The sequence below is a fragment of the Odontesthes bonariensis genome, chromosome 12 (assembly GCF_027942865.1).
Source record: "Odontesthes bonariensis isolate fOdoBon6 chromosome 12, fOdoBon6.hap1, whole genome shotgun sequence".
Classification (NCBI taxonomy): Eukaryota; Metazoa; Chordata; class Actinopteri; order Atheriniformes; family Atherinopsidae; genus Odontesthes; species Odontesthes bonariensis.
In genome coordinates, this window is record NC_134517.1 from 23400742 (window position 1) to 23687819 (window position 287078).

At 41.0% G+C, this 287078-nt stretch overlaps 14 protein-coding genes, 1 long non-coding RNA gene and 1 other non-coding gene across 33 annotated transcripts in view; 9 read left to right on the forward strand and 7 right to left on the reverse strand.

The window, feature by feature from the left end:
• Window positions 1-29210: 29210 nt before the first annotated feature.
• Window positions 29211-30281, forward strand: rprma (reprimo, TP53 dependent G2 arrest mediator candidate a). The gene has a single exon (XM_075478726.1). The coding sequence runs from the start codon at window positions 29422-29424 to the stop codon at window positions 29728-29730; it is 309 nt and encodes a 102-aa protein (XP_075334841.1). The 5' UTR covers window positions 29211-29421; the 3' UTR covers window positions 29731-30281.
• Window positions 30282-57483: 27202 nt separating this feature from the next.
• On the forward strand, window positions 57484-73480 carry prpf40a (PRP40 pre-mRNA processing factor 40 homolog A). Its single transcript, XM_075479762.1, has 27 exons — window positions 57484-57540; window positions 59281-59361; window positions 59479-59622; window positions 60503-60586; window positions 61147-61165; window positions 61267-61286; window positions 61423-61464; window positions 61586-61696; window positions 62761-62881; window positions 63170-63194; window positions 63340-63555; window positions 65815-65920; window positions 67024-67088; window positions 67181-67345; window positions 68371-68479; window positions 68581-68731; window positions 68893-69026; window positions 69164-69278; window positions 69606-69697; window positions 69808-69924; window positions 71328-71465; window positions 71591-71686; window positions 71776-71862; window positions 71977-72067; window positions 72166-72227; window positions 72321-72476; window positions 72629-73480. The coding sequence occupies exons 1-27, from the start codon at window positions 57538-57540 to the stop codon at window positions 72716-72718; spliced, it is 2640 nt and encodes an 879-aa protein (XP_075335877.1). The 5' UTR covers window positions 57484-57537; the 3' UTR covers window positions 72719-73480.
• A 2541-nt stretch (window positions 73481-76021) lies between these two features.
• Window positions 76022-120508, reverse strand: fmnl2a (formin-like 2a). Of its 13 annotated transcripts, none has more exons than XM_075479769.1 (29): window positions 119837-120508; window positions 106830-106913; window positions 102915-102995; window positions 98296-98372; window positions 95575-95658; window positions 93804-93959; window positions 92016-92060; window positions 90413-90521; window positions 90101-90177; window positions 89256-89349; window positions 88082-88156; window positions 87034-87144; window positions 86596-86745; window positions 86114-86215; window positions 85677-85998; window positions 85286-85468; window positions 83576-83596; window positions 82587-82711; window positions 82297-82499; window positions 81790-82024; window positions 81609-81677; window positions 81444-81524; window positions 81223-81352; window positions 80953-81116; window positions 80757-80858; window positions 80330-80425; window positions 79806-79929; window positions 76641-76740; window positions 76076-76165 (listed from the first exon to the last, which is right to left on the reverse strand). In XM_075479769.1, coding segments are annotated over exons 1-29 (3315 nt in total). In that variant the 5' UTR covers window positions 119951-120508; the 3' UTR covers window positions 76076-76164. The 13 variants fall into 13 exon arrangements, with proteins under 13 accessions (XP_075335882.1, XP_075335889.1, XP_075335890.1 ...); XM_075479770.1 differs by lacking the exon at window positions 76641-76740 and adding an exon at window positions 78067-78186 and having other exon boundaries at window positions 76078-76165; XM_075479771.1 differs by lacking the exon at window positions 76076-76165 and adding an exon at window positions 78067-78186 and having other exon boundaries at window positions 76688-76740.
• A 4228-nt stretch (window positions 120509-124736) lies between these two features.
• Window positions 124737-128378, reverse strand: sumo3b (small ubiquitin like modifier 3b). The gene is made up of 4 exons (XM_075479777.1): window positions 128118-128378; window positions 127467-127595; window positions 127257-127328; window positions 124737-125783 (listed from the first exon to the last, which is right to left on the reverse strand). Exons 1-4 carry the CDS (start codon window positions 128136-128138, stop codon window positions 125721-125723), a joined length of 285 nt encoding a protein of 94 aa, XP_075335892.1. The 5' UTR covers window positions 128139-128378; the 3' UTR covers window positions 124737-125720.
• Window positions 128379-128918: 540 nt separating this feature from the next.
• pttg1ipb (PTTG1 interacting protein b) lies at window positions 128919-134508 on the reverse strand. The gene is made up of 9 exons (XM_075478527.1): window positions 134489-134508; window positions 133238-133296; window positions 132379-132508; window positions 132033-132117; window positions 131820-131928; window positions 131206-131311; window positions 130494-130559; window positions 130063-130109; window positions 128919-129612 (listed from the first exon to the last, which is right to left on the reverse strand). The coding sequence occupies exons 1-9, from the start codon at window positions 134506-134508 to the stop codon at window positions 129569-129571; spliced, it is 666 nt and encodes a 221-aa protein (XP_075334642.1). The 3' UTR covers window positions 128919-129568.
• On the reverse strand, window positions 133780-188119 carry myo10l3 (myosin X, like 3). Its single transcript, XM_075479778.1, has 41 exons — window positions 187824-188119; window positions 174810-174908; window positions 166799-166957; window positions 165714-165901; window positions 165402-165536; window positions 164830-164954; window positions 164695-164708; window positions 164479-164563; window positions 164109-164215; window positions 163665-163794; window positions 162588-162706; window positions 159702-159848; window positions 158566-158666; window positions 158180-158246; window positions 157486-157578; window positions 155135-155203; window positions 153334-153416; window positions 153119-153227; window positions 150768-150848; window positions 148867-148991; window positions 148023-148137; window positions 145329-145435; window positions 143317-143754; window positions 143204-143234; window positions 142267-143091; window positions 141372-141495; window positions 140840-141083; window positions 140649-140744; window positions 140345-140438; window positions 140022-140077; window positions 139755-139897; window positions 139359-139553; window positions 139022-139179; window positions 138459-138582; window positions 137303-137600; window positions 136996-137203; window positions 136725-136861; window positions 136402-136525; window positions 135858-136313; window positions 134998-135189; window positions 133780-134870 (listed from the first exon to the last, which is right to left on the reverse strand). The coding sequence occupies exons 1-41, from the start codon at window positions 187842-187844 to the stop codon at window positions 134766-134768; spliced, it is 6327 nt and encodes a 2108-aa protein (XP_075335893.1). The 5' UTR covers window positions 187845-188119; the 3' UTR covers window positions 133780-134765.
• Window positions 188120-198570: 10451 nt separating this feature from the next.
• On the forward strand, window positions 198571-203705 carry glb1l (galactosidase, beta 1-like). The gene is made up of 16 exons (XM_075479783.1): window positions 198571-198769; window positions 199043-199212; window positions 199300-199450; window positions 200271-200331; window positions 200405-200499; window positions 200573-200753; window positions 200838-200896; window positions 200983-201104; window positions 201366-201406; window positions 201529-201647; window positions 201727-201801; window positions 201884-201973; window positions 202096-202209; window positions 202410-202541; window positions 202787-203014; window positions 203126-203705. Exons 1-16 carry the CDS (start codon window positions 198704-198706, stop codon window positions 203327-203329), a joined length of 1908 nt encoding a protein of 635 aa, XP_075335898.1. The 5' UTR covers window positions 198571-198703; the 3' UTR covers window positions 203330-203705.
• Window positions 203568-209441, reverse strand: ankzf1 (ankyrin repeat and zinc finger peptidyl tRNA hydrolase 1). Of its 3 annotated transcripts, none has more exons than XM_075479780.1 (16): window positions 209377-209441; window positions 208853-208993; window positions 208636-208754; window positions 208438-208540; window positions 208138-208349; window positions 207941-208050; window positions 207670-207823; window positions 206701-206923; window positions 206503-206601; window positions 206212-206403; window positions 205209-205358; window positions 204744-205026; window positions 204530-204641; window positions 204278-204445; window positions 204133-204203; window positions 203568-204008 (listed from the first exon to the last, which is right to left on the reverse strand). In XM_075479780.1, exons 2-16 carry the CDS (start codon window positions 208971-208973, stop codon window positions 203882-203884), a joined length of 2244 nt encoding a protein of 747 aa, XP_075335895.1. In that variant the 5' UTR covers window positions 208974-208993; window positions 209377-209441; the 3' UTR covers window positions 203568-203881. The 3 variants fall into 3 exon arrangements, with proteins under 3 accessions (XP_075335895.1, XP_075335894.1, XP_075335896.1); XM_075479779.1 differs by having other exon boundaries at window positions 208853-208988; window positions 209377-209435; XM_075479781.1 differs by lacking the exon at window positions 209377-209441 and adding an exon at window positions 209082-209239 and having other exon boundaries at window positions 208853-208988.
• Window positions 209442-211099: 1658 nt separating this feature from the next.
• LOC142396178 (uncharacterized) lies at window positions 211100-211625 on the reverse strand. The gene is made up of 3 exons (XR_012772517.1): window positions 211489-211625; window positions 211290-211411; window positions 211100-211206 (listed from the first exon to the last, which is right to left on the reverse strand). It is a non-coding gene; the product is annotated as an uncharacterized LOC142396178 (long non-coding RNA).
• A 1176-nt stretch (window positions 211626-212801) lies between these two features.
• On the forward strand, window positions 212802-212874 carry trnak-uuu (transfer RNA lysine (anticodon UUU)). Its single transcript has one exon. It is a non-coding gene; the product is annotated as a tRNA-Lys (tRNA).
• A 1710-nt stretch (window positions 212875-214584) lies between these two features.
• On the forward strand, window positions 214585-216505 carry hce2l2 (high choriolytic enzyme 2-like 2). The gene is made up of 9 exons (XM_075478727.1): window positions 214585-214670; window positions 214753-214795; window positions 214878-214940; window positions 215055-215210; window positions 215336-215453; window positions 215633-215811; window positions 216011-216092; window positions 216189-216313; window positions 216433-216505. The coding sequence occupies exons 1-9, from the start codon at window positions 214611-214613 to the stop codon at window positions 216447-216449; spliced, it is 843 nt and encodes a 280-aa protein (XP_075334842.1). The 5' UTR covers window positions 214585-214610; the 3' UTR covers window positions 216450-216505.
• A 1049-nt stretch (window positions 216506-217554) lies between these two features.
• On the forward strand, window positions 217555-219349 carry hce2l1 (high choriolytic enzyme 2-like 1). Its single transcript, XM_075478728.1, has 9 exons — window positions 217555-217661; window positions 217740-217791; window positions 217908-217967; window positions 218044-218196; window positions 218304-218421; window positions 218508-218686; window positions 218770-218851; window positions 218944-219068; window positions 219158-219349. Exons 1-9 carry the CDS (start codon window positions 217590-217592, stop codon window positions 219169-219171), a joined length of 855 nt encoding a protein of 284 aa, XP_075334843.1. The 5' UTR covers window positions 217555-217589; the 3' UTR covers window positions 219172-219349.
• A 1334-nt stretch (window positions 219350-220683) lies between these two features.
• tra2b (transformer 2 beta homolog) lies at window positions 220684-225903 on the forward strand. Its single transcript, XM_075479784.1, is given in 9 exon segments — window positions 220684-220821; window positions 223484-223629; window positions 223786-223859; window positions 223862-223948; window positions 224106-224293; window positions 224366-224481; window positions 224646-224774; window positions 224910-224980; window positions 225078-225903. Coding segments are annotated over 9 exon segments (840 nt in total). The 5' UTR covers window positions 220684-220803; the 3' UTR covers window positions 225089-225903.
• A 2833-nt stretch (window positions 225904-228736) lies between these two features.
• igf2bp2a (insulin-like growth factor 2 mRNA binding protein 2a) lies at window positions 228737-274085 on the forward strand. Of its 3 annotated transcripts, none has more exons than XM_075479785.1 (16): window positions 228737-229306; window positions 230425-230485; window positions 254157-254205; window positions 257291-257342; window positions 259460-259523; window positions 260523-260813; window positions 261023-261157; window positions 265395-265517; window positions 266949-267084; window positions 268987-269124; window positions 269641-269709; window positions 270357-270479; window positions 270860-270934; window positions 271088-271219; window positions 271459-271572; window positions 272891-274085. In XM_075479785.1, exons 1-16 carry the CDS (start codon window positions 229132-229134, stop codon window positions 272987-272989), a joined length of 1836 nt encoding a protein of 611 aa, XP_075335900.1. In that variant the 5' UTR covers window positions 228737-229131; the 3' UTR covers window positions 272990-274085. The 3 variants fall into 3 exon arrangements, with proteins under 3 accessions (XP_075335900.1, XP_075335901.1, XP_075335902.1); XM_075479786.1 differs by lacking the exon at window positions 228737-229306 and adding an exon at window positions 229434-229678; XM_075479787.1 differs by lacking the exons at window positions 228737-229306; window positions 230425-230485 and adding an exon at window positions 244402-244422.
• Window positions 274086-277616: 3531 nt separating this feature from the next.
• On the reverse strand, window positions 277617-283379 carry tmem41aa (transmembrane protein 41aa). Its single transcript, XM_075479790.1, has 5 exons — window positions 283083-283379; window positions 282000-282150; window positions 281489-281650; window positions 280584-280722; window positions 277617-279297 (listed from the first exon to the last, which is right to left on the reverse strand). Exons 1-5 carry the CDS (start codon window positions 283256-283258, stop codon window positions 279077-279079), a joined length of 849 nt encoding a protein of 282 aa, XP_075335905.1. The 5' UTR covers window positions 283259-283379; the 3' UTR covers window positions 277617-279076.
• A 34-nt stretch (window positions 283380-283413) lies between these two features.
• The window catches only part of ehhadh (enoyl-CoA, hydratase/3-hydroxyacyl CoA dehydrogenase), an 11327-nt gene continuing 7662 nt past the window's right edge, over window positions 283414-287078 (forward strand). The window contains exons 1-3 of one of the 2 annotated variants that reach the window (XM_075479789.1): window positions 283414-283590; window positions 286210-286313; window positions 286970-287078. The exon at window positions 286970-287078 is cut by the window's right edge and continues 61 nt beyond it. In XM_075479789.1, coding sequence (XP_075335904.1) covers window positions 286238-286313; window positions 286970-287078 — 185 coding nt within the window. In that variant the 5' untranslated portion in view covers window positions 283414-283590; window positions 286210-286237. Of the gene's footprint in view, window positions 283591-283666; window positions 283755-286209; window positions 286314-286969 lie in introns of those variants that run through there. The other variant, XM_075479788.1, reaches the window with a different exon arrangement.

Genomic DNA, 287078 nt, shown 5'->3' on the forward strand with positions numbered 1-287078 from the left:
AGTTATTTATCCATATCATCATTTAGCTATATCTTTTTTTTTTAAGATTTTGCTGTTTTAATACTTAGCATAAACAGTTTTTGGAATGCCACAGCAAGGAAATGCAAGTCTAAATAAATTACCAAATTTGTTCGAATCCCATTTCGCTTCTTCAGTTTCGGAATTTCTCACGTGGACGCTGGCTCACTATCACAGTGTCATTGATTTCAGGGACAATGCAATGCAATGGAGAAATGCCAACAGTGATAATAGTTTCAAGTAGGCCTACATCTATGGGAAAAGGTGTGTCTAACTGAGTGTATCACAAACTAAAACTAAAAGCATTTCTTGAGCACCACCAGTTATCAGTGAAAAGACTGGAGCGTGTTGTGTTTTAACTTTTGCAGGTCTGCTGAACACGGAGCACATGGACATGAATTATAGATGAGACATAATGTAATTGTCGGTGAAAGTCGATGGATGATTGCACCTTTGCTCAAGAATACAAGCCTTTTATTGTACAGTAAATCAGAGGAAAGATACATGCAACACATAAACACAGCAGTAATACTTTATTCAGACAGACTTGCAGTGTCATGCACTCACAACACTGCAGCACTGTCACAGGGCTGCAGTCCGGAGTCTTGCACACAAAGAGTTGTTTGGTTCGTTTATGTTTTGTATATCAGAGAACAGCTGATATAGATAGTTACTTCTGTCCAGAGGCGTATTTGACCCTAAATGTCAATACAGTCTAATGCAAACTGACTGATCTGACACGGGGTCAACAGGGAACCCGTTGCGGTGTATAGCTGCTTAATGAAACAGCAACTCAGAGTGCATTAAAGCATGCATGCGCACACACGAAAACACACAGCCGGTGTCGTGCCAAAAAGTGATTGTCTGCCAGAATCTGATGTGCCGCCGCGGGAGCGCGCACAGCAGCCCGTTGAGCGGTAGCGAGAAACCGTCTGCTTTTCTCTGGATTAAGCGATCATACTATGCAGATACACACAACTGCATTATAATGTAGACCTAATTATAGCTTCGAAAGTTTGATGTTTATCACGTAAAGACAATTACGTGATAAACATGTATCTGTGCTCGGTATATCTGATGATTGTAGAGCCCTGTCTTTGGAAATTAGACTGTAATGGATATGATTTAGGCTATTGGTGGATTTTCAATAAAGATATGATAACTTTTGCATCGATCCTCGTGACTGCATTGTTTTTTATCTGATCTGGGCCCTTCATAGTGTTTGCTGCATGTTTGGATGCGTTTTGCAGTTATCAATCAGTTTTCACCTGCCAAAAGCTGATTGAAGGCCAAATACAGTTAATGAAAGGTGATTTCTGCCTACATATGACTTGATCTCATTCAAGAGCTTCATAATATAAACACTAGAGCTCACAGGACAGCTTGGAATTCTTTTAAAGGGCCATTACAAAGAAAAAAGGCCATTTCCACCTGCCAGAAATTGATTGAAGGCCAAATACAGTTAATGAAAGGTGATTTCTGCCTACATATGACTTGATCTCATTCAAGAGCTTCATAATATAAACACTATAGCTCACAGGACAGCTTGGAATTCTTTTAAAGGGCCATTACAAAGCAAATAGGCCAATTTCACTTGCCAAAAATTGATTGGAGGCCAAATACAGTTAATGAAAGGTGATGTCTGCCTAAATATGACTTGATCTCATTCAAGAGCTTCATAATATAAACACTAGAGCTCACAGGACAGCTTGGAATTCTTTTAAAGGGCCATTACAAAGAAAAAAGGCCATTTCCACCTGCCAGAAATTGATTGAAGGCCAAATACAGTTAATGAAAGGTGATTTCTGCCTACATATGACTTGATCTCATTCAAGAGCTTCATAATATAAACACTATAGCTCACAGGACAGCTTGAAATTCTTTTAAAGGGCCATTACAAAGAAAAAAGGCATTTTCACTTGCCAAAAATTGATTGAAGGCCAAATACAGTTGATGAAAGGTGATTTCTGCCTACATATGACTTGATCTCATTCAAGAGCTTCATAATATAAACACTAGAGCTCACAGGACAGCTTGAAATTCTTTTAAAGGGCCATTACAAAGAAAAAAGGCCATTTTCACTTGCCAAAAATTGATTGAAGGCCAAATACAGTTGATGAAAGGTGATTTCTGCCTACATATGACTTGATCTCATTCAAGAGCTTCATAATATAAACACTAGAGCTCACAGGACAGCTTGAAATTCTTTTAAAGTGCCATTACAAAGCAAAAAGGCCAATTTCACTTGCCAAAAATTGATTGGAGGCCAAATACAGTTAATGAAAGGTGATGTCTGCCTAAATATGACTTGATCTCATTCAAGAGCTTCATAATATAAACACTAGAGCTCACAGGACAGCTTGGAATTCTTTTAAAGGGCCATTACAAAGAAAAAAGGCCATTTCCACCTGCCAGAAATTGATTGAAGGCCAAATACAGTTAATGAAAGGTGATTTCTGCCTACATATGACTTGATCTCATTCAAGAGCTTCATAATATAAACACTAGAGCTCACAGGACAGCTTGGAATTCTTTTAAAGGGCCATTACAAAGAAAAAAGGCCATTTCCACCTGCCAGAAATTGATTGAAGGCCAAATACAGTTAATGAAAGGTGATTTCTGCCTACATATGACTTGATCTCATTCAAGAGCTTCATAATATAAACACTAAAGCTCACAGGACAGCTTGAAATTCTTTTAAAGGGCCATTACAAAGAAAAAAGGCCATTTCCACCTGCCAAAAATTGATTGAAGGCCAAATACAGTTGATGAAAGGTGATTTCTGCCTACATATGACTTGATCTCATTCAAGAGCTTCATAATATAAACACTAGAGCTCACAGGACAGCTTGAAATTCTTTTAAAGGGCCATTACAAAGAAAAAAGGCCATTTCCACCTGCCAGAAATTGATTGAAGGCCAAATACAGTTAATGAAAGGTGATTTCTGCCTACATATGACTTGATCTCATTCAAGAGCTTCATAATATAAACACTAAAGCTCACAGGACAGCTTGAAATTCTTTTAAAGGGCCATTACAAAGCAAAAAGGGCATTTCCACCTGCCATAAATTGATTGAAGGCCAAATACAGTTAATGAAAGGTGATTTCTGCCTACATATGACTTGATCGCATTCAAGAGCTTCATAATATAAACACTAGAGCTCACAGGACAGCTTGAAATTCTTTTAAAGGGCCATTACAAAGAAAAAAGGCCATTTTCACTTGCCAAAAATTGATTGAAGGCCAAATACAGTTGATGAAAGGTGATTTCTGCCTACATATGACTTGATCTCATTCAAGAGCTTCATAATATGAACACTAGAGCTCACAGGACAGCTTGGATTTCTTTTAAAGGACCATTACAATCCAAAATGGGCATTTTCACCTGCCAAAAATTGATTGAACTTAAAATTTGGTGTTTTTTTTCTCAAAATTACTGGTCTTTACCCTGAAGCATCATATGTGACAGATTACCACCTCACACTAGCCCTTTACACAGTTTACAAGTATTGAAAAGTAAAGAGATAAGATATATTCTTCAAAGGATCACTCATGAGTTATATGAAGTGATTTTAAGGCAGAAAACCCCTTTCAGTCCAACATCAGGAGCTAGAAACAATATTTGGCAAGTGTAAAAATGCTATTTATGCATTGCATTGGCCCCTTTAAGGCATGCAGGCTGCACATGTATACCGTGTGCACACAGCACATGTGATCAATTAACAGACCCTCTTAATTGACAGAGTGCATGCATTTGATGCTAGACGCACTTGAGTGAGACATCGCTCATCATGGATGCCTGTCTGTTTGACCAAATAAAGTCCTTTTTGATAGATGGAACTATCCCCCAAGGATTTTCAACAGTCCAGCAAAGTAATTTTCGTCGAAAGACAAAGACTTTTGAAGTACAAGGTGAGATGGAGCTTAATTGATAGACCTAACCTGATTATACATGTGGGGCATCCGAGGGGCTTATAAATTCAACCCAGTCTCACAGAAAAAGTGTAATAAACGTTGTTCCACAAGGGAAAACGTGGTATTGTCACAATTTGGCCCCTAAAATTGTAACAATATCACGTTTTATTTGGCTTATTAATTTAAATTGCTTTGCAACCAGGTCACGTGACTATCAATTTTCACGAAAGTGGCCGACTGTTGACCTTTTTCTTTTTTTCGCTGAGGGAATCTTGATAGTCACCTGGTTACGAAACTGCGGTCACGCCATCTGCGCTTCAGAGAGGCACGGTCGCGCGATCTACACTTGAAAATCGAGTGCGCGTCTACATTGCGTCTTACGGTAAAGAAGTTTGAGCCCAATGCATGATGTATATGGCCAGATTAAAATATTAATAAAAAATAAAAAAAGGATTGTTTTCTGCAAACTCCACCAGATTCTTGTTCTATATGTCCCCAGCTACCTCTGTGGTGATTTTCAAGTCATTTCACTGAATCATCTTTTAATAATATAATGCTGAAATCTTACCCAATGCATGATGTATATGGCTATATTAAAATATTCATAAAAAATAAAAAAAGGATTGTTTTCTGCAAACTCCACCAGATTCTTGTTCTACATGTCCACAGCTACCTCTGTGGTGATTTTCAAGTCATTTCACTGCATCATTGTTTAATAATTTGATGCTGAAATCTTACCCAATGCATTATGTATATGGCCATATTAAAATATTCATAAAAATTAAAAAAAAGGATTGTTTTCTGCAAACTCCACCAGATTCTTGTTCTACATGTCCCCAGCTACCTCTGTGGTGATTTTTAAGTCATTTCACTGCATCATTGTTTAATAATTTGATGCTGAAATCTTACCCAATGCATTATGTATATGGCCATATTAAAATATTCATAAAAAATAAAAAAAGGATTGTTTTCTGCAAACTCCACCAGATTCTTGTTCTATATGTCCCCAGCTACCTCTGTGGTGATTTTCAAGTCATTTCACTGCATCATTGTTTAATAATTTGATGCTGAAATCTTACCCAATGCTTGACGTATATGGCCATATTAAAATATTCATAAAAAATAAAAAAAGGATTGTTTTCTGCAAACTCCACCAGATTCTTGTTCTACATGTCCCCAGCTACCTCTGTGGTGATTTTCAAGTCATTTCACTGCATCATTGTTTAATAATTTGATGCTGAAATCTTACCCAATGCTTGACGTATATGGCCATATTAAAATATTCATAAAAAATAAAAAAAGGATTGTTTTCTGCAAACTCCACCAGATACTTGTTCTACATGTCCACAGCTACCTCTGTGGTGATTTTCAAGTCATTTCACTGCATCATTGTTTAATAATTTGATGCTGAAATCTTACCCAATGCATGATGTATATGGCCATATTAAAATATTCATAAAAATTAAAAAAAAGGATTGTTTTCTGCAAACTCCACCAGATTCTTGTTCTACATGTCCCCAGCTACCTCTGTGGTGATTTTCAAGTCATTTCACTGCATCATTGTTTAATAATTTGATGTTGAAATCTTACCCAATGCATGATGTATATGGCCATATTAAAATATTCATAAAAAATAAAAAAAGGATTGTTTTCTGCAAACTCCACCAGATTCTTGTTCTACATGTCCCCAGCTACCTCTGTGGTGATTTTCAAGTCATTTCACTGCATCATTGTTTAATAATTTGATGCTGAAATCTTACCCAATGCTTGACGTATATGGCCATATTAAAATATTCATAAAAAATAAAAAAAGGATTGTTTTCTGCAAACTCCACCAGATTCTTGTTCTACATGTCCCCAGCTACCTCTGTGGTGATTTTCAAGTCATTTCACTGCATCATTGTTTAATAATTTGATGCTGAAATCTTACCCAATGCATTATGTATATGGCCATATTAAAATATTCATAAAAAATAAAAAAAGGATTGTTTTCTGCAAACTCCACCAGATTCTTGTTCTACATGTCCCCAGCTACCTCTGTGGTGATTTTCAAGTCATTTCACTGCATCATTGTTTAATAATTTGATGCTGAAATCTTACCCAATGCATTATGTATATGGCCATATTAAAATATTCATAAAAATTAATAAAAAGGATTGTTTTCTGCAAACTCCACCAGATTCTTGTTCTATATGTCCCCAGCTACCTCTGTGGTGATTTTCAAGTCATTTCACTGCATCATTGTTTAATAATTTGATGCTGAAATCTTACCCAATGCTTGACGTATATGGCCATATTAAAATATTCATAAAAAATAAAAAAAGGATTGTTTTCTGCAAACTCCACCAGATTCTTGTTCTATATGTCCACAGCTACCTCTGTGGTGATTTTCAAGTCATTTCACTGCATCATTGTTTAATAATTTGATGCTGAAATCTTACCCAATGCATGACGTATATGGCCATATTAAAATATTCATAAAAAATAAAAAAAGGATTGTTTTCTGCAAACTCCACCAGATTCTTGTTCTACATGTCCCCAGCTACCTCTGTGGTGATTTTCAAGTCATTTCACTGCATCATTGTTTAATAATTTGATGTTGAAATCTTACCCAATGCATGATGTATATGGCCATATTAAAATATTCATAAAAAATAAAAAAAGGATTGTTTTCTGCAAACTCCACCAGATTCTTGTTCTACATGTCCCCAGCTACCTCTGTGGTGATTTTCAAGTCATTTCACTGCATCATTGTTTAATAATTTGATGCTGAAATCTTACCCAATGCATTATGTATATGGCCATATTAAAATATTCATAAAAATTAATAAAAAGGATTGTTTTCTGCAAACTCCACCAGATTCTTGTTCTATATGTCCCCAGCTACCTCTGTGGTGATTTTCAAGTCATTTCACTGCATCATTGTTTAATAATTTGATGCTGAAATCTTACCCAATGCATGATGTATATGGCCATATTAAAATATTCATAAAAATTAAAAAAAAGGATTGTTTTCTGCAAACTCCACCAGATTCTTGTTCTACATGTCCCCAGCTACCTCTGTGGTGATTTTCAAGTCATTTCACTGCATCATTGTTTAATAATTTGATGTTGAAATCTTACCCAATGCATGATGTATATGGCCATATTAAAATATTCATAAAAAATAAAAAAAGGATTGTTTTCTGCAAACTCCACCAGATTCTTGTTCTACATGTCCCCAGCTACCTCTGTGGTGATTTTCAAGTCATTTCACTGCATCATTGTTTAATAATTTGATGCTGAAATCTTACCCAATGCTTGACGTATATGGCCATATTAAAATATTCATAAAAAATAAAAAAAGGATTGTTTTCTGCAAACTCCACCAGATTCTTGTTCTACATGTCCCCAGCTACTTCTGTGGTGATTTTCAAGTCATTTCACTGCATCATTGTTTAATAATTTGATGCTGAAATCTTACCCAATGCATTATGTATATGGCCATATTAAAATATTCATAAAAAATAAAAAAAGGATTGTTTTCTGCAAACTCCACCAGATTCTTGTTCTATATGTCCCCAGCTACCTCTGTGGTGATTTTCAAGTCATTTCACTGCATCATTGTTTAATAATTTGATGCTGAAATCTTACCCAATGCATTATGTATATGGCCATATTAAAATATTCATAAAAATTAAAAAAAAGGATTGTTTTCTGCAAACTCCACCAGATTCTTGTTCTATATGTCCCCAGCTACCTCTGTGGTGATTTTCAAGTCATTTCACTGCATCATTGTTTAATAATTTGATGCTGAAATCTTACCCAATGCTTGACGTATATGGCCATATTAAAATATTCATAAAAAATAAAAAAAGGATTGTTTTCTGCAAACTCCACCAGATTCTTGTTCTATATGTCCACAGCTACCTCTGTGGTGATTTTCAAGTCATTTCACTGCATCATTGTTTAATAATTTGATGCTGAAATCTTACCCAATGCATGACGTATATGGCCATATTAAAATATTCATAAAAAATAAAAAAAGGATTGTTTTCTGCAAACTCCACCAGATTCTTGTTCTACATGTCCCCAGCTACCTCTGTGGTGATTTTCAAGTCATTTCACTGCATCATTGTTTAATAATTTGATGTTGAAATCTTACCCAATGCATGATGTATATGGCCATATTAAAATATTCATAAAAAATAAAAAAAGGATTGTTTTCTGCAAACTCCACCAGATTCTTGTTCTACATGTCCCCAGCTACCTCTGTGGTGATTTTCAAGTCATTTCACTGCATCATTGTTTAATAATTTGATGCTGAAATCTTACCCAATGCATTATGTATATGGCCATATTAAAATATTCATAAAAATTAATAAAAAGGATTGTTTTCTGCAAACTCCACCAGATTCTTGTTCTATATGTCCCCAGCTACCTCTGTGGTGATTTTCAAGTCATTTCACTGCATCATTGTTTAATAATTTGATGCTGAAATCTTACCCAATGCATTATGTATATGGCCATATTAAAATATTCATAAAAATTAAAAAAAAGGATTGTTTTCTGCAAACTCCACCAGATTCTTGTTCTATATGTCCCCAGCTACCTCTGTGGTGATTTTCAAGTCATTTCACTGCATCATTGTTTAATAATTTGATGCTGAAATCTTACCCAATGCTTGACGTATATGGCCATATTAAAATATTCATAAAAAATAAAAAAAGGATTGTTTTCTGCAAACTCCACCAGATTCTTGTTCTATATGTCCACAGCTACCTCTGTGGTGATTTTCAAGTCATTTCACTGCATCATTGTTTAATAATATGATGCTGAAATCATACCCAATGCATGATGTATATGGTTTAGGGTTTATAGTTTCGGGTTAAATATTTTGGTGATAAACTGATGTAAAACGCACATTCAGTTCTATACATTACAATGTTTTTATTGAATAACTCAAGTATCTCAAGTTATCCAGAAACAACTTTCAGCAGAACATCATATAGCAGAACTGAAGCAAGAAAAAACAGCACACCACACCACACACACAACACAGAGGGAACAATCCAAGGCCGGCAGGACCAGGGCCAGGCCCCACAACTTTCACTCTTGATTTGTGCAACTTTTACAGTTCCATTCTTCTGCAGTAGTGTCCAAAGCTTTGTGTGGGACAGACACACAATTGGGGTGGTACCAAGTACTGCAGTTGCTGCACTGCACCATCACCTCTCTGTTGTGTGAGGTCCTGCAGATGCAGTGAACCTCAACTTGAACTGAGGCCCTTTCAGGTTTTACCTTTATGTTTTTATACTGAAAGACTGGAGCCATTTTGTTCAGCAAAGCTCTGTACAGTCTTTGTCTCAATTTTTTTTCCTGAAACTGGCACTCCTCTGGCCTTACTCCCTCACATAACACTGACGCAAAAGCCAATGCAAAAAGTCCACAACTGCTTGTTGACTGCTGCATCTGCACAGCAGGCCTTCTGATAAGGAATTGAGGTGATTGTGGACGAATTAACCAGGAAAGTTTTTGCTTTGTCTTCTTGTTGGTGTTCATATTCAGACTGTCATAAATGCAAAGCTCATTGGGTCCACAGAAAATATTACTAGCTGTGACCCAGTGGTTGTCATTTACATTTAATATTTGCACAAATGACTTCTCTGGTGTCCCAACCACCCCTCCCTGGTGAAGAGCCTGATAGCAAAGGCAGGACTGAAACCCATCTACATCAGGGAACTTCTGCGCAAGATGAAAACAGGCTGAATCCACTTCGTCACTACTGAGCCACGTTTTGTGGTCCAGGATGCTTAGCATTTGGTCTTGGTGAATGAATGGCTGTTTTTTTAATTTGATGGTTTGGATGACTTCCTCTGGTGAGTGCTTTGTCCAAAGTGGTCCATGGCTCCTTTGCTTTTTTCCTGTAGGCCTATGCATTTTCTTCCTTTTCTATGAGACAAACAGCATACAAACACACACTTAGTTTCCTGTAAAATTTTGGCCTACAATTGACTATCCAGCTACCCTCCTTCTTAAACATTTCTTTCATCAGTCTGTTTGTGTAACCTGTTCATGCCATGTGGATTACATAAATCAAGTTAGTTTTTGGATAAAAATGTGTTTATGCATACAGATCTGAGACATCATCAAGTCTGTAAATGTATCCAGCATTTTTGGCAAATCAAAATCAATCATTTAATTTGCTCTTCAACCGCAAATCCCATTTTTTGCAATGAAAATGTTCTATGAACATTACAAAAGGCAATTAAATAAAGTGCACCTTCAAACCATGTGTGTCCTGGCTAACTGGTTTTTGGTCCCCATGGTTCTTGGATGCCACTGATGCTGATTGGTTATCAGCTGGAGCTTGGTTTGTCGTCACCGGAGCTGCCACTGATGCTGATTGGTCATCAGCTGGAGCTTTGCTTTTTGTCACTTGAGATGCAGTCACCTGATTTGTTTCATGAAAAGCATTAGAAACTTTTAAAAAAAGTGTTATTGATTCTAAATGTATCCAAAATGTTTGGTTAATCAAAATATTTCATGTAGTCTTCAACTGCATGTCATATTTTTGCAATGAAAATATAAATGAACATTACAAAAGGCAATTAAATAAAGTGCACCTTCAAACCATGTGTGTCCTGGCTAACTGGTTTTTGGTCCCCATGGTTCTTGGATGCCACTGATGCTGATTGGTTATCAGCTGGAGCTTGGCTTGTTGTCACCGGAGCTGCAGCCACCTGATTCATTTAAGGAGAAGCATTAGAAACTTGCATTTAGTTTTCAAACTTTTTTATATGCTAAGTACCATTTACAAAGGTGCTTCATATTACCTTTTTTTTCTGTTTGAACTGGAATGGCTGTTTGATGGAGGTAACATAAACTCCTCTCCTACTTTGCTTTCGCTGCCTCCACTTCTCCTTCAGAATACGGTGCTCCTTTAAGAAGAAACATATGAATTCATATATAAGTAATATAACTCATTTTGTGTTGAAAGTGACTCTTTTAACCTATAGATACATTAGAAAAAAGATAATCTCTATCTTTAAATCTGTATTCAATACTTGAGTTACAACTAATCACAAATTTTGTATGTCTTTGAGTGTTACTCTCCATGTTAATTTCCCAACTGTCTTGGAACGTGCCACTCACTGACTTAAATGAATTATTATTAGAAGTTATTCATTTTGACTGTAACATATATACCGCTTAGCTGGCCAGCTGTTGATGCTACTTTTGATTAAGGCATTAACTACTGGATTACAACAAGCCTCTGCCTTCTGGAACTGTTCCCTGCTGCCTTTGACCAGGTCAGGAGAGTGGAAGCAGTAAGGGAAATAAAGTTTGTTCGTGATGGTTAAAGGGTGGTGAAAGGGAAAAGATCACAAGGTAACCTAAACTGAAAAATGTCATCATATGGTAAATCATATGAATGTTATTATATGAATATGCTTTCCACATTTCATTGACTGTCTGCTGATTACATTTTGAAGGCATGCCGTAGGCCTTGGACTTGAGCCCCCCTCCCCTTTTTATTTAAAATGATGGACTGTTTTATTGGCATTCTAAAGCAACACGTTACAAGTGTCTGTGTCACACACAAGTGACACAGACACAAGCTATCAATACATAATGATAAAAAACACTTTCCAAGATTTATTTTGTGCATTGCGAAGCACAAAACAAACTTGAATTGCACCCAATGACATATTGTGCTTGAAGCATGGATAATGTTTTAGTCTCTGTAGTAATATGGTGGTAAATTAACATCTTTGTCAATTATAACCTCTTTTTTAAAGCTACAGATATATAAAATATACTGTTAGGTGTCTCACCTTTCTTTTAGTGATTCGTTGCGAGTCATGGAATTCCCTTAAAAGGGCTTTGTGAGTGTCTTTGTAAGTATTAATGAAGTCATCTAGTCTGGTCAGTCGTCTTCCTTTAAAGCGGATTTTTTTCAAGTCCCACTGACTCTTTTCCATCACTCCCTGTGTCTTGTTGTCTTGCGTGAAATTCTGATCAAAACAAAAGAACAATTATTGTGTTACCAAATTATTGTGTAAAATGCATTCCACTCCGTTACACCATAACGTTACAATCAAAAGTTTAAAATGTCAGGAACCTTAAGAGAAAGCAATTATTGTGAAAAAGGCATCTTCTACTTTACTATACTTTATGACTAAAGTAATAGGTTTAAACTCTCAATGAAATTTCTAATATTCATCCAATTTATACTTCACCTGGCTTTTTTTCACTGATATCTTGGCAAATTTCTTTGAGAAGTTCTGATAGGGGAGCCCTTCACCATGCCTGCCGATGTCACCTGAAGATGTAAAACATTCATTTTAGATCATTTTTGGACACAGTTAAAGGACATATCTCTGCATACATTGTACTCAATCAGAATTGACTGGGTTAATCCTCAGGGGACTGTGAATGTGCTTACCACAGGTCTCAACAATACACCCAATATACATTGACATGTAGATTTTTATCAAATGTTGGTGGGAGAGGTAAGGTGATTTCATGTTTAGGATGGAGGAATAAGAACAGAGTCACCACAGCAATCCACTAATTGTATTTCCTGATAGCTGACATTTTGACTTGATGTTTACAGGAAACTGGCAAGGTTCATGACCCTTGAATTTATTAACTTGATTTCATGTCAATCAAACAAATAGATGGCAAGATATGTTGCCTTTTGAGCAAAGCCAGTGTTAGTTACTGCAGTGGCAGTGGCAGTTAGGAACAGCTGACAAACAATTTTGGGTCACAGGAAGTGATGTCTTTTTAACCATAAATATTTTTAGGTTATTAATTGGTCTCATCAAAAATGAAAACATTTAAAAGTGTAACTGACCCAGCATCATACTTGTCCAAAGAGCTGCCTGAGGCAAGAAGTAAGCTGCCAATGACGAGATGAATGTCTCAGAGTAATAGACATTAGGATCCCCTTCTTTGTCTAGGGGTGCGTTGTTTATGACATCCATGAAGTGTTCTTGAAATGGTGTTGGCCCGAAGGTGTCCTAAAAGAAGAAAAAGAAAAAAAAATGTATATATATATATATATATATGATTTTCAAAGTTGATTAACGAAAGACATTATTTCAAAACATTATTTCAAAACATTAATTAGAGATTTAGTGGGTACCTCAAGGTCCTCAGGAACAATGCTGCTGTCATCAACAGTTGAGTCCCCAATGGTTGTCAGCTTTGTTTGAATGTTGTTGAAGTGCTTCTCAACATTTTCTGAGCTGCACGGGCTGGAGAAGATGACAGTGCAGCTGAGGAGCATTTCATCTAACTCACCAATGGAACTAGCTGATGTCAACAGTCCAAACACATGCATGGCCAGCTTGTAGTTCTTGGGTGCACTACGAGAGAAATACAAATTATTGCATTGTCTTAATAAACACTTTGTTGCTAGTAGTGTAGAGATCTGCATTCTTTAAAAAAAGTGTTTCACTTACTGCTTTTTGCACAAAGTTTTTGCATTTTTCATGATGTGACTGAGACAGCGGTGGAGGATAGGATGGCTGAAGTCTTGAGCAGTGCCTTTCCCTGTTAATATGTTAAAATAACTGTGGAGCAAGGCATTGAGGTTTTTTTTGCAGAAAGCCATCGTTAAGGCCTGCATGAGGACCATGGAGCCATCACATATAACCATGAGTGGAATTATGTTTTTTTGTCCATATTGTTTGGCATGATCTGTCTGAAAGGAAGTAAGAAAATAAAGGACAGAGGCCGTTGTGTGGTCACAGGTCACAAACGTAGCAACAGGAAAAGGAGAGGAACCCTTCTTTGTGTTTCTGACCACCAACTCATACACATAAAAAGGACCCTCGCAGTGTTTGGATTTCTTAATAATGCTTCCAGTTGCATCTAGGTAAACTATGTCCTCTTTGGATCGGTTGTGGAATATGCTGATGCTTCTCTTGGACCAAAGCATCACACCCTTTGGATGAAGTATCACTTTCTGAAGCACTTCATCAGGTTCATCTTTTTTTTCTTTCACCATCTTCAGGAGACTAAGAGTTTCATTTTTATGTTTCCTTTCCTTCATTCTTAGTCGATGTGAAATGGATTTAAGAACACCTGATGATGGTGCTTCATCTCTACAACCTGACTCAACCACTGATTCCTCCAGTTTTTCCAAGCTTTCAAGGTAAAGTGCCCTTGGGAGAGTGCTTAGAAGTTGCTGGTGTATTATTTTTTGATTGTCTGCTCTGACAGGTCGCCTTTGCAGCTCTGTTTTACAATGCACTACTGTTTCGCCTCTGAAGTACACATCTGCTTTAAGTGTGGTCTCACTGTGCACAATGACATCAACTTCCACTGGGCAGTCACTGAACAAGCAATGTGCAGCGCATTTAAAAATAGGTGCATTCCTGGTTGATCCACGAACTTTGACCCGGTGTCCTGAAAATGCAAAACTGCAATGTGGATTGATTTTTCGAATACCGGCTGAAATTATGTTAGTCCATTGCAGTCCCTTGAAGTGGTCCTTCTTTTGAGTTTTCCGTAGTTTTGTCCAAGCATTGCGAGGAACAAAAAAAAATGAAGGTGGTGCTGGAAGACTCTGTATAAAGAATTCCTCTTCTTTGTCAGTGTCATCATCTTCATTGTCACTCCAACTGTCACTGTCTTCTTTTTGGACCTGCAAGACAAAAAATATTAATTTATGAAACTATATTTTGTTTGTAAAGTAGTTTTACACATTTTATTGTGTAATGATTTGAGATTAAACATTTGAGATGGATTTGTAAAGCCGGCTACGAGTAGTATACATAGTAATAAATGTGTACCATATGTATTAAATGTAATTCCTTACATATTCCTCTGGCTGGGCATATGTCGTCTCCTGCGCAAAATCCTCTTTTAAGTCCATATCTTCTTCCTTTTGAAAAACATCCATCTCTTGTGTGTCTTCGTCCTCTTGTGCAGCTTCCATCCGTGGTGCATCTTCTTCTTTTTGAACCATTTGTATCACCTTTGATTCCTTTTTATTTCCATCCTCTTCAAATTCTTTGTCTTTTAAAGCTCTGTCCTTTTCATTATCCTCTTTTTTTTTGTCCTCATTGGGAACAACTCTCAACTCAAGTGCATCTTCACACTCTTGTGTTAGGTCTTTTTCCTGTGCATCCTCTCCTGTTATGTCCTTGTTACTTTGGACATTGCACCTCTCCTGTTCATCTTCCTTCTCTGGTACGAGTTCTGGTACATCATTGTTGTCCTCAACAGTGTCAGACTGAGCCTGATATTTAAAACATGAAAAACAGTTTAAAAATATACTATTACATAGATAGATAGATAGATAGATAGATAGATAGATAGATAGATAGATAGATAGATAGATAGATAGATAGATAGATAGATAGATTTGACAGACCTTAATACTTCTAATGTGTGCCCTCTTCAGTCGATATCTATTTGTCGATGTGTTCGGTACACCCAAAGCAGTGCACAGTTCTGGCCAGAAGTTATCCTCGCTTGATGGACATTCCCCTGTTTTCTGCTCAGATAAGGAATCCTTAAGTTTCCGGATGTGCTTTGAAATATCCTCATGAGCTATATATTTTCTTTTGGACTGTTGAGGCAAAAGCACATTTTTGTACCAGTGAAAAACAGGTATGTTTTACACATAAATATAATATAAAAATATATTATAAAACACAAATAATTTACCAGCTTAAAATGTTTTGTTATTGTCAAAAATTATTTGCCTCTCTTAGTGCATATTAAAATTTGGAAATGCATTAGAGTCTGATTCTTACCTTTCCAAATGTTTTGAAGACAATTCTAGATGGAAAATATTCAAGAAAAAAGCACAATTAATTAAGAACAGTTAGTATTAATAGTAGGGAACTTAGGCAATTCTTTAGTCTATTTCATGATAATATTTTCCTAGACACTAACGATATAAATGTTGTCCAATTCCCATAAAACAACAACACTGTTATTAAAAAAACAATATTGTTTATAACACTGTTATTAAAAAACAAAGAGCGGGCGCGGTCGGTGGCGCAGTGGGTTAAGCAGCCGCCCCATGTATAGAGGCTTAGTCCTCGATGCAGCGGGCCCCAGTTCGACTCCCGCACCGAGCGGCCCTTTGCTGCGTGTCTTTCCCATCTCTCTGACCCCTGCTACCTGTCTCTCTTACACTGTCCTGTCATTAAAGGCATAAAAAGCCCCAAAAAATACTTTGAAAAAAACAAAACAAAGAGCACCTAAACAAGAATCAAAAGCAAGCACAAAAAGTTGAAAAGTATGAAAAAACAAACTCACCCATGTTTTCCCTTCTTCTCCGTCATTCTTTCAGATCAATAGAAATTTCCAATGAGAAGAAACGAGGAGTTGCGATTCAATATTAGGAGGGTTTGTCAATTAAGCTCGGCCAATAGGATAGCGTAATGCATGCATGCATTAAAGGCATGCGTTAATCATGTAGGCTAATTACAACTCTCGTGAACATGTGACGTACAGTCATGCAGGATATTTACCTATGGGTGATCACTGCGTGTTTATCCAGGTGGCCTCTTAGTCTTCCTTGTTTAATTTCACATTAATTGTCTATATTTCACATTTTATGCTTTTTCTCTTTATACTTCTTTTAATATTTTCTTATATTAAGACTTTTTGTTATTCAGTGTTTACTGTTTATTTTACCGTGGTGAAGTTGGTTTGATATAGGATATTCGACAGATATTCGACAGATATTCACAATAAGGAAATAAGGTGTCTTTTTTCCCCAATACCTCCCAAGCCTTGTGACTCCAAACCAATGCAGAATAGTTCTCCTAGTACCAACCACACACACCTTTTTTAAAGCCAATTGTATGCACACGCTATTTTATAGAGACCATTCCCTATAGGAAATAATGGTCTTTCCTTTAAAAAATCATATAAAATAGAATGTGAATACAATTGATGTAAAAGAAAAGGTGTGTGTGGTTGGTACTACATAGGAGAACTATTCTGCATTGGTTTGGAGTCACTAGGTCACAAGGCTTGGGAGGTATTGGGGAAAAAATATGTTTATTTAACAGTGTATTTTTTAATTCCAACATGTCTTTATAGGAAATTCCTGCAGTAAAGCAAAATTAAAAGCTATGTCAGAAGTAGCCGTGAACCTTGTGTTTGAAATCTCAATATTTAGGAATATGCAGCAGTAAAGCAACATGAAAACCAGGATAGGAGTATCTGGAGATGTGTTGTAGATTACATGCTGCATATATATTTGTCACATCCACTGTTGCTCTGAGCTCTGGAATTGCCAGTCCATGGTGCTAAAGCTCCACAACAATATTTTAATATGCCCATATACGTCATGCATTTCAACATCAAATTATTAAAAGATGATGCAGTGAAATGACTTGAAAATCACCACAGAGGTAGCTGTGGACATGTAGAACAAGAATCTGGTGGAGTTTGCAGAAAACAATCCTTTTTTTATTTTTTATGAATATTTTAATATGGCCATATACATCATGCATTGGGTAAGATTTCAACATCAAATTATTAAACAATGATGCAGTGAAATGACTTGAAAATCACCACAGAGGTAGCTGTGGACATATAGAACAAGAATCTGGTGGAGTTTGCAGAAAACAATCCTTTTTTTATTTTTTATGAATATTTTAATATGGCCATATACGTCAAGCATTGGGTAAGATTTCAACATCAAATTATTAAACAATGATGCAGTGAAACAACTTGAAAATCACCACAGAGGTAGCTGGGGACATGTAGAACAAGTATCTGGTGGAGTTTGCAGAAAACAATCCTTTTTTTATTTTTTATGAATATTTTAATATGGCCATATACATCATGCATTGGGTAAGATTTCAACATCAAATTATTAAACAATGATGCAGTGAAATGACTTGAAAATCACCACAGAGGTAGCTGGGGACATATAGAACAAGAATCTGGTGGAGTTTGCAGAAAACAATCCTTTTTTTATTTTTTATGAATATTTTAATATGGCCATATACGTCAAGCATTGGGTAAGATTTCAACATCAAATTATTAAACAATGATGCAGTGAAATGACTTGAAAATCACCACAGAGGTAGCTGGGGACATATAGAACAAGAATCTGGTGGAGTTTGCAGAAAACAATCCTTTTTTTATTTTTTATGAATATTTTAATATAGCCATATACATCATGCATTGGGTAAGATTTCAGCATCAAATTATTAAACAATGATGCAGTGAAATGACTTGAAAATCACCACAGAGGTAGCTGTGGACATATAGAACAAGAATCTGATGGAGTTTGCAGAAAACAATCCTTTTTTTATTTTTTATGAATATTTTAATATGGCCATATACGTCAAGCATTGGGTAAGATTTCAGCATCAAATTATTAAAAGATGATGCAGTGAAACAACTTGAAAATCACCACAGAGGTAGCTGGGGACATGTAGAACAAGAATCTGGTGGAGTTTGCAGAAAACAATCCTTTTTTTATTTTTTATGAATATTTTAATATGGCCATATACATCATGCATTGGGTAAGATTTCAACATCAAATTATTAAACAATGATGCAGTGAAATGACTTGAAAATCACCACAGAGGTAGCTGTGGACATGTAGAACAAGTATCTGGTGGAGTTTGCAGAAAACAATCCTTTTTTTATTTTTTATGAATATTTTAATATGGCCATATACATCATGCATTGGGTAAGATTTCAACATCAAATTATTAAACAATGATGCAGTGAAATGACTTGAAAATCACCACAGAGGTAGCTGGGGACATGTAGAACAAGTATCTGGTGGAGTTTGCAGAAAACAATCCTTTTTTTATTTTTTATGAATATTTTAATATGGCCATATACATCATGCATTGGGTAAGATTTCAACATCAAATTATTAAACAATGATGCAGTGAAATGACTTGAAAATCACCACAGAGGTAGCTGGGGACATGTAGAACAAGTATCTGGTGGAGTTTGCAGAAAACAATCCTTTTTTTATTTTTTATGAATATTTTAATATGGCCATATACATCATGCATTGGGTAAGATTTCAACATCAAATTATTAAACAATGATGCAGTGAAATGACTTGAAAATCACCACAGAGGTAGCTGTGGACATGTAGAACAAGAATCTGGTGGAGTTTGCAGAAAACAATCCTTTTTTTATTTTTTATGAATATTTTAATATAGCCATATACATCATGCATTGGGTAAGATTTCAGCATTATATTATTAAAAGATGATGCAGTGAAATGACTTGAAAATCACCACAGAGGTTGCTGTGGACATGTAGAACAAGAATCTGGTGGATTCGGCAGAGAACCTTTTGATTTGGTTCTAAATTAAGTTTTCAAATCTGATTATGCAGAAATGAGTTTCTGCATAATCAGATTATGCTGAATATGCTTCAATAATTTTGTTCTATCATTTTGTTTTAATCATTAAAAAGAATGTAGTAAAAAAAAAAAAAGTAATGACAGGTGTATGTATTCCAACAAATGAAAAATCAACTTTGATATAGATTTCTGAGTTTACGGGGTGCATTTGAATGCACCATAAAACCGCTCAAACGCTTTACCGTACGACGCGATGTAAACGGGCACTCGATTTTCAAGTGTAGCTAGCGCGACCGTGCCTCTCCGAAGCGCAGATGGCGTGACCGCAGTGTTACGAAGCAATTTAAATACTACGTTTTCCCTTGTGGACCAACGTAGCTATTACACGTTTTTCTATGAGACTGGGTTGATACATTATATTAATCTTTAATTTTTATTTTTGTAAGAAATGCTTGAATTTGTGTCGTTGGTTAAACAGATTAATTATTTTTTGTATAAATTAGTTTTCTATACAGACAAAACATATCATGTATATTAAGTATGTAAAGTATAGTAAGTAAATTATATTAATGAAGTAAAGTAATACCTATACATGTTTATAACATTATTATGTGAAATTTACCATGGCACTGGCATTATTAACTAATATGGCAAGCTAACATAAGTATATTTAACCTATTCCATCTCATTAGGCTGTCAATTTAATGTAATTTATTTCATTTATTTAGTTTAAGGTAATACATTTTGGATGCTGCAGCTCTATGGGCTCTATTTTGATGGTCTATAATTGACGGCTAAAGTTTCAATTTGGCATTTGTAATTCTCGCTCTGAGCCACTGTGAACTTGTGCGTCTCTGAGCGCAACTGTGCGTGTTGGTCTAAGACTTTGTCAAAACTTGGTCAGTTTGACATAGGCTACTTCTTATGTGAGAAATTATTAAAACATTGAATAGCTTTCATAGTAAATACACATACATATTTTATTTCCAGTTGCTCCTAATTCATCATTAACGTTTTTTTTTTTACTTTTCACAGATGGTCATTTGTACTATTTGAGGTATAGAGGACAGCCTCATTGTCACAAAGCAAAGGTGCTCCGTGGGAAAGAGGAGGCAGATGCAGTCTTTGTGGACTTCCATGCCAGTAGCACTGGTGCACACTGTGGCCAGAAAAAAACTAGAGAGGCAATCTCAAAAAGATTTTACTGGCCTGGCATGTCGGAGGACATTAATCAGTGGGTCAGTATGATGTACATATATATACAGTATATACTCACTAAATGAAAACTTGTTTTAATGAGACTCTAAGATGTGGAAAATGATCATACTTTGTTTTTGGGTTGTTTTTTTGTCAGGTGAACCAGTGTACTGCATGCCAGGCCAGCGGTGCCATTATAAAGCAGGAGGTGGAATACACACCAATAAAAGTAAAAACACAAAACAAGACAAAAAAAACGACATTTATTTTTATAATATTATCTTTACTTTTAGATAAAATAACATTATTACAGTGATATTTTACATTTTACAGGTTGCCAAACCGTTTGAGCTCATTGGGATGGACCTGATTGGAAAATTAAAAACAACAAAAGCAGGGAATCAGTACATTTGCGTAATGATAGATTATCTGACGAAGTGGCCCCAGGCATACGCCATAAAATCAAAGACTGCTGAGGAAGTCAGTCAGTGCATCCTCAAATTTTTTTATCAATTCGAAGCTCCCAAGAGGATTCTGACTGACCAAGGCCGGGAGTTTGTGAATGAAGTATGTGTGCTACTGACATACACTAAACATATAACAAACAATTATCATGAATAGAATTTTGGTAATAACTTATTTAAATCTTTTGAGACTCATTGATTAACTAAGTCACATCTTATTATATCTATAACTACATTTAATTTTCTGTCTTTATTTATTCCTAATACAGATCAACAAAAATGTGTGCAAGATCTTGAGGATCGACAGAAGCCTTTGCTCTCCCTACCATCCCCAAACAAATGGACTGGTGGAGAGGATGAACGGGACCATCCAGAGGTATGTCTTTTATAACGTGATAAGTATCGCTTTGAAATATTGTTTGTTATAAAATAAACAGTATTTAAAACTTAAAATTTTAGAAGTGCTCTATAATTATACTTTTTTTCTAGGGCAATGTCAAAATTGGTACTGGAGAGGCCAGATGAGTGGGATAACCACTTGGATGCAGTCTTGTTTGGACTCAGGACTAAGCGTCAAGTCACAACTAAATTCTCACCGTTTTTTTTAATGTTCGGAAGAGAGGCAAGGTACCCCAGCGAGATCCCTGAGGAATACAGGGTGAGTTGTACTTTGTACGGTAAAGAAAAAATTAACAATGTGTATGATAGTACTTTAATCTAATCATGAAATCATTTTAAAGGTGGATGACAGTGTTGAAGATGTCATCTCTGTTGAGGAAATGACTCAGGACATCCTAAACCTGGATGAGGCACTTCAAAGTGCAATCCAAAATAACCAGGCCAAGCCCCACAAAAAAAAGGGCAAAAAACCTGCTCCAGACTTTCAGGTGGGCATGAAGGTCTGGAGATTAAACGTAAGGAGCCAGCAGAGGAAAGGGGGCAAATTAGACCCAAATTACCTTGGGCCCTTCACAATTGTGGCCATAGAAGGGAAAAGCGTGGACCTTGTCAACAGCCAGGGTGTTCTAATACCAAAGATCAGTCGAGATCACTTGGTTCCTTACAAGGAGGAGCAAGCCAGAGTGCCACATAAGCTATCAGTGGATTGCACCACCATCCCACCCTCCTCAGACCCGCCTGTCATCCTGTCCTCCTCAGACCCATCTACCATCCCGTCCTCCTCAGACCCATCTACCATCCCGTCCTCCTCAGACCCACCTACCATCCCGTCCTCCTCAGACCCATCTACCATCCTGTCCTCCTCAGACCCACCTACCATCCCATCCTCCTCAGACCCACCTACCATCCCGTCCTCCTCAGACCCATCTACCATCCTGTCCTCCTCAGACCCACCTACCATCCCATCCTCCTCAGACCCACCTACCATCCTGTCCTCCTCAGACCCACCTACCATCCCGTCCTCCTCAGACCCACCTACCATCCCGTCCTCCTCAGACCCACCTACCATCCCGTCCTCCTCAGACCCGTCTACCATCCTGTCCTCCTCAGACCCACCTACCATCCCGTCCTCCTCAGACCCACCTACCATCCCGTCCTCCTCAGACCCGTCTACCATCCTGTCCTCCTCAGACCCGTCTACCATCCTGTCCTCCTCAGACCCACCTACCATCCCGTCCTCCTCAGACCCGTCTACCATCCTGTCCTCCTCAGACCCGTCTACCATCCCGTCCTCCTCAGACCCACCTACCATCCCGTCCTCCTCAGACCCGTCTACCATCCTGTCCTCCTCAGACCCACCTACCATCCCGTCCTCCTCAGACCCGTCTACCATCCTGTCCTCCTCAGACCCGTCTACCATCCCGTCCTCCTCAGACCCACCTACCAACCTGTCCTCCTCAGACCCGCCTGTCATCCCGTCCTCCTCAGACCCGCCTGTCATCCCGTCCTCCTCAGACCCGTCTAAAAGCACCTCCTCTGGCCTCTCCACAGGGAAAAGGGCCACTGCCATTTCCGGTTAGATTTATACCTCCCCTGCATCCACAAACTCCACAGTGAACACCCCTGTCAGCAAGCGAATGTTTAATAAATGTATTCACTTTTATATATGCTAACTCCATTTGCAAGCTTAAAATGTTGAGGCTACAAAATTTATGGGCAGGCTCCAGTCTGCTACAGATTTACATACAGTCATAAGAACCCTGAGGACTTCACAAATAAGGATAACTGTAAAATACAATAATGTAAAATACTAAAATATATTGTAAAACTCACATGTTAACTGTAAAGGTACGCTAAAAGAGATATACCATTTTTAAAACTTGAAATATCTTATAAATCAAAATAATCATCAATATAATCCAAATTTGAATGTATGACACCCTCAAGTTAACAAATGGATATAATAACATTTTCTGTCAAAATACAGGTTATTGAAACAGCAAAAAGATTTTGCTAGCTTTGCATTTGAGCAAAATTGTATCCCAAGTGTATTTTAGAAGAAGTCCTCACAGAATGTCATTCCTACAACTTTTTACTTTTATAGATGTGAAAGACGCATGGGAGGGGAAGAAGGTATATGTCCTCCTTTCCAAAATCGGCCCATACAAAATTTACTTTGGGGACATTGTCAATACTGGACCACAAAGAGAGTTTGAAAGTGAGGTGAGGTGTTAACATTCTCTTCTTTTAAAATGGTTTCTGTGTTGACCATACTTTTAAGTTAGGCACACAAAATTGTAATTATTTTTTTGGACATGCTAAACATGTTTTTAACATTTTATTTTTAAATTACAGGTTATCAATGCATATCTGACCCTGCTTGTCAAAAAATTCAATGATGAGAACACAGACAGAGCATGTGCATTGGACTCATTCGAAATTACCCGCATTTGGGAAGGACAGAAACCCAAAATTAAGGTAATAAACAATATTATCTCATGTTAATGTACTAATTAATACAGCACAATATGCAATAATCACTAGACATGTTTGATTTGTTATGTTATCTTACAGATTGTCCCACAGCTGTACAAATTGATCGTGGGCATTGTCAACGCGGGTCATCACTGGATGCTGGTGGTAATTTTATTTTTAAACTTGATGGTATTGTGTTTTATATGAATGTACATTTAAACATAGTGTGTGGGTGTGTGTGTGTACACATGCTGATGCAGTGTGCATAGTATTGCTGAAGAACTGTAATGCTACTCTTACAGTATATTGATTAATTTTTAACTCTATATTTAGGTGATCTTGCCAGCAGAAAAAAAAACTGTTTTTCTGGATCCACTGGGTGAAAGAAAAACATCTGTAAGTCACTGCAAGGATGTTACAAGGTAATTTTGTATGAATTCTTATTTGACACTTTAAGTACAATAGGTTAAAAATCATGGACAACAAAGTAAAATATGTGTATTAGAGTGAAGTAGACATTGATAAAAAAAAAAAATATTACTACAATTACTGGCCAGACTTAGGGCACAGCGCTGTGAAATTTAAGTAATGTTTAGATAAAAATATGTTAAATGTGCCAATATAACAGAACAAGTCAGTACAGTATAACATTTTTTTCACATTAGTTTTAACATAAAATTTAAATAGACAGGTTAATATATTTACTATGGGGAAAGTCTTAGATGTGGAGGTGAGAAACTCAAAGAAAAAGATGATACATTTTGAAAAAATGATAGGTTTAAATATACGTGATCCACCTACTGCTACATAAGTTATTAGAGTCCTTTCCTAGGCTATAATTATCCCATCATTTTTAATTGTCCCTTCCAGCTGTGATAAGTCCCTTTCTCAAAGTCTTACTTCATTATATCCTGATGTTTTGTTTTCCTATCACAATTTTAAAGCAAATTAGAAAAAAATTAATCTAATAATTGTTGGTTGTACTGATATAATTTCCCTGTACTGTGATAAAAATGAATTCAGATTTTACAAAGCTCTCTTTACTTACAAGTTATCTCCTTTCCTTTGAAATCCAGTTTTTACTTCCTCATTCTCCATTGTTGTGCTTTGTTCCAATTTTAAATGCGATTGCAACCAGTAAGGAACTTTGTTAAAATTGCAGTTACATTGTGGACATTTTAACTATTTAATTATTTAAAGTAAGGTCTGACTGATTTTTATTGCATATATAGATTACATGTATTTGTGTTTTTAGATCATTCATGAGAAACAGGGGGCTAAATGTATCCCGATGGGCTTGTGAAACAATGCCCCACCCAGTGCAACATGATGCCACATCTTGTGGAGCCTATGCATTGAAGGTATATATAACTGCATGATTAAGCTTAGTTTAAGGATTAGAATGACAGTAGTTTAGATTCTTATGAGACATCAGAAATTGTAATATGAATTGATAGACAATAGTGTCAATCACGTTGACTCCATTATTGATTAAATAGTCAAAAACTAACTCTGACCATTGCCTTAAATGTTTTATGTTACACACAAGCATGTTTAAGAATGTTCTGACATTACACTTTTACATACATTGGTTTTTTTTATCAATTAAAATTAAACAAAACTCATGCTACTGTTTTCACTGTCATTGGGTGGTTCAATAAATTTCAAACACTTCTTGTAAGATTACCATTTCCCATAATAAATCTATTATTCCACCTCTTATTCACAGTTTGCAGAGTGTGTCTTGGGTGGATTACCTCTGGAATTTGACAATTCCTCGTCCGGTGTTAACTCCATAAGAGAGCACATTGCTGTTACTCTTGTGGAAAACACAGGTGTTTTTTTTTATCTTACTTTTTGTAATTCATTTATTTGGCTATCATTTATTATGACAAACATTACTCAGTTAACAGAAAAAAAATCCTTGTTCCTTGTTTTGACAGATGACTTGACAAACTTGTGCCATCTGTGTGGGGAGCAGGATGGGGACACTCATTGGGTAACTGTTTATGTTTTACTTGTCCTTCTTAAGTCTGGCATATTTTAATTAAAAAAAAGACTAAATATTATTTAAAATTCTATGTGTAAGGGAAACATAAAAATAAATTTAATCACCATTTTTTTTATTTCCGGTTGCCGAATTCAGATTGGATGTGAACTCTGCCCGCGGTGGTTCCACAAGAGCTGTGTCAAGTACAAAGGCCGAAAGAATTATGTTTGTGCAGCATGCCAGTAGCATGTCTTGCTAGTGGCCCTGTATTTGATATGTATATAGTTATATCTTGTTAGTGTGTTGTTCAAGGATGTCATGTTTCAGTGTTTATGTCTGTCTGTCTGTCCGTATGAATGTATAAAATAAATGTAGTTTGCAACAAAAGTTGTGATTTGATTTATTTATTGTACAATGGTACTACTATGGTAATATTGTAGGATTTTGTCTAAAATGTAGATGATTTCATGCCATTAATGGTTAATTTGGAACCTTGAAATTCGAATATGAAGTCATTTTGAGGAAGAAAACCTCTTTCCGTCCAACGTTAGGAGTTGGAATCACTTTTTTTTTAAAAACTGCTTATTATGTGTTGAGTGGCCCTTTACAACATTTCCAGAAGGTATTGAGTACTGGTTAAGGTGTAATCTGGTAAATATTTCTCTTGTGAGTGAACCAAGGTCATTGGTATCAATTTTCAGTATCAATTTTTGGCAGGTGAAATTGCCCTTTTTGTGTTGTAATGGCCCTTTAAAAGAATTTCAAGCTGTCCTGTGAGCTCTAGTGTTTATATTATGAAGCTCTTGAATGAGATCAAGTCATATGTAGGCAGAAATCACCTTTCATTAACTGTATTTGGCCTCCAATCAATTTTTGGCAAGTGAAATTGGCCTTTTTGCTTTGTAATGGCACTTTAAAAGAAATCCAAGCTGTCCTGTGAGCTCTAGTGTTTATATTATGAAGCTCTTGAATGAGATCAAGTCATATTTAGGCAGACATCACCTTTCATTAACTGTATTTGGCCTCCAATCAATTTTTGGCAAGTGAAATTGGCCTTTTTGCTTTGTAATGGCCCTTTAAAAGAAATCCAAGCTGTCCTGTGAGCTCTAGTGTTTATATTATGAAGCTCTTGAATGAGATCAAGTCATATGTAGGCAGAAATCACCTTTCATTAACTGTATTTGGCCTTCAATCAATTTCTGGCAGGTGGAAATGCCTTTTTTCTTTGTAATGGCCCTTTAAAAGAATTCCAAGCTGTCCTGTGAGCTCTAGTGTTTATATTATGAAGCTCTTGAATGAGATCAAGTCATATTTAGGCAGACATCACCTTTCATTAACTGTATTTGGCCTCCAATCAATTTTTGGCAAGTGAAATTGGCCTTTTTGCTTTGTAATGGCCCTTTAAAAGAAATCCAAGCTGTCCTGTGAGCTCTAGTGTTTATATTATGAAGCTCTTGAATGAGATCAAGTCATATTTAGGCAGACATCACCTTTCATTAACTGTATTTGGCCTCCAATCAATTTTTGGCAAGTGAAATTGGCCTTTTTGCTTTGTAATGGCCCTTTAAAAGAAATCCAAGCTGTCCTGTGAGCTCTAGTGTTTATATTATGAAGCTCTTGAATGAGATCAAGTCATATGTAGGCAGAAATCACCTTTCATCAACTGTATTTGGCCTTCAATCAATTTTTGGCAAGTGAAAATGGCCTTTTTTCTTTGTAATGGCCCTTTAAAAGAATTTCAAGCTGTCCTATGAGCTCTAGTGTTTATATTATGAAGCTCTTGAATGAGATCAAGTCATATGTAGGCAGAAATCACCTTTCATTAACTGTATTTGGCCTTCAATCAATTTCTGGCAGGTGGAAATGGCCTTTTTTCTTTGTAATGGCCCTTTAAAAGAATTTCAAGCTGTCCTGTGAGCTCTAGTGTTTATATTATGAAGCTCTTGAATGAGATCAAGTCATATGTAGGCAGAAATCACCTTTCATCAACTGTATTTGGCCTTCAATCAATTTTTGGCAGGTGGAAATGGCCTTTTTTCTTTGTAATGGCCCTTTAAAAGAATTTCAAGCTGTCCTGTGAGCTTTAGTGTTTATATTATGAAGCTCTTGAATGAGATCAAGTCATATGTAGGCAGAAATCACCTTTCATTAACTGTATTTGGCCTTCAATCAATTTCTGGCAGGTGGAAATGGCCTTTTTTCTTTGTAATGGCCCTTTAAAAGAATTCCAAGCTGTCCTGTGAGCTCTAGTGTTTATATTATGAAGCTCTTGAATGAGATCAAGTCATATTTAGGCAGACATCACCTTTCATTAACTGTATTTGGCCTTCAATCAATTTTTGGCAAGTGAAAATGGCCTTTTTTCTTTGTAATGGCCCTTTAAAAGAATTTCAAGCTGTCCTGTGAGCTCTAGTGTTTATATTATGAAGCTCTTGAATGAGATCAAGTCATATGTAGGCAGAAATCACCTTTCATTAACTGTATTTGGCCTTCAATCAATTTCTGGCAGGTGGAAATGCCCTTTTTGTGTTGTAATGGCCCTTTAAAAGAATTTCAAGCTGTCCTGTGAGCTCTAGTGTTTATATTATGAAGCTCTTGAATGAGATCAAGTCATATTTAGGCAGACATCACCTTTCATCAACTGTATTTGGCCTTCAATCAATTTTTGGCAAGTGAAAATGGCCTTTTTTCTTTGTAATGGCCCTTTAAAAGAATTCCAAGCTGTCCTGTGAGCTCTAGTGTTTATATTATGAAGCTCTTGAATGAGATCAAGTCATATGTAGGCAGAAATCACCTTTCATTAACTGTATTTGGCCTTCAATCAGCTTTTGGCAGGTGAAAACTGATTGATAACTGCAAAACGCATCCAAACATGCAGCAAACACTATGAAGGGCCCAGATCAGATAAAAAACAATGCAGTCACGAGGATCGATGCAAAAGTTATCATATCTTTATTGAAAATCCACCAATAGCCTAAATCATATCCATTACAGTCTAATTTCCAAAGACAGGGCTCTACAATCATCAGATATACCGAGCACAGATACATGTTTATCACGTAATTGTCTTTACGTGATAAACATCAAACTTTCGAAGCTATAATTAGGTCTACATTATAATGCAGTTGTGTGTATCTGCATAGTATGATCGCTTAATCCAGAGAAAAGCAGACGGTTTCTCGCTACCGCTCAACGGGCTGCTGTGCGCGCTCCCGCGGCGGCACATCAGATTCTGGCAGACAATCACTTTTTGGCACGACACCGGCTACAAACAGACTATATGCGCGTGCACACGGGCCTTGCACAAAATGTCCCCCGTGCACAATGGACAATGACGCGTCAGCCTGCCGCTTGGTCGTGTGGTGGCGCTCTTGTCGTGTCCGCCTGAGCAGGTGCCGTCTGGCTATTTAACCGCTGGGTCGGTGGATTCAGTCCGCTCTGACACTGGCAACGCAGCGCACGCGGTCCCCAGTAATGCGATGCCAAAGAGGCTTCTTGAACTCCACAAGAGCGCTCTCTGATCTGGCAGAACTTCTTCAAATCACCGCCGCCTCCTCATCTCCACTTCTCACTTGATGACCATTTCTGCGGGATCGAGCCTCTCCCTCTCCGCCTTTTACATCCCTCGCTCTGAAAGTTTGATCTCGCAAAAGTAGAGATGAATAACACCGGGTTCAACCAGACAGAGGGCGGACTATATAACAAGACGGAGGAGTTATTTTGCTGCAACTTTTCATCCGTGGTGACTGATAATGGCTTTGTGGCCGCCTCTCCGGATGAAAGAAGCCTCTTCCTTATGAGGGTGGTCCAGATAGCCGTCATGTGCGTTTTGTCCCTGACGGTGGTGTTTGGCATATTTTTCTTGGGCTGCAACCTTCTCATAAAGTCGGAGGGGATGATAAACTTTTTGGTAACGGACAGAAGACCGTCAAAAGAAGCGGAGGCGGTAATTGTTGGAGCCTACTGATAGATGAGGTCATGTACGTTGTTGCCACTGGAATCAGAGGGAGACAGCGAGGAGACGGTGCGATGATCAGCAGCCCAAACACGGCCACGTTTCCATGTTTGTACTGTTAAAAAAAAAAAAAGAAAAAGAAAAAAAATCTCAAAGGAGCGGTAAAAGGTAGCTGGACCCTTCTGGTGACCGAGGTTCACAGGTGTTCTCCTAATTTCTTGTGGCCTGTTTGGTGCCAACAGAGACTCGTTCGTCTCAAAGAGGTACAGTGTGTTAAAAGCCTCTTTCTCAAGTATTCAGCCGCGCACTGTTGTAATTGAAGTGACTGCACTGTTTGTCAAGCAGCATCCTTTGTCAAGTTAGAGGCAAAGTCTTTGTATTGGCTGCTTATAAAATGCCCTCTCGCATTGCAAACGCGGTGGAGACGTAAATGTTTGATAATTGCTATATGTTGTATGTTTTGCCATACAACAGACATTAAATATTCTGTTTAGTGGATTACCGGGTGATAACTGTACGGGTGAAAGCCCAACATGCCGTGTATCTTGTTAATTTGAATACATTCGTTCTGTAATTAAAGTGTTTTTTCCTCCTAAGTGAAGTTCATTTTTCTGTCACGCCTTGTTTCTTTCTCCTTTTTTTAAACGGTTTGCTTCATAGGCAAAATATGTGAATGATGGAAATAATGTTCACAACGCACACACAAATTGCTTTTAATACCTACATTTAGAAACTGAAATGAACGTGAGGACTTTAAATGTATGAGCAGTGAGGGTTGAATCAAATGGCTTTCCACAAAATAATTCCCCCCATTTACCTTTATGTGTGATCAAAATTGACTTAAATCTACTTAAAGAAAAAAATAATACCCCAATTTCAGTGGGTGTCTTCAGATCGAGTTGGATTTTGATCCCTGCAGCCTTTCACATCCTTCCTCCTTCTGTCAAAACATCTGTCTTGATTTGCCTCTTCCTCACCTGGGTGCCAGCTCCCCAGGAGCTTCGGAACCTACTTGTCTTGTCTGTGCAAGGAGGATGAGGACATTGGGCAATATACTACTGCCACACTTTCCACCTGTGCACCAGGCACACAGTTAAACAGAATTAAGCCTACCTTCTTTAACGCGTCCTTCATCAAAGTTGCTCCCTCCTCCTGTTTTCTCTTTCCTGACCCATGCGTCCTGTTGAATAAGGGCTTATTCTTATTCAAAATGCTCGTTGAGACTGAAACCGCGGCCACTCTCCACACTACGTGTATACATCGTTATGTTTGTGCTCAAAGAAATGATACAATCGATCATTTTAATAAGTATCTACGTGTAAAAAGGCAGGTTTTTTTTTGTTGATAGGTCATTAATAACTTGGATTTGAACACTTTTAGGGGCCCCCAACATATTCAGGAATGTGGGTAGGATCTCTCATTGATTCGATGAAATCATATCAACCACTGCACAGTGCACAATACAGTATAATGCAACCTAGTGCAAGAGCAACTGTGAAGCTTGTCATGTTCAGTGTGCTGAGACCGTAAAGTCTTTTTCATCAGTTGTATTGTTTTCTAAGACAAACACAAATTAAAAGACATTGCCAAAATTGTCCAGTGCGTGGATGTTTAAAAATGACATAAATCCACAGTACACCGCCCAGATGCTTTCCAGTTCCTTTTCAAACCTCAGTAAGAAAAGGATGCAGTGCCATATAATAGCTGGGAGTTAGATAAAATAGACAAGAGAGATTCTTTAAAAAAAAAGAAAATCACATTAAATACGCATTCACACATAGAAATGTCATCTGTATATAATGTCACCAACACAATTAGTTATCTTTAGATCAATACACTTGTCTTGTTTACACCTCAGACAGAAATCGGCATAGTTAATATAACACATTAACACTGCAATCAGTGACGACTTTCATTGCAGAAGAATAGATTCCAACTAAAGAAAAAAAAAACTAGTTGTATAAAGTGTAAATTCAGGTGACATCAAATTAAATCTCTGTCTCTAAATAACAAATTAACATCTCATTCCTACAAGTGTAACTGGCTCAACTGAATGCTGTTTTCATTTTGTCATTTTGAAACGAGGAGTAGCATAAAATACCAGGTCAATGCAGCAGGCAGTCCTTTATCCCACACCAAGTGTTTCTCTCTGTTGTGTGTGATTGCTTTCATTAAGGAAAGCTGGAAATCACTCACAGGAAGATATTGTGGCTGTTAAATATCCAGCAGAGAACAATCATCCGTCTGCAGCCGACCCATTGTTAATTTATCCTGCTGTGCCTTGTGCACATATAGTCAAACTGGATTATGGTTGATTTCGAGGGGTCTGAAAGAAGTGGATGTAGAAATGGAGATGAGGTTTTAAAAACTAGCTTTACCCTGTGAAGATTTCTGAAGGATTTTACTGTGAAATGAAGGGGTTAGTTTGGCATGCCATCTCAAAGATTTCACACACGAGTACTCAGAGAAATTTGGGAGATACTAACAGCAGTCATCTCTATCCAACTAAACTGATAGTCCTCTACAAGGATTATGAGCAACTCCTCCCAGCATATTCAGAAATTTTCTTTGAGTTTTACTCTGCGCAAACCAAAAGCAGCAAGCTGGCCATTAAAAATACATGGTTCAGATACATTTTGCCTTGTGTTACAGTGTGCTCTTCATTTCTTCCCAAAGGCAGAAAGTGTTATGGGTCAAACGAGGGGAAAAAAAAAAATCACTGTTAACATTTTCATCATCTACCAGTAGCCTGGTAAGAAGAGCTTACAGTATATCAGCAGTGTAGCAGTGGGCAATACAGCATCAGCTCACTTTATCCCATGTGGACTGTAAGTGGACCGCGCTCAACCGTGACAGCATCTGCAGGGTGTTGATTGCAGGCTAAAACAGGCTTCGGGTCCTGGCTCGCCATCATGTGATTGGCTGGTGAGCAGAAGTCCAGTCGATGAACTGGATAGTGACTAAAAGCTCCAAATAGCAGCGAGGCAACCACAGTCATTCCCGTGTTTATTCCCACTCTCATACAGCTCATCTTTTAGCCTCTTGGGCTCATCTCCTGCTTTGTGTTGGGAGAGACAAATATGTCGTTGTGGTGTTATAATCTCTTGAAAACAACATTTGATAATTGATTTTCTCCCAGAGCCAAAAGTGGTAGAATTTTCAGCTCACATCTACTGAGACTTAGACTGTTTTAAAAAGTGAAGGCAGACTGTAAAATGCAATTATTTACCCCCAGCAGTAATAAATATTCAGCTTGAATCAGCTGTTGCAGACATGACATGGCATCGGGGGTTTCTACAAGAACGGCAGCAAGTGTGGAAGTCAAGCTGTGATAAATCCATGCGAACTGGTTTTTGAAGAATCATTTCATTACTTTGCATCTCCAGTTCCAGTTATAGGATGAGTCATGGCTCCGTTGTACGGCTGATTGTTTCACACGGAAACATCACAGGGATTTAGTGTCTCTACAATCCTGCCTCTAACACTTTGCTGTAATCCAGTCTATGTTTGTGTGTTCTTGTCTGTGAGTGTGTGTGCTTACATTACTAACATAGCAAAGAATAAAATCTGTTTTTCTTTAAGTCACATTGAGGAGACTCATTAATGTAGTGCTTAATAAAAGCTCCTCTCAACAGTGCAAACCCTTTCTGTTGTGGAAAACACTTCATGGGCTCAGGAACACTTATGAACACCACTGTAAGTTTAAAAAAAAAAAGAAGCTGATTGCTATATCCACGAATGAAAGTTGAAACTCCCATCATGCAGAGACAAAATGTATATAAACAAGAACCAGCAACACAGTTGCCTTCTCATGGCCGTGGCTCATTTAAAATGGACTGAAGTCCATCCATCCATTTTCTATGCCCACTTAATCCAATTCAGTACAGGGGGGCTGGAGCCTATCCCATAAGCCATTGGGGTACGCCCTGGACAGGTTAGCAGTCCATCACAGGTCCAACACCGTACAAACAACCATGCACACTCACAGTCAATTTAGAATAGAGAGAACCCACAGATAAACAGGGAGAACATGCAAGCTCCTTACAGAAAGACCCCAGCCAGGATTACAACCAGGAACTTCCTTGATGTAGGGCGACAGTGCTAACCACCACACCACTGTGCAGCCCATGGATTGAGGTTGAGAACTTGTCTTGTGGATCTGATTCATGAAATTCTAGAACTCTTTCAGAAACTAGGGATGCTACATCCCATCCTCCTAAGAACAAGAGGGAGCATCTGGCTAGTTGTCATAGATCGCAAGCCAACACTTGTGATGGAGCATTGGAGCTTATGGTGTGGGAAACGTACACATCTGCGTAGGTATCGTTTATACTTCATAATATTTGCAGGTTGGGGTAACATATGCTGGCATCCAAATAACGTCTTTTTCGTTGAAAGCCTCGAACTTTAAAGGGGAACTGCGGTATTTTCAACATTAAGCCTCTTTTCTGAGTCGTCTGCAATGTTTTAGAACCCCCCCTCACCGCTTTTTTGATGTTTACTGCTGTCTCCGGTATTTGCCTAATTTTGATTCTTCTCAACCTGCTTCAGAATGGCAAGTCATGCGCATGTCCAAAAAGGTCCGTAATAGCACAATAAACGTCCGTTTTCAAAATAATCAACTCACCGGAGTGGTTCAAATTTCGTTGCGAAAAGTTGCTTCTGTCGTGTTTTATTTGGCAGCTCGTTCATGCTCGCACTATTTTCTTAGCGGTGGCGGAGTAATATCAACGAACATCCAGTACAAAATGTTAAATAAAACACGACAAAAGCAACTTTTTGCCACGAAATTTGATATGGATTACCAGTGCACACCAGTAACCACTCCGGTGAGTTGATTATTTTGAAAAAGGACGTTTATTGTGCTTTTACGGACCTTTTTGGACATGCACATGACTTGCCATTCTGAAGCAGGTTGAGAAGAATCAAAAATTAGGCAAATACCGGAGACAGCAGTAAACATCAAAAAAGCGGTGAGGGGGGTTCTAAAACATTGCAGACGACTCAGAAAAGAGGCTTAATGTTGAAAATACCGCAGTTCCCTTTTAAGTAACACAATGCCAGACCTAATTCTGCACATATTCCAACTCTGTGGTAAAAGACTGATTGCTTTTAGGCCTCCCTGAATTCAGCAGCAGCAAAATGGGAAAACAATTCACTTTCAAAACTACAACCACTGATCTCCTCATTTCACAAATCCAAATATGTTGTTAAAAGAAGAAAGGAACACAGGGTAACATGCCCTTGTCCCAACTGATTGGAAATGTACAATATACACAGTCTTACGGCCTTGATTTTCCAAACAGCTGCAGAACAGATTTGCCCAGAAAAACTGCTGGGTTTGATCTGAAGCTGTTATACAAACAACACAGGGAATATGAGTGTGCATACATGTCTTGTTTTTTTTTTTATGTACTACTCTAGTTCTTAATTTCTGCACTCAAGCTGTAAGTTTATCAGTACACAGGGCTGCAGTCAGCCAGGCGAGTTGATACTTCTCATTCTGACACTTCCACTTTCATTCTACCTCGTATAAATTAGCTTTCTCTTTTTGATAATCACCCTCTAATTCAAATGTATGGCTGAATTACTCCAACAGCAGAAGTGTAGAGATGTGTCATTTATGACCGAGCCAGCTCGATGTGTGCGCTGATTCATGTGAATGACAAGAGCCAGTAAACATGTACCAACAGTTTTTCTGTCTTCTGAATAACAAATATGTCCTTGTGTACACAAAATGAGAGCCACACTACGTGGCACTAATTATGTTAATATCATGCATCATAACAGGGCAACATCATACCGTCAGGTTATAAAGCAGAACTGGGTGCTTTGCAGCAGAAGCAGAGGTACAGTCTGTGAGCAGACACAGGGAATGTGTGTAAGATTTGAAAAGTATAGACACATACCTAAATATATGTATGAATGTTGCTAAATTTGACTAATCTAAAAAGCTAGAAGTGGTACTAAGTGAACAGCTATTCAAGAGTTGGCTCTTTTTGCTGACCTTAGCCAAAGGGTCTGGATCTCTGAAAAGAGCTGGAATCCGCATAACTATAGCAGCTGACAGTCAGAGAAATGTGTGGGGTGAGATTAGTATATATTCATGATCCCGTTTTACTAAAGGAGGAAAAAAGTGTAGAGTCACATCCAAGCAATTTGAAGGCCTCGAGAAGTGATCAAAACTTTTAAACGCACTGTTCTGTGGAGCGTAGATTTACACGGTTTTCAGGGGATTTATTAATATTAACTTTTTAATTAATATTAACTAATTAACTTATTAATTTATATTGGTTAACTGTGGAAGTTGGGTGCGACTTTAATATTCTGCACAAATCCAAAATACAACCCTGTGTCCCATCACACTTTTGGACACAGGGTTGTATTTTGGATTAATTTCTCTGCTTCCAAAACTGATCAATTCACTGCTCCTCGTCAAAACAGCAGTGGGAAAAAAAACGTCAGAGAACACAGTGAAATATCAATGACTTTAAATTCTAGCAGCCAGTTCCACAAGCTTTTCAGTCTTTTTCTAAACCCACTTATTCTTGTTCAGGTTCAAGGAGAACTTGAGTCTATCCCAGCAGTCACCGGGACAGAGGAAGAGTCCACCCGGCACAATTGCCAGCCCAACATAGAGGCAAACTATCAAAGAGGAGCAGGAATCAAGAGCACCCGAGGAAACCCATGCAAAGAAAGCAAGAGCCCCCAAGCTCTTCATAAATTCAAACTAGTTTACACATATATGAATGGGAATGTGCGAATCGCAAAATACAAAAAATGTTGCACCCCACACAAACTTATGTATCCAGCGATCAACTGGTTATGGTAATTTACTCCATTCTTTACACTTGCTCTGGCTACAACCAAGCAATATTATCATGGTTTTAAAAGTGGAATCAACATAAAAAGGATGTGCTAAATGTGTCAAGAAATATAGCATATGTGTGCAGATGTGTAAAGTAAACCAGAATACCAAATGTGTAACGAGGCCATACAGCAGAAGAAAAAGAAAAGCAATAACTGCTGTGAAGCCAAACAAAGCTAACGAATAGATAACAGAACATGACATATCAATTCAAGAACACAAAGAAAACAAAATGCAAATCCAAATCCAACGAACCCACAGAGCATGACAAAAACAGATATTATAGGGAGCCAACAGGAACTCATTATTAACCACACTCATGCAAATGCACAAGTGCCCATTACTTTAAAATAATAGCTATGATGATGAGTTATTGACCCTGCAATCCATTTCAGTTCTTGTGTAAGTGGGTTTCGGGGTTTATTGACCTTACAATCATGCCACTCTCTGGCAGCTACATCACCTTCTCAACAGCCTTGTCTCTGGAAGGTAACCATGACTTTACATTCACAGGAACCTTTCTAAATACACCATGGCCAAAAGGCAATAAGAGTACTGAAAGAATGGATTGAATATCAAGGGCATTTTCTGCCACAAAATCAACTTTCATGAGTAATTCCAAACACTCTGAAAAAAAGTGTGAGGATTTTGTCAGCCCTATTTTTTTTGGATTATCTCTGTCTAAGTAAAACCATAATTGTTTTATACAAAACTCTTGCTTTAGAATCTTCTTGCCATATTAGATAGAAGCTATGAAGACAGACATGGAATAAGGGAAAGACACAAATGTGAGGCTGGACATGCAGTCTGCATGTTATCACATGGCAATCGGCTTTTTGAGAATAGCATCCAGTTGTCTTCAGAATAGATAATGTACCGCTGGTGTAAAGAGAAAAAACACACCTGACAAAGTGAGAGAGGAATGTACAGATTTCCAATATTTATAAAGTTATGGAAATAAACATCTCTTAAAACATTCAAGGACAAGGACTCTTTTTTCTGTTTTTAAAGTTAGAAAAAAGAGGGAGGGAGAGAGCTTTAGGTGTAGATTTTCAGAGATGTTTGGATTTGCGTGAAAGCCTTGAGATTTCTCCTGTTAAAGTTGTCCGTAATAGATTTTCTTTTGTTTTTCAGATGTAGATACATACCTTCCACTTAAGGTTTCTACATAAACTCTAATGTTTGTTCACAGAATTTGCTGGTATAATTAAATCCTCTGGTATCCCGTGACACTGGGTGCAATACAAACCCACCAATTCACCCTTCACAGGGAAATGGTTTTTCCATGAATTTCTTTAGCATTTTTTGAAATCCCAAAAATACATTTGCTTCCACAGAGTTTAACTTCATAGGAATTTAGAAAAGAAAAAAAAAATATATACATATATATATATATATATATATATGGCTTGTTTAGATTGATTTAAAATAGTCCAATTAATATTGAATATCGAGAGATTATCTATATATCTATCACAAACCTAACAAGCTCATGAATGCTTGAAACCTTTGCTCAAAATTTAAGAAATCATTACTTCATCCATAACGTTTTTTTTACTTTCTTTTGGAGATGAGTAAGTGTCTGACTCACTGCCCTGTTGGCAGACGTTTGAACTCTGGCTATTTTATTGTTTGTGCATAAGTGTGAAATGTTCCTGCTTTAGTATTTTTGGTCTAAGCTTGTTTTCAGAGTAACACACAATGGCCATTAGAAATTCTAATTTTTTTATCATTTTATTCATTATATTCCACCCGACCTGTCACCATGACTTACATGCATTTCATGCATTTTTCATCAAAGTGTTGCAAAGGTCTGAAAGGGGTGTTATTTATGCTGAACTCTGACTTGCAGTCCAAATGACCATGTCGAGACACAAAGACCTCAGTTTGACACCTGGTTCACACAGGCCTCATAGACTCATCCGTGTGCTTTATGCCATCATCATCATCACAATGACCACCACTCTCTCTCCTGAGAGATTAGTAGTGGATGGCATAGAGGAGTTGCTGCTCGCTCAAGTGTTTTACCACTTAAACACATAGGGTGAAACGAATTGTTCGATACCACAAAGCAAAACGCTCAGATCTTTTTGTAAGTACAGAGTCTTTTGCAGCATTTATGTAAGGACATAATCTCATGGCTGAGCAAAGATACACTGATGAGGAGTGCTTCCTTCATTCCTGACTGTAGGAATCGGCTGTGACAGTACAGACCCGCTTGCCAAACAGCGGTGTCCTACCTGCCTGTGTGGTGCTCGCCTGTGCCCCAGCTGTCAGTTGCACTCAGTCACTGTACAGATCACCTTTGGCTAAGCCAACTTCTAACACACCATATAAAATATCTTCATCCTAAGTCCAGCTATATCATATTTATACTTTAGTTAGTTAAAAATGTATGTATAAGGATAAGCTTTATCTTTGGAAGCATGTAGAGGACCATGAGTCTTTTTTTACAGGAAAACTTGTGGCATAATTTTTTTTTTTTTTTACCTAAACATAGGTTGTTTGAGGTTTACAGTGTTATATAGAAACCATTCTGGTTGAATGTTAACGCAAATCTGAGTTGCAAGCAGAGCAAAGTCTCTCTTGTTTCAGATTTGATGCAACACCTTGGGAATTCTGCCTAATGGTGCACCTCCTGGTTCTGTCACAGCACATGAAAGTAAGCCTGAGTGCTGTATGATAAAACCTCTAAAGGGTCATGACTTATTGAGCTACCTCAAATTGCTTCTCACGGTGCTGCGAGCTCTTCCTCCCTCAGGCCTGGCTCCATTATCGCCCATCTCTGTCTATGGGTGCTTTACAGTCACATTACTGACTTCCTCCATTCAAACTATGCTGCAGCTTAACTCCGAAGAAACTACAGCGCAGATTGGCCAGTATTGAGAAATTAGTGTGGGAACATAACAATAATGATACTTTTTGTCAAAGTTTGTGGTTGTATCAGAAGAATGTTGGTAACGAAAAGTTTGAAGGAACTCATACCTTCAATGACAATTGTGTTTTTATCAAAGTGAACAACTACTCCTTTGCCAATGAACGTACTATATTTTATCAGAGACAGATTCCTTAAACAGAAGACTTTGGTGGGCAAAGATAAGCAGTAGCACTGACGGGACATATATATCATACAGCAGTGGATATAGAGGCAAGCAGAGAGAGATAGAGATTGAAGCAAATTACCCCAAAAGGTAGATGACTTCAAATGCTATCAAAAATTAGCATCAATCACTCAATTTTAGAATTATTCACTCAACCTCACATGCCATGTGTGACTTCATGGCAACAGAGCAGGCTGACATTCAAAAATGTCACTAATATAACAGGGCTGATGCCACATACAGTCACTGCACGAGCAGCGACCATAGGAAGTCTGTTGTTGTTATTTCACAGCTCCGTGTGCCAAAAAAAACAGCAGATAAGCTGGGAAATTGATTTTGATTACAGCCACTCCGAAAACATCCACCTTCCAGGTTTCGTTGTCCAGTCTGAGCTGCAACTTCACAGTGTTATCTCTACCCTGTGTTGTGCGTCCTCAGGTGTGTGACACCTTTCTCTCCATGTGCTGTATACACTATTAGGGTCTTCTTTGCAGGTGCAGCTGCAACCATGAAGCATCGCGGCAGTATGTGTGAAGTGACATCTCGGCCTAGCAGAGCTACACCTTATAGCACCACCACTGTCACAAAAGATCCGCATCCAGCCAGCCACTCTCCAGGAGACGCTTTCTAAAAGACCTCTGCTGTGCTTATTCTTACAAATGAAAGGTCAGCCCCATCATCTGACCAATAAACTCCCGCCTGTTTGACTGTGTCAGTTTGCTTCAGCTCAGGTCTGCAAAAAGTCCTGCAAAGCTGATTTTGTGGGTTTAATAATTATATGATGATAAAATTGAGTTTTTAAGGTCAGTTTTACACCAAAGAAATAATAATTCTGCATAGCGGTGCCACAGTTTACCTCAGTTTTAAACATCCTCCAGAATGCAACTTAACATTTTGTCATAAGTGGTCAGAAACACATTATCTGGCTTTCAATTAAATGTTATTAGATGTTACAAATAAACTACAAACCATATCTCCGATGCACTTATCATCCAGTTAATTATTTCAGGTACGATTAGTGTCAAGATTAACATATATGACGTCAATATACTCTCTTAACACTGAACATTAAAACCACCCATCGAAAAGACAAAGCCTGGCAATAACATTGTGCATGATGAGCACTGCTGCGAAAGTCGTCACATAAAATGTTTGATCCAAAAGCATAGCACCTGGCTTGTGTTAGAGGTGCTTTGATCTATTTCTCTGCTTGTTTTCCGCTCTTTGTAACCATTAAACAAATCCGTGGTCCCTTTGAGGGGACATTGATTATTGATTAAAAAAGGGAAAAGAGCAGAAGAGGCGTCTTTGTGTCCAGAAAGACTCCCAGTTGTGTGGGGGGCTTTTATAAAGCAGAGAATAGTTGGAGATAAGGTGGGTGACAGAATAATATGATGAAGCTGATACATATACGTATGCAGTACATATATATGTATATATATATATATACAGAGGAATATGCAAGAAACCAATGCTTTCTCATCACCAGTAATAGATCAAACCAGAGATGTGTACAGTAATGCATGTGTGCGATTAATTACAATGATTATCATTAATTATTAAGCATTTTGTATATTACAACTACATTAAATAATTGTACCTGGAAACATGCTAATAATGCAATGCACAAGAGCTCGGAGAGGACCGGTGCTGTCCCAAGTATTCTAGTATTATCTACTATGAATAAATAAAATAAACCCTTAAATACTCATGTTTCCCTCATCTGAAGTTTAGGTACTGAGAATTGGAACTAATCCTTTTCTGTGGAACAGTTTCTCAGCAAATCCAGCATTGAATTGGACCAAGCTGGTTAAAACAATTAGATGAAAAAAGGTTGATACAAACAAGTGGAGATAACACCTGCAAAAGGAAATGTTTTTGATTCCAAGTACAATTAAATCAATTTGTCTTGTGATTTGATGGCTAGACTTCATCAGTCAGACAGTGTCTGGAAAATATGCCTTAATTTTTACAAAAGTGCGACAAACATGCATTTTCAAATGAGATGGCACACCTCATACAGAGCTGGCATACAGTTGTCAGGTCTAATAAGGTGGAGCAGTTCCACTGTGGACATATTCATAAGGTGTGGAAATGAAGATGTTTAGTACGAAACCAGCCTGCCACGTTGGTGCCGCTGTTGGAGAGGCACAAGAGCCAATCTCCAAAAGTGCAGCTGTTCAGGTGTTCCTGACCTCCCCCTCCCCCTCCTCTACCACTTGCAGAAGTGATCATACCCCTTGTCAATGCCTCAGGGCATCACCTGACCAACGGTGACTTTCTCCACAGCGCTATTCTCACATTCAACCGTTGGTGGGACTTGCTCTGGTGCCTGACATGGAAAATCTGTGCTGTCTGTGTCCTTTTCAAACCGTAGCTGAATATGTTTTTATGGCCTTAGATGTCAGACTGTAAAATATGCTTGCAATTAAAAAAATGTGAGCATGTCATTTATGTTTATTATTGCATTAAAAAAGAACAAAAACTAATTAGTACAAAACAGAATTTCAATAATGAATTTCCATTTAAGAAAATAGTATATTTATTGCTGTTTGAATAGACCACTTCTGTTATGGTTTTACTAATATGCCAGAATAACAGTACAAAAAGACAACAGCACAAAACCTCTTACACTGGTATACATAGAGCCAGCACAGAAAGCCTAAATGACTGAACTGGTGAGACAAAAACCTAGTAAATACTGAGCTTGTCCCTGCTGGAGTGACCCAAAGGCGGAAAGAGAACATGGATCCCTGCTGCCTCCATCTTTCATCACTCGATGCACATCCAAGTCCCAAAACAGGCAGCTTCTGAGGGGGACCTCGTACTCGTAGGAGAGACGTGGGCCCTACTTTGTCCAGGTATTCGAAAGAGCAGTTAGGTAGTAACTTGGTTTCCAGACGTTTGCTCTAAAAATAGCTCAGTCAGTATGGTGCTATGCCATTTTGGGTTATTTTTAAGAAGCAGATGTGACGCACAGTGAGCATCATCACACAAAATGGATGATACTGACTGGAAATTAACTCACCAATTTTGCCAGCTTCTCTCATTTTTTTTCTACCAGCACCAAACAGTGGCTGTGAAGGACGAGAGAAATTTTTTTATTTTTTTATTTTCAAGCATGAAACCATGTTTGCATTTTTTGGATTAAAGCCCTCTGACATCTAAGTGACAGCAGTCAGCCCTGAAGCAATGCGTGCATAGGGGTTAGTGTGCTCCAAGAAATCTCAATAGAAGCAACACACACACACATAATAGACTGTACACATACACGGACAAACAATCTGAGGAGGTGATGGCTGGAACAAAGACTCCTGGGAGTGTGTGGCACGCTTTCTCTGTTACACAGCCTATTGCTGCTGGTCAGCTGCTGATGGATGAAAGCCCTTAAAACTATACATGACATTTAGAAAACCGTTCATTTCATAATGAAAATGTAGCAACGGGATATGTCAGCTGCTGGATTTCTCAGGTAGACAGGCTTGAAATTGAGCTTGTTTTAACAGCAGAATATGAGAACTTCATGGTAAACAATATCAGACTGGTCTCACTTTCTCCCTCCGAGTTTTTGCCCATTTAGTTTTGAGTGTTTTTTAGTCCTTTTCTACCTGTTTCCAGTTATCTGTGTGTCACTTTCTACAGGGTCCTCAGTGTCCCTCTGCTTGCTTTCAGCCAGCATTTTGGTGACAGTAGTGTCAAAACACATCAGCTGCACTCAGAGCAGGTTTCAGTGCCACCAGGCTCCGCACCCTGGCTCTGTAAATGCAAATCTCTTGCAGGCGACATACACGCTCTCATATTTCCCTGAAATACACAACATTAAAGCTATACCAACACCCCAACCCACAGGTTTTTTTTTCTTTTTTAAATAATCCTATGACCGACTGCTCCAGGCTGAAAGGAACGTAAGCGTACTCTGCTAATACCTATAAATGAGTTAATGTGTTTACTGAGGATTGATAGGACTGTAGATAGCAATGTACATAGCAACAAAACCCATAGAGACAAGAACAGGAAGAGATTTAAAAGATAGTGGAACTGCTGCATGAGACAGATACAGAGATGAACTCCTCCATAAAGAAGCAGCATGCTTTTAATGGTCAACTGTGTCATCAGAACAGTTGTGGTTCTTTTTCCTGTTGGTGTCTGAATAAGAAATGTTTTAAATTCTAAGAATTGAATACTTGGTATTAAAGACAGTCTGAAATCATCCTTATAGAGAGTGAATAAAAATGTTCAGTTATTGCTTCTGGTTAAACTAGATAAGAGCCCACTGCTGCTGAGTGTCCTGGTTGGCCTCATAACTTGATTTTGTGGCATTCAATCTCTTAGGCTCGTTGGAAAAACTCTGCTGGTAGTACAACTCTAAAGACAAAAAAAAGAGAGCAGGAGGTTTGGGGATGAAATTATGTAAATCCTACTTCAGGCATGGTACTTTGGATTGTTAGGTGAGAAAAATAAGTCAGTTTCAATTGACAAACAGTAACATTAGACATTCAAACATTTGCATCTATAACTGATCCCCTACCTATTCCTTTAAAAAAATATTCTGCAGCACTTATCTGAATCTTCATTTTAACAGCAACCCTTGTTTTAGAGGAGGGCAGGGATACCAAGCGCATGGCTATAACAACAAAGATTTCATCAAACCTTGAAGTTAACTTTATGTGACAAACAAAATCCAGGTTTCCTAACATTCCAGGTGGTTGCAGCTTATTCAAAACAGATGGTCCAGCATATTTAGATGTCCAGCTATCCAATTAGGTAAGGGCTATAAGGATAGATAAGAGGAATAGGTGCTGTGAGTGTAGAAAACAATTTCCCTCATTTTTAATAGGGATATATTCTTTATGTATGAAAGAATGAACAGACTGAGAATGGCTTTATAAATGAAAAATATGCCAACAGCTGACTGTACAAGAAGACATATCAGACACATACCATGTTTAACACAGAGCAAATAAGGGTGGTCCCAGCGTCAATCCCTGGGTTACACCCTCGGGTGAACTACAGGAAACAAAAAGTTATGCTTTTAAAACAATGCAAGAGAATGTTCAGGTAGCACTACACTGTGTTAATATTTCATGATCCAATACCTTAGAAGCCTTTGATCATTCAGAACATGGCTTGGGGCTGTAGTTTTGTTGTGGTCCTCAGTGATTATAAAAACCATGCTGTAGTCATTAAACAAGTTGATTATGCAGCATGTTTAGATTTTGTTTTAAAAAATACTTTGTCCAGGAAATCGCCTAATATTCATTTTAAATACTCATGCAAAGAGAAACTTTTTAAATGACAAAACAATGACAAAACAAACAACTCTTTCAAATTCAGCATCCCTTGACTGATTATTTGACGGCATTATTTTCCTCCTCTGAAAAGAACTGCAATCTGAAAATTAAATCTATATAGAAAATTGATCATCAGAATGATAGGAAATCTCTGTCCATGATTGTCTAGTCCACCGAGCTTTGCTGTGTAGAAAGACATGCTCCAATTTCTAAACACATCATAGATAGCTGTGAGCAGTACACTGCGTTTTCCTCGAAAGATGTGTGATGGGACATGCTGCATGGATTTGACAACTGTCACATTTCATTAGCCTTTGAGTTCAGGCTCTGATTACTGGCAGGTTGGACAGATTTGACAGAGGAAAAATGACTCTTGGAGATTCATATTTGAGTTGCCAGGACACAAGGAAGGAATCTGAGAGCTGCTTGACAAATATGCAGCAGCAGCCTATGTGATTCTGTGAGTTCTTTTTGTCTGGTCGGTGCACCACATGGCATCCGTTGCTGCTCAAAGGACTGTTCTCTCCCTTGCTGTCCTTTTATAACTGAGTTAATGTTTCCAGCTCCTGACCTTTACTTCCATGTCCAGGTCTAGAGATAATAGGCATCACATCCTTCAATGGTTCTTCTAATGGAAATATGTTTGTGTGTAGGCTTGTATTAAAATAGTATAGTATAATACTAGTAAAGCAAGTACATGGGTGTAATTTCTTATAACATTGCTTTGGTGTTTGCTTTACTCCCACTGCATCTGTTTCACACAACTATCTATGGCATTGATTGATATCTGCTGCTCCTCCTAAATAGGTTCTTATTACCATATTTACTTCAGGCAACTGCTGCTTTGTGCAAATGTGTCTAATACTTGTAATGCAATGGTTGAGTTAATTGCTTTGTGTGAGATATCTAATGAGCCTGCCTTCATATTAAGGATGATTTATCATAAGAAAGAGCATTAATGAAGCATATGCACTCAACTGTTTTCCTTTGGAGATGCCCGTATGGAAACTGGAAGAGTTTCAGAAACTCAGAGGAAAGACTCACCTCAACTGCACAGAAGCAATCAACAAACCAGCTCCCGTTAACTTCTAGTTAAAACTTGGTTACCTTCATTACTGCAATGATTACAATTTGTTTTCTTCTGATCATCATAAGAGATATTATTTTTCTAATTTGGAAGATCAGAAGCTTCTTTTTAAATACAAGACGAAAGTTGGCCTTAAAAGGTTGCTACTAGATGTGGAAAGTGCAGCTGAAACTATCCATTAGTTTCCCTAACGTCAGAGTTTTAAGAAGATAATCTCCTTCAGTGTTTTTCATGGCAACCTCATTTCATTCACTTCATTTCAAAGAATCTCGTAGATATCCTTTAAATCGTGTAGTGTGTTTCCACCTTACTTCACATCAGTGATCAGAAGCAACTTTAGAGTAATTTGATGGCTTTAATCTGGGTTTAGTGATTGGTGGAGTGCCATTACATCAACATTTACACATCTGTTATCCAAACAGTAAAACATTTCCTGCTTCGTGATGAAAATCACAATTTTTTTGGACAGTCTACAGAAGATAGAAGATCATGTTTAATGTTATAGATGGTCTTGTTTTGAATCTAATGACGATGCAATAATCATAATGTAACTATAATTCAAAAACCATCCAAAGGAGACATGGTGCATGTAACATGATAAATCATCAAACGCTAGTTCCTTAAACACCATTTGACCCAAGGAAGTGAAAGTGATATGGCTCACGGTAAGACAGTGAAAACCATCCCAGCAATGCTCCTTCAATTAAGTTCCTGTCTCACATCGGACAGGATAGACGCGCCGTATCAGACTCTCTGAGAAACGGCACAAAAGCACGTCTCTGTGTGTGAAGTCAACAGGATTGCACCAGCCTAAATGGGATCCAGCAGAAAGATGGCTTCAGCCCAACTGTTTCCTGGAGATAAGGGGGTACAGAGCATTTGGGATGGAGTGCATAAAAGAAGTCAGGCAAACAGAAAGCGCAGTTTCATAATCATATTATGATATCCAATTAACAATCAGGGATTGCCAGATGCAGACATACTCTGAGGGGTCGAGTTTGGCTGAAATGTAGAACAAAGTATCATCAGCAGCCTCTTTTCATTACAGAAAAACATGGCTGTTTTCTTAAAGCCTCAAAGTTACAACAATTTCAAACAATGGAAGTAGCTGATATAAATGGGTGGATGTTATTTCATATAATAATTTAATTATAATTGTGATCAAAAGCATGAGTCAAGACATACAGTCGTGTGCAATAGAGGATATTCCTTCTAGCAAGTTTTTTTCATCATCTAAAATAATCTGTTCTTAGCAAGTCTTAAACTTGGGAAAATATAATCTTTGATGAACAATAACACATGACATATTACACTGTGTCAATATTCACTCAACATATCCTACGCCAAAGCCTGATTCCACACATTGAATAACTGCCAGGTGCTGATGATCAAATGCACTTGATTAATTGATCATCATCACTGTGACCACCTCCATAAAAGCAGAGGTTTTGGGCAGTTTGTTGGTCTGGAGCCTGGATTCGGGTGTGTGGCAACACAATGCCAAGTAGGAAATACATCAGTTCTTAAAGCAGCAATTGTTGCTGCCCATCAATCTGGGAAGGGTTAGAAGGTTATTTTCAAATCATTTGGAGCCCATCATTCTACAGAGGGAAAGATTAAAAACATTCAAAACGGTTTCCAGTCTTCACTGAAGTGGACGTTCCCGCAAGTTCACCCCAAGCTCAGACTGTGCAAAGTTCAGTTTGAAAAGCATTGCCAGGAGAAAGCTTGAGGTAATAATTTCTTTCAGACAGATGAGACCAGCACCATGATGGGTGAAAACCAAACACAACATGTCAGCATAAACGCCTCATACCAGCTGTCAAACACAGTGGTGGATGGGTCATGATTTGCACATGTTTTGCAGGCTCAGGACCTGGGCACTGTGAGCCGACCATGAACTCCTCTGTATACCAAAATATTCTACAGTCAAATGTGGGGCCATCTGTTCGACAGCTAAAGCTTGGCTGAAACTGTGTCACCCAACAGCACAATGATCCCAAACACAGCAGCAAATCTAAAATGGAATGTGTGAAAAAGAAAAGACTAAAGGTGTTACAATGGTCATAAACCAGACCTCCACATTTTGATGCTATGGTGGGACTTGAAGAGAGCTGTGCATAAACTGTTATCTGCAAATGTCAATATACTGAAGCAACAAGGCAAGAAGAGGTACAAAATTCATCCACAAATATGTGAGAGACTGATAGCAATCATACACAAAAACAATTACTTCAAGTCATTGCTGCCAAAGGTGGTTCCACAAGGTGTTGAATCATGGGGTGCACTTAGTTTTTCACACATTGCCTCTGCATTTGGTTTAGTTTATTCTCATGTGTGTCAAGTGTTTGCACAAGAGCTAAAATATACCATGTTCAAGTATGTGAAACATGGTGTTCCTCATTAGAAATTAAGTACACTGCCAAGACAAGAACCTTTTCCAAGTACCTCATCTAATAAGTGGCTTATAAAACTAAATAAATCATACTCTGTGTTGTCGTGACAATGTATTGCTGCCCTCATTGTTCGGTGATGCAATTTGATCACAACATGATAAAAACCTGTCTCTATGTGGTGAGAAATTGCTTTGTAGGTAGGAATAATTTTTAGAACAAACCTCACCAGAGAGAAAGAGAGAGCGCAGCGAAGAACAACGTGAGATCAGTTCATCACATCCCAGTGGCAGCTTAAGGCAGCAATTTCATAATATATCAAATATGTCAGCAAGTTGGGGATTTTAATGGCATCGCCCCCACAAGACGCAGACACGAAGTAATTATTTTTCGCCTGGGCTCATGGTTTCCATCAGGTTGTTGCCATTTGGTTGATGTGATGCAGGGAACTCTGCATACTCATTACAGATTTGAAGCAGGTGCTCTCAGCAAACTGAATACCACAGTGCTATATCAGTCATTCACCGCATCTGTGGGGACAATGTGTCTGTCGGATTCTTTGAGGAGTCTTATGGGTTCCAGGGAGGCTTTGAAATTGAGTGTTCGATCTAAGTCAGAAAAAAAGAGGCCAAAAAAGAAAAGGGCAGACTAAAAGTGGAAAAATCTCCCCCTTATTAAAAATGAAAAACTTCAATGATAGAGAACAGTATTTGCAATGGTATGTGTCTAAGATAATGGCACACCAATAAATTTAACTGGTATAACAATCCAGAAGATCATTGTAGATTGTCATTTTCAATGACACATACAATTGAGTATTTATATACATTTTGACAGATCTGTTATCATTTTCTTATCAAGATGTTTAATGTTATTTGTTTCCCTCATTGGAATTTGTTGGTTTTCACCTGGGAAAGACCTGAAGGTTTATTGATTTACATGAGTATGTTATTTTAATGCAAAAATGTGTCAATTCATCTGCACATCATTACTATCAGTAAAGTCAAAAAGTTAAAAAAAAATCAAATTAGATATATCTATATGTAAATATAGATATGTATTAAATATGTATTAATAATGAGTTGGTAGATGTCCAAATCCCAACGTTGTGCATCCTTTAAGTCAGCCAGTATCACTTTTCTTGAAAACAGCTTAACAAAACCCCAGTTGTGATTGAAGTACACTCCTTCAATGAGAAATTTCACCATTTTTGCCGAATCTGTGACATTTATAGCTTTTGGACAAATATTGTCAAATAAAACTATGTAGCTGTGGCTCAGGGGTTCATCAACTAATCAGTAGGTTAATGGTTTGATCCCAACCTTCTCCACAAGTCCATACATCCCCCTGATGTGTTAATCAGTATGTGAGCGAGTGTATGATGGAGAAAATTTGGTTAATTAAAAGCGATGCATGGGAAAAGTGACCGGATAACTGAATGTGACCTATAATGTAAGGTGCTTTCACCGGTAGTCTTGACTAGAAAAGCACTATCTACTATAACTGTGTGTGGTTAATGCACCTGAAGATTTTTTTTCTTTGTCATTTGTGACTCTTAATGAAAAGGAGTCTACAAAAGTGTTGACGCCGTTCCAGATGTTCAGACTTTGTAATGGGTGACAATTTCTCCATATGTTCCTTTAATGCAGGAAACCTATTTGTATTTCAGTTTAGTTACTTTAACTTCTGACAACAAAACTCCAAAACAAACTGTTCTGTTCTCCTGTGGCCCGGAGAGATCAGTCTTGTGTGTCTAATTGGTATTGCCAGATGTGTAGATGCATTCTGCATTACTGTGTTACAGAAGTAGTCCTCTTGTGTAACAGCTGTCAAATTGTTCCTCTGATTTTTAGGGGCATGGGTATTTAACTGAACTACCTCAGGTACTTGGGGATTCAACAAGGTGCGGTGAACCTGTGATGGCTGCCCTATTTTACAGTACACTACCCACAGTGGCGTCCTCTGGGATCACTGACTCAGTCTTTCCACACCTGATATTAGTGACCCACATGATCTCGGCAGTCTCTCACAGTTTTCCAAACAGATGTCACATCAGACCTAAAGATAGTTCTGATCATGTAGGCAGTGACAGGACCGCTCACGTTTAGATGAAAAAACTTTAATGAACATCCCTGAGTCACTCTGCCTGAGTGACAGGCAGGGCATTAATAACAGACAAATGAGCAATGTAATAGCTAATTGACTGCTCATTCATGTCCTGAACACAATGTTCTTCATCGAGAGGGAGGACTGTATAACAGCAATTACATTCAGCAGTGGAAGTCAATGTGCTTATTGATTCTAAAAAATTTTCTCTTCCTTTGGGTAAGAAAAGTCCTTTGCTTTTTCTTACAGGTAGAACCAGTATTAGATGGATTTGAGTAGTCTACCCTCTTCAAAGCAGCCTATATTTCAAAGTAATCTAGCAAGGGCAGTGTGGGGAGTGTGCTTAAAAGCCACATCTGATCCACAGATTACACTACAACCCATTTGCTCTTTGCTGAGATAAGCTGAAAATCCTCTGATGAAAATATGCATCCTGTGTTTGTGCACAAGTTCTTGAGACTATTAGTGAATGTAATGTTACACTCACATGGTGAAGGGCTTTTTTTGTTTTTCATTAAACCTGTGGTATTTAAAAAGATGTGATATGTGGCAGCATTATGCATACATTTAAGTGAAGTGCTTTGCATTCCAAATTAAGGAGTGAAAGTGGTTTTAAAAGTTGCAAATCAGGAATGAGCTTGCACTTATGAGATTTGATGACGATCATATTTTCAGTAATATGATGAGGCAAAAAAGCAAGCCACAGCTTTATGCATTCCTGGATGATCTGCTGTACATGGCAACATTTTCCAAATCCACACACTTTAAGTAACTGGAGTCAATGAGCCAACATCAGTTTCTGATTACTGTAAGATCTACATTACTGGGTAATTGTATTGATTTAAAACCTCATTTCCAGAAAAGTGGGGAAAATGCAACAAAAGTTGAAACCTCTAATTTTGTTCAGTCTTTTAAGCCTTTGTGTAACAGTCACAAGTCCAAAGAAATTATTCTCTGTATATGCACAGACATATCTTTATGATGAAACTATATATTGAAGATTCTACAATAAGCAGAACAATTAGTGACAATTGAAGGTGCCAGGTTTGGTCACAAAAGCAATATCCGCAGAAGTATTAGATGTTCCAAGTAAGGATGAGTAGAGATTCACCACATGGAGCCAAATTCAGTCAACGAATGATCAATAAGTTTAAAAAATGTTGTTTTTCAATGCAAAACTGCAAAAAACTTTGGCCTCATCAACATCTACAGAGCATGATATCATGAAAAGGTTCGGGGAGTCAGGGGAATCTCAGTGGAGACCAAGGATGGAGACCACTGTTGGATGCTGGCGACCTTCGAGCCCTCAGGTGGCACTGCTGCCATGTCACCCTGATCAATATACCCACAGGGGCTCAGAAGTGCCTTAAAAAATAATTTTCATCCAACACACTCCATCGCTGTATCTGAAAATGTAACTTGAAACTGTATTTGGCAAAGAAATGATTTCACCTCTGTGAAGAAACACTACAGAGTTCTCTGGAAATGAACTCATCTCAGGTGGACAGAAAGAAAGTAGACTCCATGTTACGTCTGCCTAGGGGGGAAAAACAGATGCCTGGTAAGTGCTAAAGATGAGAAACACCACCCAGGCTATCGTAAGCAAAAGGTGCAAAATCTAGTGCTTGTGAGTGCCTTGGGGTGCACCCGTTTCCATGGCAAGATTATTTCTATATGTGTGAAGAAACCATTTATGTAGAGACTTTTATTGGAATTTTGGAGAGACATATGCAATGACTCTTCTTACCCAGGAGGGCCATGATTATTTCAGCAGGATGATGCCAGAACTCATTCAGCACAACTTACAACAGAGTGTTTTTTATGGATTTATCTTCACTGACCTTCTGACTGTCCTGCTCTCTCTCCAACTAAAAATACATGCAACAATATTTGGAGGAGAACCTGACAATGACGACAGCAGACTGTCCAGCAGCTGAAATCTTGTACTCAGCGAGAGTGGACATAGATTCTTCATTTGGAAGTGTAACAATTCATATCATCAGTTATCAAACGTGCCACTCTCCCAACTTTTTATTTTCTTAATGGGTGTGTTGCTGGAATGAATTTGGGGTTTTTGTATTTTCTAAATACAATGAAGTTGCTCAGTGAACACGTAGAAAATCATTTCTTGGAATTGTGTTTTTGTTGTTGTTTTTTTTTTAACAAAGGTTCAAACGGGTTGACAATTTTGAGATTTAGGTTTTTATTATGTATTAGAAAATTCCCCAACTTTTCCTGAAGATAGGGTTTGTTTTCACTATGTAGTAAAAGCCCATAAACATACTTTAATTGACTTTACAAGAAGGAAGCTTTTCCCCTTTTAAAAACTACATGAATTTGTGATATTTAGAATACTTTCATCAGTACAATGATTCATACAGACAGGGAAGTGTGTTCGTACAGCACCACAGAGACCATAAACCAGACCGACTTAAAGATTTAAATTTACATGAGATTTCTACAACACTTAAAATAGCAGCAGAGATATTGCTTTCAGATATGGCATCTCTTGTTCCATAAGCCAAGTGATTTTCCAACAACCATGCAACGCAAACCCTCCACCAGCACAACCCAGAAACCCCAGTACAGCAACAGAATGTGTCGTAAGAAATTTGAAACAAGGGACATAGGACATGAAGGCTCATTTTAAAGTCTGCTCTTACACATAAATCCCATGGTGTCCTTTTTGTGCTCCTGCCGCGGCCCCCCTTTTCTCCAGCCATTTCAACTCATTATAGGTCACAGACACTGCAGCAAGTGAGTGCCCACAGACATCAGTCCTCGAATTATACAGCTCACCACCTTCATTCCACCTGCAGATGCATCGTCTTAAATGGAGCCAGTCAGAAAACACTGAACACACCAAATGACTGAGGCATTTGTGTATGACATTAAAACTGAATGCATTTCAGACAAGCAAGAATCCAAAGTTCATTACATTTCAAACTCCAGTCATTTAATCAAACCAGCACTTTTAGTAATGTACTGAAATAGGGTGGTGGTTAGGGCTGCCACGTGAAGAGAAAAGCCGGAAATACCAATTCTCTATCCCCCTTCTTCTTTTGAAAGCCATCAGGCAAATCAAATTGCTTTCTTAAAAAAACGGTGGCATAAGAGATTAAGAGCTTGTCTGTCTGAAAATAGTTTTACACATAAAGTTTGATCTTATCTAAGTCTTGTCTGAAAGCAAAAATGTAAATGATCCTTTTTTTCCCAGTAAAGACATCAGTTTCCCTTTGCTTGTCTTGTCTGCTCAGGTAAGCAGCTGTTCACGGTGGCTTCAATGGAAATCAGGAGACTTTCAGCAATCTTCTCATCTTACTTCTGCAAATGTGTTGATATGAAGACAATTTTTAATCTTTTATAACGCAAATCAAACCCGCAGAGCCCACCATTTGTTTATCTATATTAGTGAGAAAGATGAATACATTTTTAAATGTTGGCAATAAGTTATATTAGTTATATGTAGCTGCTGATGGTGTGTAAATGTGTCAGCCACTCTTTGTCTCTCCGTCCATCATCTCCAACGTACTTTGAGTGATGACCTGCTAGTAATAGCCTGACTGTGTCATCTTCGAACAGATGACAGTTCGTCTTAGATCCACGAGCTTCAAAGAGGAAGACATTCAGCAGAAGCTCACAACTGCCGAAAGACTTGTCAGGTGAAACATTCATATCTGATCCAGGAACTCCTCCTGAGTTCCTCTGAAGACAAAGTGTTTAAAGGATTTTCTATTTGAAGTGTGACGAGACTACAAATTCCAGATATTCTGTTCTTTGGCATTTACTGTGACCATTAGGAAGGATGTCTGACTTCATGCTCATTCGTATGATTATGTGTGTGGGTGTGTCTGTGGGCGCGTGTGGGTGGGTGGTGATGAAGTCCACAGTAGATCGTTTGACCTAAATGATGTGAAATCAGCAACTCTTTTTGAAGCACACTCTGTGAATAGCTTGTCCTCAGCAATCAACAGCTTTGGTGTTGCGCATGATAATTGCAAGCCGCTGAGGAATCGTGCCAAAAATAGTTTTTCAGCGCCTGCAAGGCTGATACAGAATAAATTTTGGTCCGCAGAGCAGGTGCAGAAAAATTGTGGCTCAAATTTGTGATTTTGTGGTTTTATCGAAGCAGTTCTAGATAGAGAAGACTGCATGTAGGTTCAGCAGTCCGTAACAGGGCCAACACAGAAACGAACAGCTGTGCACACTCACACTCATAACTGTGGCACGTTTCCTCAGTTAACCTAACTAACATGACATTGGACTGTGGAGGGAAACAGAAACGCCGACAGAAAGCTCACGTTGAACATAGAAAGGCCCGGGCAGAGCTACACACCAGGAGCTTTCTTCCAGTGAGGCAATAATGCGTACCACTGCTCCACTATGCTGCCCGTGGAGTTTTTGTTTTTATTATTATTGACTTTCATGGATTATTTGACCACCATGGTGAACCACTCACAGAGCAAAATGCTTTTAGACAAAACATTTCTCTCATGAAGCTGGATTGTGCTATCAGCCCCCGTTTGTCAAAGATATCATCAGTCCAAATATATCTTCCAATACTATATATTTTGCACAATTTTGAATACACTATTCTTACTTGAATGTCTCTATAAATCTGTCACTGACTGACTCGAAGAAAACAGGAAAGGACACAGGAAATCTTTACTTATTTCGTGGATGTTTAATAAATCGGAAAAAGAGGGAAGCTTGACTGGTTGTTTGCAAACCAGAAAGTCTTTATAGTTTATAATGGAATAGCTCTGCAGAAAGAGAAAAAACTAAACAGATGGTGGGGCTCCTTTATTCTTAGAGGGGGGGGGGGGACGAAAAGCTTCAAATGTAATACTGTGCTTTGTTGATAGTTAATGTGACCATGGTTGACAGGAAGCCAATTGTCAGATGAGGCCAGAGTGCCTGTGAGGCAGGTCAGCAGCATGCGGGACTCAAAGCTCACTGGGTAAAATTTCCAGAGGCAAACATTGACCACCTCATATATTGTGAATCAATAACACAAACAAGAACGAGGTGCAGGCAAACTGTGTTAGGGATAGAACATCAATTCACATAAGCATACTGTTTATACTGTAAATTTGGAGAGCAGGGATCTGTTGAGGAATGGTTTTAGCATCTGATCGGCATTAATCATCAAAAAGTAAATTAATGGCCGTGGCATCAATAAGAGCATTAATCCTAAGCCTTGAGCAGGATGTTTGATTAGGTTAAGACATTGTCTATCGATTCCTGTGAGGAAAATCTTTTTTCCCTTGTACTCTGCAGTGGGGTGCAGACACCACAGCTGGTGAATGGTCTCTGTTTTTGTCAGTCTATCTATCTATCTATCTATCTATCTATCTATCTATCTATCTATCTATCTATCTATCTATCTATCTATCTATCTATCTATCTATCTATCTATCTATCTATCTATCTATCTATCTATCTATCTATCTATCTATCTATCTCTTTACATGCACCAATTAATGGCTAATTCTATGTTTGTGTTTGATGCATCCTGCTTGACTGACTTCCATCGTTATGCACAAGCTCGATCCATCTCTGCTCCTCATTGTTGTCTCTTTTATTTATTTATTTTTTCGTTAAGAGAATGGATAGGGAATTCTCCCAGCCCTGTCAGGAAATGCATCAGAGTTTATTGCGGTCTGCTTCAAGCAAGAGCTCATCTGTCTCTCAGCTCTTTGTTGCATGCTTCACACCTCAATAGCACTCAAAATCCCAGGGACGACTGGGATTTAGCAATTTCACAAAGTGACACATACACAAGTTTTACATCATGTCAGTTTCTTTATCTTTTTTATTATTTTTTTCTTTTTTGCATTTTGAAAAGATTTCAATCCCATTTGATAGTGTCTGTAGTATCTCTGAACCTATTGACTCAAAAACAGGAGAGAAAGCAGCAAAAAAGGTCAGGACCACAGCCCTGTGAGTGGCTCAGAGTGAAATTGTAACCACTTTATAATTTCCAGTGTCATTTAAGCCCCTATAGAGCCAAGAGAGCTGTGTCACAGAAGCCAATAATTGGAAAATCCCAGCCAGTTCTCCAAATGATCCCCAATACACCAAGGTAATTTAGCTGCGCCTGAACACCAGCTACCCCCAGCTTCTGAAATAGTCACCTGTTGTGACATTTAAAATAAGCGGTGAGAAAGTCACCTGCTGTCGCAGTGTAAAATATAACCTCTCTATTTTCTTTATCACAAGTGAGGAACTTTAGGGCTTTACTTGAGAGGATTATCAAAGACAGAATGTAACAGAAATACATAATAAGAATAGTGCAGCTACGGTTATTGCTCCACAATGTGGTCACACCAGATACTGAAAGCAAAGGTTCACGTACATTTTCTATTTACAGATGATATTTGATTGCTTTCTTATGCAGATATATATGTAAAAAAAACTATACAATCCACAAGTAAAAAATACATTTTAAAATTAATTAATTAATTAAAAAACTGTACTCCTTATACTTCTGTTGATACACATGTCTGGAGTTTTTCCTTGAATATAAGTGTATTTAATTTCATTTATTTATTTATGTCCAAATCTAAAAGCAAAACTTTTGGGATTTGCTCATTTTATTCATCTTATTGTATTTTACAAAACTTATGAAGTCACTTTAGTAGCAGGCGTGATTTAATACTTTCATTTTGTCTGTGCATATATGTGAATTTAAGATGATAAGAAGGTAAACCTACAGTTTTTTTCTCGTGTTACACAGTAGCAGAAGCGTGCTTTTTTGTTTGTTTTACTGCAGTTGTTGCATGTGTTTTGGTGCATTGTATAGTCGCCCCTCTCCTTGCTTTGTTGCGCATTTGTGCGTATTTATAACGCAGACTGACGCGCCAGAATGTTTACCTTTGACCCAGCTACGATTGGACAGAGTTGAACCAATCGTTTTGCTCGTTGTTGAGAGGTGCTCTAGCTTCTTGGAGGTGCCTACCTTCTCTTCAACATGGTGAGTGCAGGCGCCCGAAATAATAGTTTATTAGCAATAATGTTTTGGGGAAAATTGTCACGAATTCTAATCGGGTAGTTTTTTTTTGCTTTAGTGGTTAAAAGCCGCCTCTTTGCCTTCATTATGGAGTAACATGTAGCGCGTCCTAGAACGCGGGTTAGCGTGCTGTGTTAGCATTGGGCTAACATAGCGGCAACACTCACCGTCATGGCAAAGACTATGACCTGGAAGTGATTCTTTATTGGAGAAACACTCTCAGAAATGATACGTACGTTGCGTTGTTTAAGTGTAACATTAGCAAGCACGTGTAACAGTATCCATAATTTTATTCCGGTAAATGCGTAATTCGCTTGCTTGGTAAACTCGTGTTACCATTTAACCGTTGTTACCCAGAGTTTAGACTGAGCCTGTGGTCATTCATTACGAACAGAAGAAGTGAACTAGAAGGCTTTCCCTAATTACGCTAAGAGGCTGGGGTTTTGATAATATTTGTGTTTTTTGTAGACATGGAATAAAGTCTGTTAATATTTATCCTATCTTGATCCATATTGATGTGCTTGTGCTATCGTTTTACTACAGGCTAAGTTACATCAATTCAAATGTGGTCGTAGGAGAAACCTATGAATGAATGAGATGGGACAGTTCTTAAACATGTGCATATACATAATCCTAAATGTCAACATTTGAAAATGTGAAAAACAAATGTACACTTGTGTCATGTTTTATGCAGCAAAAAATTAGATTATGTGATTTGGTCAGTCTGCTCGTTCATTATCATCATCATTATGTCTATAAGATGCAAGTTTCTTCTCCTTGAAACTAAATTGAATAATGTATTTGACTGTCTCTTAGCTCCTGTAATTCTTCTATTCGGCCAGATTGCTTTGAGATTTGTACTGAGCATTTTAAACTCTAAAGATAATTTCCGACAAAACCTTTTTTCCTTTATGTTTTACAGTATTAAAAGTAATAAATAATTTTGAACCTGAACAAAAGAGAAATAATGAATATTTCTGCTAGTTGTTACACTCGTGTATCGGTATGTATGGGTATTTGCACTATATAGACTTGCAGCTTCTTTGTTTGTTAATATCTACACTCAACAGCCATTTTATGAGGCACACTTGTCAAATCTAATACAATCTAGTGCAACAGACCCTCTGTTAATTACATCTTTATTTCATATTCTTGGTGTTGTCAAAAGATATTTTGTACTTTATTAGTGAATTTGTGATTATTGCTCAAATGGACCTTTACCCACCTACAATAACCACAAACGTAAGTAAAGGTATTTTGAGCGGAGTTTTAAGTTTTGGCAAACTTAAGTTCTAAGTTTTCCCATGAAATTATTTAAGGTTGTACACAGCTCTTTATAAGAAAATCCATGACATTAACTGGGACAGTGAGGTGAATTGGCTCCGAATGACTGGCTGCAGTTCATGCCTATGAGTTACACCAATGATTAAAGTTGTGATTTAATTTTTGTTATTATGGTGCAGCAGCAAACATTTTAAGTGTTGACATCAAATATTCATATCTGTTATTGTTCTTAGTTAATTGTTACCAATATGATGTTGACTGAAATTCACTGAAATATTGTTTTGAGAGCAAGGAATTTAACCACATCTTGAAAAACTAGGCACATATTTTTAAGAACTGGAAAGTTGGCTATCTGTGCTGAAGCACACTGGCAAATACCCATTGCACTAACTCTGTGGTTTTTATTGTTATTCATGCCAGTCTTCATCGGAGGCTAATAATGGCCCGAGCCAAGCGCCACCATATCCGGGTGTACCGCCATCAACAATACCTCCCCCATTTGTAAGTCACTGGTACATACTTTCATGACAATTCACTGTTGACTTATTGTTCCCAGCCATATTTTATACAATTCAAAATTATTATTTTTTTTATGTATCTCTCTTTTCTTTTGAATAGATGGGACCACCGGGAATACCACCTCACTTCCCTCCCATCGGAATGCCCCCTATGGCACAACGACCTCCCAGCATGACTCCAATGCCTCCTGGAATAATTCCTCCTGGCATAATGCCCCCAATGGCGACACCACAAATGGGACAGGTGTGTATGTTAGAAGTTCTCAGATCAGTTTATTTTTTTATTTTTTTATCCTGTTAGGCCTCATGACCAAACTGCCTGTGATTGTGCTTCTATGTTGTATTAAAAAAAGGGAGCAGCGTTAGAAAAAAGAGTGGAACCAGTGTTGCAGTGGCTAAATCTGGCAGCATCAACGAATGACAGATGTACAAACTTCTGCAGTAGCCAGACCAATTTTCTGGTTGTAGCCTGTATAGATTTGTGTACTCGTGATCTTCCTGTTCAAATACATTAGTGACATTACAGATGTATTTTGTAATACCCCAAAGAAAGGTAGTAGCAAGTCTTATAAAGCTCAGTGTCTCTCAAATAGATGTAAACTGAAGAAAGTCTTTTTTTTTTTTTTTTGGCTGAATTAATGCTGAGACAGTCACATTCCTCTTAATAATAATAATTTATTTATTCAGCAAATAAGAGTCCCATTCGACAAGTATATGTATCTTTATGGCAGACACTTTTATCCAAACCGACTTACACTCATATCCCAGGTAGGCAGGTACGTGAGGTAGTACCTTTCATTCTCGGGGGGTCAGGATTTGACCCCCAGTCACCCACATGAAAGGCGGCAATCTTACCACTACACTATCCAGTTACTATGTGAAACTAGTGTGATTGCAACAACACAAGTCTGAAAAAGTGATGACTGGATGTAGTTCAGTGTGTTAGTTGCTGCATAGATTACAAGCTGTGGCATCGCACCCTTAAATAAGTACCCCCACACCTCCTTTTTACACACAGTCTTCTTCACAGACAGTCACCCTTTCTCACACTGTCATAATGCTTCTGCCTCCACTAAGTAATATGGAAATGTAAGATGAATATTTCATGATGCTTCTTTTATTAGATGCCAGGCATGATGCCACACATGATGCCAGGGATGATGATGCCCCCTCGCATGCCAGCTGCGAATGTACAACCAACGGGACCGGTAACTCTCAGCACTGTTTATTTATTTTTCATCTCGGCTTCACACTTCTTGAAAATACCCCGCAATCTGTTCAATGCTAACTGAAGCATTTGCACATTCACATGTCTGTTCTATTGGTAATGAATTGATATTTATATTTTACATTTAAAAATAAATATATATATATATATATATAACATCTGTGTGGACTGTGCCACTTTTGTTGTTGGTGTTTTTGGCTTTGGTTCAGCTGTGAATCACTTTGAATGGGCAAAAACACTTGATCCTCCTTTTTTTTTTTTCTTTTTTTTTTCTTTTTGAGTTGTGAGCGAGGTATGCAAATGAGTATAATTAAACATTTTTTGTGCCAACATCCAGATGGGTTTAGAGATCATAAGACACACTTAGGCAGTACAAGTCTATTTTTGTTTTCGTTTTGGAGGGTATGATGTTATGTCCTAAATTGGAAATGTTTGTTAGTCACAGTCTGTGGAGTCTCTTCTTTTCTCTTTCTATGGTGGATATGTTCTCTTGTGTTAACTGTTTGCATAAGTCACTAATGAGATGGTCTTTTTCCACAGCCTGGTGTTGACTCTACAGGTAAGATCCTTGATTACCATCTTCTGCAAGTCATTTTCTCTCTTATTTTGTGATCATCACGAGTACAGGTCCTGAGTGATTTTTGTCTTTTATCCTAACAGCTGCAGCACCTGGAACATCTGTAAGTAGATCATGGTTTTCTTCATATGCAGTAATGGCAAGATTACAAAATTTGACAGTGTTGACTTTCATTTCCACGAGTCATTTGGCTTCTGCCTTCAAAGTCTGTCTGCTTTTCATTTCTTTTTTCCCTGCAGAGTACTACAAATGGATCCCCACAAGAAGAGCAGCCAAAGAAGGTGTGTGCACATTTAACGAGTTGACAGTTTTAAGTGGGAACTTTCAAACCAGATTCAAAATAAAGTGGTTTAACACTGGAAAGGCTAATTCACAATGTCTGTTGTTTTTCCTTTGCCTCAGAAGTCCCTGTGGACAGAGCACAAATCACTGGATGGGAAGACCTATTATTACAATACAGAGACGAAGCAATCCACATGGGAGAAACCAGATGATCTTAAATCTCCTGCAGAGGTATAAACCATTATTACTTGCATAACACGCTTGATATCTGGTGAAGGGAATGCAAGGAAGTATCTGTTTTTAAATTTAAATGTTCATATACATTTGCACAAAAAAATAAATGTAATAAAATGCCTTAGATTCCAATTACAATAAGATAAATTGTATATTAAGGGTGTCAACCAATATGAATCTGAACCCATTTTTCATTACATCGGTGCACAGACACCTGGATCAAACAAAAGGTACTGAGAGATTTATTTTTGAGCATCGAAGTAAGACCTAAGAGTTGGTTGTCACCATTTCCACGGCTCGTCATACCATTTAAAAGTCGCACCTCCTTGTCAAAGACTTTTTCTAATCACAACTCAGCCTCTTCAAGGTCAAAGGAAGTCACAGCATATATATCCGATTTATTGCTTAAGATTTATGTTCTACATTAGGCACAAGTTAAAATTTGTATCGGACTCCATCGACTCAAACCATTCTGTTTGAAAATGTATCATCCATAATACTGGATCTACTCCATCTATCTAGATAACATATCAAAATGTCTTATAAAAGAGAGATAACAAACTCTTAAAGGTGGGGTATGAGATCTTGGAAAAACGGTTCCTGCTAGCTATATTTTTGAAAATACACAACCTTGCCTCTCCCTTCAGCCCACCCCTCGAAACCACGCCTTCAAAACACATGAACGAGTCAGGAGTCTGTGAACTGCAGGGGGAGGGGTGAGGGGGGCTGACGGTTGATTGGCATGTCAGAATCCAATAGAAGTAACTCTCATCATTACTTCTATTGGTCAGACATTTCCTCTTGCTACACCCTCTACAATGGACTAAAAGATTAATTTTTTTTTTTTTTTCAAACGTTCTATTTTAGTAGGTGCAATGGGGTCGTGAGGAGGTTTTCAGACAATATGATAAAAAATGCTCCAGAAAACATCTCATACCCCACCTTTAATGCAAAAACATTATTAATTTGAGGAAAAATAGTATATTTTGTTCCTTATGTTATGCTATGTGCAGTAAATCCCAGCTGAATTGCTTTCCCTTTGTTTTTTTCACTCTTTTTAGCAAATGCTGTCTAAATGTCCCTGGAAGGAGTACAAGTCAGACACAGGGAAGCCTTATTACTACAACTCTCAGACAAAGGAGTCTAGATGGACCAAACCCAAAGACCTGGAGGATCTGGAAGGTAAACAAAAACCTGCTGTCTCGTGATCTCCAGCTGGTGTGTGAGAAAGGGACTGGTGTTCCACACTGAGCCATGCATGATACTTTAACAGCACAATGATTGCCAGTCTGCTGGCATGTTCAGCAAATGACAACATGCATGAATGGGTTTCGGAATCACTCCTCTCCAAACACCAGAAGCACATGTTGGTTCTTTGAGTGCATTGATCTCTGCGCTGGCCTCTTGGCTGCAGTCTGCTTCGGTATGAAAGCATCAACCCTGACAATGTTCTCTTTATGTCTATTTCAGCTATGATCAAAGCAGAGGAGAATGGGTAAGAGTTTCTGTTTTGCCCTCTGTTACTCTGCACAGCTCCACCTTTAATTATGAGCCAGTACATTTGAATTTAATACAACTTATGTTGTCCTGGTATTCATATGATCAAGAGGCGTGGCTTTATCTTCACGGTTTGATTTCAGAACGGCAGAGACAGCTGCCCCAGGAACCACTGCAGCTCCTACCGTGCAAATAGATAATACAGCCACTATGGTGACCGTGATGGAGGTGGAAACTGCAGCAGCAGTCTCAGAGGAACAACAGTCCCAGGCGACGGTGCATCAAACAGCTGAGGTCAAGATGGCAGATGCACCTGTGGTGTCCTCCGAGAGCTCAGTCGTCACAGAGAGCACACCCAGGTAAACAACTATAGGCTCTATTTTTAAAGGGAAAGTTCACCCCAGAGTCAAATAGACAATCTTTTTCAGCTGGCCTACCATTCATCCACTTAGATAGTTTTGGCATGCGCTGCAGAGTTTTAGATATATTGACAGTGGAGATGTGTCTTTTCTCTACTAAGAAATAAATGCATTTGAAAAACTCCACAGCAATGTCAAAAAAAAATCCACAAAGCACGTTGTGATCATCCTCACATATAAGATGTGTTTTCTTACTTCTAAGGAAGAGCTTTAACTTCTCACTGTACAGAGGGAATCATACGTCTTCTCATGACATAAGGCTTGTGGCATGTTGCTGATTGGACAGCAACGTTGAGTCTTACTCAGCTGAGCTGAGCATTAGTTACGAGTACCAAATTACCAGTCCTAATAAGATTGAGTTGAGAAGTTTCCCAACACACATTTGGCCATTTGGTCCTGCATGTCTTTGTCACTATTTCCAGTTAATTTTGAGTTTGTGGAAGGGGGTGGAAGCATACAGAACCCCTGAACTGATGGTACACTGACCCCACCACCAATATTCAACACTGTCAGCCAACCTGGCTCTGGTAGCTCTGGGTTAGCTGCAGCAGTAGCACTCACCATTCAGTCGATGGGTTTTATTGTCTGCTGTGCTGTTTGATATTGCTACTTTGTGGAAATACTTTTTTTTTGGCCAACTTTAGCAGCCCAGGCAAGATAGACATAATTAGCCTTTAGATTCAGTCACAAAGCATAATGAGCATATTAAGGATTCCCTCTGCACAGGGATACAGATGGCACTTTTAGGTTGTTTGACAGAAAATAGTTCTCATTTCTGACAGAATTTGCTGTTGCGCTTTTCAAATGTATTTTTTTTTTTATGCTTTGTGCTCCACAAACTTAGAACCTTCCAGTTCCATTATACAGGTATTTGAAAGAAGGCTCATATATCCACACTGCAGCAGTTCACACTAACAGAGTCTCAAAAGATAAGTAGCAATATAGGCCCGGGGGGGTATTCTGTATTTGATTTGAGGGCAAACTTTCCCTTCAATGGAGCAGCAAGGGCAAGGTGCAGTGACTTTAGCTATTTTTAAGCACACTTGTTATTATGGACCATTGTGACGTACACACAGTGCAGAAATGCTAACTGTACTGGAATATAAATCATTAGGTGAGATGATTTATGAATCCACTGTTAGCTATTCACATTACCAACCTCATTGGTCTGAAGCAGCTTTGCCAATCAGAGTGATGCACTGCGGCAACAGTTCGATAAATGGAAAGGGCCTCCAACAGGAAATTATAGTTTCAGCTCCAGAGCAGAGGAGAGGGACTATGCGTTTTTTTTTTTTTTATTATTTAACTCGTGCAATAATGTTTGAAATAAATAAATAAAAACGTTTGAAATCTTTTCTATGACTGCATCACTTGAAGCTATTTCAGTTTCATATCTACTGTCAAGTCCTCTCACATCACAAACGGGCACATCTTATTGTAACATGTGAATCAGCAGCATTTACGTCATAATCCATTACAAGAGTAAAACATGAAATTCTACTTTTTGCCAACAAAAAAAGTTGGAAAGGAGCCAATGTTTTTTATTTATTTATTTGTTTATTTTTTCTTCTTTTCCCTTAAGACAACAGAATGCTAGCAGACCAGTCAAAATAGTTCAGTACAGTTATTTTGTACCAGCTTTGTGGGATGGAGGTGAGCAGTTGTACTTAATGGGACTGTTTGATTTATCTACATAATTATTTGTCCTGCTGCTTAAAGATGGCTGCTAGGATTTAATTGGCAGTCAGGTCATTCAGTGTAGCATGACTATTGATTTAAGACTGTTGAAGTCGGTTACAATCATTTATTGATGGTATAAGACGGTACAGTATCTTTAATTTAAATGCTTTTTTTTTTTAATTCAGGGAGTATTTCAAAGGACTTTTAAAACAAATATTGCGGTAGTACTACAAACAGATGGCTGTTAGAGGTTTTTAGAAGTCAGTCCTCACTGGAACGTCTGAAACACATTTACAATTAAAACACCAAGGACTCACTTCGTCTAATTGAGCCTCCCACTCTCATTCCACCTGCACAAAGCTAATCTAAAAGCACACATTTAAGTTTTTGGTGCTTGTTGACAAGAACATTTACTTTAGTGTATTAAATGTCACTGTGCGGGATGAATGCTTTGTGTCTGCAGTCCTTTACAGAAACGCAGCTAAGTTATTCCTGTTGCTTTTTTTTTTGTGCTCGCAGTGTTGAAGTCACAAAAGAAGAGCCGCCGGAAATTCAGAAGAAAACGTACAAATGGAACACAAAAGAGGAGGCCAAGCAGGCGTTCAAAGAGCTGCTGAAGGAGAAGGTAAGTCAGACTGTCACTGTGTAGATAAACCATTGACCTCGTGCTTTTAACAGATGGATTATACTGCTGTGGTTTTTTGCTCGTGTCTGTATTTGAGACACTTTTTTTTGGTCAGATTATCAGATTAATTTTTAAGAGTGGCGTTAGAAAGGCAGTAAAGGTGCCTTTTTAATCCTATTTTTGCACAAGTCACAAATGTCAACAAAGACGGTCTCATGTTTTTTATAAAAAGAAAGCCCCAAAAAGGGTTGAGTTACAGCATATATATATATATATATATATATATAAAAATGTGTGTGTACATCCATCCAAGCTGCTTTGCTGTTGGACTTGTCATGTTGATTGTGTGGAACACAAGTGACGTGTAAAATATGGGAGCTCCGTTTTTGGGGACACTTTAACCTCCTCAGTACTCTGCTAATGTTAATGCGCGTGTCACCGCATCCTTTGCATTCAAATCGTGATCTATTCCCCCTCCCCACTCTTCAGCTCTTGGGAGGTCTGTTGTGTTGAGCTTCACCTCCTGTTGCTGTGGATGTGTTTGGTTTAAAGGCGACTGAGCACCACCTACCTCGAGTGCTGCTATATTTAGGCGCATTTTAATTTTGTGCACAAAGCTCTCCTCTGAGATTGCTTGCCATTTCCTTCAAGATCTTAATGGCTCTGTCTTTATGATTAGCTTTATTAGATCACAGGCACGGGGCAGACTGGGATTAAGACAGTGAGAGAAAGTGGCATGCCTCAGTGAGTTAGAATAACTGTGACAACTGACAAGGCAGAGGCGCGCCGCAGAATCTGTTCATAATGGATGAAGGAGCCACTCTCTGGGAGAGGCAAGTGGCAGGAAGGGCGCTTATATAACTCTTTAGTGGCACTTCTTGAATTATTGCCACTCCACACACTTAATCCAGCATCTTTTAGTAATATAGAAAATGTGTTGACTTTGACTTTGTTCCTTCTTGTGTTTCTTCCTACAAAAACAAAAAAAAACAATAAAGCAGCCCACTTTCTTTCAGCCATCGTTTGAACGTGTGGGAAATGTCTTATGAACACGAGGGCATTTTGTTTACTCCATCACGTTGTGTCATTCTCTGAATTTTTAGGGTGTGTCATCAAACTCCTCTTGGGAGCAGGCCATGAAGTTGATCATCAACGATCCTCGCTACAGGTGAAGTCTTCTCAGGGGATTTTGCGTTTTGCAGTTGTAGGTGAGAACAAAGCCCATCTCTGACCTCGTGCTCTTCGTGTTTTCATCAACAGTGCGCTTCCTAAACTGAGCGAAAAGAAGCAGGCGTTCAATGCCTACAAAGTGCAAACGGAGAAGGAGGAAAAAGAGGAGGCGAGAATTAAATACAAGGAGTCCAAAGAGACTTTTCAGCGATTCTTGGAGAACCATGACAAGATGACGTCTACTACTAGATACAAGTAGGTGCCACTGTGATCTTGCAATGACTGCGTGTTTATCAGGAGATGGATTTGTGTTACTCTGAACTGTCGATTTGATTATGCAGAATGGATCGATGAAAGGTCATCTATGGCTTCTGCACTTCATCATGCAAGCCAAGCCCTGTTAGGCTCCACTTAACCTGCTCTGACCCAATAGCTCTGTTAAGTCTGTTGTTGCTGAATGGGATTTCACTGAAACGCAGAAAATTTTTATTGTTTAGAGTTTTTATGACCTCTTATAAATGCAACCCATCTACAAACTTTGTGCCCTCTTTTACTGTGGTCCTTACTATTACCAATACCCTTGAAACTTTTCATTTTTCATTTATTTGTGTAGAAATGTATGATATAAATCCAGAGTAATGAAGTTTGCCGAGTTTATTTATTTATTTTTTACCCGTAACCATGCAGCACGGATTTCTGCTTTATTGGTTGATAATATTTTCAGCGTTATCTTTATGGCCATTTGTGCTGCATGTAACATCCAGTTCTTTGGTTGAGCATACGGCTGAAAGTCACCATGACAGACGATCGACTGGTGACCTTGACAACGAGCCAGTTTCAGAGTTCTGTTGGCACCGACTTGCAATCTGTGATGACACACAACAGGCAGTTGGAGAAGGATGGCAGGGTTTTCTGATGTTGTGTGCGTCTCCTTACATTTACCGTATTTCACCACAACTAATCCCAGCCACCGGCTCTCTCAACATTAAGGTTCTAACATCAGTCGAGGGGATGTCTTCTCTACTTGGAAAACTGCTGTTTTTATAAGCTAAACTGTACTTTTTTCTTTTCTTTTTTTTTTTTTTTTGTTTTAATGACCATTTCGGGAGATTTATTTTTAATTCTCCTAAAGTGTGATCGTGATTGCAGCAGCAACCAATGTGTTAAAGGTAAATTTGGCCTGTGAAATGCTGCCCTCATGTGGGTTATTGTGTGAAAATATTCCAAACGTGTGTATCTGTGTGTGTGTGTATCTGTGTGTGTGTGTACTTTCAAACCAGGAAAGCAGAGCAGATGTTTAGTGAGCTCGAAGTGTGGAGTTGTGTTCCTGAGAGAGATAGACTGGAGATCTATGAAGATGTGTTGTTCTACCTCGCTAAAAAAGAGAAGGTAAGGCTTTCTTTCACATAAAATGGTTTTAATTGCAACATAATCATTATAACAATGCCACTCTGGTGCAATTAACCCCTGGTTTTTCATTTCTACCCCAGGAGCAAGCCAAGCAACTGAGAAAGAGGAACTGGGAAGCTCTGAAGAACATTTTGGACAACATGGCCAATGTCACGTACCGCACCACCTGGTCTGAGGCCCAGCAGTACCTGCTGGACAACCCTACCTTTGCAGAAGATGAGGAGCTGCAGAGTATGAGATCTAAAATTCATGTCTTTGTTTGTGTATAATTGCTTTGAAAGTGAGCGGACCGTTTTTAGCCTCAACAGTGCTGCGAGAGCCACAGGTCCACATCTGTCAACATGGGTAAAAGACACGGTCTCCCTATTGATTGCGATGTTGTGTTCTGACAGATATGGACAAAGAGGATGCCCTCATTTGTTTTGAGGAGCACATCCGGGCTCTGGAGAAGGAGGAAGAAGAGGAGAAACAGAAGACTCTGCTCAGGGAGAGAAGACGACAGCGCAAGAACAGAGAGGCCTTCCAGGTGAGGACAAATTATGTGTTTCACACGATGACATCATGTCCTGCACTAATCTTTCTCTCTCACGTGTAATCATTTTCAATTTTGTTTGACAGTTGCTGGCCTGACTTCCTATTTTCATATTTGTTATTTTTTTTCAGAAATTTCTGGACGAGCTCCACGACCACGGCCAGCTTCACTCCATGTCTGCTTGGATGGAGATGTACCCGACCCTCAGCTCAGACATGCGCTTTGCCAACATGCTGGGCCAGCCTGGTAAGACAGCAGGGCACAACAGCGCACGTGGCTGCACATGTCTGCAATGAGCACAGTGCTCTGAGGCACGTGGATGTGTCAGGCAGACACCAGCCCATGACGTGAAGTCAGAAATGAAATATACACAGCTAAAGATAAATGCTGTATGAACCCGAGTTCTCCTGCTCTATTTGTGTTGAATTATTTCTTTTGGCCTCATTCATTTTAGATTAATTTCCCAATTTCCTTGTTTATAGTTTCAAAGTCATCCAGCAAATATGAAGAGCTGTATTTGTTGTATGTAGCTATATTTAGACTTGTTCTAATTTAAATGTGTCCACTCTGCAGGTTCAACTCCTTTGGACCTTTTCAAATTCTATGTGGAAGACTTGAAAGCTCGTTACCATGATGAGAAAAGAATAATCAAAGATATTCTCAAGGTAAGATTGTGACCAGAGTATATTTGTTTGGCTTGTTGGTGGTCGTACATTTCCACTGTTTACATGAATACAAGCTGTTATTCAGTCTCCACTTGTCTCTCCTTTCCCAGGACAAAGGATTCCTGGTTGAAGTCAACACGAGCTTTGATGATTTTGGGTCGGTCATCAGCTCAGACAAGAGAGCGACCACACTGGATGCAGGAAATATAAAGTTGGCCTTCAACAGTGTAAGACTGCTGCTTTGCACATTCACCTTTCAAGCTTTCACGTTGTTTCAAGCTTCTTAAAGAGCTCTTTAAGGGCTTTAACTGACTGACATAAAAGTTTTAGGTGATTCGTCGATGCCTTTACTGAAATGACAGCTGTAAAACAGCTTCTTCTTCTTCTTCTTGAAGAACTCCTGAATTTAATTATTTTGGCATCATAGAGCTTAATGATGAGCCTTAGCTCATTATCAGCCATCAGGTGTGAAACTACATCTTTTTTTTTTTCTGCTTGCGTCGCTTTTGGCCACATCGGGTAGCTACTTTATGGAAAAATACTCTAAATTACAGTTTAAGTTACTCGTTCATCACCAAACGGAGACTAATGGGCATTATTGGGGTTTGGCTGCACAGGATTCCTCTGGCGTGTGAAGAGACTGAAAACAAAACCGAACTGCATATAGATGAAAATGTTGTCCCATAATCAGTGGATATGTATTGATCTTGACTGATTTTTAGTTTCTATAGTCAGTAAGTGGATTTAAAAAAAAAAAAAAAAAAAAAAAAAAAAAAATCAGATAATGGAGGGAAAATGCCCGACAGTTTCTGAGGTGGCCTTTTTCCATTACACGGTACAGTGAAATTCTACTCGGCACGTGTGTTCCCTGCCTAATTTTCCATGATGGACAGTATCGCGTCGACGGATCAGCACTTTATCCTCACAGGGTGTGTTACGCTGTTGCAACAAAGACACAACTTCCCCTGTGTGTGTGTGTGTGTGTGTGTGTGTGTGTGTGTGTGTGTGTGTGTGTGTGTGTGTGTGTGTGTGTGTGTGTGTGTGTGTGTGTGTGTGTGTGTGTGTGTGTGTTTATTTAATCGAATTGATTCAGGAGACGCTTTGATCCAAAGCGACTTTCGAGTGAGGAGTTTATCAGACTGAACGCCTTTAGTTCAGAAGGGTTTGAGTGTTTTATTTTTTTTTGCGTATGACGATAACAGCTGAGTGCTACAGAGCACAACTTCTGTCGGTGGAGAAGAATGGGTTGATCGGTAAATTTATATTTGTGACCAAAATAAAAAATACATGCTCATGTATCCATTTATCATCTATAGAATGTAGGATATGTGCACAAAAATGAGTTATCTGTATTTTATGTTGAGTATTTGGTGTATTAGTTTAAAACAAGTGAAATCTATGCATGTGCTGCTGCACCAGTCTGTAGTGTTGTCATGGCACCATATGATAACGGCTTAGTCCCTCTGCAGATGAAGTACTAAAAGAAGTATCATTTGATGCCATAAATAAATAAAATATCACATCGTACGCTTAAATTTGAAACTTCAGCCGCGACTCTTGAGCAGCATTTATGTTGTTTCTGCGGTTTGTACTTGCCATGCGACTCAGTTTGCGACCTCTTTCTGAACAGTTACTGGAAAAGGCTGAGGCCAGAGAGAGGGAACGAGAGAAGGAGGAGGCCCGGAAGATGAAAAGGAAAGAAGCAGCTTTCAAGAATATGCTGAAGCAGGCCACGCCGCCGCTGGAGCCGGAGACTGCGTGGGAGGGAGTATGTATCAGCGCAGATCCAACTCGTGCTTTCACAGCACCAGCTTTTTTCCATTGAAATCCCCCTCTCATTCATTTCTAATTGTGCTAAATGTTTTTGCGATGGCTGACGTTTGACTATTTCAGGTCAGAGAGAGATTCCTAAAAGAACCCGCCTTTGAAGATGTGACGCTGGAGTCGGAGAGGAAAAGAATATTCAAAGATTTCATGCACGTCTTAGAGGTAAGGCTGTCGTGACAATGGGATGGTCGGTTTATAAATCTAGATGATGATGATGATGTTTAACGTTATCATTATTTTTTTTATTATAGCATGAATGCCAGCATCACCACTCAAAGACAAAGAAGCACTCAAAGAAGTCCAAGAAGCACCACAGGAAACGATCCCGCTCTCGATCAGTCAGTGCTTTTAGAAGAATAAACAGCGGGCACATTTTTTTTTTTGCCGTATTTGACATTTATTGTCTATTAAACCTGCCAATCTCTTGTTATCCCTTCTCTCTATTGTGACAGGGTTCGGAGTCTGAGGACGAGGAGTACCATAAGAAGAAGAAGAGGTCACAGTCCAAATCTCCCTCCGAACGCTCGTCTAGTGGAGAGTCCGGTGAGGGGTTTTTCCACTGCTTAGTCGGTCGATCGATCACTTTATGGAAAAGGTGCGGCACTATTTGATATTTACTGACATTTTCCGTCTGAAATCAGAGAGAAGCTATAAGAAGTCCAAGAAGCACAAGAAGAAGGGCAAGAAAAGACGCCACAAGTCTGTAAGTGCACAGAGTTTGCGTGATGTGTGCCGAGCATAATGAGATCGTGCAGAGGTTACTGGATAGTGCACTGATTACGGCTATGACAAACAGGCATCACCGGATTCTGACAACGAGAAGAAAGGACGGGAGCGCGATGGGAAGCGTGAAAAGGACATAGAGAAGGATAAAGAGAATGACAAATCTCGGGGCAAATCTCGTTCAGAGTCCAAGCAGAAATCTCCTAAAAGAAAAGCAGCCAAAGAGGAGGTGAATATCTCTTTTTCTTTAATACCTTTTTATATAGGTGTTAATGAGTATTTGTAATTGAGCGAGGTACAATTGGGGGAGAAGGACATGAAAGCAGATAAATCTTCATTATGCATCTAACTACATTTCTGGGTGTGTGTGCTTGTGACCAGGGTGGCTGGGATACGTCAGGCAGTGAGCTGAGCGAAGGAGAGCTGGAGAAAAGAAGAAGAACTTTGCTGGAACAGCTGGATGCGCCTTGATCATACCTCTGCTACTCTTTTCTTCTACCTGTACATTTCTACAAACGTGCATTCCCTGCAAGCTAATTTGACTGTGTTTGGTCGCCTTTCATGGACTGAGAAAACCTCTCTCACTAGTATTTTGGAGACTATACTAAACTCTTCGTTCATGCTTATTTTGTGACTAATTTGATATCGGGGAAACTGATCAGCTGGTTAATGTCCAGCTGCGGTTAGCTCCAAATATTTTCTTTAGTTGGCTGTAGTTGTACATGTTTTCCATTGCCAATAGTTTTTATTTTCAATTGAAAGCATATCTTGTTGTCACTTGGACTCTTTGCAAGAATCATTTGATGTAACTTCAACACAGTTGCATCCTAAAGGAAAGAATAAAAAGGGTTTTAATTGGTAAGTTTGGGGGTTTTTGAAATGGATACACACTAGTTAAAAGTAAAAAATAAACTATAAAAAAAATAAAATCATTTTTTCAATGGATAATGTGTGATAAGTCAATGGAAACGGTTGTTTTTTTACTTGTTTTTGTAATTTCTTAATATTTGACAGGTTATATCCAGCCAAACCCGTCCAAAGTTTCATTGCCTTTATGTGTCCTTAAGAATCTCACCATCAGATGACGCCGTTTTAACCAAATGTAAGAATAACCAGCAAAGCGTTTCAGATTCAAATAGATTGGCCTTTAGGGAGGACAGCTCATTGGTGGGGGATGTCATTGTATTTCCAGACGAATATCTCGCCAATAAATCAAGAGTCTCCGTGTCTGTCTGATAACTCTGTGGCTGATTGAATGGAAGGTGGTGTCATTTTAATATTAATATTAATGTGACAAAATATGTCACCCTTTTTGTTTTTCTTCCTCTTAATGAGAAAACATTTTCACCATCTGGGTTTAACTACGTAAAATGATCTGGGTCGGGGGGGGGGGGGGGGGGGTTGCTTTGGTCAATCATGGGTGGGCACAGCAACGTTATGTTCCCGAATTCATTGGGCTCAAATTGAGTGTGAGGCATCATTTTCACAGATGGGATGGGCCACCACAGAATCCAGATGTTAATCCCTGGAGAATCTTTGTAATGTACTGGAGAAGACTTGGCGCGGCCCTCCAGCTCATCCATCATCGATACGAGGCCGTGGCAAAAACATTTATGCAATTCACACCCGCAGTGAATAACACAACATAGCATTGGCTTATTGACACAATGCCATGGCAAATGTGGGATGTAATCAGACCTAAATGGGATCTAACAAGCTATTAGTGTGGCTGTTTTTGTGCGTGCATCTGGCACTGTCTTTATTTCTACCATTTAACATACATAAACTCCAGTTTAAGAAGCAGTTATATCTATTGATGAAGTTGCAGATTGTCTCCAATTGAATACCCCCACCTTAGTCTCTGCAGGGACTACAGGTACTGCTGAAAGCAACACAGACACAGCTGAAGTTGGGAATATGTTTGAAGTATTTTCCAAACAATGACGATACAAATCTGGTCCAAAATTATGTCTGCTGCAAAAGGATTATCACTGCTAATTCTAATGTCACTTATCTACAAAAGTCAACAAATAAAACACAATTCTATAATTAATGTAAATAGTTTATTATATTTGTTGAAAATCTCATATCACCTATTTTTTTCTTTCTTTTTTTCTTTCTTTTTTACTGAGAACAAAGTGTCAAACACATTTCTGGTGAGAGGAACCAAAAAAAAAAAAAAAACATGCCAGTCTTATTCAGTTTGAGACACCAATCACAGAAAGTGAAGTTGAGAGAAAAGAAGCTGAGTCGCATCACGTGCCTCGTGGGGCCAAAGTACAAGAGGGTGAATTACTAAGCTTCAGCGCATTACAGGTCACCTAGAAAGGCTCAATGGTTAGCGCGGTCATAGAGTTAAGACGTACGAACGCTGACAGGTGAGAACGTTTTGCTGACAGTGATGCACCTCCGACCCTCTGCCTTCCGCACCACAGGGAGACATTCTGATTTAATGCGCTACCGTAGATATCTGGCTGCATTTGGCTTAATTAAATATACAAAATGAAGACAAAAACTATAAGTTAAACATTCAAGGCAATGAAAAGTTGTTTAAACAATATGTACAATATCAACCGTATGGTATTGTAAATGGAATAAAAAAAAAAAGTTTGTAGCAAAATATCTGTACAAAGAAACTCTGTCGTGTACTTTTTGTCATGTCTTTAAAATGACTGTGGACACGTGTGATGAAAGAAAGCGAGCTTCAATGAATCTTTTCAGTGGTTAAATACTATACATAGTTACAGTAAAGTGAGTAGACACAGTAGCCTGGATTATTACCAACCTGTAAGTGAAGAGATACACTGCCTAATTACGTCCAGTTTTAATGATGAGATCATCCGTTATTGGAGCTGTAACGCTCGTGCAGTTTGAAAAGGTCACAGAAAATATCACTGCATTGCTTAACAGGCTCATTTACTCAGCTTCATTTGTTCCCAAAACCACATAAACATCTGCGCAGCCACAATAAAAATGCACATTTTCAAATTTAGTCTGAAGTCAGTTCAAGCTCGAACCCTTCGGCTGTAACACATGATATGAAAAGTAAGTGTGAAGATAACTGCAATAAATACAATTCACATTAGACTCATCTATATTTAGTGTCTTTTCCCATTTTTTTCTTTTTCTAAATGACTTCTTCATCACTTTTGTCTTATCAGCCCTTTTAATAATGGGAATCCTCATGAGATGTTTAAAAAAAAAAAGTTTAAGTTGTGGATATGTTTGTAAAAAAGAAAAGGAAAAGACAAGACAAGAGCACGGGAATGTAACGAGATACTATAAAGTGTCAAAACTTGCCACTAAGAGATGTAATATTTGTAACAGCTTAAGGGAACACGTCCCATACATTCTACATTAACGTTCCAGGGTAACATCTTTTCACATGGCTCTTAAGGCCGCTGCATGTCCAGTTTTACACATCTCAACTTTAAAGCCAGGTCAAAGTTGTATTGCTTTAAGTGGTGTTATTACAAAAAACGGTCATCCGACAAACAGAAGACAGCGAGATCACAAAAATAAGTTCAGGCACTTGGCTCGTCTAAAGGTCTTTGATTCAACCCCCTCAGACACTTCAAATCCAGTTCCGCACACGTCCCAGTCCATCATTGTGACTTGCTGCTACAACAGCACGTCTATTCTTATGTAACATACATATATATATGCATATATATAGATTTACATCGTCGCTTCCATGGTTGCTACAAACACTTGTCATCGTTCTGCATCAGACTTTCTGTCAATCCATCTTTTGACATTTCTCACCACCTCTCCCTCCCTCCCCCCCGCACATGCACTCTTCCCCTCGTCACATGACTACTTCGCCGTTGTTCATCGGCCGCAGGTTCTGATCATCATAGCGTCTCCTGACACTCCTCCGCACGGCGTCGGCTCTTCTGTAAGGCTGATTTCTCAAATCTGGGAGGGACGAGGGGATTGGATGGGGAACGGGGGAGGATAAAAGAGTTGTCAGGCATATTGTCAGGTTGCATTGGTGAGCCCACATGTTCAGGAGTGCTGGCAGCCTATCTTTCAAAGTAGTGTGAGGTCTGTACATTCATACACGCATTAAAAAAAGAAGATAAAGCAAAAAGGCCTACAGGTTAGCCACCTGTTAGTATGACTGACGCAGACTATGGGTTTCACTTATAAGCCTCTGCATAAAAACTGGAAATCTTCCATGCATCTTGTGAAACCAAAATGCATCTTCATTGTTAAAAGAGTGAAGAAACTACAGAAAAGAGCAAGCTAATTCTAATGAAAATGAGTACACTACTGAGAAAAAAAATAAGGATGGTCAAATGAAAGGTCAGTTTCTCTTTAGGTCAAGAAAGAGAGGACCCTAAATGAAAAGATAGTAAAACAGGAAAGGAGGTAATAAAGAGATGCTTGCCAGGTTTGGGACACATCCACCACTACAGGGGTGCTACTGGAGGACTTCCTTACCCTCAAGCAGACATTGGGAAATTTAGTAATATTATTCTTCTTTAGGGCTGGATGAAGAGAAGACAAAATGAAGGTTAAAAATGGAGGAGGTGGCCGACTAGAGCATGTCAGCCCAACATGTTCACATTGGCTTTGCTATGGGAGCGCTGCAGCAAAGCAGAGTGGCAGTAGGCTGCATGTGGAAAGGCCAGAGTAGGTTCAGAGAGGACAGAACTAGAGGATGTTAGTCAACTGGTTGAACTCACAGGGTAGAATAAAAGCCTTTTTTTCTTTTTTCCTTTTTTTTTTTGTTACTAAACCCAAACTGCTTTGCAAAGTGGCTACCAGCAGAACAGGAGATGAGCCCGTTTCAAACCTCCAGTTTCAGAGCAACTGTAAACACACAGAAATAACTCCAAACAGCACCATAGTCAATAACCAACCAAAGCATGCAAGCGGCCTGGGTAAAAAAAAAAACAAAAAAAAAACAAAAAAAAACTGACTACAAATTAGTTGATAAGCACAGAGCTAATGGGGATGCAGCTGAACAACCTGGTCGCATGTTAGTAGCAAGCACGCATGTAATGTAACCGGTAACATATGCGTCCACGCCATGCAGCATACCAAAGAGCCTTCTAGACTACAGAAGCCAGCAGGAGCAAGCACAGCATGTCAGCTAACTGGAAGAGCAGGGGGTGCATTGTGGGAAAGCAGCAAGGATGAAGCAATCAGCATGCCAGAAACCGTATCAACAGTGGTAATGATATGTGATCATGAACACACAAATACTCATTTTTATTGAAAACAGACTGAAAAACACAGAGAAGCAAGTTATAATGCCACAGGCACTTATCGTAGCATTAGTCAGGTGCAGATGTTTACTGAAGGCTTGTATATACTGTATATGCTACTGTATATTACAAGATGGACTGCAACATGCTGTCCAAATGGGAAAGACTGACTGCAAATTAGGTGATAAGCACATAACTCATCCGGAGCTCACTATTTGTTTTTTAAACTATGGCCACTAGATGGCAGCACCCGGCCTGACTGTTACTAAATGAGGAAAAGTTCCCTCCTTGGAGACTGCTCTCTCTGTGACATTATGGTTTGCCATGGTTGATTAAAAAATGAAAAATAAATAAATGTAAATGTGGGTCACACTTCATGCAGGTGGTCAGAAAAAAAAAAAACAAACTTTACACCAACACCTCGTCATGCTCAGGGAGGGAGATAACACAAACGCATTCAGGCACACGTGCGTGCCCCCGAAACCCGCGGCGCACATGCACGTCTGCTGTGTGAGACTCGTGCGTAACAGTTAAGAGAAGGAGTGTGAATAGGCATGCAAGGAGAGGGAAGACATAAAGAAGAGAACGCTTTGTTCCAGCAACCTTTGAGAGGAGAGACATTTCTATAAACTTAGTAATGGTACTCCTCATTGAGAGCGGACTCGCAGAAGAACCGAGAACCCCGCTTGGCTGTGCGGGCGGTAAAGGGCACGGTCTTCAGCACTGCATTGAGAACGACAGGGACAACAGCCAAGAAAAAAACATGACAAACACAATATAAGAAGAGCAGACCTCTAACAGGGTTTAGAACTGGTTAGCACTAAGCAAGTACCCAACAACAGCATCGGGATCCGGGGGGGGGAATGTTGAGTTTTCGAAAGCAAATTCTACAACCCGATTTCCAACAAATAAAAACAGAACGCAGTGACTTTACCTTAAAAGCCACTGAAAATAAAACAAAAGGCAACATATCAAATGTTAAAACTGAATGATTTTTGCCAAACAAACTGAAAATACTCACTTTGGATTTGACACAAGGAACACATTTCTAAAAAAAAAAAAAAAAGCTGAGACGGGCATTTTTCATAAAATTTTAACTTGGAATGAAGTTATGAACCGTGTTAACCGACAACGATTTCTGGAAATGTTCTTACGGTTTGTTCAGTGATCTCTGCCACGGAGTTGGATCCGTTTCAATTGAGTGCAGCCTGAGGGCCTAAAGATCACAACCATTCAATATTGGTTTTCAGCCGTGTCCCATTACGACAGACGCTACTCTCTATTCTATCTTTTGAGGTCATCTCACACTGTGGCCAGTGGAATCCCCCAAATCTTTGCAGTTTATGCTGAGAATCCATATTCTAAAAACTCAACTATTGATGTCTTTCACAGAGTGGCGAAACATTTCTCAATTTCCTCCTCATCCTTTCTGGAATCTTTTAACATTTGATAAGTTGCCTTTGTTCCATTTTTAAATCAGACATTCTAGGTTTTTTTTTTTACCCTGCCTTCCAACTCCTTTGAAAATTGGGTTGTACCAATTAAGGCTCCACTGAAGGGCTGACAAAAACTTCCTTGTTTCAAGTTGAACTCTTTCTGGTTCTGGCTGTTTAATTACATCAGCCATCTTGTTACTGGGATCTGTTGTGGAATTGGGTACTTAATGCTTAATTGTTACAGCTGCTTCATTATGAGCCAACTGTTTATAATTCATACACGATTTGGCACATTTCTATTACGACCCACTGCATTTTATGCTTGGTATGTAACATATTAGTTAGAGCCAGTAACAAATGCTGTCAAAATGGTGGCAGAAAGAAATATGGATGGGTGGAAGTGTAAAGCAACAAGTGCATGTACTTAAAAAACGTTTACTTAGTGCCCTGTGTTTGAGTAAAGATACTCTTTTTACACTCCACCATCCATCTCAGGAAGTTTCATCTCCCCTCAGTTAAGAAAACAGTGTAATGTATTCCCCTTTTTTGGATAGAATAACATTCTGGGAGATCGTCATATCCCGGCCCCGTCTACGTACAGATGGTATTACAAAGCAAAGACAAAGCAGATAAGCAATGATCATCAGACACATTTGAGTTGAGAGACACCGGCTCAGCTGTGAGTGAACGTTTGAAGTCATTTGGTAAAAAACCTTTGGTTCTCAAAGCTGACTTTTGAAAAGACCAAAAGTCGCTGTGTTAGTTGGTTTAGAACCCCTTTGTTAAAGGCTGAATTCACAGCAAGAGAGAACCTCATGCAGAGTGCAAAGTATGTGTGTATGCGTGTGTGTGCGCGTGACTGTGAGTGTGTCGCCACAGGCTGCGGCCAGGTCCAGAGGATGTTACCCGTGATGATGTCCTCAATCGCACCATCTTTGCCTTCGTAGACGTGCCGGCTGTCTTTCACCTGTTTCCTCCTGAGCTCCTGGATCAGCTCTTGCTGCTGCCGCTTGCTCTTATGGGAGGGAGACTGAGGAGGGCAGACAGACGCACAAAAAAAACAAAAAAAACAAGACATGACAACTGTCATCAACATTTTCTCCCTCTTGTATGTCATCTCTGATATGCTTTTGTTTCTCGTCTCCCTTCACAATGGCATTTGAGTTAATTGAATAATCACTGATCCTGAGCTGATGTGATGTGGCTCAGCAGGCTTTCAGACTATAAGAACTAGATACAAGTGCGCCCAGCAGGCAGTCGGTGCTCAACTAATCCTGCGATCAGGACTCTGGAGGAAGAGAGGATGAAGCGGATGGGGAGGAAGTGGAGCCGCTTACCTTTTAGGCATTGTGATCCTTCGGAAAAGCGGGGCGGAGGAGATAAGGAGAAAAAGAGGAGGCCCAAAGAGTTGAGAGGGAAACTCAACTTACCTTCTGGTTTTCCTCCATCATGGCCTCTTGTTCTAGAAGTTTCTCCATCATAATCTGCTGTTGTCTCTTCCTATGCTCGTTGTCCTCCTCCGCTTGCTGAAGAGATTACACATTAAATCGATTGCTGCTCAATTACAAGTTGTCACAATGGGAAAAAAAAAAACGATTTATTTATTTATCATTCATTTATTAGTTAAGATAAGGATAAGGTGGTTTGGAGTTGTCCAGAAGTTAAGGGACTGACACAGCAGCTATGAGAAGTAAACAACTTGCTTTACTGAAAGCCAAAGTCATCACTATACAACTGCATGAAGAAGCGGCTTTGTCCATTTGTTCTGGTATTGCAGTACTTCCTTTGTGAAATGTGATCATTTATTTGTAAGATTCTCACACAATGATCAAACCAGACGTATGAAGCCAAACTCACCCTGTAGGCCTTTACGAATCGCACGAACACAGGGAAGAAAACGGACGGAGGTGTGGTTTTGGCGTTCTCCCCAAAGAACTTGATCACCTCATCGTAGGCATCCTTTTTAAGAGAAAAATATATATAAAACAGGATTACTCAGAAACGTCTCGGATGATCAACGTGAACGAAGGGAGTTGTTCTCATCCAGCGCTACCTGTGCGACCTTGGCGTCATCCTGCAGCTTTTTCAGCTTGCCCTCGCTGTGTGTGATGAAGTCTTTGAGCATGGTGTTGTGACCGTGCATGCTGTACTCTCTCTTGGTCAGCTCCATGCCTCTCTGCAGCTCCCTCACATCCAGCAGGACGTTGTCCAGCGACACTGTGACAGTAAAGAGCCGTAGTTTGTGTACCGAGGCTCCACACTGGAGACAGAATTTTGCAAAGGTGGAATGGATACTTCGGAGTCTCCCATGTGCTGCACTCACCTGCTGCAGCTTTTTCAACGTAGTGCAGCTCGTTGTAGAAGAGAGAAACCTGCGAGTACTTCTCCTTTACGACATTGGCGATGTAGTGCAGCAGTGTTAGCTTGCGGTCCGTTGACTTGGTGTCGAGCAACTGCGTGGAAAGTAAAAGAGACGGCAAACGTGTAAAGATGCAGAAGAAGAAAATGCTTTGAAGTGTTTCGGGGTAGGAGCGAGCAACTCACCAAGTCTAAACTTTGCAGTTTGAATCCATACACTGCTCCTCTTTTGCTGCTGTTCATGTAGTTTCCAAGCGCCAAGATAATCTGCGGAGCAAGTAAAGAAGTGAAAAAGGCAAGCCATGCATACCTTAATATTCCGCTCGGTCCAGGCATAGAACATTCAGTTACCTCTAAAATCTTCTTCAGCTTCTGTGATGACTTGATGGACACGGACGCCGCAATGACAGCATGCAGTTGCTGCGGGAGAGCAAAGAGTTTAACAAATCAGTCTCAGCAAAGCATTGTTGCTTTGTGCCGTAAAAACACCAGAGAACCACTAAGCGTGAGCATGACTGTGTCTGTATCTCACCGGCGTGAGCATTTGCACGCTCTCAGTGAAGTTGCCGATGAAGGCCATGATGGTCATCTTCTGCATGAGCCGCTCGATCTTGCTGAACTGCATCATGAAGCGGTCTTCGTCCGTCAAGCTTTCAAGAGGCTTGCGCTCCTTCTCAAACTGCCGCAGGACTTTGATCTCATTCTCTGTGGGCTGGAAGCGCATCAGACACTCCACAAAGTCCACCGGAAGTGTCCGTAGGTCGAATCTGGAGGAGAAGGAAAGAGGTGAAACATACTGGAAGCACAGAGGAACACACACTTGTAGCTGCATGTGGGCAGGCTTCCACTTGGGAAAATTAAAGTCTTTTTTAAGTAAAACATTTATATGCATAACACACATAAACTATTAATTGCCCACTTGAACATCTAAAACTCTAAGTTTGCAACAAAAAAATTTAAAAAAAAAGAACCTGCTAAATACAAGCAAACACTGCAAGAGCAACATGAGGATTGCTTTGGTTTTCTTTTGAAGGCTTACATCTGAATGGCCCTGCAGATCTCCTCGGGTGTTTTGCCCACTTTCCTCAGCGTGATGGCCAGGTTCTTTGCCCTGTTGGAGTCCAGCAGGGTCACCTTGTTGGGTCCCTTCTGGATGATCTTCTGCTTGCTCGTGGTGAGGTCGATCGTCGGGCCCTGAGCTTTCGTCTTAAACATCTCCTCAAACTCGTCGACATTTAGGTCCTGAAAGGCAGCGAGGACTCATCGTTATTGGGAACTGGGGAACTGAGCGGGAAAGTAGTTCATTCTGAGTGGGAACAAAGTTTTAACCTCCAGTATCCTCTCATCGTCGATCTCATTGAAGACAGTCCCGTTGATCTGGTTTGGCTTCAGGGCTACCCAGTTGAAGACGGGCATACGGAACTTGGTCTTGATGGGTTTCTTGATCTTAACAGCTACACATGACAAAAGAAAGTTAACACCAGATCCTAATCCACCCTCAGAGTGTGCACAGATATACATGCAGGGGAGGGGATAGACAGGCATCTGGAACTGGAAACACATACTCAACGTGTACTCAAGTCTTTCAAACAAAACAGAGGGGACACTTTTACAAGTAGGCTAAAGCCTCTCCGCCTCCTGGCAGCAGAATAAGGCCAAAGGGTACACCGGTTCAGTAAACGGTGCAGATTGTGAGGATTAGCTGCCAGGCCTGGGGACAAACTATTTATTGGGCAGATTAAAACTATTTGTAGCCACCGGAGCTGCTTCAGTGAAGCTGAAGGTTGAAGTGGCGCCCTGCTATTTCACACAGACGAGGTGTCAGGAGGGCCGGTAAGATAAAGCTGCCACGGGAAAGGCAAACAGCATTCCAGCTCAGCACAATTCGTATCACTTTAATCATCTGCGTGCCACTACAGGTCACCGTGTCTCGGCATGCAGCCGATGCTTTGAAATGTGGCAACACTTCATTTATATAAAACACTCGGTCACAAACCTACAGTGAGGTGGGAAAGCAGGACATGCAGAAGTTTGAAATGCGGTATTTTCTTTGTTAGTTGAAATGATGACGGTTTGACAGCGAATCCTACTGAGAGAGGGGAAGACCGTGAAAATGGAGAGAAATCTTTAAAAATCTACTTTTAGATGGAGGGCAAAAAGTAACGGGAGGATGAAAAGGTTTAAGAGAAAGGTGAAAATAATAATACAGACGGGTCCTCTCTTGATGTCTAATGAAAATACCACTTTCAAAACTTATGGGAAAGCAGGGGAACAAAGGGGGGGAAGACACGACATCAAACACGACAGGCAAAACCTACAGAAAAGTTTGATGGGTCCCTCTGGTTGGCAGAGAAAGGAAACAATTCAAAGACATATTAAGAATTTGGCAGATTTAGTTAGAATGATTACACAGGCACATCTCAAACACACCGGAAAGAAAATCTGGGACAAATCAATTGTCACCGTTATGTTTATGACTCAAAAGGTTTCTCAGGGCTCCATTCTTCATCAAAAAGGTTTTACTTACACACGCAAAGGCATATTAAAAAAAAAAAATAAATAAAAATGCGCCCACAGCTACAGATAGTGCAGGTTTATCTGCTTATGAAGCTTACTCAGAGTCTGTCACTGCGATTTAACAGTACTGATCATGAGCAGGAGCATGCCCGAAGGTAAGAGTAGAGCAGTTTCAGTCATAAAAATGTCAAAACTGAAAAAACATGGGACGTCTTCCTGTTAAATGTCTTGTAAGATATTTACACACTGGTTTTTTTGGTATGGACTGAAAAGAGAAAAATATACATATATATATGTCAACATTAAGTGTCCTAGTACAATGTGGAGACACCAGATCACACCAGACCAGCTTTAACAGTCCTTGGCACAGACTCTGGACAAATCGGAAATTCTGTGCAAAAGTCTTGAGCCAACCCTGATTTTGTGAATACTGCCAAAAAATAAAAAAAAATAAAAAAAAAATGGGGTGCAGTGATTTATAGAAACACATGTACAATCCACCCTGAAACCTTCTGGGCAAGCTTTTCGTGTAATTTCTTAAAGTAGTCTTCAGGAATAGTTCTCCAGGCTTCTTGAAGGACATCCCAAAGCTCTTATTTGGATGTCGGCTGCCTTTTGTTCCGTTCTCTGTCAAGATGATCCCACACTGCTTCGGTAATGTTGAGGTATGGGCTCTGGGGAGGATTCATCCCTCCATAAGACCTGCTTTAAGTCCAGTTCTCGTGTCATTTGGCATACCTCAGCCCGTTTTTCCCTCCTTTAAGAATGGCTTCTTGACAGACGCCCCTCCATGGAAACCATTCCTGATGAGGCTTCAGTGAGCAGTAGATGAATCAACCGAAGGTCCAGATGCATCTCTAAGGTCCTGTGTCAGGTCTTTGCAGGATTTTTTTTCTAATGTCTTAAGTACATCACTGACAGATACTGTTACTCTGCTCTAGTTTTTTTTTTTTTATGCCTGCTACTACAATTTCTTAAGAACTACTGAGAAATGTTTTTAGCTCCAAGCTCTCTGGGAATCCCCTCATTGGTGCAAAAACAATCATTTTGTGTCTGTCAAACTGTTATCTTTGGTGTTTTTTTCATAGATGCAACTAAAGAAATGGAAACAAATGATGTGTCTTTGCAACAGGCTGCTGATTCATAGTTCAGTGTTGTGGCCCAACACATTGCTCTAGTCGTGGTCAGGAACAAAGAGTCGACTAAAAAAAATGTGTGTATTAAAAGAAAATCAGACACTGTTCAAGGAAAGCCTGGAGAACTATTGCTCAACAGCACTTTAACTAATTCTATTTTGCTTCCAAGGAGCCAGACTTTATTTGTAAAGAAATGAGGGATGGTCCAAGATTCAAGCACAGAACGCTACATTTGATCCTCCGATGATGGCAGTCATGAGCCGTCTAAAATCTATCATTAGGCATTCAATTAGGCAACACCTGACATAATTGATCACTAAAATGGTCGGGACATAGACACATGCATGACTCGACGTGTGCATCTGGTAAACTCACCTGCTAATCCAGAGTTCATGATCACAGTGGGCGTCCCACAGCCGGGCAGTGGGGGGGCCACAGGAGGAGGCGGAGGGACAGACATCTCTGAGGCCATTCCTGGGGGTGGAGGGGGAGGTGGAGGGGGTGGTGGCGGCGGAGGGGGAGCCGCAGCATGAATTTCCGTTGATGGTCCGTTTGGCACTGGGAGAGCAGATAACAGATGCTGAAGTAAACAAAGTGCTTCCTGGACTGAAAACAAAATGCAGGTGAATGCACAAAAATCAGTCTACCTTAGCTTGATATCTGACGTTCGGACAATGAATAAACCAAAAGCTGTTACTGATCAGGGCTTTCCTCAAACTCAGATACAAGATATCCAGCAAGTTTTTCCAAACGGTCATAAACCTACGTGTGCCGTTCACTGGCAGTGGAGGGGGAGGAGGAGGCGGTGGAGGCGGCACAGATGTGCAATCTGCCACTCCTGCATGGTTCAGGCCGACAGCAACACCGTTTCCTCCTGTGGAGGCATCCGGCAAACCCTCCACCCCAGAGGGATGAGAAGGCAGGATCGAGATGTCTCCGTCTTTCTTCTTGTGGATCTTGATGGTGCCCTGCTTTTCCAGCTCATGGATCTTCTTCTCCAGGTTACTCTGTCGCTGGATGGCCTCGTCCTTCTCCTTCAGCATCTGCCGCAGCGAGTGCACCTGCGAGCTGGTGTCTTTGTAGACTTCCTGTGTGGGACAAAAAGAAAAGACAGAGTTGGATGGAAAACTCAAAGGAGACCTCCTAAGCGTCTATAAACGAGCTAAGGAATAGGTGTTAGCGTGGAGAGAGGGCAAATCTGACCCTGATGGATTCAAGATCCTTGTTCCTTTGCATCAGCTGCTTCTCCAGCTCCACAATCTTGGCCATGGCTTCGTTCTCCATGTCCTGCAGCTTCTCCGTCATCTGTGAGAACGACATCCAGGAGGAAAAGGTCACAGAGTGACATGAACTTATTGCACTGACATCATCCAACTCAATATGTCAGAGAGGTCCTGTGGGGTAATGTAAAAACATTCAACGAGTGCACGTTTCCGTCTTGACATGTTAAAAATAAATACCTAAATGTGTTTAAAATATTTGTGTTTGCATCTCTTTTCTTGTGGCGGTGAGAGCGTGAGATCACTGAGGAGCCCAAAACAGGCTGCCATTCCCCCCCTTTAATTTGCTGTGACATCAGCTTCCTAAAGTAAATACATATCCGTTTTGCGGCAGAAGGGAAATGAGACTATGCAGTCAGTTTCACCAAATGTCAGAGAGCGAAATCAGCATTCGAGGGCTCTCACATGCGACATGTTCTCCTCCAGCTCCTCCACCCGCTCCAGGGCAGCATTTTTGGTCTCTGCATCCTCCAGCAGGGCTCCCACGTCAAACACATTATCCAAGTAGGCCTGGATCTGGACCTGCAGCTTATCGCTCTCCGTGTGCTTAAGTTTCTGGAAAACATAGACAAAAAGTGAGTTGAGGAGAGTACTCGTTTTTTTTCCAGCTCACTACACAAGGCCAGTGTAGATCTCGCCTCTCCACAGAAGAGGAAAATCAGGATCTACGAAGCTGACATTTCTCTGAAGTAATGGAAAAATCATTATCGACTCCTTCTCTGCGGGTTGATGTCTGAGGGGGGGGGGGGGCTGTAATGACTATCAAAGCTGACTTTCAAGACTGGGAGTGCTCAGATGAACAGACGACAGTTGATTGTCTAACAGCGTTATGTCCAAACTCACATCCAAGTAGTCGTCCAAACACAACTTGGTGAAGTCGAACTGTAGATGAACTCTGAAGTTCATGTCCTCCACCGAGTGTACGACAATGTTGATGAATTGCATACATGCCACCTGGGGAATATAAACAGGCAGAATACAGTCAGTAGAATAAGATGCACAGCATATACTTTAATGTTTCTACAGGGTTTCTTAAAATAAAAAAGTGTAACTTTGCGGATTTGTTTCTGGTTTCTGTATGACTCTCTGCTTACTGCCAGGATTTGGTTTTAATCCTCATTATCCTATTTGGTGCGTTTCAACATCACCTCCCCTAAAACCCTGCCTGTAAATGCTTATTATTTGTTTAGCAGAGTAACTTATCAGAGATTAAAATGATCTAGAAACCAACTTAACAAAATCAGTTTAAGGGAAATGACCGCCTTGTGGGAGCTTGCCCAAACAGATCAAGGAGGATATCTCTTCATAGTGTCCTCACACTAAAAAATGACTTCAAGTTCCTGGAAGAAGATCAGTTGTGTCCATGTGACACGGCTGCTTGACAAAGTCTGTTTGCATTAGTGTTTCTATCAGGCAAAACAAAGTATCCATTGGTTTTCCCTTTGCCAATTAGATTGCAAACATGTGGATATGACGAATAAAACTATGCAGAAGTTGTGACTTTTTTTTATTTTTTATTTCTCTCTACCGGACTAAGAGTTTAAAACTGGAAAGGAGACTCTGCTTGTTCATTTTGTTTGTGTTTCACTGGAGAGGACCATGAGGACCATGAGGACACCTGTAGTCAAAATATTAAACAAAGTCCAAGCATGGACTCTTTTTTTTTACAAAATCCCAGCTGGTTCATTGCTGCTCCCTTTGCATCTTCCTGACTCACGGACTGCAACTCAATCCACCTTCTCAAATCTCTTGGCAGCGGTGAATCATTAACAGGGAGCACATTCAGCCTGGTCCTCTTGAGCTTAAAAAGCTTCACAAGCCATCTCCGGACACGGGGTTTTTGAGGGAGTGCAGCACAATCAAAAGTAATTAGGAGTCTGTATGGGCTTACCATGAAGTCAATGTTGTTGTCCTCATTCTTAAAGTACTCCATTAGCCTCTCGAACCGCTGTGTCTCCACACATACCTGCAAAATAAACAGCATGTTCCCTGTTAAAGAGAAGGTACAGAGAGCAGCTACGGATGGAGTCGCAGATTAGAAAAAATTGCATCAAACCTCTCTTTGAATTAGGGCTAAACATAAAAAGATCTATTGTTCTTTTTAAAATCCCCCGCGATTTTACCTGACTTATGTACTATCATGAGTATTGGGAGGAATTAAACAGTTATTCCTAATTACTGATAAATGCTTCAGTTTCCCATTATATCGGGAAGTGGAGCAGTTTTCAGATCAATGATTACGATAATAAATCACTGATAAGCTGTTGCTTTCACAGCAGACACAGAGCATACGTGTTCAGCGACCACATTTGAACTGGAACTTGGGAGACAAAGGTAAAGAAGACGGGAAAGAGAAACCCTCGAGTTCAGACAAGTCATCAGAATGGCAGCAAGGCCAAGAGGGTATTAAAGAAGTTGGATGGAAGTGGAGGCGTGTGCATCCTAAAATGCCAGCTAATAGCATTATTATAAAAAATCATTACATTCTCTCGCAGCTTAAACTATCAGAGTGTTTCTCAGCCTTCATCTCATTAGACTAACTACTGTCTAGCGAATCGTTATTCTCCCGCTTTTACCACTGTCGCTGAGAGCAATGCTCAATATTTCATTCGGGGTTGTAAATATTACATTAACTGCAGTTGGCCCATATTTGTGGGCCGTATGCAACAAAATGGGGCTGCTCTTAGCGCCCAATCTGTCATAAACCTCCCACTCCACTCTCCAGCAGCCATAATACCTCCCTCCAGACAGGCAAAGGTCAGGAAAGGCTGTCTGATACATCTGTCTCCTTGCTTTCTTTGATGTGCCTCACAAATCCTGTCAACGTGCACACGCGCAACTGTTTTCTCCGATGGCTGTTCAGGTCATCCTGTGTTGCAGCTCAACCGGTGTCTCTAATCTGTTGACAAAGGGATCATTCCTAGATGCCATCCCTTTGAGGCAATAAGGAATGTGCTGGAGGAGCATTCCTCCACAGCTGAGTCACTGTTTGAAGCTGCAGGGTCAGAACGTAAAGACATATTGGTCTCTTAAGACCATGGTTCGCCTCTCCATGCATTACATACCTCCTTAAAGTTGTCGAATGCAGAAAGAATAATTTCGTGGCCTCCTCTCACGAGACAAACTGCCGCCAGGAGCTCCAAAACCAGAGCTTTAGTTCTGTGAGGGGGGGGGGGGGCAATGGTGGGAATGGTTAGCAAATGACAAGTAGCAGGGCAGCAGCAAACCTTCACTTAAACACAGAGCAACGAATGTGGAAAGTAGTGTATTTTGAGATCGTATCAGCACTAAAACATCAAAGTAGAATTGATCTATATGCCAATTACAGTGTTTACTGCATTCAATGTCTTCGTATGTCAAGTATACCTCATCAAATAAATCAACTTTAGCTAAAAATCATTAAGGACATGAATTCTGGTTTGAAGAAAAAATAAAAGGATATAAAAGAATTAAAAGACAAGTAAAAAAACGCCTGATCCATGCGAGTGTGTGCATCTGTACGTGTGCACATCCTGTTTCCACTTTATTCACGCAGGATTTCTCAGCTTGGATGAGACTGAAAGTGACAGGTGATGCAAAGTGGTTCCACATCCACTTTAGAGGGCATCCTTTAACCCTTGGGCGTGAAGTGAAAGCACAAGCAAACACACAGACACACACACACGAGTCCGTCTGGTCGCTGTCTCAGTAAGCAGATGCCAGACTTGTGAGATGTGCCAGTGGTACCTTGACCCGTCTTTCGGGATGAAAAGGTCTGAGCGACAAAAACACTTGCTCTGGATCAAACTGCTGGTACACGGAGACTAATATTGTTCGCTTGTGGATGTGGATCTAAGTTATATCTGGATTAATATACATCTTGATCACATACTGTATCTTTAGATACTTTTAACTTCTGGTTTGAACTTACCTTGGGTTTTTATTGTTGAGACTTAGTGCAATTTCATTCACAGCATGTGGGTGTGACATGACCATGTTGAAGCCATACTGGTTGAGGAGAGATAAATGAGAGGGACAGGGACAGGGACAGAGACAAATAGGCTAGTTAATAGAGAAGAGGAGCCACTGAATAAGCAAGAGGGCATTCCTCTACATAATAAATTAAAGATGGAGAGCCAGGAGTGGAATAAATTGAATTTGGCTTCAGTTAGACGATTATGTTTTAGCCCAGGAGGACTTGCAGACAGTCTGGAAGCCCCCCGTAGATCGCAAAAAGGCTGACCTGGTAGTTCATGATGGCACGTAGGCACATGATGCAGACGTGGACATCGTCTTTCTTGCAGACCAGTCTGGAGTTTTTCAGCGTTCTCCGGATTGGCAGTGTGTTGCTGCTAAAAACAGTGATAACAAAGACAAGAAAAAAAGTATTTGAAAAGGGGAAAAAAATGTTCCGTTTCTGCCAAATGAAATGTCAAGTCTATACGTGTCTGAACACTAGAGTAACAAAAGGACTGGTGTAAAAAGAGAACAGATGCTATTTGTAAATGAGCCTTGGTAACACCATATCTCTTTCACATAGGGAGGCTGTTAAACTGCCATGCCACTTAACATGCACAAAGGCTATATATTCTACAGCCACACACGGGGCCACGGGATGGTTTCTTGCAATTGTTTTAATTTAACGTCCGTCACAAAGAAATCACACAATAGCAACCAGTGATTTGCATGCAACGCGGTCATTTTGCAGCTTTATGTGGCCCAAAAAAACCCAACAACAAGTCCTCTTCTTCTTTTGCTGGAGCAGCAAAAGTACTAAAGGTTATGGAAGGCAGCCAGAGCAAAACATTTTATGTTCACACTGTCGTCACAAGGTTCAATTACGAACCAGAGTTCTGGGTGGGGGGAAACGTGTCTTCGGGCTACTGTTAGACACGCTGTCAGCTCCCATGCCTGTAGGCGTGACTCCTCTGTGACTCACAACAAAGTTTGGGAGTATAAGCGTAGGGTTGTCTTCAAGAAACAGGCTGTAGTTTACAGGACGAAAATGGAGAAGAACTCATCTTTAAGTTTACTCTGCTTAGCATGTTGTGTTAATGATCACGCAAGTGTACATGTGACACAGAAAAAACGTATCAGCTGGGAGTAAAACAGATTCCCAACAATTCATGGGACTCCTTCTGACAGAACTGGAGTGCCTGCTTCACAGAGCAGTAAAAACAGTCTTAAAGGACTCGTATCAAAGAGCTTTCCTCTCCAAATGAATGAACAACCATACTGAGGGGACAGCTGAATTTAGAGGAAATCAGTAAACAATGTTTCTTAATCTGAAACCAAGGAAACAAGCGATTACATAACACAAGCTAAATGTAAGGCCTTGGCCTTCTTTGATACATCCGAAATGTTTTAACTGAACTTTATGTGACTCGGTAAACACAACATTGTGGATTCAATATGTATCTTAAGAACACAGAGGAGAGAAAAAAAAAAGAAATAACCGAGAAAACTGCCGCAAAAATCTTCAAGAAACTGAACGCAACTCAAGGAAAACCCAACTCAAAAGATTCCCCCTAATGTGAATCGCACACACGCATTGAAGTCGAGAGAAAGGTGCTGACCAAGGCAGAGATATAAGGTCACAGCTTCAGAGAGAGATGTGATCAGATACGAAGTCGAGGATTTATTCTTTATATAAAAGACGAGAACTAAAAGATTGACTTTGTCAAACTGTAAATGACATGGCATCACTATCTGTTTGTCCATTTTCTAAAACTGAGACTGGAATAGACAAAAGGTAAAATGATTACACCACAAAGCAACGCTACAGCTACATGCTATTAACTACACGTCCACACGTTACTAGTTGACTCCCAACTCCTCAGACGTACCGTCTTGTTTGAGAACACTTTGGACAGTTGATTGTGCTCGGTGTCCTTCAAGGTGGCAGTTAGAAGAAAATACATACGTAAGACTTTGGCATCAAAGAGTTAGCGGTTACTGGGTTTTCATTAGCTCAAAGCCTACCTAAAGAGCATAAAAAGGGAAATAGATTCTGTATAATGGATGTCAAGAGTTACAAAACCTGGAGTAATTGTTTACTTGCCAGGGAAGGAGAAAATGCATCCAAAATACAGAAAATTCTTAGGAGCTACCTATTCTGACTGTACTGGTTGTTACCTAATGTTAAACTCTTGCAATGCTGCTGGAGAAACTAGGCTAGTTTTTGCACAGAATGGCATTTAGGGAGCCACACAAGGTGCACACAGACACAGAGGAAGGAACAATGAGTGCAGAAAAACCCATTTGCTCCAAGGAAAGGAGAACTCAGTCACAAGCGCAGGAGGGGGTGAGACGGGCTGGCAGTACAAATAATTCACATCCCTGACACAGACAGACGTACAAATAAACTGGGCAGCTCTAGCAGGGAGGTATGAAGTACAATGAGGCAAGGGGGGGGGGGGAACAGTGTATGGGAATGCATGCGTGAGTGCCTGCCCGTGGCATTATGTGTATGTCTGTGCCTTAAGAGGGAAGAGGGAGGCAGAAAGCCGACTGTGAGCCAGCAGGGCGTAGCTGAGACCTGCCTGCTGTCGAAGAGTGGCACACAAAAGAGCAGATGACTACGGATGAAGACCGGGACAAAACAGAAAAGACAGTCAACCATGCTGTAGAGACTCGGACCATTTACACATGCTGGACATGGTTGACAGCAATGACACAAGAGTAACATCATTATTCCACATTTGACAGGTGTAAGTCTCCAGAAATAAAGCCCACAGGCATATGCCTGGTAAGTGCTGGAAGCTACATTAGAGAATTCCAGGAATTTCATGGAAAAAAAAAATCCAGGATGTTCTCATCCATGACTGGTAATCTTGGATTAGCATCGAAATTCCTGTTTTAAAAGTGTGTTAAAGTACAAAAAACATGCATTTTTCTTCTATGCTGCATAGTATCTTACAGATTTAGCTGGAAAATGTGCTCATGTTTCAAGTACAAGCAACAACAACAACAAAAAAATGTTTGACTAGAAATGACCAACTGGCTCGTCATGCAAAGGTCTCATGTTAAGATGACATGTGCTCCAATGACTAATGTTCTTTGTGTACAATGTGTTCAGGTTAAACTAGAGGCAGCAGAAGTGCTACACCAGGACAACAGTGTAGTGACAGGGAGGATAAGAGAAATAATGCACAACTGAATGGGATTGGTGCTCTGGAGCAGATATTAGCGTCTTCTTATGAGTTACAAGGGTTATTTTGATGTTTAGAAACATTGAGTAAAAGGAAATCGTCCCAAAATATGAAAAAGCGCATTCGTTTGTCACATGAAAAGTTGTCAGTTGTGTGTCATAATCTTGAGTTTATGACACACACACACACACACACACACACACACACACACACACACACACACACACACACATCCCCCGTATGTGTCTTAAGCCATTTAAAGTCTTACAGACCTCATGACTCCACAAAGGGGGCAGCTGAGGCATCGTATGAAACGTGTGACTTCTTAAAATAAATCACACTGCTTCAGTCAAGCACTTTGCAAGAAACGAATGGTGAAAGTTGACTGGAAAGAGTTGTAATTTAGACAAATAAGCATGGTTAACAGTTCTGCTGTGTTTTACCAGTCAGTGAGCGAGTCGTATGCGCGTGTGTTCATTGTACCGTAACATGGAATGTCGCCCAACCCGGGTGATGCCATTCCCAGTGACGGGAGACGGCAGGGTGCTTCCTCTGTGCAGGTCTTCTATAGAGCGGCTCCATGGCTTAGACTTATCCATCGCAGCCTCCGTGTTGCTGTCCACACACTCGCCATCGTAACTGTGGCACCACAAAAACACGGCGTAAAATAAGTCACCATCATAACACACATCAACATTTATTCAAATTCAGCTTGTTTTTGGCTCATCAAAATCTCACAGTACACTGTGGACCTCATTTTAAGTATAATACTTTGTCATAAAAAAAAATCCTTTAATAAGCAATCATGGCGAAAATTTGATTAACAAAAGTATGGATGCAAAGCACAAAAAAAAAAAAAAAAAAAAAAAAAAAAAAAAAAGAGTATATGAGTTCAAAAGAAAAACGTCTGAGAATTGAAATAATAATATGACAACAATAAAAGAAGACTTCTGTTATAGCATGTCCACACAGTGCACCTGTACATACAAATACATGTCATCTACTGTGTCATCATGTGCTGTTCTCACAAAATACCAAAGTCAAAAATTCAATCCTTCTGATAAGCAAGCTGTAAAGACTGTAAAAGTACGTAAAGCCGTGTTTCATGCTGGGCCTGGAGTTGAGCTGGCTTCTGAGAGACGCTCTCACATTAAGTTTAGTTTTTTGGTTTGGCTACAAATGTTCAAAATCGGTGGAGACGAGAAGGGGAAGGGAGAAAGAAAATGGACCTTTACATGAGAAGTGGACTCATGTTGCCGGGTGCAAGATCGACAAGTCAGTAATGTGCCAAAATCTGCTGCCTTGCAAAATCTGACCGCTTTCCAATTCTAATAATTCCATTTACACCCAACAGTGCGTTCACTTTATTTAGTCACATGCAGGTGGGTTCATGCATCACTAATATCAATCATAAATATCTTATATAATCTAGAACATTTTGACAAAAATGCTTTTACTCTTTTTTTTTTTTTTTTCATTTCTTTTTTGAAAGAAACCAAGGCTTCAGCACTTGGTTATTAAGTATACAAATCGACTGATATAGGATTTTTAAGGCTAATTCTTCAAAAAGCCAGGGTTCAAGCATAAAGATAACAACCCAAGAGCGGTCTACACAGACCAAAACGGGATTCCGGTTTCAAAAAAGCCACGATAGAGACAGCCGAAAGCCAAACTCTGGGCTTATGAACGTTATTCTACCACCTAAAAACGGACGCCACGATGGCTACGTCCAGTTTTTTTTTGTTTTTTTTCGTAATTTAGACATGAAGAGCGTGAAACAGAACCCATGTTTTGTTGTAGTTGGCAGCTGCTCAGGCACACGTGTTATGATCCCTTGCAGCTTTAGGACAAGCCTTTTCCACAACTTTTATGTGCTCCTGCAGTACTGGGTAAACACGATTTTACTGCGAACCATTCATAATGTGGACAGACGATAATAACATATGGTGAAGTGGAGGGGTGAATTAAAACGTAACCATGAGGCTCTTTGGCCCTGAACAGGGACCTCGTGAGTGACTAATAATCACCCAGTCAGTTCATGAATAGAAGCATATGAGTGGTATAATACATGGTGCCAGTGTGTCAGCACTGGGCTCTGAGTGACTCAGTGTTTCTGACAGCCAGTCAGCAGTGATGGTGGTGCTAGCGCTGTGTGGAGATGCACCAGCGGCTATACAGAATAGCGTCGTTGTGTTGGTTATCGGCTCTGCGTACATGGCAAAGTGGCAACAGAAAGAAGCGTGTAGCGACTTACGTGACGGCATACTGTGCAAAAGAGAGATACTCCACCAGCACATCCAGGCCTTTGTTCTCTTCATTTAAGAACTCCCTCACCCAGCTGAGGAGAAAAGAAAGGAAGAAAAAAAAAAGTTAGCGCCACAAAAGTTACTAGCAGACGAACACCAGGAACACTTTCAAATGTATCTGCTGAGGACTTACACAGCCAAAAATGTAACCATCTGGTTGAAACACTTCAAAGATTCTTGGCTCAGAGCAGCGAACACATCACGCACGCACGTGTTCGCAGAAGCAGACGCATCCATATCAGCTTAAGCGGCATCTCATTATTATGTCTTCCTCTTTTTATGTTTCTCTACCACACACACAAATAATTCCCAACTCTGGCAAGGACAAAAACCCACATATTTCAACGTGCCCTTTTGTATGAAGGCACCATTTGTTTTTCATTGTAGCCACGGACACTTTGACAGGCCTGATTGCTCAGCGATTGAAGAAAAATTTGCAAGACATGAAGATAATGACAGGCAGGCTTTTGATGAAGATGTAGGACTTAACGGCTGCTTCTCCACTGGCTCCCCTGAGGTGCAGCTGCTTGGGACCGAATCAGAATCACAGGAGTGTCCAGTAACGCGGTGCCTGGCAGGGTTGCTTGTGTTTTACAAGGGATCAGAGGTGTGACTTCATTGGCCCAATTGACAATCCAGCCATTCACCACATGCTGGTGACCGCGGTGCAACATGTCAGACGCAGGCAGGCCTGCGAGGTGCCGGGGTAAGTATCTGCAGTGTCCTCACAGGGACAATCTGCTTATTATACGCAGCCTACGCGATTGATAAAATGATGTGCTTCACCTCTGAAAAGAAGCAGTAATTATTCACTGCCTGAGTGGGCGACTTTGTGCTCCTTGCCATCAGCAGGCCGCACCCCTCTCGACCTCCCTCCGGCTTTACGCTAATGCCTCATTGTCTTACTCTGGATAAGCTAGATTTTTCATGTAATCTAGTTTACCAACATGAGGTAAAGAGTTAATCCTTGTAAACAATTATTTAACTGCTCAGCCGGGCTGACATCGTCCCTGGCATCCAGTGTGTTTTGGTTTAAAGCGCCGAATCTGATCAGCGTGTAAACAGTGTGTGGGAGTGTGAGAGACGGCGTTGTCAGACGCATGAGGAAATTTGTGGGAGTGTCGGTGAAATGGACAGATCCAGGGAAAGTAATGTGTGTGTGTGTGGGAGGAAAAGAGAAAAACAGAGGGATAAGGAGACACGGCTGAGATTGTGAGTATTTTCTCTGCTGCGTCTCCGGTCAGCAGATGCTCTCATGGCTGCCTCCTCCTATCCCATCCAGGATCTCCACATCTCCTGTGGCCACTCACCTGCGACACTGCAAACATACTTTTTCATTTCGACAAAGAATCCCATTTGCACATATGCAAATGTGATCATTCCCTGATATATGCAGATCAGAGAGGCAAACTAATCCAACAGTCAGCCATATTAACCAAGTATTGCTCCTGAAAGTTTACGAATCCATTTTAATTTTCAAGGTATAGTTACGGCGAGGTTTGGCCACTCAAAGTAAACTCCTCCATCTCAGAACCGTACTTTCAACAACTTTTCTGGATATACAATGAGCAGCTTTAGAAACAAATATATAAACCGAATGCCACAAGAGCCATCATCTTAATCCCATTCTTCTTCTGACACTTTTCAAATTGAGCTATGTTTCCGCAAAACTGTACTAAACGTGTGTAATGGGTTTTGAGGTACGTTTTCCATTATTTGGTGTCAGAGGTGTAAGCGAATGACTGGGTGTTTCGACGCCCGTTTACTGTTAAACAATCGCTTTGCTGCCTTTTGTCAAGGATCAATATGGCCCAGATGTGGAAAGTCAAAAATCAGCAAACATGCCCTGAAGCAGCAGGCCTCAACAAGGGTTGAGGAGAGGACTCTCTTTTCCCCCTCAACACATTTGTCCTCCCCCCAACCAGTGTAAGGCATTTTAGCAGCCTCCATTTTCTGCTACCGAGGGCATAGTAGGTTTTAACATACTTCTGAATTACTCCCAAAGACGCTCTTTGATGGGTAACATTATTGGAGTTCGACCTCAAAATTCAGATTTAAAAAAAAAACAAAAAAAAACGCAGCTCTGAACTACTACACACCGGCACACAGTAATGTCCAACACCTCTGTTAATCAGAGTGAGTTACGAGCCTCCACATTGTGACACACACACACACGCACATTTTGTGCGACTCTCAGTGAGATATTGATCTGTTCTCAAGGCTGACTGTACGGCACTGGCTCAGAATCAGCTGCCACAGGTTTAGGCTTGTTATCTTGGAATACCTGACATTGCACATGAATACATCAGCGTTTCATCTGTTGTGAAATCGTGCTCTTTAGCATCACCCTTATTAATATCTCCTGAGGATGGCAGATCTAAACACTGGAGTTGTGCAGCCAAACGACCGCAAAAAAGAAAAAAAAGAGAATCTGTTTTCCTTCCAAAGGCTGTTCATGTGTCAGCTGCTTTAAACAATCCACTGATTCATCTTTTTTCATCTCCACATGGCTTTTGGTGTAATATTAGGTCAGAGCACACATTGGGATTGGGGGGGGGGGGGTGTTTAGTGTCAACGTCTACATCTCCGGGTGTCTGGAATGCCAGACTTTTCTCCTTAAATCTAATAACATCAGCTCCAGAAAATGCAACAGTCCAGTAGTCACTCACCCTATATGATTGGTCCGTAACGAAATTTCCAGTTCTCTTAAGACTTGGGTGGACTCCTGTACCCTTCGTCGGAATTTCTGAGGAAAGACAAAAAACAAAGAGTTCAGTTTCAGCATACCACTGTACATCTACATGCAAAAAGGCACAGAGTTGAGAGATGTTTTGGCTAGAGAAAACTCTTCAGGACAGAGATGTCAGACGAACAAGACAAATAGGAAGAGGCAGCCACAGTGGCATTTAGATGTGGAAGCGAGCAGGCTGATTAGAAAAAAATAAAAGAGATTAGAAAAATAAAAGGATAAAAGATGGGACTGAGCGGTTCTCCAGACTTTTAGATGGGCCTTTTACAGAAGAGTAACCATTAACTAGGCTAAAACAGAACACCAGCTGTGAAAATAGGTTTTTAACAGCCTGTTTCGACTGCTGTGGCCATCAAATAAAGAGGCTGACTCTGGTTATTTGATGGCCACACCTTGTGAGTTTATTCTTTAAATTGCCGTAATTCCTCCTGGAAGCAGTATGATAAAAATCAGGACACCCAGCAGCTACGTAAACACACACATAAATTCTCAGCCTTGTCACTGCGGCCAGAGCTACAAATAAAGAACTGCAGAGTGGCACGTATGAAGGTGCGAACCAACTATTGAATGGGACAGAGAGTAACAGAACAGAGAGAGCGAGCGGGTTCTGGAACAGAAAGGCCCTCCACACTGTTATCCAACTCCAAGAACAAAACAAGTCACGTGAGTGACCAGTGGTGATCAAACAGACTCACAGCGTGAAGAATGGGGGAATCCCTGATGAGAGGGAGGGAAAGTGTTACATCAGAGGAGAGGCGAAGAAAGAAAGAAAGAAAGAAAGAAGAAAAGAGAACAAGAACATCACTAACGAGCAAAACATCCCCGTCAGTGTTGTTTGACATGTTGTGGATTTGGGAGCTACAGTAGCTCTTGATAGATGCATCCTTAGAACAAAACTTAATGAAAAACAAAAAGCTGAACACGCCGATCTCAAACATAATAAAAATCAGCATTATGATCAATGCACAAAAGTGTCGCGGTCTTTTAAAACAAAACCACCGCAGAGTCTGAAAACACATTTCCTATGGCGTCATCAACGTTTTGCATAATATGCCTGCTACTTCCCTTTAGGCTTATGTATATGTGCACGTTTACTCAACAATATCACAGACATCAAAGCCAATCTGATGACAGTAATTAACAGGTTTTTTTTTTTTTTTTTTTTTTTTTTTTAACTTTACAACAACAATAATCCTGTTTCAACTTTTTAAACAAGATTTAAGTATTTTCTTATTTTGTATCATTATAAACTCAATTTGTTTTGGACCATATTAACCATATCATTTGAAAATGTTTTGTATTATGAAATGTTTAATGTGATTCTATTCATTTGAGGAGAAGAGAAGAGGTTTCCATGATGCGTTTGAATCGGGGAGGAAACAGAGCTCAACCTATTATTAACATCCACAGAGAAGAGGAACGTTCCCATAGCTTGTTCTCTCGAGTGTATGTCTTTGGGCTTGGGCGGTGTGTGTTTGGAACACGAGGAGATGAGAAACAGAGTGTTTTTATTAGGGAGGAGTCATTTGTGTGCATGTGTGGAAAGCAGAGCATATTTTGGGGTACTGCGCAGGCTCCCAGAGCCCCCACCAAAAAAAAAAAACGCCCCACACTCCACACTTTAAGTGCTACCAGCTGCATCACACAGAGAGAGCAGGAAGAGAGAGGAGTCGACAGTGGGGAGAGAGGGTGAAGAGAAGAAAAAAAAGAAAAAGAGGAGGAGACGAGGAGGGGAGCAGTGAAAGAGGAAAGCAAAAGAGAGGAGACTACACTGAGAATATGGAGGAGGGGGAAAAAAAGTGAGGTTTGGGGAAGTGCGAGCTCAGGAAGGGGTCATCCTGGAAACAAATCAACGGCTGATACATTCTTGGGGACTAGTTGGACTGGAGCTCTTCCTCCTTGGCTGGCTATTGGCTGGGAGCTGCTCAGAGGAATGCACCGGAGCCTGCCTATGGAAAGCAGAGGCAATGACCTCCAGCTCTCTCACAGTGGCACAAAGTGGCAATTGTTTGAGTCTGAAGAAAAGGGGGATGGAGCAGGAATGTAGAAAGAAGCCCATAACTCTTTCTTTTCCTCCGTGCTCTCTTGTGCTTCTTTTTTGTCTCTCTGTCCATCTCTTACCACCCCCCCCCCCCTCCTCTCTACCCACTCTTTATTATTCTGTATCTCTCCTTCCCTCCCTCTCCATTGCTCTCCTCACTTTACTCTTTCATTCAATCCCTGCGTGCCTTCAAGTTTTCATTCAAGGCCAAGAGAAGGCACAGGATTCACATCAGGCTGATCTTTCTTTTAGATAAAAAAAAACATGTGGCAAATAAAAATGGGGAAGAAATGAAGGGGTGTCACTTATAGAGCAGTTTAATATACAACAAACAACATGTTTTTATCAAACATGACAAACTTGAACAAAAGAAAAGAGGGAGAAAAGGGAGGATCAGCTCTGCTGGGCACACATAACTGAGTTAAACTGAATGAGCTCAAGCAGCCATGTTGAATATTTTTTTTTTTTTTTTTTACACCAAACAAGCCTTTAACACAATCAACTGTCTCCTTCACAAAAGATTGATATCTAATGGATAGATATAAGGGTGGTATAACTATTTCAATCCAAATCCAAGCGAAGCAGCCACAGAAAAACTGATTAGCACCATCTATCCAGGACATATGTCTCGATTCTCTTTCTGAGATTCAAAGTTTGCAAAAGAAACATAATAGGCCACAACTACGTAGCTCCCATAAGCTGTCGTGTCTGTACTCAGATGTACTTCAACAGCAGATGTGAAGGAAGGAGGAGGACTACTTCTGGATTGGTACCGACAGTCAGATCAATACTGGCTGTCAACAGGCCTGCATTTCTAACACCAAGTCTGCTCATTAAACAAACAACCAGTACTGTACAATGTTATGTCTGCTGCATCGGCTTCGACCTGGATCAATCTCCTCTTTCTTCTCAACCTTATCAGATCTCCCAAACGTGTAATCTCCCAAGCATGAGTATAGTTGACTCAGAAACAAGTGATTCAACTTCTCTGCTCGTGGACACAGTTTATATTGCAACAAGCCGTGTGCAGGTGTTTTGTGGAGCACGACCTTGTAGATACCTAGACCTCAGTAACTCATGTCACAACATGATAATACTACGTGACACGGTTTGTGTATCATAAAAACATTGCTGTCCTCCTTCTTACTACGCTCACCAGAGCTTTAAGTTTGTTCATGCAGCCCTGGCTGGCTCATTGCAGCTGAAAGTTTTAAGCCCAGTCAGTACAAATTGAATTATTCAGCGATTTGTTGTAATTCTGGCAGAGTCTGTTGGTTAATTTGTTTATCACAGAGGCCGGTCTCCCAGTATTCCCCCCACCCCTCACACATCGTGGCCAAAAAGACTTCATTTTGGCAAAGTCTGAGTGCTGGCTGATACTTGTTTCTTATGGAGCCTCTCCTCCTACTCTATTCTGCTCCTTTCCAGGAGGCCAAGAAAAACAGCCGGGACTGGCCGCTAAGATGACATGAGGCCATTTTTTATCATATAGAAAAGACACTCCTGATATTTTCCTGTTAGCTCCTGCAATCTTACAAGGAAATGTCAGTGCAGCAATAAGTCTTACAGTCTGCCCGATTTTGCCTTTCAAGTCCCCCTTTTAGTACATTTCTTTCCATCGTTCCTTCTCTGCCATAGACCTGCACTTCTCCAGCCTGGGTAATCTAGTCAAACAACTGTCTCCTTTCTCATTTAAAGGCTGAACACAGTTCTCTGTATGCTGCTGTCATGACATTTTGCTGCTACTTAGGGGCAGCACGAGAAGTGCCTAGAACAATCTGAGGACTGCGATTGGTGGAGGTGGTACTTTTTGTTGGTCCTTTATCTTTGTTCCGGTATGGAAAGGACAGAAGTCAAAGAGGACAATGATGCTTTGTGATGGAGTGAAAATAAGTGCCAAGACCGGTGGGTGCAGCTCTTGTCTGTGCTCTTCACCTGTGCTTCTTTGCTTCTCGTGGTTTTTGTTGTGAAATCAGATGACCCTGACCCCTCCCGGCTTGAGCCAACTTTCAACCAATTAAGATTCGATCAACACGTAACATCATCTTAAGAGCCTGTGCGTTGTTAGCTCTTTAAAGGACTGCATGTCTGTCCGTCTGCATTAAAAGAAATGTCCATCTGCAGGGGCCGAGAGTGACGCAGGTGGATACCTCCATGACTTAAGCGGTGAGCTGCCCAACACTAACAAGCTGAAACGGTGCATATTGCTACATATCATAGCAAAGACAGGCAAACTTTGGTCAAAAATAGGTTCCACACCAGCACTTGTACAATTGACAGTAGTCCAATTAAAAGGTTTAAGTGAGCTATATCTGTAGCTCAGCTTAACTGTTTTGTAACTCAAGTTCCCAAGCTGTCTCCTCCAGAACCCCTGCATGCAATCTCAGCTATGGAAATATCCTGGACAAGAGATAGTAGGTCAGAGAGGAAGGAAACGCTGCCACTCTAGAAACAGCCAGGTCACTGGAACAGGATAGCCTGCGAGACAGGTCGCTCACCTTTCTTGTGACTGCAGGGTCCAGATAACTCCTCAGCTTTTGGAGGTACGTGTGAGGCGGGTTTTTCACTTGGAATCGCTCCTGTCAAAAAACACAAAAAAAAAAAACTGCGAGATGAGCAGGAAGCAAGGAAATGAGATGAAGGACAGGGGATTATGAAATATACAGAAACGTTTGTGGTATCAAAAACAGCAGCTTCAGTTGCTGTTACTAAAGTTGTAATTTAACATCAATTCCTGGCAGATCCAAACACTTCTCGTCAGTTTGTTGACTCAGATGACCACACATAACATTCTGGGAGAAAGTTAAATCATTTGTAAACAACCCTTCATTTGATGGAAACCTCAGATTATGTTACACTTTTATCGATAATTCCCACATTCATAACTTTCTTTAGACATGACAAACCTTCACATCGTCACCCTCTTAAAATAATGGCCCAAAATTGGGTCAAAATCATCTCCTCATGATGCTGGCCACCTCTGGTAAAATTGCCTACATCCTCAGTTGAACAGATAATGTGTTTCTACCACCTTTATGGTAGAATGGTCTATGCCAAGAGTGTGACTTGGAATGTTTGAGTTTTTTTGTGTTTTCTGAAAAACTTTTTTTTTTATTAAATGACGTAGGCTACTATTTTTAAGAGGGTGACGATGATGTCACTTTTTTCTTTATTTGTTTTAATCTCAGGTGAAAGTAAACCTCAGACACTATCATAATCTATATCATGAGGATTTTTGGGGAAATATCCTTGTGGAATTAAAATTACTTAATATATTTGTCAGAAGGGGGAGTTTGTAGCGTGCAAAACGTGGTACAAAAGCATCGAAAACAGGGTTGGTGACCAGTTTTGTGTGGATGTCCGTGTACATGTCCCAAATTCAACGAGCAACAGGTTTAACGTCTCACCACTTTGCTCCAAATATAAATACAAGAGATTAGCACGGGATTTGGATCAGTGTGTTGAGCGGGAAGCAGTATTTAGATCGGGCTAAGCAGCATGGCACAGCAGTGAGAATGATTTCATTTAGTGTCAGTTCAGGGTTATTAGTAAAGAAGTGTGACGTACAAGCTGGAACCAAGAGGGATAACAGCGCTGTTCCTCAAACCTGCACATCCACATTATTTTATTTTTTTTTTTTAGATAAAAAGTCAGCCATTAGCCACCCAGACCAACTGCTTAACCAGACTTTAACTAAAAGTCCATATTCAAGATCTTTCGCTTTTCTTCCCGCTTTGATTAAATACGTATCAAACTACGAAAGGATCCCAACATCGGTTATTTGATTTGTTCCTCATCTGAAACATGCCTTCTTAAAGCCGGTAAGTACACCAGTAAGTCAAACTTGGACTAATCAGCTCAAGGACCGCTGTACATCCACACACCAAGAAGTGCATTGAAATAGGAACGTTACATAGAATTTGTAACATAGCTCATACAGTCCCCCACTCAAATGACTTATTATGGTGATCCATACCGGAATGTTTCTTTTAATATGTGACCAAGTGTCATTTCTAAAATGACGTCGCACACTTCACTGTGAAGCCAAACACAACATCACTGCGGTTTAATTACAAGCCAAGTGAAAAAGGGGAGTCCAATAACGATTAGTCAGATTTGCCAAAAAGGTGTCCCTCAAAGGCTCAAAGATCACTAATCTAAGACTAAAACTAACAAGTGCATAGAATTAAGGAATAAAAACAAATCATTAGTCAGCAATTATTTGTTCAGCAATTGACTGTTAAAAATGTCATGACGACGAGGACGGGAACTCTCAGAAAGTCTGCTTATTTCTAACAACTGTATACAAAAAAAAAAGGTTGTTACACAAATCCAGCGTCTCAAACATTTAAATAAACTCATTTACATGCCATTGAACAGCTTGGAAATGACAGAAAAGTCTGATAATTCAGTAAAAACAGCTTCGACTGACTCAGTTGCCTGTATCTCATCATCTTTGTTCACTTCAGACACCTCTGTGGAACATTTTGTCTACCCAACTTCTTCACTTGATAGCAGGATGAGGTTGACTCTCCTTCCCATGTACAAACTCTGCAGTTTGCGGGACCTGATCCCCCAGTGGCTTCCCACCAATGAACAGTCGGAAAAGTTCTACAACTAGCAACTAAGCCACTGATCTCCTCATAGATGGATGGCAATTTTAGCCCAACAGAACATAAGCTCGCTTCACTTGACATTTTAAGGCACGACAGAACTGGACTCGCGGGTACCCAGAGAGCGTTACAACTCAGATTAAAAGATTCGATCATCTGCATCCTGTAGGTACCTTCATAGTGGATCAGATACTTTAAACTCTCCACTCTCTGTGCATAGATACTGAGATGAGATCAGCAACATCACATTTGTCACTGCCAGGGACAAATCTAACAAATCTCACAAAAACAGGAAAGACGAGAGCAGCGTCAGGAAAGGGAGTCACTCTCAGTCGACAGCAGCAAGACAGCTCAGCCCCGTTTCAGCGTCTCAATGCTTAAAAACTTTAGGGGAGTGTGCAAAAATAATAAATAAGTTGGCAGCTGCTGTATATCTTCTGTTGCGTGTAAAGAAATGTGAGGAATGCAAATGGGCTGGAAGTACACGGTTACACAGACTACATTATAGATATTACACATCTGGCTTGGAGGAGCGTGTATAAATAGGCTCCAGCGAGCTCTAAGACAGTTGCAGTTTGCCTGGACAGCAGGTGTAAATTACATCTGAAAGCTGAGCTACACTGCGTCTGAGAATCTGCTCAAATGAAAGAGGCTGAACAGTTGTTTGCAAATTGCAGGTAACAAAAGTTATGGGTGACTTCTAGTCCGTAATATGACTGCATTTAAGTGGCAAATGGTTTGTTGGCAGGAAAGAGGCCATAGTCTCAAATTTTGGGGCTACGAAGTCTCTTTCTGTGTACGGAGGATATTTTAACCTTGTGTTATCATCAGGCGCACTCTCCATATTTCAGAAATTCTCACAAATGTGCAAATATTGTCCATTATTTCAACCTCAGGTGGCATTTGCTTTTCAAAGGGGATGCACCCGTCATCTCTACGTCTCCGCCTCAGTCCATCGCTGTTTCCATGGTTACATTAAAAGATTTACTGTCAGTATGACACAGAAAATGTGTTACTTCTAGCGCTGCCTGTACCGTCATAATTACAGGGGAATTAAGTTCGGAGTAGTAGTTTTGGAGCTGACCTACACTGTGAACATCGGCTCGTCAACAAAGGATGCACAAGATGAGAAAGACCCCCTTTCTCCCTTTTCAAGTGGGTGACCTTTAAGAAGTCAAGATGCAAATCACTGGACAATTATTTGGAAGTTGCTTCACAGACACTGGAAAAGAAAACAACTATTTTTCCCTTCCAGTCTGACACCTTTGAATCCACGCCAAGAGGATCTCTTACTGCTGATCAGCAGCCCAACGGGCTCTCTTTGGCACAGTTCCCTTCAGGGTCAGTAGCTATCAATACAGTTTGACTGGGTGGTGGTCTTGATCTAGTTTCTGCTTTACAACACTGCTCATGGAGGCAGAAAAACTCTGGCACAGAGGTTGCAGGCAGAGTGCAGCTCTCAGACCACAGCTCACTGCACAACATGCACCCTCTGTTATTACCTACACGCAGCGCTGACGCCAATAACAGGCTGAGCCTTTTTAAACGGGCTAACTGATGCGCACTCCCTGCTGTGCCACTTAGCCCACTTGACGAAGAAAGTCAGGGCGGCGTGTGCGGACGGGGAAAAGCTTTAAAGGCAGGGCAACGGAATGTGGGCGCTGTGGTCACAACACACAGTGGGACGGACCTTATCCACAATTAGATATCGAGTAAACAGTCAGGACAGTCAATACAGTATTTGAATATTTTCCCCAATTATCTAACAGCAACGATGAGCGGCAGATGAGTGATGCCCACCTGATCGCAGATTAGTTCCCATTTCTTCTCGTTGTCGTACTGCCGCAACAGTCGTGCCTTATCTGGAGGAAGATTCATTGAGTTCTGAAAGAGAGGAAAAGGTCAGAGTTAATTGGGTGTGGGTAGCGATGTGTCATTACAGAGCCCAAACAGTGAAGGCAAGGCCATCTAAAATGGCGCGTGAGCTTTTTGACTTTTACCTTTATCCAGTCGTGTCACATATCATTTCTGCTCATAACAGCCGGTCCTGATATACGGCATCAGTACGGGCGTACAAAGCGTGAACACAGATGTATTCAGAGAGTACTGATTAGGTACCAGTACTCTGACCCAACAGAGTACAGCGAGCAGGAATGTACAAAGGAAATACAAATACAAATGTCACCTCTTCAATTCCAGTTTGAGACCTTAGTTGCCCTTCAGCCTCCTTACTTTAGGTGTGACTTTACTGTCAATATCTAGCCACTGCAAAAACTTAAAAACATTAAAGGTTTAACAAGAAGTGTTCACACATTGGCCAGCCCTTGGTCGATATGAATCCTGCAACTATGCCTCAAGGATCAACAGCAAATATGTCTGGGTTTCATCAGTAGCCCTGTGGAAATATCGGATATCTGACCCACGACTTCTTGCTCCACCTGTGCTCGATAGAATTCTCCATCCGCTTACAGTGCTTTGTAAAACGGTCGCAAGTAACAAGCGCATAATCCCAATCATTTGAGATTTCCGCGCCGTCGTCATAATTCATTACAAATGTCTTGACTTTCCTTATTGAAATGTGGAGGATGCCAAACTGAAGGTTTAACCTAAAAAAGGAAGAGCATGTTTAATATTGGAACAGATCCAGATTATTGACTATTAAATAGCAACAACAAAAAAAGAGACACAGGAAGACGCAGTGTGACTGAGCTCAGTGAAGTTAATAAGATTTGCACCACAAACCCTGTCTTGCATTAACAGAGATCTTAATGCAAAGCAGCATCTTATGTGATAGAGGACAGTTGGCCATCAGTCAAAGACACTATGACTGTGAGCTGCACGTTAAAATGCACTGCAACATTAACACAAAAGTAAATCAATTTTTTAAAAAACAAACACATGAAACTGTTGTTAAAGCGAACACTGCAAAACCCTTTTAACTTGCTTCCCTGACTAGATTTTCTCAAATCAGTTCTGGACTAAAATTGCAAAAAAAACTCTAGTGGTTCATGGATACCAATCCAATGGCCAATGTAGTTCAGAACAGGGAGAGAGTGAGTAATAAACCGTGAAATTGGGCTAGAAAAACCTCGGAAAATCTGTGTTCTCTCTTCACTTTTCCACCCCCCTCGTTGCAATGAAGAACATTTTCCTCTTTGACGACGTTCAGTGAGTGATTTCCTGCAAAGAAAGTGTTTTTCAAACAAACCTAATGGAACCAGTGTATTGGTGAAACTATGGCTTAAAAAAAAGGGTTTAGTCACAAATAAAAATGTTGCACAGCTCCCTCCAACATCAGCTTTATGTGTAAAAGGCTCTGCAGGAGTCCTCAAGTGATTCAGAGAAGCTTCAAACAGACTGGTCGAGGCCGTCAGCAAAAGACTTAAGTGCGTGACCCAGCTGAGGACTGGTTAAACAAAAGAAAATCGAGATCACGCTGAAAGTAGACAGACATATCAAAGATGTGTGCGGATAAAACATTAACAAATGGTTCTGTGTGAAAGGTTTCCATTGCCAAGAGATAGGAAGGGGGGGGGGGGGGGGGGCTGGAAAATATGGTCACGATGCACTGCTTAGTTTAAAGTTCTTTTCCCCTCCTCATTCGATGGCTTGGATCATCTGTCAGACTGTGTTCAGCCCTCACCCCCACTTTCCCTCAGCTGGATTTTCCAGAGGAGCTCGGGGGGGGGGGGGGGGGGGGGGGTGTAAGATGGATGAGGAATATCCTGAGATCAGATCCATTTTTAAACGAGAGTAATACAAAGAGGGAGTCAGAGCCCGACTTCGTAGTTTGATCCAGAAGCTGCTTTCGAGCCATTTTATTGTGGTTTGAAATGTTGGAGATGAACGTTTTATTTTTCAGCATTGTATCTATATATAGTATGGCCAGGGATATTGACCCGTGCGACCATTTTTAATTTGTGAGAGGAAATCAATTAAAAGAGCTGCTGAGGAGGCGCAGGGACAGGGCTTAGACATATCTATGAGTCTTAGTAACAGCTTTAGTGACAGGAAGTTTACACAAGGACAACAGGACTGTGCAAATTACATTCATGTGAATAGCAGAAAAACTTGAACATATGTAGACTTCTGTATTCACTTATCATTCAATTAGATCCATTCTATTAACAGCCTGTCCCATCGCTTTGATTTTCTAAAACCACTGAGCTGTTCTATTTAACAGAGGCGCCACTAAACTAACTAAATTAATCCAAATATGAAAGTGCAGTTGGTCTCAAACAAAAGGGTTCATTTGTTTTCATGAGAGAAAGGAAAACAAAATCAATAAAAGTAAAAACAGTTACGTTATATTTGGTAAGAACACAGCTTATATCCCACTCAGGCTCCCAAACAGAAACCTACCAGGAAATCAAATTAGTATTCAGCTGAAGGTGCAAGCCGACCCATCGCTGCTGTGCTCACTGCAGGGAACTGCGAGTCAGAGGAGCTCATTAACTCTGTCTGGCTGCTAACCAGATGACTAGATTTTGTACCCTCTTTCCTTCCCAAAACACATTATAATACAATTTGACACCTGAGTAGATGGGCGCATGAAGTGACATAAAACCCCACGCAATTTCACTAGCAACCTCAAACGAAACTATGGTAAACTATTCCGTTACTTGTGGACTTCTACCTTGTTTTGTTTGGATGTAAGAGAACTACTGGCCTCTTTGGTTGGGTGGTTTTGTAGAGTCACAGCGGGTGCGCTGAGCTGTGGGCTTCCTGCTTGGTGATACTCCAACTAAAGCAAAGAGCCACTTCTACCAACCTATTTCATCCCAATGCTAATGAGCTGTCACAGCCACTGAGCTCGCTGGGGTCAGGTTACCCCCATGCCCACAATCACACCGTTTCTTTTATTAATGGGGTGCTGCTGAGGAGAGTTGGGCAGATTTTTCCCCAACACCTGATGGCAGACCACCCCCGATGAACACACAAATAAAACTAAATTGGACTCATTATCGTATTCCACAGTAATTCGAGGATGACTGCAGTATGAGGCAGGAGCCACTTGTGCCAAAGTGTTAGTCTGACACACAGTACAGAAGCTACAGTTTTACATCCAGGTTGGGACAATTTGTTAAATGCAAACAAAATGAGAACAAAACTATCTTTAAATCATTCCAAGACTACTTTAGAAGTCCCACTGTGACTCGGAATCAGGGCTGTTAGCCGGCGACACGTGTATGCCGCCCATTTAGGTTTTCAAACTTTAGTAGCATGTTATAAAGACGGGCAACAGACGGTGTGACAGCCTCAGCCGCTGCATCCCACCATTCTGTCACCTGCAAGGAGTTTTCCTTCTTTTTTTCTAAAGTCAAGTCTATAATGCGGGATGGTTGGTGCTTCCAAAGCTCTCTGGCCTCACTGCATGCAGAACATATTCACGTCATCTCCAAAGCAACTGTTCCACATCTGTACTGCTTCTGAGTGAGTTTCAGAAGCTTTTCTTTCAACTTTAAACAACAGCAGCTATTTGCTGACCAACTGAATCCTGCCGAGTGCTTCATTAATCACTAGCAGCACACGATACGTCTCCAGACCATGCCAGCCAAAGAGGAACATGTGTAACTAAAGCTAAATCGGTCTGTGGCAATGTTTAACTCACATCAGGTCTAATGTTTCATGAATATAGAACTTATTAATGCCCATGTGTCCTCTCATTAGCCAGCCTGAGTCGTAAAAAGGAGTAAAAATAGACAGGCCTCAAGGTCCAACAACCACCCACCACCTTCCAGGAGGTCTGCAGTCCAGGGACTCAGCATTCGTAGCACAGCTGTCCAGCAAAGCAAACACGTCCCACATCAAGGGCCGGCTTAGGCTGGCAATGCTGTGAAAAGATGTAAACTGTGTTGACTAAACTAAAAATCAATCTGCTTGAAAGGGGGTGGAACGAAAATGAAATGGGGTATCAAAACCACCGCCTGTGATGAGAAGAGTTTGTCAGAGCAAAACACAACAAACCTTTTCTGAAGTGTGGCTGTAAATCAGGGCTGCAGCTCAGGGCAGCCCTTCAGAAGATGTCACTGAGCAAAGCAAAGCATGCGCGTGGTGCAGGAAAATCTGCTTACCTCTGAGTAACTTCAGCCATCTTTTATAGTAATTGTGACCGACACGATGACTGCAATTGCCAAGACAAGGCGCCGCACCAGGAATTTAACTGGTAGTACGGACGAGCGTCAGACTGTTGTGCAACACCCTCCGAATGACGGCAAAACAATAACTGCACATCAAATAAAATCCCCAGCTCGCTTTTTCAAATTAGCGCTTGGCTTCTGAGGAATGCTGGATTCTGTGATCTCACGAACAAAGAAATCTTCATTGAGCAAAAGAGCCAAATATAAGTAGATTTGTTCGGAAACCCTGCTAGACACCCCACCACATCAAAACACAGGCTTGTCCTTTACAGGGTTCACTCCCTTTAATGTTGATATTATAGAAGACAAAAGTCAAACTGGAAAAAAAAGGGTTCAAAGCAGCACCTCACAGCCACCCAGCTTCCTCCTGGTTATCCCTCAGAGCAGTACTTGAAATTTTCCTTTGGGACTTTGGCTGCCACGCGTTTGAGACGCACCCCTTCTCTCCTCTTTATTGTCTTTTTCGCTGCCAACGCACAACAATCAGAATGAACTCCCGCCAACAGATACAGCGCTTTGATGCTAATCGCCCAAACGGCCTTCTTAGCTCCTGTAAGCAAAATGACACGAGGCAAAAATCCAACAAATGACCTCAGAAGACCCCTTTGCGTTTCAAACAGCCCTCTTCATCACTCAGAGCAATCTCCCGACCTAATTATTTTTTTTTTGTTTGTTTCTTAGCACAATCTCTTCATATGAGTAAGCAAACCGCTGATTACATCAGACATTATCAACTCGTCACAACAAAATGCAAGTTGCTCAACACTACGGAGCAGGCTGAATGCTGCATTGTTCTCTCCCAATACTTGCTTCATAAGCCACGGGGGTGTTTTATGTCTTTAAAGCCTTTCACGGTTACAGTGAGGTTAGCGCTGTAGGAAGAAAAGAAAAAAGGAAAAAAAGAAAACACCCATATGTACAAATGCTTAACCAAACAACTGCAATTGTTGTTGTTGTTGTGTGGTGTGTTTGCACAGCTCAGACAAACATAAGAACTGCCATATTCATAGTGGAGGCTGTCTGGGTTAAAGGGGCTACTGAAGGGAGAAAGGAGTTGGCCAGCCCTGAGGCATGCGCCATTCAAAGCGGGCTTCCCTCCAGTCATTAGCGCAGCGTGGCTCTGTAATCCCCGCCGCTCTTTGGGGGCACAGGTGTCCCCTGTCTGTCCCCAGATTAGCTCTGTAATCCGCGGGACACCCGTCCCCCCCCCCCCCCCCCCCCCCCCCAACTCTACAGTAGTTCTCATGTTTGTGAAGCTGTTGACTGGAATGTCTCTACAGCAAATGGTGACTTTAAATGATTGTGCCCCCCAACGCCTTTTTTTTTCCCCCACCACATTCCAGAGGTGTTTCCTACATTATGGACAAGAGTTGTGATCTTAGATGCTATTTTTTTTTTTTGGACAATCCTTTAACAAAGTTTGTGCAAGCTATCATGGAAGAAAGCGCCACAATACTGTAGCGTTGTCTGTTAAGCGCTGTCAAGAAACTAGCACAACTCTAACGCACTGAGTGTCTGGTGCAAACGAAATTCAGCAGCTGCAAGTCGGAAAAGCCTTTTTTTTTTTTTTTAAAACTCTTTTAAAAATCCCCCGTGTGCAATCTTGAAATTGGCGTGTAATGCCAAGCTGCTCTGTCTGGTATCGTTGTTCGATATTCCTTAAGAGATTACATTTAAAAATCCATAACACTTCATCTGTGCCGTTGCCAAATGTACAGTTTATTATGAGAAGCTGAGCGCATTGTTTGCGCCGTGAGTAAAATTCCCTATGCCTTGTGAAACCTGCATCGGCGCTGGGTGTCTTCCACATACCAGAACAGCATTATGAACACGGTTTGGAGCAGCAGGGCGCTGTCCAAATAAAACAAGTGATACATGGACGCAGAAGGCCGCGCCTGACCAGATGTTGTGAAGTTGCGAAAGAGTCTCAAGCGAGGTGGAGTCCATGCTGCGTTCCAGCTCCGCAGCATGGTGACCCAACAAGAATTGGACAAGTTGTTTATCTAAAATAATGTGGCGTTATCGCACTCAGGAAAGCCTATTTTTGTACAGACGCATACTGTATATATGAAGAGGTAGGCGCGACCAAACTCTTGACTCGTACTGTATATCCACTGCAACATGAAATGACAGCAGATTTAGACATTCTTAAGTGAAAAGCATGTTAAATACAACCTGTCATGTCACGCACGAGCAGAAATAGCAGGTATACTGTAACAGTCGTAAACATCTGCACGCATCCTCGGACCTGTTTGCTTTTGCTTTATTTTGTGTTTAGCTTAACACCAGGAAGCTTTACTGGTGTTTGGAGGCATCAAATTAAACTAGCGTAACACTTTTAAGAGTTTGCATGCTTTAACACTTTATGACCCAGCCAAGAGCTGGCATGACAGGACTGGTTTCTGCACATTATCCAATCCTGCAATCACACCACAGTAACTTCCCCTTGTAGCTGAAGTCAACATCTCTAAAACACTGAGGAGTAAACTGCTGTTCGGTCACTTATTCTAATTAAACCACTAATGTATTCTGGTGCCCACCACAGCAATGTGCTTTCCAGTGCAGGGAAGGAGGCGCTGAACGGGAGCATGAAACCATGCTGCTGCTGGTTACACAGGCAAGAAAGTTATTCCAGGCTTCTCATTGAAAAAGAAGAGTAAGGCTGATATGAGGGGCTGAGTAAGAGGGGTATCATCTGTCTGTAGCAGTGTGTCTGGGTCAGATGACTCCTGCATTAAACCCTGGCAATGAAGCGCTGAAGTACATTCTAATGTCACGGGACCTCCCTCTTTGTCCTGCAGATGTTAACGCTGGCAAGTCTTTACCCGAAAAAACCTGCCTGTTAGACGCTGGCAGCTTCCAAACCAGGAAATGTTCACAGAAAAAAAAAAAAAAAACATTCAATGAGAGCCAGTTAAAAAGGAATAAGATCATATGAACCAAGGTCTAAAGTGAAGTTTATAGCTGAGGATATGATGTTTTACTGTATGGTAAACTCCATCTATAGACTTTTTTTCTTCAGGTGAGCCTCTCGGATGCACTTTATTATGCTTTGAGTATGAATGAGCCACCGGATGAAAACTTTTCCAGGACGATGTGACTAAGTAAAGCTCAATACTCATCAAGATAACGCTGACCCTGACACCACAACATACCATCTAATTGGAGTCACAAAGACACAGGGGTTTGAATGTTTTTGCACAACTAATTTTCTGATAAAACTAGACAGCTTAAAAAAAAAAAACTCTAGAATTCTTAAAAAGGTTCATCACAAAAACACCGGCTCTCGTGCAGCACTTTGGCCAAGCAGTCCGGCTTCATAGCACAGCTGCCACTTTGGAGCCTCGACAGATCCTGACCATAATGCACTTCTCCACAGAGTTGAGACTCTGACGCTCTTTTGTGTGAGCTGGGACAGGTCCTGCTGAACAACTCTGGCAATGAACTGCGAACAACATGAAAGGACCAGACTGGCCCTTTCAAGGCCGCGTCATGGCACACCTGCAGGAAGAACTACAGCAAGGATTTATTCAGGCAAGTCAAAACACAGCGACTCCAAGTTGGTGTCAAAACTGCAAGGACATGACTGTTTTTTGAAAATACAGTCACATCCTCAGCAGAAAGTTGGGTTGTTTTATTATTCTGTAACCAGACACTCCAGAGAATGTGAGTTCAGCACTCAAAAAAGGTTAATACAAGTTTGAAGCCAGTGTAATCAAAATTAAATCTATGTTAAAGGTGTTTGGCGGGTGCTGGAAGTTGTGTCTGCCATCCATAAGACAGAGCAACGAACTCCCAAACATGCAGGTGTCAACATTGAACTGAGAACAATACTAACTGAAGCCTCACTCGTTTCAAGATCTGCACCCACATAATCAACTGATCCCGTGTCAAGATATCTCTAGTCTGCGGTTCGAGGTTTCAGACAGCACTGAAAATCTCCTCCATCAGCCTGCAAAGGCCCGAATGCTGGCCGCCATTGCTCCCCAAGCATTTCATGCTCAGCTCTGTTGTGATTAATTGGTGGGAGAGAGCGTCCTGGGGACTCAACACAGCAGAATCATGCATGCCGGGAATGCATGGTGGTCTTTTGCAGCCTGCCGGGCCTGGGTCCGGTGCCAGGCTCCGTCTAAGGCACTCCGCAGAATAAAGAGCAACTCTGTTCGATGGGCCTGACGCACGGGATCCAGCCACTGTTCACCCTCCGCGCCTGAGACAATACCCATTGTTCTGCTTTTTAATGAAGAAGAGGGTTAGCTTAGTCACTTCCTGGGTGTCATAAAGCGATGGGGAGGGGGCTGCGTCTCCACACCGGTGGATAGCATGCTAACAGATAGCCCTAATTTACATGTTGCCACTTGCTGACCTGACATTATAGCTTGGTTTTTTCTTTCCATTATGTTTTCTATGGTACCGATGAGTGTCAGATTAAAAAAATAAAAAATAAAAATCTGCCCTTTTGACATTCTATGCCACATAAAGTGACCCAAAACAGCATTCATTTGTAGATATGCATGATCCAATGTTGTTGTCACAACATTTGTGAAGCTTAACATGAATGTTCAGCCTTCCAATCTCAAAATTCACTGCAATAGACTAATGGAAATTGAAGTAAGCCAGGAGGTGCTTAAACTTGAACTGGTGTGTAGGTAAACAGCCGACCCCGTCTGAACCTGTCATGGTGACAAATTAGATTTCAGCCTAACATGAAAGGCTATTGTAGTGATTAATTTGAAGAGTAGATTTCAGATGCAGTACCCCACAACACAAATAGCAGCTCGTGGCACTTCAGCTGCCTTTAAACAAAGCAGCTTAGATCTAATCTGGGCAGACTATTGGGAAGAGCAGCAACAACAACAGGAGCTAAGCCTACAGTCCCCCATATGGCATTTAATTGAGTAACCTCTCTGCCTTCCCAGCAGCAGTCATGATGTTCAGCAAACACAAGGACCTTGAGATTCAAGTGGACGATATCCTGGATGTGGGTACAATTTAATTTGACGTCAGCTCTGTGGTTAGCTGAGGCTGAGGAGCAGACATGAGGCCTGGGCTACATTCCTGTCATACACAGTCATTTTCCTTTGGTTCAGTGTCACACATATAGACTCAATAACGCTCCACATGTGACTCACAAAGATTGATTGCACTCATTTAGCATACTTTCAGATATTGACCAAGAGACATAAATGCCACTTTTCAGCTTTGCTAAGACTCTTAAACAGTTCATGTTGCATCGACTGGGCATTAAGTGTGGAATAAACTGATCCACTGGGAATCTGACAATTGACCAGCCATAAAGTGAACTCACTGGGATAAAGGGACTATGCTATTATGAAGAATAAACACAGAGAGAGCTAACTCATAATCATGTGTAACCTATCCCCTGCATATTTACTTAACCAGTACTACAGCAACCAGAAGGGGTGCAAATTGGCAAATTATTCCAAGACTAATTACAGAATCGTTTTACTTTATTTTGAAGCCTGGCTTACATAACCAAGCGGACAAAGTTCCACAAACCATAAATAGCAAAGAAGCACAGATTAAAAAACAACGATGACAGCTGCACGGGACAGTCTTCATTCTCTTATCCCTTTGTGTCACTCTATAACAAAGCAGGTTTTTGTCCACTTTAATTTTTGTCTCGTTCACAGCCGAGCAAAGCAAAAGGACCAACAACAACTCTACCAAAACTAAGAGCAGCCCACAGCTCAGATTGTTCCACATACTTATGATATTGCACCCAAGTGGCAGTTAAATGCTCCAACATGTAGATGTGCGTTTGTGATACATGAGAAGAGAGCGCACCGAGATCAATGTTCAGCCCATTAGTGCAGACTCAGCCTTTCAGGAGTACGCTTTAAAATAAAGGAAAAAAATAGATTTAAAAAAGTTACACTATTAATGAGCATGATGTGGACTCTTTTAAATATACACCAATCACTTTATAACAAGTGCCTGAATGCCTGCGATGAAAATCCACAACCCCTTCCATACTTTAAACAGTGAATATTTGGGTTAAACCTCCATCCGACTTCATGGCCAAGGCTGCATGTGAAGCAGCCACTCCCATCATGGCGACAAATGATGTTACAATTAGCAGATCCGTCCTTTCCTCCAGGAATGCTTAGACTTCAAGGGGAGCTTTTATTTAGAGGAATCTGCAGACTAAAACACAACCGTATCCAAGGGCAGGGTGGGTTAAAATTTAACTTACTGCAGTTCTGAAGAAGCTGAAGCAACTTCAGTTGTATTTTGATGTGTTTACTTATGCATTCCTTGTGTAAGCTGAGCCCATGGAATTTGCGTTATCGGCATGCTAAAGCAGTTTTAAATTGTAAAAATGAGATAAAAATATAACCCTGTGCTTGCAATAAGGCAGAGCAATAAAAAAAAAAAAACATTTTAAAACCTCTGAGATGTCAGATGTCACACCCCCCCCTCCCCAAGATTTGAATAGAGGCTTTTTCACATTGCACAGTGTGTCCCTGATAAGAAATTCATTGTTGTTTGAATGAGGTCGCACACAGCACAAGTCCGTAATCCAAGCGGTTTCCCGCTGCGATGCAGAGCTTCCCTGTTGATCAAACCTATTAAGAGTGGCGAATAAACAGTCCTGGGGCTATTCTTTGATCAATAGGTTGAGAATGAGCTGAATGGAGGCCATATCATAACACGACTGATAAGAGAAAAAAAGAAGCCCCCAAGCCTAATAAATCCCTGTGGGTGCATGAGTGACAGGAAGTGATTAATAAGGGGGCGAAAGAACTGTTGATTAGCAGCCAAGTACAAATCTTGACTCATCAGATTTGGTAACAACGAAGGGATACAAAGATGCCCGAGAGGCATTCATGCTAATCATCGGCTGCTCAAACTGAGGTGAGGTCATCAGAGTCACACAGTGCCACTCAAAAGAGCCCACCGTCATCAGCCACAGCTGAGACACATTAGGGTTTAAATTATGGTAACCAACACTAAATGTTCAGATAATAGCACTTAATTCCTCTAATGCCCGAGGGCTGCCATCCCGCCAAGAGCTGAGGCATCACGCTGGCAGCTGGGAGAAGGAAGGGAGGGAGAGGGGGAGTTCCTGACATACGAAGATCGGCTTTGCTGACAGTTAGCCCAGAAAATCCTCAGTTTAGACCAGTGGGGTTTTTTTTTTTGGAAAGCATAATGTGGGATAAGCTCAAGTACACACTTTATGGATCCTAATCATTTTAGAGAGAGGGACTCCGGGCTCATGATGCTCAGAAACTGTGGGAAGTAGGCAACTCTGACCTCGGATGTGATTAAGGAGGTGGCCCAAAACCCTCAGAGGTGTGACGTCAAACCTTTCTCACCCCCAAAGGTCTGATGCGGGCGGCCTCCACCACAGAATGGGATTCATCAGTGTCTGACAAGCAGCAATCACAACCCGAACACGTCGGCACACAGGGATTCGAGTTCCACCGATCGGCTTTTTGTTTCAGGCTTAACCGCTAAAACAATCTGTGCCGCCAACATTAATCTGAAAGGAAATCTCGCTCTATAAAAGAAAAAACACTTTTCTTTTCCCCCAACAAAACCCAATCTTGAGGCAAAAAAAAAAAAAAAAAACGACATCTTGCTCAAGTCAAATCCTTCTCCTGGGCAGCTAATGCATGAGAGCACTAGGCCAGCCAACAACCAGGTCTGGCCCACATTTTGCCAGCTCTCAAATTTCCCTTCAATGTTCTTTTGTGCAGGTTTTTATTCACCAACTAAGCAGAGTCGTGGAAAATAACTCGCTCGCTTTAACTCACAGCAATGGCTCAGATAATCGCGCCTAATGAAAAGATGGCAAATAACACTATGGACACATTTGCACTAACAGTTTGATGGGAGGTTTTCAAGCACCGGTGGCCAATTACAAATTTGTTGGATAAAAAGCTGTCCTGCCCGTTTCTTTCCACACAGCCGAAGGATCATTTTCCAAAAGTGTTCAGTCAGCACTAAGTCCCAGCAGGGTAACTTAATTGTTGACAGATCTGTTGACTCTTTATGATGTGACAGGGGGCGATTCAAAAGACCTGGCATGCTGGGCACTTAAGACTTCAGTAGTGAGCCAGTTTCTGGACTCATAAAGCTGAAGGAAGGGTGGCCATAAAACCAGTGCTTTTTCAGAGTTAACAGTGCAGGTGTCTCTGGAGTCCACGCTTTGAAATGTACTGAAGCAGCAAAGCCATCACGGGAGGTTACAAATGCAAACATTCAGTCCAAGGGAAGCGAAATGTGACATTTGGTGTGTTACAGCGTCGCGCGGGGCAACGTTTACAGGTCGGTGGAAATTTCAAGATTGCTTTTTTTTTTCTTTTACTCAAAGGCTTAAAAAACACACAAAAAAACCACAAAAGAGTTGAAATGTCCACAGCCCTGCTAAAACGTCTTCAAACACTTTGATTCAAGTCGAAAGCACTCATTTAAGATGTCAGAGACGGATGCAGATCTGGAGTCGTTCTGACACAAGGAAACTTTTTTTTTTCTTTTTCTGGACAACAAAAGAAAGGATCGGGCGTGCTGGACAAACAAGAGGTCCAACCTACACACACAGCTGTCCCATCCCTGGACACTGAAGCATGGAGGGAACAAAGAGGGAGACGTGGAAGCAACTTTTTTCTCTCTCTTTTTTTCTGTACATTTTCTTACCAAAACGACAGCAAATCTCTCCTCCAGTTCACCTGGCTCTGGCATGGGCAGTTTCAGGGGCATGTTGTGTCCCCTGAGATCAGTGTGCTGGTCCATGCTCCCTGCGTTCCCCATGTTTGCTTCTTAACTCCAGCCAACAGGCACAACTTTTCACCCCTCGTTCACTTGGGGGGAAAAAATCTCCGCAACGGCGAAAAAGGAAAATATCCGCACGCCCTTCTGTTTGCTCAGTCGCCCTCTCAGGCTCCCTGCTGATTTATCCAGGTTACTTCTTCTTCTTCTTCTTTTTCTTCTTCTTCAATATAAAACACATGAGAGAAAGGCAGCATAACGCGACGGGTCCGAGCGGCAGCAGCAGCGGAGTCCCTGATGAGACATTTTCACGGCGGGCGCAAGGAAGAAACCTAAAAGCGTGACTCGATCCGCGCGGACCTCTCCTCGCTGTTATCCGTATCTTGCACAATTTGGGCTCCACTCCCAGCCGGTAGAAATGACGACGGGCATGATTCACGCTTATTGCAATCCCCTGTCTCTTAGCAGTGAGTGAGCGGAGGTGGCTTTCCTAATCCCTGCGCTGCTGACCAGCTTGTTAAAGAGGAGGGGGTTCACACACACTCAGGGGCTGCACGCACACTCAGCCCTCTCCACAATAAGCCTTTTCAGGGGTAAACCTCCCACTTCTTCTTGGGGCGTAGCTCCCAAAGCCGTAGCCAAGGAGATGATATTTTCGGCGTTGCATTGTGGTACTTTGAGTCCATTGTAAGAGGACTTGGGTCCGTGGCGACCCCAGGCCAAGGGGCCCCTTAAGGGCCCCTTTTACATGTGGAGGACGATAAAGAGGCAACATAGAGTGAACCCTTTGTTTTTCTTTGCGACGGTGGAAGGTAACTTAGTACATTTACTCAACTACTGCACTGAAGTACAAATTTGAGGTTATATTTGACGGTTTTTCGTAACTTTTAAGAGGAGGGGTCTCCAAATTTACTTAGTTTTGGAAAACTTCCAAAAAGCTGTCTGTGTTATGGGGGTCACACTTGAGATGTTTGTAAGTTGTTAGAAGAACCAAATAGTCGGGGGTCTTGTAAAGTTTTTGACCAACAAACATTCGAATAATCACTCATAACAAAGTATATACTACAAAAAACGATAACAGACGTTTTATGTGCCCTCTTCTCCCAATAATCATGTCATGACCCTGCATATTAAAGCTCTCCTAGTTAGCTTACCTGAAGCTGCTACAACTGCATCTTGATGCTTGCACACTAATGCGTCAGTATTGATATTTTGACGTTGCAAAATATGAAAATATACCAGTAAGAGTACCAAACTGATATTTTACGTTCATGCTTCAGCCATATTTTGCTGCTACTACCCACATACTTTTATGAATGTAGGACTCGTAAGACATTTAGATGTAAAGGAGTGTCCGTGGGGCCAATTTGTCACAATTAGAATTAATAAACCAAAAATTTTTGTCTAAGAAGCTCTCTCAGAGACGGTTCAGACTTGGCAACACAGGCATCCTGGGTAATTGGATCATAAGTGGGCATCTCTAGGTATTCACCCCTTCATCTTCACATAGGTTTTGGAGAGTGTAAACAACAATATTTACCACTTTACCAATATTCGTCCGGTGTGAAGTAACAAGCGTTTACACAGACTTCTCTCCCCCTGGGGATTTCACGGCCACTCACACATTGATTTTTTGCACTGACCTGAAATGCAAGCAACCCACAGGTGACAACTGCTCTACTGACTGATGATGGTGATGGACAGGCCGGTCAATGATACACATGTTCACTTTCAGAGCAAAAAAAGTAGGGATATCTTAGACCCGTACTTAAGTTTAGTGCTTGAGTAATAACAGTAATCAGTAAGCAGGACCACTGCAATGTACAAGAAGTGATAAGGCATAATGTTATTGGTAGAAAATGAACGGCGAGTCATTTCACAGAGCAAGACAATTCCAACATGAAAACTGACCTTAAAAACACGTGAAAATACCACTTTGTAATTTGCCGTGTGTTGTTGTTCACTTGAGGTTGTGTTTATCTTGTTCTAAAACCTAGTAAAGAGCAGATTTTTTGGTCTGCTTTTTAAATATCCTGATACCCTAGAATTGAAAGAACTGACAGAGCATCTACTTTCTTTTGTACCTAACTCTATGCTCCATTACATTTTTCATTGAAAGAACAGTTTTTACTGATTGTGTGAATGTCTGATTTTATTTCCATAGCTCTGGTCTTCAGTGTGCCGCTTCACCATCACATTATTATCATTATGACTAACATCCTGTGAATTTCCTCCTAAATATCCCATTAGACCAAAGTTTTTTTGGACAAAACCATCAGGAAACACAAGTTTCTGTTCCAGACAGCCTCTGCAGCTCCGCGGATACTCTTTGGATCACTGGAGAGCAGTTAGCGCATTGACTGCGTTACTCCAGACAGTCATCCCTTTTTTTTTTTTTTTTGTCTCCCGTCTTCGGTGTCTTCAACGCGCATTAAAAAGAAATCTGATCCATTCAGGGTGCGGACCGCATTATGCGCATGAAGGTGACATCAGCAAGCAGAGCTCTGGAGATGATCCAGAGGTTCTAAACATGCACAGTGGTTTCATTCAGGATGCTGGACTGATTCCACTTGGGAGGATGTCACATCTGAAGTTAGCTGGCAGGACACACTGAGGACACGAAACACAGCTGACTGACCTCATGCATTCATTACGCGTTGCCAGTTAAGTTGATCTGTCCTTTTTGAGGACCACTCCCCCTCTTCTGTGTATCTTATGTGTACCACATGTTTGTCTGCTTAATGGATTCTATATACTTAAATGGTGTTCTCATAACCTGATTACAGATCAACAATCTCCTATGCAGGAGCTTAACATCAATATTTACCCCTTAACTTATTAAAATATATACTGAACACATACAGATGTTTAGATTGAAGAAAATGAAAGCTTCTTAAATCAATGAGTTTCTCACTTGTCTCCTGCTTTTTCACTACAGAGCATGCGGTGATCTATATGGAAATCATGTTCTTTTCCATCATGACATGTTGCAGGTTACTGCAAATTTGTTAGAAAAATGTAGAAATAGCAAAGGAAAGTCTGAATGGCGAGACAAAGAGGTACAGACTGTTTTAGTTATGTTGCAGTTCTGAATAATGCCAACAAAAAAACGTGGGGAAAAAATTGAAAAGGCCCACACTAATGCTGTACATTATTCCTCCGCCGGACTTCCTCATGGCTCAATGTTTCCTCTGTGGTAGTTTGATTAAACACAAACTAATATAGGAATATGCAATTCCCAACTATCTTCAAGAGACTACCATGAGATCATGTTGTAGGAAATAACTGCAACTGGATTTTATCTTGTCATTAATGTGACATGTTGTGCATTAATAGTACATGAATAAACAAACTTTCATTTGCCAGCAAGCCTCGATCGAAAGGCCTCTTGAGGTAAAGCACCACTCACAGATATTTACTTTTAGAAGAACATCTCTTATATACAGAGGCTCATAATAGTCAACATTAACATAAACTGACATTTAATGCATTTTTAATACAATTGCAACCCCTCTTCTTATTCAACCGGACTGTTTTATCACACATGCATGTATAAAGCACGTATACATGGAGCTGAACGTGAAAATCCACTTTTTATCTGAATAAATGAGCGCTCCTTTCTCCATTGTGAGAGCAAACCGGCACGTGACTCAAGCTCGACAATGACTAAACTTTCTAACAATCACAATTATGCAGCGTTACTCTCGTCACTGTGGAGCAAAACAAACGAGGTTGTGTGCTGACTCGCAAGCGTTCCTACAGCTGATGCTGACATAGCAAACAAAGAATAGTAATAAAGACAAAAAAAACAGGAATCAATTAGCTGATGGAAATCTTTTGCATCCCCCCCCCCCCAAATATTTGGCCATTCGTCTCTTTCTATAGATTGCTTCTTCCAGCATGCCTGAAACAGACATTTCCCCCAAAATCACTAATTAGCACAGTGTAACAGCTCAGCTTTTCGCTAAACACAACGTATTGTGTATTGTTTGAGGGACTGTGCATTAAACCACAGCCGGAGGTTGGATGTATGGGCGGAAGGGGGCACCTTGCAGCTGTTTCTGGGGAAATATGACTGACTGCTGATATCTCCACGAGGAAATATGAAATGTCAAATGGGTGCCAAAAATAAATGCAGTACAATCAGACCTCTGTGTGAGGACTCTCAGGGAGTTCACTTGGCTGCTCTGTACAGTAACATCTGTGAAATCAAGTTCACTTAAATAAGAGTAAGAGAGAGAGAGAGGGGGCTCTCAAAGTTTTTTTTCGTTTTCCCCCTCTCAGGACTCAAGTGGAGTAACAAACATGTCTGTGTTTTAATTTCAGAACATGAAAACAACCCAGTGATTTAAGTAGTTGGTAACGCAGATTTAACAGAGGAAGTCAGATTTCTCCCACTTTAGAATAATGGCGCCATCTGGTGTTTTAGAAGTAAAATTGCCACATTGAACGGGGCAGAGGTGACATCTTTTCTAAACCATAATTTATTGGTCAAAATACTTATTTACGTGTTTTACAAGAAGAAAACCCACCAAGATAAGCCTTTTGCACAATTCCACATTGAAATCAAACATATCCGTTCTGAATATTAGAAAATATCAATTTCAATCCACTTTCACACAAATAGAAGCCAACATACAATTCAAGAGGTATCAAACTATATTTATTGTATACAGAATAGGGACAACCAATAATGTACAAAGGAACGAAAAAAAAAACAAATGTCAACCTACAACCCTCAAATGTTCCATTTTTGGATCGCTGGTAGACATTTTTATGTACATTTAAAAAAAAAACAAAAAACAAAAAAAACACACCTACTAAAAAAAAAGTAAAGAAAAAAGATTTAATAGGCTTTTTACAAACTTATTCAAAATTGGCAACACAGTATGAATGACTGGGTGTGTGTAAAACCGACAAATATTTAACCTCATAGGAAGATTGACAAAGTTAAATGTTCATTCGTCCCCGTCCTGAACGGGTGTGACACAATTCGGCGCACACACGGTTCTCCCAGGTGCAACAGTATGAAGTATGACACCAATATAGCGTACGGTAACTTTTACATCTACACTTCAGTAAACACAACCCTTTCAATATTTTTTTTTTGGTCCAGAAACCTTGTTGTACTTTATTCACCATTCAGTTAAATCAGCTTTTAAGGGTAAACGTGTCCACATTTGATCTTTATATGTACTTATCTGGCTTGTTAATGGTAAATTGGAAATGGACATAAGTTATCTTTGAATATTCTTTCGAAAGAAGAAGAAAAAAAAAAAAAAGAAGGTTATGCGAGATGTCAGAACGACTGCTACCACCTATGGCCAGATTATCACCAGAGCATTCCACATACCAGAATCCTAACATGTACATCAGTTAAAATAGCTCAGTCCGACCCTGAATTTGAATGCTTACCACACTTTGAAAAACAAAAAGAAGTCATTCAGTGTATGATGCATTAGAAATGCAGGGAGAGAAAGGGGGGGGGGCCTCATCACAGGACCACTGTTTTTTCTTCTTCTCCCCATTACAAAGCATGTCTGATTTGAGATGAGTCCCTGCCTTGGACAATTTTAAAATCATCCATTTAGGTGAATAAAACACATTTAAAAAAAGGCCATCCTGCACCTCAGTCAGGATTTAGCCCCCAATGAGCAAATGTTTTTGTCATGAACTGCCCGACATTTAAGCCAAGCACCGAAAAAAGGAATTAAAACTTAAGGGGGAAAAAAGAAAAGAAAAAAAAAGCAGAAATAAACAAATGCAACATTAAAAAAATATGGTGACGTTCTATCAACAGTCCACAAGCCACTCAGTAGACTCCTCCCGTTTGTTGCTGAAATACATCAATAGTGTCCTCATCTTCCATCTCCAGCTGCAAAAAAAGTATGGTTACACATTAGTTAAAGGAACAAGATAAACATACGGACAGTTTTCTCCGATAGCTCTTAATTGTCAAAGATTTGTAGAGAATAGAGATCCTTAAACATGACGGCAGCAACAGAAACGATGCTGCACAGCTACACAGAACACATATCTTACAGGGCTAAACAACTTCCCCAGATTTGACCAATTTTACACGACAGCAACACCAGTAAGAGCTGACCAGTAGCAATCAACACAATCATCACCGGTGGAGTCGTAATAAACTAAATGTTCATCTGTGTCACGTAGAGGAGTCAAACACAGGCGCAAGTTGTAGCTGAACAGGAGGCAAATAGATGCCGATGTGCTTTTCGAATACAATAAGGGGAGAACATCAGAACAATATTTTCCGAAAGAGAATGTTTGATGAAGAGCGGATTTAATGAGGACTGAGGCCAAGGATACCCATGAGGCACAAGGTCCATTAGATGAGATGGAAAACAACTGTTTAGCATAACAATGATGGGGGTGTGCTTGGGCCACATGGGGAAACAATGGATTTGGAAGAAGCTCTATCCCCCCCCCCCTTCTTTGTGAACATGTCAGCAGGGTTTATAGAGGACAATCAAAGTGCTTCTATGATATGACAAATATGCATCACAACATATGATCGTATCAAACAGCGCTTTACTTTAAAGGTCACAAATCAAAAACAAGTTTTTAGAAGACATCCCATTTCATTAGGAGCATATAACAAATTAATGAGCCATTTTCTCAGTGACCGGAGCATGGAGACAGCTCAGTACCATTAGGAGTGTTTAACAGCGTCTAAACTGAAAAACCCCTCGGCCACAGCTGCATGCTGCAGTCATTTTACATCAAAAGGTCTCAGCCTCAGGGCTCACAATGCCGAACAAAGTGAAAACCAAAACAGTGGCTACAAGTTACCTTCAACTTTTACAACATTCTGCCTGCGTCATTCAATAACAGCCCAAAAAGGTTCACTTTTGAGGTCCAAAGTGAACTTCGGTGCACGACTTCTTGGTGAAGCCGACACGCACGAAACTGATCAGCATTTTACAGCCTGGTTTTCGCTTTAAAAAAAGAAAAAGAAAAGCGTTCTGCAACGGTTATGCAAAAAAAAAAATAGAGATAGGCTTGCGTGACAACCTTTATCAGAGGTGGAGTATGGCACAATTCGAGATGCAAGTCAGGGTCTGGATCCAGAGCTTAATCCGCTTTTGGAGGAGGCATGAAGGCTCAGGCCGCCTTCTGCCTTTTTTGTTTCTTGACATATTTAGAATTTCTTTAATTAAAAAACAGTATTGAAGCTGAAATCATTATGTTCAACTACACACTGTGCTGCAAGCTCGTGAGACCCAATTTTGAGGGAGTAAATGTAATGACTTTAGTACAATTCTACACACCAATGCTTCGAGGTGAAAGCGTTTGTCTGCAACATGCTGTATTGTGTTTTACCAACCTGTGCAGGCGTGTCTGTTTCATTGATTGGCTGTCCATCAAACCTAAACCGTATCTGACGAATCGACAATCCCTGCAAGACACAAAACAGACATCAGTGACAATGCATGGAGAATTCAACATTTACTACTGAAACAGAAACAGTCGACACGTCTTTCCATCTCTACAGGGAATGGGCGCTTTACGTTTCAGCCAGCCAGGGCTAACTTGCCTGTCTTTCGCAGTATGCCTTCATTAGTTTGCTGAGCGGGGTATGCCTCTTTATTTTGAACTGAACCACCGATCCGTCCTGACCGGCTACCTTGAGGTTAATGTGGTCGTTCTCAGTCTTCACTCCTTCCTGCAACAAAAGCAGTCATCAGCACAAACGACACACCAGCCAGCGCAACAGCTGCTGGTCTAAACCCAGCCAAGGAGATTTATAAGACACGGGCAGGCCTGGAGGTAGCCGCAAAATTCTGCACCGCTTTCGGTTCCTCCAGGGGCTAGCATAGCAAGCTAGTCCGTGTTCAGAGTGGCGCAGAGTGCAACAATGGCGCAAATGATACGGAAAAACACGAATAATTCATTTCATTAGCAATCTTCCATATCGACATTAGCAAACATTGTTTGCTTAACAGTAACTCGGTGTGAAACAGGAGTGAATGTTGACCATGTTAAAGCGCCAAATACACCAAACTATGCGCCTAAAGCCAAAATATCCGCAAACCTTTGTTTTCGACTACCCGCTCAAACGGGGTGACTGTAGCCTGGAAGCAGGGCTAGCTTAGCACGATATGCTAAAATCAAGTTCCAACTGATATCAGAAACGCTTAATGGCAACGGTGACTAAAATGCTCGGTGGGGGAAGCCCACTACTAACCTTTGGCTTTTCTTCAGACATTCTGCTACTTTCTCGGGTATCTATTACTAACGAGGAGTAGAGGCTATAGGTGTTGAAGCGGGTTATCAGCTCCTCCGGTTCTTTCGTTTGGAACAGGACCGCGCACCGCCCGAAAATTTAAAATGTAATTCGACCAAAAAGGTCACGTGCTGCTCGATTTGTCGGGGCCGTGGATACGTGAGCGCGTATCTTGCGCACTCCCGCGAGAAAGGAAAAAACAAGTAAGAGACGCTCAAGAGCTTCACACAACGATTCCCGTAAATTAAAATGAACTAAAACAGTGTCAACGCAAGCCATGAAAGACACCCAAAATCAAAAGCAGATATTTTAAGGCTGAAAAGGTTAAAAAGAATAAAAACATGGCCCCTCTACTGTATGATAAGATATAAAACTATCTGAAAGATTAATTTAAATTCATAATGTAGGCCTACTGCAACACATTAGACACCCAAAAGGTTGTAAAGAACAAAAACATGCCTTATTTCCAGGATTAGGTGGCAGATTTAGGAAAGGTTTATTCTTATGAATGCATTTAATTTACTATGTGTGTATAGGTCAGAAACGTACCAATTGTGGTTTGTGTATATTTTTTAAAATCAACAGCTAAGCTGATGATGTGGAAGCAGAGTGCAGGTCTGGAGAAGTTGTGCATTTGGAAAATAAGTAAGGATTAAAAGGTGAAGTTAGTTTTGGTTTGTCTTTGGGATTTTTTTGTCTCCTAAAATAAAGTCACACATGTAAAATCCCAAATGGTAAAAAACAAAACAAGAATTCTGCATAGAATTTTCAAATCTAAGATTACGATCTGTTTTTATTGGCTGCACAGATATCTGACGGTTCATGTGCAATTCAAGAACACGCAAATGTTTCATCCAAAGTTGTGTAACTAAAACTGATTTTCATGGGGGGAAAAAAAACAAATAAAATGTTGTAAGAACTTTCTAAAGGGAAAAAAGTTGAACTTTCAACATGACTGACAGCAAAACAGTATTGCTAATGCAAAATGAAAGCAAACTTGCAAGTTAAAAAAAAAAAGAAACCCGGTAAGAATTTAATGGGCTTTGGACTTTGTTACATGTTACAGTACTGCATGTTGTGCAAAATACCACAGGAACATTTGCCTCTCGGTGGATCACAACATGTGTTTCACATGTTCTTCTTTACAACTAGTTTCCTTTAAGGATAGAAAACCATGTTAGCTCAACAATCACTTAAATTCAAATCAAGAAATTAAAACGATTAATCTTTCATTTCTACAGAGAGCAGCATTTACACATAAAGTACAAACATTAGATAATGGAAATGTTTTTCAAAATGTGGTCACACTCAAATCAATCCAGATCATCACAGTTTATCGTAAGATACTTGTAGATGGTATCCCGTTATTACTGGCATCAAAAGATCATGTTAAGGAATCACTGAGATTCTTCTTAGTGATCGTCCATACGGGCGTATGGATTATCCTTTGCCACACCTGGAAAGAACAATTGAGAAGAAATGGTAAGTAGGAATAAGAACTAGGAAAAAAAAATAAAAAAATCGTTGTTTTGATAGTCGAATACTTTAAAATGTGTTAGAGAAAAATGTTTTTTCCTGGTCTATCAGGTACATAAAATGCAACTTTTCTCCAGTAGATGGCACTATATGATCAGCTTTATGTTTTTTTTTTCCTTCTTTCTTTTGCTTTACAAACTTCTTTTACATAGTTTTTTTTTTAAATTTATTCCTTCTTCTACTCACATTTTATTCTTCTTGCTCTATCCACCAAATGAATTGATAGTTTTTCCCTTTTTTTTACTATTGGCGCACTGCATGAGTGAAAAAGTGAAAGAGTGAAAATAATAAACACATCCCTTTTTGATATCTCAGAATTACATTTATTTGACTGCACATTAAACCTCTCATTCACGAGACGCGGTCTCACCGTATTTCTGTCTGATTTCATCATGCCTCAGCTGCATCTCCGTTCTCCTGAGAAGAAGAAACAAAGACAAGTTGTTAGAGAACGCTGACGGCACCCATGCCGATTGTGTATGAATAATGAGCGAGGAATCAAGACAAAGTGCTGCTTTGATGCGTTCCTGTATCCGTGAAGTTCCAACTGAAAAGTTTAACTCAACAAAAGGGGCGTGTACTTTAAATACCTGAATAGGTCTAAATATGTTAATCCAGGACAAACGATACATACTTAATAATCAACCAACATGCTGTTGAGTACAGTCAAAATTATACCCCCCCCCCCCCTCCTCTCCCCACCTGTGTCTGATGAGGATTGTTGCTACGACAGAGAAACATTTATGGGGAATAGATGGTTTAATCGTGCTTTCACGAGACACCTACTCAACAGACATTCACCTCGTTTTCTGACGAGCCTTCCTCGCTCGAGTTTGTCGCGCCACCTGCGCATCTTCACTCTTGTTCCTACAACAACAACAAAAAAAAGGTCACATATTTACATTGGAATTAGAGACAAACTTTGCATTGCTTCTGGAGTAACCCACTAAGTTACTCCAATGCAACATTTTGCGTGTGCAGTGTATCCCTTCCGGGCGTTTAATTCCTTTTCGCATCACATGATATCACATGACATCGTTAAAGACTTTAATGATTGTTTTTTCTTTTTTTTTGTTGGATAATAAAGCAAAGGCTGTTTTTTTTTTGTTTTTTTTAACACTGTAAGCTAAATGTCTATGCTCTTCAGTACTTTCAGGTTATTCAGAAAACCCTCAGGTTCAAAGATGGTACTTTCAAGCCCTGTTCAGGTTTCAGAATGCTTTCTTAAAAGACACTTCAGGTCTCAAGATGGTAAAATATTTGGCTGAATGCAGACACAATAAGTTAAATTCTCCTCCACAGTCTTCGGTATTATACGAGGCTTACGCATATAATCGACAGGCGGAGAAAGTTCTTTACAGAGCTAAACTCTTAACAGTCCTTTGGAGATAGCGGTATCAGCCTGCTCTTACAGAATAACAACCCATTGTGTCCCACTCCTCCCTCCAAACCACCCCTCCTCCTCCGTTAAGCCACATTTCACCGTCAGAGCCTCTTGTGACTCAAAGCTTACCCGATTCTTTCACACTTGCAGCAGCAGCAGAAGCAGCAGACAAGAACAGCAAGGAGGACGATCCCGGCCAGAACTGACATTGTGATGATCAATATCTGAAAATTAACTAGAAAACCGAGACAGATAAAAGGTGAACACTTGATCAAAAATCGCAAGCAGCCAGGATGCAAAAATCCTATCATCTCAATCAGAAAGAAATGGTTTGAATCCTGTTTGTTAGACTGTTGGTTATTGTTTGTCTGTGGCCAATTACCCAACTAACAAAAGACTCTTTGGAACATCTGACATAGTACACATAATTACCATGGATCTACATTACTGATTCTATTCATAATCATTTGAGCTTTTAAAATGTCCCATAACAATTTGCAGGTAATGTCTTCAAATAGACCTTTTTTCTGCAACCCACAGTCCAAGCCTCTACTACAAAATTAAAAAAAGGCAGACAAGCACCAGACCAGTGACCAGAGTATTTTGGCATAATGTATACATTGACATAATACTTTATTTAGGACAGTTACTTTTGCCCTATGCTCTCACCCCATTAAAGAAACCGCATGCACGGTACAGTATATCCAGATTTGGCATCGCTGATTATCTTTTGCCAGTCTTACCCCAACAAACCCCCCATCGTGCATCATTCAGAGGACAAACACTGTTGGGGGGCAGGATGTTCTTCACCGGGTAGTCGATGCACTGTGCGGTGGGGATGCACCACAAACACTGCAACAAAAAGAGGGGGGAAAAAAGTGTTTTTTTTCCCTCTAGATCCATGACAACACATCACTGGTTGGAAACAGCATATGGCTGAGTTGTGGGAAACTTACTGCGACATTCTGCAGGCATTCAGCACAGCTGGTGTTGGATTTCAGAGAACAAGGAACTGAAACAGATGTGGAATGAAGAATGTAACTTTATGACGAATTCTTAAATGTAGCTACCCAGCTATCACTGTCTTCTGAGTTTACAAAGAGTGAGAAGACACATGACAATAACGTGGCTGATGTTGGTTGGTTTATTAGGGGGGAATATGACCAATTCAAGAGGCTAACAGGCGAAGCCCGAGTCGAGATTGATTATATTTGCTTCTTTGGTTACTGCTGTTGTCATGTGACAAACCCCTGACCCGACTGTTGCCGCTTGAAACAAAGCACAACAGCGCAGAAAACTTACCCGGAGCTGGAGAAGGAGTCGGTGTCTGCGCTTCTGCTGCGGAAATGAGAGCCCAGCACGAAAATAGAGCAAGGAAAGATGCGGGAGATGTGAAAAGCCTGGCCATGGTGGTACGGGCGAGGACCCTCAACTGCGTGGAGAAAAGGTTTGAGAGGAGTCAAACCGAGGGCTGGACCTCGGGTTTACGCGGGGGTGACGTCACGAACTCCTGACGCTGGTGTCATGGAACGGCTGCGGAGTGATACATCTCAGCGATGATAAAAACAGAAAACAAAAGGCTACACTCATACAGCACTGAGATGGTATTCCGACCACTTCACTGCATTATAAAAGCAGATATCAGTCGTAGCCTGTTGTTTTCACCGCACCAGGGACTTGAAAATGTTAGTCATTTGACACATTCTGACCAATAACACTAAATACCATTTTCAGACTTCAGTTACTCAGTAGAATGGATATACTCCGCGTGCATCTTCATACGGAACTACTCTATACAAGTGTTGTAGCTTACTTTATGACTATGACTTCAGACACAAATAAGCCCTTCATATGAGATGAGTGGAAAACAAAGCAAATAATTCATTTCATACTCAATTAGATTTTTTTTCTTCCCTTTTCTTAATATCGTCCAGAAAATAACCAAATAAAGAAATGTTGACATAGACACTTAGAAGCACTGCTATTGGCTCAAAAATCAAACATTTTTTTGTGGTGAAATAGAAAACACAATAAAAGATGAGATCACACCAAACAGCTTTTTGAAATACAATAATTTATTAAAGCATTTTTAAATTCTGATATAAAACATTTTCTGATTTTTTTCGTCTTCTTCAAAACAGTCGGGAAATCTCAGAAATACAGTCATCATCAGTGGCAAGATCAGTCTCTGGTGTGGCCGCCGGCAGCTGACCAGAGCGCCTAGGGGACAATGATTGGAGAGCAATGGAAGACAGTGAAATAATGTGAGGTAAATACTAAGCTCATTATGCTGAAATCATATTATCCAAATGAAGAGCTATACTGTAAGTTGGGCGAAATAGGCTCCTTTGTCTACATTTATGCTGACCCAACAGGGGAGAGCCCATCCTCTGGTCAGTGAGGCTGAGGGCAACACACTTCTGGCTCTTTTTTTTTTCTTCTTTTTTTTCTTTTTTTAAACTTTTGCTGTTTCTAACAGTCACAGAAGATCAGAAACACGGCACAAAATGGAGATAATCAAAAGCAAGTTATGGACAACTGGTTTATCTTTGACTGTGTCCCTAAATGCCACAAATAAGACAAAAACTAACAAACCAGCATCTGCGCGTTTCAAGCACACGCTTCGTTTCTCTGTTCTTATTCTCTCAAATGCATTGGCTTCTTTTAAAAATAAATGTCCACCTGGCTGTTGACATTGGTAAAGGAAGACCCACATATGTTCTTAAACATCCTTAAACATACGTTTTGGCTAATTTTAAAAGACATCCACTCAGCTCACACATAAAATCAGCCCAACACAGAGTACTTGTTCTGGGAAAGAAGCACAAATACTCGGACTGATTTTAAATAATCAATACCTTGACATAAGGGTGTATAGATATTACATCTCCAGTGATGCAGTGAATTATCTCATCGAATTTCCTTACTTGCTGCATTTCGTTCACTTATAGGAAAAACGTTTTCTCCGTTCGTGTTAGAGACGTGCTTCTCTGGCACACATTGGAAATAACCACACACCATGTTTATATTCATCTCCCGCAAGGCCACAATTTCTCTCCAAGAAGATAGAATGTTCAAAATAAGGCAAGATAGGGGACCGTTTTTTCAGCAATAACCTGAGGGAATCTCCATTCGGGAGAACATTCATTACACTGAGCCTCAACGTTCTACAGACAAAAGGAAAAACACTTAAATAAAGGTGCCAACTCAGTCAGTGTGTTTTTGCCACGGCAACACATTCATTTAGATTCTGTGACGCTGGAGAGAATTTTTTTTTTAAACTTTGGAAATTTTGATGCAAACGGGTTTCAGAGTGCGTACGCTCTGTTAGCCTTCTCCTGACTTTGAAACAAAATCTTGTGAAGATACCTGAATTTCTTTTTAAGTTAGATGTGGGAAAGGACCAGTGTACGTGTAGAGAGCGGGGGACATGTTTGGAGACTGCACGGAGGGGAGCAACACGTGGGAGATTTACCGATGCTCTGGATGGACACACAACTGTGTGTATTTTTCAAAGTTTGTCTCTCTGAATAAACATTGTCCGTGTTGCTATGCAGCTCAAGTCAAAACCTTCGACACACAATCTCAGCTCAAGTCATATGTTCTTCTTCGCGTCTCCGTCTCCTCTCCACGCGAGTTATGAGCCAGGTGCATAGTCGCAGAGCAGGTGTTGTTTCCTGTCCAGTGAATCACCTGATCCAGTTGGTTCCGTAACTGGAAACTGACTTCACGCTGCAGCGCTTCTTCACGATCATGTTTATGTAGGCTTTCATGATCTTCGTGATCTCTCCGACCTTCCAATGAACAGATTAGAAAAAGGGGAAACATTGAGAAGAGTGTATGAAAAATAAAGACTTGAGAAAGAGAAAAAAACGTTTTTTTCCTGCAACAAATATTTAAAAGAATATAAGATAAGTCTACCTGTGGTGTCTCAAAGAACATTTCCCTCTCGTCCACTGTGATCTTGTAAGTGCAGGGCTGTGGAGCACCAAAGAAGATGATGTGCTCGTATGGGAAGGTCTCCAAAGGCTTTGGCTCTCCTCTCTTATAGACGGACACATTCTCAGCGCTCACACTCAACCAGAGATCATGTGGGAATCCTCCCTCTTTGCACTGTAAAAACACAAACATGTGACTCTCACGGGCTGATCCTGAACTTGTAAATTAGATTGCACCAACTCATTTTATGACTGGGGTTGGGCAGTACGTTTTTTGGCGTCACTTGGCAAAAATTCCTTAATAGCCGGTTGCATATCATGTAGTCTGAGAGGAAAGTATACTTATTGCTCTGTTCTCAGGCAGAAGAAAATGTAACCCAAGACACTTTGGCCATTCTTTTCTGACCAGATCGGTTTTTAGTTTATATCATGAAACGTGAATGTCCAAGTGTGGTATGATGAGAGGGGCCTAGGACAGTGATGGATAAAGGAAGCTCTACTGGTAGAGAGGTTCCCAGGGACACTTAAATATTTGGTGGTATAAGAATCCAGCCCCTGATAATTAGGAAAGAATTCCGCAAAATGACACAAAAACCTTCCTGTTTTGTTACTTTTCCACATTTCTGCGTGTCAATATGACAAAACAAATCTGTACTGGCTATTAATAACATTCAAAAACTGCAGCAAACCAAGTCAGTTTTCTCCTCACATTAAAGTTAGTGCAGCGGGTTACACACAGGAATGCAAGATCAAATATTTGTTAAAAAAAAAGGAGCCCATATGACTACTTCTGGTAACAATAAAACCAATCCGACGTCGTGATTAAAGCCTCAGCGAACATACCTCAACATCAAACAGTGTGGATCCGTATCCAGGCCACTCCTTGATGATGGTCATGTATTTGAGCATGGCCTGGTGCTGGTCCAGACCTTTGAGGCGGGACCACTTCTCCACAATGCTGGCCCGGGTGGCAGACATCTCCTCCTTTATCCACATCTCCAGCATCTGCTCCTCCTCCATACGCTGCTTCTTCATGGAGCCCGTCTTCAGCCCCCGGCGCAGCGTGCCATCCAGGAAGCTGGTTCTCCGACGCTCAAGAGTTTGGCCCGACCCCGAGGGCCCACCCACCTTGGTAAACTGCAGGATACGACTGCGCAAGCGGCCCACGGGGTAGACGTTCTCCAGGCTCCATGTGCCCCGCACTTTGTCTCCATACAGGAACTGCAGACGCAGAGAAGCGAGGTGCTGCAGGGTCTCTTCACGCGCAGGAAAGTGGCCCCGCGTCAAACTTTCATGGGCCTGAGGAAGAGCAAAAAAAAACAATCAACACCTAGAATACATGTAACAAAGACTCTCAATAAAATGGAGCGCAGTCATATAAACATACCTGCTCAAACATGAACGCAAACTCCACCCCTTCCTTTGGCATGCTTTCCACATCCAAGAAACAGTAGAGTTTGAAATACAGTTTCCATTGGCCTTCATCCCCCGCTTCCTCACTGCCAGCCAGTCTGGTGAGGAAAGCCATAAATCTGTCACTTACACATCTGTCTCTGTCTAATCTTATTACAGTATCTTATATCTTGTCATCATCACCTCCAGAACACAATTTTCTCTGTAACTCATAGGATATCAAAATCCTAACTGAGATCAGGGGGAAAAAATGGATTAAATAATACATTATCTGGTGAAAAACAAAGTCAAACATACCTTTCAAATTTCGCCAGAACATCAGCCACGAGTACCCTGCTTTCCACAGCTTTGTCGACAGTGTTGTTGTGTTCAAAGAGCGCAAACATGTTCCTGCTGTCCTCCATTGCCAGACCTCTGATCAGCTTTTCCACCACCTCAATTAAGAAAGGTTGAATTACAACCACATGCTAAGTATGTACTAATAGGTTTTTTTTTTTCTCTTGCCAGACCAAAAAATGTATCCATAAAAGATAAATAGCTTCTGTAGCAGTGACTACAGCTCGCTTACCTCTCCAGCTGTGGTGTGAGAGTTAATGGAGATCTTGCAGGAGCCTCCCCCGTGGCAGTAGACTGTGGTGGTCATTTCCTGTCTGGTAAGCAGCGCCATGATTTCCTCTTGGGAAGGAACAAACTCCCTGGCTTTGGTCTTCTTAAGAGACTCCCCAATGAAATGGGCAAACATTTCAATTTCTGTTCCGGGGAATAGCTCCTTAATTCTGAGAGAAACCCACAGACAGAACATCCGTTTCAACCAACTGTTAGTCTTTCACCAGCCACAGATTGCTGGGATTCGCTGCATCCAAACATGTGCGTACCTTTTCAGGTGAAACTTGAGGTAGCGCAGGATGCCTCGGCTGGGCAGGAAGGTGCAGCTCATGCAGGTCAGGAGGTGCCAGTGAGCGCGATTGGCAGGACTGTTAGGATGCGGGACGTGATTGGTTTGTTTGATCAGCTGACAGTAAACCTCATCCCTTAATGGCCTCAAGTCTTGACACGTCTGCAGGATTCCCTGGATGATTGGCACTGGGTCTGACACAGCCTCCATCTCCTGCAGCGAGTTGAAAATCTTCACAGCCTCATCCTGCAGGCTGGTATAACCCTTTTCCTTTTGCACTGAAAGAAATTGAGAGGGCTAGAATTAATAATCAAGACTGGTACCTACTTGCCCCGCGTAATTACATCGGAGCCTTTTGATATCCAAATCACTTTGGCAGTTATTCTATCACACTCCGCTACATGATGAAGGAAAATTGAAATGGTTTGTGTGGCCCTGTGATGGACTGGCGATCTGTCCATGGTGTACCCGGCCTCTCGCCCAATGACAGGTAGGATAGGCTCCAGCCCCCTGCGACCCTAAATTGGATTAAGCGTGTATAGAAAACGAATGGATTGATAAATTGAAAATGTAAAGTATAAAGTGAGAAGGCTCTGAGAAAGTGAGAATTGTGCTGTGGACGGATCAAAAATGACAGCCGTTTCTGAAACTCGTGGATCATTCGAGAGTGAGCACACAGCTTGCTTTCAGCTGCAGCTCAAAAGCCAGTTGCCGAGATATTATCGGGGCGCTTTCGGTCAGACAGTGGAGGTAACCTGCACTTCTGTGAAGGCACCATTAATGCTGAACATATGCAGCCCTCCAAACAATGATGTTTTCCAGGGAAGCCAATTCCAGACCGCATTCTGCACACAGCACAACAGCATAACTCCATTTGCCCGTACAGATATTGCCTGAATTACAGACCTGTCATGTAATGAAACATTTACTGCATTATTACACAAAAAAATAAGACAAACGAGTTCCCGGAATCGGTTAAAAAGTGACGAAACGCAGCGGTAAAAAGTATCCGTTCTTTAGCTGGGGACCATATTTTTTTTGGAAAAACATTTATTTTGTATCGTCGTTCTTTTTCAAAGGGATTTAGTTTACCAATCTAGTACCCCCAAAGTGGGGCCACAGGACAGAATACTCACAGTGAACACTGACGTCTCCATAAGGCAGAGGTAGAAGAGGGGAGTGCAAAGGATGCTGGGTGTATCGCAGGATGGGATTCCTCCAGTACGTCTGCTCCACAGCCTCCACATTCAAACTGCTCTCCTGGACACACACAGAGGAGAAGATTAGGCTCTTTTTTTTTTTCTTTTTTTTTGTCCCTTTTCTTTTTAAGTATTTGCCAATTGTTTCTTTCGCAGGCTGTGTCTGGTAAGAAGACGTAACACAACAACTACATTACAGATGCACATTCTCACTGCAGCAAATCCAAGGAAATGACTGAATGTACAGTGAGAGAGAGTAAGATACTGGAAGAAGACCACAGCACACAGTATATGTACCTCACTTTACTACACAGTGTGTCCCTGCCAAAGGTTTGCATGACTGAAAAGAATTCAGGTTACAATAACATAAAAGCCCTTATGTTAGTGACATGTTTACATTTTATGAGACACAAGCTGCATAAAACATTAGAGCTATACAATGATACACACAGCCAGAGAGCCTGATCACAACAAAAGGGACAAACTAAAAGGTTTAATACCTTGATGTCCCTGATTAGTTGCTGTGTTGGTGTTTCAATAGGGACTTTGCTGTCTATTGCTCCCTGTATGGCGTTCGCCCACCGCATAGCTTCATTTAGCATTTTGGTGTAAAGCCGGTATGAGTGTTTTCGCCCGTGCACAATTATATTCCAGTAACCTGGGTGAAAAAAGAAAAGAAGACAACATAAATCCCACAGAACATTAAGACAACTTAAGAAATATCAAAAGGCAACCAAGAGTTAAATGGTGAAAACTATACATACAAGGAATACTGCAAAATGTGACTTATGCACACAACATATCTCCAGACACGCAGGAGCTACTAGTTAAACTGACCAGTGTCCTTAAAGATTTTCTCATCAGGCTGAACCACAGAGCAGAGGCTGTTGAGGACCAGTGTTCCCAGTTTAGTGGCGCTGCGCTCTGACGACTTGTAATAGTCGAGGGAGTTGGTTGTGAGAACAAACCAGCGCTTCTTCAGCTTCAGAGACGTGCTCTTGGATCCCGACTTTATCTCTTTATGCAGCCAGCCTGTGGATAAAACGACGTGTCATTCCTAACTGAAAAAGATTGTCCCAGGACTGAATTGTTTTCCATATTTTTCGTACAGCATGTTGTATAACTATTTACTTTCAACATTGTCTCTATGAAATGTTACTAATACCCATGTAAGTGTATAAATCAAGTCAATATCACCTGTAAAGAGCTCAGAGTGTGTCTCAGCTGACTGACCTCTAACTAGAAACTCCTGCCCATCAATCCTGCTGTCTCCTTTTGACTTCTGCAGCAGGCCTATCCAGTGGTGCATCTCTTCAGGTGTGTCTGTATTGCAGTGGATCACTCGGTTGGCCGTAATGATCACAAAGGAGTTTGGCCTGGAAACAAAAAACATCACATACCGGTAGGTTGTTTTTTTCCCCCGTCTTTACACACATATATCCTGTCAGACCAAAGAATGTAACAATCACACAGCGATTAGGATTAATGGGTATTCCTCACCTGTCTGGGTTGTCCGATGCACAAACAGAATCAATCAAACCCACATCTAGCGTCCCCTGGAAAGAGAAAGAGAAGGTGTGAGTAGCTGCAAAATGTTGCACACATTTGCCTGCAAATATGAGCAAAGAGCGTAAACCATAAGTGAAAAGATGCAGGCCAGAGATAGAAAAGTCTGTACAGCCGAGATGAGCTGTAGATTCACATTCTTAAGGAAAAATGACTATAGAACCCAAAAACTGAATCAGATACATGTTTCTTCACTACGGCTGAAAAATGGAGCCGAGGCTGGGGCCAAGGCAGCAGAGAGGTACAACCGCACTAACCACGGCATTCTTTGGGTTGGCCTGTTCGTGGTGCATCTCCATGAGCTGCTCCGGGCTGGCGCTGTGGACCCGACTCAGCACATTGAACCAACCACTGCATGGGTCAGAGGGAGTTCAGAAAGTACAAGTCAGCAAACATGTAATTGAAAATTACACCGTGAACTTCCTCTGGCAACCACAAGGGGGAACTTCATTCCTACACATCACTTACACAGGAGACGAGGACATGTGAAACACTGCTCGTAGGACAGCTGCAGTGAGTTGGACAGGAATATAGGGTATAATAATCTAGGGTATAATGTACCTGGCATCCTCAGGGGACTCTGCATAGATGTGATAGGTCCTCTCCTCTGTTACAATGTTCAGTGCATTTTCTTTCTCGTGATTGTCCAATATCTCCCTGAATAAGGACCCAAAGTGAATCTATTATAAGTGGACAATTCCATTAAAAATGTATTCAATTAAAACTAATCTGAAAGACCTAGAGCATCTTACTTGGCTGTACGGATATCAATGGTTCCTTTCAGCTTCTCTTCGCTGTCGTTCTCAAAGTACATGAGTTTCGACTCGCGCAGAACGAACCAGCGCATCTTCCAGTTGCGTCGAGACAAAGTGGACATTCCTCCTCCTTTCTTGTAGAGCCAGCCGGATTTCAGGGAGTCCTGCTTCGCCCTGAACCACATGAAGGTCTCGTCTTTGAGCACGCACCAGCGGCGCCGCCACGGGATCATCAGTCCACCTGAGAGAAGGACGGGCGCAGAAAGTGGAGGCAGGGGGAAAGGAAGTTAGTTTACTTGTGTGAAATTTCATATTGTGAGAAGATGTAAAAAAGAAAAAAAAAAGGACACATTGATGCTTCAATAAACCTAATTATGAAACTCAAACAATGATAAGATACAATTCAAGCAAAAGAACTGCAATAGGGCATGCAAGACATTTCTAAAGCAAGTTGAACATACAAGCCGTGCTCAGCTGTGCATAAGTCACTCGCATGCCTGCTGGGCAGTGATTTGGTACAGCTACTCACTCTTCATGTAAAGGTAGCCATGGAAGTATGGGGGCCCACTCCCATTCAGCAGATTCACTCTCCCATTAGAAACCTCCTCATCTGTGTCCACATAGCCATCGTTATCCTCGTCACTATCGATGAACTTAAACAAACACGAAAGCACCGTGAGGATCCTGCGCTGGAACTTTTCAGCAGTCACTTTAAATGCAGTGATAATAATAACAGGAACAAAAGCTGGTTCTTTTAAAAGCAATTCAACTCAGCAACTCGTGTAAGCAAATGCTATTTTGCAATAATCGGTGCCCAAATTCTGTCTGACCTCATTGCCAATCATACTTAAAACGAGTCCATACACACCCACACGGACACACAGATTGGCGCATGCCAACACATACACCATCTTTCTTTCCCGCTGACATTTTGCTGATCTGACAGTGTTGGGTCTGAGCTCTCTGCTCGACTTGCAGTATCCATATTCCGATGCTCATCACCAAAGCCAAAACAAATAATTACAACACTGTTATTCAGATGTGAGCTGGACATTGTGATGATGCATATTCTGACTGACTATGCAGTCCAGCACCATCTGTCTAGAGGTAATTGTGTGGGAGACATAATACACGCGGGAGAAAATTTAGGTGTGCAAGTGTGTTTGAGAACAGTGGATAATTTGATTCTTCCATTTTATTCAGGTCAAAGTCAGAAATAAAATCTTTCAAAGTTCATCTGTAATGCATTTTAAATTCTCAGTAAACGCAGCTACATTTCTCAAAGGGGACACAGTTAACTGACTCTACTCCCACTGGACCTCAGATGTTGCAAACCTTGACCCATTTGGACAGTATTATGGTAAGAGAGTGCAACTTTGAACAGCTCAACGGAATTGCAAAGTAACTCTTAGCTTATTTCTCACCGAGTCTGAGCTGCCTCTGAAGGAGTCCAGGCTGTTTTGGGTGCAAGAGGATCTTCCCAGCACCTCGTCATCTGTGATATGGCCGTCGATAGTGCTAGCGCCCGAACTCCCATGAGCCTCCTCAAACTCGTCCTGGTCATAGTCCGACTCTGCATCCGGTAGGTTTGTGTGGGATGGCTCTTCTTTCACGGGCTCAAAGTCTGATACTCGGCTGGTTCTCTGGCATGGCCGCCTTTCTCCATTAGTTACCACGGGATGAAGAGGCTGGCAAGTTTGGGAGTCTGTTAGAGGCGGGGCACGACTGAGTCCATTGGGGGTAACTGGGGTGAGCTTTGCCGTTGCAGGAGAAGCAGCTGAGGATGGGGAGACCATTAGTCCCTCTGCAAAGGCAGGTGGAGGAGGGGGAATACTTTGAAATATTTCCGTGTCGAGAGGAACTGAAGCCGGGGGAGGGAAATCGGGTAAAGGGATGCACTCTTCATCAGCATGGAAACCCTCATCCACCTCCTCCTCAGCCAGAGGAGCTGTAGATTCTGTTGGGTCGTGGAGGTTCTCCTCACTGGACAGCGATGGCTCTAAACCACCAAAGTCCAGCAGCTCAAGGAACTCTGTAGCCACGCGGGAAGCCTCCTTTTCCAGCCTGTAGATCTCAGCATCCCTCATTTGGCGCAGCTCCTCGTGGGAGACGTCCCCGAGGAGGGACACACCGTCCTCCTGCTGCTTCTGCAGACGCTCGATCTCCCTCTCGAGTCGAAGGATCTCCTCCATCTGACGACTCTCCTCCTCAGAGGTGTGGCTGTTTGACAGAGTCTGGGACAGCTCCTTCTGTTGACAAAAGGAATTGCATGAATGAAAGAGACCAAACTTTTTCAGTCAGCTCACATTTGATCGTACGTGATTTACTTCTTTTAGACATCAGAAGTGAAAGTGGAGTTACCTTTAGACAAGCACCATTTACCAGTGAGTTCCTAAAGACAAAATAATTGATGAATTAGTCATGACATAAAGAAAGTCATGTGACCTGCCACAATTAGCAAAACCTCACTATACCTAATTTTGTCCCCTTTGGTTGCCAATTTCTGCTCTTCCGCTTTCTCCTTAATCAGTCTCTGCTCCTCCTTCCTCACAAGTTCCTTCTCCTCCGCCCTCCTCTTCAGTTCATCATCTATCAATCTCCGTTTCTCCTCCTCCTCCTCCTTTTTTCTCCTCTCCTCCTCCTCCTGTTGCTTCCTCTCCTCCATCCTCCTCCTCTCCTCCTCTACACGCCTCCTTTCTTCCTCCTCCTCTCTCTTCTTCCTCTCTTCCTCCTCTCTCTTCTGCTTCTCCTCCTTGAGCCGGCGATAGAGGGATCGAGCGAGCTGGCCTCTGCGATGTGTCTGCAGGACAACGGCGGCCGAGCGCAGGCGCAGGAAGGCACGTCTCCAAAAGTGAGCGCGGTAGTTCTTCTGGATGGTGACGACGCTGGACAGAACCCTCTTGTACTGTTTCCTGTCGAGGAAAAAACCAAACGTGCACATCTGTGACACCACAAACATTGAAGTTGCACAGCTCTACGTGGGCTCCTCATTACGCCTGCTGGCATTCTCTGTTTAAATAAACACTCCGGTAAAAAGGGCCTGTACATTGTGAACTGTGCGATGTTTAGAGTCTGATGAGCTTGTGCTGTTTCATTGCGGCGGTGCGGGCTGCTGTGTTTAGCCCTGTGACTAAGCTCCAACACCCACACACATGCTCATGCGTTGAATACACACGCATATAAACATGCACAAGCACAAACACACGTGATTTTCTTGGGACCACACACATTGCTCCGACGCTCTGACCCTTAGCCCGACCTAGTCTTCACAGTAATCACTGCATGGGCTTTGACTGGTCTCAGGACAGACTCTGAGCAGAGATAATGTTACATGTAATAATACAAAGGCTTTACTTGTGTCTTCAGGGAACTTCCCTGGGCTCTGCCTTCAGTATGAACAACTCAGTGAGGAAGGAAACCCACAACCTGAACGCTGTCATCAGGACCATTATAGTCTCCCAACAGAGCTTTTCAGAGGACTGCATGTAACTTTATATATGGCCACATGCAGGTGGAGTACAGTTAGATTAAATGCCTATGGGGTGTCAGCATGTGCAGATGCTTAAACCACCATCATGATGAATGTCCTGTCTGGCAAGCGGGGCGGAGAGGCAAAAAACGTGTTGCTCAGTCTGAGAAGACAAAATGTATTCAAAGAAAATAATTCAGCCTATAGAGTACTGCTGAGAGTGTAGCAATAAATCAAAATCTCTCAGATTGTTATCTTTCTAAGAGCACAGTAACAAACCCAGAATTCTAAGAAATTCTATTCAAGTGCAAAAGAATTATAATTCTGAGCATAATTACAAATAGACCTATAATTGCACCGTTTTCAGCTCTTTTTTCCTTAAGCAAGTTTTAAATGATGTAAATTCCTCCTTATTTTGTAGCAACAGGATAATGATGCAAGTGTAATAGGGATTCATTAGATTGCATGGAGATATCTGCACAACCCTGAGATTTATGTCAAACACATTTCTGTCTACCACGTTCTCTCACTAAATCGTTAACATTTCTCTCCTCAGACCTTAGAAATTAAGTTTCACCCAAAAACATTCCAAGAACAGGATCTGAAGGTTGAAAAGTCATGAATGAAGTAAGATCGGAATTATTTCTGGCTGAAGTCAGAGTTAATTATTCATCACAACCGTCTCAGACTTTACAGAAAACAAAAACTTTACGGTAAAAGTGTTACATTGTCTTACAAGTGTTTCCGTGTTACAAAGCACTGGCTTCCCGGCTAGAATTAAAAGGCTTTTGTGATTTGACTTCACAGTATGTAAAGACTGACCCACGTGCATCTCAGCGAGGTCGAAGCCCACATAACACACATGCACATGCAGATAGAAAGATAAACAAATGTGCTAAGGCATGCATGAATGCACATACCCCCACCCCAGGCAGTATACCTCCTCTACAAAACAAACATTGACAACTGTCACTGCCACTCAGCCATCCACCCCCTCCTCCACTTTCCCCCACTCACCTTGCCACATAGCTGAGGATGTGGGCGCGGATCACCATGCCAGCCCTGCGCCGCACCTCTTCCCTCTCTTTCTCCAGCCTTTGCTCCAGGGCCTCCTTCAAGAACACCTGCGGGACGAGCAGCGCCACGGCCAACAAGGAGTGACAGAGAGACACAGACGGGGAGGTTGGGGAAGGGGGTGACAGACAGGATGGGTTAGTTCCTCCTCTTGGTAAGGCTGTAAAAGAGGGCCCACAGAGATGTGAAGGGCCCCTTTTGTCTGTTGGCAACACTCTTTGCCCACTGCAGAGGAAGCTGTGGTGCAGCTGAGGCTAGCAGGCTAGCTGCTCTCCCTGACTGCAGAGCAGAGCAGAGGGGAAAACTGGCACTGAGACTGCAGTGTTGCTGCTAATGCTGCAGAGCCTCATTGTGTTCAGGCGTCCTTCCTGAGTCTTTCCCTTCTGCTGCTACCGCTGCGTTGGTAGCTCAACTGACGTGCACAGGCAGAAAGGCACAGAGAGAGGGGAGGGGAGAGACAGGGAGAGGAGTGATGAAGGGATGAGGGGGAGGGATGGTGGCTGGTGTCCAGATAGAAAGCCACACCCCTCCTTGCTTTTATGAAGGAAGGAAAAAGAGCTGAGTTAACCCTTCCCTCGCTCCTGGAGACTTCTTTCAACACTCTGTCTGTAAGAGATTTGACAGCCCGCAACTCCTCCAAGACTAAAATGCCAACTGAAGGTAAAATAACATAAGAAAAACACAAGTCAGATTTTGTTCGTTTTTAACAGCCTGATATGTATGTAGTTGTATAAGATGCAGGAAAATTGGTTGCTGGCCTGGTGGATCAACAGCGCCAATGCGGGGGAAGACCCTTTGAGTGGCTGAGTGTGTGCGTTTGTGTCCCAGATGTTCCACTAATCAAAGGATCCCACAGCTGCAGCCCTGCCTGCCTCTGTAAAGTCTGTGAGAGGAGGAAGCTTCCTCTTCGTCCACATCCTTCCCTCGTCTGTAAAACAAACGGCTCGCAAACGCACACACAATCCACAAAACATCACCCAAGCCCTTAATTCGGGGCACACACTTCCCCTGAACAGCACATATATAATTACCCGCAGATTGTTTCAGAAAGGAAATGTAGTCGCTTTCTGAGTCTCAGCCCCCTCTCCCACAACAACCCACACTACATCACCCCAAACCCAAAAATAATGTGCTGATGTGCCATCAGAAACACAAGCTTGTGCACAGAACGGCACATACTCGCTCTGTTTCTGGGTTTAGCTTTGAAAAAATTAGCCTCTTTCTCCTCCTTCAGGGTACACACCGAGTCAGCCAAAGGTCGGAGTGCTGATCCTGGAGGCAGGTTTTCACCCAACCAGCGGCTCCAGATATGTGTGCATGTGTGAGAAATCCAATATACGTTGGCATGTGCACATTAGTGGTTATGCACCACTTAAGTATTCAAAGGGAACCGGACATTTGGCACACATTAAACAGTTTTGTCATGATGTATATGTTAGCGTGCCATGTGTGCAGCTGACACTGTTCACAGCCTGCCAGCCAAATGGGATATTACAACAAAAGTGTCCAAAAGGGAACCGGCAAGTCTGAAAAGTCTCAGCCCCACAGGAACCACAACTAAGAGCAGGAAGGAACAGGAGGTCAAATGTGAATTTAGCTGATTTCAAAAGAACTCCATAAAACCCGTTATTTACATCGTCTACATTGGCTACGTAGAATTTTTAAATGGAACAAAACACGTTTAGGCATCCAGTGACTAAGTCATAAAGTTGGTCACGCAGTTTGTGGGAGATTGATGATCATCAGAGAAAAAGAGTGAGATGAGCATCACTTTAGAACAGACATATACAGTATATATCGTATTAATATTGTATCTTTTCGAGCGTGAGATGTGAGTCCCTTCTGACTCCTGCTCAGCTGCAGCATGCCATCACTGCAGTCTGCCTCCACACCACTCACTGTGAGTGTAGTTTGTTAAATGAAGGGCTTAGTGAGTGTCAAGAGGTCCACACTCTTCCAGCTCCAATAAGGCTGCCTCAGGATTACTGTAAACTCCCCACACCGTGTGACAGTTACAGTAACAGAGCCACAGCTCTCGGGAATAGCCAAGGGGTTGTCAAAAGAAAAAAAGCGGTAGTTTCACCACAACCAGTGAGAAAATATTTTGGGACATGAGTCACAGCAACTGGGGTACACATTAACAGCTTGGAAATCACGGTAGCTCGACTACTTGAGAGATATTTGGTCTCAAAAGATTACAGATTTAAGATGAACTTTTTTCTTCATCTTTATTGAACACATTTATTAGAAAAAGTAGAGCTTAAAAACAGCGAATTCCTGTCTTGTAGAGAGTGTAGTCAGGAAGGGGAATGACTGCTGCGCTGAAGGGTCAGTCTAATCCCTGAGCATGCCCAGTTATGTTCTTGTCTGCCCAAAAACCTTCAAGCGAGTGTGGTGCCCATACGGTCACGTTATGGCCCCTAAAAGGCCAAAAATGTTGAGGTTCAGATTTGTTTTCTTAGTTGAAGTAAGGGATGAGATGAAAAGTTGAGTTAAGAGTAGAGGCTGGGCTGTGGTAGTGTTTATGGTTACTTAAAGTACCCAGGGCGTGAATCACTGCGAGTCACTCCAAAGTGACAAAAACAAGTCTGAGCATGTGCATGAGGGAGACCACATGTGTGCGTATGCATGTTGCACCTTTGCCTTTCCCAGCTGCCACTCCGTCTTGGCTTTGTTGTGAATTGTGAGAAGCTCTGAGCAACACTGTCTCTCATCGTCCACGGTTATTTGGTTTTTCAGGATCATCTTGTACCTGTGGAGACAAGAAATATATCGTCAAAACTGCCTCATCTTTTAAGCTCTGTTATCACCGATTTGTTTATTTAGTGAAAATCAAGCCACTCCTTCTCCTTGCAGTACTTGTGTGTTTATTACTGCTGCTCAAATGTATGTACAAAAAAACAAAATCATGTTTTCCATATTAAAATCAGAGTTATTCAACAAAGTTAAGCCTTTTGAAGAGTGGATTCTTTTAAACTTTAATAATAATTTAATGGAAAAGAAAGAAAGAAAATAAATGTGAGCTGAACTAAACATGCCTTATCCTGGCGAGCAATGACTTTAGGTTTTTATGGAGGGACAAAAATCAAGCAAAGCAAAACCACAATGTGAAAAAAGAAGGCAGCAAAATAACCAGTTTATCTTGACTATCTTGTTTTCTATATAAATGGAGGCCAAAACGCTAATTGTCAATACAATCTGATTTAGTCATTAAGTCGTAGACCTTTTTCTTCCCCCCTATCTGGAAAACATCCTCAAATTCAGTCAGCTGTAAGACCAAACATTCTTATCAGCACGCTAGACAAAAACTTAATTAAAACCGTAAGTAAGAGGATACGTAATAGGCTCACAGCAACATGTTAAACCTTTAAAAAGATAGCATGATTTGCATTTTTAAACCAATGTAACCAGACAGGACACACAGGCCTCCAGCGAGGAAAAGATTAGCTGCACAGTTGGAGCTTGTACGTATTTTTCTGACCTGCCATAGAAATCCTTAAATGTTCTGCGGACAGGGAATCCAGCCTTGCGAATCTTCACCGTTTCCAGCATCCCAGAATATCTCAGCTGGTTCAGGACGACATCAGGATCAAACTGACTGGCCCTCTGAGAGTGACACACAGACAGCAAAGCAACCTTTTTATTTGCATCAAATGATGGCAGTAAATGAACAGTGAGAACCCCGACAATGTCATTTTCTGTAAGAGCTGTGCACTCAAGGTGCACAACTGGTATTTTAACGTGCAACTACGTGCTCTCTAAGTATAATCTCCCTTACTGCAGTTAGAGGAAGATCTGAGACAGAGTTAAGCGCTGCGGGCACGCCTACTCAAATGGCCTCACTACTGAGTCAATCTACACTTGAACTAAAAAGTAAAGTAACAGTGAGCTCTATCAATCAAAATTAACAATCAGATTACTAAAAAAAACAAAAAACAACACAGTCAGAGAGAAACCTCAACAGAGTTAAGCAAGGCATTGTCAGCTTTACGCAGCCTTTATTCCTGGAATACTCAGCTGCATTGTTCACAGCTCAGTGTTCCAAATAATCTTCAGGGCTTCTTATCAGAGATGATCTGGGATGTCTGCCGCCTCACTACAAAGACTTCCTGATCACTCGGGTCCACACCAAGGCCATTTGTCACTCAGAGGCCACACAGAGCTGGATAAGCCTTACACAGGACCAGTGCATTCCGCTACCTGTCAATCTAATTACAGGCTAATGCTACCATGAGTGGAAACTTGCTCTCTTGCATCTGTTCACGTTCTTGATATATACACACACACACACACACACACACAAACATGCAGCCCTCTGAGGTCTACACTCTGTTCTTTAGTGGAGGATTTAGGCAGCTGAGAGAGGTATGACATGCTGATTTGTTTGAGTGAAAAATAATCTGCCCCTTACCGCTGCAACATTCATTCCAAAAAGGTAAGAGCATGTAAATCACACAGACACACCGTTTGTGTGTGTGGTCGTCTGTGTGTATGTGCTGCATGTCAGAGGATTGTGGATGCCATCCTGTCATACTGCAGGATTAACAGATGCTTGGCTTGTTCCATCCTGACCAGCTGGAGCAAGGCGAGCAAATGTGAGGCAGGGCCAATGAGAGCAAGGGGCAGATGAAAGAGGAAGTTGATGGAAGCGAGAGGAGAGAAAGGAAGCAAGGGGACAACAGTGCAAGCGAGCAAGCGTAGGAAAGGTGTGGAATGAAGCACAGAGAGGAGGACAAATACCACACTGTGTACATTAATATGTAAAGTGAGGATACCGCAGGAGAGCACAGGAGATAAAGAAAAAAAGTATAGCTCAGCCTCTATCACAAACATTGCCTTTTAAAATGGCAGGAGTCATAAAGTCCCTGTAAATAAATGTGCTTCTAGTTATACCACAGCCGCAGCACTGTGGTCTTATCTCAGCATTCCACTGATGCAGCCTGATTAGTGGAGCATCAGCTGAGCAACCGCAGCTGAAGAAGCCAGCAGTGACCTCTGACCTCTGGTAAAGAAGCTAAAGTGGTAGGAATGTGACGGTACACAGCCCTTTCACTGGAGGAGGTACAACGAGAGTCGTTGCATCAAAGCAGGAGAGGACAAGAAGTTTATCATTCATGAATGCCTGCATTAAAAAAAAACAATAGTTGCTTTTCAGGGAGAATCATTTACAGCACATTGTGTTAATGAGCATCATAACACTGTAGCCTCACAGCTGAGAGCTCAGAAACAGCACAACTAAATATTAGCTCTGAGCAATAGGGGCTATGAATAGCACCAAGAAGGTTTAACTTTGCAGGCACTGACCTTGACAAGACCTGGCAGGGTTTCAGTGGTTTTTTTTTTGGTTTTTTTCTTCGTACAATGAAATTTCGCATGACTTACCTTGTCCATGTTTGGTTTGATGCAGCGGACAAAGAAGGGGTTGGAGGCACTTAGCGTGGCCATCAGGGAATGGAGAGAATCCTAAAACACATCGACCACAAGAGGGTAAAGATCCAGACGTCAGAGAACTAAAACACAGTCATTTATGTCAATTTATTCAGACTTACATTAGAATTAATCATGCTATCATTTTTTTTCTCTTCAGTCTACATAAAGGTAAAAAACATGCGTTGAGATCATTTTGTCATCGCATTCATAGCAAAGGCTGAAAAATCCCATTAACGTACGTGTGTGTTCAGATCCATTATGTGGTACTTAGGTAAAAAACCCTTCGACAGACCGACAGCCTCAGGTCTTCTTGGCAATCTTAAAAGCTCAGCACACCTTTCCTCATGAAACATCCTTGATTTAATAATGTAATACCAATTCATTTTTCATATATTTATTCTTTTAACTCTACATGTAAATTGTTCATGATTATAATGCGAATGAGGGGGGGGGGGCTTCTTTCAGAGAGTGCCACAGACGGCCTGTAGCTACAGCGGTCGTAAATGAGGAAGCTGGTGTAGTATTTATGTATGTATGTTCATCTGTTCTCTATTGTATCAAACTTTTGTTAGATTTGAAAAAAAACAAAAAACTAAAGGTTACCGGAGCGAGTGGTTAGCAAAGCAGTCAGCTCTGCAGCATAACTTTTTATTCCAAGTCTATTCAGAGCAACTATCCTTTAAGCAGATCATTTGCATATTGAGATAAGCCATTTGTAGCATTCTGCCACTTCTGCTTTTTGGCACCATTTTGTGTGATAAGATCTCTGCACAGTTATGGTGAGATAGGTGAGAAACTGAGCCCATGACGAAATCTTTCACAGCATTTCACATTTGGCTTTCTTACAGGCATTTATATGTAAAATAATGTCTTCATCATCTTTATTTATATATTTTAGTTTTTTTCTTTTTTAGGATTTTGTCAGTTTCAGTATTCAAACGTATCCCTTCACTCAAACATAAGAGCCTGAGCACTATGGGAAAGTTTTCTCTCGGGATATCTTAAAAGTTCCTTCCCTCTCAACTAACCGGTGTCCCATCTCCTGTTATTTAAAAACAATGAATGATGCCGCCATTACTATGTTGAACTGTCGTAATAATATCAGGTGGTGTTTAGTGGCTGGGTTAATATTCTTTGCTGGGCAGACAGATTAAAGAAGTCTGCATGTGGAATGAGGAACGCTGCTGTGCTTGTGGGTACTTTAAATGCAACAGAAATGTTTTTGCATTGTGCCTCAGATCTGTGCTTTGACATAATCCTGTCTCACAGCCCTATAGACAACTGTCTCGACTTCACGCTTGAAATTCACTCGCTCTCAGCAATAAGACCCTATATAGACAGGTTTGTGCCTTCCAAATTATGTCCAAGGAATTGTTTCAGTTACAATTAGGTGGACTGCAGTGGAGTTGTAGAGGTCTCTCAAGGATCATAGATTAAATTAGGATACACCAAAACTCAGTGTCATAACAAAGGGTTTGAATACTTTGTCTCTGTGGAGAATTGCATGTAGATTGATGAAAAATCCTTTTGAAATGATTCTGAAACATTAAATGAGGAAAACTTGAAATGCTGAAGTCAAAAAAGGAATCTCGACAACCCTCGTTTTTTTATTTGCTCAGTGCTTCTTTGTCTGCATATCCAAAATGTACTTAGCAAATGTATTTTGCTGCATTCCATCTTTATTGGGATTACTTAGTCCATATTTACCTTATGAGACAAACATGTAGAAATACACACTCTGAGGACCCTTGAACTTCACAGACTTTTTCAGCCTCGCTTTCCTCGCAGTTTCAGACAGTCTGTCTCCAGCGAGGCCCGGCCTGGCAGAGCTAAGCATGATTGGCCCCTGGTTGGCCCCTCTCTGCCCAGCCATCAACCCTAATCCCCTGGCTTTTTGGAACTGTAGGCCAGGGCAGCCTGCCAAATCCTCCCCTGCTCCTTCTCTCCACACTGCAGTTAGGACATGCTAAACTAAGTCCTCTACTGCACCCCCTCCTCCACCCACACAGCCCAGCTTACAATCACATATTTCGCACAGTCCATCACCCATCATCCTCTGCAAATTTAAAAGACAAACAGCCTCCTCCTCCTCTGCGTCTCCATGATTTCTACCCTCTAGTTTCTGTCAGTGCCCCCGGCTCTCGCACTCGTCATGCCTGGATAACAAGATGTAATTCTAAGCGATCACTGTACACAGCAACACATTGGAACAATTAGCTCGTTGTCAGCGTGATGACACAATCACACAGTCATGGGCGTGGAGCTGAGAGTGACGTTTAGGGTCAAAGACCCTTCATTTTTACCCTGAACTGAGAGCTGACGGTGGGCTTGCGTCGGGCCGTGCCCATCTTCAGAGTCTCGTCTCCATTTCTGCTGCCAACACGCTCAAAGAGGTCGTAGATGAAGTCAAGCCTGCAGACAGCCAGCACAGAGGAGGGGGCAACGATTGAAGACACTCGCAAATGAGCGGAATCACATTGGTGTGCAGGCGTACAGCATAAAGAGGACAAGTGCTCACCTGCTGTCTTTGAGAATAAACAAGATGTCATCTCTGAAGGTGTCTCTGTTCTTCTCCAAGATTCCACGTACGTCATATAGCACCTAAGCAGGCCGAGACAAAATACAAGTGAGAACAGGCTGTTTATATACAAACAGTCATAAGGGCCAAGTGGCAGGCAAAAAACGATTTTAAATCATCAATAGAAGAAAAAAAGAAATAAAGCTGAGCAGATATGCTGTAGAACTGCATGAGTGTGGACCATCATCCAGTTATGAACCTGGTTTAGCTAAAATTCACAGCAGAAACTAGCCAATCATAAAAGTCTGTGACTAATGTCCTTAAAGCTGAATGTGATATTCTAATGGTATAAAGAATTCTATACAACAAAAATTATGTTTACAACTGATGTTTTGCTCAACAAGCAGAGGGTTTTGTTGGCAGAACATTTAGCTGACAGCTTGTCCAGAATATGAATGAATTTGCATATGTCCAGAAGGCACTGTTGCTATCACAAGTGCGTAGGATTCCAATTATTTCTATGCAAAGATGCCAACAGGGAAAATAAATGTTTGTAAATAACGTTTGACTCCTTTGGATAAAAAAAATTAAAAATTAAAAAAAAAGCTCAATTGTCCACATCCTTACAGTGCACACACGCTCACACATATTTGCTCAGTGTGTGACATGTGAGATTTACAGCGAGCGTGAATGCCTGAAAGAAGAGCTCGGGGGCGTCATCGAGAGCAGAGACAGCGGAGCACGCCTGCGTTAAAGGAGTCACATGTTGACTTTGGTTTATGTGTTCACCAGTGTGTGTGTGTGTGTGTGTGTGTGCAGAAAAAAAGGTGGGTATAAAATGCTTTATGTGAAGAAAAGACATACTGCAATCTGGTTGTGTGCAAACACAAGCACATTAGTGTGTGTGTGTCTGTGTGTAAGGGAGTGTAAAAACCCCCTTCCCAAGCCTCGAGGCCATAGTTCTCCAAACTTAATGACATGTGTTTCTATAAATCACAGACGCGCAAATTTTGCTCCAATGCGCTTTCAGCGGAATACGCCTAGAAATGGAGGTCAGTTTTCATGTTTGTCTGCTACAATGGTCTGACAGAGAAAAAATACACGAGCTATCGAGACATTCTGACTTTGAAATTCGTTCATGTCTTCCAAACAAGGCGTTTATCTTGAACTAACTGCATTTCTCTTGCATCACATTGCTGATTAAATCTATGGGAGGGTTATACGATTTCTCCAATTTAAGCAAAATTTCAAGTAACAGAAAGAGCTTTCAGAGAAAACGATGTGCTCTACAGAGGAATGCTAGATAGAGGGAACAACTGTCTGTCTTTCCTGTCCTCTCAGAACCAGGTCATTACCATAGCCATCCATGCCAGACTTGTGACCAATCTGCCGCATTCACACTGAGGAGACCTTGTCAGGGGGGAATCATGAAGCCATTCTTTATGAAGGCGAATCCTGCTAGCCTTAAACCACATCCCACCCCCCAAATCACCCTGTCGTATTCAATCTCTGTCTTTCCCCTTTGCCCTCAACGTCTTTTTTGCCCTTTCCTTCACCACAGGATTAATTCCTGCCATCATTTAAGCAAAAAAAAAAAAAAAAGAGGAGGGGACAGAGCTGAAACACTTTCTCCTGACTCAGGGGAAAGGGTGGTAGAGGAGGGGTGAGACATCAACATCCTGCTGAAGATTTTGGCAAAGGAGATCTCTCTGCTCATCCAGAAACTAACTCACTTCCCCCGAGCTATTAATTCAGGGAGCAAAAGGAACTGGTGTGTGCATTTGTGTGAGTTGTTAATCACCTCTCCAGCGTAGTGCTTGATGCCAAACTGGTGGTCAGTCACTCTGGGCTTCACATAGTATGGGTTAGCCTGAGGAGAAAGTACAAAGAGACCATAGTTGTTTTTCTTTGTTGTTTTTTTTCTTTTAATCTATTTTATTCTTTTTTAATTTCTTTGTTAGACGTGATGTCAATGTCTCCCTAATTAGTTGATAAGTGCAGACAGTTCTCCACGAGTTGACAGATTGATTACTTGCAAATGACTGGATCACTGTTGGTTTCTAATGGTTTTTTTCACTGAACTATTGTAAAATCTTTTAGAGGTTTGGGAAATTGAAAAATGTCCCATCGTAGAAAAAAAAAAAAAACAAAAAAAAAACAATAATCGACAAAATAACCACAGCAACAATTTCAATGCACTCATGGTTGATTACAGAAGCTGGCTTGGGTCATACATTTGTCGATAGCATTTTCTATCAACATCCTTTTGCTTTTAACAGCGGTTTCTTAGTATATATGTAGTGTCTCCATCTGTTTACAGCTTCAACGTCAAAACTTTAAACTAAAACGTATCACAAGGAATAAATAAGCAATCTACAATGATTTGGAGTACTGAGCTAAAGTCTCCATCCACCCCTCGTTTCTTTATATTTGGCTTCCAAACGGCCAGACTTTCTTGTACTCCTTAAAGGTGGTCTTGAGCAATAGTTCCCCAGGCATTCTAAAGGTCTTTCAGAGTTTTTCTTTGGACATTGTCTGTTTTTTTCCCCCTCTCATTTTTAGTACAGTCCTTGTACCTCATCATTTTTAGATGAATGAATTATTTTTTCTTTTCTTTTTTTCAAGCTACTTAACACAGACCTCAAGGGAATAGACAATTTTCTGTTAACACATAACAGACAACTTAGCAAAGAACCAATTCTAAATAGAAGCACTTTGTTTCTAGCAGTTTATTGCAAAGACACACGACATGTCCCCATTTCTTTAGCTGCATTTAGAAAAAGAAAAGGCAAAGATAACAGTTTAACAGGCATAAAATAGTATTTTTGCTCCAACAAGGTTATTCCCAAAAAACTATTAGCCAAAAAAAACTGTCATATCTCAGCATGGTGTGTAGAGTGTCCTTAAAACGTTTGAAGAAACTGGACAAGAGGAGGACAAAAGAAGGTGTAACAGGCCTAAAAATCTAAAGCAGATGGACAATATCCGAAAGAGATGTCCTTAATACCAGACACGGGAACCTGAGAGATACGTCTAGGCCTTCAAGTTGATCCATCCACTGTTGGCCTAAGCCTCATCAGAAATGGTCCCCATGGACGGGTGGCTGTCAAGAAGCCATTCTTAAGGATGGGAAACAGAAAGAAACGCCTGAAGAGTGATAAATCACCTCCAGAGCCTGGACCTCAACATTATTGAAGCAGTGTGGGATCATCTTGACAGAAAACAGAACAAAAGGCAGCCGACATCCAAAGAAGAGCTTTGGGATGTCTTTGAAGAAGCCTGGAGAGCTATTCCTGAAGAAATTACAAATACATTGGCCTAAGAGGGTTCAGACTGTGTTGCAGAATAAAGGTGTTCAGACTAAAAATTGACTTTCAAGCTTGTTAGAATTGTAAAAAAACTCTGTTTCCGACTCCCATCTATGTTTGTACATTCCAAGAGATCACTGCACCCATGTTGCATTTTCAGGCCATGTATAAAAAAAATTAAGGGTGGCTCAATACCTCTGCACAACACTCTAATACAGGTAGAAACATCAAATCCTCACATTTAAAAAGGTGTCACCAGCTTTGATATTTGATAAAACACTCATTCTCTATTGTGATTGTTTAATCATTTTATATCAGTTGTCAATCTGCCTCAGCTCCTTTTGCCTCATGCGAGACAAAAAAAGACTACAATCCCCTGACAGCAGCCTTAAATTGAAACAGACATCAGCAGGGAAGGTGAACACCTCTGGGAGAGGTCAGGCAGTTCTTCCTCTACAGCAGGTTTCACTCTTGTTTTTTCAGTTGGCCGCAGCAAACCTTCTGAGAACCGTCTTTTCTCCTGCACACAAAGCCGATCAGACTGGGAGAATGGCTGATCACATTTCAGCATTGTTGAACATGAGAGTGCTCGGGGGGGGTGTGTGTGTACAAAATGCTGTAAATACATTCAATGCAACAGGCGATTCAGCTGCCAGGACTGAGGTTTAACTCTTTAAGGCTGTCTGTGCTGCCGGGGTAATGAAAGCATTTCTTCAGCTGAGGTTAAGGAGCTTTGGTGGATTGATATAGGTTATTTTTATTGCTTGGCCAGTGTCTGTCTGTGAGGGTTAGAGTGGGCTGCTGCATGTGTGAAAGTCACCGAGGTGTTCGTGTTTGGACTCACTGCGTGCCGGCTGTGCAGTTTCTCCAAAAGGGTGTAGTCGGTGCCTTTGGGGAAGCGGCTCTCCTCGTTGATAAGAGCCAACATGCCCAGTTTCTAAAGGGGAGACAGACAGAGGAGCAGAGAGGGTGAAGCACAGCGGAGTCATGATGAAACTAGTTATAATCCCACTGGAACACATCTGGCAGCTTATCTTATAACAATAAAACCAGGAAACAGCAAAGTTATTCATTCAATGTGCTCCTTTCTTCAGAAAGAATAAGTTCAGAGCAGACACAAGGTTTGGAGATGCTTTGATTCACATTTCTACAGTTGCGCGCAGCCACACTAATGCAGCTGTGATTATAAGATAACGAAGCTAAATCTGTGTAAGAATAGGACGGTAGAAGTGTTTTTGCTCCCTCTGGGATTCTTTCAGACACAAGCCCACCTTTGTAGCAACTCGATTTTAACATAATTTACAACTCTGGTATAAAATAACAAATTGTCGTCATGCTTTATTTCAACCATACCTCTAGCCGCTGACTGGTGTACATTACTGTGCAAACAACATGCAAACTGAGACTATATAATGATAGACTGGGAAATGGAAGTCAGTGTAAGCACAGTGTGGCGTCTAGGTCAGCTCGCTCTGACTGGTGGTTAGCGGTCGAACCCAGTGATGACTTTGCTCTCTCAAGATCTGACTGTATGTTACCTTCTCTATGAGATCCAGACACTCTGCGTTATCCATCCAGTCTATGGCCTCCCACTGGATCCCCTCCCTGTGAGGACACACACACACACACACACACACACACAGTTACTGCATGTATATATACAAATATAAACAACGAGGAAGACACAATGGCTGCATTATCCAGCACGACATGTGATGAAATGAGCCATGTGCAGGCTGCTGGTCTATTATACTATAAAACAACTGGCTGCGGGAGAAACTGAACCAGTTCCAAACGCCTGGCAGTTTGCGGGTGTTGTCATGAGGAGGCCCCTCCACCCACAGCCCTATCTGTCTGCAGGACAGTCTACACGCAAAGCCTACTTTTACTCCAAATGAATGTGTATCTGTGTGTATGCTTTGACCTGTTGTACTCCAACTGCTCCAGCGAGAAGATGTGCTTGTTGAAGTATTCCTGAAGTTTCTCATTGGCATAGTTGATGTTAAACTGTTCGAACCGGTTCACCTGCAGGATGAAAGGACAGTTCAAAGCCATTAGTTCTATAGCTTAGAGATGCCCTCATAAAAAGACATTAAAAAAAAAACAAAGTTTCCCATTGGATAATAGTTCTATTTAATGGGGTTTTTTTGGTCATATGTTGAAAACAAAATCTTGAGATGTTCAGCATGCATCTAAGGAAACCACAGAAACTTTCCTCCTTTTGCAGATCACTGTGCAGTTTTAGGAGGGCTGTCTTTTCTCCATTTTTCTTTGAAGCGGCATAAAAACAAGCCAATTTTTATTGAATGCCGAGTACGCAAATGTTGCTTTTCCCTGTCATTGTCATCGCCCTCAACTGCCTTCTTTTTTCCTGAGAGTAATCCTTCCTCTAAACAAGATGTTCCTCTTTAATCCGGAAACATCAAAAACTTTTCTGGATGCCTCAAAGTGGCCGTAGCCTATTTTGTGTCCTTCAGCTGTTCCTCTCTTCAGCGTTGGCAAATTAGTCATTGCCGGCTGACGTGAAATGCAACGCTACTGTCGCGCCCGTGTAGAAATGTTACCACCTTTAACAGTTTTAAAGTTACATTATACAAAAAAATAAAGATTGAGCTTAATTAAGTTTAATGTTACAAATGCAAATGCTTTTAAACACTCTGAAATTGTTTGATTTGAAATCCTCTGAAAACTCAGCAAACATGAACATTACTCTCTATGTCATTTGCAATCAAACAAGCCACGTCCGCTCCACGAATTCTGAGTCACGTGTTTGAAAATCCAGTTAATCAATGCTGAAAAAGGTTGATCGGCATAAAGCAGTCATTGTCCGTGCAGTTTTGTGTTGTTCTGCGGCACTATCTGACAGATGTGTTCGTTTAGCCTGACAGGTCCACAGAATTATGGGAAATCGTGTTCTTCCAACTTTTCTCAAACCAGTAAGTAGAGCAGAGATGGTGTGGAAAAAAATGTAAAAGTAAACAGAAATGTTTGGCAGGAAATTTCTGCACTCTCAGCAACAAGCTGCGGAAGAAAAAGAGCAGCGCGGGGGTGTGTTTTAACCTCAAAGTTCTCAAAGCCGAAGATGTCTAGAATGCCGATGGACTTGAAGTTGTCCTTCCCTTTGATCTTCTGATTGATCCTCATTATGATCCAGGAAAAACATTGAGAATATAACGCCATGGCAACAGAGTCCCGGGAGTCCACCGCCTGCAGATGATGACAAAGATGCTGGTTACTATGGATACCATGGATTGCATAATTAATAGGAGAATGGAAACTTTGTAAACTGTAAGCAAAATATAAGTGAACGTAGACGGCACAATTTATGAGTTGTATTAGATGGGGGTTGAAACAGATTAAAAACACTGATTGGTTTGACTGATGCTGCGTGTGAGGCCTCGGTCGTGTTTCCATAAAACAAATAGCGGTTCGGAGATAGAGGTGTGTTTTGTCAGCGTCTGTCTGCTGTCTGTTGTGACAACAGGCAGACGCTGTTCATCGCCTGCATATCTTTAGGCTGATGCGCTGCAGGCTGTATTATTTCATTTCACAAAGAAATCCAGCAAAAACAAAGGTAAATCAGAGTCACACGTAAACACAGTTTCATTACTGCTTTTAGTGTTATACACAGAAACAGATCGGTAGCAGACAGAAACGATCAAAATTTCTGTTACTTTGAAGAGCTCAGTGAGTTAAAAAAATAACAAAAACCTTTCACTGTAAAATTCAAGACAGTTGCCCAGATTTCGATCAACCGAAGCTGATAAAAACGGTCGTTCTTAAATTCCAGGGCTGGGCAACGGTTAAAATGTTTAATCTAATTATTCACATGATTTCCCTGATTAATCACGATTAATCGCATTTGTACGCAAAATCCGAAAATTAATTCAAAAGTAGTGTCTAGCTTTTAGCATTTAGTTTTATTTTAAATGTGCTGCCATATGAATGAAAGTTCCATTACATTTGTTGTGCAAACACACTTTTAACCTCAGCATTTTTATGTAGTTTTTATGTAGAAGCCTCGCTCCACTGTCTGTTTCGTTGACTTCCTGGTATCAATTGTGTGTTTTGCCTTTAAGTGATATTTTAGACTGGAACTACTACGGTGATAAGACAATTTAACAATGAAAATGGCCGAGTAAAAGTTCAGTACCCTTCTCCATGTTTGGTGGATCCGCCAATTACTTTCTTTTCCGGTTCTGCAGCAGACAGCAACAGACTTTTACAAAATAAAAGCCTGTGAGCAACAGACTTTTACAATAATAAAATAAATAATAAAACCTGCGTTAATGCGCGATAAAATATTTATCGGTGTTAAATAATTAACGAGTTAACGCGATACTAACAAGTTAACTCGCCCAGCCCTATTAAATTCATTATGTCCTTAGGAACATTTAAGTCTTAAAACATTCTCTTTCTTTCTGAGCAGCTGTCATTTTAACTTTCAGAGTGATGGGCAGTGATTTGCATTTCATTTGGTGAGTTTTGAAAAAACTTTAGAATTCTGGCTCTCTTGACCTGTCTTAACAATCGCAGTGAAGCTGCCATAACAACTCTAACAAGCATTTCACGGTTTAAGACATTTACAAAAAGGTATCAGAGAGCATTTCAGAGGTCCACTACATCACAGAGTGCCCTGCTGACCTTCTTACTGTAGTTCATTGGGCAGCTGTACTTATTAGCACCAGATCATAGCATTGGTGCTTATTTCTTCCTTCATATGAAAATACGAACACGTGGAGGTGGATAAATATAGAGTACAAACTCAGGAAGAAAATTTCAGTTTTTATCGTTCAGTTTTATCGGGCAAATTTACCCCTGCTTTGACACAAATCTGATTTTTTTTCCAGCTGCCTTGAAGTCAAAATTTCAAACAGGCATCATCCGTGTACAAACAGAAAAAGACTGAGCTTGCCAGCTAAACTTCCTCCGCAGGTATTGTGCTTGAATTGAAAACAAAACAAAAGTGCGACGGTGTGTACTGTACGTGGAGCAACAATGCTCCCAGGCTTTTGAGTAATCCATCATGCCTCCCGCAACTAGCTGGGTGTGAACGGAGTGCTGGTGGCTCCAGGATCTCCGTCACAGTGGTGAGAAGAATGGCTGTTTGTCCAGGATGGGGGGGGGGGCGCGGGGCACTAGGGAAGCGGGCTGCTGCAGGCGATGGTGAGGGGGAGTGACCCCTGGCCGTTGTGAGAAGAAGTCTTTCTTGTAGACTCCAGGACTGGAATAATGAACTCTTTTAAGAGACAAGCTGCTTCAAAGGCCAGGCACAACAAGCAGCAGTAGGGTGACAGTACAAGTTCTTTGTCTGGTGGTGAAAAGCTTTATTGTGGCTTTCTTGTCCCTGTGATAATAGTGAAGGTCCGTGCTGCATATTCGGTGACATTTATGAGTATGAGTGGGCTGAATAGGTTGAGCTCAGCCAAGAAGGAGACTGTCGTGAGTCAGAATGTTCTTGTGGCATATGGTTAAAAGGATAATGCATGCATATAAAGACTTGTGGAATATTCCCATTAATTACAGACGACAGCGTGGACATTTGAAGCAGGAATGAATTATCACGCCAGCGCCTTGGTGCCTGGCTGCACTGCCTCCAGAGGAGAAGACTCTCACTTCAGCGCCAGTCATTGGCTCTATTGTGCTTTTGACTCAGATCACTATCACGATGGCTTTATTGTGCCTGGAATCTGGCAGACAAAAAGCAGGAAATGGCTGGGAGTCACGCAAGGGATCTGGAGAGGCATGTGGTGGAGGGCGGTGGGGAAAGGCTGTGTGTGGGTGTGTGTCACCGGGACAGGAGAGGATAGGGGGCAGCAAATATCCAGATTTCCTATTACCAAACCTAAAAATCGTACACTTAAATGTTACAGGATGGTTTTGCGTTAGCCGTAGGGTTCTTGTAGTGGGCAGCGAGTGAGGAAGTTAGGTCGGATGTGTTGTTACCTGTTCAACAGTGAGGGGGGAGCAGATCTCTTCTCCTCTGAGGATCATGGAGCGCTGGGTCAACACCTCTGACAGCTGAAAGGAGTCCAGGCCGAGCAGCTCGCTGACATTACTGACCACTGGAATACACACAGATGCACTGCATTGTAGCTCAGGGGACTTCTCCTGACGTCAAATAACAGATGTGACAAATGGACTGTGATCCTATACAGTCTATAGGAAACTTTACCCTGTTGTCTGAGCTGTGGTGCTCTTTAGTCACTATAGTTTACAGGTTCTTTGGAAAAGAGGTCAGACACAGCGAACAAAGGAGCCTTAAGCTCATGTTACAACCTGTTCAGTGCTCTGTCTGCTTGTGCAACGTCAATCAAACTCAGGAGCGAAGTGGAAGTAATACTGCCGAGTGGCCCAATATCACTACATATAGGAGCTTAACCTCTGAAAGATCTATATTCCCACATTTCTCCTTTAATAAATGTGTTCTTTCCACATCTTGGTAAACACTGTATGGATGTTTTCCCCCTTTCTCTCCCCTTTCAAAGAAATCGCTTCAACTTTAAAAACACTTTTCTAAGATTATTGGTTATTAATTTGCTGAAGCTGCTTGACAGGAACTGTGTTATAGTTGATCAAAATACACCTCCGAGGTGTGGGACTAATACCAGTGACAAACTGTTTTAAAGGTTGGTAATTTCCCTAACTTTTCCAAATTATTTCCTCTGAAGTAACTCTGCAAGTTAGCACTCATTACACACTACAAACCTGGAATTTCCTTGAAAGATCACCCCTGTTCAAAGACAAACTCAAGAAATATAATCTTTACACATTTTTGTGCCTTCTTTTTACTAAAAAGTTGTGAAAAGTTGCACAGCTCCTTATGGGAAACTTTCCTTACTGGACCTAATTCAGATATTTGGTCAGTTAAAGCACAATGAGAAGACCTCACTGTTCCTTATCCGTCTCTCTCAAAGTTTCTTGGCACACATTAAATGTATGGAAGAAATCCATAAGTCTCAGTCTAACACTAAATGACGCAGATATGTTATCTATTCCTGACTCATTAGTTCTTTCCTTTACCTCCTTTTGAAGTGATCTGAGCTCCACCAGCAGTCATGAATTCAATGTTGCCCATCTGGAGGACAGCAGACAGCAATTTGAACACATCTCTGATCTCCTCCTCAGAGAATTCCATCACTTTTAGTGCTTCCTGCAAAACAACGCAAAAGGTCACAATCAAAAATCTTAAGAGAGGCTTAAATCTGTTCAAGTTATCGGCTGAACTTCATTTAGTTTATCCTCTGAGTGATAAAACGTCTAACTCTGACTATAATTCTAAATATTCCTGCAAACCCAACATGAAACAGTCAGATAACATGTTTCCCCAAAGTCTCATGTTCTCTGGCAGTGATATCTTGGTCTGGTAGGTTTTTCTGTTTCCTTAAAGCTGAAGGGATATGGCGCCCCCTGGAGATAAAGCCAACAACATACAGTAAAAAGTCACGTTCGCTGTCTCTTCCTTACCATCACACTATTAAAGAGCTGTTTGTCATCAAGACTGCTGTCCTGAACGCAGCCCGACTGGCTCAGGTAGTGATAAGACTCTGGACCCTGGGACAAGAGGTACATGTCTGCAAAACAGAGAAAGGAGGCATTACAACTTAAATGTTAAGAAATGTAACACCGAGTTAAAAAGCAACCTAAAAAAACATACTGTAAAAAGTATTTTGAATGGCTTTTTCAAGTTAAGTTCATCTCTTATTCAACTATAGAAAAGTAGAATTTTGACACATTAGCCACAAAATCTTTAGGGCCTTGATTTGGTTGATGTGTTAGGATCCAAGAAAACCCTGACTGACAAAAGGTGGTCACACACTACTTATACAGAACAAACCTCTGTGGTCTTTGTCTGCCCCTGCAAGCAATGCGTAGAAGATGTGGTAGTTTCTCTCGCCGGGATTCTGTCGAACCACGCGGTTCTTAGAGGGAGAAGATGGTTAGAAAGCGGTTTCACAACTGAAGGTGCTGTGCTGATTATTCCCTTAAATGTTGGAGTCATTGAATATTAGATTTCCTCAAGACTGAATGTTTTATCTCACCACAAACTTACCTTTTCCAGCAAATCTGATAATTGGAGGTCAAGGAAAACACACAAAGAAAAATCAAAGTCATCTGTGTTTTGTACAAAATACTTCTAAGATGTCATTTCTTTACAGTTTGTATGACTTGTTTTTATATAGGATACAGTCAACGATGCAGCCTCCCTGAATGTTTCCATTCTGGGAAAAGTGGAGCTGTATGAACTTCCCAAAGCGACTGGAATTATTGTTGTACACAGTCTTTGCATTCCCAAACGCTTCCATGATGGGGCTGCAAACAGAAGTAAAACACAGTCCTATACACCAGATATTTCCTGTTCGACAATTGTCTGTGAAGACTTTGACAAAAGCACTAAGATACAATAAAGAAAAGATTGTTGCTCTTTAGTTTTCACAAAATGGCAGGTGCAAAACAATGTTTTCACGCCTTCAGTGAATTTCCTGAGGAATTAGAATTAGCTGATCACTTTGTAAACTTGTTTTGCCCTCGGTTCAGCTTCTTTTCATGCACAGAAAATGAAAAAGCCTCAACGTGCACTATCACAAGCCACGGGAGAATGTTTTATCCCCTTATTATTAAGATGCGTGTCTGGCCTTGGCTGGAAGGAAGAAGGTTTTGTGTTCTGGACCAGTCCGTGTGCAATCCGGGCAGAATCCCGGATGCATCTTGAAAATACGACACGGCTACGCCCGTCAGAGGTTGGATGTAATTCAGTACCTGCTCTGGACGAGTGCCTGCTCCACCCTGGTGGTTCTCTCTGACAGAGGAGTACCGGCTGAGTTTTGACTCATTACTGAGAGGAACTTCAGGAGCAGCTTTGTGCTCTCTGTCTTCCCAGCACCACTCTCCCCACTGAAGACACAGAGAAGAGTGGATATATATATATATATATATATATATATATATATATATATATATATATATATATATATATAAAAACAAGTACACTTTCTTGTGATCTAAATTCAAGCCAATTCCAATATTTTTTATGGTTACAGGAGTCTTTAAGATCCTGCAGTGCCCACTGACCTGATGAGAACACACTGGCTGTCGTGTCTTTTCCACAGGCAGCGGTAACACTCGTTGGCCACAGCGAAGATATGAGGAGGCAGCTCCCCCATCTGGTGCTTGCTGTACAAGTCGACTGCAGTGCCGTCGTACAGGCCCGCTATCTGCTTATAGGGATTTACTGCTGCCAGAATGGAACCTATGTTAGTCTGAGGAGGTGTGAAAATGATAAGAGAATGAGGGAGACAGAATAGAGACGATTATTGTTGAAAGATGACAGAACACTCATGCTATGATCGAAATGCTTACGTATTTTGCTCATTTGCAACTCTTATCACTTTGTCAAGCACTGCTATTTTGCATGAGCTTGCTAGTACAATTAATTAGCACCATTGGCTCTGTAGATTTTTCTTTGATACAATGAGCGCAGTCAGTAATAGTCTTCTTTACTTGCGAATGTGACCTAGTTTGCGGTAAGGCTGCTAATATTTCAGGATCCACTGGTACTGCTCGGGTAATGCGCTTTGGGGAAAAGTTCCTCTCAAAAGTGTGTTTGTGGGTCATCGTGCCACAATGAAACTATTCTGCGATGCCATGCGGACAGACCACACTAACCCTCCGAGATGAGATTAGAAGATAGGATTTCCAAATAGATGGATGCCACGTGATTATTTTAATAAAGACTGGATAATGTTTCAGAGGGGCCTCGGCGCAGCAATCCTGAGGGAGAGTGCGGATAAAACAAACATAAATGATATCCAGGTCTGAATACACTCACAGAGGTTCACTTCCTTTAAGGGTTTATCTGTATTTAAAGCGTTATTTGATAGTTTTACACGTGAACCTTCTTGCTGTCTACTTTGTTACTTTCTGTTCAAGTTTCACATTGTTTTCCAGCAAAAAAAAAGCGTTTTTGTTGTAGCATTTCATTTGACTCTGACTCCTTCCCTGTTGATGTTGGAGATGTGTCCTACTTCTATTTGTGCTTCTATTCCCCAGGGGGGGGGGGGAAGGAAAATTGCATAAACCTCTGAAAAAAAAACAAAAAACAGATTCCAGGTTACTTATGGTGGCAAATACTAAAGTGCTCACTGGCTAAGACTCACATAGATGTTGTCTTTCTGGTAGCGCAGACAGAGGTTGTGCATGATGGCAGCTTCGTGCAGCTCTGCCAGTGTGGACATGTCCTCTACTCCATGGATGCTGCTGGGGTGCATCGGGTACACCGTCTCTCTGTTCAGTTCCTCCCTCTGCAGATGGATCACCTGAAACCAAACCAAAAAAAAAAAAAAAATGCACATTTAGACAAACTAAATGTCACAGTTGAAAATTTCATTGAAAATGCAATCACACATCCACATTCTTATCAATAAATAGAGTGCCTGTTGCACTTCAGCGTAAGAAAACAGCTCAGTTTATTTTGCTCTTGGCTTGTTTCAACAAGAAAAGAACAAGACACTTCTGCATATTGGATATCTTAACGGTAGTTTAAATCCTGCTGGTTAATCTGGTCTCAAATGTTCTCCTAAATGTTGGAGAGACTCTTTTGTGAACACTCGTGTAATCAGAGCGCTCAACGTCTAGTGTACAATAAGTTTGACTGGCCAACTTGTTAACGGTGGTTGTTTTGTATTAAGTGCCCTTTGTTTTACATCTCGTCTTGTGATTTATTTAGCGGCTACACAGTATCCTCCTCAATAGCAAAATACTAATTTTGTGCTCATCGTGGCTCCTTGGTGGCCAAAGGCTTTAGGCTTCGGCACTAAAGATTATATTATCTTGGTCAAGTAATGAACATTCGATTATGTAGATTGCTTTTGGGCTGTAATACACCAGACTATTATGGGTAAGATACATTATCCACCACAACCAACTCATGAACACTTTCAGTATCTGCAGTCTGAGCAAACAATGGTTGAAAAGCAGCCAGCAGCGTCACAGTTTGAGCAGCTTTATCACAGAAGATCAGGCATGTGAACAACTTAAAGATGTTAATCAGTCTCCTGGCACAAGCTCAGACCTCCACAGCATGCATGGCAGGTAGATTCACAAGATCTTACGGGAAAATCTGAGGTGAAAATGTGATGTGACGTCTGTGCCCGCTAGCTTCATACCAGCACAGGTACAAGTCTTCTCTGTCAACAGATCTTTTCATTGCGGCAACAAAGCAAATTGGACACAGCGACAGATGAGGGAAAGAGGGATATCTAACAGCGCCTCGACTAAACCAAAGAAAATGAAGACAAAAGCCTTTCAGACTTTGTGGCTATCAGAGCCCTAATGCACCAGCGATGAGATAAGAAGACAGGCAGACAGCTATGTTGGTCACTTGATGAGAAGCAGTTTCCAGATCAATACTCATGGAGGCTGGAATTGTGGCTTCCCAGTGCATTATCGCAGGGTCTACAGGCGTATGGAAATGCATCCCAGTTGAGGGCACACATTGGGTTTCAAAGAGCCGCTGAGTCAGCGCAGACAGGCTGCTGGTGAAGGGAAAGTTTGAAAAGGGTTGCTTGTTTCTTTGAAAGTACAAATAATGAGTCTGCGCTATCAAATAATGCCAAAGCGTCATATTTAAAGCCGCATCAAAAATGTGTCAACCACATGGTGGCAGTACAACAGCCTGTGCACACAATATAAATGGAATCACGCTCTATAAAAATCAATACTGTCCAGCAGACTTGGAGCAGCAAGTCGTGTTTCTGGATAAATGGCCAATATTGACTCTCCTTTAAGCTCTCTTTTGTTATTCACTAGCTTGCACGGATTAGCAAGCAGCTAGCTGCCATTTGGTGCTGGGCACACCCTCGCCATCAGCAGAGCAGTACTTTTGCATCTGAAAACAGTCGCGGGGTGTAAAAACAAAACAATATTCTTAAAGATGCTAAAATGTCAGCGGGATCACATCTCAAAAATCATCAAATGACAGGACAACCCCGAGTGCCGAATTCCTGCTCTTCTCATTGCCGTCATCTTGGGTCGCCAAATAATTCAGAAGGGCTCGCCAGATGGATGTAGAGAAAAGATATCTGGGGTTGTGTTGTTCAAAGTGGTTTGTGTTGTTCAAAGGCTGGATGATTAAAAACACAATAATTACATTATGTCATTAATCAGCTGAAATGAATCTGCACGAAAAATGTGAAAAAGTGGTCTGGTAGCCGTCTATGTCAATTTGAGGATAGGCGCAAACTGAGAGAAAAGCAGACTAAAGATGCAGTCATTGGTGGGATACTCGATGTTGTTGTGCTAATAAGGTTTGTAAAAGGCTGATGACCTGAGGGAAAAGCAGCGTGTGCTGCATGTGATGTCATCGTCCAAAACCTTGCAGATTTGCAGCCAGATGTCCCTAAACATTTGGTTTAACACCACCCCTGCTTCAAGCAAATTGGTCCAAATCCAAGACAGGGCCTGAGTGACTACTAAATCAAACAGGCCTTTCCCTCCAGCATTTAATGTGGCTGATGCCATTCGAAACACCTCATTGGTAGATTCATGCTGGAAAGGTTGTCACACACAAACCCATCTTCCTATCTGGGATATTTTGACAGATTTGACAACCTACAAACAACGACGTTGTGTAGCCACAAGTGATAATTATGAAATAACAGCAGCACAGGTGAGGAAAAAAATGGGTAAGCAGACTCAGTGATGTCGATTTGCAAACATTAGCTGGAATCAGTCAGTATTAGTTACCGTATAGCCTTGTGAACTGTCCATTTGTAAAGATGAGTTAATTATCCGTTAAAAAAAACAAAAAGTTAAGTGAAACATCAACAAAGATGTCTGCCCTTATTAGACGTTACGCTTGATGTATTTCATAATCAGACTGTATTATCATATGTTGTTCTGTTGAATAAAAATGGAAAATATTACATTTTTCTGATACTTTCAAGGGGGGGGGGGACGGGGGGACGACATCAAAATATACAGTGAAATGGTAAAAATAAACCCTTCCCAGGTCTGACTTCACTTCTGTTGACCAGATTTAGTTTCCAGCCCTCCCAAATAAACAAACCACTGACACCCATGCTACCTCCGCTGTCTGTTAGCATTCTCAACATTCCCAAAGCACAAGTTCAAAGTGGCCGAGTTAATAGTTAATACAGGTTAACAAACAACTACAAGTGAAAACAGGACAAGATTACACTCCATTTCAGCTCGAGCTTCAGAAGGAAAACATCGGGGGCTACAGGCAAACACACAATGAGCCGGGTGCTTGGGAGGCGCCTTCACCATTCCGTCATAAAAAAACTTTACACAAGGGAGAAAGACTATCTGTTCAGAATTTTTTTTTTTGCGTGTGTGTGTGTTGTCTTATGACTGCCTGCATCTAGATCACCTTGTAAAACCTTCGATTTTGATGGCCTTTAAATAAGTCACTGTTCAAATTTCACAGAGCGACCCCTCGGGGACTTTTTCATGCCCGAAACATCAGAGACGCTCATGGGAAGCTGAGCTGGAGGTTTCAACATCAAAAGGGGGTTTCACATTCCTCTGTTTTGACCCATTGTGGTCTTGGTTTCATTGCGCGTGACGTCCCTGCGAGACGGGTCACTGAACTCTGTCCTCAGAGCCACAGCATTTCTCATCACCTTTATAGTTCTATAAATTTGTTGGATTCTAATTTACAGAGTAAAGGCTATCCTGTTGATATGTGTAAAAGGACACTTTTACAGCACACCATCAGCACAACATTAACACAGTTACAAGATTTCCTCTCGGATTTCGGGTCTCGTCGGCGCCGAGCAGGCCTTTGACGGCGACCGTAACTCTCGCCCCACAGGCGGACGAAGCTTCATCGATGTCGATGCAATGGCATCCAGACTCCACTTCATGCCATTTACAGCAACATGTGCGTCATGATCGATCAATCAGGTTTTTGCTGCACTGATCAATGCTCTCCAAATGGGGCCTGGCGTTGACCCCTGAAAACTACGCTTCTGCGCAGGCGGCTGGACACCTGGCAGAAAAATACAACACTCCCAAAGGCTTTGGTGTTGATTGATGTTATGTTGCTAATAAAGGGGGGGGGGGAACATTTTTTTCTATGAAATTTGTGATCAAACTCTTAAAAGCAAAAAGGGGAAGGGGCTGGTATTTCTATTTTCATTTACAAATGAATGGACAATAGGGGTGTGCGTGACATGTTACAGCTGAAAATGTAACAGAAAAACTGGTTAACTGATCAACTATCATGACATTCAAAATGACTCTTAAACTAAAATAACCACCGTCTAGTTACTTTATTTAATAATAAATGTGATGGATGCATTTACATTTATTTCTGTCATATGTGGTGGTAAACTGACTGCTAGATTAGATCATTAGATTCCTGACCCATTTTTTAAAACCCATTTTTCATTGCGCAACACCCGTTTAACATGATTTTATGACTGAAAGTAATTGGCAGATTAAATTGAAAGAAATATCATTAAGAGGCAGCACTACCATCGGGAATTTTGAAAGAGTGTTAGATGTTGTTTTCTGGAGAAAAAAAATACATTTTAATTGTCTAAGCAGAGAAAATCTAAAGTCTCACCAAAATGTTAAAGACTAAAGAGTGCAAAGAGCTCATTCTAATGATGGAGCAACAGCAACCGACTGGATTTGAAACTTTCTCTCAGCAATGATGTCGTTTCCTTTTGTTCCATCCTCACTGAAACCACACCCTAGTGCTGCGCTTTGTTCAACCGGCTCTACTGAATATTCACACATACTGTAGGTGGAGTCAGCCTCTGCCACTCAGACTGGTGTTCTGCTGTCAGACATGCTCAAGCTCTCGGCAGAGACACGTGGACACACACAAAAATCACAGACAATCTTCTTTTTGTTCGTCAGTGTCTGTTTTTGGCTCCCCGGCTCTCTCTTTTTCTCTTTTCTAACTGCGTCCGACCCCCTCGGTCTTACAGTGAATCCATCTGCCGCTGGGGGATCCCACCCAGACCCGGGAGAGGAGGGGGGGGGGGCATATTGATGCTGAAAACTGTGAAAACATGAAAGCAGTGTAGGAGTTTAACTTTGCAACCACAAATCTGCCACGTGTAACAAATCTGCATCTAAGTAAATGTTGTATCCCCCCCACGCACACACACACATATGCGGTACCAGTAATGTTTGTGTGAGCCGGTTATTTCTCTGAGCGTACTCATGAATGCACATAAAGGCCCATTTAAAGGTTCCATTGACCGATCATCCAGAAAAGACTGAAGGACCATCAATGACCTATTCAAAAACCACAGAGGCTTTATGTCTGAAGACTGTGGACTTTTCACAAGTCAAATTTGTTCACTTTCATTGGAGATAAATAGAATTCCGCAACGAGCAAAACGAAGCGTAAAAAAAAAAAAAGGAAGCTTTTTGATAAGTTCATTGAGGTCAGTCATCAGCTGATCTAAAAATAATCGATAAACATTACGCCCATTGCAGCTTCTCAAAGCTTAGCCTTGTCAGACAAAAATAATCATTCCTCATAATCTAGAAACTGAGGAAATTTTATCGGTTTTGCACAACAAGAACTTAACCCATCGGCAAATTAAAAAAATGTATTTGAGCATTACTATATACTGTGAAAATGATAACTGTCCGTTGTCTACCAGCACAACAACTTACTATCCGGTAAGAGAAAATGACATCACCAGCAGCAGGTATTTAGTTCAGGTGACAAATCCGGCTTTTCTTTTCATGTACACCCCTCCAGCTGGTGCCATCTGGCCTCACAAAACACACACATATACACACACGGATGGATGCATCTTCTCGATGAACCAAAACCCACAGCATGCTTTGCTCTGCGTTTCGATGTGTCTGCTGTATCTTACTTGGCCACTCAAAAAACAAACTGAAAGTTGTACCAGGGATGACGAATGCTGATATGAAGGTTAATTCGACAGGAGCCAGGTCAGCCCGTTAAGGCCATGTGGGTGAAGACACTCTGGTGGAGCTCTCTGGAGTCAGACTGAACACCCATGCAGTAGAAACGATGGATAATGGTAAATTCCCCCCACCGCAAAAGTGAAAAAATGCTGCCACGATGCACTTAGCAAACTCCTTATGACATGCTCCGAAGACAGACTCGCACGCCACCCAAACACACACACTCACATGCAGATAGAATGCCCTGTTGTTTAAAGGAAAGCTGGATTAAATAAAAGACACCGCTTGGATCAGGAAATGCCAATAAGCCCCAGATGTACGTCAAGTAAGGATAAGAGAATCCCGTAAGGTCAGCCAGGGATCCCGAAGGTGGAGACAGTCTGTTTCACAGTCCTACATTCTTTTCATTCCAGCTTCATTCCAGATTCTTAGGACTTGAAAACAGAGGAGTCACCCATATGTCTGTCCTGATAAACAGCATCCTGAGCACACGTGTTAAGTTCATATGAGACAGCCAAGCATCAGGTCAGATTCAACACTTCCTCTCACATTAACCCAATGTTATTTTTTTAAATCTCCAACTGAGGGTGGAGCAGTACCGCACGTTCTCCAGTCATATTTCATTGGTCAGTCACGTCCTTGCCTCTTAGGCAACATATGGTTGACTCCTCAGACTGCAAGCATCTCTACCACTGACCACAGAGACATTACAAACTATCCTAAAAGGCTGTGAGGATGAGTTAGTATCCACTGGCTCACAGACCTATTACTACAGAACTCTCTTAATTCAGCACCCTGATCTGGGAGTCTCTTCCAGGACATGCTCATCCATTGGTCATGATGGGTCACAGAGTGGTTTAAGAGTTTGGAAAGGATGTGAGTCATATCTTATGGCCTTTTTAGTCACCGAATCTTCACCAGTCTGAACACCTAAGGGGGATTTTGGCCAAATATGGAACACAAAGGCCTCAACAATCATCAATAAAAGCTTTCAAAAGAACGTAGTTCCACCCCACAAAGGTTCATAAATTACAGTACATAGATTTCCCAAGGTCCTCTATGAGCCAGCTCGCTGGTATTCATGGTGTTGAAGGTCAGATTGCTTTTACTGCCACCGAGTCAGGCACAGGGTTTTTTTTTATGCAAGCCGATTCACCGTCGTCCCCGATCACAACAACCACAAGCCTTTCATCAGCAGGCTTGATGATGGTTTTAGAGCCATGAACAAGTTTTGGGATGTGGCTGACTGTTATCTTTGAGTCAGGGAGTTCAGTGTACAGACGTGGAGAGAAATCATGTTGAAATCATGTTGAAATGGATTTTGGTCACATTTTTGGGGGATTTTTTTTGCAGAAAAAAGTGCTCCACTGCAAATCGACGCCGATGAGTGGAAACCGCAGTGTTGTGTAATCTTTTTTTTTTTTAATTTGTCACAACATGCAACACCTTAGATATTAAGTAAATATTCATGCTTGAAGTTTGATTTCAAAATAATAAAAAAAAAAATGATGCCCCACCTACGTAGCTTGGCCATCTCCACAATATATACTGCTCTTTGTAGAAAAACAGAGGAAAAACTGTTGGGTTTAGGCTTATGGTTGGGATGACGGTCTCAAGGCAGAGGCTGCTACTGTTGGGACTCATGTGGACAGAAGATGGTCCTTAATACAAGTGACTGAGTTTAGATGGACAGTCATTAGCTTTATTGAGCTAATGGACGACTACAAGCACTACTCTGTGGGTTTGCTCAGTACAAAGACATTCCACAAGATGGGACTACTTTGAGGCTTTTAATCTGCTGTCTCTGACAGACAGACACATGAGTGAGAAATGATTTTTTGAACTGTTCATAGCCGCCTCCCTCTCTGTCCCTCTCTCTCTCTCTCTTCCTCCATCTCCCAGCCTCTAACAGGATTTCCTCCAGACACAAAGACCTCCACGCGCTGCCAAACTGATAAGCTCAGCCATAAGACTTGTCACTGGGACTCCATTCCTGTCATTCTTACTTTATTACAAAAGGTGTTGATCCCACCGCAGAGCCCTCAAAAGAAACACATGTGTGCAAACAATTAGGTATCTCACACATGCAGAATGGGCCATTTCACTTGATATCTTAACAAAAAAATGAAAAAGAGATTTCCTTGAAAATTCATAGTGGTGCAGACCCTTACACTGGGCAGGTGTGAGTTTGGAACTGTCTGAAGGGAATCCAGGACAAAACAAGGGGAAAAGAAACCTTCTTACCTTCCCATAGTCGGTGGTGAGGACCAGGGACAAGTCATCAGAAGAGCTGACAGTGGAGGGGAGGAGCTGCTCTTTGTGTCTCAACCAGACACGGGCTCCCTGCAACACAATAACAGCACAACAACCTTAGCATTCATACACAAGGCTTGTAGTGGTGTTTGTCTTGTCCCAACCTATCCTCTTGATAAAATAGGAGAAAAGTTGTTTGCCAGGCTCGCATGCTCAAGGCATGCCAGAGACTAAAACTACCGTTCATACATGCTCAGTAAAAGTCCCCCTCTCACTGTATATTGCAATCGGAAAAACCACAATACACTTTTCACCATTAGTGGGATCAGATTCTGCCTCCAGACAGACATTAACACAAGCACTATATGACTGGTCTGGCCAGCCGGGTGTCCTGTGTTTATGTATCCATGTGGAGTCACTGACCTTCCCAGGCATGTTTGTTAGCAGCTCAGTAACCAGGAGCAAAAACAGGAATCTGAGGCTGATTGCTCAGATGAGCTGTCGTTTCCTTACAGTGGTGGAGGTACATTTATAGACTGAGCTGCGTTTCAATGTCTGCAGCAGATGAGAGCCAATGCCTGTGCTGTCTCGATGGTGAAGCAGGGGTTGATCCGTTTTGGATCTTGTACACAAGTTGACTTTTGTTAAACACAACATGGGAAAAAAAAAGACTATCTACAGTTTTAAAATGTGGTGACAAGAACAAAAGCAATTTTCCTACCTGAAGAAGGGTAGAGGTGTATTTCCAAAATGGAAAACTTCACACCATCACTCAAGAAGCTTGTAACTGAGCAACCATTAATCATCACAAGTGCTACTAATGAGGTGGCCAGGGAAGCATGGAGCAAAAGGGAATTGTGTGTCCAACAGAGCATCAAACTGAAAAGATCAATATGCATGGATTCCACTAGGAAACCTTATACAAGGTCACCACTTTCAGACATCAATCCTCATTAACTATTAACAACAGGCTGCCACGTGTGCACACACTCTCATCCCGGAGCACTAAAGTGTCTTCCACCAGGGTCAGAAGAAAGATCAAGATGCTTTTGTTTAATGCCCAAAGCCATTTACTGTATAAGAAATCCAATCTGCTGAGACACAGACAGAAAGAGGGAATTATCCAACCAAAGGGTTAGTTCATTTCAAATTAATTAGCTCAACAGCTTAAAGTGATGACTGCTCTTAGATCCTTTCTTTAATTTGTGATTTGGGCTTCTTTCTTAGACAAAGCAGCTCTCAGCAGTCTAACCAACCACTGTAAAAAAAAAAAAAAAAAGAACCCCCCCCCCTTTCCATCAAGAATTTTTTTCCCCTTCCAGCCGGCTAATGGAGCAGAGCTAAATGTGGCTCTCAAGCCGCAGGGGACAACGTGGAGTGGGATAGAGGGGGTCGTGTAAATTAGGAGGAGGCTGAGGGGGAGTGAGAGGGGAAAGAGGAAGGGTGCGGGCAGTTGACAACGTCCCGCCTCCTATTGTCTGGAAAAAGAGACACACAAACAGAAACATCAGGACGGATTTATAACAGAGGTGCTCTGCAACACATGGCCCCACATTTACAGTTTCCCTTTAAGATGAGACGATCGGTGACTGTCATACCAGTGGGCAGCCGTTACTGCCTGGTACCAGCTTAACACGCATGACTCAAGGGAAAAGCTGCTTCACGTGAGTCCAGTGAGCAGATTAATAGTGTTTACTCTGAAGATTTTAAGAAGCTCAGTTGGTGTTATGCAACTGAATGAATTGCGGGATGGGCCTAAATTCAGCAGAAAATTCCTAGTGCTCGTCATCTTGTGCGGGTTCTTTGTGCTCATGAGCCCAACGGTGAAGCTGACAAAGAAACAGCAGCATGTTGTAACATCGTAGATCACATACCATACATAGACGCACCACAGAAAAAGACAGCGGGCAAGCCATAACATGGAGAGCAGTGGGATGGCTCATAACTGTAATTTCCAGCTCCCCATCCACTACTAGGAAAATTTTGCAATTCTAATATTGTTCTATTGCTGACTCAGAATCCCAGAGATTTTCCTGTAAAGCGAATAAAGACCTTTCTGAACAGGATGCCTGCTCCATCTTACAGATAAACCTTGTCATAACAACACTCCCTATGCACATATTTTCCAAAGAAAAAAAAAAAGAAAAAAAATCAAGAATGGCCTTCTAATTAATTCACATAATAAAAAAAAAAATTGATACCACGAAGCAAGATCTTTAAGATTTTAATATTAGTTTAGCTGAAGAACCCATGACCATGTCTGTCTAGGGAGGTTGGAGAGATGGTGGATATAATATGCGCATGCATTTTCTGACTTAACGAAAAGCAAATTCACAAATGCTGACGTTTCAGCATGAAAACAGGAGACTGACGCATCTTTTTGACCCCCTTAGTGACTTTCTTCCACAAAGAAGTCTGGTAACATTTAGGACAAATATCCACAGTACTGCCCCACAACAGAAAGGTCTCTCCCCAGCTCCCCATCTGTGAGCTCAATCCTTGTGGTGCATTAGGAGGCTATGGACTGTGTGAGAAAACGTTTGAGGCATTCTTTCACTTCTAAATTTTCTCTTTGGGAAATTACCCCTCCAACCTGTAATAAAATCTCAAGCAAAACTGAAGTCAAAACATGTGAGCCCTGCATTACACAAATCAAAGATTCTGCCAGTAGTGAACCTTGTTCCCCCAAGCGAAGCTCGCAATCCACTTTGAGAATTGAGGTCCAGACTTTTTTCATGTTTTTGTCACGTTCACAACGCAATCTGTTCTACAAGGAGTTGGTCTTGCGTTGACCTGAATGCATCTCTACTAGTGTTCAGTAGTATGCCCACTGCTGGTACTTCAGTGAAGCTTGGGGTCCAGATGGCAAATGGATGGCAAGCTAATCGACCCTTCCTTTGGATTTAACCTGGGCACTAGCCTTAAGCTTAGTCATTTCTCCACGTAAAAGGCAGTAAGTTCAGTTGAGAACAACAGTCTTATTGTCACATGATCCAGAATGTTACTTTGTTTGCTTTTACAACAAACATTTCTACGATAAAAATTATAATCGCATTATCGAGTCATGGCTAAAGACATCAAATATGTCCGCAATGACACCAATAGCTATTGGGGAATCATCAAATGAACTATTGAGCCAAATTTAATAATACTTTATTAATCCCTGAAGGGGAAATTCTATATTGTTGAGGTAAAAGAACAAATGGTATTTGAAAATAGTCGTTATGTAAGGCTGCTGTGGCGGGTTGGAATGACCTTTTGTGCTGGTCCTTTTGGTTGAAGAGGGCTCCGACCGAGGACACTCCACTGTTAATCTGTATGTTGTGTCGGCAAATCTTAGAAAAACACTGGGATTTAACTATCTCTAACCATCTGCCAGTATAATTTGAGAAGTTTGCCACTGGCGGGGGCCTAAATCAGATGTGTTTGTCCACTTGTCAGTCTTTGTATGTCAGCGTATGTGTGCGTCCAAAGACTCTGAGGCAGGAGGGTATAAAGTCAAGATGAATTGTCTCGGCAACAGCAACAGATGGTCTAAACAAAACTGCCCCCCCTTGTCCCTTCCATCCTCTGGAGCTCTGTCACTAAGTCAGGACAAAGGCAGCCACCTCTGACTGAAGACTCAGAAGTTAACCAGGCGGAAATATCCCAAACAAAGGCCAGCTGGGACACAAAGAGGCACGGGTAGCAGCTCGTGTTGAGTCCCCAAGAGTTGAATTACCCACTTAAGCATAACTAACTATTCTAAACCAAGGATACAGCCACTTCCTGCATAATAGTCTTTGGAGAGTGCAGAGCACATTTGGTAATGAGGCACAGTCATCACTGGGTTTAATTACTGGGTGTCAGTTGACTCCACTTCCAAGCCTCCGGTCGCCAGATGTTTTAATAGGTCCTTTAAAAAGCAAAAGTGAACTGCTGCCACGGCGATCCCAGCTCGAGCTAATTTCAAATCCTTAATGCTGTCACTGACCACGTGTAGCACTGCTGAGGCAGAACCAGCTGACAACAGTAATTCGACCCACAAAAAACCAGGCCGCCCGTTGACGTCCCATCGTGCTCTCTGACACAGAAGCCACTCTGGCTGAATGATGCGATCTTGGGGCTTGAGGCTCAAGTTTCGGCAGCTTGTATGATGCCATTCAGCTCAGTGGTTTTTCTAATGAATTCTCCTGAAATATTTAAGGAAATACACGGCAGAAGGTGCCAGAGCTCTTTCTGGGCTGTCTGCCGTGGCACGAGTTCAGGCAGTATATCAGGTGGTATAGCGATGAAAGCTAATTAACTCTCAACCCAACTCGGACAACAAGCCATGAAAAGCTTGTATATTGGATCATAGTGTGGTTTCAGGGAGTGCTGAATGAGTATCTGCCCAGCAGACACAAGCCAAAGGCTGTTGATGCTGCTGGTAGGAGTGATGTTTGAGTGCACCCAGCTGGAATGCAGCCAAGTACCTCATCTGTAGGGCTTGGATGTGGAAGAGGGTAAACATAATGTAGGAACATATGTTGCAAAAACATCCCCATAAAAAAAAAAAAAAAGGAAAAAGGGAAAAACTCTAAAGTTTACATTAAAGTTATGTGAAAAAAACTTGGTAAATCTCAGATATTGTAATAGAGGAGCAATATGCAGCACTCTAAAGCTATCACCTTATCCAAATTATTGCATTGTTATCTTCCAAATAGGCCTAATTTATGATAATGTCTTTTCGGCAGCTGGATGAATATGATAACATGGTGATTCTGGGGTAAAAAAACAGAAATTTTCTTCTTTTTTTTTCAGATTTACTGAGCCGGATTGCGAGCTATGAATTGATGAGGTTGTCCACTGGAGAGATAACAAATGGAAATTGGCAGCACCTTGGGTGTGATGAGGTTAATCCAACCATGCAAAGACAAATACCATGGTTTCTTGACCCAAACATACAAAAAGGGAAATATGGTATGTGGCTGAAAAATTTGTGTTTAGAATCAGCCGTATTTATCCGAAAACAAAGGAGAAGGTCTTTGCTTTGTCCAGGGTAAGGGAGTACAGCCTAATTCACGGATGGTAACGGTATCTGCTGAATGATGAGGGAGTGGAGTTAGGAGGAATCTGCCAAGTAGCTGTTGAGATTAATTAAGTAGACTGGATGTGACTGAGAGGAGAATCTGGGCAAATGTCCTATTTGCAGTTGGTCAAAAGCCGGATGCTCTAAAGAAACAGAAAAAAAAAAAACAGCAAAACCTCAACTTGGCATAAATTCAAATCACAAACACAGTATGCTAGTGACTCATCTTAAAGTTTGAGAGGATTTTGATCATTAAGATTCTTCCAAAGGAAAAGTGTTCCACAGTGCAGATTTGCCAAAGCTTTCAAAGAAAAAGCAAACTAATCTTGGCTGGTTAAATTTCTGCCTTTTCATGTCTCTCGTACATCTTCTTATTTCTTTGTTTCCTCGCTGCAATTGTACAGTCAGCCTGCTGCGCACGGCACACCCAGTGCCTGCAGCCAGCATGGGGTGAGGTCAGGCGGGGTGGTGACTGAGGGGAGACATCAGATGATTAAAGGCAACCTCCAGCATCTGTGCTGGAAGACGTATGAATTAATGATGGAGAGAGCAGCTGATCAGAAATTTGCTAATGGAGGAGGAGGAGTCCCATGGGCAATAGGGCTTCCCCTGTCTGTGGCTGAGGAGGGGGGAGTGGGAGAAAAATCAGTGGTTGTACTTAACTCCACAGAACAGCTTGGACCCCCTGCAGAGGAAGGTAAAAACGTACTCAAAAATTACGGCCTGGAGGCAGCATCCTCTTTTTGGTTAATGCTGTGACACCTGCCGACACGCGCCTCATCATTCTCGTTCTCAAAAATAGTTTTCGTTAACACAGACGGGGCAGAGAAAGATTAACAGCTGTGTGAAGCAGCATAAATTTTCTGTCATCACTACCGTTTAAGCCAATTAATGGTCTGAATTAAATGAGTATGGAGATTAATCCAGAGACTACAAGCGAGCCTGTGTTTGTGGTAGATCAGTGTCTGTTTATGCGTCTCTGCATTGTCAGCCGACAGACGCACACCGCCTGTGGAGGATAAAGGGGGTTACACAGCTCCTCCCTATCATCATCTCACAGAGCTAATCTACTGTGCTCTTCATGAGAGGTTTGAAGAGAATTTGCATAACAAGAGGCGTCTTCGGGGGCACAACAAACAGAAGAGGAACACCTGACTCGCAGACTCCTTGGGCTCTGTGTCCTGTCGGACATCGTACCTTATCCTGTGCGAACACATTTTCATTCCACGACTGTTCGACAGTGGAGAGAGTGAAATACATCATCCTGAGCCCGAGGTTCTGACTCTTTTAAAAGTAAAAGTAAAGTTAGCAAATCAGGGCATATAGGCCCCAAATGATGCGATTACTGAGCGACTGATTGGATTTTCAGCTAAGCTTCATGGCCTGGAGTATCTGCAGAGCCACCTGGCAGTCCCCCCTGCTGTTTGGCATCTACGTGTCTAACCCTCTCTTGACTCATCTGACGGTCACACAGCAGGAATTGTGGAGCTATTCCAGGAATGCAGCTCAGTCAGGACTGACAGGGACTTGGTATGTGTTTGTGTGACTGTGGGAGACATCTGGGGCACGGTCAGTGGGATGGTGACTAGAAGGAGAAGGTGGGGGGTGAATGGATCCATCGCAAGATAACCACGTTCCTGTTGTGCTGCCTTTGACCTTCACTAATTACTAATGCTTACCCAGATCACAGATTGTCATTCTGAATGTGTTGCATTATTTAAACTTTTCATTGTTTGATTAGATGACTTGAACTATGCCCAGGTTGATTGCAGTTGGGTTATTTATTTAGGGATGAACTTTATTTGTGAAGCAAAGCCTCTTAAAGTCCCTAACAAAGCGGACTAAGCTCTTCCTGAAGGGAGTGGCCTTCCTGGCTTCACTTTTTACAAGAAACGCTTAAATATGTGGAAGCACATGGCAGTGCACCAGCTGTTTCTTGGAAATGTTCAGCAATACTGGAATAGTTGTACCATTCTGGATACATTGTGGGTAGCCTGGGTTGATTGGTTCAAATTTCCCAAGCAAACATGGTGAGTGTTTGGTGCACACATATCATTTTCAGCAAATGCAATCATAGGAAATCTCATTAAAAAATAATCTATTCCAGTCCAATCTAATTCTGTCTATTTTGGATTATTTTAAACAGGATAAAAGCAGCTGAATAAACCCAAACAAAGCCCTTCTTCGTCGTTGCAAAGTTACTGTGGCAGTGAACAAGTCCAAAAGCGCCAAATAAAGGGTCTGACAACTCTTATTGAGTGTGAGACAAGCACTTTACACTTTTCACATTATCCCCCATCCATTTTTCTCATGCAACCAAAGATCAATTCCTGACTGATCTCAGAGTACCGTGTGTAGTCTGAATTGCACTGGACACATTAATAATTTATCTGCGTTGAAATGAAAGATAGCTGGCAACCTATTGGACAATAGCTACTATATTTGTCCTATTTTGCCTGGTTGCCATTGAGAGAGGATGATTCAAGCTTGCTGAAGTAGGGCTATGTCTAGAATTTTGCTTAAAAAGCTTCTATAAATATTCATACTGCTTGCTTTACATGTTTAATTAAGGTTACCCCCACCCCCCCAGTCAGTTTTTCATGATTATATACGATGAAATGTGATACAGTGCAGTGCATCCCAACCACGGACCAAATGACTAATGCTTTGAAATCATCATAACAAATCTGTGATGAAAATAACGTGATGAGCGTTTTGCAAATGACTTCTGAAACCCTTAAAGCAGTTTTCAAGTCACAAGACTCACAGGAGCTGTATTGGCTACACATCTGATACTCTTTAGATCTCTGACTTTAATGACCACGTTACGGGATGAGCCCCGGTGGTCATGGTGATGTAACTGAGGTCAAGTTGTGCAGCAAATCAAAAAGCTCAAACAAGCAGGAAGTGACTGAATTCAAACCAAGCAAACTGCTCCAGTTTTCCTTTTTCATTAGGAATGTGGAGAGTGTTTATGATACCAACAGAGAGGAGGGCATGAAGTATGTATTGCAGTTGGTTTGACAGAAAGAGATAAACATAAATGGAGTCTTGAAAACAGCCTCAGGCCTAACCACACACGCTGATGTGTATTAAACTGGGCTGAGAATGGATGGGAAAGCTAACAAGTCATGACTGCGGGTTGTGCCAAGCTGTGCTGTTTGCACCAGCTAGACTATTCAGACTGGGGCAGGCGAGGCTCATGCAGTGCGGGATGTGTACTTAAACCCTGCAGGGTGTTCACCTCGCCAATTAGCTCTGAAATTACAGCTGCTACAGCAATCTCATCACAGGAGTCAACAATTTCAAAGTTTCTTTACAAATACCTTTTCACCTCAGGCTGTATCCCCATGTGGTTGTTTGCAGTGCATTTAACCTACACTCATGGGATAGCATAAGTTGGAGACACGCATGCTCCATCCCATAATAAGCTGCCTCTTTGCCGAGTAATCATAGGGGTTTAAAATAAGGAAAGTCAACATCTGGGCTGGCAGCAGTAATCACAGGTCGGCTGTTATTAAGCTGACAGACGAGACCTCTGAACTCAGAGGATTTGAGCGACACTCATCACCAACTCACACTGTCTTTAGGTAAGGGACAGCTAAAGTGAAGGCCAACCATTTATTTTTTTTTTTCCCCCTTTTGAAAGAGGAAATAAACAGCAGCTTTAATATCCTCTGAACACGAATCCCAGACGAATACACTGTGTGGATTAGAGTTCTTCGATACTTGCAGAAGATTAACAAAGGGCATTGCTGAACATCTCTCTTGGTTGTGAAGAGGACACAGGAAAGCAAACCTGACACTTTAAACTAAGCACAGATACCAGTAACATGAGCGGCACAGAAAACCTCAGGACCATCTCTGACGACAGAGCGACAGCATTACTTAAAAACAAACGCTGAGATGTGACAGGGATTGAGAACTCATGTGTAAGCCATACTGCTTGGGTTGAGATGAGAGGACCAATTCCACATTCGTGCAGCTTCAGTGTAAAGCTCCGTTTATGCATTAGCTCGGGACCAGTGCAAAAATAATATAGAATTCCAATTTGTTTTTTCTTTTTCCCGTTAAGTGACGAGGTTCAGTGATGCTGGTGATTTCAGTTTCAGTGCTAAGTGCCAAGCGTCCTTTTTAACATGTTGGACATAGAGGAAGGCTCATAATCATTGTATAGATTAGTGGCATCAATCTCCAGACACTCGTTCCAGGTGGATAAACAGACAGGACCATGAGGCACAACAACTGTTTGTCATTATGAGCCGGCAGACAGGAAGGCACAACTCAGTGCTCCATTATATGTCGTCCGTGAGGGACCTGTTGAAAGTCGAGCATATATTTTCCCTCCGCGACCACTCAGACAGACAGCTTTGTCTGAAGAGCTTTCGTGATGCAGCAGATAAAACTAAAGTCAACAGCTCGGTGTCAGCAGGAGGTTATCACAGCTCGGAGCTGTCTATGTGAACTTCAGCTCACTGAGAGACAGGGGTCAGGTTACTGATACTGTCACACAAAATGCAAACACAAGCTAGGGAGCTAAAAAAAAAAGGCCCAAAATATTAAACAAGAGTTAAAACGTTGAAAATTACTTTTGACGAGCTCAATCGGCTATTCCGGCGCTGTCAATCTGTGTCGTTACGCGTGAGGATAATCCATGTTTTCGGGTGCGTGGTCAGACAATAGCTGTTGGTAATTAGCCCAGCGCTCTTGTGACAGATTAAACCACCTCCAGACTGCACCAAAGCTGCAGGATTTCTGCTGACGCACACACAAACCACGCCGTTAATAATACCCTCCAGGGTTTAATCATAAACAACCAGTGCTGCTAATTCACCTCATCTTTGGGACTCTCAGCAGCACCGCTAGCAAATCTCCTAATTAGACGTGATAACGTTCACAATGACCACTTCATGTTTAATTACAAGTTAAAAGAGCTGCTTAAAAAAAAAAAAAAAAAAGAATCACAGGAATGCAGCACCCATTGACCATTTTTTAACCTTTCCTTCCTTGCTTGCTTCCTTTATCACATCCTAACCTCACTTCCTGGTGGTATTGCTCAGTCCTACAGCCATCTGCATGGACGTTGGGAGAGATGATCTCAGATTCTCAGCTCATTCGAGCAGCAGCTGGAGGAAGTTTCAGCAGGGCCAAAAAGGACCCACTGCGGGAGAAAAATAGCCCACAGACTGCAGCAGGTTTCTCATGTGATCTATTTCACCACTACATTTCACCGTGCGTGCCGATCCATAGGCTCCGGCTTAATAGAGCCAGACATGAACAGCTTATGGGGCTGTGAGGGACATTTAAGGGCAGGGAGGATGCATCTGTGTGTGTGCGTGTGCATATAGTGTGAAACCTAAAGCCTTGCCACCTCAGCTCGACGATACACGTATGACTGGCGGTCATGACTGGGAATTTGAGGGGTCAGGGCCAGGAATTTGGGATTTCCTCTGTCAGAGTGTATTTAAGAGGAAGGAATTTAGAGTGTAATGTAAGGAAGGAGTTAAAGGGTGTGGAAAGGTCCTCGAGTGGCTTTACAGTGTGTAGCAGCTGCTGCTTTAAGGACACTGAACACCAAAATTAGAAAATAGACGGAATTCTACTTCGTCAACAGAACGTTCCCCAAAGGCAGAAAATATCTAAGGGAGTCTCGAGTATGTGGGTGTACGTGATGTCATCTTTAAAGGGATGAGAGATGGAGAGAAAACATAAAGAGCCACGCAAACCAAAAGGTGGGAGCAGGCATATTTCCTGACATATGAAAGCGTAACAGATCCAGAAGCATGGCGGTTATGAGGCGGATCCCTGACACTTCCACGTACTTGTGTGCATCTGGTGGGTCACATCCACTCAAGAGGAGGGACCGGGTGTGGAGCAAAGGTGCTGAGGGTTTGATGGTGTCGTGTCAGCTCCTAAAGAGCCTCTGCTGATGGACAGGATGAGCTTTCAGGATGAATCTTGGAGCAGACGCCCTTTTAGTTGCCACTCCTCTTGCACTGCCACGATTTCCACCCCGTCACCTCATAGCGACATGCAAGGGGGAGGCGGCTCTGGATCAGTCTTTGGTGCACTTGGCAAACGCAGTTTCATTTACATGAAACGGATGTGAAAAGACGTTCCCTGGCTTCTACGATACGAGTGTTGACTTTGAACTTGGTTAAGGTTAAAAGGGTCTGTCATACTTCAGCGTTCCTCGCCGTCGGCAGCAGACTACAACTCACATTAATGAATCATCATGATTTATCCCGCTGCACTTGTTTTCTCGACGTTCAGTTTAATCCCGGTCTTTGCTCCCGGATTTTCCCTCTTAATTAAATCCACACTGTGGCACCGTGGAGTTTCGAGACGTTGGCTTCTTTCCACGGCACCACCGGTCGCTTTAAAAACCAGGACAGTTGAGACGTTTTGTCTTTAACCCAGTTCTGATGAGACATGCAAACGGACCGGGACAGACTCAACCGCTTTGCTGCATGTTCCTACAGTTTCCAGTCTATTTTGGAAAATTACAAAACATTTCAGACGACAACGACGAAAGAAGTTGTGTGCTTTCTGAACTGCTTTCACTTTTTTGTTGCTGCCTTTTATTTAAGAACATTCAGATTTGGTTTTTTATGTCTTGTAAGCTTTTGGATTCCTGATTCATTCTGATTCTCTTTAAAAGGGTTGACACAACCACCATTAAAACTGAAAGATAAACAGGGCGGAAAAGAAAACACCGAATAGTGGCATTCACAAAAAGAAACCGAGCCGGGTTGGGAGGGATATTGAGGACATCTCACACAGATGTTGGAAGAACAAAAAAAAAACAGGACAAATGCTAAATTAAAGATGAGCGTAAATAACAACCTTCCTCTGCAAAGCATATCATTCTAATAAAATCAGATTATGTGCCAGAATCCGGCTCAACTCCATCTGTTCACTACAAGAGAGCTTTATACAATAGAATATTGAAAGCTGGAATTCAAATAAAAACATGACGCAGGGGATTTTTAGGCTTATGGAATGGAAGCCATTGTGACAGTACTTTTAGATAAACCCTACACGGTCTCATTGCTTTCTTGCTAAAAGGAAATAGCAAACGCCGAGTCATTTTGATGGCTTTAGGACACTTTCTCCAAAATGTTTCAAAAGCAAGTGATAAACACAACTTTTCCCCTCGTGTTTGACTTATTGGGAGTGACAAGAATCAGAATCCCACCCCAAAGTAAGGTGTGTGATGGCAGAGTCGCCGCCCCAAAATGCTGAACCTGCAGTGAGTCACATCACTGAGCGGCAGGGGGCTGGTGCTGCCAACAGAGGTAAAAGAGATAAGTGAGGAGTGGTGATACGCATAAAGTCATCCCCTTGCGAGTGTGTGTGCCCTCCTCTGAGTCAGAGAGGGGTGACAAATCCGACCTCCAGCCAGCCTTTACATAGCCTGGTGGCGTCTGGGTTGATTGGCAGATGACACATCCAGCCATGTGGACACATGCCCTCAGCTTTCACAGGCAGTAAGTGCGGGGCTGTCTGTCACAGATAAAGTTAAAAAAAGAAAAAAATTAAACTTTCACGTGGAGGGACAGAGATGCTTTCCCATGAGCGAATTATTTGGGCAGATATTGTAAAATTGGTGGAGAACAGGGGTTGGTCTTCAATGCATCACAGGCTCATCGGGACATCCTGCAGTCAAGTGTTGGATACACTGGCGACTATGAAAAAGAACTGCAATGACCACAGACAGGACACATTGGTTATGAAAAAAAAAACAACGAGAAAAGGGGCTTTGACTGGTAACATTTTCCAGAGGGAACGGAGGAGCCGACCTGAAACCAGCCCGAAAAAAAAAACGGACAAAAGCGGCGTGGTAAAAATAAAACAAAGACCGTGAAGCTCCCAGAATCTGCTTAGGACTCATAATAAAAGTGAAGCGCACCCTGCAAAGCAACTAATGTGCCGGGAAAGCTGATCTAACGTACCTCGACAAAGAATGAATCCATCTTAACCGGTGTCCGACCTGCCGTCTCTTTGTAGTGTGACCTCAGGGTACCACAGTTGAGGAGGAGAGAAAGCCGCGTTCCCCAGTAATTTCCATCCGCTTCCTTGAGATTAATGAAAGTTCTTATTGTTCGGCCGCTTGCTTACGAGACTCGGTCGATCAGGCGCGAGCCATTCCGCAGTCTGACTTTCGCACACTTTCAGACTAGTTGCTGCCTTGACCACGTCTTCAATGTCCCGACTTGAGCCTGTGCTGCTGCGCTGTCTCCGCTGTCTAGTCATTTCAATGAAGCCGGCATATTATGCAGAGAGGAGGAGTCTGCGGGCCACAGGCCTCCCGGTAGCCTACGCCCTCTTTGTCTCTGCTCTCCAGTCTGTAGTGTTGAAGGATGGGCACATTCACTCCATGTTATTTTATGCTTAAGTAATGTGTAAGGGCAAGAATTTTCCTTCACGACAAAACACATTTTACTCCAAATTATATATGCAGAGAATAGGCAGGAGCACCATTTGGACTCCCACCATGAGAGAAAAATGAACAAGGAAGGATAATATCAGAGTGCTTTTTTTTGTGCTGTAAATCTCCAAGCTTGTTGAGAGCTAACAACAAAGGCAAGGCAAAGTCAAGGAGGCTGTTTCAAGTTTAGCAAAGGCTTTTCTCTTTTTTTCCGATTTAACTCAAACATTTTGACCTTCTCGACTAATCTGTCGAGGCAGTGCTGTGTTGGAGAATTTCCCATTATTTCGTAGAAAAATCCTTGACATTAAGAAGAGTATCATTTTGTTGGTATTGATTCATCCTGTACAGACGATTTCATTCAGATAGATAACTCCTTACCATTTTTATTGGGGAGGCTATGATGCCTGTAAACACAAGCCGAGACACAACCTGTTCACAAACATTCACTGATGCAGCTACTTGTATTTCAACATTAGAATGGCTAACAAAGTGCCAAACTGAGAAATATCGAGCAAACACCCATCGCTGCAGCTATTAGTTTTTAGTCTCTTGCACCTGTTGCATCATTCTTGCGGTTGTCTGACCCAAAAATGAATTAATAATAAACTCTCAACCCACTTCCTATAAAACAACAGACAGCAGTTTAATAAAATTGGGTGCTTCCAATGTACAACGCAAATTTAACCAACTGTGCAGTTTGTGCATAAAACATGGCAACTAAACAGTGTTAGCTGTAGCTAGGTTGCCCATTTGATCTTTCACAAACCAGCCGTAAACGCGGTGCCACCCATATATATATGCATATGTTACATTGGATTATTTTTCTCAATATTTACATGACAATAGTTTTGTGTCACCAGCTTGACTGGATTCTCCTCACCTAGTTTTAGTGTTTGAGTTAATGATGTTTAGGTCTCATTTATGTTTTTCCTGACACATGAAAGCATGTATCTAATGTAAATGTGTTTCGTTTGGCATGGTGTGTGTTTGTCTTAATATGACAAATCCGAGACAGCAGAATGAACTCCCACATACTGTTTAATTTGCAAAAGAAACATTTATCAGCTAACGGCATTTCGGTGGGCCCTCATCTGGCAAACAGTTTATATCTATCAAAAGCCATCTTAAATAGGAAGTGGCTTTAAGTGCCCAACCAATCATGTTCACTAAACATCACAGGAAGACAAATATCTACACAATCATAGATGTGGTTGTACAAATAGGGATAAGCCTAAAGGAATACCATAACGTGGAGATTAAATAAAAATGGAAAACACAACAGCATGGACAGAATCGGCCAAATAAACAGGAAAACGCATCATATCAATCTGGTATAGGAGTTTTAAAAATGAATTGTGATACACGGCTCATGGACTACACTCATTTTGTAGTGGCAATAGAAATAGAAGTGTTTATAATATCTAAAATATGAATCAAAATACAAAACAAAATGAGGAAATTAGCATCACTGACCACATACTGTAAATGGACACATAAAACAAGCCATTGTTAAAAGGACCTGATATATTTATACAATATATGTATCATTATATAGCATGAATAAAAAGGATGTTAATTATATGAATTAAATATAATACATATATATGCAGTTTTGAGGCTAGATATTTATATACAATTTTTTGTTCATTTGGGAATAGAAAAACTTGTTGTGCTTTGTTAGTAATTCCTGATTATAGGGTTGAAGGGGACCAGCTTTCCCAAGAACAGTTTAGTCACTGTTTTGTTCCTGTAAAGACTTTAAGAGAATAATACGGGAAAGCCAAAGCTAGTTTACCACTCAGAGATCTTTTCACTGGCAGCAATGACAAATAACATGACGTCCCTTCAATGACCTGATTCCCTTTTGAATACAAACCTCTGACAGATTTCATATTCTGAGCTGCACAGGGAAATCATTATAAGTATTTGAATAGCACATACCAGGCAGATTCTGCTCTCTGGCTCAGTGTAATTCTACAGCATTTGGACATAGCCAAGAGGAAAGAATGGGGGAATTAGGGAATTTAAGATTTATTTGATAAGTAGAGTGCATGGTTACAAATTTCTGGATGTAAATGCATAATTAAAAATAGTGGGTTTATATTTTTCATTAAAAAAAAACAAAAAACCTACAGTTACAGTTTAATTTAGCTATTTATGTCAACTCAGATTATACCTCAAAATGCCACCCGTGTGCGTAGAAACTTTTGTGCAGGGAACATTTAATGTTACATTCCAGGCAGTGTGACTTCAATCATATAATCAGAAATGAAAGCCAGCTCTGACTAATGTAGCAAAGGTGGCTTTTGGAACATATTCAGTGTAGCTATCAATAACCCATTTGCCATTTGCCAAACCTAAACAACAATAGTAACAAAAAGAGAGCTAAGAGTACTACAAAACAAAGTATTTTTTGATTAATAAAGGTACCATTGCCTTGAAAAAAATCTACTCTTCTTACAAAAACTTGAACCTAATACAACAACCAAAATTATCATCAACTGTGCTTTTTTTTTTTGTCATCCAAAGTTTTCTCAACATGGTCCATAATGGAGACAGCCTTCACCTTACAATAGTAACAAAGGCAAACTTTAGTTTTTTTTATCGTGTCATTTTATTGAACAAAAGGAAGAAGAAAAACCAGTGCAAACAAGCATAGTTGCAACGGCATGTTTTGATACATGCTTTATAATGAAAACCCTCTATGGACCACAAATCTCCTGTGACAATATTTGCCACCACATCCTTTTCTCACACGGTGAGTTGGGTTTGCTGAAAGCTCTGTGGCCAGTAATGGTTGCTGTAGTCATACGTAATGCTAGCATTGCACGTTGCTTTAACAATATATACCACATACATGCATTAAAGTCAGGTTCCAAGGTTAATGGACACACGTGTCCTTCACCCGATAGCACACTGTCTGTGATGACCCCCACCTCTCCCAATAATCAACCTCAGGGAAAGTCATTCAGGTCAGGTGAAGGACCCTTTTGCAGCCTCATGTTAAATGATGGATAAGTCTGGTCTGATCACATGTGATGGAGGTCCCACTGACTAGGAGTGACTGATTAGTTATTCCATAACCTCAGTCACAACCTCACCATGATATCAGTTAACTGGCTGCAGTTTGATTACATAAAAAAAAAAAACCCTGTCCATGTAACGCAGCCTGAACAGTGGATGCTATTGATCTAGACTGAGTTATATCATCATGGCAGCAGCTGCTTTTTATGGTTTATTCTTCAGATCAATGGCAACACCCTTGAATTCAGCCAAATTCAGTCCAAATCCTGACAAAACAGACAAAGTTAAGTCATTCGCATATAAATAAAAAAAAGTGTGTCTGACCTGCAGATTATAAAGAGTTGTTAATGAAGAGAAAGCTCGGAATCTGTTATGCGGACACGGTTTATTTGTAGCAGAAGCAAAGGTCGTGAAAAGATGAAGAGGACATGAAAATATTCAAAATGTTAAGTAAGAAAGAAATTTCATGGTACAAGTGTAAAACCTGATTTCATTAAGTAGAAGTGTGACATTACAAGATTTACTAATTCACTCAAAAAAATTGAGGTAACAATGTAATGATTCTTACTGGTGAATTTCACTAATGAAATTGATGTGGTCATAGCTTATTCATCTCTCAGGACAGGGGCTGCTGTGTCAGGGGAGCTGTCGATTAGACTATTGGACACTCAGCGAACAAAGAGAACAGGGGGGGGGGCAAAGAGATTAAATTGATTTAACCTGATGTGATTCAGCTAAGATGGATGAAATAAGATGAGCAGGCACACTGAAATATAAACGGAACATCTAACAATATCATCAAACAAAAGTGATTCAATCTTTATCACATCCCTCTGCAGGCAGCGACACATTAAGGCGTAAATATGGTCGATAACAAATCCTGGTTCAGCATTTATTGAATTACGTGAAACATCACAGAGCCAACTGGTCTGCAATTGAAACCATTACTCACACCTTTGTCAGCAATATCTGTTGTTACATGAGAAAGGGTAGCAGGCAACGAGAGGACATGAATATTCTATAAGCAATAATGATTTGATTTTAGTCGATTTAATCTCCTGCTGTCCCTCTCCTCTGTTTTTCCTTATATGCAGGTACACATAAGCAGAAGCTTATACAATTGGAATTTCTTTTTTCAAAAAGCAAGAACTCCATCTCAGACAACCTTATAAGAAGTTTGGGCATAGTGTTGTATTCTACCCAAAAAAGGGCCCCCTTCAAAGCCCCCCTACAGGCAGCAGGAGATCACACCTCAGATCCTCAAAAGCTTTGTTGCGGTTCAAGCTAATCACAAAGTGGGCTCGCTTAAAGCAGCCCATGTTGCAGCACAGTGGGGCAGTCAAGGCTGTTTTGGAACTAACTGTGGACTGCTACATGGACGTCATGCTGTTAAAAAAAGTGCAGGGTTTAAAAAAAAAAAAAACTGTCTGATGAGGAAGTGTTGTGGTGTAAAAATACACAGAACAGCTATTACTCAAACCGCTATGAAATTTCTGAGGTTTGAGTTGATTTGGACGGAGAAAAATAGACTTTTCTTGTGGCCACATTTGAGTAGCTCTTAGCTTTAGTTCATCTATCCAAAACCCACCTTATTCTCTCCAAACTAAGAGCGCTCTGACAAGCCCACTTCACAGAAACTAAAATTTCCCTCAATGGTCAACCGCTTAACGCTCTTGCCCTAAACACGTAGGGCCCATTTCATTTGCCCCCCACATTAGAACTGTCCACTGTAGCGTAGTCGTGTCACAGTAGAGAGGGCAGGCAGTGTCTTCTGCCGGTGGGCAGAGATGTGGGCAGGGCCAGATTAGCATACTTCCAAATCCGTGAATGAACTAAAAATTGCAGAATCAGACCCGGGCCATTATGAGGCTTTGAGAGTCTTTTTTTTTTTAAATTTTGTTTATTTCCCAAGCCAAATACTTTTTTCAGGAAAATAAATTACCAAATTTTATGGGAGAATTAACTACTGCAATAGGACTTCAAAGACAAAGTGCTGCGGACTTGGGGAATATGTCATTAGTTTTTGCAAATATTAAGCCATAAAGGGATTGGAGCTCTGAGTGATGGCAAGTAAAGGGATCATGTTGTCACATTTGATGGCAGTTCATCAAGACATTTCAATATGACAAACGTCAGCGTGCTGTTTACGTTTGCAAAAAGGCCTTGAGATCACCAATGTCAATCCCCCTGGGAGCCACAAAAACGTCATGGCAATCCATCTGATGGTTTGATTTGTCAGTTGAAATCAAAGTAAGCTGATTGATGGGTTCATACAGTATATGCAGATGGGTTCATGCTGCTGTTACCACTAATATAAATGCACCAATCAACTAAGAGACTTTAATTATAATAATAATAATAATATAAGTTTTATATAGCGCTTTTCCAAATGCTCAAAGACGCTTTACATAAGGAACAAACAGAAAGGGGGGGAGAAGGCATGTCAGTCTATATTCCTCTTGCGAGGGCTTCATCCTAATTTCACATAAACGACATTCCATCAACCATGATGGACCTCCGGGTTCAGTGGACTTAAAGTCCGCCCACCAGAGTTTCACAAGTCATCTCACCACAAGTATTCCTTCTCAGACATGCTTGGACCCCACATACATACCATACTGTCTTTGATACTGAAGAACGATAGCCAGCTCACACTTTTCCCATGCTCCCCCACGCTGTCAACTTCCTGTTTGTTTATAAAGCTTCGTATTTCAGTACTCCCACAGTAAGATTTCTATTCTCTGTCTGTTCATATATATGGTTTCATTACTTTAAGAAACCTTGAAAAAATTATGCCAAGGATGCAAACAACTAAATTAAATCAGTCATACGCTGCAAATGCAGCAGTGGGCTTTTGTCATAGTGCTGGTATGTTTTTGTTTATTGTTTGGTTTCACAGAACTAATTTCACTCAGATTCCAGAGCATTAGCTGGTGAACCCAGCAGTGACTCACTGGTCATTCAGAGCCTGAGAAAACAGAGAAGGTACATTCCTCACTGTATCCTGAGCTCAAGACTGATAAAGAGACTTGTGGGGAAATTCTGCAGTTCTGTTTCACACCGCATGATTCAACCACGTGAATCAAAGGCAGCTTAGCATTTAAATTTGACCAGTAAACACTTGCTTGCCTGTCGATAAGATTTACCTTATTTGTTCAGAAGCGTCTTTGTTTAAGATGAAAGTTTTTACCAGAAGAAGGCTTCTCTCTAGGTAAAGGTAGTAAAATGATGTAAAGACATAAAATGTGGTATAAAAGATCACCAAATCAGATGATAGATTTTTAAATGAGATTTGTCGGGAAACGCCAGACCCAGATAGATCAGCCCATTTACTATGTAGGGGCCCTGTCTGCAAATGTTTGAATAGTTCCCTCTGCTCAGAAAGTATATTACAGGCACAGCTAGTAATGATCACAATACAAGATCTAAGGGTTAAGTGCAGGTACACATGGGGCCAGGTCTGTATTGGGCACAACCAAGAACAGTTTATTTTTTAAAAGAAATTTTCAAAAAATTGAATTAAATCTAAAAATCCAAAACAGTAGAAGTGTGTTTTCTCAAACCTTAACAGCTGTGCCGTTGCATTCTTTTCAAGCTGTAAGTGATGCAGGTTTTCTTTTGATCACCCCGATGTGATGCCCACAATAAAGCCTGGCTGTAAGATACTGAATTTATTTTGTTCTGGCTTGGAAGAAGACTGCTTTTATTTTTCAAATGATTACAAAGTGCAGAAAACAACATAAGGTGTTGGCTTTTATTTGAACTGCGGTTGTCAGGTCAACCAAAGCAAAATAAATCTCCTTCCTGACAAAATTCTGACACAGCAAAGTCAAGCATTTCAGGAAAGCTACACAAGAGTCTGAGGTTTTGGTCTTTAGTGAGAGGTAGACCTGCGTGTCATCGGGATTAGAATGTGAAGAGAAATCCCTCTGATAGATGCCAGAGAATTTGGGAACCATTTAAAGATAAAAAAAAAAGTAATGGGTCTAAAACTAACCCATATGGGACTTAATTCAGGCTCTTTGCGTTCTTTGGAACTATTCAACTCTTGGCCGGAAACCCCCGAATATGCTGGATTTGTTTATATTTTTTAACCGTATTTTAGAGATTATTCGTAAATGAGAGGTAGACCTATAATTTCTCAAGAGTTCAATGTCTAAAGCAGGCCTCTTTAATCAAGGCTGAAATTTTAAAATGTTGGTAACAAATTGGGAGAGTTCATGGGTCAGGAAGTTATTGGCTGATTGTCAGTTGGCCTACAGTGTGAAAAAGGATTTCGAGGGGGTAGTGGGGATGACATCAATCTAAATGGATGACGACTTTATTTGTGAGGTGAAGTCGAAACTGTAATGCATGAAGAACTGCAGATCCACCAGGATGAGCAGTAGCTGGTGGAATATGGAATCTGACACTCATCTTTATAAACAAAAAGAAGAAGAAAATGAAGCAACAACAAAGAAGAAAAACAAAAAGAAAAGTCATTAAAAATGTTTACCTTTATCAGGTGGGAGACTCAAAGGATGGATCATTATTCTCATTAGACCAAACTTTTAAGTCAGAATTAATATCTGCCAAGTGTTTATTGCTTTATTAATTGTTTCCAGCTTCTCTTTGTAGTTGTTTTCTGTCTCTACTCCCCTCACACCATCAACTAAATAGTCTTGACCGTAATGTGTAAAGGAGCCAAAGATGACTTAAGATTTGGCCCCACAAGAGTAAAAATGAGCTGAACAGAGTTATTTCCTAAAATATTTGACACACAGGTCTGGCATCTTGCACTGTTTGCTAATGTTCAGGCATAAGATTTCTGAGCAACAGGAAGGAAGCAATTCATTTGGAAGATTTCCATTTCTCTTCAGCCCTCTTGGATTATTTTGGGGGTGTGTACATGACATACATAGATTTCAGTGATTTTATTCTAAAAGTTGGCTTTAGGTACCGTAGCCTTTTTTTTTTACCATCCTGCATACTGAATTCTAATGCCCTTTTCCATTGTTATGAATCTATTTAGTCTGACCAAAGATGAATATAACCTTGACATCGTGAATATGTCATGCTGGTGTCATCATAAAATGGACTGAGTGCTGTTTTTTCTGACAAGTAAAGTGGTCTTTTTATGTAAAACTGGTGGAGGTCCCCTTTTAACATCAGCTGCTCCAAATGACCTTAACTGTATTTGTACATGTGGGGGCAGGGTGCATGTGAATACACCTGCTTCCATCAGAGACAACAAAGAGGGCTTATTCTGGGGGTGGCTGGACAGAAGGGAGGGTTCAATCTAATTACAGACTCTGGGGAGATGACTTCACTGAGGTGACTCCCTACCCTAGGGTGAGTGTTTCAGCGTCGTCATATTAGAGACAGGGGGGGTAGGCAGGTCTGGCTAGCCCCTTTAACTTCTGTAGTAACTGGACTTCAAAGTTCAAGTCAGATAAAGAGTCATGTGCGCTGTGGTGAATGTAATTTGATCTCATCTGTTAGTGTCTCTGACTGCAGTGATGAGAGTTTGTATTATTCTGCTGTAGTGCCTCAATAATTGGTCCTCCCTCAGTGCATTAGTCACTGGATTTTTTTTCCATTGTGGTTTAAATATCCATTTTCCACTAAACTCAGGGGGTTCAAAGATTGGATACTCACACTCATGCACCATCAGGCTCATAACCAAATTACAAGCCAGTGTATGCTGCTTTTCCTCTCATTCCCGGACGATTAACTGCGTCTGACGGTTGCCTAATGAGCCACGGAGCCAGAGCATTTGTCCTATCTGTTCCTGAGATCACTTGTCATTACCAATTATGAGTTCCCCCCTTTCAATTCTTTTAAGATTGAGACTAATGAACAAAGACAGAGGAAATGGGTTGAGAGTTAAGAGTCATTACTGCAAGGGAATGCAACTGAAAAAAGGAGTAGAAGCATCCCTGAAAGTGCATCTGTATCCAGATACGAAGCCAGCAGGCAGATGCAGACAGTATTGATGCAAATTACCGTGGTTGATTGGTTTGTGTTTACATGTCAGCCAGATATAAACTGTTGCTCCCATTGCACGGTATAGCATCAGCCACTTTGCTCAGACTTAAGAGCTCTCTGTAATCACAGTGGTGCCTACACCAGCAGCAAATGTGTCCTGGAAGCAGCTTTAATCTTTCTTTGAGAGTGTCGACGTGCTCGAAAGCAATCAGGTGCTTCAAAGTGAGTGACTTAAAGAAGAAAGAAGGGGAAAAAAAGGTTGTCTGTATGTGGAAAAATGCAACAAAAAGCTGCAAAATTTGCCATCACAACTACAGAGCTGTGAAAATGTGGAAATATAAAGTAAAGCTGCCAGCACAGCTCTTCACTCTAAAGGTATTAAAGCGCCACCTAGTGTCTTTAGAAGAGCACTGAGTTGTGACTAAACACCTTCAATTGAAATAAGATCCCTCCAAGTAAATTAAATAATTATGGTAGCATTTTCATCACGCACTTAGCACAAAATTACATGTTTGTCACAGCAGTTTTGGAGACATAACAATGTGAAAAACAAATATTTTGTCAAAAAAGCTAGGGTTAGTTTACATGCAATTACCATTCAAGCACCTTTAAAAGATGCTCAGACAGACACAGAATCAGGTCCCAAAGCTATGATAAAGCAGACCTTCGTGAACTGGCTGCTTTGTTGTCTTACCATGCCTAACACAATGGGAATTGTTCTCAGCCAACATAATGCAGTGTATGAAAGCATGTTGTGAGAGCAGTATGCCATATGGTGTCTATGGTGGCTGCCCCCCCAATCTATACTGTTGTGTGCTCAGTTGATTCTTTTGCATCATTTTTTATTTCTCTTTGCCCTGTATTATGACAAAATTAGGTAATGGACAGTCGTTAGAATTGTGTTATTTATTCTGAGATTATTCAATTCAGTATTTTTGTTTTTCCTCAAAAAGCTCAAACAATTCCCAAACGAGGATCCTATGTGGTACAACTCTACCCACATTGAGCGTTGAGGTATTTAACATATTTCCACGAGGTAACATCATTTTTGATTTCTTTATTTTTCAGTCAGTGGAATTGTCGGCATATCTTTGTTAATTAAAAATAAATGGTAAAAAAAAACAAAAAACAGATTTGATTGAAATTGCCAGGCTTTATGGTTAAAGGGACAGTCCCAATCCCAGCAGGAGGAGGTGGGCTGAATCTGACGGGCTTTAGGACGCGCTGACGACCAATGAAAATCACATGACAGTGCTTCTGAAGCGGACTGGACATGGACTGAAATGCTGCCTCCTCCATGGACTGAGATGCTAAAGTTAGAGGGGGAAACACCGAGGCAGCTGTAATGGAATAATTTCAAGTTAGTGATGCGTGTGCTTTAGGTCAAGCTGTTTCAGAGAGGCAGCGGACATGGCTGCTGCTGTTTTGTTACTCGTTGCAGTGAGCCTTGCCTGTTCAGCTGTTTGTGGAAATTTGGTAAGAAGGAAGCTAACATTTTATTCCTATGAAAGTTCAGTCAGCTGACTCTTTACTTGTCTGTCTGTGGCAATTCGAAGCTTATCTGCCCGTTGCGAAAGACACCATTTGTATCATCTTTGAAGTGCAACTAAAGTTTCACCTGCAGACAGATGTGTCACAACAAGCGATGATTAACATCTGTCCACTCTGGTGCCAAATACTTAATTGCGCACGGGATGGCAAATTAATAATTACCCTCGGTATTTTCCCCTGGTTGTGGTTTTCTTACAGGTCTCCACAAAAAGATCCTTCTCCATAGACTACAATAACAACTGCTTCCTGAAAGATGGGAAGCCTTTTCAGTACATCTCAGGTAGTATCCACTACTCCAGAATTCCACCCTACTACTGGAGGGACCGTCTTGTCAAAATGTACATGACTGGACTCAATGCTATCCAAGTGTAAGCTGAACGCACTGAACTACTTATTCATTTATGCTCTGAAACAAACGTTCCCATGTTCACACGCCTCTCTCTGCCTTCACACAGGTATGTGCCTTGGAACTTCCACGAGGCAGTTCAGGGAGTCCACAACTTCACGGGTGACAGAGATTTGGAGCATTTTTTGGATTTGGCAAACCAGACAGGTCTCCTGGTAATCCTGCGTCCAGGACCGTACATCTGTGCAGAGTGGGAAATGGTGAAAAACATCACTTTGCTTGTGTCACCGTACAAGTTGTATCGATTAAGTTAGATCCCAACATCACAGCCTAAAGAAGAATGGCTGAGGAGTGCCATAAAGTATACATTATAAAGAAATGATAGCATATTAAACAAAGTGGCATTGCAAATATTAATCATGACTTCCAGTGGGTCATTTGGCCACTTTTGATATGAAATGAAGCACTTTTTTTTGGACATAATAACCTGTTATATTATGGCAGTCTTTCTGAACAAACCTAATGGATAAATGTGCAATATTCTGAATCTTAACACAAAGCAAACAACTATTTTATGTGTAAAGATGTGCTTCAGTAGTAAGAGTATCACTTACAGTTTTGGTTCTATGTGTTTTTCATTCTTCTGCTCAATTGCGACACCCAGTGGTATCCTAAATTCATATATTGTACCATGAAGGGAAATGTTTTGTATTATCTGTTAACATTACAAAAAAAAAGGAATGGTCATACATGACTTTCTGACAATGGCTGTTGTGCAACCATGACCCGTGTCCTTGATATTCACCCTGACCTCAAATACAGTGGTACAATCTGAACTAATTCAAATTCCGCCCTTTGCTCTCAGCCCTCTTCTTCTTTTATACACCCTTTCAAGTACTGTGGTAGTAAGAGTGTAAATTGTACACAGATCTTCAAGCTTCTCATTGTGTAGTTCATGCAGTGAGTCAAGACAAACTGACTGATCAGACGACGGCTTTGACTCTTTTTCTTGGGAAATCACAAACATCTTCCTGAGCTGTTCTCTGACTCCATCTCTTCCTTCTTGGTCTTGTGTTTCAGGGTGGATTACCAGCATGGTTGCTTCAAAAACCAAATATCATACTTCGCTCAGCAGACACAGGTAACACATTCACCTGTGTGTCTTCGTCTTTCTTTGCATGTACATGCCTTTAATTGGTTTCCTTCTGCGCCAGATTACGTGCAGGCAGTCAGCAACTGGCTTGCTGTCCTCCTCCCTAAGATGAAACCATGGCTTTATGTCAATGGGGGTAACATCATTTCTGTCCAGGTAGAGTACTGAGTGGATACCTATAATGTCTTAGCATATTATTACTGGCTTTAATGAATCATCCTAACTGCAGGTTGAAAATGAGTATGGAAGTTACTACGCTTGTGATTATAACTACATGCGTCACCTGCGAACGCTGTTCCGTTTCTTTCTGGGTGAGGACGTCGTCCTGTTCACTACTGATGGAAACACAGACAGGGAAATGACATGTGGGACACTGGAAGGATTATATGCCACCATAGATTTTGGCACAGGTTGGTTCTGTGGAACAGTGTGTGAAGGATTCGGTTATTAGTAGAGTGAATACATTTTTTTAATTGTTTATTTCCCTTCCTTAGACTCCAACATAACAGAAGCCTTCAAACGGCAAAGACGGTTTGAACATCAGGGACCTCTGGTTTGTTTTAAACCAATGCACTACTCATCATCTTAACATGCAGTGATGGTAAATACAACTCGGACATCTTTGAAACTATGTTGCAGGTAAACTCAGAGTTCTACACGGGCTGGTTGGACCACTGGGGAGATCCTCACGCTGTGGTTGACGCTCAGAAGGTCAGCAGAGTGCTAGGAGAAATGCTAACCATGGGGGCCAACGTCAACATGTATGTCTCCCAAAACCCACAATCCTCCCAAGCTTTCTTCCTTTCTCTTAAATACGATTAGTCTGCAATCCCAATGCAAGACCGAGGTGCACAAAGCGATTCCCAGCTGTGAAACCTACCTGCCTTTTCTATGCGCCATTTAGCAGCAAGCCCAGTTACGTCTTGACCAGCTCACAACATGTAGTTTGTAAAGCCATTTGGATAAAGGCTCTTTTGCTGTATTTCTCTGAAATCATTCCTCTTACTCTTCTTTCTTCTCAGGTACATGTTTGAAGGAGGAACAAACTTTGGCTACTGGAATGGTAATTTTATTTAGTTATTGGTATTTTAGCATTAGATTATGTCCCTTTGAGACATGACCCAGATTGAGATTAAAGCCCAGAGGTACAGTGGTCTCCTGTAATGTTCTGCTGCTCTCATAAAGGTGCTGATCATGACTCCAGGTTCCGCTCAGTGGTCACAAGTTATGATTACGATGCCCCGCTGAATGAGGCAGGAGACCCCACTGAAAAGCTGTTAGCCATCAGAGATGTCATAATGCAGGTACAAATGATTTAACAACCACCCACTGAGGTTGCTGTTCGGATTAATACATGATTAATTTATCACTCTTCCACTCTAGTTCAGAAAGGTTCCCTCTGGCCCCATGCCACCAGCTACTCCAAAGTTTGCCTATGGCTTTGTCACCCTGAAAAAGGTAACACAATTGTGGAAGTTGTTTAATAGAGGCAATGTGAAATGCTTAAAAGCGACTAAATAATAATCTTGGAATTTGACAGGTTGGGAACATCAGCAATTTGTTGGACACGATTTCTCCCCTGGGGCCTGTCAAATCGGAGTATCCTCTGACATTTGAAGAGATGAAACAGGTATGAGGTCTGCCGGAGTCCAACAACAGAGAAGATCCCAGCATTCTAGTGACAGTAAACCTCTTGAAACATGGAGAACTTCTACTGTTGTGTCTACCACCTGTCATGTCTATTGTGTTCAGTACTATGGATACATGCTGTATCGGACCACGCTGCCCCAGGACCTCTCGGAGCCCACGCCACTTATCTCTCCACTGAATGGGGTTCATGACCGTGCATATGTGTCCGTCAATGGGGTAAAGGCTTACTGTGACCTTTTGTTGTCTAGCCAATCAGATTTCTAGGTCAGAGAAAAACATCACAGATTTAAGGCCAAGCTTGTCTGTTTGTCAGGTACCTTTTTATTACATGTTACTATTTTTTTCATGTCTGGTATGTGTTTTTTTTTTGTAATATTCATAGATTAACACTAATATGTATAAATCTGTGAAAACAGGTTTTTCAGGGGTTGCTGGAAAGAGACACAGTGCTGGTGATGAATGTTACAGGACAGCAGGGGGACACAGTGGACATCCTTATTGAAAACATGGGAAGAGTGAACTTTGGAAGCAAGATCAATGACTATAAGGCAAGGCGACACTAAATGCCTTCAAGAATACATTCCTGGTACCAAAGGTCTCAATAACAAGTAAACAGAACACGTGTTAGACATCTAAAATACTAGGGAAAGTTACATTTAGAGGTGATACATTTTTAAATTTTTTTTTCAAAAACCCTAAGAATTATTGAAAGTTTATTTCAGTTGCCTGTTAATAATTGTAAATGTGAGAAAAACAAACAGAATACAGCCAATTATCAATATATGCATTCCAGGGCATGCTGAACAACTTGATCTTGGGTAAAGACGTGCTGACAAACTGGGAGATCTTCCCTTTGGACATTGATGGAGCAATTGCTCGAGGATGGCCACATTCAGACAATCAGAAGTCCGTTCCGCCTCCTCTGAGAGAACCGTCAGCTGGACCAGCTTTCTACATGGGGACCTTAAAACCAAATGGCCTGACATGGGACACCTTTCTCAAGCTCAATGAATGGACAAAGGTAATACAGATGTACCCGGGGGACCTCCTTGGGTTTCAAATATATTTTAAGGGAGAAATGAAACAATCTAAATGAACTGTATCCTTATGGATGTGTTTCCGAATTGATCAGGGCCAGGTTTGGATTAACGGTGTGAACTTAGGACGATACTGGCCGGCCAGGGGCCCCCAGCAGACTCTGTATGTACCTGGACCCCTGCTCAGCGCCAGCCTGCCCAACAGCATCACAGTGCTGGAGCTGGAGGGAGCCCCGGCACACCTGCGGGTTCTCTTTATGGACCGGCCTCACCTCAACTCCACCGCCGGAAAGTCTTGACAGAGTTCACCAGAAACTGTTTGAAGCACCTGCTTGAGAATTCATTTGGTTTTATAAAACTGTTGCAAACCTGATTTACTAACCTGACAACATGAAACTGCTTAGAAGAATAATGCTCCATTTCACATTATTCCTGGGACATTCCCAATTACTTCAGATGTCAGTGTTTCATATGTTCAGTTTTATATCAGCTCTGATGTCCGCTCCTTTAATTTTCAACACAACAACAGTTAACAAATGGTGATTTAAATTAGTTTTATTATTCAAGAAGCCTGTGGACATTTTTTTTATATAAGCTGTAGTTTTTGTTTTTGTTTGTTTTTAGTGATTTTAAGTTGAACTTCTCTTTAACTGAACGTTCTATAAATAAATTGTACATTTTTGATCATATGTGTTCATCCAGTTAGGTCATTTGTCACATAAACATTTTATTTGAAGTGCGTGTTTATAGTTGAAAATTAAACACAGGTCACAGAGAGCCTTAAAAAGCCACATTCTCCGGGAGATTTAACGAGGTAGCTTTCCACCACCGAAAGCCTTCCCCAGGTGGTGCTAGGTCTTGCCTGGAGGAACACTCGCTTTTCGATGTGCTTGAACACAGCGAGGGGTGCAGAATGAATACTCCAAGTAATGGAATGGGATCTTCCCGAGCAGAGATTCCCCACATGACCAGCACCTCCTGTTGATAAAGACAAATCCGTTGACACACGGAGAAAATTACAACATCTTTTCGATAACTAACTGTTTGCTAATTGAAAAAGACATCATGAGGCTCAGTGAAGGATGGCTCTTGGGGAACTTACTTGACATTGGAGAGGCCGACTCCTGTGGCAGCTACTTGCTCTGCCAGCCTCCTCTCTGCTGCCAGAGCTCTCTATAATTAAAAAGAAAAGAATGGACATTTTCAACGATTCTTTTCCAAAGATCACCTGTACCCATTTTACTCACCTTCTCACGATCTGTCAGAGATGCAAACTTCTTCTTTTCGTCCACTTCCAACTCTTGTTTCTTCTTCTCCTCCTTCTGCTCCTTTTCTCGCTGTTTTTTCTGAGCCCTTTGAGCCTTTTTCTTCTCCATCTTTTTGGATTCAATCTCTGCTGTTAGTGGCCCGGGGACCTTGAGTTGCACACAGGTAAACCACAAGTTATCTACCAGCAGGTAATACAATGCACGTCAGAAATCGGGACATTTAATTCTTACCTGTGCCTTCCTGTAGTCATATTTTTCAGGATTCTCATCCATGTATTTACGAAAGACGTTTCTTGTGTCTTTGTCGGGGGCGACAATGTACGGGGTCTGGCCTTTGTTGTCCCTGTAAAGGGATATTGGAAAAATAAGTGGTTAGGTTGACTGGATTCACTTTAATTGCTGGAAATGATCACGATAAAACACTTGATTATCTAATTCCTTATACCTGCAGGCTGGGTCTGCTCCTGCATCTAGAAGCAGTCTGACCACTGCCTTTTGTGCAGCTGCTGCAGCAACATGCAGCAAAGTGAAACCTGATGAATCTATGGGGTTATTCAGAAGATTTAGAGGACTTGGGGTGAGGGAAGGGTTGCTCTCAGACTGTTCAGGACTCTCTGCCATTTCCTCAGGTAGCTGGAGGAGGCCACAGAGAGAATCCACATCTCCAACCTTGCAGGCTGTATAGAGCTCATCCCTAATGCCATACTCCCACGACTCATCAACAACACCTGTAAAGACAAAGAATGCTAAAACAGAGTATCGAGTGGTTAGGATTCGGCGCTCTCACCGCCGTGGCCCGGGTACGATTCCCGGTCATGGAACTCCTTTTTTCAAAATTTCCCCAAGGTACTCGTATTCGTATGTTAAAAGATGTGCAATAAAACTAACAAATATATGCAGCTATACTCACCATCCAGCTGCTTTTTACTCTGTGCTTTCCTCTTCTTTTGTTTCACAGATTGCATCTGTTGTGGGGTGTCTTCTTCTGCTGCCGCTTCTTCTGCTGGTGCAGCCTCTGGCACCCCTTCTTCTTGAATGTCTGTTTCCATGTTACTTATTTCTGTTCCACATGAAAATGAGATTTCATCAATGATGCAAAACTTCTGTATGATAAATAAGCATTTCTGTGGTTTTTAAGATCATCTATAGGGGTGTGCCATCAAATGAGACTTGTGTCTCAGCGAGCTATGTCGAGCCTAAAATGAATAGTTTGCAGCATCGCAAAGGTGGCTCTCTTTCAACCTGGCTAGATCACCATGGTAACTTTGGCTGAATTCGCCACCGGGGAGAAAAAAAAAAAGCAACATCCTTTCACTGATTCTTGTCTTGATCGAATCTCAAAACATCTAAATAATGTCAGGCAGAGAGTTGTTATCTGACATTGTAACGTAATTAAGAGCACTTTAATGACTCCAATTTATCGAAAAATACTCGAATTGCCCCCAAGAAATGAGAGAAAATCATTAATTCTTCTTAATAGTTATCCAGTGTTCCACATTAAGACACTGATCAGTGGTTGGCATTTAAATTAAACTAAATGTAACCACAATACAATAATATATCAGCAACATCTTTTCAGCATTTAATCTGTTACATAACAGACCGACCAAGGCTTTTAACCTTACCTTTAAAAATAATTTGTTTTAAACGGAACTCTGTCTGAATTAACAACTCCTGATGAAGATTCTCAGCTGAAGTAATATGTTCAGTTTCCAAACCCCTTGAGCCACCAAAGATGTTTTGCATTCAACTTACAAGCAAGACTAAAATTTTGGTTAAATGCGGCGTTACCACGGGAACCATGCATTCATATAGTCTGATGTTGTCGAGACAGCCAACACAAAGAAAGCCTGGATGTGTTGAACTTGCCTCTTAGCACCCTCCCCTGTGATGATATAATGAATAAAACCAACCCTTGTTTGGCTTTTTGGCCTCTTCCTTCTTTTTCTTCTTTCTTCTCTTGTGCCTGGAGGGATAAATTTCAGATTCCCTGAGGTCCAAGGTTCCTAAAGTGACCTCCACCATCTCCAGCTGGATATCCCCTTCTTCTTCTTCTTCTTCTTCTTCTTCTTCATCTGAGCTAGATTTGTTTTCTTCTGTAGGTGCTGGCAATAAAGTAGTATCAAAGTTAAACAAACTTAATATGTATGCCATATATTATCCACACAGTTCTGACATTGAGTTATGTATTTCCTAAAGCCTACCTTTCTCTTGATTTGTATTGTTCTGCGCTGTTAGTTTGACAGATTTTTTCCATGCCTTCTTAGATGGACTGAGCACTGCAGACATGTCTGTGTCTTTCCCTGCAGAGTGAAAGTTTCTGATTATTCAAGAATTATGCCGTGGTTGTACAGAAAATAGCAGAAAACAAGCTGTTCCTCTAAATATGCAATTCAGCTTACCATACACGTGAATAGTGGAGAGCATCTCATGTACCCTCTGTGCCTCTCGAAATGTTGCCCTGCGTGAGGCGAAGGGTATCGTGCGGATCCGGGGATCTTTTTTCTCAAGAGGAGCAGTACGCCCACCGAAAAAGATGGACCTGTTGTAGCTAGGGGCTCGTACAAATATTGCAGAGGCCTTGTTCAAGTGTTCAGCCCAAGTTACCAGAAGATCCTGAATGTCCTGTAACAAGTCAACAAAGTTTGCATTTACATTACCAAAACCAAATACTTTTACGCTATAGCCTCGGATCATCAACTGTCTGAAACAAGCCATTTTAGCTAATTTTTCTTTAGATTTGCCTCCTTAAGAGTTCAGATTCTTCTATTTGGCCATCTCAGAGCAGCAATCAGGCTTTTTTACATCATCAATTTTTGACCAGATAAATGTGTCACACAGAAAATCAATAAATAAACAAATACCAACAATCGCGTGCTGATTAATGCACAGCCTGGTATGAAACAAACAAGCAGCCAATGACTTTATTCATCTGTTTAAGACCAACATGTCTCTTGAAATCCAAACAAACTAGAGTTTGTCTTATAATGAGCATGAACGAATGAGCCGCTCTTCATCTCAATCATGCGCTGGCATGTAAATAATGGGCACCTTCTTGTGCTCCCTGTACCCAAGAATGTGCTGTGCCTGTACCAGCGGACCATACAAAGACGTGAGATTATCTGGTCTCAGCTCAACACAAAAGCCTAAAAAATGATGGAAGCCTGCTAAATTCAGAGGCCACTCTTGTATCAGGATGGATGCTATCACACAAACGTGTAGAGGTACATAAAAAGGTTCACAGTTATTTTAAAGCATAATCAGGATTGGTCTTTTTAGATTATTATGGGACATGTTTTAAGAGCACCATCCTGACAATTCCACTTTGCTTTGTAACTCTAAGGGGCAAAATAAAGGAGCTGTGATCTTGCCTTGACAAGAGCCGCCTCGTTGTGTCTCCTCAGCGCAGCTCCAGCAGACTTCGGCGTGTGACTGCGGTTCTGAGAATCTTTAAGTCCTTGAGCTGTGCCTCTCTTTGCTCGCACTGTATATCGGTGGAAAGTCTTGTGCTGAAGGACATCTTTTCTGTAACACAAGTAGATCGCGTTTGCCTGCCAATCGTGCTTTCAATTCCAACTATAAAACGTGATCCACAGACAAAAATGTTTTTTTTTTTTTAAATAAATAAATAAATACCCTTACCCTTCATACACTGCACCAGCAAAGTGGCCTCCGCCTGTCATCAGAATGACCCACACAGTCTTCTTACTTATGGCCTTAAGAGAGGACACTGCATCAGGCTCGTCATCTGACTGAAACGTCACAAGTAAAAAATTAGAAAACAGGGATTTAAAAAAAAATTAAAAAAATCCTATCATGCAGTGCACAGCCTGCCTCACCTTTCCTTGCAGCACACAGCGGTAGACAGATAAATATTCTCCAGCGGAGTTTCGGAAAACCACCTTGCTGGAGAGCCGAGCACTAATTAAATGGTCGTCAACCGAGCTCTCATTATCTGTGCCAGTGACATTACTGCTTGTCCCCCCATTGTCACTATCCAAGTCCTCGTCCTCTGAATCAGACTCCGAGCCCGAAATACTTGACAGGTCTCCTGTAAAGTGACAACAGAGACTATAACAATGCCCCTTTTCTTCTTGTTAAACTCCACGGTCTGTGTGTGGGACCTCTGCTTTCCTTACCAGTTCCGGTCTTCCTTTCAAACTCTTCGGCTGTAAGGGGAAGCACCCCCGTCATCTTGTGTCTCAAGTTGAACCGATGCCAGTCAAGCTTGTAGTGCTCCCTCTGCAACACACCAAATGTATCTGTGCAACGGTGTTCAACACAAGAACAGAGATTTGTGTAAATGGATAAAGGAGCGTTTAATGCTACGTGGTCACCTGTTCCTCTCGGTTAATAAAGGAGCACTTGCAGGCTGAGCAGACCATCTTGTCTGACACTTCCCTAGGTGTTTTGCCCTCTCCCCAGATGTCATCCTGTGGACTTTTATCTTCCAGATCTGAGTAAAAAGCAGGAGGGAGCATATTTTTAAAAAATAAACAAACATATACTCCTTCAGATTATGAACGTGACACGACAGCAACACTTCATACATACACTCCGCAGATTGGTCAGTGTTTACAACCTCCTTCAGGACGGGGTTCACCTCTCTGAAGTCAAAAGCCTCCTCATTCGAGCACAAGTCAAAGACGGAGCGGGAGTCGAGGCAGGCTGTCATCGTTTCTTTGTTGGTCTGCCCTTCCAGATGACAGAAACACAGAAACCCATTATAAGCTGTGGATGGAGGCATCTAAACATTATGCACAGACATATACACAATAATTACCAACGCGCATCCACTATAAACAACTCAGTCACTCTCCTCCTTGTACACAGCAGGAAAATTGCTGTTAGGAGCTGTCAGCGACGTCTCAACAGCTTTCCCCACTGAGTTTTTAAAGCTTACGTTGGTTTGATGATGTAAACGTGAGTAACTACCCTTTGAACGGCACGTGTAGTATGGAAGGTGGCTTCTTTAAAAAAATACAAAAAACGCAGCTATCTATTTAATAAGTCTTTAAGGATAGGATAATCATCATAAGTCACAACTAAAAGACTTTTTTTTTTAAAAAAGCACTTACCATTAAAGGACTTGGGAGAAGGCAGCTAAAAGTGTTGCGCTTCCTCATACAGCCTACGGAAGCCCAAAGGCACCAAAAATACCAAAGGCAAAAAGGGCGAAGCACGCAGACGAATGTACATTAACGCACATTGTGACCAAATATACAACTGGCGAAGTCAAAGGAGTGAATTATGGGAATTGGGAGAGTTTTTGGTGTAGATCTGGTGTAGATCAAACATATCAGGTCATCTCATTAGAACTTTCTGAAATCCCTAAGATATTTTTCTGCCTACACAAAACAAATAGTATATTTTGGGTGAAGCATAGCTATGGAAGTTTTTCTGTACCATCAGAGTTTGAATACAAATGTCTAATATCGATTTTTTACAGCATCAAAATCAGACTTTGAATTTGAAAAACCAACAGTGGAAAAAAAAAAAAAAAAAAAAAAAAAAAAATCAGTGGAAAAAAATTCAACTTCCAAAAATTCAGTGGAAAAAAAAAATCAGTGGAAAAAGAACCAGACTCAACATCCGGGTAAACAGGGAGAAGCAATCGATCCCTGTCTCAATTCATCCAACGGCAGCCAATCAAGTTACGCTCCATTGGACAGATCAGCCATGTCCACCAACGTGGGTGATGCTGCTTCGGTGAGTGAGTTTACTTTATTTGCCATTTGTGTTAGTAAAATTGAGTAATAGATATTACTCAATTTCTATTGAGCTGATCTGATGAATTAAGACAGGGCTATGGAAGTTTTTCTGTGCCATCAGAGTTTGAATATGAATTTATAATATCGAATTTTTACAGCATCAAAATTAGACTTTGAATTTGAAAAACCAACAGTAGAAAAAAAAATCAGTGGAAAAAGAACCAGACTCAACATCCGGGTAAACAGGGAGAAGCAATCGATCCCTGTCTCAATTCATCAGATCAGCTCAATAGAAATTGAGTAATATCTATTACTCAATTTTATTAACACAAATGGCAAATAAAGTAAACTCACTCACCGAAGCACCATCACCCGCGTTGGTGGACATGGCTGATCTGTCCAATGGAGCGTAACTTGATTGACTGCCGTTGGATGAATTGAGACAGGGATCGATTGCTTCTCCCTGTTTACCCGGATGTTGAGTCTGGTTCTTTTTCCACTGATTTTTTTTCCACTGAATTTTTGGAAGTTGAATTTTTTTCCACTGATTTTTTTTTTTTCCACTGTTGGTTTTTCAAATTCAAAGTCTGATTTTGATGCTGTAAAAATTCGATATTAGAAATTCGTATTCAAACTCTGATGGCACAGAAAAACTTCCATACATAGCCCTGGTTTTGGTGTTGTCTGTAACACACAAAAGAAAATGTCCCTTGATTTAATATGAGAAATGTCTCTTTGTATTAGTCGTGGAAAAAGCCCACACCACATTACAGTGTGCATACCAACTATGCATCTTTTTTTTTTTTTTTTTTAAATACTCTCATATTTATGTAAACAAAAACATTATCAAATCCAAATCTTTTACAAATATCTAATACAAGAAAATATAAGGAATAAATCCCACTCTCCCTTTATCAGATAAACATTATGAATGCATCCCAAAACTTTTCTGACACAATGCTCATGGCGAACTTTAAGCCACAATAAGAAATTAAGAAAAAAATACTTGAAGCACGTCATCAAAAAAAAAAAAAAGAGATTTTATTAGTTGTAACAAAGTATATACACAAGTCAATGTGAGCCTGTTGTATCATAAAAATAAACATGCCTTTAATCTACAAATCAGATGTTTGAAATGTTACTGTTTCTTTTGCCTCCTTTTTGATTTGCTGGTGGGTACAGGGATCCCAGATTGGGCTGTTGACAAAACAGACAGCACAGTAAAATCTGTTTCAAATATAACTTAATCAGGATGCACATACCATAAATGTTTCCCATACCTGCCATATTACAAGCCTCGATCTCTGCAAGACGCTGCTTCACCGCCACGATTTCATCAGAAAGGCTGCTTGCCTTGTTTGTGGCGCTGGCTCTCCTCTCCTGTAAACCATCTATTTGACTCCTGAAAGATGATGAATATGCAGCATTAGTTGTGCGTGCATGACTTTTTGAAATACAGCAATCAGCAATCCATGATACCTGTCCATAGCAGCCTGACCGCTCAGTTCTTCAGAAAGATGCTTTTCCTCTTCTATAAGCAGACCTAGTTGCTGTAATGCATCAACCACTTCGCTTTTTTCCATCATCAGCTCCACCCTTCGAGCAGTTTCCCTCTTACTGTGGAGGAGACCATAACTCTTTAGCCATTCAACAACTGTACAAATATTTTTTGTAACAACGTGGTCTGCATAATCAATTATCTTAGATAACTTAAATCCAAAAACATTTGGACCCTGATGAATGAGACCTGTACCATTTAAAAAGGTGCATTATTTGGAATTTGTGTGTTGCTTGATTGTTTATACCCCCAAAGTGTGTTGACAACCTGCACTGAAATCATACTCACTCAGTGAATAAGTTTCCTTTTTACCTGGATAATTCTCTGATTTGTACACCTTTCTCTTGACTTTTGCTTTCAGTAATAGGCTGAAACTTTGTTCACTGCCATTTACTTGTGCTGGTGAGTAAAACATTCGGTGAAACAGTAATAATTGTTCCTACAATGCCTAATTTGCTTTATTCACATCAGATCAAACACATCAATCTATGATCCATTTCTCATACGTTTTGACTTGTTCTAAACGTTTAATCGTCTCAGGAATCTGGGGTCAATGTAATTCAGGGACGTGAGCATGTGTAGCATTTACCACTGAAATGAAAATCTCCAAATGCAACTAAATTAATTTGCCTGGCACATGGAGGGCTGCGTGGAGAGAGGAATAGGTTGGTGCACGCTTCCTAGACTTGTGTAAAGCTGAGAAAACAATGATCTGAGCTGGCGCCGCGCTGATAGCCCAACTGTTTGTTTGTTTGTTTGTTTGTTAACCCTTTAGACCGAGTCCAGCTCCAAGCTGAAAAAGATGTTGACGAGCACGTTACCTTTGAATGATCTCCTCCTCAGCCCACAGCCTTTTCTGCTGGATCTCCTCCAGTTTACGACCGTTTTCCTGAATGGCACGCTGCAGCTCTTTAATCCGTCTCTGCAGGAGAGCAACGCCAACATACCACAGTTTAGCTTGTCTGCTAACGACCGTCTAATGTTCTTTAGGATGAGCAACTTTAGTGTGAACGTTGCTAACACTGTTTGCCAAACCAGTATTACCAAAACTTTAGATTAACAGTAACATGTTAACGTCACGTACCATATAAATTTCTTCTTGTATTGGAGATATATTGCCAGAAAAGGCGGTCATGGTCGATTTTCTGTGTAATTCGCCGAGGTTTGTCATAGTGTCGGGTGCCTTGTGTACGGCATCCGCTTTATAAATGTTGCGTCCGCCTGGTGAGCCAGAGCCCGGATAGCTCAGTCGGTAGAGCATCAGACTTTTAATCTGAGGGTCCAGGGTTCAAGTCCCTGTTCGGGCGGTAACTTTTCTTTCGTGTAATAATGCAAGGCGAATTTGCAGCGTCTTTGAGAATATTTTATCATTACATCACAGGATTCGGTAAAGTTGTATATCAGCAGTTAGCACTTTATCATTGCATATGAATTATGACGGGAATATAGGTATTCATTATGTATCACTGTTATGTGAAAGTCAGTTCTTCCACCCAATAACCAGTAAGGTCCATACATATTTCTGCACCAACACGACAGATTTTACATAAAAAAATTGTAATTCCCATATTTTAGGGATTGAAGTAATGCTTAATAGATTTAAAAGAAAAGAGATGTGATCGAAATGCATGTCAATTGTAAAACAGAACTGTATGAATGAATCTCAAATCATGTAAAATGAGGGATTAATTATGAAGAGAACTGATTCATTTTATAGAATATTGTATCGAAAATCTTGTTAATCAGTTGATTACTGTATTTTTCAATAGAAAAATGATCATTTTCAATTTTTTTTGACAATTGTCACTGTTAATACCCAACTAACGTATCATGTCATTAGCAACAAACAAAATGTATTACTTTGGCCGTGTCAGGACAAAGAAGCAAACAACCTTTTACCTTATGTACATATTAATCACCTGAATTTTAATTCTAACACTGTCAGATTTTTGGTTTAATTTCAGGAACTGTTCTATTTTTTTTTTACTTTTTTTTTTTTTTTTACCAACTGTAAAGAATAAAGACAAGGACAATGACAAGGTGCAGACTGTGTTTGGTCTGTTTTTGTCTATTTACTTAAAACGTGGTTAAACTCAGGAGAACACACTGTGGGGGCTGGAAATCCAGATGATTGAAATCTGCTTGTTGAGTGTTTTTCCGTGTGTCTCAGAGGGAGTTGTTGCACTTTATAACATAATTGACTGTAAAAAAAAAAAAGATTTTGCACAGATAAATACACGCATGTACAGATGTAAGCTAATACCTTCTAAAGGTCAAAGTATGCATATATACACACATGTTCATTAATTAAATAAATAAATGGACATAAATAAAACGCTATTTTTCTTTAAATTCTTGAGAATCCCTTTCAAGCAATGACTGCCGAAAGTTTGAAACCCACAAACATCACTAAATGGCAGGTTTCCTCCTTTAATAACAAATGCCTTCTGGTAAATATCAGAAACAACAGAAATTGTTGTGGTGCCTAATACATATATATGAACCACTCTATCTTCAAGAATTACAGTGTGCATCAGTCAGACATTAGATGTTATTGTACGATGCTTGCACACATCCCTATTACAGCTCAAGATAACGTATCTGAAGACTTACGAGCATGGGTATAAGAATACGTTAGGGTGTGCACAATATGGCACGAGAACTATGGGTAAGCCCAGTTTCAGTAGAAAGAAAACAGTACTCCTCGTAAATGTACAGGCGATCTAAAGCCTACAATTGTACAAGTTCTGTGCCAAACATTGAACCGTTCAATTTAAAGCCTGTCATTGAAGTGGAGCTGTTATTATACACAGCGGGACCTCACATTATGTTGCTGTTGGAGATGTTGTTTTTGGAAAATGAAAAAAAATAAAAATCAAACTAATTAGGGGATTAAACTCACTCACAAACAAATAACAGCATCTCTGTAATTTACCTGAGATAATCATGGGTATTATGCGAGGACAGTGACTGGGAACACCTATAAAGCTGGGTGTTAGTGTGGGTCAAATAGCAACACTGAAGACGAACCTGACCTGCAAAGATGGAGCAGATTATCCTCCTGTGTGTGCTTTCCACTTGTCTCTCTGCCGTGCATACTCAGGTAAATATACATGGATACAGGATGGGATGAGAGTGTGATTTTTACATGAACCTCTCACAAATCTTTTTTTTTTTCCCCCCAGAAATATTTGCTGAGCCCCAAATGGGTTCCCAGTGGCTTTAAAGGTAAGTGCTCTTTAGTTCTAATCTGTCTGTAAATGTTGGACTGGAGTAACGGCAAACACGCTGACTCACTCTTCTTTTGAAGAACCGGAAGGGCACAACGAAGGAACAGCGATGGATAAAATCATCAAAGTTAATGAGATTCATGGCAAGTTGCACGCTGTTTACCAGAGTTCCTTTGACGTTTCCGCATTGTCATTTAAAAGAAAAACTCCTGTTGCCCTGCCCTGACTGATTCATTTTGCACTGATTTCTGTGTCAGGTTCCCGAATCATAGATGGCACAACCACTCTCAGAGAGGGGGACATCGCTGTTTCCTCTGGAAGGCGCTCCAAAGTCTGCTTTGCTCGGAGCTGCCTCTGGTCTAAATCAGTGGATGGACATGTCTATATTGCATATACACTCTCACCTCAGTACTGTATGTTGTTTCAGTGTTTGATCAGCTCAGTATAATACAGTATGACGCTTTTATTTAGATTGACAATCTTTGCATCCAATCATTTGTAAATCCTAACCCCGCACACTTTCTTCACAAATCAACAGCTGCAATTGACACAAAGCTGATAAAGAAAGGAATGGACAACATAGAGGATGGAACCTGTGTGCGATATGTTCCTCGGACTCACCAGAGAGACTACATTGACATCCAGCCAAAGTCTGGGTGAGAGCCATTTATGGAAAGTTCGAAGCAACAACACGGTTGTCTTTGTTTGAATTAAGTTAACGCCTTAATCAAAATGTTTTTCTGTGTAAAGGAGATGCACGATGCGATGAGTCACGTCCTCACTTTGCTCCTCTGTGCTACTGTGTGTGTGTCTGTGCATGCGTGTGTGAATTTAGGTGTTGGTCCTACCTTGGTGCTCGTGGTGGAAAACAAACTGTGTCTCTCCAGAATCCTGACTGCATGCAGGTTGGAGTGATTACCCACGAATTCATGCATGCCCTGGGCTTTGTGCACGAGCAGTCCCGCTTTGACCGGGACAACTATGTCACCATCATGTGGCCAAACATTTGGAGAGGTAATTGTAAAGAGCTAAGTGGAATGAAACGTCCGCAAAACTACCAATCATAGAATGTGTTTTCACTGTATTTTCTGTACTGATTTTCAAAGAAAAAGATTTAGACGTTTTTTTGTTTTTTTTTAACACTGTGTGCAGAAGCAAAAACAAAACATACAAACAATCTTAACACATATTGAATATAAGCGTCTCCTCTCAGATCGAGTGAGGAACTTCGAGAAGTTCAAGACTGACAGTATGGACCTTCCATATGACTACAGCTCAATCATGCACTTTGGGATGTAAGTGAGGATTTGCACGTGGTTCAATCTATATATACTGTATTTACATATTAATTAATTGCTTACAGTGTTGTTTTTAACATATTTAATGTGTAGGTATTCCTACTCTATGGATGGTCAACCAACCATCATACCTAAGAACAGCAGGAACATAAAGTTCGGACAGGCATCAAGTCTCAGTCACATTGACAAGCTGAAAATCAACAGACTTTATCAGTGTGGTCGGTACCAAACCTCATAAACTAACCTCCGGCAGATATTCTGAGCCACTAAGTGCATCGCAAATTGAGAAAACAATATTGAGGATGTGTCTTTGACTCCTTTCTGTGTCTCTCTGCAGATGTCAATGATGATTAGTAACCAAACCGAACTGAGGCGAAGCAGGAGTCCTCTTAAAGCCAAGCACAACAAACTGCAGTTAAAACACTTTCAATAAAGATTCATTCAAGCTTTCTATCAGCACTTCCTCTGTGTGCATGCCGTTGTGTTTATTTCTATTTGAAAGCCATTTCGGTCTACTCTTAATTATGGAACTCAGTACGAGCTAAGAGTGTGAACTGGTGTAAACTCTGCTGTGACTTGAAAATGAGTTGAACACTCGATAATCTGGTCTGAAGTTGTCATCTAGATGTCCTGACCTACTATAACCAAAATGATCATGAATTATAAAATCATAATACTTCAGTGTGACAAGGTGTCTGAGGAATTAAGAGCACGAGTCATGTGATCACATTAAACAAGAAGGGTCAAAGATAAAAAGTTGTAAATCTGAACATGGGGAAGACTTGAGAAAGTTTGTGGTGTGAGCAGATATGACTGTGTCCACAGTTAAAACTTTGCAACCTTGACTTGCAAAGTGTATATAAACAACTGTATCCATACACATATATGTATAGATACAGTTGTTTTACATTACTAATGTGCCTGTAGTTACTGTAGAGAGCAAACGTCATTAACTGCTCACGCATGGGATTCTTCCTTCAGTGCTTTCCCAAAATGAAATGATCCCCTTGATAAAAATGGGAATAATATTTGGAGAAGGATCAAGTCTGGTTATATATATTTACCCATGTGACCAAATGACTGTTGTTGTTATCATCTGACAGTATATCACAAAATCACTGGTTGCCAGCTCAGTGAGACTCAAATTGCTGGTCTGTTGGACGGGATGGACAGTTATTCACCTGGTAGTAACTGCTGAGTTGTAGCACATCCAACAGCAAAACACCTTTAAGTGTCTCATTTCAGAAAGTGCTGAGTATTGAAGGTCAGCATCGGGACCACCTGTTGTGGATCAGTAGTGGACTTGAGTAAATTACACCCACTGGATGATGACAGGTCTTGACCGTGGTTAATCACTGATGAAGGGTCCAATCAGTACAGAGCAGAGGGAGGGGGGAGTGGGTATATAGGTTCGGTGGAGGTTGGGACCACACTGAGCTCTCGCATTGGAAGACGGCAAAGCGAAACTGGTTAACCAATCTTGAACACAAAAAAATGCATTCTACTATCGTGCTGCTGGGTATCTTGCTTGTCACACTAACCCCGGCAGATCTGCTTCCAGTTAAGGTCAGTACAAAGAGAAAATATGGAAATTGACGCACTAAAATAAACTAAAATATATCAAAATGCACTTTTGTCTGACAGAATTCAACTGGAGTGCATGATGGGAAAATGAGGCTGAGGAGGAAATACTCAGGTAGATGCTTGAAAACTACAGTAACATTCTAATAATATTGAAAAAAAAAACGTTGTGATGTTGAATTCCGTTTTCGGAAGGGGCAAAGTAAGTATTTCTCTGTCTTCTATGTTTAGATGAAATATCAGACCATGATGAAATGACTGCAATGGATCAAATCCTGGTCGTCAATAGCAGTAAGTAAGCTGCAAATGACAATAAACTGTGCTGATCGAAGCTTTTGTACTTGGTTTAAAGCTTTTTTCCCAACAGAGCTGCGAGCTCCCAGAGGACTGTCAATCCGAGATGGAGATATTGCCTATTCATACATACGGAGTGCCATAAACTGCGCAGGGAATGCCTGTCTCTGGCCTAAGTCCATTGATGGGTTTGTTTATGTGCCCTTCATCCTCTCTCCACTTTATGGTAGGAATTTTTACAATTAAACAGGTGTTAAAAACATGTTTACAGGTCCATTCCACTTGGAGATAAAACCCATAGCTTATTTACTTTTCTTTTTTTGCCAAATGTAGAGGACATGGATAGAATCACCATTGAGACTGGGATGCAGGACATTTCCGCTGGAACATGCATCAAATTTGTTCCCCGCACCCATGAGGCTAACTTCCTTGATGTTCAGCCTAGATATGGGTAAGAACAACTCCTACTTATGGCTTCTTATGCTGTAATTTTGCATCGTGGTGACATATGCGGCACAATTTGCTCTGTGCCCCAAGCTGCTGGTCGTTTCTGGGTCAGACTGGAGGAAGCCAGACCCTGTCCCTGCAGACTCCTGGGTGCATGTGGTCAGGGATTGCTTCTCACGAGCTCATGCACGCCCTTGGCTTTGTGCATGAGCAGTCCCGCTCTGACCGAGACCACTACGTCACAATTATGTGGAAAAACATCATGCCAGGTTAGGACGAAGGAAAGCCAATCATAAGGCAATTGATCTAACTCACATTTCACCCTTTGAGCCTCTGTTCTCTGTTTTGACAGACTACATGCACAACTTCAGAAAACAGGCGACAAACAATCTCAACAGCCCATACGACTACAACTCTGTCATGCATTATGGACGGTGAGCTTTTTTTTAAGGCAACATAATCATATGTTCCTCATGTTAATGCCGGGGCATCACTATAACATGTGCTTTGTGAACGTTTTATTCAGATACGCCTTCTCTGAAGATGGTGGACCAACAATCATCCCCAAGCCAGATCCTTACATTCCCATTGGCCAGCGAGATGGACCCAGTGCGCTCGATCTTCATAAAATAAATGTCTTGTATGACTGTGGTAAGTGAATTTACACACTCACTGTTAGAAACTAAGAAAAAAACCCATTATTAATCAGTGTTTCATTTTCCTTCTGTGTCTCTCTACAGGGGCTAATGAGTAACTGAACCCACACAACTCTGCCCTCAGGTCCTGCCAGATGTGGAATTTAGTTCATAATAATCTCTTGAGTGGATGATATGTTCAACATTAATTTAAGCTGATTATTTCTTATTAGTCCTTTATTTCCACGCAAAGGTTGTGCCAGTTTTTACATTGTGTTACCTCTATCAAATTGTCTGGCTTGTTATTGAGCGAGAGCCACTTCACTTTAATATGAATGCGATTTCACGCATTAAGCGCTGGGGCTTCTTAGACAATTGCATTTTTTTTTTAGTATTTTCGGCTTCTTTCTTAGTTTTTTGCTCACTTCAAATAAAAAGAAATGCAACAGTAAGACTTGTGGTTTGTTTTGCTTTTAGAAGGAAATATACACCGTTTTTAAAAAGCAGAGTCACATTTTGAGTTCTGATCCATCAGAAAATAACAAGCCCCTGTACTTGCATGCATTCATGTCAAATGCTGATATGGATGCAACTCCATGAGAGAAGGTGAAACTGAATTTGTGTCCAGAAGACTCTTGCAGTTTCATAATCTTCTTGTTCACAAACTTTTAGTTTCCCTTGGCTGCAGTGTTATCATATACACAGATGTGTACTGTTGATATAAATCTTAGGACTATTTTGTGTAATATTTCAGCTTTTTTTGTTGCAAAGATTTATGCTCCACGATGTTCACAGACTATCAGGCTGCTTGCCTGAGAACTATATGAATTATTAAGACACACAGTGTTTTACCTGCACGAAGACCATTAAAAACTTAAAAACCTGAATATATACTATCAAGTGGTCCATCCATTAGTCCACAGAAAGATTGGGTAAACTATGTGAAAGAATGATGATAAAGATTCTATATTTAAATACTCAAATGAAGCTAAACCCAAGTGACCAAATGACTTTTTGGCTAAAAGCATGCCAATTTATGCATATTTTTTAAAATAAGAATTTGAACCGCATATAAAGCTTGTTTCAACTTGAGAGTCAATGGTTCTAAAAGGCGACACTTAGGCACAATTAAAGAGTTTTATTGATAAAGCTAGAATTGTTACGTGAGCAACCTATAAAACCTTTTTAAAATGGGGACACTGGTTTTGGTAAAAGCATCTGAAACGAGTACGAAAAAAAAAATAATGAAAAGTGCTAGAGCACGAATAGATCACCACAAAACCCATTTTATCACATAAGCCACGTTTACACGATTATTCAATCAGGTTTCATGAATTGATGTGATCGCATTTGTAACTGAAGTATTATCTACCCAAATATCCAAGAGAGTCCACCGTTTGCCTTCATGTCCATTCAGCAAAAAGCATTAAAACTAACTCTTACACATAATGGACGCTACATGGAAGCAAAGTAACACAAAGTTGCAGTGTATTAAAACTACAATTGGGCATTCCCCCCCCTATAGTTTGTGGTGGTGTCTCACCTTTAAACATAGAATTCTTGTCCTGAGCTTTGCACAGTCTGTGTTTGAGAAATATAATGCATGCTTGCAGGATGGCATCTGCACAGTCCAACTGTGAAGACTTGTGGGAGGAGCTAATATTTCGACTCTCAAACACAACTGTAGTTAGCTTAGCAGGTTAGCACTGAGTTAAAATACCTGTCAAAACAGTATAATCACTATCACTAAAATGACTGATGAAGGCCGGGTATGTATGAATATTGCTGCAGTTTTATAACATTTTTAGTGCATGCAACATAATAAATTATTCGTTTATGTTTCGCTAAATTGTACCATTTACGGTTTTTGTACTGTGTTGGTTAAGGATGGTTTTGTTATCGTGCAATTATAAATCTCCGGACGAAACTTATAATTATTTTTTACATCGCATAAACACGTAATTTCGTTTGGTTACTTAAAGTCAGGTAAACGTATATGTAATAACATTTAGACTAGTTGTTAGCTAGTTGTTCAACGCTAGCTTATCAGTGGTAGCTAGGCCCCACGCGTTGCTAGCACGAGAGCTCAAAGCAAACAACAAGCTAACAGAAGCGTTTCAAGTTAAAACATTAGAATTGTTGTCCCTAATTTATTTATTTTAAGGTTAGCTGTTCCTGGTTTTACATATGTTAATGTTAATGTATTCATACTTATATTTTCCCCAGTTATTTTAGAATATTTTAAATGTAGTTTTGTGTCTAATTCAAAAGGAACATACGAGAACAATGTTTTTACGTCCTGAAAATACTCCTGAAGGAATTAGTAGTTTACCAAACTTAATACATCTTATTAATTTATTTATCTTCAAAGAAAAGCATTTAGAGACCGCACATGGCATCTCATGAATTACATTTGGTAATAATACGCTGAAGATCAATGTAGATTAATTTTTTCCTTTAGTTTTTTTTCTCCCATCGTTCAACATGTCAGTGAAGCGTCACGATAGAATAAAATAATTTATCAGGTTTTTTTTTTTTTTTTGGTAATTTAAATTTTTATTGATATTTCTTTTTTAAGAAAGCATATTGTACACACAAGAATAACATAACAAAAAGGAACCAGGGGAGTTATATAAAACTAAATATTTTCATTCTGAGGAGGAAAAGCAAAAGCAATCTTTAACCAAAATCTTTACAGAAAATCTGGTCTCTTATGTGCCACAAAGTACAGCCAAATCATCCAGTCATCATTAAACTTATCTTGTTGGTTTTTCATTGCATAGGTAATCCTTTCCATTTTAAACACTTCATACACCACATCTAGCCATTCTTCCAGACTAGGTGGGTCTCTCTGAAGCCATTTTCTTGTTATGGCCTTCTTAGCCGCCACCAGCAAAACCCTCAGCAGGTATTTCACCACTTTACCACAATCCAGTTCCTCAAGATCACATAAGTACATGGTTTTAAAGTCCAGGTTGATTTCCATGCGTAGCGCCTCCTGCAGGTCACCATGGACACCTTGCCAGAAGGGAAAATAATTTATCAGTTTTAACTTGACGACCCCACTTTATTGCTGAATTTTGGTCTGTATCACCGTGTCAGTGTTCACAGGTTTGTGTTACCAGTTTGGTCTTAAGCCTCCGAAAGCACAATTAGTCCTTGTGATCCCTTGGGATACCCATGCAAATGAGTTGTTTTCTTTTAGCGCAACAGTGCAAAGAAACAACTGATATATTTGCATCTACACGTTGACATTTTTTAAGTGCTGATAATAGAGGTCAATACAACTGAGTGGTAACTGCATCTTGAGGTTGTTTAGTTACTTTTTTTATTTTGTTTTTACATTTGATTTATTTCTTTGGGGAAAAAAGAAAGCACTGGGTGGGTTTCATCTTGAATATGGCTGATTCACATTCAGTGGTTTGATATACACTGGTGAAGTTACGGCAGCTTGACAGAGACGATGGAAATAAGGGGATTTAAAAAAAGAAAGGACACCATAACTGATATTATTCCGGAGCAGATTGTGAACATATACTTGTATGGTCTGCAAAAATATTGTCTTCTTTTTCTGACGGAGACGGCCAAGGTTGAAAAATGACATGTTCCCATGCTTACGTTTCAGTTGGAGGAGCAGTGTTAGATTTTTGGACTTTGATTCGTTCATCGAGTAGTCATCTTTTACGCTTGACCAAACCCAAACTAGGAGTCTCTGTTTAGAAGTAACCGTGAATATAGAACCACTGAAAGTGAACTGTGTGAACTTTTTCTTGTCAAAAGGTCCTGATAACTCAATAAAAGTTGAATGAGCGTGCTGTTTTAATTGTCATCATATATTCTCCATCCTTTTCTTTTTCCATTAATGTAAATGGTGGACGAAGAAAATGCAGAAGAAGTCTCATGTCCGCTTTATTTTCAATAATATGAAGTTCACGTGTGTGACGCTGAATTGTTGAATGCATGCTAAAACATGAGGAGGGAAGAAGTAGGGACAGTGTGAGATGGGGGAAGTAAGAAGATGTAAGACAATTGAAGAAAGAAGAATAATGTCAAGTAATGAAGTTACTGAAATGAAGTTAAGGAAGTAATCTGGATGAGGTCACTGCGCTAAGTAATTTTCTGGTCTGTTTGTCAAATGCGTGCATGTTCTCATTATTGAATACCACACACATTGATTTAAATCATTATTTCACAACTGACATTTCAGTTTCTTCTCACCATGATGGATTTTTAATTATATTGATAAATGTAATGACTATACAAAATAGCATTAACCTGCATTTCTTATTCACAATTCAGAATGTTTCTTTTCTGTACTCTTCACAGGATAGTTTTAAAAATTCTGCTCTATATAGTTATTTTGTCAAAATTTCTCAACACGTCACCTCATGATGTGCTGATAATGTGTGTTGGTGTGTGTGGTTCGTCCAGGAGTCTCGTTCCGCATCCGGGAGCTTGAGTGCACGGGGCTCTGGGAAGTCGGGAAGCCGTTCCCCAGCTCGTTCACCAGCTCATTCAAAAGATGGCTCCCACCGCTCTCGTTCTAAATCTTGGTCTCGGTCCAGGTCAAAATCTGGGTGAGTGATGGGTCTTTTGGAGCTAAGTAGCATTGAAATCTTCCCTACTGATTCGTAGAATTTGAGGATGCTGCGGTGTATTATGAAATGGTCATTGAGGAGCCAGATGGAAATGCTGATAAACCCACATGAATGTTAAACTTTCTGTCTCCACAGCTCCCATTCCCACCGTGGCTCACGCAGACACTACAGCCGATCCCACTCCCGCTCAAGGTCCTATCATCACCGATCTGCAGTAGGTCGTACAGTGGAGAGCGCCGACGTAGAAGTCATAGTCACTCACTGATGTCCAACCGCTGCAGGCACATAGGCAACCGTGGACCGTGTTGTAAAACTTTCGCAAACAGTTTCCAAAACTGCTCTGTATTTGTTCCGAATTCTGCATGAAATCTGAAAAGGGAAACTTGTTTTGGTGATGTTTGCATTAGAAAGAGATCGTATCCATATATCCCGTCCAACATCTTTGAAACTGCAGACCAATCCAGATCCAAACTGCTGCCTGGGAGTGTTTGGCCTGAGCCTGTACACAACAGAGAGGGGTCTGAGGGAAGTCTTCTCTAAATATGGTCCCCTTGCGGATGTCTGTATCGTGTAGGACCAACAGTCGAGGCGCTCCAGGGGCTTTGCTTTTGTTTACTTCGAGAACACCAATAATGCTAAAGAGGTACAGGAGTATGCTTCTCTGTCAAGCCTGCTATTACAAAAACATGCATTTAATATCTTTGTTTGCTGTTAGGCAAAGGAGCGAGCAAATGGCATGGAGTTGGACGGCCGGAGAATATGAGTGGATTTCTCCATCACAAAAAGACCTCACACCCCAACACCTGGAATTTACATGGGACGGCCCACGTAGTAAGTCATCAGAATCTTATTTTTGTATGGGGTAATTAGACGTGCTGAAATCTAGGCTGGGATCTGCAGGGCTATTCTGTTCTATGTTTGGATCGAATCTTTACAAGAGGAAATTAATTGTTCCTGTTAAATAAGCATAGTAAGAGAAATTTTACCTTACCTAGTTGTGGAGGTGGTCCCAGTGGACCTCAAAGCTATTCACGTGACTATGATCGCGGATATGACCGTGGATACGACCGATCGCTATATAGCCATGATTGCTATGACGACAGGGAATATTACAGATCATACAGGTGACAGTCCCAAGATTGTATGCTGTAAATCTGCAGGGAAATTGATTCTCCACTTATGCTGTTTTGGTTTTCCTCTCATTGTTGCAAAGAAAAACAGACGGAGAGATAAAACCTTTTTCTTTTGTCTCGTTTCAGACGGCGATCTCCGTCACCATACTACAGAGGAGCATACAGGTCGCGGTCAAGGTCCCGGTCTTCTTCTCCCCGTAAGTCCTTTCCATTTACAAAATCAGCTGTCTCCTTGAAGCATCTGTCAGTTTTTTTTTTTTTTCTGGTTTGTCTGATGAATGTTTTCTCTCACAGGTCGATATTGATGATTTCTGGTTGGCAAAAATCTCCTCTCTTCCCAAGGACAGACAGGAAACGCTTCAATGAGATATGATTGACTTCTCAGTGGATCTTTTTTCTTTAAGTGATAGTTTGGTTTCTTGAATTGGCGTTGTATGAGCACTTTTGAGTCGTAACATTGCTTGAGGGTAGCTTACCTGCAGTGCATTGCAGTGAAATGTGTGTTGTGGGATTTATGCTGATTTAGAATATTTTCACCACTTTACTAACCACGAAAGCACTTTCCTTTCTATCCTCTCCTTTAAAACAGAGAAGCCCATTTCACACCAAAAGTCCCCATTAAACCAGCGCTGTTCCGCTTTGTTACTTCAAACAGACCAGAGGCAGCTTAGCGCCACTGAGTGTGTGTCGGCCGAATCAGCCGAGTGACAACGGCGTAATTGGTCAGAGCTCCCAATCTGCCACAGGACACTCCCATACTATGCCGGTACTGTGTACTTACTGTTTTGGTTTTTCTTGTCGTAGGAGTCTGGTGGCTTTAAAGACTGCACATACGGGCAGCGTCAGTTCTCCTTGCAGTGTGCATACAGTGAACCTCATACAACGCTCCTTTAAGGAAACCAAAGTATCCCTTTTAGGTGATCACCACACTTCAGTTTACTTAGAAACATGATCAGTAAAAGAAGACGAGCATCATTCGTGGAGCAGTCCCCTCGTTGTTTTTAAATTATACATGTACAGACACAATCTGTGTTGGAAATGTTCTATGAAGTTTTTTGCTGTGTACAAATTGAGTTCAAAGACCTCCTCAATCAGATTAAAAGGGAGTTCCTTTCTTTCACTTGGACTTGTCCTTCCTTTCAGCTCCTGACATTTTTTCAGAATACCTCTCGGGAGCCCTTAAACTGTCCAATTAAATGAAGATAATAGGAAAACAAGCTGAAATGTAGACTGTTATTGAAGCTCCTTGTCTAAGACCATGATTGGATCTTGGATGGCAGCACAACTGTCATAGAGAAAATGTGTCAACATAGTAGAAATGAAATCGCCTTGGAAACAACATAAACTTCAATTGTTTTTCAAATGCGTGCCTCCACAATTTTGGTTTGTTGGCACTCGCGATGGCCTTCTGAGGATAACTAAGTCCCAAAATCCGCTAAATGGCCTCGGCGAAATCGAATACATTTTTTGTCTTTTCCTGATCAAAGTAATGCTCGCCACATGGTGCGGCCTCAGCTGCATATGTCTACAGAATACTGAAGTCCAACATCTACCCCTGCTGGTCATAGAGGAGCTCTGATAAGTCCGAGAGAGGCGCAACACAGACGGGCTGTATCCTCTCTCAGAGGGCTAGTTTTTCATTTATTTATTTCAAAACATTACCCGGTGATCCTCAGCCACAAGTCATTTTTGTTTCACATGTCAGGGCTTGTTTTCTTTATGTCGCTTTAGTGTAACTGATGAGAAGTTTAATCTGTGGTGGTCTGTTTTTTTTGTCCTGAAATTCAATCCTAAAATTTAAAAAAAAAAAAAAAAGAGAAGAAGGAGCAAAAGAACTGGTCACTATTGCAAAAAAAACGTACAGGTATCTGCTGTATTTACCTGAATGATTTAAACACCAGATCATCCAGATACAGAGGAAACAACAACAGCAGCAGAAGTAAGAAACTTGTGATGTTTAACTGCTTTTGGCATTTCCTTGTAATGCCTGTGTGCTAAATGCCTATATCTCAACATTTCTCATAAACTCTTATGCCAGTTTTACTATCAAATTTTACCCAGTTTTTGTCTGTTGATTTATTAGCCTTGACTTCCTGGGTCTTGGTTATCGACCTTTGGAAGGGAGCACTATCATTTCAAACTTTTGTTGACTGGTAAAATTGAAGTTTTGAGGGGAAGGGGTTGTAAGGTCAAACGTGTTGTGAATTGCCGTTAAAGAGCTGTAAGTAGTGCTGTGAGAGTTCACAGTGAAAGCTGAAGCCAGCACTGTTGATCAGAAATGCTTCTTGGTTCAAAAGCTTCTGCTAAATCTAATGAGACACTTAAATTCAAAGTGTTGTGGAAGGGCGTAATACAGGGGAGACCAGTGAGAAGACGGTAACCACTCGTCACTCAGCTGACCACACCTTGGAAACTGCCTATTTATTTCCATGTTCTACCACAAGTCTACATGTATGTGCGTGTCTTTTTATTTGCAGAGCAGTTTTCTCCACGTTCCCCGAATGCCACATCCCTTCCACTCGCAGTTAGTTTTCCTCTCGGTGTGGAAATCGCTTTTTTTTTTAAATTTTTTTTATTTTATGGGGTGGTTGGACGATTTTTCAGCACACTGACCCATGTGGGTATGACCAATAAAATGTCAAGAAAACATGCCACTTCAGATGCCTCTGTTTGCGTTGGAAACGCAAAAAGCACATTTCCCCCCCCTGATTCGTACCAACACAAAGCGTCGTGAAATGAATGCGTAACGATTTACAGCTGCCCCGAGTTGTGTGGGACCGCTCGTTTGACTCATGATTGTCAGCTGGCGGCAGAAAAGGGGCCCCGGCGACTGCTCTGGGTGCGTGACATCAAGAAAAGTAACTAAAAGAGCTGTTTTGTAAATAGGCCGCAGTTTGGACATTCCTCTGTTCGCACGCTGACGTAAACAAGGCGAGAAGGAACGGTCACTCCTGCTGCTGGCACTTTCTGCACTGCAGTGGGGTGGCAGTAATGTTCCAAAGCTCCGGAGAGTCACATGGAGAAACACTCAATTGGTGTTGGCAAAGGCTCCACCCCTTGGTAACTGGTGTAGGTACAAGACTACACATCCAAGCGTGAGCACTGCAGCCATGTGCTGACATTTCTGCTTTTGTTTGAAACCCACCATAACTCTGCCCTCCCCCCAAACACACCTATTTTTTTTTTTCACACGACCACCACAACAAATAAGTAGGAGGATGCCATGTGAGCTCACACTGGCTTGGGGGACACTGCACGGAGGGGGTCCCCCTCCTCCTAACGCGAGCAGGAATCCCCTACACTTCTTATCTGCTGCTAAAAATAAATGATTGCTCCCCGTGTCATAGTTTGGACTTTAAAGCGAAAGCGTCACAGGTAGAACGGAGTGCAGTTTTGGTCCCTAAAGCAGGCTCACAGAAACGACTGGTTTAATCTCACCATTATTTGTGCAGGCACAGGTTGTGCAAGAACGACTGAGTGGTTTCACTTTCTGTGAGCGAACGAATCTATTTTTCTTTTTCTTACAATTGGTTTTGACTCCAACTGAAAGCACAAAAAAAATAAAATAAATACCCCCCCCCAAAAAAAACGTTTGCATAAGGAGATACGTCAAACAGGTGTTCACTGCAGTGAGTGGACCCCTTTGCTTGCGCCTCTCCATAAAGCCATATTCCTGCGTCGCTCAGAAATAAGTAAAAAGCCATCCGAGAAATCGGTGAAAGCGTTTGAGTCGACAAGTACAGTGACAACGACTTGATTTTTTATTTATTTTTTTATTCCCACACAGCAGCCCCTATTCACCACGCCGCTCCCAGCCTGGAGGGACCCACGGAGGCACGGCCCTTATTATGATTTGATGAAATAACCCCTCTGCCTCCTTTAAGCCCATCCCTTTGCCGAATGCACCCAGTGCTCATCATGCCACTTTCATACCCTGCTGCACTTTCCACGCCGGACGAGCAGCAGTGATCCCACATGCACCTCCAAACATTTTTTTTTCTTGTGATTTTTTTTTTTTTTTTTTTTTAAAGGGAGATTTTATTTAGAGGCGGCGCTTGTTGGTTCCGGAGTAGCGTCGTAACGACACTTTTTTTCCTCCCCCCAGTCCCTGTTGAAAGAGTTTGACCAGGGCCAGAGTTGGTGCTGGGGGGTTCGCTTATATAGCTTAGTAATAACCTGGGGGTGATTGCTGCGGTTTTTTTTTTTTTTTTTTTTTTTTTTTTAAATCCCATCGTTTTTTTTTTCTATTTTATTTTATTTTTTTTTCTCCAATTTTTCTACTACTCTGAATATCGCCGCTGTCTCACTCTGAGATCTGACAGCCTTTCGAGATTTTTCCTCTCAGATCATGAACAAACTATATGTTGGGAATTTAAGTCCTTCGGTCACTGTCGAGGACTTGAAGCAGCTCTTTGGGGAGAGGAAGCTGCCAGTGACCGAGCAGGTCCTGCTGAAATCCGGCTATGCTTTTGTGGACTTCCCTGATCAGAACTCGGCCATAAAGGCTATAGAGACTCTTTCTGGTAAGTGTGTGGATTTGATAAGTGATGCTGCTGCTGACGGGGAAAATTTCCCAGCGAGTCGCACTGAGGGAACACAGGGTGTCCGAAATGTGAAATATTAGTTATTGCTTGTGTCTTTGCTCCTGACAGTGTTTGCGACCGTGTGCCATCAGAGTGGAGGTGAACGCTCAGTCATGCACGCTCCAACATAAATTGGATATATGATCGATCTCAGAACACACTCGGGGATTTAGTGCCCGTTTGCTTCAAGAAAACACAGGCCGTCGTAACGCAATTAACGCGCACAATAACCTTTATTTTGGAGATTCCGATGGTACGGGGCGCTACTTTGCAATCACCCACTGGAATGTATGGGATGGTCTGATGGTTCGGGTAGGCATAATTATTTTTCACTTATTTTTTATCTTGATTTTATTGAAGAGAGCAGAGCGACGCGAGCGCGGAAAACTTGTCAGATCCGTGTTCCACTGGTGTCTGGCTATGTTTTTACGAGGTGTCTTGGAGGTGGGTCACGGGGGTCCAGAGGAAAAAGCTCATAAACAGGTAGCTGAGGGGGACGAGGTGAGACGCTAATTCCGTGCTGCGCCAGGCCACTCATAATAGTAACGAAAAGCCGTGTTCAAGCTCTCGCCGAGGAGCGCTTCAAATTCTCAACCCGGCTGGGTCAAACACGGAGAAATAAGAAGCACCTACCTACAACCGAAAGAATACAATACATTCTCCTTTCAAACCATCTCCTCTTTGATGTTGCATTCTTTACTGAGAGCAGAAAAAATATCCCTCATTGCACAGTGAGAGGGCTGTGGGAGTGGAAAGCATGGCTGCCCATTTCCCCCACACTATATAAGCTCATCATGCCTCATTTTGGCGCCGATAACCTCAATTGTCCCCCACAAAACGTCCCACTGTGGCGGTATTAATGTAAACGTATACACTTTATCCGCCACCGTGAGCGCAACGCGCCCGTGCAGAGCACTTTTTCGAGGGGTTGGCTGTTTGAATGGGGACGCACCTACTTGGTGAAGTGATTCAAAGTGTTGGTGTGTAGGCCTACCAGCATGCATTGTTGCTGTTATGACACACAGCTAACGTTACACTATCAATTTTCGCCCCTACAGGTAAAGTTGAATTACACGGAAAGGTGATAGAGGTAGACTACTCTGTTCCCAAAAAACTAAGGTAGGCCCACAACCTGACACACACACCCACACACACACTCACTCACACACATACACACACATTCATCACACGCCTATACTGTGCTGTGCTCCATGGCAGACTGTGTGACCTGTAGGCTTCCGCTGTGAAATATAGCAACCAGATTTCCCTCTTTTCTCGTGTGCTTGGGGTGATTTGTGCCAGGCTGTTGCCGTGTTGTTGCTTGGCGGTGAAAGTTGCAATTGTGTGGCGGTCAAACAAAGGGAAGAAAGCGACGAAGAAACTGTTTTAGTCGCAACATCCGTAGAACACACGGTGGCTGCTATCGCGTGATCTGCAGCGAGGCCTATCCCACTGTGGACACACACAGGCACACGATTCATACATCTAACAGCGGTTTCTTAATTGGAATTCCCGTATAAGCTGTAAATAAACTGTCAAAGGGACTAATACGCAGTTGCATGATACTATTTTCTATATGTAAGCGATAAAGTTGGGTTTCAGTATTGTCCGTCACACTGGATTGCACGACGAGTTGTATGCCATTCACTTATGCTTGCACTCTGTTTATTATATGAATTTCACGCGCGCGTGTGTGTGTATTTATATGAAAGACACATTGTGAGCGCGGAGAAAGCGAATATAGAGGTCAGCCCTAAAGTCCCCAACCAAGACGCCCCTGGGACTTTCATCAGCCTGTCCACGCAGTTTACAAAGTCGAGAAATCCACAAACTCACGAGTGCTTTGGAATGTTTTTTTTTTTTTTTAAAGAAGCAAAAGTATTTGCCTGTATGTAACGCATGATAAAGCAGGCGCTTTTGGTAGATTACGCAAGGCTCTACCTATATAGATCCACTCTTTTTTTTTTTCGTCTTCTTGTAAACAATACCTTCGCCTATAGGGAAAGGGTGCATTGCGTGACAAAAAGGTAAATATTCAGTCCCCTGTGAAAGAACACGTGACCCCTACTTTATGTGCTCCCAGCATAGTCCTCCCCCTCTAGTGCAGGCTACACTTTTCCCGCATTATACAGCCTCTCATTTTTTCGCTGTGCAACCCAGTGGAGAGTGTTATATGCGTTTAAAATCAGCCACTGATCGAGCTGCTGTGTCGTTTCCTTCGCTTCACAGTTCGAATCTGAAGGACTTTTGCAAGCAGCAAGGCGCAACATGGTGTCAAAGCCTGCGCCACTCCCCTCCGTTAATGTGCACGTAGGCCATGGAAATGCTGGAGAGCCTCATAATGGCTGCCATGATGGCCCTGCACACTGCACGGCTAAAGGCGGAATCAAGATAGAGCAAACGTCCATAAAGTACATGGGACTGCCTGCATGCGTCCAATCGGCAGTGTGTGCAGCTGCTGGACCTGCGTGCGTGTTCTGGGGGAAAAAAAGGCCATAAAGCGAAATCTTCGCCATGTCTGCGAGCTCTATAGGAGAGCAGCGTATGATACGTACAGGTGTTCATTTTGAAACGCAGAGCCATCGTGAACTGGCGAATTGGAGGCCAGAAAATTTATTTTGCTCCCGTCAAGAATAGTAATTCAGATCTGAATCCTCCTGCATTTGTTTAGAGGTTTTACGCCAGACGCATTTACGTTGATTTAATCTTTTAAGACTCTAATCCATTACTATATCCTGTACTTTGAGGACTTATTATAATAATTTCTAGATGTGTAACTGGCGCTGATCTTGTAAACACACAATTCTAATTTCTTCTCAGACATACTGAGGCACACATATTTAATAACCCAGCCATAGATATCCTAATTATATTTTCTTTTATTTATGGCGTTTGCTAAATTCTGTAACTAGATGATAATATGTAAATAGGGTTTGATTTTTAATATGTCGTAATTGTAAGGAATGTATCGTCAAACAGGGCTCGAGGAGTCAACCAATCGCCAAATTCAGCTTGATCATTTAGAAAGTGGTATGAGCTTTCTGTGTCATCTTCAGGCCTGTGAAACTGCTGTAGTTTCAGCGATTGTTTGTTGGCTGATTTGTTTTGTTTTTCTTTCATTGTGCAATGCCTCCCGGGTGCACGTGGGCATATTTGCATTAACTGTTTTTAAAGAATTGAAATTGTAAACAGGTTGTGACGCTGCGGTTGTGGTAACATTATGTTGGCAAATTAGTTTTTTATTTGAGGCCTTTTATTTAAATGTGGCTTTGATGCAGTTGCCCTAACTTATTTATATGTTGAGGATAATTTCCACACAATACATTTTACGTTTTGATATTCAAATTCTTTCAGAGGCAGCAGCATTTTTTTTAAATTTTGCAACAAAGATAGTACTATTTGTAAAAAAGAAAATGAGAAAATGCTGCATAATTACTTACACGTTATTAACCATGGATAGTTATTCAGAATTATACGGCTGTTTTTATTGTTTGAAGACTGTTCTATAAATATAGGTTACTTAATACAGAATGTAGAGCAAACACATCTATTTCTAGATGTTAAAAGACTATATGTATTTTTTTTTAACCAGCTTGAAATCCTATTTCTGATGTATTTGATGTCCCTTTTATAATTAAAGCTTGATACATAATTGTAGGCTTGAAATACATACTTGTGTCAATAATCAGCTCAACAGAACCTTTAAAAGAATGATGAAAATAGATATGTTTAAGTTTTATTAGAAATCTTAAAAAATGTGTCATTACTTTGTTGGGTCACACTTATTTAGATTTGGGAGCTCGAAAAAACGAGTTTACTAAGAGAAGAGAGCTTGTTTTCTTAAACTGATGTGTCTTTCTTTCACTTTTGCTGTTGTGCTTTTTTTTTTTTTTTTAATGGTGGTCCATTACTGCACAAGAAATCAGAGAAAATGTTACTTATTGTGTCAATCAGCCCATTGAGTGCATCACACAAGGAAGCAGCGTGTGACCTGGCGATAATTGATATTGGTGCTACATGAATGATACTCGGCTTCTCTTGGCTATCCAGTGCGCTGACAAAATGCTCTTTGTGTGAGCCTGATCAATAGCCTGCTATGAGTATTAAGCGAGACCGTGTTGATGTTGGGATAAATACAAATAAAGCTGCCTGTCTGAAAAGCATAAAAGTTTTTTTTTCTCTCTTGCTCAACAGCTGATAGTGATAAAACCGGAGATTTTCTCCTCATAATTGTCCCTCTGACTCAACTTGAAAGGAAAACACGTTTATAATGAAGAAGTGGTAAACTTGAGATTTAGTGCTAACTCTTGAGCTACAGTCCACCAGGCTGTATGAGAATGAACACAACGGTCTGATGCTCCTCTTGTAGCTAAAATGCTCGGCTCACTGTACATATTTTGAAGAAAAAAATATTCCGGATATTTATTTATTTATTTATTTTTTTTACAAATGGATATGAACCAAGAGATGGGTGTAAACATCTGCATTGCACCACAGTGTTGTCCATGCAGATGTGTGTGTTGGCTTGTTAGTGCGCGCTGAGTCAAAACAGCGAAACGCGATAGCCATCAGTTGATCCACTTTGAATCCATTAATACTCCCCAGTTGATCCTGGTTGAAGGGGAAGCTCTCCAGTTCAGGCTCCGGTTTTGTCCGGAGTGACAGCAGGAGCCACATCCTCTGTGCCCTCCTCTTGCCTTCGCTCACCTGTGTGTGAGGCGGACTCCCACCAAATGATCTACTTTGCTATCTCTGATCATTTTCTACCTCAAGGAGCTTTTTCCATTTTTTTTCGACTCCTACTTTTGAGTCACGAGGGGTGAAAGCGAAAGCATGTTTAATGTTTCGTACCAGAATGTCTTTTGCTGAACTCTGTGTTGTGAACGTAATGGCTAATCAGGCTGCATCTCATTCGCATTTACAGACGGAAAAAAAAACCAGTTTACTTGTTATTTATCAGCCTAAAGCTTTTATTTGGAGTACGTACAGGCTGCTGCATTTAAATTTCAGCCCTTCTCAAGCGTTGCCGAATTTGTGTAGCAATTATTTACTTTTTCATGAGCGCTGAGTTTTTCTCCTGAAGTCACGATAGACTTGCCATTGCAACAGAGCACATAGCTTAAGGGAGCAGTGAAGATCAGATGTGAGAGAATTGTAAATTCATTGTTTGTCTATCAAACCCATGAGATCGTTGTTGGAGCTCCCTAAGAGTTGGAAAAACCTTTTGTTTCTTTTTTTCTTTTTACTCCCTTTTAAGCCAGCACTTGCATGTATATCACAGCAGCATCTGAAGTGATTCACGTCTGAGGAAGCTGTTATTCACTCACATTCCACGGCAACCTGTTGCATGACTAATATGTTACTGTAGCTTTACACTCGTTACAACCAGGATTTTAATAATCAGTCAGATGAATTTCAGCAGTAAGGAGGCGTGGAAGGCGTGGCTTGAATGAGGAGGATTTCTCTGACTTTATGATTTCATCTCTGACTAAGCAATTAAAATATACCTCAAGTAAGAGTAGGACAGAACTGTTCCACATGTTTTCACCTGAGGGGCAATCACACAGTGGGAGCAGCAATAGCTGATGCGCTCTGTCACTAACAGTTTCACTTAGATAGAGCACGAGGGGGGATTCTTCTGCCTGCAGTTTTAATGGTGACCTCACTGTTTCCCATAACTTCTTTCAAGTTCTTATCCTTGAATGATTATATGGAGCCTATGATAACAAAAAATAAATCCTCATTGATTAGTGATGAGAGCCACAAAGCCCCCTGAGCTACAAACTGCCTACCAGAGAGTTTGCCCCAATGATAGATTCTTATTGGCGTGCTCAGTGTCTGTTTGAAAAGAAGAAAAGGAGAAAATTCTAATGTGGTACTCTTTTTTTTTTTTTTTTTTTTTTTTTTATGCCTGGAAAGCGGCATCTCTAATACACTTAGGGCTCAGTGACACAGTTGCCAACTAGGTAAGCAACATAGTTTGCTTGTATTTATAATAAAAAGTGTGACTGCCACCATCTCGATCCTCTAAATGAAGGACCGGCGTTGTCACGAGCAGATGTTTGAGGACACTGTTTTGCTAAGCAGAATTTGATTAATTTCTGCAATCATAAATGTGTTGGATGCAAATATTTAATGAGTTATAAATCAGAATGATGAGTTGCGGAGTTTGTGCCCAACTTCCCTTTTGGGGAAAGTAATTTGAAGGTGCAGCAGCTGCTCTGTCTTTCTCTTCTTTTCAGCGTCCCTCTGTTGCTCAGTCTGTTCCTTCTTTGTGTCCGTGTGTAGCATGAGAATAGAACAGTCATGTAGAAGTAATACAGAAAACCTGAGTCCTTCACACCCATCAGTGTGCCGGTTGTCCCGGTGAGCAAACAAGGGTGTGGTGTCTATGGCGGGGAGGGCAGCCGAGGCACACAGCAGGTGGCATTTCTCACCCAGACGAACCCTGTCCTTGGCCCATATCATCACCTTATAAAACTGCAGTGTTGGTACAACGTAAGTGCTCTGATGGGTTTTGAACAGGTGAAAACTTCCAAGGAGCCAATCAGGGTTTTGACATTAAGTGATTCAGGGGCCAAAACACTCCGAAGAATTGACCGAGAGCGGTGTGCTGGGAACACGGACAGCCTGAAGCAGGTCAAATGGACTCCTTAATCTCCTCCATTGGACCTTTGCTCTTCATAAGTCCCTCAGTCTCTTATCTTGCTTTTAAAGCAGAAATGGGGCCACAGGCTGGACCCCGGAGTGGGACCAATTCCTTCCTGAAATGACTGCCTTTCATGAGGGAGTGATAAGTAGCTGGCCTTTAAGTATCATAGATTGATTACTGAGCTTCATAGGATGTGGTTCAAGGACCCCAGGATTAGAACTTCTCCGATTCACACGTAGGAATTAAAAAAAAAAAAAAAATTGACCACAAAGAACACAAAATGCCCCAAAAGGATGATAAACAGAGACAACAGACAATGGGGACAACATAGAGGATTATTCTCTTGAAAGACGGTAAATGACTGGGGCTGTAAAATGTAAAAAAATAGTCACTAAGTGATGCAAAATGTCCACACGGATATTTTGAAAAAACACCACAAAGAGATGTGAAATAAGATGCTAGATGGTGAAGTTGTTCATTTAGCCTTTTTTTCCCTTTGCAATTAAGGCTTGCAGATTGGGATTTTGCAATCAATTTTCTTTGGTGTGTAATAGCTCTTTACAAAGAGTAAAAGAAGGAACCCACAGCTGCAATTAAACATGACTTTAGAAATTGTGGCCAATTATACGATCATAGACAAGCAAGCAACAACTGGCAAACTCTCTTTAGCAGCTAGTATTGTTGGTGGTGCCATTTGGTTTATGTGGGCAGTGATGACAAGAAATGACATGGTAAATCTACTCTCTAAAAGTGGTGCGCCCACAGGTGGCCAAATACAAGGCAATGTTGATAGATTTAGTTAATTGTGCAGACTGTGGTTTCGCTGGTGTTGGCAATACTCTGTTTGCAACAGTCTGAAGAAACTGTAAGCAGCAAACTTTTAAAAACTACAGAGCGACAGCATGCGGCTCAGGGGAGAAGCAGCTCCTCTTCCCACAAGCTTTCGCTGTCAGTAGAATGGTTGCCTGGCAAGGGAGAAAGCAAAGCTATGTGCCAAACCGGTCTCAGCTTATCACATCACAAAATGCCTCCTACAATATTCAAATCAAACGGTCTTCTTCTGAAGAAAAATGGGAAACTTAGCAAGTGTTAAGCTTTTTAGTTTGGCCGAGTGGGTATGTTTCCTGTGTGTCTACGATTTATCTTCTGCCCTATGCCATGAAATTAAAAAAAAAAAATCGAATCCGTTACTGGTGAGTGAAATTATAGTCTGGGTTCAACAGAGGGTTTTGTTGATATTATTTAATGTTGGAGAATGTAAACTTTGATATGATACACCATTTGTTGCAGAAAAGCAATTTATTTGCGATCCCAGCGTGGCGAATAAGTTTAGAAGATTTCAAAAGTTTCTAAACCTTCGTTTGGTCCCAGGAACATCCTGATACGATGTAACGTAGCAAAAAATATTCATGGATGGTTTTTGTACAGCTTGCGTATAAAACCGATCTATGTACCTGCAGGGATATCTTTTGATATCAGGGTGTTTGATGTCGGCTTTCTATGAAGCTGCAAATGTCCAGTGATAGTGAGACAGCCGCCTGATGTGGGAGCAGAGACGTTGTGCTCGTGAATGCGTGCGTCCATGTGTCGCACTGTATTCAGTTCCAACTGTTCCAGGTTAAGTTCTCCACGTTGCCATCGGTAACCGGTTTTGAGTGCTTTACTGAGATAAAGAAAGAGAGCTTGAATGATGAAGGCTTTTGAGAAAATAAACACAAGTGCTCCAGTGCAAGTTGTAACCCCCACCCCGTCCTAGCCCCGCTTACAAAAGTTGAGTTTACCGCACAAAACCCTGAGATTCACCCTACAAGTGAGCACTGATGTCACTGTCACAATTGCATGATTACAAGTTAAGTTTGGTGCGAACTGCTGTCAGTTTGTCAGTCCTGTAATTTCCATCCGTTCCCAGGAGAGTGTAGTCGGTCCACCGCCCACAGCTGCAGTCCCCAGACTGCACAAGCCGTGTGTCGGTGGCTCCTGTTATGGGTGGTGCAGTGGTCAGAGTGCTGATTTTATGTGACAGTGAATATATAACTGAGTAAGGTGCCTCAATAAAAGTGCCTGCGTAAAGCTGTTGCTTCATTTGACCTCAAGTGCTTCAAGTGAGTGCAACAGGGGAAGGGCGCTGAATGGGCTGCCCGTCTATGTCACAGCCGCAACCCTTTTGTGACCCCACTTATTCATAAACCCACTCGCAGCCGTCATTTTCATCCTTTTCCATATGTATGCAGCGGAAGCAGGGAACCACACCAGCTCTAACAGAACAAGTCATCTACACACAGCTGAGCCTCCAACACAACCCTGCATCACAGTCTGACCATTGTGCTTCCTCTGTCTCTGACGGAAGAGGAAGACACGGACTGGACTTCCGAGTGCACGAACAAACGAGTGCATATGCTTTCCTCTTGGAGTGTGCATCCGCTAGTGTGTTTCTGCTCCTGCTTGGGAAGCAATGAGCACTGCTGATAGAGGGCAGCATTTCTCCCCCCACCGGAGAGGTCCGCCGGCCCGGGTGTGTGAGGCTGCAAGTGTCCTGTCTCAGCAGGGTGTGAACGGTATGCTCGCAGACGGCCAGATTTCTGGTTGCTGGTTTGAAGTAGATTTGGAAATCGTGTGCGCTCTCACATCAGCCATGAATCACCTTTTCCTGACCTATCATCTGTTTCTTCCCATTATACGGGGTTATTTTGATCTTTGAATGCAAGACAATGCCCTCTTCTCCCTCATGCCACCGCCAGATCTTTTTCTCAATAGCGACGGTTTTGACTTCATAACTTAAACAGGAAGCTGTCACACAGAACTCCATCCTCTGTTGAAACTGTCGGTTCTCAAGCTTCACGTCCCCCTTTTTGTTTTCAGAGAACTCATTCAGATGTGAGAGGAAAAGAAACAAAAACAAGAAGCATCCTCCTGAAGAATGAGGTTAATGCTTCATGTCTTCTCGCAGTTGAGGAACTAAATTGAAGATGTTGCGCAGATTTTTGTTATTTAATGTTTTCTTTGTGATAGAAATGAGTTCAAAATGAAAGCAAAAAAAGAAACAGAAAAAGAAAAACTCCCTTCCACACACAAGCAAAACAAGAAAAATCTGCACAAGTCTGATATTTCATGAAACACGACAGCAAATCAGACTTTATTGCAGTTCACAAATTGCAGCGACATGAAGAAACCCAAGGTCATGTCAGAAAATACAATGTTTCAAAAACATTTTTTTACCAGTGCTGTATGTCGTGAAAAGGCACTTTCTGTTGTGTTTTCATTCAGTCAAACAGTGTTTTTTTCTTTCTTTGATCCTTACTCTGACCTGTAAAATGTTTTTGTGCTCTCTTTTGTTGTTTAGTTTTAAATGTTGTGTTTCCCATGATATTCTCGTGATCTGCTGGCGTGTTTTTCCCCCTTTACTAATGTTTTGGTGTATCTTACAATATATCGTTTCTTGTTTTATTAATATCCTTCAAGCCGTTGTGTCTTCCCTTCTCTTGTTGTATTTAGTTTAGTCTGTAATGTTGTTGTGTTTTGCTCTCAGGGACACAACATTTGAAACATTCCTGTGTGTTCCAGCCCTGAGCTGTGGCAGCGCTCGCAGGCTCTCCTGTAGCTCCAGCAGAAGTGCTGTTTTGTATTTGGCAGTTGTGATATGCCATAAAGCCTGTTGTTTTACGCAGCTGTGCCTGATCCCAACTCTGATTTGCTGAGCCCAGAGATGAGCTGGGTAATGTGGGCCAGGCAGGTGCTGGAGAGTAGGACAACTCCATCTGTCTTTCTGCCAAGTGACCCAACACATGCCAATACCCAGTCAGTCGCTTTAGGAGAGAAAGACAGAGCATGTACTGTATGTGAAAGACAGACGGGGAGAAAGCCGCAGGAAGACAGAAGAAGAAGAATAGGAAGTGAGAGGGGAAAATGGTGACTCTATGGGAGTATTTTTTTTTTTTTTTTTACAACAAACATCACGTTGGGGGAGAGGAGGATATCGCCTGCCTAGAGATGCTGCGGAGCTGAAGAAATACAGCAGAATGTTAAAAAAAAAAAAAAAAAAGCAATAAAAACCCCCAAACAAAGATCTGTCCTTTGTTATTGTCTTGCTGACCATTGGCCACACCTCCCTAGAGAAGTAGAATATTTTATGATAAAGTGTTCAGTCTCACTACACAGGCCCCACTTAGGATTCCCCCACGGGTGTACTAGCTGCCGTGGAAGTGCCGTACTGTACATCAGGAGCACTTTTTTTAAGCTGCCTTATTCTGATTTTCAGAACCTATCACGGCAAAACAGCACATGAAATAGTGTTGAAATGTATGCGCATGTTGCTAGAATACCACTCAACTGATTGAGTTTAAATTGTTCAAATCCTGATGGATCTTGAGTCGTTGCAAAGATAATGCTTGTCCAACAACGCGGCACCCTCTGTTTAGCATGCAAACAGCATTATGACACTGACCGATGAATTGCCTGTCCCTGCCAGGTTAAATAAAGCACATGCTGACAAATAAGCAATTCAATTTTGAAGAGTGTGTCCATGGCAGAGCAGGGTTGAAGAACCTAAAGGCAAAACTGCGGGCATCTTCAGCTCTCCAGGTTAGTAAATATTTGATGCTGGAGCAGCCACGCGTGCGTTCCTGTGAAGGAGGAGGTTGCAAAAGTTAATGAGGTCTTTCCTTTAAGCACATTGTTGCCAAAGCCTCTTTTTTTTCTTCTTCTTCTTCTTTTTTTTAAACTAAAGCACTCACTCAGGTGATTTTCATTCTTATTGAGATTGAACTGCACAAAATGCTGCTGCAGTTAACCCCCCTCACTCAGGGGACTGCCTCAGTGCTTTTTTACTGCAGCACTCGGTGCCTGTCTTCCCTTCACCCTCCCCCTCCTTCTCGCATGTGCATGTGTTGTGTCAGCGTACCACCTAGATAGATGGCGTGCATTATTGTCTCTCGCTGCCTCCCTCCAGCTCGCAACGTCACTGCTCCCCTGGCACAGAGAGGCAGCGCAGCATGAAGCCTGCTATGTGTTAGCACGCGGGGGTGTAAATGGCATACAACTGTATGTTATGTACTGTAAGCTGAATGTGAGCTGCCCTATCAGATAGTGTAGCAGAGCTACACAGTTTATTCTTGGTAGAGTTGTGGTTACTCCTGTTTGTATTCTTCAACAGTAAAATAGATGTGTGCGTTCATGTCATCGCATGCATATGTGTGTGCACGCCATGTCTCTGTGTTCCTGCCATTACCCGAGTGGGAAGCAGCACAACGTTTCAGAGATGGTAGCTGAGAGCTGGTTTTGTTTTAAGTGGTGTGAGGAGTGACTCCAGGCGCCTCGGTTTCCGTTCATTTGACGTGGCGGGACGATAAATTACAGAGATGTGAAGCGACAAGCTTCAAAGGCTAAATTGCCATCAGTTAGACAGTGGTGGAGATGTGGAAGATGATGCATCAGATGTGCTGCACTTGGAAGAAAAATCCAATAGGGTTTGTTCTTCCTCTTTTTAGGCGTAATTGTTGCACCCTTTGATGGATGCACGCCCACCTCCAGCATTTATAGAGCATTTACAGCATCGCCACACATTATCAAAGATGCTGATTCCTGCACCCACAGCTTGAGACTCACAAGCCATGTTGTCACACACACACACACACACACACAGACTTTGATTTGATCAAATGTCAGCATTTGTAACAAAAAATACCACTTGACGAAACAGATCTCTGATTACATTCTTTCTTTTTGAATTTTTTAAAAATTTTTCTCCGTGACATTTTTCACTGGACTTGATCAAATAATGCACTACTGTAGATGCTACACCCACGATGGGGTCTGATTGTGACAAATGACAGCGATTTTGCGTTTGTGGCACGCTCAGATCAGCCACTCAGGGCTTTTCAGAAGTCTTCTACAGAACAGACAGCCTGGTTTTCAGAGCTGCTCTCGCTCCTTGTACCAGCCTCGTATGTTTTCTGCCAGGAATGATGAAAGCGGCCGGCCTTTAAATGCTTGCAGATTTGTTTTGGTGTTTCAGTGGAGGAGTGTCGCAAGCTTAAGAGGGGCTAGAAATACTTGTTCAATTAGGTGACTGAACCTTTGAAGGTCCTTTCGCACAAATCAGAGTCTCTATGCGTGGTTAACCGTTTGATTGGAACACAGGTCATACTGGGCAATGTGAAGATTAAGAGTATTAGTTTTAACTTAAACCTGTCTTTCAGAAAATTACACCGTAGATTTGGCCACTTGGCTTTACAGTTACAACAAGGATTTGAGGTCTCCATTCTAAGTTCTGCCCCTTGTTTTTGTGTGCATTGTCGACATACTGTTGTATTGCCGTTGGGACCTCCCTTCTAGTCACATTAAATGCCGCAACAGCAATCCTCTCCAGCTTTTCCACAGTCTCCAATCACCCTCCCTCGCCTTTTGCTGTCTTACTGTGAATGCTGTCCACACAACAAGCACCTCCACCTGCTGACAAGCTCGTAACTTGAGATATCGATGCCAACTTCAGGGTATTTACTCAGGTATTTATCGCATATTGATCAGGACTGACATCCCCATGAGCAACACCCTGAATTGCTCTACGTTGCCACACTGCATACAGGCACCCACCAAACTCACCAACACACACACACGCACACACACAGCTCTGCTCCCTGCCCATCTCCTGTCCACTTCCTGTCTATAGCCCCCTGCCTCATTTCACAGAGTAGGTCAGGATCTGGAGCCGTTTTAGCTGCAGGATTAAAGTCAGACAGGGATAATGCCACTTCAGCCACTTGCGAGTCACATGACACAAGATGATCTAAGGTTTTGGGAGGAGCACTATAATGTAATTAATGAATCGAAGGCTCTTATCCTTTTGACTCCACCCATTTGTAGAGCAATAACTTCTTAAAGAAAAAGAAAAACAACCTCTCACCTATAGCAGTGAGGACACCAGGGGTGGCAAGGATGAGTTTCTTTTCCTCACCCTCCCTTTGGTGCCCCACTACACTCACCCTCTGCCCAGAACTGCAGGATAATGCAGTTCTCACCTTAAAGCTGTTAGTTCTGCACCCCCACCAACCTGCATAGGTGCGTCCCATATACATAATCCTGCCGCCCTCATAATCTCTTGATGGCTTATCAGAGTAACGTCACTTTACCCCACATGTGTAAAACAGATATTAATCGTTGTATCTGGTTCTGTCTTCTTTCACATGCATGTTTGTCTTGAAGAGGTGTAAATTCTTTGGGGTGTTTTTATTGGCTCTTGTAAAATACCAACCAAAATATATCAATTTCCTGCTTGTCAGTGTGAAGTTGATTTTGATTGTTATTCACATAAATGATCACTTTACATTTGATGAAAGTGGCGAGGCATCCATCAGAGCTACTGCGTGTTCATTATCAGTTTATCTTCTGATTATTTGATAGATACAATTTTTTTCATCATCAAAAGTTCTGGTGATAAATTTTAGGTGATTTGTTTTCAGCTCCTAACACTTAATACTTGCTAAATCTTTGCATATGAATAAAAATTTGAATTACTTATTTTCCATTTGGTCAAAACCTTAAAAGGATGTCATATTGCAGTATTTTTTTTAAAAGAAAAAACCCTCTTTAATAGAGAAATAGAACTAAAATGGACGAAAACACTCTGCAAAGAATGCAGAAAATATGCAAGTGCAGAAAGTTTCTTTTTCCCCAAATTCATCTAAAGTGAAAATGAAACTAAACAGTAAAACGAGCACAGTGATCGGAACAGCTTCTAAACCACATGCTTGACTTCAGTTCCTGAGAAACGCTGAGTGTGTGCGCTCTGCCGCTGTTTGGAGAGCCAGGACTCCGCAGTGACAGCAGCTGTGACAGGCAGGGCTGTGTTCAGAGATACTGTATGATGCTGCTGACCAGATTCGGTCGTCTTTCAGCCTTTCTCGGAGGTTTATTCACTGGTAGCCTCTGGTTTGTCACCGTGGATTATTCTCACTCAGTGTAAGAGGAACTTTCCTGCTGACAGGGGGAGGGGGAAAAGGAGAGGAGGCTGTGCGCTCTTGTGTTTCTGTGTGAAGTAGAGCTGGCTCTCCATAGGGAGCTGGAGGCAGAAGTGAGACGGGCAGAGAAAAGGGAGTGTGAGAAACGGCAGAATGACAGACAGAGAGGAGAGGATCCAGAAGGGCAAACAGTTTTGAGGGCTTGCGTAATGTTGAGCGGTGTACGTTCGGTAAGTTAACTCGGATGGGACCCACACCTAAGGCTGAGCCTTCCAGCTACAGTATAATACCTCATGGCTGGCAGATTAAAGGATGAGACCTTAGGAGCAAGTCGCACAACTCAACATAATGCAAGAGAAGCAGCCATGAGGAGCAGCTAACGGCGGACCCACACTGCACCGCCGCAGTAGGAGCAGGCACCCACCCACCTGTCCAAAGCTCCGGGCACCGAGGTGTGTGAGACACAAACACAGAAATCAGCGTGTACCTGTAGAGAGCAGCTCGCACACCAGGCGGATATGCGTTAGCGATCGTGTTAGATGTGTGAGTTGTGGACCTGCAGGGGGGCTGTGTGCTTTGTAAAGGAGACTCGGAGCAGTCGCCTGTTTGTGGGCTAGAAATGTGGAGAAGCCAGCAGGCATTTGATCCGCATAGGACAGGACTGCACACGACTCTGCAAATCCAACGGAATCGACTCTCAGTTTATTTTATATTTGTTTGTCTGACACTTTCGGCTCAGCGCCAGAGGAACTGATTCCAGCACCATCAGATTGAAATGTATGTTTGTTTGCTGCCTTTCTGCACGATAAGCAGACGTGACTTCTGCACAGGATTGTGCATAACTTTTCACACCTCCCACGAGTTTTACACTGTTCCCGTGAGCATGATACAACAAGTTTTGGAAGGCAGTATGGATCCGGTGTTAAACTCGTGCTTTGTGATGTGAATTTCTATTGTTTAGTTGATCATTTTATTTCAAAAAGAACATAGACATTTTAGTGCCGCAGGAGATTCTTCATTTTCAAAGGTGTGGATTAAGAATTTGGAAACTATTTGGGGAAAAGCACATGGTTTTCTATTTATTTGATACTTTTATTATTTTATATGTGCACATGAGATCTTAATTTTGTCAATTCTATAAAAAAAATAATATGTGCTTTAGAGGCACAGGCCTTTGATGGCTCCCTGTTTAATATATCTCATTTAGGTTTAAGTGATACTTAATCTAAAGGTTTTCTCCTTATAGTTGTTTGGTTCTCCTGTTAGGAGACACAGCATCCAGTCCAGACCTGACACATTGTAACCATTTATGAGTGTAATCATCTCTGTCTTTCTGCTGTGCTTTCCTGCCACTCTGGGCAGAGGATCATTTAGCAGAACATGTACTTATGTAGACACAGGACATTTTGCACCAAATGAAAATCCCTGCACTTGATTTAAAAGGTGTGAATAAGTGTTCATGCTGACGCTGCAGCTCTCAGCAGATATGTTGGAGCAAATTGCTTTTGATTTAAATTAAAATGGATCATGCCTCAGAGATGTGCATAGGAAACATTTTTAAAACACTCATTTCATTGCATTCGATGGCAAGGAGGAGAAAGAACTGTATTTTTGTCACCCTGTGGCGTGGCTCTGACTGCCAATAAATTTGTACGCATTGCACTTGAGCATTGTAAACCAATTTATGTCTGCAACTGTATGCAAATTATATCTAAACATTTATTAGCTTATTTTATTTCTATTTCATTATGTCGATACAATATAAATCTGTTAGCCAGCGTGCAGTGAAAAGGACATTTCTGAGGAACTTGTGAGTCAAAGTAAACACTTCATTACTGTAGGCTGGTACACACATATCAAAAGTGAAAGGCCTGAATCACTCAAATCTGCTTTGGATCATTTGAAACATGTCCCTTCTTAAATAATAGACCTGGCTGATTAACCATGTAATCGAAAGAAACAACACGCAGAGGTTCCGTATTTACATCTTTCTATTAACCAGATGAGGGGGAGTTGATAGCAAGGAGAAGACGCATGTCAACAGGAAGGCTGTGGCTTCCATTTGAGCTGCATGTGTCTCCCTGTCGTGGGCCTCAGTGAAAACAAATGTGTGCAGAGCAGACAGGTGAGCGCCTGCTGAATTCTGATGAGTCGTCGCCCAGCGAGGGCTATTAGGGAGACGGAAACCGGCACCTGAGCACTACATACTGAGACGAGACGGTTGGCAACGCCGCTGAGCAGCAGCTTTTGTCACTCTGCAGTATCGGTGTGAAAAATATGTGGAGAGAGAACAATGGAAAAGAGTAGATACAATGATAGTTTTTTTTAGCAAGCTCGTCGGGGGAGAGGTTTTTGATTCTCAAAATTAATACCTGAGGGGAAAGGAGACGGTTTCATTTGTGAAAACATAAATGTATTTTTGTACAAATTGGAAATCTCACTTTAATTGTTTCGATGATTCAGAGGCTTTCTGTGTGGCCAAAAACACCCCGGATGACTTTGTTTTGAAACTGAAGCTTTTCACAAGGGGAGATTTAATAATGGATGAAGTTAAAGTTGCTCTAATCAATATTTTTAGTCACAACAAATATGATGTGAATGGAACTTTTCTTTTTAATAGCCAAAAAAAAGAAAAGAATCCTTACTTAACTTTACAGTTTTTCTCTGCTGTGCAGAACCATGTTTTTCTGCTCATTGTTTGTTTTTGGCCCTTAATTTTAGTATTTCGCCAAACTATTTATTTATTTTATCAACTGGTTAACAGGATAGGAGAAATGAATTTATATCCATACACATCTGAACTACAGCAAATACTAATGAACATCTGGATCTGTCAATAAACAAACGTACAGATCACATTTGAGGCCACAATAAGGACAATGAAAATCAAGTAGCCAAAAACACTCTTAAATATTTCATGTTCAGGCTGATCTATAAATTGTCTTATATCATTGTCTTATAATAAATTGACATATTTACATAACTTCTAAATATATACGGAAATAAAAAGGCTTTTTGACCTGATATTCCAGGCAGTCGGTTGTCTACTTTTTTTATAAATGACATACTGTATGTTCCTGTTCTCTGGGAGACACGAACAAATGTTGACTAAAATGTTGAGTCTTGGTAGTTGATATTGTTTGGTCTTGGAGACTAGTAGGTCCAGCTGAATATTTTTTATTTTTTTTTGCTAAGCAAAGGACCGCGATTAGTTCTTACTTTATTTTTTTCTTTTAGACCAGGATACACTGACCCATCCTTAATAAAAGGAGATGAGATAAGGCCATCAGTCTCAACCCGCCACACAACTTGGGATTCTTGTAAAATGATTAAACAGACAAGAGTGTGAGGAACTTAAAAATGATTGATTGACAACAATATATTTAACTGTTGTGGCTTTGTCTTTTATTCATTTTTCTTTTATTGTATTATATTGCCAAACCTATTAATTACTAGTTTGTCCTTGTTTGTATAGCCTACATGAGGTAACAGAGTAACAGGGCAAAGTAGTCATTCAGCTGTAGTTTCACTGTAGTTTAGCTGTAGTTTTTGTAGCTCTAAACCTGCAGTGCAGTCTTGTGTAAAAGCAAGAGATTTTTGTCAAGCACCACGTTGTTGTAATCACTTTTTTCATGTTGTTCTGGGGATGAAGTATTTAAACACGGGAGTTTATTTTATGTTGTCCTTTTGGACTATGGGTTGTCCACATTTTGTGAAATTCGGGCAAAATTTTTAGTTTGGATTCTCTACATAGGTAGTGCATTTTAAAACTTGTCAATATACCATCTACATGCATCAAGATGATACCAATTGCCCGATTCCAATTTTAAAGGAAGGGACTGCAAATCTGCGAAACCTGCATTTTGATTGGCTCTTTCTTTGCCCGTGGCCCAAATCTCAATTAGATTGAATGAATTTCAGCCTTTTGGTTTTAAGCAGTTCTGCGGAGAGACAGACTAAAAAATGCACTCAAATTTCCAGGAAAGAGTTGGGTGATTTGATATTAATCAGACGGAAAGAAGGAATAGCATTGAACATTTAAAAAAAAAAAAAAAAGAACACGTTTAATCACTATATTTACTTTGTAAATTTACTATATTTACAGTTTTCCCACTTTGCGTACAGACCTGCTGTTACCCCACTGTCTAAACACGATCAGCAGCATTCTAGCGGTGAATTTGAATTAATTAATCAAAAGCCTCCCGTCTCCTGTAATTACTGCAGAATCCCACAGTCTTTTAAGAACTCATCCCAGAGATGATTCTGAAATGACTGTAAAATTCAGCACTAGCATAATCCGCAAATCAACAAGAAAATAAGTGTTTTAATCATTTAATATTTTTCTGATAGCCTCTTTCAGTAGATAGCTGTGTTGTAGATTTGACTGTCACGAGCTGACAGAAATTATTTTTAAAAGTCTGTTTCATCGCTGTAGGCTTCTTGCATCACTGTGTTCATGTTCCTTCAGAGTCTGTTTGTTTTCATAGAGGACAAAGAGCAGCAAATCTTTGTGGCTGAAGGACAACAACAATGTATAGGCACTTCTCGGATACAAATCCTTTTATCTCTGCCCCACAACAATTGCATGGGCCTTCGGGTAGCGCGTAGGAGCTCTGCACAGAAAAGGACCGTGCTTTGTCTTAATCCAGCAGCAGAGAGGGGGATGCAGTTGGAGCGCCGGCAGAGTTTGAAAGGAGAAGCAGGGGGACATCTTCCACATTGAAGGGTCTCCTCATTATTGATGACTTGTTGCTTCCGCTCTGAGATTTCAGCACGTTTAGGCGCTTAAGAGCTTAAGGGCCAAACCAGAAATTGGGTTAATTCAGATTAGACGAGTCTGTTGTTGGTGTGCAAGGACCACCGGGTTATTTAGCCAACCCACCTGTACTATATAATGCACTGTGTTCCAGTCAAAGCTCGGTTTTGTTAGTTTGAGCTGGTGTGCAGTCCACAGTGGAGATGTAAGTGCAGCGGGGTCTCACATACATGCTCTGTAAATGTAGCCGATAGTTAGATGATCACATTATGCTGCACTCAGCACTGCATTAGAACTTGTAAAAAAAAAGCAGAAGACATTGGCGTTGCACAGACAGTATATGGACTGAATTTGTAATATGAGCATGTAATAGGTGCATAATCACATGCCTCTGGTGTGATTTATGACCGCAGAGGTTTTCATTTCCTATTTTATCTGCTGAGCATGGCAGCTATGGTGGCCGGATCATCTTTCATTCCGTGAAAAATAAGTATATCGATAAACTGTTTCTGGACTGATGTGAACTTCCTGAGTCTGGCCTTCTTTTGTCTTCCTTTGGCAGGTTACAGTTAGAAAGAAAGAGGAGAGTTGTAAAAAAAAAAAAAAATAGATTTCTTTTTTTTTTTAAATGAAAAAAATAATCTTTATCTAAACATTAAGCAGCAAATATGCACATGTATTGGTGTGAGACAGTGGTTAAGCCTTTGTAATATGAGCTTACTACACTGAGAACCAGCCAGTCGAAATGACAGGTAAGAGGAGGAAAAACAAACTTTTATCTTTCAGCTGAATTAGCTGGAAGCCTTCTGGTTGAGTTGAGTGTGAGTGCAGACATGTTTGTGGGAGCTCTGTGTGGCAGCGTGCTCCGTACAAGCCTGACTGAAAGGCCATTTGGGATGTCTTTTCATTCGTCGAGAGAGAGGCTCCCCCACTGGGCGCAGGACTGCATGCCTTGTGAGCCGCAGAGAGCAGGGACAGAGAGGTAAACAAGGGTTTTCAAGGCCTCATTAGATAGGCTCTTGAGGAGAGAATGAAATGTTAAATAATTCACTCCTCTTTTAAAAAATAAAAGAGGTTTTCCCTAAGTTGAGAAACTCCTGGAAAACAAAGATTTTTTGTGTTGCAGTGCATTTTTAATGACATGAATGACTTTGATTTTTGTGGGGGCGGTTCAGCAACAAATTACACCGAATTTATGACAAGTTGCTATGTTATGTTCATACTCGGTGAGTGTGTGAGTTTTTGCACCTTAATTTCTTTTTTCAAGGGTCATGACATTAATTTGCATTCATGTTTAAATGTCAAGAATATAAATCTTTGATATATTTTGATATTTTAACAACAATAACATCAAATAAACTACTCATATGTTGAGTGTGTGTATTAAGACAAACAGGCCACAGAGAGTCCTGTATGCATGTCAGTGTTGAGCTTCCACAGTTCCACAACACATTTCTAAATCAGGGAATACATCATCTATCACTGTCACAAGTGAACTTTAACCAAATTCATATCAATGAAACACTGCTAGTGAATTCAGTGAGTGAATAGGAGTTGCCATTGTTGACATATCACACCTAAAGTCTGCTGCTAGAACAGCCAAACCAAACGCCTTGGAGCCCGCCAAGATCGATTCCCTTTAGATTGTGATCTCACGAATCTCCAGAAAGTCAAGCTGCATTGCAGGATAGTACTTCGTGGCAATGTGTCAAAAATCCTGGATGCTGTGATATTATTGTGATTTTGGGCAAAAGTTATGGGTTAAAAGAGGTTTCACAGCACACTATTAGACAGTCCACAATAAGTGCGATACGAAATCAAGAAAAGTGTTTTTTTTTTCATATCCTAAAATACTCTTTTTATTTTCAGCGCAATCATAAGTGAGATTTTTTTTTTCGTTATTTTATCACACACCATTGTGGCACCATGGTTTATTTTTTAATTTTTTTTTAAAAGAATCTTTCATTAAAGTACAATTAGATACAATAATAAACATTCTACGAAGTATTAGTAGTGAACACACAGCAGTAGGCATTTTTGAATGACGAGTAGACTTACGTATTTTTGGTATATTTTGCTTCTTTGATTCCTATTTCTCTGTTTATGTAAGTAAAAAGTCCCAGTGCTGGACTTCTGACTGCATGTGGTAGTTTGTCTCAGTTTGTTTAGATTTAACAGATCATTTCAGCCGGTATTTGAAGTTTTGTTGCTATGCCATGTCTATCACTTGTTGCAGAATTTATCCCTGACTTCTTCTTTTTCATGTTTAAATCCTCTTTGCCTCCACCAGAGAGAGTGTAATTTGAAAACCTCTGACCGTTTGCATCGTCAGACACATGTTCTTTATTTAATCAGCTCCATCCATGCAGCCCTGTGACTCATGTTTGGTTGACTTAAGCTTCCATAATAATGTAATGTAAGCGCAAGAAAAGCAACAGTCGCATATTTGACATTTTTACAGGCTGTTTGATCAATCATCGCAGTAGTTACTGATGAGTTTTTCTCTTGGGTGACCAGTTCCTAATACTTAAATGATGAGAAATTCAAAAGGTGTTGGAAAACTAAAAAGGAAAAACAGGCTTTGAATGTATAATTCCACCACAGATCTTTCACATTGATAATCAGAGCCTCGTCTATAGGAACATAGGAGCAGATTTCTGGCGAAGGGTGAATATCCTCTTTATCACCCCTCTGTCTGCCTGCTCAGAGGTTAAAATTCCTTCGACTGCTCCGCATGCATGCGTCCATTAGAATGCACGCCTGTGCACAGACACGGCTCCTTACCTCGTACAGGTGGGTGCAGTAAATATTAGCTTTTCGACTGAACATGGCCACCCTCAGATATTTAAAGGCCGAAATTGAGAGGCTTTCTTTTTTCTCTTGGTAGGCTGCTCCAAACCAACAGCAGACAGCTTGGTTACATTCAACAAACATTAAGTAACCATCAACTTCAGTCTGTATCTTGTACTGCAGTCCATTTTGGACTTGGACAAGGAGAGGCTGGAGAGAGGGCGCTGGGTTCACTTTGCTCGCAAACAAACTGGATGTTAGCAGAAGCTTGCTGCTTCGCTTACTACCACTGAGCCGCTGTTTGATGATATAGCAACACATATACCCTCAGGGCATACAGCTCATGTCTTTGCCTAAACCTGAACACTGTAGACAGCTAACAGCATATGTGGCAGGATGGCATGTATTGTGGGCCTCTCCCTACACTAGAGACAGACGAAGAGACAGAAAGCAGTGAACTCCTGGTTAGCCAGAGGCCACAAGTATGCGGAAAATGAGACCTTAAAGGACTGTCAGCGGGCCCTGTCACATTTTCTGTAAAATGTCCCTTCAGGAAGCTCCTGGTGCATTTTTGACAAAGACAGTGGTCCTTAAAACATTGTCACTGAGAAAAAAAACCCACAGAAAAATAAGTCAAAGGGCTGTGGCGTTACAGAGGTCATTTTGAAGAAGGTTTCCATCAAACTCTGAGATCTCTGACAGTTTGCCTGAGTTTACATTTACAATTATACTAAAGTACCTGTTAAAAGTTAAGGTAAGGCCTGCAGTGGACTATTAAAAGAGATGGCGCCGAATAAAAGTACCTTCCACATTCTACGTGAAGCAGATCAGGGATGCCAGCTTTTTGGGGCTGTTTTGAGGTTTAGAGTTAGCCATAAATGCTCATTAGCTATTGGCTTCTTTTGGCGAGCAGGAAGTTGTTTACAATTTGGAAATAGGTGATGTGTTTTTAGCGGTGCAGACAGATTTTTTTTTCTTCTTTCGGTTTACCTTTGTTTGGTTTCTGGTTGGCAAAAGAGCTCTTTAGTTAGGCCACTCACCTTAAAGCCACTTTTAAGAAAAATGCTCACAGGCTACTGTGGTACAACACAGTTGTGTTTTAATGACTTTTCGGTCCACTGTTTCTGCCTGAGCCGCTTGACAGAGGTTACTGTTGTATTTGAGTATTATGTTCTTTAACTGATAACTCACTGACATAAATACAGAGAAACATATTCTACTCTAAAATTCATGTGCATTAAACATGATATTTATGTTAGAGTTTTATGACTTCTTTCTTTCTAATCGGTGTTAGCTGTGTGTTGTTTCACCTCTCAGTGTTTTCACAATACTGCAGAAACTTGAAGTTGATAAGGCTTGACAAGGGGAAATCTGTATGACGCTGTGTTCCTCCTTTGTCTGTCCTTGAGCAGCACAATCAGAAAGAGTCATTCATTCATGTCCAGCTGCATGCCGGTTCTCTCTCCTAACTGCAGACTTGCAGACTTTTGCACCAGGATCCAAAGTTTTTGTAGAGACAAACCCAGATGGAGAAAGTGTGCGCATGTAGATTCAAGGTGCTGAAAACATGCCACACGCGTGTTCTTGTTTGTGTTTTCCCTCTTAGCATCCTCCTAAACCTCCTAATCCACTCAGGCTCACTGCTGTGATGTGCCGTATGAACTGCTTCTTAAATGTCTTTTTGGAATACGTTAGCTCAGCGGCCACTGCAGAACTGGACTGGAGTCTCTCACGTTAATGTAGTCGTTAACAGCTTGTGGTCACGGGCGGTTTGTGTGGCTTTGCTGTTTGAGCTGACACACTCAGTGGAGGCTGAGTGGAAGCGCCGGATCCCAAAAGGGCGAGGCAGAGAGGGACTCTTCTGTAAAGATTTGATGAAAGCCACTTTAAGGGCTCATGATTCAATATTTTTGTTGTTGAAGGAAACAATTTAAATACATATGAACTGAATAGTCTGGAAGTAATAAATCAGTAACTATTGGTGTGGTTTGTCTTATTGTTTGTTTTGTTCTCTTATGTAAAATTCAAGCCAGAAACACACACTCTAATTGCGTCACTCAGGATTGAGGAAACCCATCGCTCTGGCCTAAGCACAATATAGTTTTTTATATTGTCACTTGTATGACTTCCACTTTTCATAGTGAGAGAGGTAAGAATAGTGCTTGTAGGATGGTGTTACCAGGAGTCACTAACTGCTCTCTAATAAACGCCTGCACCCACACAGCTACATTTCTTTCAGCACTCCTCTGATTGGTGATACAGTCTATTAATCTGTGGGTGTTGTAGAAAGTATGACAAAAAAAGTGTGTGTGTGTATATATATATATATATATATATATATATATATATATATATATATATACACACACACACACTTTTTTTTTTGTAGTGAGGCCAGTAATACAGAATCAGACCTGTATTATTCTATGTGTACATATAATTCACAGTGTGTGTGTGTGTGTGTATATATATATATATATATATATATATATATATATATATATATATATATATATATATATATATATATACACAGAGTGCAGTTTGCTCGACTTGCTGTAAACGGATGACTGTAAGTGTGTGTGAGTTTGTGGTTCAGGTCCGTTAAATCCACTCCGTCTGTGTCTCTCATCTCTGCAGGAGTCGGAAGATCCAGATCCGGAACATTCCCCCTCATCTACAGTGGGAGGTCAGTTGTTTGTATGTGAGTGTGTGTGTGTGTGAGAGACAGTGATGCCCAGGTGAACAGCACCAGGCAGCACATAAACCAATTTCCTGACCATGAGTCACCAGCCTTTCAGACTTAAGTGTTTGTCTGCACGCCTTCATGTCTGTGCATGTGCTTATATGTTTTATCAGTGTTTGTTACAGTGTGGGTGACACTGTCTGATGTCAGCATCTGTACCCTTGCAGGGGTCCAAGATGTTTTTTCTCTGAATGAGAGTGTCGGCCGTTATTCCCGCCAACATTCCCGCTGCTGTTTTATATCTGCATGTTGTCTGCACACTACGGAAGAACTGTACTAATAAAAATATTAGTAGAGTAAAAACGTTTGACAGTTCAGGACAACTTGGACTTAAACTCTTACTGAAACCGATGGCTATATTATTTCTCCATTAAACTTAATTATTTAATTTTACATCGAACAAATGATCAAATTTAAAAAACAAACAAACATGCAACTGCACAAAATACTTAATAATGATGATACAAACTTGAAACATCAGCCTTGTATTTTTGCTTAATGATAGTATGTGATATAGAAGGAATGTGAACATGTGGGCTGATGTGGCTCAAGTGTGGAGAAGTCACCACACCAAGTGTGTGTATAATAAAAGAATAAGAAGCACTAAATTATTGTAGTTTTTATCGGCTCATTTTAAAACTGTGATTATTACTTATTGTTAGTATAATGTCCGTTTATGAAACAAATTTGCTAAATCTTCTGAAAGTCGAGGGGTTTTTAGCAAGTACCAATCTTTCAAAGTGCATTCATCTCACCATTTGAATTAGATTGCACATGTGACTTTTAGCAGTGGGGTACAATAGCGTAATGCTAATAATGTTCATTAAATGGCAACTTATTGGGAAAAAACTGAATATGGACTATAGTCACTAACTCAAAAATTAGAGTAAATTAATGGGATTTAATACATTTTTGTATTGTTTTTAATCAGATCGACCTCTTGCTTCTCTCCAGGTCCATTGTCTTGTTCAAATTTGTTCACTTGTGACTCCTAACCAGCCAGTAGTTTACAAAACATTTGTCCACTAACCAATGGTTGACTTCACCGTTGTTGTATCGACTTCTTAAACTGCCACTTATAAAGGAGCTTTAGCTGTGCTGTTTGATGTATAGTCTCACACAGTAAAGCCAACTGTTTCTCCATGCTTCCAGAGAGCAACAAACAGATAAACAATGAGAAAATGAATTTGCCAAAATGCGTAATTAGTCCTGAAAACGTTCAAACTGTGCTCTGTGATGGACTGGAGACCTGTACCCTGCCTCTTGCTCAGTGGTAGCAAGGATGGGCTTCGCCCTCTCCATGACCCTGAATAGGATAAAGTCGGTATGAAAAATGAATGAATGAGCTTTCAAGCTGCATTAAAGTAGGAATGCATTGAGTTGTTGACACTGATTTATTTGTATAGTCTGGTCTCATAAAGACTTTATGCTGCTTAACATTTTTTTGTTTCCTAATGCCTCAGATGGGGCTACATGTTGTTGTCGTGGTTCCCACTAAAGCCCCTGCCTTGTTTGCATGTTCTCCCTGTATCCATGTGGGTACGTTGGTTTCCCCCCATAGTCCAAGAATAGGCATGTTAGGTTGACTGGTGGGTCTAAATCATCCGTAGGTGTTACAGTTAGTGTGCACGTTTGTTGTCTCCTTGTGACCTGTTCATGGTGTGCCCTCTCTCACACCTAATGACAGCGGGGATAAACTGTGATATGGATGCTGTGGTTGTTGAAAGTATATAAATGAGTGCCTGAGATGTTTGTAGCAGATCTGGAGTACTGGCAGGCCTGTTTAGCCCTAGACTCCTTTACTTGGCAGCCATGTGTACAGTAGCATATGCTGACTGTAGTTAAACGTCATCTTGCCAAAATCAGTAAGACTTCCTGAAAAGCAGCACCATGTGTTGCTTAAAAAGTTGTATATATCTTTTAGCATTGATGATTCCTTCCCCCATGTCCCAGTTATCCACACCATTTGCACTGATCTAATGCACGCCCAGACCAGCAATGATGCAGGCTTTTGAACTGAGCGCGGATGACAAGATGAATGGTCCTTTTCCTGTTAAGCCCGGAGGATGTGATATCCATGATTTCCAAATAGAAATTCAAAACGGCAGGAATATTTTTGATTTGGCCTCAGTCCATCCTAAATGATCTCAGGCCTAAAGAGGGCAGCAGTGTTTAGGAATGATGTTTTTTAATTTGGATATGTGGCATATATTTATATTTTAAAAAAGTGTGATATGTCGCGTTAGTACCATGATCAAACATATAAATGATTTGAATAAATGTCCACATTATTGTTTTTGAATTTTTATTTACCTGTTACATAGCATTAGAAAAAAGGTTGTATTTGTTGGTTAATGCCTGTAGGCCTCCCATATAGCGCACTTAAACTGTTGTGTTCACACAGAACTTTCCTACTATCATTGAAAGGATTGTAATTAGTGTGACATATAAGTCTTGAAATAATGCATTAGTATTTCCAAGTCTGAATAATTTAAGTATTTGTTGTTCTTCCTGTTTTACTCCAGCTCACGACGTCTGTGATACATAAATGCCATTGCAATAACCTTTAGCTGTAATCTCAAGTGCTGGTCCTACAAGCAAGTCCGCACAAGCAGGCACTTGAATTTCATTACTTCCTATTAAAGTGCAATCAAATATCAAGGAAAAGTTGTGCCTTTCCAATGTAAGGGGCTGGGCACATCCAGATAAACATTAGAGGTGCTTACTGTCTAGTTCAGTACCATCAAGGGAAGAAGCTGCCAAAAGATGATGTAATTAAAGAGAGTGGGGTTAAAACTTATGGTCCAGGTTAGGATTTCCAATAATCTGCTTCAATATGAAGTTCTGATATTATTCAAACTCTTTCTTGGGCTTCCACTCGCTACATTGACACTTAAACATTGCCCCACATAAACTCTAGTAGCAAATCTTTCATATCTGTGTGTGTATGTGTGTCGCTGTGCTTATGTTCTTATGCATCAGTGCCTGTAGTGCCTGTCTCTGATTTAAACTCGTTCTTCTTCCCCAGGTTTTGGACGGCCTTCTAGCTCAGTATGGTACTGTAGAGAACGTGGAACAAGGTACAGAACTCTTCTCCCTGTTTGCCACGTGTCATCTTCAGTTTGCTCCAACTGTTAAGTGCATATGTGTCTATTTAACATCACAGACAGACCTCCCAGTGAGTCCATTCTCCCTGTGAGACTTCTCTTCCTCACTGTCATCATCCCACACATTACACTATCTAAACATAACCCATCTCTTCATATAAATCATCCTTTATCATTTTCTTTATCTTGGTGTGTATAAGTTTGACCTGGAGACATGAGCGTGTGAATGAAATGCTTCTTCTGTAATAAGTAATGTCTACCACCATGGATCCCCTCGACCTCAGCGTATGGATTGAAGTGGGCAGACATGTCAGACATCCAGCAGTAATGTGTCTGTGTGTGTATGTGTTTATGCCTATTCATGTTTGGGTGTTGCATCTCTTTTGAGGAGATGCATTGTGGTGAGGGGGGCCTGACACTGAAGGCGCCTGCGGTGAAGCTTTTGCACTGTCTGATGGGGTGTGTGTAAGGGTATGTGTGTGTATTTGTGTGTGTATGCAGAGAAACTAGAAGCAGAGCCAAGTAGTAGAAACACACGGGGGGACAGGCACCTACAAATGCACACGCAATCAAATCTTGGCACATGCACACGGTGTCTCTTTCTGTGTCGAAACAGCCAAGACCAACTACCACCCACTGTACTCATGACAGGTGTTAAAAGAGAACCCAGCAGAGAAATTACTCCACTCTGAGTTTCCCAGAAGCTGCTGTAAAACGGTCTGCCTCATTCTCCACTAAACACCAGGGCAGCGTTTCCTTCTCTCCTCTCAAATCCTCTGCGTGGCTCTTCAAACATCACTAGTTGCTGCGAATGATCAATAGAGCCACCTCGGTTGTCTGCAGTCTCTGTCCAGCTGCCCGTCTTACCGCCTCCCGTTACATCTCCCCGCTGGACACCATGTGCTCTGATTTAATTTTGCGGAGAAGTCCCATGTTCGTGTGTGGTATGGTGAAGGTTGCCTGTGGCGGGCAGGGCAGGGCGGAGTGGAGCAGAGCTGGCTGTGAGCGCTGGTGGCAGGCGCCATGCCAGACTCTGCCCTCTCAATCTTTCTAAGCCAGATGGGCACTCTTACTGAATTTAACCCTTCCAAACCTGCTGAGTTTCAATTTCAAGTCTCTTAATGATTGCAATTACTTTTGATGTTGCTCCCAAGAAAAAAGCCCACTTCAGGTTATATTTCTTACTTATGTTATATTGGCACTCTACTTGCATTTATCTCTGCAAACTGTGGCAACTGTCATCATAATTACATTGCATTAGCACTGTTGCTCTCATCACCTGGAAGCTGATGATGTTAAATGAGGTAGAACACATGCTGAAGTAGAAAGATACACAATAAAAAATTATAAAATGATTCTTGAAACGCCTATGCTACATTTTTAATGTATGAGCTAGGCCCTATAATATAATTTTGCAATCCAGTCTCAGAGTCCTACACTCAGAATTTTACATTGTCCCTCAATTAAGCACCGCAGATATCAGTGATGTTTTTTGCTTTCGGTTAATCAGTGTTTCTTTTTCTCACCATCCCTGCATCAATACATTAAACAGTGACTGTTTAGCTCATTAATCAGTCATTTTTAGAGCTTTGTGTTGCATGTGCTGTACGATGAATTCTTTAATCGATATCCACTGCACAGCTAATTCTTTAAAAGTATGCGTTATCCCAGCAGGAATCACAGCTTCAGTGCTGATCTGTGCTCACCGAGCAACACAGGACTGCCAAGCTTGCCAAGGTGCACATTGGTTGTGCACTTGATTGCATTTGATCAGCAATTACTTGCTTTGTTTAGGCTGCTATGTCAAACTTAGATCTGTTTTTTGTGCAAGTGGCAGAGAGGCTATTGTGTTAAGCAGCTCCTGTCTGTAGAGGAAGCAGCAGGGTCTGGAGTGGAGCCAGTGTGATGATGGCTGTAATGGATTCACACAGACAGGCAGCTCTCTAGGTCGCCATGGGAACCTGGACGCGTGTCCCACTCACCTACGGCAACGACAAAGGCCTGTTATATGCATGTGTAAACCTTTGTTTACTGTAGCTCCTGTTTTTCTTACCTCCCCTCCCTTTTTTTCTCCCTATCTTGTCTCACAGTGAGCACTGATACAGAAACAGCAGTGGTGAATGTTACGTACGCAACCAAGGAGGAAGCTAAAGTGTAAGCAGCACAAACAATGACACTGATGAGCCAAGTACCAAGAGTAAGACTCATGATATACTTGCACAGACAAGAAGCTGTGATAGGAGCATATCCTACATTTATTCTTTATGTTTTGCCAATATATTTTGTATGTGCTGGAATTGTTTCCACGAATGTCAGAGTTAAGAGAAATCCCTCCTTAAATAACAGGAATTATTTCCTTCAGAACATCTGATTTTATTTTTAACTTATTTACGCAAGGAGACACACGAGGACATTTCTGCATTGTTGATGTAGACATGAATGCAGCAGAATGAAGAGGGCCGACTGGCTATATTTAAAGATACGTCTTTTTATCTCAGCCATCCATCCAAATGTTGCTGACAAATTTTATTACTTAGAAACTGTGCTTTAAATCAGTTTCCAGATTGAATGCATTTTTGTTGGTCCTCTCCAGTAAAGAGGGCTTTTTCTGGATCTCTCATAGCAAGTTTAAGCCTTCCCCATGCACAGCGAGTGAAATATGTAAATGAGGATATATTGCATATTTTTAATGTCCTCTCTATATTTTTAATCAGATGCCCTCTGTGATTTTATTAATTAGTCTTCGGGGGATTAGTATGTGTCCTAAACTGCTCTCAGAAGTTTTTAAAAACCTGCAGTTTTAGTTTTGTAGGTTGTGCTGTTGCTTGTTTAGTGCAGTGCTGATCTCACCTAACATTCAGAGATCAGAACTCTCCAGCCTTCAGACGATTAAATGGGTCTTGCATTGTTTTGTTTATTTGTTTTTTGGATGTACAAATTAATACTCTGAAGGAACTCACAATCCATGTGTAATTAACACCTCTTTGAAAGCAAGTATATCAGAGCCTTGAGATATTAATCAGGATTTAAAAATCAATGGTGCCACTTAAAAACTTTCTCAGAACTATATACTGATATCCTAAAATCCATTTAGTTTAATATTTCCTCTCCGGCCCCAACACTTCATGCTCCTTCTTCTCTTTCACCTCCCAGAGCTATTGAGAAGCTGACAGGACACCAGTTTGACGACTACTCCTTCAAGGTGTCATATATCATGGACATGGATGCTGCTCCTCCCGTCCAAGGTCCCCGTGCACGGCGCGGTGGTAGATCTTCCAGGGACCAGGGTGCTTCTCAGCCTGGGCCGTCAGGAGGCTTCGGTTCACCACGCCCCAGACAACACGATTTCCCCCTGCGTATGCTTGTGCCTACTCAGTTTGTGGGAGCCATCATTGGCAAGGAAGGCCTCACCATCAAGAATGTCACCAAACAGACGCAGTCCAAGTAAGCTTTTGTTACTCATTTTGTTTAGTTTGCTTTATCAACATATTAATTTATTGTACGTTTCAATCTAGAATACAGTAAAGATTAACCGAGATAATCATAGAAGGAAGATTGCTTATCTTGCTCATCTTGTCTTCTGGTTTGGTAAGGCACTTTTGGAGCCTAATTTTCCTTTATTATGCACTGCAATCTTCACATTTATCTCTCAGAGTGGACATTCACCGGAAGGAAAATGCAGGTGCAGCAGAAAAACCCATCACCATCCACTCAACACCCGAGGGCTGCTCCTCTGCCTGTCGCATGATCCTGGACATCATGCAGAAGGAGGCCGACGAGACCAAGACGTGAGTCTGCGCTTCAACACACACATGCGTTCTCATGCCCGAACATAAATGTTTTCATTCATAGAAAATGTAAATACAAACGTAAATGTTTTAATGCAGAGCCTGAACCTATATAATCCCACAGGAAGATTAGTCACAATGTCTGTAAGGCTATAATCCTATCCTTTGACCTGCATGCACACCTTTTAATCTCACTGTGCATTCTGTAGCTTGGACCACTGACATAGTAAACACGGTGCACACATTCACATAAGCTGGCACGTGATCACAGCTTAGTGTTTTAGAGACCAGGCCAACAGGACTAATTAGGCTTGACACTTTTAACAAGACACTGCACTCTTTAAACTGTTTGAGCTTCTGCTCGGTTTGAGCATCATCCTTTAAAACTTGCGTTTGTCTAATTTTGTTGGTAAGTTTGTTGATTGCGGGAGGGGACTGCGCTCCTTTATGTTTCCTTCCAATTTGCCTCAAGTGAGCCATCATAGTACAGTACACTTTTTTATTTTTAATTTTTTTTTTTTGTCAGAGTTTTGTGCAGCATGAGTGCACATTCACGTGCCTCTCATTTGGCTAGAAAATATTCTGGCCCATTGATGAGTAAGCTGTATGATATATAAATGATATACAGTACTATGCAAAAGTCTTTTGTTTGAACCAAATAACTTATCTTTCTTTTGGAACTATTTCTCAAATGGTTTTGAGTTATAGCTCCTCAGGCTTTCTGAAAGCTTTTTAAACTCTTTGGACATTTGCAGATTTTTCACTCAAGTCCTTGTGGCAGACTTTTTTCAAATGAATGTTCCTTTCTTCTTTTTTTCTTAAAGCTGCAGTCTGCAACTCTTTTTCAAGCATAATGCCTGGAACTGTCCGGGGATTCTGAAAGTAGTACATTAAATACCCCAATACAAAAAAAAAATGAGTTCTCTAGGTCCCCTATATGTCCCGCTAGGTCCCTCCAAAGCCAGCAGGTTTGTTTACAAAATTGCAGACCGGACCGGTAAAAGGTAACCAATCAGGTTTACGAGCTGGGCTCTGTTGCCTGTCAATCACCGATTGTGCACGCGCGATACAAGGTAGGCTCGTCCCCACGCTTATTTATCTAGACTATTGAACTTCATTACGGGCTAGTCTACTTACTGTGTCTTCCATGATCGCAAATGACAGGTGAGTTGATGAATGAGGAGTCGTGTAGGCGCATCTGGCGTGCACGTAGACGTGCACGTAGACGTGCACGAGTTCTCATGTGTTTTGATGGGGCGGGACAGGAAGTTGAATAACTTTTTATTTTTCGGTTAAAAAATAAGCATTTCTTGCATTTTGCGACTACGGAGGTCACCGTTTTCAACTTCAAGCGTTCTGATAGATCATGTAAACTCTTAAAATGCCAAAAATTAGAACTTTACGTATGACAACAACAAATCCTGCAGACTGCAGCTTTAAGCCATTTAACATTAACCTATGAATTTAAGGAAACTAGACAAATGGAAGAGAGAATGGGCAGTAGGCTTAAAAAAAAACTCAAATGCAGACGAATTGTATCTGAAATTTTTTCTTATTAAATATAAGAAAAAATCCAGCAAAGATTTGACAATGGAGCTGAGAGATGCAGCTGGTCCTTCAGTTGATCCATCTACTTTTGGCCCAACCCTCATTAAAAATGTTCTCCATGCAAGGGCGGCTGCCAAGAAGCATCTCCTAAGAAAGGGAAACAGGAGGAAAAAGCTAAGGTATACCTAAAGGCACAGGACAGAATATCAGTCACAGCAGGTCTTCATGGGTGAGATGAATCCTCCCCAGAGCCCGAACCCAACTTTATTTAAGCAGCGTGGGGCCATCTGGACAGAGAACCAAAGGCAGCCAACATCCAAAGAAGGGCTTTGAAATGTCCTTCTAGAAGCCTGGAGAACTATTCCTGAAGACTACTTAAAGAAGTGACAAGAAAGCTTGTCTATGAGGGTTCAGACTGTGTTGATGAATATTGGTGCTCATACCAAATATTGACCTAAAAGCACTTTAAAATCATACAAACTTTGCCTTAAAAACTTTATTTCCATTTATATTTGCACGTTTAAATAAATGAGTGCACCTATTTCCCATTTGTGCCAAAATATATAGAAATGAGGAATTACATATCGGCACAGTATTACTCGTGATCAACAGGAGTTTTTTCTCACCCAATTATTTTATTCTTTGTTCCGTGTCTTGTCACGCAAAAACGTGATGGCCGCAAGAGGAAATTCATGCCATGATTCACACAATTTAGGGACCACTTTTCCAGTTCGTAATATTTAAAATCTGTTTTGAAATGATGAAACAGTTCCTTTCTCCAAAATCATAAATCCAATGTCAACCCCTCCAAAGCTCAGATGTTGTTATATAGTGAAGAAGTGTCAAACGAACAACAAGAATTTAATCAGCTTGTCCAATGCACCTCATTTATTTAGATCAGTAATCCTGTTGTCAAAAGTCACGATGACTTCTACACCTCTGCAGTGTGTTGACTAAATAAAACCACGCTGCACCGCCCGGGTGCCACACCTGCAGACTTGAAACTGTCGCCCTGGTCGCCCTCCACCCTGTAATTTTACCCAGTCTACAACCACTGAAACCAAAACCACTGAACTTTGCCTCTAAACCCACACCACTGTCACCCCCTACAGTTCATCCCAAACTAATTCCACCCTGCATAGATCTATATTTACAGATTATAGCATGTTCTGACCTGCTACCCCCTCCCCTGCACACACACACACACTCACCACACACCATCACCATGTGTGAGGACCTAGCCCAAAAGAAACCCCCAGCATCTGGCCGTCCTCCACAGCAACCTTAATCCACATTCACACCCTGTAATTGCCACACAAAGCAGAAATATAGATAATGCTGAAATGACACACCTCCTGTTTCAGTAACCATCAGTATGTCATCTGCACACATTAGCCACACTCAGTCAGTATACTTGACTTTACTCAGTCTAAAGCAGAAATTAACAATTTATTTGTAACAATAAGATATTTATTTATCATGTTCAGCTCTGAATGAGTGAATGAAGCTTTTAAGTCAACTCAGCTCAACCTAGCTTTATTCATATAGCACCTGTCAAGCAGAAATACAACCCAAAGTGCTTTATAGAACAAAGGACAATCTTATAAAGACATGAAAAAAGACACAAGACCAAGTAGATCATTAACAACGCTAAAAAGAAATGCAAATAGCAGTGAAATATTAGTGTAAATAGCAATAAGATCACGAGGGCTCAATCATTAGGGAATGATAGTATAATGTCGCTCTACATACATTATATGTTATAGAAGTCAACATTTTGAATCACTTTAAAATGAAGATGAAATCAACTTTCAGAATCAAATCCTCTGACCATGATTGGTCTCAGTTATTAGTCGTGAAACCGTTCCTCCTCCTTCCAAATTGCAGACTTGAAATGTCCACGTTTTATAACCATCCCAGTTTGCCTTTCCCACTTGAGCCCCACAGTACTTTGGTACAGATTTTGTCAAAGTCTTGGGAAATTAACTCTATTAGATACAACAACAGAAAATGACTCACCTTCCATTTTGTTCAAATCTGTTTTTTTTTTTTACTAAATCTGTTTTTCCGCCAGAATATTTTTAAATGCACCAACCTCAACAGCCAGAGTGGAGGGCTTCAATATAGACATGCAGCATGAGTCAGAGCTTTATTTTCCTTTCTAAATTAACTTTTTATGGTGGTCATTTAAATGGTTAAGCAGTGGTTTTTTCCAGAAATTTTCTTTGGGAATTTGCTAATATAATGAAGATGTTAACAGTAGCCTATCCTTTATCATTTTGCTCTTTAATGATTCAAAAGGGAAGAAGATGCACTTGGTGAAAGAGACCCTTTTCTCTTCATCAAGCGTCACCTGAAGCTTTTTGTGAGCTGTGGTTTCAGAAGCACATTTTAGTGACTGTAAACAAATCTTTTGAGCCCACGAGGAATCAGATCAACATCAAAACAGGTTAAAGCTGATTCTCCTTTTTCAAAAATACAGTGAAAACATAAAGAGATGAAGCATTTACATTATGTTCTCATCACTAAAAGAAGAAGGACTTGTTGTGTCTCGACATTGTGCTTAGAACAGCAGCTGCTCCCCTGCTCATCACCATCACATCATTAGATTCCTCACACCCCTTCAGCGAAACTCGGTCGAACTCATCCTCTATCATCTGACCTGACTTGTGTGTTTCTGTGTGTGCAGGACGGAGGATATCCCTCTGAAAATCCTCGCCCACAACAGCCTCGTGGGTCGGCTGATTGGGAAAGAGGGCCGCAACCTGAAGAAGATCGAGGAGGACACCGGGACCAAGATAACCATCTCCTCGTAAGTTGCATTTCGTATGTTACTGTGTGCTTGCGCGACTGAGTCAGGATCATTTCAAATGCAAAGATTTGAATTATTCCTAATTCAACCAATCGACAAACAACAGGAAGTGATTTGGGCTTCTTCCTGCTGCGCCCTCCCTCCTGTGTGCTCATTAACCTCTGAGCCTGCGCTTTCACTTAACTGAGTTGTAAGAGAGCAAATGTGAAGAGTTGATTACACCTTCTCCTCTCCAGAACAAGACGTAAGAGAGGAGGTGAATACAACCCATTTAACCGACACCAACCTTCGTTCATTTGGAGCTAATAAATTGTTCCGTCCCTGTGAGCTCTGAGGAAGTAATGAGCCTTGAGAACGAGACACCGTAGTGGAGATGGAGAAGGAGAAGGTCCCTTTGAGAAAAGCAAGCTTTATATTCAGAACCGAAGATTCTGTGAAAAATCTTTTAGGAGTGTTGAGAGACAATAGTTTCTGCTTCAAAGGCCCAGAGGTGTTAACATTTGTATAACATTCAGGGGAAATGGTTTATGGAGTGATAAATTCTTTGATTTGAGTACTAGACTATTCAGAGTATTCTTTTCCCTTAGTAGTTCTCTGGTCAGGTCATCTGATGTATTGGTTTCTTGTCAAGGTGAGAGTCTAAAACTTTGTATTTTGATGCCAGGGAGCATCAAAGTTTCCAAATGTTCCCAACAACTTTCAGGGCAAAGTTTTTTTTTTCTCTTCAAGCTGAAAACTTTTTTTCCTCTTAGTGTTTTATTCAGCTCTTTCCAAATGTTCCTGCAGGGATTTGTTTGAGATGGATGAATCCATTGTATCTGTATTCTCACCGTGCTGCTATATCCATCCTGACCTTGCCACACTTCTTGTTTTAGGACGCTTTTCACACTTTTTTTACACAGAAAGGTCAGTTTATTCGTCATGTCGAGTACTCAGCCTGCGAAGAGCGTAGCAAAATGTCTTCTAGATGTGTCTCTAGACGAGCTTTGAAAAGAAAATAGTCCTGTTGATGTCACCAGGGTTATCTTAGTTATGGCTAGTCGACTACAAATCATCACATGTGCGCGTTTCTAACTTGTAAATAGCATTTGTGCCAACATCCAAGTCATACTTGCTCTGGTAAGGTTGCAGTATCACAGACTGGGGCCTAAGAATAAGCCTCAAAACTACCCAAACATGAATGTCATCTCCCCCGACCGATGTGCTCTAACCCATAATTGATGGATTTATAGTATGAGTGAAACACACAGGATGTTCAAGTATCTCACCCAGCTGACTTTCTACAGAGATTCGTGCAGTAATGTAAACATGTCGTTTTGGCCATTCTTCTGAGAAATCATGTGGGCAGAATGTGAGTCTCCTCTTCTTGAGTATTTGTATATAAAGTGCTTACATGTGTGTGTTTGTTTGTCTATGGGATCTTCCTTGCAGGCTACAAGACTTAACCATTTACAATCCTGAGAGGACCATCACGGTGAAGGGCAGCTTGGAGGCTTGTTGTACAGCCGAGGTGGAGATCATGAAGAAGCTGAGAGAAGCCTACGAGAACGATATTGCTGCTATAAATGTAAGCTTACCATCTGCAGGCTGCTTGATTGTTTGTGAGTGTGCGTTTGTGTGTGGTCATGACCACAAGGTGACTCACACAGACTTGACAGGTGAATGACGGAGAGGAGTGATGATAAACAGCGGGATAATATCGTCTTCCCATTCAGCGCCTGCATTAGTAAGACCGGCTGGGTAAACGGATAACAGTAAACGATCGCCGAACAGCTCATCAGTGAGTCGAGTCTTTGAAAGCAGCGTGTGTTTGTGCGTGAATGTGTGTCTGTGTAGCCTCTGACTCATGCTCACTTCCCCGCTGTGCGTGTCTGTGTTCCTGCCGTAACACACTGCCTTTCCCAGCATCCATCTGATATCTGTAGGCTGCTCTTTCACCCAGCTCCTCTTTCACACTGCCTGATGACATCACCCGTGCTGCAGTTGCTGAGGTCAAGCTCAGACGAAGAGAAGCAGTGAGGATTTCACACATGCTCCACATTGCGCTGCAGATAAGCAAAGATGAACACTGATAAAAATGACTGTTTCAACAGTGATGATGCTCATCAGGAGGAAGAGCTGTAACTTAAGGAGGGAAACAGAATCAAGCATCTGCTTTTGGGTTGTTTTTTTTTTGTGTGTGTGTTTTATTCTGGGGGGTTACTTTAATATTGGTAGATTAGTTCAATAGTTTCTCCCGCATTGTCATTGTTTAAGTATTTGGTCAGAAATGATGATCAAGAAGTGTCACGTAGCATGCGGTTTAAATCGCTCTGGCCCTTGTGTGAGCGCTCCTGGAACCTGCCAGGTTGAGCGTTGACTCTACAGTAAGCAGTTAGGGCCATCTAGCGTGACGCTGGAGATATTACACACAAGGCTTTCCAGAGATCAAAGATGTTTGAGGAGAAAAGCCGGCTGCATGTCTTGTCATACACACAAAAAAAACCCCAGAAAAGCTGACATGAATTTTAGGAAAGAAGTTTTGAAAACATCAGCTTTCCATGAGCCAAGAAAAACATGATTGCGATGTAACTCCCTTGTTTTCAATAGTGCTCTGACTTTTTAAAATTGATTTTTTTTTTTCATGCTTAAGATGCAGGGAAATTCTAAAAACTCACGTGACCCTGAAGAGATTTTTCATCCGAATGGAAATTTTCCTGGTTAAGTAAAGCCTACATAAAGGAAAAAAATAATGATGATTTTGAAGTTTTCAAATAGTTTGGCTGGGGAGAAACAAAGTAACTTAGAAGTAAGAGAGGGAGCAGGAGAACTTTATAAAGATAGTTTACGCACCAGTCTCTTCAGCTAACAAACATTTTAATGATCAGACATTTTTATGAATCAGTTATTCACCACTTGCATGTTAAGACATAGGGAGAGTAACTCTAGTTTATGGGTGTCAGCAGCTGACAAACTGAAGGATCTGACTGAGATTTTATCAGTTATTACACCTATAACACTTTCACCTGCTGGTAAGACCTTCAGTGCAGACAGTTCAGTTGATTGAATGAAACAAGTCAGCTGTGCTGTTGCAGGGTTGGAACAAAAACCTGCACCCACACGGCCCTTTCATGGATCAGTTTGACACCTCTGATTTAGAACAATCGTTTCAATTATTGTCGTCTATTAAAGATTTTTTTTAAAGTGTTAAAAACTAACCTACTTTGGAGCCCTTTGTGTTTCCTCTGGATTTTCTCATCACCCACAGTTGCATGCGCAGATATTTTTCTAAGTTGTGCATACAGACATTTATCGTTTTAACTGTTAACTGCTGTGGTCAGTGTCCTCTTGCAGCAGGATACAATGGTGTCTGGGGATGTGAAGTCCTGGTTAATAATTGAGGTCCTTCTTCTCAACAAGCAAAGTGGTCAACTTTGGTGTGACTGTTCTCATGACTAAACACTGCCTTTGCCTCTCTTTTTCTGCACAGCAACAGTCCAACCTGATCCCAGGCTTGAACCTGAACGCTCTGGGCATCTTCTCCTCTGGTCTGCCGGTGCTGCCCCCTGCTGCTGGACCACGAGGCGCAGTGCCCTCTGTGGCACCAGCAGGATACAACCCGTTCTTAGTGAGTCCTCTTCTTTTCTTTTTTTTTTTTTTTTCCACTGACTGCCATAAAAGGTTTTAGGAGGAAAATGTCTGCCACTTTGTAGATGGTTTTACCCACTCCACTTGCTTGGATTAGTCTTGACTTGCAATTTGTTTCCAGCACACAGTAAACCAGGTTCCCCCTGAAGAGCTTTTAAAAAAAAAAAAAAAAAAAAATAACAATACCGTGTTGACTCAGGTCTTCCTGTATGATGTAGTGCTTGGTTTGAAACAAGCAGAATTCCCCCATCTTCTCCAGAGATGAGTCAGTTTGTCTGTAAAACAAAATCTCCACTCTTAGAGGCGTGAGACAGCGTGTGAGAATGTTTGTGTGCCTCAGAGTCAAGGAGATTAGTGTGTGATTCACTGTGAGTGTGTGCCTTGAAATTCCCCCTAATAAGAGCCTGAGTTCTGATTGTGCACGTGTCCTTTAAACGTGTGTGTTTGTGTGCATTCATGTGCCATCTGATCAGACGGTTTGTCACTTCACTTTCAGAGTCACTCTTCACATCTCAGTGGCCTGTACGGGGTCCCTCCAGCAAGTGCCATCCCTCACCAGCACTCAGTATGTTCCCTTTAATCTGCAGTACAGTCAGTGTTGCCTTGGTGATCAGAGATTTTCAACTTATGTCCTGTTTGTTGTGGTTCTACTGTATTTTGTTTGAAAGAAAATAGAAGACCAAGTTGGAAACTGTTCTTTGTCGTAGATCGCGTAACAAAGTAGATCAAGGAAGTCAGAAGCATATATAAGAGATATGAATAGCAGATTTTTACAGCTTCTCATGGAATGTCTGTCGGACGGAGATTCTGGCATGTCACCAGAACACCACAAATATTTCTGGAAGGAGACTGCTCAGCCCAGAGTTATGCCATGGCTCATAAAAAATTCACTTTTAAACCTCAACTATAAGTGTTACCATGCTAAGAAAAACTAAAACACAAGGCAATACTCACCCTTAATAGCAAATATTCCACTCAGACTCTACCAGAACGCAATGTTTACCGAAGTGAAAAGCCTTGACAAGAGCTTAATTTAGCTTTCCTTGCATGTGGGGTTTCTGTTTTTTTTGCTGTTCCTCAAGTATCCGATGATTGGAGCAATTCTGAGATTTTTAAACTGCCATCACTAACAGATTTGAATATAGATTAATTAAATGTAACTACAGTAAATGATTGTTTTTTCCGTGGGGTTCTTGTTTTTTTTTTATATAGCAACAGGCTCCAGAACAGGAGGTTGTCTACCTCTTTATTCCAACTCAGGCGGTCGGGGCCCTGATAGGCAAAAAGGGCCAGCACATCAAACAACTTGCCCACTTTGCCGGAGCTTCCATCAAGGTTGGTTTGATTTGTGTCAAATGTGTGTTAACTTCGATGAGAAAGGATCGAGAGGTGGTCAAAGTGGCTCTGATCAGCTTGTAAGGTTGAGTCAAGAAGACACGAAATGAGTACTTTCTGAGCAAGCAGCTCGTCCTTGACTGTTTTCATGATTAAAAAAGGGGATGACTCTCAAGACGAGCATTTTGGAAAAGTAACAATAGGCAATTCATTTCTTTGAGTTTTTGATTTAAAGTCATTCTATCTAAATTGAAAATATTCTTGAATATTTGTCAGACGATTGAGAGCTTAAATCCTTTCCATGAATTTAAACCAGATAAATTCAGCCAAGGCATTAATCTCACACGTTTCTAAAACCCGTCTCTCTATATGAACATCAGATTGCCCCAGCTGAGAGCCCAGATGTGACTGAGAGGATGGTTATCATTACTGGAACTCCAGAAGCTCAATTTAAGGTAAAGCCACCAACTGAATGTGCAAGCAATTAAGATGGGGAAATCATTCTTCTTCTTTTTTCTCTTTACAAATCATATTTGCGACCTGTATTATGGTAAACAGCAACATCTTCCCCAGTCTCTCTTTGCCTCATAGCCTCCTTTGTTTTCCAGGCCCAAGGTCGGATATTTGGGAAGCTGAAAGAGGAGAACTTTTTCTCAGCGAAGGAGGAGGTCAAACTAGAGACGCACATCAAGGTTCCCTCAACTGCAGCTGGCAGGGTCATCGGTAAAGGTGGCAAGACGGTGAGCAGATACTTACACTGAGACACTGTATTTGGGCCAAATGTACTGAAACAGACAAGCAGGATTTTGTACCAGCATCCACATGATTTATACTCGGTAGCCATGGAAAATAACAAGTTATCCGTATAAGTGCTCTGTTTTAAATGTCACATTTTTGTGTGGCTTTATTAAAGCATGTCTCAGCGCAATGAATGTCCAAGGAGAGCTGTCAACCTCTGGACTCTGTATCTGTGTTTCAGGTAAATGAGCTGCAGAACCTTACAAGTGCAGAGGTCATCGTACCGCGGGACCAAACTCCTGACGAGAACGACGAGGTCTTTGTGAAAATCAGTGGGCATTTCTTTGCCAGCCAGGTACACACAACTATACTAACAGTGTTGATGACAGGTATTCGGCTGACACAGTTAACTACTGCACCCTGTAAAAAGTAAAAAGAGTAGGCCAAGTGGTAAAGTGTAAAAGCCAGCATACAAATTCAGTATGTATGTTCAGCATCCTAACTGGAGCAGTTATATTTGTGGTGCAATCACAGAAAAATGCTATGAATTGGTCTCTTTCAGAACTATGTTCATCCTCACTTGTTCTGCTGCAACATGCTTCCTTTTTTGCTTTGTGACAGACATCATCTTTTGCTGCCAGTTTGTAATTAAGTTCAGCTGTAATTTATTTGATTAAAACCAATTATAATTATAAACGGAGACACGGAAAGGGATCTAATCAGCTCCAAACCGAAATGTGAGTGGTTTTAAAGTAACACTAGAGAATTTGGCCATTTTCTTTTTGCTCTTTGGCTCCCCTTACAGTTATGGAATGTAACATGATTTCTGGAGTTTCAGGCCTAGGAACCTGCATTATAAAATGTAATGTACTTCAAAAGAAGGTAGAAGCACAAAGTTGTATGGTTCACAAATGTATCTAGTGTTGCTATAATAGTATTAAGTATAACTTAAAACCAACTTTTTGTTACTTCATATGAGCAACAATGGACTGAAATAGCAAAAAACTGCAATCTTTTACATAACCAACGCAGGTCTGGTTAAGCTCTAAATGGAGCTTAGAAGGTAAATATAATGCTACTCGACTCATAACAAAGAAAAAGGTGCACTAAGAAGGTGAAAATGCCAAACTCCATCAGGCGTAAGGACTATGAAGAAGATGCCAGACATGCCGAGACTGAGAATCAGGCATCAGAGGTTAAAACACACGTATGGGGGATGTGTTTGCCGTTCAATACTTTTAATACACTAATTTCATAGGAGTAGTGACTTTTTAATTGCAGTTTTTAGTGACTCCTTCCATGCGAGACATATTTAATGTTGCAGAAGATGCTAAAATCCCAATTAGCTAGTTGTCCAAATTTTCTAAGAAACATTGCCCCCCAACCCCCCTTCAAGAAAGAAAAACGTGTTCTTTATCAAATATTATGCATCGCACATTATATAATCTGTCTGACACTGTTCTGCCTTGAATTAGGATGTCCTGAAGTAAACAGATATAAGCAAAACAGCAATTATTTTTTTAAACCTTCTGGAAAGCAAAAAGAAGACACTCCTTTTGCCACTTTGTAAATATCCACGGGTCCCTGTCTTTGTTTTCAGATACATTTTTTTAAACTTGAAACTTCCCTTTACACTGTTAATCAATCTCATTGATCCCTGATCCCTCCAACAGACTGCACAGAGGAAAATCCGGGAGATCATTCAACAGGTCAAACAGCAGGAACAGAAGCACCAGCAGGGCGCCGCCGTGTCACCGCACCACTCTAAGTGACCAGCGAGGTGGCTCCGGTGGGCACCAGCCAATGAATGTAGCCCTCCCAAATGGACAGAGACCTAACCAGACTAAGGCCAAGGCCGAGGTGGACATGCAGGGCAGACCAGCAGCACCGGGATCAAAACCAAAGAACTTCGCGAGGGGGGAAACAAGTGAGAGCCAAAGGCTGAGGGCATTGTGTGCACTGCCAGCCCTGTGAGAGCAGATAGTGGGAGAAACCTTACTGATACAATGAAATAAAAAGACCAAAAAAAAAAATAATTAATGAAAAAAAATCGACATGAAAGGTGGAAATGTCAGAGAACTTGGGAACCGTTGTCTTATCAGTTATAAAAGGTAAAACAGTAAACGGCATGTCGCCCTGCATAACGTTATCTATTTAGTTGGACTAACATAGGCCTAACAAACAGATCGAACAGATAAAGCAAGTCTATTAACACGAACGTATACGCGACACTGTGATTGGTACTTTGAATTAGAACACGAGCGAGTGACAATGGACGCCTCCTCTCACAAGCGTTTTGAGACATTTAGATTGTGAGATTAAATATCCACAGCAGTATTAATGCAGAGCAGAAGAGTATGATATGATACACACTGAGAGAATGCACTGTTATGTTTCCAACAACACGGCAGTACAACTTTTAAAGTTTAGCTTATTCCAGAGACGGTGACAGCCACAGAAAGCGATTCCACTGGTTTTTAATGATTTAAGGCCACTGAAATCAAAACAGAAAACCCCAGTAAGTAAATACTGTACGGTGAATGGTTCTGAGTCTTTGTAAGAAGCCTGTGTGTGTGCCAACGCAAAAGATAACGTCCCTTTCTAATGTCTCTTAGAATCATATCTGTTGCTTTGCTCTTTTTTTTTATCGTTTCTTTCTTTTCTGCTAATTTCTGCTTCACTTTCTCATCGCTCTCTCATCTGGCATTGTGTTTTTATTAGCTTAAGAGTATTTGTTGTCAAGAAACACTTTTTTTTTTCGTAGCCTTTTGATACATTTAACTGACTGCCACTTTTGCTCATGAGAGGTCAAACGCAACAGAGTTTTGTTTTTTTCCCAACTGGTGTCACTCTCCCATGCTGTACAGCAGGAAATCCATGCCTGTCGTGATATTGAAAAAAAAAAAAGAAAGAAAGAGTTTCCTTGACGATCAGAGCAAAAATGGACGTCCTAAAAAAAAGTGGTGCACCTTTGCTAGTGAACAGGCACACATATATTATTATATATTTTTTTTTTTAATGTGCACCGCCACACGCTCGGCCTTATGAGGATGTCACAAGGGCCAACGCGAGGTGTGAGCTAAGGGCCCAGAAAGAGGACAGGGTTAAAGGGAGGGCGGGGTGGGATTGGGGCGAACTCATTGTGTGTGGGGTGGCAGAGAAAAGTTGTAGGCTTAGAGGGTGGGTAAAAGAGAGGCACTGTATGACCTGTGGTACACACACAACCGCAAACGTGACCGCAGCCGCGTTTGGCTTTAACCCTCTCTTGTCAGGGAGCTTTCTAAAAATGGCATGACAGCTGTGAATGTACAATATGCAGCCTTTTTTAGAAAATATCACCCATGCCATGTCCAGCAGGCCGGCACACGACACACGGATTGTCATCCTCACTCACTCTTTACGGTTAACTTTTTGATTTTGATTTTTTTGATCGGCGAGCCGGCCGACCGCTCTGCGAGCACGCTGGACATGCAGGTCCTGGGGTCCCTTTGTGCTTTACTTTGGAGACCGTGGAAGCTTGTTGCCTTATTTTGTCACCTCTCAGACGTCACCCATCAGCTTCATCTTCCAGACGCAAGGTTATTGCCAATACGCACAGCTTCCTCCGTGTGTGTCTGTGTGTGTGCGCGCGTCTGTATATATATATAAAAAGAGAGAGTAATATTTATGAATCTATTTTTTCCTATTTTGTGATGAGAACTATTGATAAGAAACAAAAAGAAAACAAAGTCCTTTTCTTTTTTTCCTCAGTGGGACACTGCCATATTATTCTGAAGGGAAGTGTTTATTTTCTTGAAAACTAGACTATGAATAATATAATCAATAAAAACCTGAAAAAATAGGAGAGCAGTAAAGTGAACCACCGCATTAACTTTGGTCAGGATGTGAACAGTGCGCATGTCAGTATTGTGATCTACCTCAGGCTTCAGGGTACCTCAGTCCAATCTTTCATTTCTCCTTTTTTTTCCACATTTTGTATGCCTTGTTAACTGATCATTTTGAGCGTTTTTAATTTTCTTTTTTAATGAAAAAATTAAGAAAAGATTCTACAGTAATCTGTACACTCTTCAGGTTCAGCCGACCAGTGAAACTTTTTAAACCGTAGTCAACTCCGTTGGACTGTGTTTGCCTGGGCGCCATACGACCTCTTATTGATAACACGTCAAAGGATTTCCATTTTGCTAAAAAAAAAAAAAAAAAAGGAAATGAGGGGCAGGATCTCAGAGGTACATCCTGCCTAGTGTGGTTATGAATGTGGATGTTGTGTGCTGATTTCACCATCTGAGAAAGATAAGAAGATGCAAATCAGTTGATAGAAAACAGAAACAAACCAATTGTACCTCCAGGTTTTTTTTTTTGTTTTTTTTTTTTTTTTTGAGACTTTGAAAGAAAAAACTATTATGTTTATTCACTTGTCGGAGAAAAAACTAAAAAAAAAAGGTTTTTATTACAACCCAAACCAATCTTACCAGCTCTATTTAATAACAGCATATTCTGGGGTTGATTTAATAAAAACACGAAGCTGCAAAAATACACTGACAGGACTTTTGAACGTGGTGTAAAACCCTGGTCTTCTGTGTAGAATGTAGAACACTTCTAGTCGTTGAACTGTCACTGTGTACGACAAAAAAAAAAAAAAACTGTATATCTGTAAACATGTATAATAGTCACACATTGTTTTCTGTCTCTCGCTATGACACCAGTCTGCCCCTGCGTTGTGAGGGATGGTGGGAGAAGTTTAGAGCAACTTTCCTCAAACTGACCTCTGAATGGTTTTCCCACCAGTCTGCCCGTTTGAACTTTTTGTGCTGTACATTTCAGAATTACCTCTCTGAATCCAAGGCTGACTTTAGTGACTAAAAACCAATGTAGGGCAAAGGATCTAATTAAATAAATGAATGATTTAGTGAAAGTTAGTGTTTGTCTTTGGAGTTCTTTTGACTGTCGACAGCGGATTTTTACCTTAGGAGGGCAGCCTTTCGTCATCAGTTGAGGTGAATCATTTTCTTTGTCCCAGTGAACACAGACTAGCAGTGCTAAAATAAAATAAAGGTCTATCATACTCACACAATGCCTGAGGCTGTCGCAGCAAGCCTCCCCACAGCCGGTACAGTACCTCATACTGATGATGATAGCTCACCAGGACTGATTCAAGTACCCTGACCTTATCCATGTCAATGCAGTACGGTGCTTCTATTCGGAGGCATGACTCCTGTTGGAGGTCTGCCTCACTTCAGTTGAGCACGTGTAGGAGAAAATGGCTTTTCACTGTAGCACTGAAAAAAAAAACATAGTATGTCACATCTTCTGTCTTTGTCTTACTTTCTGGAGTATTTTTTTTTTTTTTTTTCCTAGAGCAGTTTTAAAGTTGAGGTTCTTTTCCTGCATTACAGAGGACTCGTCAGACCTCTGTCTCTCTTTTGTTTTTGGCTCTTCAGAGGCACCGGTTTCCCTCTTGCTGGTTCGGTTTCAACTCAGTCTTGTCAGAAGAACATCCTGGTTGTTTGACAGTACGAGGCGAAAACTTTAAAGATATTAGTAACCGTTTTCTTTTTCCAACTTCTAAGGATTGGTGTTTCTAGGTTTTGTGGGGTGTTGCTAGGCATTCATTTTCAGTAACAGAAAACCACAATTATGCACATCACTGAGGGTGTACAGTGTTGTTGGTCATATCACACGGTGGTTGAATAGGCTTAGGCTTTGTTTTCTGTTGATCTGGTTTTCTCATCATTTACACCGATTAGCTCGTGTAGTCTGAGGCGGTAGCTGGGATTTCTTAAGACTCATTCCTGTTAGATCACTACCAATGATACTAGTTGTTAAATTGTGGTTGAAAAATATCCTAGCTAGGACTTTGAACAGATAATGGAATTGTATTGGGAGAGAAATGCAAAGTACAAATGCCTGTTTCTGAACAGAGCAGAAGACATTCAACACCATTCAAAACATTATGGATCAGGTGATGAAGGATTTAGTCTGGTCAGATGTATGCAGAACCACAGCAGTGTTTTTTGTCCTATCTTGTTGTTAAATGCAAAACATTGCATGAGATTGATTGCAGGTGATCCAGTATGTACTACACTTCATATAGCACTAGACTTTAAAATGTGGTTTTTAGATTGGATCCAATTCTTATCTGCATTTCACCATTTGGGAGATTCCTTTTGTTTCCTCAGTAGGTCACAACCCGCAAGTCCTACATTTCCCACAGGCCAAAAGGTCCCAAACACCTCAAGGTAATTGGTGACTGTGCGCTGGACAGACATATGATCCATTTTTACAACAACATATGTGGATCCATGACTTTCTGGTTAACAGCCAAGCTGTTGTTTTGAGTTGTGAGTGAACTGTATTGCTGAGCAACCTGGATCTGAGCAATAAAGAATATTTGAAAGAAAATGTTTTTCACATGGTTTGTGTTTTATTATGTCAACGTTTTTTTTTTTCCAACACAAATGCGAAGTGAAGTTGCTGCATCATTAACAGCATCTTGTACCACACATCACAGTCCCACAAGAGGAACTGAGCCACACAGATAAACAGCAAGAGCAGCTCTGAAGAAAACACAGGTCAGATTCAGGGTTTTCTCAAAATTTTGTAATCCTGTTTAAATAATAGCAGGTGAAGATTCTCTGGGCGCGTGTGAGCTGGAATTCCTTTAGCACGACCATTTTAGTACATTCTTGCTCCAGCTTGTAGCTGCGCAACAGATAAATATGAGTGACTGTACATTAAAGTTATAAAATTTGTGAAAAAACACTACGCCGAGTAAACACTTAGGGAGTAGAATACTTTTTAAAAGATGAGGAAGAATGTTGTGTTTTACGAAAGCATCACACCGCCTGAATTGGGTGGCACATTTAAAATTCAACAAAGACGACAGCAGCATACATAATTCAGCTGCCATCTACTTATTTGAATGTGAAATATACATTAAATAAGACAAATGAACACGTCACGCTCGTTCTCCACAGGCCAAATTTTGGTCTTACAAATGTGCAGCATAATTTGAAAAACTTTTAGTTTTGAATAAAAAAAATAGTAAAGACTGTTTTTTAACAATTTATGCTGAATTAGAAACATTCAAAAAGAAATAAAAACACAACTTAAACAGTTTATTTTACACACAGGGCATGGAAATGTCCAACTTCCATGGATCCGATTGTTCAAGTGCATCAGTTCAGGGTCAAAAGCTTGGTCTTTTGTATTTGAGGTCTGGCAGGTTGCTCTATTTGGCAATGCATAGGTGGGCAAATGGTCAAAGGTACTTCCACCTAAATGCCAGAACTCTTTGTTTTAATATTTTGGCTGATGTGTGTATATTCTTCACACTATCCAATATTTAATTTAAAAATGAAATTTATATAAACCCATCAAAACAATCGTCTTTCTGCAAAATTGAGTCTACAAAAAAGTTTAGGCCAAAAGCATCGACATAAAGGTTTCAGTTTGTCCACAGAGGTAGACTTTAAAGGGCAAAACTGCACAACAGGCACTTTGAACACCAGCCGTTTACACTGAAGCAGTACTCTTACTGTGAAACATGAGCGTAAGAGCAATGTTCCCGTAAGATCTTTCCCTCTCTCCATGATTACTGTACATTCGCACATCTATATACATGAATAAATATGCTATGTATGCTTTGCTCACATGTTTTAGCACAACATCAAAGTTCAAATCCACGTGACGGCCATCATCTTTCTGAAACAATTTCAGTCCGTCTACTCCAGGTGGCTCCGGAAGTACTTCACCACAAATGTGCAGATAGTTTTTCTGAAAAGTCGCCACTTAAAAGCACATCGGCTCTTTGGAGCAGAAGGCATAAGTGCACCAGTGGACGGAATCCCGACCAAAACAGGTCACTGGACTTTCTTATCTGTGATGCGACCATCCTGAGACTGGACATCCAGCTTCAGGCGCTGGTGGCTGAAGTGGCGAATGAGGGCGCTGGGCAGCAGGGCCACGCAGGCAATGGCCAGCAGCTGCAGGAGCCGCTCCCAGGAGAACAGGTCATCCAGCGACGACACCTCAGACAACATGACGCCGGTCTGGACGCAGATGAAATTGTACGGCAGGAGGCCTATAAAGGTGGACACAAAATGTCAACAAAAGTAGAAGAGGTGGTAGGAGTAGAAGTATCAGTTGTATTAGTGGTCGTATAAGCATGATTATTATTTTTATTATCCTTGTTGTTATTATTAATGCTTACGTCATTACGTTGTATCATTGTATCATAAGTGCAAACTTCTTTTATTGAGCATCAGTACACAAAACACACACTCCATTCAGAAGATGCTCACACTGCAAGTCCCCACTTATCTCATAAAGAAGTCATAATAACAGTGGACTAAATATGTTTTACTTTCTTCTGTCTTTCCTATGCCCTTTTCTTGGTTTTCTCATCATACAACTGCATTGTAAAAGTACCTGCAATGAAAACAAAAACTACGAGCATGCTCAGAGCTACAGTAGTCCTGTCTAATGGGCTTTTCCCCTAAAGAATTTAGGCTGACGTGATAGCTACGAAGAAGGGTTGAATTGGGCTGAACACTAAACAGCAGGATTGGCATGGGTTTGTAGTGTGCGAGTTAAAAGCAACAGATGACACAGCTCCAAAGAATCCAAATAATCTGTTCCCACACTGCAGGTGTGGACAGTGCGAAGATTAAACAGTCGCAGTAACACAGTTAAAATTCTATCTGGATTTATACGTGACGCAAGAGTTGAAACAAAGATTTCACTTGTCAATAATACCTCAGGAACAAGAGGTTGGATCCCACATGATGAGACGGCTGCGCCTACATTCCTCACAATAAATGAGTTCACATTCTTTAATGTATAGTGAGAGTGTAATGTAATACAGAGCAAGAGTGGAAGGATCTGTCTCATCGCTGATTTGAGGCTTTTAAGTGTAACCATGTTGCAAATCTTTGCAGCGGAGATAGTTCTGTCAGCAAAAAGTACTGAAAGTTCTCACAGCTTGCTTCCTTATCAAAAACCTACACTGAAACCTGAGGGAGGAAGAGACAAGCACCCAGTGTCGACCAAAACACAGTGAATGTGTAAAGTTTTGAAGGAGATGGACGTCAGCTGCAGCGTTGCTTAGCTACACTTCCTGCAAAGATGGTGTCCACCAAAAGAGGTAAAACAGACATATGATCCGGGGGGGTCGGCAAAGATTTTCAACTACTAATGCAATCTCAGCAGTGGTCTTTTCAGAGTTCATTTGATTACTGCAAAGGTGAAGTCTATTTTCAGTGGCACGGACAATATGCAGACTTGTTTTGATTAAGAGTGCGGCCTCACCGAGCACACAGTGTACACTGTTAAAATTCAAAGACAACCACATGATCTCGAAGTACTTACCAATGAAGACTGAGCAGAAGAAGAAGGTGATGGGGATGTTCACAATAGGGGCAGACATATTCAGAAACCAGTTGGGAGTCATGGGAAAGAATCTAAGGAAGAGCAGAAAGAAGAACAAACAGTCCTGGTTCTCCTCCACCTGGAACAGATAAAGATAAATGTTAGTTAAACATGTCAGAGAAACTTCAGACGGCAGACTCAAGTGCCCCCTCCCCTCAATTTCTGTTTTTAAACAATTACATTGATTCATCTAAATATATTCAAGCTAAATTCCTTGAATATTACATAAATGTAATTTCAAGTAAAAAAAATAACAAGAGCTACGTTGCACAATAAAGCACAAAGGTTGCTTCTAATATCAGGCTTTTACTTTGTGGTTATAGTGGCAAAAAGGTATTCACAATAACAACAGTATCATAGTTCATATATATATCCCTATCAAACTAATTCAAAGTATTTTTGCTCCTTTTTTTGGCAACTGTGGAGAGTCTGTCATCATACCTACGAGAAATGGTACCGAAAAAAAGCCCAATCTGCATTTAATGATTTTATAAACTGAAGTCAAATCACAATTTTTCCATCTGTGCATTATTAAATCAACATAGATATTTCTTTATATCTATCTGTCAATACTGGCATACTGTGACACCCAAGTGCCAAAGGCAACAAGATGAATGGTTTACAATAAATCCATTATTATATTCTTTACTTTAGAGTTGATTTAGGCACCAGTCCACTCATCTATCATTAGGAACTGGTACATCTTTTTTTATAAATAAAAGAAGGCACTAATCTAAAACCAGGTGTAAAAACTGAAAAGAAAAACCCAAAGATGACGCTGCACTACTTGGTTTGTTTGGTTGGTTTCTATGTTTACTCCCTTGTTTACTCTGGCACGGCCGTACCTTTCTCTGCAGCATGGAGACTTTATCTGGAAAGAGATTCACAATGTAACGTTTTCCGTAGGCTTGGGACAGGAGGTAGCACATGGTGGAGCCCACTGTTGTGAGCACACAGGCAAGGAACAGTCCTTCATATAGTCCAAAGATAGCTCCTGCAAGAATGTTCTGTACAATGACAAGTGGAGACCAAAGGCCTTCTGTTACAACACATCGTCACTATGTGTTAAGATCAGATCTGACACAAGCTCCACTGTTTCTCTCAGTGTGACAGGAAAGAAATGCTTTGAGATCCAACAGTGTTTTGAAGCATGAGACTCCTGGTGTTTTGATACCTTTTCTTCTGCCTCTACGCTCAGCTGTTAAAAAAAATCCTTTAGGTATACTACAGAATTTTAATCCATGAGTCACATTTTTCTCAAACATTATAAATGCTATGCTTACGGTAGACACATTTTAAGACACGTGTGCAGCAGTGTGACCCAGTATCAGTACGGATGACACCGTTTCATCTTACCAGGAATGATGATCCAGGAATGGCAAAGGACTGCTTGTAGAGATATGCACTACAGAACAGGAGAAGGACATATCCAGTGTGCTCCGTTTTGTAAAACTGCAAGAGCTCGGCCAGTTCCCGCAGCTCGTCCAAGTCTGAGGGGAACTTCAACCTGTGGGATCGTTGAGACTCAAGTTAAACACATCCGTCACAATTTTTTCATGCAGAAGCTAAGTTTTGAAAGACAGAAGTAAAAAAAAAAAAAAAAAGAATTCAACACATGCAATAAAGTCGCAAACAAACAAAATAATTATATGTAAAACAGTCAGAATTTTGCACTGGACAAGAGCACAATTATATTTGGGAAGCGTTCCCGCCTGAGACATTCCAAGCCAATAATCAGCTAAAATAAAACCTATCAAATCTGCTGTGTTCATAGATACATTGTTGTCTTGCTAAGCCCCTTTCCCTGCAGTTTGTGATGAATGGAAGCCATCATTTGTAGTTTTACATTAAAATGATCTAAAACACCAATCCACTGCTGTAGTAAGCATAAGATTGATGGCAGAATTAGGATCATGCCATCCTGAATCAACAAACACTGAGCTACATTTTGAAATATATAAACACCAGACAGGAGGAAATTTAATATTTGTGCCAGTAGGTAAGACATTTACTAGCATTTATAACCTTTAATCCCTATAAACTTTTCAACTGATGCAATAATTTTGTTGAATGCAACCTAAACCCAGATAAGGGATGTTTTAACCAATGAGTCAACTTGAGTTGATTCCTAAGGGACACACCTACAATAAACATGTTGACAGTTACCTACACCCTAAACCAGTATAACAACAACCAGATTTTCAGTTTTAGTGTCTCCTTGCCTGCAATCACATGCAGAGACATTTTAACATTACTGTCAACACTAGGCACAATTCAATACTTATTACCTTTTCTAGAAGCATGGGGAGAAAGTAAACCCATTGCTTAAACTGGTCTCTGTTTGTGGTGAGTGTTTTCTACATAAAGGTTGTATGTATGTTTTAACTCTTGAGATACTTTATCCACTCTGGCTAACAGCTAACGGCTAACGTCTGTCACCTGCTTGGCTCCTCTGAGGGGTCACTGAGCTGGTCGGACTCTGTCGCTTCCACATGTTCAGTCTTGGAGCCTGGTTGAGGACGTCTCCGTGGTCCAGCAGGGAGGTACAGGGATAGTGAATAAAGATACAAGCTGGCTGCGGTGACAACAGCGATGAGTCCGACGAGAGAGCGCATATTCCCAGGCTCGAGAACAAGACTTCAACTCCTGCTTGTTGTTATCGCCGAAAACAACGGCCAACCTCCACAGTGACGTCACATCCACTTGTCAACAGGGTTAATTTGTTAATGAGTTTAAATTGTATCATGTTATTTATCCACAGTTATATATTACAGTAATATATCCAATTTAAGTGTGTATTAGTCAAGCGTATGACGCAAATTAATCGAGGAGTCAGTTAGGCTCCACTCCAGGAGGAGGCGGTAGTGCTCCAAATGTCTTATTGCAAATAGGAGGACGAAGAAGACCGTTTGGACAGTGTCCATGAAGGGACAAAACTGTGATAAAGGTGAGATAGTTCTGCTGGCTGCAGGAGTTTTGTTTCAAAGTCCAGTTGGCCCACCAAACGCAGTGCGACGACAAGTATTGCTTCGATACCATGGCTCTTTACACTCGTGTTTCGGGGTCTGTTGGCATTATTACTCTACAAAATCCTCCTGTTAATGCACTCAGGTGAGTTTAAGTTAATAAACTAAACAAAAACAAGGCTGCAGAACTGCTTTACTTCAAGTTACTTTCTCTGACAAGAAATACGTGGTTCAATATTTGGCTTATCTTTGATATTAGCATTAGATATGTTATGAACATCCTTAACTCAACAAGAAGGAAACATAAAAGACGGGAGAAAACTAACTCTATTTTGTTAACAGAATACGAGATGGTTTCTCCACAGGGTGGCGTAAGAGCAAAAGGCTGTAACCAGTGTTGCTGCTACCAGTGTTGTCATTACATTAGATGGTATACAGTCTGTTGTTACAATCTGATGTCGGTCGCTGCCAGGTGGTGACCACATATTAGTGATAAGTACATTTATTCGTGTACTTTTACAGGTGCTTAAAAGTTTATGAAGCTTTTGAATGTTTTTCTTCATATTTGCATAAATATGACTGAAAATGGCATCCTGTTCTCGCACAAATCACTGAGGTATGTGGAGAACACAAGTGCAGATCGTGGCAGATGCCCATCATGTTGGATAAGGTTGAAGAAACCATCTCTAAAGAGTTTGGACTCCACATTCAGATTGTGTACAAATGGAGGAGATTCAGGAGAATTCTTACTCCCTTGGCGTGGTCATCCACCAGAGAGAACTCCTTGAGCAAGGTGTGCTACAGTAGTAGTCTGCACGGTCAGAAAGGAACACATGGATACTAAAGGCCTCTTTGATCGTTAAATGTGAATGAGTTCACCATCAGGAAAGCTCTAAACAACAATGCTGAGCATGCCAGGTCTGCAAGGAGAAAGTTATACTTTAAGAAAATGACTTTGCTTCCTGTGTGCAGGTTACTACAAATAGCAGATGGCTGTTAGAGTAAGTGTTCAGCGGACTGATAAGGCAAAATTTACCTTTTTTTGTTTACATGAGAAGTGTTATGTTTGAAGAAAGACAAACAATGGGTTCCAGCATAAGAACCTTCTCCATCTCTAAAACATGGTGTTGGTAGTAGCCTATCATGGTTTGGGACGATTTTGCGGCGTCTTTGCCAGGATGGCTAGTTCCTTTTGAAGGAACAGTATGTTCTGAATAATACCAACTTACCCTCAAGCAAAACATTAGGACATCTCTCTGATTAAGTCACAAGAGACACTGGATCATGCAGTAAGACAATAACCTATATCACTCAAGTGGTTTCTACAAAGGATGGTTAAGGAATGTAATTAATGTTTTGGGGTGGCTAAATTAAGGTCGCTTAATAGAGCAGTTCATGTGAAAAAACTCAGCAACATCTCATATGCTGTTCTGTGAAGAATGGGGAAAAAATAGCTCCAAGCGGATGTAGTTACTGGAAGTGTTTGGTGAAGTTACTGCTGCATCAGTTACTCAAAGCAAACTATTAATGACCTAGAATTTTTTTAACTAGTTTCTCTTTATCTTGGACTTGTATGAGAATATGATGTTGTAGGTATATTTATGCAGAAATACAGAAAGAGAGATGTTGTACTCTGCAGCTCTTTGTTGTTGGTCTGACAGCTGGAGTTGCTCATTTTAAGCCGTAACATTTGTGACTTTATAAACTGTGATGCATTTATATTTTTTTAAAGATGTTATTGTTTTAAAAGGATGTTAAAATGACTGACCTGCCTCAGTTTCGTGGTGCTGCTTATATTGATTAAAAAAACAAAAAGTATCAAAGTATTATGACACTGACAGTGGGTTTTCTGCTGCACAGTGAATACTTGGGTTTTGATACTTTCAGATACATTTAACTGGTAATAGATGTGCACTTTTAATGCACTATGGTGTTCCTTTCTTTTGGCAAGGAGGCTGAATTCTACTCCAAAACCCCTGAGCTGAATTAGGTTGTATATATCACATTATCGTGCATTTCAGATCCCTCCCATCAGGCTCAGCTGTTCAGCTGTATGCCATCAGGCTAAGGGATCATGTAGCACAACAGTAACACTTTAATTAATCATTTACAGATGGCTGTTTGTCTGAGAGCAAATCTCTCTTTTCAGGAACATCTTGTTCACACTCTGAATATCACACTCGCACCTAAAGGGCATGCAAGCTGAGTTATCATTTTTTGACTCAATTCGGGCCACGGTTTCTTTATTTTACAGAAACATGCTCAGTATGGGGTGTATTACATGTTGTAGATAATGCTTATATTTTCATGGTTGTTTCCATTGTTATTTTTTTAAAGGTTCTTTATTCTAGGTTCATTTATAAACTAGAAAAATGGTAATCAGATGATAGCTGTTCATTTTAAATTTCACCATATGTAGAATTTCACAGCTGAATAAGGTAATAACATTTAGTTCTTTTGTTAAACACTTACATGTTGTTAATCAGTCTTATCTCTGATTCATATTGCTACATATTTGGTTGTGATAGTCCGTAGGGGGAAGGTTTTAATGCTATTTAAACCATGCTGTTGACAGTCTGAAGCTCTTTTTGCTATTGCAGTGCTGCAGTGAGGCAAGGTATTGTTGACATGATGGACAAAGCGCTGAGTGAGCCAGAGGTGAAGTCTGTGGTCATCTGTGGCCAGAATGGAAGATTCTGTGGAGGTATGTGAGCAATCTCCGAGACCACAATGGTTACTAAACTCCAAATAGTTCAATGTTCATCATGTTTCACAAATTCGAATGAGGAAAAAAGGTCAAAGGGTCCTTTCTCTTGATATTTCTATTCCAACTGCGTAACTTAACGCTGGAAGCAGTCACAAAAGGAGGAAGTAGGTAGGCGTGAATCAAGGGATCGCACACATGTTCCAAAAATTAAACCCGATTAGACTAAACTGAAACAGGCACAGGTGGAAACATGAATAAAAGTATATCATTGTGCCAGAGCTTGGACTCTACAGATGTTCTTGAACAGCTTATGTGTATTAAATAACAATTGAAATAAACCTAAATTGATTAAATTAATATAAATAAACATGATTATGGAAAATTAGTTAAAGTAAAGATAGATGAATAGGGCTGCAACTAATGATTAATTTAATCATCAATCCATTAATCAGATTATTATCTCAGTGACTTGATAGATTTTAGACCAGAGCACTTTCTTTTTGTCTCTTATCTGTGCGAAACCCAAACATATTCATGGCAGCCACCACAGACCAAATCCACAAGCTATCCACAATTTTTTTTTTCTCTATGCCATAATCTGTCTTTGTGATTCAACCGTCAGGTCGTGTGATCTATGTGAATTTCTATTACAGGGGCAGACATCAAGGAGTTTGGCGAAACCATGACCGGGCCTCCACTGGTACCAATGTTACACAAAATCGAGTCAGGAACCAAACCAGTGGTGGCAGCCATAGAGGGGAT

What these genes read in the sequence shown, in the direction of transcription:
- ankzf1 (XM_075479779.1), bottom strand. Translation starts at nt 209,424, where the DNA reads ATGAGGAAGCGCAACACTTTTAGCTGCCTTCTCCCAAGTCCTTTAATG. An exon ending in GAGTAAAAAGCAGCTGGATG is followed by an intron (nt 205,027 to 205,208) that starts GTGAGTATAGCT and finishes TTGTCTTTACAG; the next exon opens with GTGTTGTTGATGAGTCGTGG. An exon ending in GTCGGCCTCTCCAATGTCAA is followed by an intron (nt 204,009 to 204,132) that starts GTAAGTTCCCCA and finishes CTTTATCAACAG; the next exon opens with GAGGTGCTGGTCATGTGGGG.
- prpf40a (XM_075479762.1), top strand. An exon ending in ACGTCTACTACTAGATACAA is followed by an intron (nt 67,346 to 68,370) that starts GTAGGTGCCACT and finishes CTTTCAAACCAG; the next exon opens with GAAAGCAGAGCAGATGTTTA. An exon ending in CTCGTCTAGTGGAGAGTCCG is followed by an intron (nt 72,068 to 72,165) that starts GTGAGGGGTTTT and finishes GTCTGAAATCAG; the next exon opens with AGAGAAGCTATAAGAAGTCC.
- tmem41aa (XM_075479790.1), bottom strand. Translation starts at nt 283,258, where the DNA reads ATGCGCTCTCTCGTCGGACTCATCGCTGTTGTCACCGCAGCCAGCTTG. An exon ending in TTCCTGGATCATCATTCCTG is followed by an intron (nt 281,651 to 281,999) that starts GTAAGATGAAAC and finishes GTCATTGTACAG; the next exon opens with AACATTCTTGCAGGAGCTAT. An exon ending in CTTCTGCTCAGTCTTCATTG is followed by an intron (nt 279,298 to 280,583) that starts GTAAGTACTTCG and finishes CCACCTTTATAG; the next exon opens with GCCTCCTGCCGTACAATTTC.
- igf2bp2a (XM_075479785.1), top strand. Translation starts at nt 229,132, where the DNA reads ATGAACAAACTATATGTTGGGAATTTAAGTCCTTCGGTCACTGTCGAG. An exon ending in CAGGATACAACCCGTTCTTA is followed by an intron (nt 269,125 to 269,640) that starts GTGAGTCCTCTT and finishes CTTCACTTTCAG; the next exon opens with AGTCACTCTTCACATCTCAG. An exon ending in CTCCAGAAGCTCAATTTAAG is followed by an intron (nt 270,935 to 271,087) that starts GTAAAGCCACCA and finishes TTTGTTTTCCAG; the next exon opens with GCCCAAGGTCGGATATTTGG.
- pttg1ipb (XM_075478527.1), bottom strand. Translation starts at nt 134,508, where the DNA reads ATGTCCCCCGCTCTCTACAC. An exon ending in ATGTCCCCCGCTCTCTACAC is followed by an intron (nt 133,297 to 134,488) that starts GTACACTGGTCC and finishes ATTGTCCCCTAG; the next exon opens with GCGCTCTGGTCAGCTGCCGG. An exon ending in TGAAATCAGACAGAAATACG is followed by an intron (nt 129,613 to 130,062) that starts GTGAGACCGCGT and finishes TGTTCTTTCCAG; the next exon opens with GTGTGGCAAAGGATAATCCA.
- hce2l2 (XM_075478727.1), top strand. Translation starts at nt 214,611, where the DNA reads ATGGAGCAGATTATCCTCCTGTGTGTGCTTTCCACTTGTCTCTCTGCC. An exon ending in TCTCTGCCGTGCATACTCAG is followed by an intron (nt 214,671 to 214,752) that starts GTAAATATACAT and finishes TTTTCCCCCCAG; the next exon opens with AAATATTTGCTGAGCCCCAA. An exon ending in GACATCCAGCCAAAGTCTGG is followed by an intron (nt 215,454 to 215,632) that starts GTGAGAGCCATT and finishes GTGTGAATTTAG; the next exon opens with GTGTTGGTCCTACCTTGGTG.
- sumo3b (XM_075479777.1), bottom strand. Translation starts at nt 128,138, where the DNA reads ATGTCTGAAGAAAAGCCAAAG. An exon ending in TGTCTGAAGAAAAGCCAAAG is followed by an intron (nt 127,596 to 128,117) that starts GTTAGTAGTGGG and finishes CTTTTGTTGCAG; the next exon opens with GAAGGAGTGAAGACTGAGAA. An exon ending in AGGCATACTGCGAAAGACAG is followed by an intron (nt 127,329 to 127,466) that starts GCAAGTTAGCCC and finishes TGTGTCTTGCAG; the next exon opens with GGATTGTCGATTCGTCAGAT.
- glb1l (XM_075479783.1), top strand. Translation starts at nt 198,704, where the DNA reads ATGGCTGCTGCTGTTTTGTTACTCGTTGCAGTGAGCCTTGCCTGTTCA. An exon ending in CAGCTGTTTGTGGAAATTTG is followed by an intron (nt 198,770 to 199,042) that starts GTAAGAAGGAAG and finishes GTTTTCTTACAG; the next exon opens with GTCTCCACAAAAAGATCCTT. An exon ending in TCTGTGCAGAGTGGGAAATG is followed by an intron (nt 199,451 to 200,270) that starts GTGAAAAACATC and finishes CTTGTGTTTCAG; the next exon opens with GGTGGATTACCAGCATGGTT.
- rprma (XM_075478726.1), top strand. Translation starts at nt 29,422, where the DNA reads ATGAATAACACCGGGTTCAACCAGACAGAGGGCGGACTATATAACAAG.
- fmnl2a (XM_075479763.1), bottom strand. Translation starts at nt 119,950, where the DNA reads ATGGGGAACGCAGGGAGCATGGACCAGCACACTGATCTCAGGGGACAC. An exon ending in GGGCGACATTCCATGTTACG is followed by an intron (nt 92,061 to 93,803) that starts GTACAATGAACA and finishes GCCACCTTGAAG; the next exon opens with GACACCGAGCACAATCAACT. An exon ending in AACTGCAAAGTTTAGACTTG is followed by an intron (nt 81,353 to 81,443) that starts GTGAGTTGCTCG and finishes CTTTCCACGCAG; the next exon opens with TTGCTCGACACCAAGTCAAC.
- hce2l1 (XM_075478728.1), top strand. Translation starts at nt 217,590, where the DNA reads ATGCATTCTACTATCGTGCTGCTGGGTATCTTGCTTGTCACACTAACC. An exon ending in GATGTTCAGCCTAGATATGG is followed by an intron (nt 218,422 to 218,507) that starts GTAAGAACAACT and finishes CTGTGCCCCAAG; the next exon opens with CTGCTGGTCGTTTCTGGGTC. An exon ending in TCTGTCATGCATTATGGACG is followed by an intron (nt 218,852 to 218,943) that starts GTGAGCTTTTTT and finishes CGTTTTATTCAG; the next exon opens with ATACGCCTTCTCTGAAGATG.
- myo10l3 (XM_075479778.1), bottom strand. Translation starts at nt 187,844, where the DNA reads ATGGATTCATTCTTTGTCGAG. An exon ending in GAGCAGTTGGAGTACAACAG is followed by an intron (nt 158,247 to 158,565) that starts GTCAAAGCATAC and finishes GTGTCCTCACAG; the next exon opens with GGAGGGGATCCAGTGGGAGG. An exon ending in CTCACACCACAGCTGGAGAG is followed by an intron (nt 136,862 to 136,995) that starts GTAAGCGAGCTG and finishes TTCTTAATTGAG; the next exon opens with GTGGTGGAAAAGCTGATCAG.